The following is a 276,872-nucleotide window of genomic DNA, read 5'->3' on the forward strand; positions in this document are numbered from 1 at the left end:
CTTGGTGCATCTGTTCCCAGTGGAATTGGAACAGGGATGTGGCTGATGTGTATAGCTGATGTATGTTGTTAAATACTTTATCCGTAAGAACCACATTAGAAAGGATAAGCACAGCTTGCCTACTCTGAACTGAGACCAAATACCTGCAGAGTCTCACTCTCTGTTCTGGGTGCCTCAGAGGTCCAGAGAACACACTGAAATCTGCTGGCATTGCAATGTGTCAGGTGTCCGTTCTGTGGGATTTTCAGAAGCGCTAAACATAGCTTCCTTATCTGCAGCTCCTTGACCTCACTGGAAGCAGAATCCATGTAGTGTTGAATCTATAAGAATTCCCACACATGAAGTGCATTCACTCAGATAATGCAAAGGAAGGGTGTGCTCTGCCTTGGAAGTTTCCCCCCTGGAACAGAAGGTAAAAGGTTCAATCACAAGAAAGGTAGTAGAATGGTATTTTTATCATGATACTACGCTGTAGAAGGTATGGCTCTCTACAGTTATACCCACTTACAATGCTAGTTTTACAGAGGATTAGACTAGAAAGCCAAGTTCAGGACTGTATACTGAATGTGATACTAAAACCCCTAAACAGCTACTAAATAAGAAAACAATCTGTTCTCTACCCTCAAATAGTCTGGGGTGTTGTAAACAGAAGTAATGAAAACACTCAACAGTAGGATATACCTGCTGTAAATTAAGATGATTTTGGCCTTAAGATTCTCCTAGCTTTGAGTAACTGCCTCCTGCCTGGTGTTTCAAATGAGGTGTACCTTCCATGTGTACAAAACAGTTAAGTTTTTGCAGTGAGCTGCCTCTTGAGACGTCAGGTTTGAGCTGAAGAGCTGACTGGTGTCTCCAGGCACTGTGACTGGTGATTAAACTGTGAAATAAGCTGTTTAACTGGTTTTATAAATGCAGGTGGTATTTTTCTGGTATTTAAGCCTGGGACTCCCCCTTTGGAACATAAGGTAAGGGCTTCCTTCTTTATCATTTCCTAAAGGAGATATGAACACATGGTTAGCAGATGTTGCAGTGTTTGCTTGTGCTGCCTGCTTCAAATGGTACTCAGCTTTGAGTTTTTCTTCCTGTTCCTGTCCTGTATGCACATAAAGGCTTTTGACCTGATTGCCAGAGATGTTACAAAAAAGTCTGAGTTAGTGTTCTAAGGGTAAACAACTAAACCATCTAAAAGCAGCATCTTACTTAAGCAGAACCTGTATTTTGGCTTGCAAATCCTATGGACATGGTGTCAGGAATGAGGTTCAATCTACCTTTGCTCTTCTTTGAGACCTTGCAGGGCTTGCCAGGAGACATTAAATTCAAATTGGGGTTATTCAAGGACTAGGGAGAGCTTGTCCTGCTTTGCGTTCTCTCGGGTCAAACCATGCTCTTTTGTCCTTGCAGCTAGGAGCAAACAAAAGAGGAGGCCTTCCCTTTGTGCCCTTTCCCCTGAGAATTTGGAGGAGATTGCTGTGCCTTTCACGTGATCATGTCACATTACAGAACCAAAGGTGAGGAATGAAATATCTCTATTTCCCTTTCAAAGGGTTCTGAACTCTTCCACTGCCCTCTGCAAACTTGACTATTGCTCCTATTTCCTGTCCTCCATCCTGTGTAATAGCAGATGCAGCCACTTGCCTTTTGGAACTGGGGGAGCTGGGTGGAACTCCTGGGCTGTGAACACCACTCCCAGGGCAGGCGAGCAGGCGCCTGGAGCCAAGTTCCTTTTGAACTGTGATAACAAAAAGAACTGCCTAGTATAAGATGCTTTTAAAGTTCATCTATCATTGCAACTGATGCCAATGGAAACAGCCTGCCCATTTATGTGTGATAATTTTCCATAGCTTTGCTTCATCTTAACCATGTGGAGAATTGGAAGCGAAGGCAGCCTGGCATTCACATGTGATTTCGAGGTGTGAACAATACCACATCCTTCCTCATTAACAAGTGGTGGATATTAACTTGCCCAGAATAAATTTAAGGTTAACAAACAGTATTTATTGCAATTACTAGCTTGACAAGTGAAGAGAGAGAAAGTCTAGTTTTAAAGGTTTTGAGAATGTCTTTAACACAGGAGAGTGACCACATGAAGGATGTCATTGTTGGTAGCTAACATCTGGTCTAGAGCAGTAGAAGCAGTATTGGAAACCAGTATTGCAAATGGTTGCTCTAGTAGTGCATGTTATGCATTTTGAGATGCACAATGAGGACTGGAAACCTGTGCTGCTCTTCGTTTCACAATTTCACGGGGTAATGTTGAGTTTCAGACCACACAGTAAACCATTTAGTCTTGTATAGAATACAGAACAAGGCTTCTGCAAATGAAGTGCCTCTCTAGTGAACTCAGCTCCTCAGCCCTATTTCCTTGGCATTGTTTTCACATATCCTGCATCTACTAAAGCAGAAGAAATGGGGTCCTTTCTGAGATATTCCCTCAGCAGCCTGGGTGAGCTGCGGTGGTCTGGAAGGCTTTGTAAGGACCAAGCCCTGACCGACACCTCAGCTGCGAGAACGCGGCGCTGTCACTGCCCTGGTGCTGGGGTTGTTTGCCCGGGGGCTGCCCAGCGGTGTTGCTGAAGCCGTGCAGGGCCTGTCCGCCTGCCCCTCACACGGCCGCCGCGGCCCGCCAGGGGGCGCGGGCTGCTCCCGCGGCGGGGCGCCCCTCCCTCCGGCGCAGGGGCGGGCGGCTCCTCCGGTGAGCGGCGCTGGCGCCGCCCCTCGGCCTCCTCCCGCCACGCGCGGCCGGCGGGACCCTGCGCGCTGAGGGAGCGGCGGAGGGAGCGCGGCGGAGGTGGACGGGCCGCGCCCTGCCCCGCGGTAAGTGGGCGCTGAGCCTCTCAGCCGGCGGCGCTGTGGGCTCCGCTCCCTTCCCCTGGTCGGCGCCGGACCCTCTCCCCGTTCCTCTCTGCTCCTTGTGCCGGCTCCCGAGCCGCTTTCCCGGCTCCTGCTCTGCGTCCTGCCCGTGTTGGGGATTGGAGTCTGCTGCAGGCTCTGGGGACCCGGAGGGCCTCCCACCGCTGCCTGAGCGGTTCTCCTCAGCGTCGTGAAGGAGTCCCTCGGCAGGTCAGTCCCGTAGCTGTGGTGCCGCTCTGTCGGAGGTGCTGGCGTGATGCCTTGCACTTGAGCATCCACGGTGTGTTTAACGGTGTTTCCACCTCAGGCTTAAAGTGCTTACTGTCAGCCAGGGGAAGAGGCAGCTCCCGCGGCCACCTCCTCAGTGAGCAGCATCCCTCATTGCTGAGCAGGTCCCACAGGGGCTGGAGAATGTGGTAGTTGCGGAAGTACACCGTTGGGTGTTATACACTGGCTTGTGTCTGTCCAAAACCATCAGGAACTGTTGGGCTTGAGTTCACACCTCGTCTTACTGATGTCATTCAGCAAATGCTGTGCGACTTCATTACGTTTAGCCTCAAGTTCCTCCCTGTCTTTTCCCTCCAACAGGTTCACTTGGGATCTGGTGGGTTCCTTGACAGCTGCTTCTCTGGGCAGTGAGCTGGGGTCTTGAGGTGATGCAGCACAGCAGGGGCTGGTTTGGCCTGGCCTGCATCCCATTAGAGGACAGTAAAGAATGCAGGTGTAGATGAGAGTGTGGAAATAAGTGGCAATTGCTCCTTTGATGATCAGTCACCAGCTGCAAAAGGACCATAATCAGCAGCCTCCCTGCTTAATGCATGCAGAAAAAGCCCAACTGGCCACTCTGGAGTATCTGTTCTGCAGCATTTGTAGTTTCAGGCTTTCCTGTGTCCTTTATTTGCTTGTGTTAAGAAACGTGGGTCACACAGGCTTCATCTCCCTGGACTTTGGGGCAGCGATGTGTATGATCTGCAGTAGTAATCCTTGAAGGCGCCTCCGGGACGGGGAGCAGGGCTCTGCGATGCCATGCCAGCATGCCTGGCATTGCGGGCTTCCCCCTGCGCGCTGCCTGTGCGGCGTTCACACCATGCTCATCGCTCAGGCACGCCATACCTAATGTATCAGTTACAGCAGCAGCCCTGGCAGTTAGCTGTCTGCTAGGGACCTGGAATTAGCTGCAGAGCTATCACATTTGCTGTGTATGCTTGAAGTGGAGGCTTGGAAATGCAGTCCTTTGTCGTTCACCACGTGTAATTATTGCAGAGTAAACCTGGGAGGTCAGAAAGTGATTCCTTGAGAGTTAATGGCAGGATTCCGTCATGGGACTGAAGTGCTCGGGTGCTGACTGTGTTTTGTGTCCTTCATAGGCACACAGGTAGTAACAGCTGTCTCAGTTTTCTGGCAGAAAAAAAATAGGCTATTGTTGTTTTCTGACAAGAAAATATTTAGGTGAAAATCAGGGTTTGCTGAAATTAATCTAACTTTTAACTGTGCTTTGATCACCTTTATTTCACAGCAGAGGGTAAAAATTACTTGGTTTTTGCTATTAGAATTAGTCTTTTCTAGGACAAAAAAGAAGAGAGAAAAGCTTTGAGAAGGGTGAAAGAGGAACACACTAATGCATATAAGAATCTCTTTAGTTTTAGCATAAGGCAAAAAAATGAGGAGATAATAGCACTTGAAGTTGTTTTGTGGATTTGGGGTTTGTATCTTTTTTTTTTTCCTTCCCCCTTTTCTCCAAATTACTAATTTGAAACAGTCCAGTTTTGATTCTAAACAGTTTTGGTCACTTTTCAGTTTTAAAGAACAACTTAAAAGGAAAGTTATCCCTTTGGTCTATGCTGATGTGTTTTGGATCTTGCTTTAAGTATAACCATCATTTTGTAATATAAAAACATGCCACAAGGGATGCTTCTGAGTTTGGCAAAGGATTTAGTGATTCAGCTCATGTCAGGTGTACTTGAGAAAGTAAGATTATTCAGCTGTTACCTCAGACACTTGAAACTGGTTTCCTTAGGGCAGAAGATAGCCTAAGGAGGAAAAAAAGGCAAGGTGAATTCCAGCCAAATGATCCAACAGTTTTGTTCTTGCCTCTCTTTTGTGTAATCCTGCTCTCATTCAGTGGTGGGTGGACATTTATCATGGATTTGCCATGTGAGGACCAGCTACTGATTGTCAAATAATTCGGTAATGACAGGGTAATAACTTACCTATGCAGGGAAACTCCTCTTAAGAGAGAGAAATAGAAGTTACTTCTGCTCCTCTTCAGGCGTATTCTGTCAGCCTTTTCAGAAGAGTGGATTTCTTCAGATTGTTTTCCTTTACACACAGCTGCACTGAAAGGCACTTATCTACTGGAATAGGAATATCTTCGTCAGGGCTCTACTCATGTAAGATACATGTGTTCAAAATGATGCCTTAGGTCACAATGGGAATCTGATTTTAGGGATGGCATGACAAAGTTTAGGAGCATGAAGAGATTAGGCAGGACGTGTTTCTAGTGCCTGAAACTGGAATCTCGGAGGTCTGTATTCTGTGTCTTCCAGCTTTGTTACATGTCTGTAGGAAAATCATTTGCATAGGATTGTGCTTTGCCAGCTTGTGATGTTTGGGATGTGTAAAGGGGTGTTGGGTACAGGTGAAGTACCATATCCTATGCATATGCTATAGTAGGGAGCATCATTATGAAAACACAGTAGGTAATGTGAATGCTGAGTAGAAGCTGGCCTCTACTGCTAGGAAACCTAGAGCAAAGAGACTGATATAGAAGAGATGGTCCCAATATGGGATGGTTCAGGAATAGACATGGCATCTTCTTGTGAAAGAGCACAGAAGGTTATTCATCTCCCCTGTAAAGCTTGCCTTGGATCTTCTAAAGTTCTGCCCTGACCCAAAACTTACTGCAGCAGATGACCCTGTTGTCCTGGTTTTAATGAAACCTGGTGCAGACCTTAAGTGGTTGGAATGGCCCTGGCTCTGTATTGAGATATTGTTTGGGCACATGCCCCACAAGTGTTAGCATAAAGAGTGTATCAGAAAACAAAGTTGATTGTTACTGTTTCCTAAGATTGTGAGTATACAACTTCTTTATCCGAGTTAAAGGTGAATGACCATCTCTAATTCAGTCTGCTGTCGCTGGCCAGCGTAAGGAAATGCACATTACATAGTGAAAAAATTAAAGGCTCTAATTTCTCCTTTGATATACTTGTTCTTTGTGCTTGCAAATGGAGTCCAACAAAAACATTGTAGTTTAAATCTTTGAATGTGGAATCAACTTAGTTTCCCAAGTGTATAATATCTGGGGAGAGCTATGTTCATGCCTGTGAAGGTAGTTTTTTTTCAACTAAGTTTTAAGTGTGTGAAGGTTATCTTCTATTATGTTCTCCCCATTACGCTGTGTATTTGCTAATAACAATTGTCTTTGATCACCCAGTGTATGATCTGTTTTGGGCTTGTGCTAACTGTTGTTGGGCAAAAGCCAGTGAGAGATTTCTGTAAAAAAGAGAAGTAATGAGAGTAGAAGGCAGTGTAAGATAATGTGAAGTGGTAGACATTAGAAACCCCAGCACTTCAGATGTATTACTGAAGGGACTGAACACTTAAGAACAGTTTTGTATTCAGCCTGCAAATACAAGGCTCTAGGCTAACTTGGATGCTTTAATGATATTTTTGAGATAAAATTGCATGGATTCTATGCATCTGGAGAACTAGGTATGTTCTTTGGAGACTGCTGGGAAATGAGTAAACTTGTCAATCAAATGAGAAGTGACTATGTTCCCAGAGACAACTTGGGCGAGTTCCCCATTCTCAAAGCACTGTTTTTAACTTGCTTCTCTGAATGACAAACTGTCTCGCTTTCTTAGAACAATGATTTCCTTTCAGGTGTGTTTGCATTAATGTTGTTTATTGCCACGTACCTTGGATTCTGATGAAGGGAGTAGTCAGCTTGAGGGATTTACAGTCTGGGCAAGTCTCAGCAGTATCTCTTCATATGTGGGCATTTCCCATACTTGACTTTTGCAAGTGCTCAGAACTTAATCTTGCAATTCAGGCTGAGCAAAAGGTTTGGGGTTTTCAGCAAGGCTTGTCTTTGTCCTTTGTTTTTTCTGAAGTCTGTCGGTGTTGACCTCAATTTTGCACCAGCACTTCAGAAACAGATGAAAAAAAGGAAGCTCTGCCTTGTGGTCCCCTTGGTTCATGGTCTGCCTTCTGACACTTTAATGAAGTGATGCTGATTCTCAAGCTAGATCTCTTTAGCATAGTCTGGGTGCTTTATTGTCCGTAAGTTTGTCAAATTATTAATTAGCTGCTTTACTTTTGTCACCTATATGTTTCAAGGTGTGTTTTGTGCTTCTGGCTCAGTGTGTGCTCAGGTACTTGTGTGAGAGGCAAGAACCCTCTTCACTTAGAGATGCTAACCTCTTTCCAGATTTGGACCTTTGCGATTTCGCTGAGACTGCTAAATGAATTCTTCTGATTGCTCAGTGGTAACTTTGGCCATGAATGAGCTACAATGGATCCAAAATTACTTTTCCAGAAATGTGTTTTACTGATTCTTTGCCTATTTGAAGATCATAATGAATGTCATTATTTCTTCATGTTCTAGTTGCATCATCTTTGTGCATCAATGTAAAGTCCAGGTATGGCTTTGTTCAAGCAACAGAAGGTGGAAGACATTTATGAAATCGGGGAAGAGCTGGGAAGGTAAGGTTGTACTGATGACACCACAGTGTTCTACGGGCTGACACATGGGGGTGTTTAGAACATCTTAAAACAATGGCTCTGCATGATGGCCTAAAACAATTGCAATATGCAATGCTGCAAACGCATCCCTGTACAAAAACTGCACTTGGGATATTTCTTTTTCTTTCAGGCTAAGTGTGCTAACTAGTTTTCCTGTTGGTTTTCTTGTAACTAGGACAACAAAAGGTATGTTTACATTGTCTTTTGTTAGATAGTTGTCATCTCTGTGCTCTAGACTGAGTTCACCTGCCTGTGCTCTGAACCAAGCAGGAAACAGGAACTCACGGTGTGTCGTCGTAGATGCAGCACTTAAATTTGGCTTGCTGTTTGGAGCAGTGCTGCACAGCGGGCTCGGAGCAGTGCTGCACAGCGGGCTCGCAGCACTGACAGAACATGTTCATATCTGCCTGCAGAGCACCATGTATGTGTTCCTGAAAAGATTTACCTGTCAAAATTTCAGCTGGACTGGTTAACACCTGTATATAGCCTTTAATCTATAAAGGCTTATCTGCGGTATGAATTGTAGTTGGTGTTCTTGGGCTGTTACCATGCTATAACCATAAGCACCTGCTTAAACACTCTGCTGGATGAACCCAGGGCTCCCGCAGGATCGTACAGCACCCTGGGTGAGGATAGCTGCTTTCCATTCAGTGTACAACCCTCCAGTGATTTTCTTTTTAATATGCAAATAGTTAAATTAGGGCAATACACATGTTGGCTTCTTTCCAGCATCTGGCAGTTGGTTTTGATAAATGACTGTGTATGTGCAATTACCCTTTTTCAAGGGCCACTGATTTAGTTACATTAAAACACTTCAATTGAAGCTGTTTCCCTGCCAGAGCTTTTTCTTTTTTTTTTTTTTTCCACTCCCCATTATTTCATCTTGAGAGTTGTTGAGAAGATTTCTCTTATGGGGAGATGTTGGGTTGGGCTTGAGGTTTTTGTTTTGTTTGGGTTTTTTTCATTCCCTTCCATCTCAGGAAGGCCTTGACTATTGCATTTTCTATAGCTGCTTACTTTCGAATAGTGACTGGTCCCGAGAACATCAGCCTGAGAATGAAAATCTGACAACAGTGAGCAGTAAAGAGATTCAGTGTGTATGTGTAGGGTGTAAAAGGTGTGCTTTTTTTAACCTAGGTGGTATGTGCTGTAACAGTCCAACTGCTGAAATGAGAAACTGGAAACTGAGTGGCATAGTTTTACTTTGGTTCCAGAATTGGATTTGGAAATCCAGTGTCTTTTGAGACTGTGAACCTCACTCTTCTTTTCAAGCTGATGGCTATTGGGCCTTTTGAATGGCAAAGCGTAGTTGAAACAACCTGGGAAAGGCTGGCCCTTGCTGTTTGATTCTGCTTGAGGGGCTTCAGACTGGTTAAGGCTTGTGTGGGCACAGCAGCCCTTCCCTTTCTCTGGCTGCATGTCACAGAAACATGGCTGGTCCCAGTGTTATGCTGTGGAGCTGGTACTCACTGCATGTTGGATGATGGGCTGGGGATAGGGAGACTACACTTGGACATAGAATTTGAAATTGTTGCCTTTTTAAGCAGATGTAATCATATTCTCTGCAAGAAAGACCTTTTCTAGATAAGCCAGAAGGAGAGTAAGTGTATACATGAGGAGGTGCCATCCTCACATAACAGAGGGATATTAAGCTCCACTACAAAACCATGTTCTAGTTCCCATCTTGTAGATGAGGAGTCCAAGTCTACTTGATGGCAAAAGTGTTCCCTTAAAGACCCGAAGGAAAAAGGCAAATCGTAACAAGCAGACCTCTGCTGCTGCTTGTGAGTTTTCAAGGAAAGCTCTGTGATGGTAAATTGTGAGAAGAGGGCAGCAAGATTGGAATTGGCTCCCTTACTCTGCGTTCAAGTTACATACTTTATGCATGCCCATGAAAAAGATGTCACGCTGTCTTCGTCAGTGTATTTTCATTTTCAGATTTTGTGGGGAGCTCTGCAGACCTATTCTTTCAATTGCATGTTGTATGTGGGGTGTCACTGGGTTATCATGCCTCTATAACTCTTGAGTAGTAACTGGCCAGTGGCAAATGATATCTTGCTTTGTTTGAACGAAAGTAACACAGTCGACAGGTTGTGGTGACTGAAACGCAAGAGTCCAGTGCCGAGTGATGTCCTTAGAACCTGTAGATGCCTTTTACTAGTTCAGTAGGTTTGCAACAAGCTGTTAGTTGCTGTGAAGTACAGGCAGGTAAACGGATTAATCTGTTATCATTTTGGGAACAGAAGTCTCTTAGAAAACAAAGGTTTTCAAACAATGTCTGTGAAGAGTCTGTCCTGTTCGTGTCCTCCTAACTTAGTTTGTGGTTTCTGGAGAACAAAAGTAGTCATTAATGCAGGCCTAGTGTTTGTTCGAGCTTGGATTCAGTCTCAAGATAAAATACAGGATCTTACTGACAAAGCCAGCAGCTGTTTATCTCGAAGTCTTTGCACAGCGCTTGGGAAAGGAAGCTCCTATTGTATACTGCAGATGCTCCTTTGCAAGGCTTGTATGTATCTGCTCTGCTGATGAAATTAGACCTCTCCTGTCATTGTGCAGCATTGAAGGTAGCTACAGCACAGACTCTTCTGATCCACTTATATAAAACCCTGCCAACGGTACATTTGTGGACTCCTCAACCAGATCGTTCTCAGAATCACTGCTGAGCTATAAGCAGCTCAGAGGATGCTGGAAATGCAGTTGTCTTCTGTGCCAAGGCAATGTGTCAGAGAGCAGAAAGGGGGAGCAGCTTTTCCATAGCTGCAGCTGTGTGCTGTAACTCGCTGCCTAGCTCCAACATTCCCTCAATCTTTCAAATATTAATCTTTGGAGAAGTTGAGTAACTGAGGTGTAAACCTAAGGGTTCGTACAGGGAACAAGAAGTTAGGCATGTGGTATTAGAGAGAAGAAGTTGTTGATGGGCTTGTTCGTGATAGTGGCTATACTTGGGAAGCTTAGCATGGCCTATGCTGAAAAAGTGCAGTACTTTGTTGTCATGTATGTATATTTACAGTTACTTCCTGCAGGATAGATTCAGTTGGTTTGTAAGAGAGAAGTCTGTGGGGACTGAGGTTCTCCAGCAGGAGCTGAAAGGGAGCCTAAAAAGAGGAGGAGCCTGTAGGGTGAATTTAGTGAATTTCAGTATTTTCAAATAAAGAAGAACCCTCTTGAGCTCTATAATACAGCTCAGTGCTACATGAATGAAATGGAATTTTCTTTATTTTTTAAAATTTATGACAAGAGAAGGGAAGAGTTCAGAAAATTTAAGTGAAGATGAAGATGATACTGGTTAGTCTAGAAGTCTATAAGAGGTAGAAGGCAATATGGTATGAAGTACTTGGTGCCTGAAGAGGTATTAGAAGATTCTCCTCTCTTTCCCCTTCTCCTAAGGGCAGTGGATTGTGTGATTTGAGAGTACTTTATACGTCCTCCCAGGCATTTAATGCTATCACTCTTTGAAGGCATCAAACTTCCTGGCAGATTTGGTTTCTTCCTGTGTTTGAGCTGTTGATCAAAACCAAATACAGAAGGAGTTCTTGTACAAACCTGCAGAAGCCTTTTCCAGTCGTACTAGCAGACACTGATGGTGGTGGTATGCCTAGTGTGTGCTGGAATTTTGGAGGTGTACAGTGTCATTTATCAAAGGTTGTACCATAGAGTCATTAGTCTCTCACGTTAATGCGTTGCTAGCCAGGCTGCAGGTAGCTGTTGACATTTGTGCCTTTTGGACAGCATCACTGTTACATGTCAGGTTGGGGCTGAGTGTAGGAAGCTTCATGGAGCTTGTCGGGAAGTGTTTCAGGACAGTGTCCATTGAGAAGGCGTGTTCTCAGTGGGCAGTGCAAGATCGGCACAGCAATGTCCTGAGACAGAGTTCTGCTCACTGCAGCTCACCTCTCTGCAACATACTCCTTTCTCCAGCTTTTGTCTTCCTTTGCTGTGTTTTCTGCAGAGGAGGAGATATGGTATAGATGCAAGATGCATAGTCTGATGAACTGATCTTCATAGGAAATCAAAACTAAGTCTTTCAGTATGTATGAAAAACAGGAAAAGCATTTTGCTCAAATGCTGCTTTGAAAACCTCTCTGCTGGGAAATGCAGGCAGTTTATTGCTGGTACAGGATGGTGGCCTCTGAGGAAGGCAGCTGGGCATGTCTGTAACACTGTAAGAGCAATGGTACTTTGTGTCACTGATACGATAATTGAAAGGCCATTTTGGTGAGCAAGTAGAGTTATTCGCCTCCTTGCCCTCAATGATCTAGTTTCGTTTTAAAAGCTTTTAGGATTTGCTGAGCTCCAAGTCTTAATTGTTAAGTGTTTTGGTGGGCTGGGGCACTCATGTATCACATGATCACATGTAGTAAACTTATGTTTGTCACATGAATGAAAAAATGTGTTTGGTGCAATGGATGCTTCCATTTATTCTTTTGTTTTCGTGGTGGTAACATTCTTCAAGGCTGCTTCTCCACTGTTATATTTGCTTCCTGTTTCTACATAACAATGTTTCATGTTCTGATGAGATTTTTCAATATATGAAACTTCGATTTCACTCTCTGAACTTCGAAGGGATTGCTGGACTTTATTCCTCTTTGAATAAGGTACTTCAGTTCTTTGTGTGATTGCAGTTCAGCAAACTCTTCTGTACATCCTGAGTCTGCTAAAGAGTAAAGCAGGTTCATGCATTAGGTGTTTGCTTTGGTTGAGGTTAGTCCCTTTTGCATTCTGTATAACCAAGCAGGAAGAAATTCCACATGATTCAGTCAATGCCTTAATGCAAAAGGTAATCACTCTGATTTCTGTTGACCAGTTTGGGCATAATCTAGCCTCCACTTTCTCAGCCCCTGCTGATGTGGGGTATGGTTTCATGATTAAAGCCAAGCTAGATTTTTTTGTCAGGTACCTATTGTGCCTCGTGTAACTCCACCTTCTCCAGCTACAAGTTCCTGCCTCCTCCCTGCCTTGTGTATGGAGGATCAGCTCCGCTCACTGAGACAGCTAAAACTTCGTTCTTTTGTCCTCTGGGTGAAGCTTAAAAGGACAGCAGATGTGACATTTGACCAGTGGCAGTGGCGCCTTGGGGCCTGGCACGTAATTGCTGTTCTGACAGTGTAACTAGTAAATATTTATTTATGTAATGAAAACAAAAAGCAGAGATTACTGATGTATTTTTTGTAGGGGAGGAACTTGGAAATCTGTGATCAAAAGTCATGCCATGGAGCTAAGTGGACTCTCCCTGGTAAACAGAGGGGTGTGACTGCAGCCAGGAAATTTACCCTGAACACACAGCACACAGTAGCTTCATACCAGGAATGTTTTTTCTGTTTATAGAAATTGGTCAATATTGTGCTTTCTCAGACATGAATCTTAACTCTGTTCTTGGACTAATTTGCACTTTGGATTAGTTCTTCACATACGGAAGGATAGCCTTGGATTATTTTTTCCAACAATACACACAAAACAAGTCATTGCTTTTGATGCAAAATGTGAGTTTGATTATTGAGCACTAGCAGCACCTCTATTAATATTTCTTATTACTAAAGTCTTCTATGTCATGTGTTTGATGTGTATTGCTTGAATCTTCTGTTGAAACAGTTGTGGCATCTGGTACATGGTCACCATCACCGTGATTACGGTCTGATGATAGAGGTGAGTCTACCTCCTCAGTCCATACCTGCCTTTGAAAGTATAATTAGAGCTGAACGACCCCAGTAGAAGTATTCGGTAATGTCTTTAACCACTATTATTAAGTTATTACTAATATTAAGCCTAATCCCAGTCTTTGCTTTGCCATTCCTGAAAAAAGTAAAACTATTTTTTCCATTTTGCGTTGCAGTAGAAAGCAGATGGGAATTGGAACAGCTGAGAAAATAGACTCTGTATGGTATTCGTTCCATGCTTTTGGAATGAAATCATGTTAGTTATGAGTAAAAACACACATAAACAGTGTAACAGTAAAACATTGGACAAGTTATTAGCATCATGCAGAATAGGACTTGCAGATACATACCTGATGATCAAGCTTAACTTACCTCAGGTGACATCTATTAATCATTGTTAAAACTCTGTGTCAGTGGTTTTGAACCAGAGTAAAAACCTGTTGTAACAGCTGAGCATGACACACAGTGATGCTTTGGTGGGGAGAGGCATACAAAATCACTCCAATAGCTAGACTTTGTTCTTTCTAGTGCCAGCATGTTTGAGTTGGAGTCACTGGCCTGATTTGGTCAGCCCATAGTGCAGATTCAACCACACCAGAAGTGAGTGACTGGGTACCCTAAAGCCAGGACTTGTGATCTTTACTTACTACAGAATTGACAGTTCGCAAGAGAGTAGTTAACCTCAATATTTGAGTTTTGTGGATCTATAACCCTCATAAAAAGAGAATGTCCACTGATCTCTCTGTTTCCAATGTAGGAAGAGTGTAGGGAACAAATAATGTAGTTTCAGTCCTGTCGGGCTGTTGGAGGAGATTGTTTGCTTCAATATAGTAAAGATTAAATAAGATGAGGAGATAACTTCCACCTCTTATTTTGGAAGAATGAGAATCCATGAAGAGCAGTGAAATGACTTTGAGCAACCCTTTGTGGTTTTAGCTTTACAGATATTTTCCTAAAATCCTTATTAAAATGCCAGCTTGATTTCCATCTGTTTCACACATGGGGAAGGGGAAAATCTTTTAACCTTTTGATCATAATACTGCTACTCTCTTACAATTGATCTGCTCCTGGGTATATTACATTGAGGTCCATATCTAGCTGGATTCGAACCTATAAAGACACAAGAACGTTGTGCTAACCTTCTGCATGCATGTTACGTATGCCCTGGAGTTGCTTCACACAGCAGAAGGAACAGCTTATCAAATTGGCTGTTCCTGCTGAGCATGAGTCAGCTCTGACCTTCCCCAGGTCTGTGGGCTCAGTTGTTACAACTCAGAGAGCTGATACTCAGTCAAAAGCTAAGTGTGATACGTGGAGGGATTTTTTTTATCATGTGCGTTTTCTTCTTGAGCTTCAGATTACGTTAAAAGCTTGCCAGGCTATCAGGAACTTGCCAGAATTGCTGGGCTCAGGCTATATGGCTGCAGACTCTGCTCCTCCAACCTCTGGAGCTGATAAGGGCCACGGTGCTTGTCACTGCATTATTAGAAGTTTCCAAAACCATGCAAGAGCTTCAGGAGGTGCTGGTGATGATTTAGTATGTGGCATGGTTTCTTGTGACTCACAGCTAATGACCCCAAATTGTGTTTAAAGCATTAATTGACTGTAATGCAGATAACATGTCACTTTACTGATAGACTGTAACAATTCACAGGGTTGCTCAGAAACATTAGATACATTAAACTTTGCTTTGAATTTCAAATGGTTTATTTGTTCTCTGCTCATTCCAGTAAACCAGATCCTTCTGCTGGAGTCCATGTTTCTCTGCTGTTCTGACTCTTCTCTGGCAGTGGACACAGAGATGGTTTTGGGCCAGAATGCATCAGTTACCTTTGTATGAGCTGTAAAGAGATGCAGGTGAAAGGTGCCAGACAGTGACGTTGTCAGAGGCAGCCTATGTGCAAAGGTCCTCGGTGCTTGCCTGTTGTAAAGTCACTGTATTCTACAGTACTATACATTCAGTTAGTTAAGCATGAGTTGGGAGTGAAAACGTCAGCGTGTTTAAAAGTGGCAGCTGATTTTTTGTGGGTTGTTTTTGTCTTTCTGTATAAAACAGTACATCTTGTTAGGTTTAAAAATTAGCTTATTGTTCAAGTGCTGCTATTGTGATGCTTTATAATATTAACTGGTTTGATTAGAAGTCACCCTGACACTGCCTGGGTATGTAGTGAGCTTCAAATGCAGTCATGTTAGTTGTTCCTCATACTGTAAAACCTTTTTTCCTGTCTATATCCCAGGGCTGTGGTAAGTTAGTGACAGTACTATGATAATCTTGTGTGGAAGCTTCAGAAGAGCACTGTGTGAATCAAATTTACTTCTGTATCTTCCACACACATTAAGAATTTATCTACTTTAGTAGCCAAACAGAATTCCTGATAAATGCTCTATTAATAAGACTTTTAGATTATTTTGTCATAATCTGGCACCTGCCCCAGTTTAGGTTCTCAGTAGTTGCTTTAGGAGAGAGCATCACTGTGTTTGCATTTTGCTTGGTGGGAAAAAACAATCAAAGAAACCAAATCTCACTGATTTGCAGCTTCAGCAGGAAGGACAGTAAAGGTTGTGACTGGTTTTAAAGCCCTTTATAAAGTTACAGGAGGCATCAGCAGAGTATTTAACAGATTAAGGTTTGGGGTTTTTTTAGTTTCATTCCATAAAGTCTTATGGAAACAGCAAGATACTTTGCCTTCAGTTCCTTGCCATGCTAGGGTTTCTGTTTTGTTCTTTCAGCTATTGTACTCTAGTTTCTGTGTAAATACTGCTCTGTTGGACATATTAGTTCACTGCTTAGATTAAATTTCTGCTGTAGAAATTTAGTCTACAGAAAAAAAGGTCTATAAAAATAAAACATACTACCAATTTTTGCTGTAGTCCGTGTACATAAGGCTTCCAGTTCTTTCTGGCTGCAACCACAGACTTCCTACAAAACACTTAATGGGAAAGTGCTTTAATGCATATGTTTTGTGAACTTTGCATGGCCTTTGGTTTAGCTGTGTTTCATAAATGAGCTGAGAGCATACAACTGGGTTGCAGAAGTTACCAACAGACTCCTGTGTTCTCTGCTGGGAAGAGTATGCCAGTGCAATTACAAGGAGCAGAAATTCTCTCTGAAGTATAAGGAAACTATTTAGCTTCATAAAATGAGGTGCAGTAGAGCAATTGTGATCACTTGAATTTGAGAAGAAAACAGCTTTTCAGGCTTAATTTTTTTTCTTTTAAGAATGGCATTCAGCAAGAATTCCCAAGGGCTTTGCTTTGAAAATTAACAAAAATGCAGCCATGAAATCATTAATGTAGCTTTTCCAAGAAAAAGGAGTGAAAAAGATGGCAAAGTAATAAGATGCAGACTTTGTAAGCTTGAGGTCACCGGTTAAGACCAATCTGAATTTAGGAGTGGCAAACAGGCACAATGAGCAAAACTTGACTTGAAAGCTTTTGCTATAATTAGGATAACTGATCCTTCCTTGCTGTACCTAAATAAACTGGCCTCTTCAATGTAGAGAAGTCCTGCATTCCTGTTAGCTGGACACTATTATCTGTGATTATGTTTATGTATATTAACTTCAGGATGTACATATGATGATGTTTTTCCAGGATTTTTACTCACCTCTAACCATATGTTATGCAAGATCAAAGCAAAAGATGCTGTGAGCAGTGGAGAGTGGCTGCTGACAAGGTGAAGCTCTCTTGGCTTATGACGTAGGCTGTCAAGTAACTGATTACTGCCAGCAAACATAAATAAACTTGTTCTCAGGGTTAAAGATAGTGCATTGACTCAGAGCGCAGTGAATGTGTGACATGGGATGGGGTGTCATTCTTTTTTTTCTTGGTGTCAAGGGACCAAACGTAATGTGTCATCCAATTAGAGAAAGAGCCAAACTTTGCAAAGCCTAGGAAACCTAAAATTAGATCTCTAAGCTGTGTTTTGGCTTCTTATGCATAGGCAACCACATCTGTGAATTATGCCATAGAATCATAGAATGGTTTTAGTTGGAAAGGACCTTAAGATGATCTAGTTCCAACCCCCTGCCATGGGCAGGGGTGCCTCCAAATCTTGCTCTTAGATGCATGGAGCATATTTTGGGTAGTGGGGAAGGATGTTGTGAGACCGAAACTTTTACCCCACTTTTCTATAGAAAATCATCTTACATTGGAATTGTGGTTTTGTTGTTTGAAGTATACATAAGTCAGAACCATCTGGTTCCATCACACGGATATGACTGTTATTTTACAGGGTACCACAGTAAGGTACATGAAGTGACGTGCCTGAGGCAGCCTCACTTTCTGCCCAAGCTGAGCTCAGCACCTAGGTGTTTCTGATCTCTCTGATCTCAGTATGCAGAGAGGAAGCAGTTTAAACTGAATAGTCAAAAAATGTGGAAGTTCTCCAGCGTGTCTTTACCTTCCCAGTAACTAATCCACTTCTGAAGTGCAATCGGGCTTGAGTTTTGTTGTCTTCCTACATAGCATGGCTCTGAAACTTCTGGTGTGAGAAGTTACCTTCAAGGCCCTTGTATTGTCTGGAATGAAATGACACTGTTAAAACCAGCTGGCTGGCATAGCAACCACAGTTTCTTTAACTCAGTCTTGAGAGAAATGCACATCTGAGCAAGAGCTGAAGTAGGCTACGAAGAGCCCGGTGTCACCTTAACACAGTAAGCAACAACAAAACGTGTGAGGGAGGAGAAGATCAAGGGAAATGGAAGGTCATCTCCACTTCCCTTAAAAACATTTGATAGTGTCCACAGCAGTTTAGTGAACTTTTCTGTCTGGTGCAGCAATACCGGATGTACCAAGAAATCTGGCGGGGGACTTTTTACAAGGGCCTGTAGAGACAGGACAAGGAGGAATGGCTTTAACCTGACAGAGGGGAGATTTAGATTGGATATTAGGAACCTGTGGCTGCTCCATCCCTGGCACTGTTAAAGGCCAGGTTGGATGGGGCTTGGAGCAACCTGATCTAGGAGCAGGTGTCCCTGTTCGTGGCGGGGGATTGGGACTGGATGGGCTTTAAAGTCTGTGATTCTGTGTGTTGACATCAGTATTACTGTGTTCATACCGCTGTAGCTTGGTGTACTTTACCTCCTTGTTTTCTGTTCTTCTCAAATGAAAAAAGGAAACTTTTTCACCTCCCTGCACCTATTGTAGGTCAAAACCAAGATCAGAAAAGAGTAATAGATGTTTATGGCACCTTTCCAGTAAAAAAACCTGTGGTAAAAGTGTTGCTGTGTCTTCTCTGCAGTAGGCTGCAATTGCACCCTTCCAACAGCCTGGCCATATGCTGCTGGCATTGCTGAGCCAAGCCGCTCCTCCTAGCAAACTGCAGCCTCAAGCCAACACCTCCCACTTGGAAACAAAAGGAAGCCCAACTAAATGCTTGGATTCCCAAGTGAGTTTTTAAGTGCGCCATGAAAAGAAGGGTTAAACTGTTTTACGTTCGCAGTAGTCTGTTTGTGAATATCGGCAGATAAAAGACTGGTTGAGCTGCTGTTAGGTTTTATTTTAGTTTTCTTTCTGGTCATATATTCTTGTGACTAAAAATGTGAATTATAATAGCAATTCTAATGATGTCCAGAGACATTAAAGTAATTTATAGACCTCTCTATATGCTTATCCCTTAGGATTTTATTTCATTTTTCCCAGTAGCATTATCTGCATTTTACAGGCTTTGGGAAATTAAGTACAGAAAGACTAAGGTGTTTTTTTCCATCAAGTCTGTAGAAACCTACTTACTGTTAGAGTCATTGGGAGGGTGCTGCTTGAAATCCCTTGCAAATCTGTTCCAAAGTAAATTGTCCTGGCTCATCTAGGGACTTGAGTGTTGCTTCTTCACTGGCAGCATGCCAGAGCACTCTCCTTTGCCAGGTTCACTGCTCAAAGAAGCGTAGCTGTCAGCATGTCTGAATACATCATCTATTTAATGGGAATTTCAAGTTTTAACAACTACCAAAAGTCATAGTAATAAAAATTCTCTTTTTTTAGAATTCTTTATAAAGGAAATGAATAATGAATTCTTTAGTAAATGAAAATAAGATTAACATGGACAGAGCATAAAGAAGTAGACTGAATGTGCAGAAAGGGAGCAGATGTTTGGTATTTGGAGAAGAAATGGTTTGCTGTCCTCCAATGACGGAACCAGCTTACTGACCTCCCCACTCTGGCCACAGAGAGCCCGGCTGGAGCCAGGTAACCTGGACTGTCAGCTCAGGATTCTATTTACATATTTTCAGTGTTTCATGAGAGCTACTTATGGATGTGGTGTTTCTGGAATATCGAAGGAAGAGTCGTATAAATCCCTACCTATACAAACAGCTGCTGAAGGCTGTGTTTATTCTAATGCTCCGTAGTAACACCACTGTTATGCATTAAGGCATTCAAAGCTGTCAGGCTGCGCTTCTGTCATGCTGCCACATCGAATTCTATCCCACAGCATTGCCCTCCAGAACCAGTATTAAAAACAAACTTTGAAAAAAGAGCAAGAAGAATCCTGTTATTCTGGATTGCCCAGATTCTCTCTTCCCTGCGTCATTTCCACATCATCTCCTGAACTGCACAACAATTAAAGAAGCAGAACTTGCGCTCTTCTAAAGCATGCTTCTGAAGATGGACTGCAAAACCAGCCAGTAATATTGTCTCTGTGTTCTTATTCAGTGACAGGTCTCCTAGATGATAGTGGCAATGTGAATAATAGGTTGTCTTCGTTGCCAGAATCAATTCTCATACTAATGATGGACAGATTTGATGATGGACAGACTTGATGTTGTACCTAATTATATTCTAACTGACAGGTTGCAGCTGCTGCTGTTTATATTCTTGAGCTGTTACCACAGTTGAGGACAGCCTGTGTTGAATCTGTGACAAGGCTGTTGTACAGCTGTCCAGAATAGCTCTGAAAGGGAACAAACTCCAAAATTTTCTCCAAAATAAAACAAGAAGGAATTGGGAAGTGTCAGTCTCTGAGCTTATCGTGTGTGTTGTAAATACATGTGTATGAGCCAAGTTATCTTCAGTTCAGTGATATACTAAAACCCATGAAAACATTTGGCTGAAATTTGGACGCATGAGCTGTGAAATTCAGTAATTTAAGATCAGCCACAGACTCCCTGTGTGAAATTAAGTAAATGGCTTAGTTTCTCAGTGCTGTCAACTCAGATGTCAGAGACAAACTTTCCTTTCTTCTACATTTTCATAACCTAGATTGAAAGTTTTGGTAAGCTGATGCTGTTTGATTCTTGTGTGCTGAGTGGAAATTCATTAAGAGGTGCAGAAATGGTCTTGTCTTGGTCCTTGGCTTTACAAGCTCTCTAGTTAACAAGAAATTCAAGGTGTGTCTGACTGATTATAAAATACCAGTGGGGCATCTTCTTTTTTCACAGCTGTATGAGCCTCCACATGAACTCTGCACTGTGTTTGATAGAAAAGCAGAGCAATGTGCTACCACTTCAACACTTGTTCAAAGACTTTTCTCCTTGCCTTGTTTCTTCTCCAGCCTTTAGCTCTTAGTGTGCTTTGGGGTTTCGGTGCCAGGCAAAGCATTGGGCTACTTGTGTGGAGAGATACAGCGCCTGCTGCTTTATGACAGCAGTCTTTAAGGCGGTCAGAAAATACTTGAGCATAACCCTGGGATGCTTTAATAAAGACCCTGGGAATTCAGGAACAAACATGGGCAAAGCATTTGCAGCAAGGAGGGAAATGGGTAAGAGGGGGAAATGGGCAGTATTGTGGGTAATCACACTGTCACTGTCTTAAATGTCCTAGGATAAGAAATGGTGCATTTGTATTTTTCCCTGTGGCTTGCAGCCTCTTCTACTCAGTCACAAACTGCCTCAAAAAAGACTGTTTCCAAAAGCATGTTTTTAAGGGATAAAGGGAATGGCACAAAGACTGGGACAGGAGCAGGTAGAGTATATTTGTGGCTATACATTCAGGGGGAAATGGGAGATTACAAGGGAATGGGTATTGTGATGAACAGTTGTCCCAGACTAACTATGTAAAAGGAGAAGGCAGGAATTCCTATGCTGTGATGTAATAATTTTTGTGAGCTTTTAAAGGAAACAAAAATGTACAAAGTTCACAGTAGCACTGGACTTATTAAATGCAAAAGTAACTGTTCATTCCCATAATCAGCATTCATAAAACACTATTTTCTCTCTGAACTTTGCTGGCAAAAATGAGAAAAAGAGAGAATTCGAGGAAGCAAACACATCAACATTAGTACCATGTCTCATTAGAAAGTCTGGACCAAGCAAGATGCAGGTCATGCAAACAAAAACCCCATAAACCCCACCATGTTTTACACAAGCAGCTCTTGGGACTACAGAATGACCTCTTTAGCAGAATGTTTAAGGGAAGTTTAGGGATTTTGTACCAGGATTTTCATTCTTTTGAGTTCTTCAGGGTTTGCACATAATGATAAAATCAGGAGACAAAAATATGAATGAACGAATGGATTTGACAAATGGCTGCAGTCTCAAATCCAGTTGTGATTGACTGTTCCTAAAGGGATAAGTACACTTGTCCCATCCATTCCTGTCTCTCTCCTGAGAAGCATTTAGGGTACATACGAAAATGAAAACCAAAAGAAGTACTTGAGGCTGCCAGGCTTGGTTTGAACCCTTTGAATGAGGGGCTGCCTCTGCTGTGGAGTGTCAGCTTTTGAGAGCAGTTGAGCACCAAGCGACAGCCTCAATTTTTAATTTCTTTGCCTTTGTAGCTTTCAGACAGACTCCAGCCAGATGTCTGTGTTAATGAAGCACTAAGTACATTATGTAATTATAAGGTTCTGAATATAATTGCTGTGTATGCTGCATAATTGAAGTTCCAACTGTACTTGCATCTCTCATTTACCAAGCCAGTGAAGGATATAATAATATTGAACACAATAACAGCTCACAGTGTAGTCATAGGGGTTGCATTTAATGAGCTTGTTTGTGATTCTTATAAAGAGATTCTATCCTGGCAGATATAATCACGGTAGCTCAAGGTTAAGGTTATCTGTAAGATGAATCTTTTCCTTGCAAGTCTGGATATAACACCCTGAGTAAGACAATACCTGATACTAAACGTGTAGCCTGGGACTGGAGATCTGCCAATTCGTGCAGAGTGAGATCTCCAACATACAGTGCATTGTGGCAGGAGAGAACAGGGGTGCTTGTGGGTGTAAAAAGGAGCTTGCTGTCTTCTTTTGTCTGTTTGTGAAGTGGTTGGACATGAGCAGAGACTCATGAATCTGAGGAGACAAGGGCTTGGATAAAATAGTTCTTTTGGTGGTGGGATCTTGCATACCTGTTAGGCTTTGCACATGCTAGGCAAGGGCAGTTGTACTGTTCTCAGAGGTTTCTTATTTTTTGAGTTGACTGTGGCTTCCTGGCCATGCAGTTTGGTAGAACTGTAAAGTTTATTTCTGCTTTATGGTGGAAATGCAGTGAAATACTTTTCATTGATAAAACCTGAGCCTTTTGTGACTGAGGAATGCTGGGGTACATGTGTGGTAGACTTAAAATTTCCATGTTTCTCATCCAAATTATTGTGAGAAGGGTGGAGCACAGCTTTGAGCTGGGGTTCCTTGCCTCTCAGTCACTGACGTTCTGCAGATATTGCTTAATTCCACCCTGCTCCCAAAATGCAGCTTTCATGAGGCAATAATTTTAGCCAAAAGTTGTTAAACTGAAGTCCTATTCTGTCTTTACAGGTTGCTAGTTTTGCATCTCACTGTTAGCACAAGATGCAGGCTGAAACGCATGACCTTTTCCACAGGCTCAACTCTCCAGCTATCTAGTGGGCTATGAAGCCCTTTAACCTAGTGCCCAAACAAAAGTAGTCAACTTCTCTTTCCATTCATACACTCGTAGCTTTTATTGCAGAGATGTTACTCCAGGACTTGTCAGCAGCAGCCTGGTATCAGACTTATCAAACACAATCTCTGAATGCCGCTATTTTCCTTGTCATTTTCCTTGGCAGTTGTTCTTGCCACTGTCACCCTTCCTTGCTAGCTCCTTGTCTTCCTCCAGCTCAAATTCAGCATCCCGTTTCATTATGTACTTTATACATTGTTATGTCTAGGTCTGCACTAGTGGTTAGTTATGGGAAGGTAAAGTAATAACAAATATTGAAGTACCATGATGTATAAGAAGGTTCACCAGAACATACATATTTGTTAACAATGTTTAATACTTTGAATGAAAGTTACTGACTTCATTGAATCAGTGAAAATACTGGGGTTCCTATTGAGAAGTGAAGGAGAGAAGTATAAATGAAACTCATCCTGAATGGAATGGACTGACCTAATTTATATTTGGACTGACTGAAGCTTATGTGAAGACGAAATGCTCCAGCTCCTCATTGGTGCTTGAGCTGGAGGAGAGCAGTGAGTCTACATCAGTTTTGTTTGAAAGAGTTAACATCAGTGCTTTAACCTAAGTCCTCTTTTTTAAAACCTGTCAGGTTTTGTGTTTCAATTTTCAAGATCTAAGGAGAACTTGAAAATTGGTGTTTCTGTCCAGAGAAGGAAATTCTGCATAGATTTTGTGAGAAATCTTGATCCTAAGTTGATTTTAGTAAAGACGGGTTGGAATTTAGAGTTTCTGATGAAATCTCAAGCCATACAGGTTTCATATAATTTCAGACTAACAAGTATAGAAGTATTTTCATTCATTGATGTAAGGAGTTAATATATATTTAAATCCATATGCCCACTGCTCTTTGCTTGATTTGGGTATTACAGATTTTAAAGAAACCTAAAACCACAGGTGATTAAATCTGCCAAGTGATCTTTCATGAAAAGAAATATCTTTCTAAGTGTGATTTTTATCTGCTTTTTGAAGTCACTTTGGAGAAGAGCCTGTTACATTGCAGGGCGCAGCACTGGTTATCCTTAGCATTTCTGTTACAGTAGCAGCAAACTGAGATAGACAGCTTTGTGCTGAGCAGTGTACAAACATCCATAAGCACACTGTGTGGAAGGAAGGAAATCTTTTCCCTGTTTTGTTGTTGGGGCAAAAGTGAATTGCTAAAGGGTATACAATACGTTTCTGGCAGAACTCAGATTGCTTAAATCCCTCCAGTCCTTTAGCTACAGAACATCCTTTTCCCGTAATTTTTGTAAGCCGAAGTAGCTCTCTTAACATGTGCTTTATAGACTAAATGCAAACACATGTTAATAGCTTATGATTTAATTTCCTTCTTTGTATGTCTGTGCTGATTTTAGTGTGATTAAACACTTCTAAGATAACACAGTTGTCTTTGTCCCTACCAAATGTGATGAGCAAAAGGTTTCTCTGAATAATCACTGTTTCATTCCACGTTCTTGCCTTATGTAGAATTTGTATTCTTCAAATCCTGCTTTAGCTGCTGACATCTTAATTTCTTAGCTGGAGATTCTTTCTTAATTTTGATAAGACATTTCCAGCTTGATTATAGTTATTTTTTCAGAAGAGAAATAGAGAAGGATGGAACGTCAGTTCTGTGGAGATGGTGCCTTCTAGCAGTTCGAACACTGCCTCTCCAGGGCATGATGAAGAAAGCAAAGCTCACACAAAGGAAAACAAAGCAGCATCCCCTGCTTTCCCATTGAAGAGTCAGTAACAACTGTCTCAGCTTGAAAGGTTCCCACCACTGACAACACTGCAGCTTGCAGGGTTACTGTTATTTGAGTTAGCCATCTGACTTCCAAGTGTTTCCCTCTTAGGAGATTGGACTGGAATATCTTACTTTAGGAGCCACAGTGAGGAAACTTCTCTTGGCAACTGGCAGCCTTTTAAACTTTAATGCGGCCACTTCACTATTTGGTACAGTGGGAAATTCTTTGTCCTTGAAGTGCAGTGAGAAAACTGCACTTACTCAGGTTACCTTTCTGTTACATTACTGAATTATCAAGAGAAGTGCAGAAATATGAATAAACAATTCTCTTATTTGAACATTGGTTACTGGAGGCCAGTTCTGCATTTCCAAGGCGTTATCAACCCTTTCAGTTCTTTTCTGAGAGATTATTCTTAAGGGAAGTACTTAAATGCATGCATGTCCTTTCAGAACATCCAGTGGCATCTTGCAGACTTGAATGCCTTAAGCATTACCCAGCGAAGAAGTGGTAAATTGGACCTTCTGAGGCAGATCTTACTCTTTTAAACACAAACTGCTTTTTGGAGATGGTAACATCTGTCCTCCCTTCTTGTCAGACATTGCTTGGCTTTGCTAAATTTCAGACACAGGAGGTGACCACCTTGTTGTGCTATAGTGACTGCAGGATTGTGACAGTCCTCACTGCTGGACCAAAACCAAGCTGGTATGGTTAGCAGTGTTGCTCAGGGGTTGTATATGAATCGCTTGTTTGGGACCCTGTGATTATATGAAAGCTTTAAGAGACTTTTTGTTATCTTCTTTTCCCTGCAGTGGCCAGTTTGCCATAGTGAAGAAATGTCGAGACAAGAGCACGGGGCTGGAGTATGCTGCTAAGTTCATTAAGAAACGCCAGAGCCGGGCCAGCCGCCGCGGAGTGAGGCGTGAGGAAATTGAGCGGGAGGTCTCTATTCTGCAGCAGATCCTGCATGCCAACATCATCAAGTTGCATGACATCTATGAGAACAAGACGGATGTGGTCCTCATCCTTGAGCTGTGAGTAAGGGGACTTCCTATCCTCTGGGGTAGGATGAGGTAAATCGGAAGTGGAAAGGGCTGCAGAGGCAGACAGAACATAGAGGCACTGTTAGAACGGAGCTGTTGTGTTCTCAGGCCTCGCAAATCCTGGCAGGAGAATTGAATGAGGTTGCTGGTAAACAGGCCCCCCAGTTCATCCGTGTGCCCTGGGGATACAGGTGCACCTTAACATCAGCTGAAGCTGTTGTTACTGAGCCAAGGAGTGGTGTCAGCTTTAAAACAGTTTACTTACAGAGGGATTACCTCATGTCTGCCTAGTGCTGCCCTGATGTGAACCTTGGAGGAAGCACGAATGGCCTCTGAATGTTGATTTCAGTTTTCTGTCTGCTTTCATCTCTTCCAATACATGTGAAGGCGTCAGGTTTTTTGCAATATTTGCAGCCATTTTCTATATTCCTGTATTTTCCTCATTTAGAGGAGACTAGGGGAAAAAAGGGAAGGAAGGCAAGGGAAGAGGTTTTTTAAATCCCTAGTCTTTGACTATTGAGGATGAATAGTGACAGGGTGGGAGCAAAGGAAAACTCTTCTGCTGTGCCACCATGTGATGGAGGAAAACCCCTGCCATTTAGGACTGGGTCTCCTTATAGCCAGACTTACACTGGGATAGTGAATTTGGATGAAACTTGGTACTTGACTTGTTTGCCATTCCAGGTGTTTCATGGCTGAGGATTGGGAATGTAATAGAAGTAAGAGACTGTGTGCATGGATGGTCATACAGACCTATGTTCAAAACCTGTCTTTCTGTACAGTTCAGTGTGTTTTGTTGGCCTGTCTTAAGGAATTAAAAGGGATGTAAATTCTTAGTGCACATGCAAATTTATATCTATGTGTATTTGTGTGGCTCAGCCTTCCTAATCTCCACAGAGAACCAGGGAAAGCGTGAATGCTGTCACACAAAGCAGAACAGGGTACAAGTGTGCTTGTACTCATCAGAGCAAGGAATGGAAGTAGCTCCTACAGTAAATGGAGCTTTGCTGGTCAGAATGTATGGTCTTGGCCTAAGGGGATGAAGTTTGTCATGTAATGAAGGAAAACAGACATCGATTTAAGGTTTTTTGGGCTGTGTCCTGCTCTTTGGTGGAACCAGTTTAATCTGGTTCACAAAGCTCTGAGTCTTAGAGGACCTGTGCAGATGATGACATATCCTTTATCTGTCAGTTCATGGTACTAACGGAAAGCTGCGAGCAGGGAGACAGCCTGAGGTCTTCTACTTACTGCAGGTTTTGGGTAATGAGTAAGTGATGGAAGTTATCTGTATGTATGAAGCATGAAATACAGAGACACCGTGGCTGAAGGTACATAGACTCTCTGTTCCCTTGGGCCCCTGACTTGGCCTTGCGAATGGAATGCAGGCTATGAGGCTTTGATCCCTGAGTGATATGAAATAACCACTCACTTTCCAAGGGAGCAGGAATTTAGGCCAGGGAGCATTCCTGGAGATTACTGTGACTACTGGCAGATGGCATATGAGTGATGATAAGCATCTGTTAATTTTTAAGTGTAGTCTGGGGCCAAATGGTGGTCTCTGTAGCCATGCACTGGAAGACAGCTGGGTTTTTCTGACTGGCAGCTACTTCGTGCTAAAACAGCCTCCCAGTTCATTACCTTCTGCTTTTTCCTGTCCTCACATGGCCTGACACATTTTGCGTGTCCTGTTGTTAGGCTGTAACTTATTGCTCTTTTTAAAAGGCAGGTTGCAATTTGACCTGATTAAGGCCCCTGCATTCAGCTGCTGTGTACAAATTGAGGATTATGATAATTGCTAATAAAGATAATTAAATTCTCTCTGTAGATAGATAATCTCTCCTCCTGATGCTCTGCTATCAGAGTCTCATACTCCCTGCAGTTCATTGAAATAAGCATTACAGCCCCTGGCCAACTGGCCTTATGTTAAGCTGCAGTGGGCTTCAGCGTCAAAAGAATGTCCTCAGTATTCTTGATTAATTGAAGAAGCTACCCTGGTGTTTGAAAGAGGCTTTGGCTAAAATGACCCTTTCCCAAGCTCACTGTCTCCTCTTTACACAGGGTATGATTCTACAGGTGCTGTTTCTTCTGTTCAAGAGCAGGAAGAGCATTGCCAAGCCCACTGCTGTTAAGCACAGTTTGGCAGGTACACGGCTTGCCCTTCCTTGTGCTCACTGTTCAGGGATATGCTCCCCACAGCTTTTTGTGACTTTGCTGTTCTCTGTCTCTTGGGCCCTGCCTTGAGGCTGCTTTGCCCAGACAAAAGCAGCCTGAAGGTGTGTTTGATTGATGCACCAGTCTCCTCTACTGGTGAGTGTCAAGGTTGTGTACAGAAAATAAGCAGCTGTTTCCAAGAAGTAAGGCAGCATTGTCACTTGTCTTTTATTGGGGTTTGAAGGAACAGCAAAGGTATTATGTGCTTGCTTCTTTGTTTGCCATGGGAATAAGGTGACATAATAAAAGGGAAAGAGATTGAATTAGAGGAAGGGATTTTTTTTGTAACCTAAGGTCATTTGAGAAATGAGCATTTACTCCTTTACAGATGGTGCTGATTTAGAAAACACACCTCCCTGGATATTCAAATATAACTTTTAGTGCGGTTATGAGTGTTTTACTGCAAGGGAGTTAGTGTTCAACTGCCTTTTTGAGGGATTCCGTAATGGTTAGCTTTAGGGATTGCCAAGTCTCTTCTGCCTGCAGTTTCTCTGAGTTCAGGTGAATAACTTGGGTGAGAATGATCCTGCACTAAACTGCTCACCACTCCCTGTGCACAATTTACTCAAAACCTATTTTAAATGCTGAGTCTTTGTTAATGAGAAATCATCACATCTCTTCGACTGAATTTTCCTTTAAATTACTCTTTCAAGGTTTCTGCAGCTTAGCCTAATGTCTTAGGCTATGTCATGAGAGATTGGAGATTGATCTACCGTTTGTAATGCATGCCAGTCTCTGACCTTCAGAAAATGAAATGCTCCTGTGGTGGTTGTAAGAAGGAGTCTTTTGCTGGTAAGGGCAGAGGGACTTCAGGCACTTGAGTCTTCTTTTGTTTCCTTTTTTATTTTAACGTTATATTCTGTACCTTGGAAATTTCTCCCTGTCTAGCCTGATTCAGAGTTAGTGTAAACTAGAGAGAAGAGGGGAAAGTACAGCCAGGAGCTAGCAAGTGAATCTCCTGTGATCCTTGTTCTTATGGGCTGCACAATGTCTTCAGTGGCGTAGCTGATTGCCCAGGATGTTGCTGAGGTGCTGGGGAGCTAGAGGCTGGGCTATATGGGCTGTTGGTCTGGTCGAGAGAGAGCTGTTTTATTCTTAGTCCTGATTAAAGAGTCCACCTTCAAGAACAGCCACCGAGGAGGTCTGACAGGGTAAAAGAGGAAGAGAGAGTTGTGTGCTTACATGGTCGAATTCCAGAAAAGTACAAGAAAGTGTCCTAGTGCAGCTGCCTTCCTGGTGACAGGACCCTAGTGCCTGCCAGAGGTGAGTGCTTAAGTGCAGTTTGAATAAAAGTCATTAAGGAAATGATACTTGCCTGCTGTCTGTACACAGATTCCATCAAGCACTTTACTTGAAGATTTCTTTTCTGGCTTGTCACTGCTGTAATAATTTGTAAACCTATTACAATGTGGAAAGGTGGCAGTGTTCCCTGTCGTGGTTTAAACCCTGTCGTCAAGTTAACCACGCAGTCTCTCGCTCGCTCCCCCCCCTTTTCTTCTCCCCGCTCCCGGAGGGATGGGAAGGAGAATCAAAAGAATATAACTCCCATGGATTGAGATAAGAACAGTTTAGTAACTAAAGTATAACACAAATCACAACTGCTACCACCAATAATAATAATGATAAAGGAAATAACAAGGGAAGAGAATACAACACCTCACGACCCAGCAGCAAACTAGCCCTTCCGGAGAACTCCGTTACCTCCCGGGCATGACGTGCTGTGGTATGGAATACCTCTTTGGTCAGTTTGGGTCAGGTGTCCTGTCTCTGCTTCCTCCTGGCTTCCCCTCCTCCCTGGCAGAGCATGAGACTCACAAAGTCCTTGGTCAGGGTAAACATTTGAGCAGTAACTACAAACATCGGCGTTATCAGCACTGTTCCCAGGCTGAAAGTCAAAACCAGCACTGCACCAGCTACTAAGAAGGAGAAAAATGACTGCTACTGCTGAACCCAGGACAACAGGGTAAAACACAACCTGTCCAGCAAGGCTGATGGTAGCCCTGAGACCCTTGGTTTGCATTACCTGAAAAGAAAACCAGAGACCAAAGGAGAGTTTCACAGGCTGAGTAAGGAGGGAGAAGGCAGCAGCCAGAGGCAGCAGTTGTAACATATTTCTGGGTCATATAAGCTTGTTTTTGTTTGCCAGACATTCAGTTGTAACAGTTAAAGGATGAAGTCACTTCTGCCCAGGTGAAGTGTCCTGCTTCCTCTTGCTGAGAAAGTTTCTGAATATGTGGGAGCTGCAAAAAAATACCCACTAATCAATGGCCAAGTCAGTGGGCTCTGTGTAAGTCTCTGACTTTGGAACAGCAAGGTATGCTGTCACCCACACCAACAGCAGAAGCTAACAAATAAAGCCAGATGGCTTTGTGCCTTTTGACATGTTGTTCATGTTTGCAGTTGACTTCTCCTTGCAGTTTTTATAGCTGTTCACAAGAGTTTGCTCTGAAAGAAGCAGAGTAATCACCATCTTGTCACTGCCAGTGGTGCGTAGGAGCCTGGGATCAGAGTAATCATTGCAAAGCCCTCTGCATTGCACAGTGTTGTCTAACTTGTCTGTGAGTCACAGCACTTAGTGAAGTCAAAGCATTTGAACCTGCCAGTTCTTTTGCAGGTGTTTCGTCAAACAGGGCCAGAAGTTTGTTTTCCAAATGACTGTTGGGTTTCTGGGGCCTCGTGCTTGCACTCTGGATCCTAGCAATGGTGTGGTAGTACACCTGAACTCAAGAGCAACAACCACTTTGGAGTGCCCCTAAGAGCGAATCTGAATGAGAATAGATCAGTAATACCAATGATAGTGTAAACTGGAAACAATAAATGTAAACATAATTATGAATAACAACTGCAAACAATGCCCCATTCAATATTTAGATCATCTTGTTTCATACTATACAGAAAAATAGCACTGGACCTCTCATTACAAGGCACAAAAATGAAAATAGAAATCTTATGTATTAAATTTGCATGGAAGGCATTTCAATTTAGATGAAAACCTCTCAGTTACTAATAGCACTTCCTTGGTTTGGAAAAAGTACTTTAGGTACCTTCTAACCTGCTACAATCTGCTTAATTCTTAAAAATTCAGCACAAAATAGATGCTTTCCTGGCAGTTCTATCAGGCAAGGATCTTTATTTAGGACAGTGTAATGGCTGTTCTGGGAAGAAAAGAGATGTTACTGGCGGATCTTACTGCCTCATGTTTCTGATGGCAACCCATAAGCGAAGTAACTCTAACAGTTCTTGACTATTACAACTTGTTCTATTTCATCTGTCTCACCCAAAAGAAAACTTTGAAAAATAGCAGTTGAGGCAGGTAACACAAAGTCCGTCTATTGAAATATGTACGTATCTGTGGATTCAGCAATAAAAAAATGTACCTCTTTGGGTCCTTTATAATCCTTAATGAATCAAACCTTGCAGCATTAATGCCTTGGGGAAAGCCAGTCCTTAATTCACAGGAGAGAGAGCTGAAGCCTAAAAGAAGTTTTGGCACACCTGGGACCGGAACACAAAACTCTAGGCTGTCTGCAAGAGTGGCCTTTTTCTAACTCTATGGAGCTTTTTTTGCTACTGCAGTTTTCTGTGCTGACATTTACTTTATGTCTTACACTGCAGTAGATAACAGGATGTTTTCTGGTGTGTTTTGCAGGGTTTCTGGAGGAGAACTTTTTGACTTCCTGGCACAGAAGGAATCTTTGAGTGAAGAGGAAGCAACAAGATTCATCAAACAGATTTTAGATGGTGTGAATTACCTTCACTCTAAGAAAATCGCTCACTTTGATTTAAAGGTAAAGATGCTGATTTAGATTTTTTTATTGTTGATGTTTTTTAATGGTGAACTGTACCTTTTGTAATGTTTTGGATACCTGTATTTGATACCATGCCTAAAATAATAGGTAAGACCATTGTAAATGCACCACACAGCTGAGTTCTCCAAGGAAGGTAACCTCCCTGTAGTAACTTTTGGATGGGCTTATATATTTACTGACTGAGAAGAAGAAATTGTGAGTCTTCATCCTTCAACTCTTTGCATTTGTGGGATCATCCAAAGCATGGTGTTTAAAAAATAAAATACTAGAATGATGTACAGAAGAAATGCATTTTTAGGAAGAGGAGCCAGGTCCAGTTGCTAAGAACTGTTGCTGCTTCCAGTCCCCACTGTTTTTAGAATTACATGAGGAGTATGTGGTCTCCTGTGCAGTCTGGTTAATAGAAAGACTTCTTGATTTCTTAGCTGCATAGAGTCTTGAAAGCACATGACACAGAGCTGGTTTTCCACCTGATCAGGTGTCATCTGTAGTTTTGATCCTTGACTTTGGTATCAGTACAACTGGCGTAGACAGTACAGAAGTCTTTCTGCTTTTCATTGTGGCCTACCTAGGTGAACATGCTTCTCTGAAGCTAGGAGTCTGTTGTCCTTGGGAATAAAACTCTTGAGACTAGAATAAAATGCTTTTTCAGTAGCAGGCTCACAGCTGCAGAACTGGCTGCCTCAAACATCACTCCTTCCAGAAATGCATTCAAAATGCACTTATCCCATAGGAGAAAGTAGAATAAAACAGAGGAGGGAACAGTTTTATAATGAAGGGAAAAGGAAAAACTCTACTGCTAGATACATGTTCCTTGTCCTGACTTTAAAATCAGGTTAGTTTATTATTAATTACATGTGTGCTATAGATTAGACTCCTCCCAGATTTTCAGGATATATGTGCTGATTCCTTGTGTTAAATGTGTGCCTAATGCTGTCTTTGTCTTAAATTGCTTTGTCTTGAGTCAGTGTTAATGGCAGGTATGTAGTCATTGCAAATATTGCATATCACATCTAACCTAAAAACTGGTTAGCAAACTTCCATCCAAATCTTTATGGGGTGCATGTGAAAAGCATAGGAGATGTGTGAACATATGAAGGATGTGCACTTGATTTTGTAATTACTACATGAATCCAGAAGTCAAGGACTGAAAATATTTGCTTTGTATTAAAAAACAAAGTAATATCTACAATGAAATTACTGTGAGGATGCAGGTGCAACTTTTTCTCTATACTGATCTCTAGCTGCTCATTTTGGTATTTAATACCAGTAATGTTAGGTGGTCAGTGAAGATGTAGCAAGAAATGCAAGACAGAAATTGGGAAGGATAAGTAAACAATCATTGCATTGATAGTGAACATCATAGAATAACTCTCCTGGCTTTTCAAGGACTGGGTTTGGAATTTTGCTGGTGTTAAATTAGGCACGTATTTTTAAGCAGGAATCTGATTAGATAGAAAATGATTTCTAATTCTCTTGTCACTTGACAGAGCTCCATTGACTGCAGTGGAGCTCCAGTGACTTACACCACCTAAGGAATAAAACAGTCCAAGAGGTAGCGACTGTGCCTTTTTGCCATTTCAGTCTGTTCTGTTTGCTCTCAACAAGCTTACATCATGTGTCTGGGCAAACACATATGCCCTAGATCCATGGAATAAAAACAGAATTGTTAGCCTGAGGCTAAAATATTCTTGGTCCAGTGACTATGACAATAAATTATTCATCTGCTCTCTTTCCCAGTGCAGCTCTGACTGTGAGTGTGTGTTAGCAGGAGCTGCTTCCACATTAACATCTGCTGTGAAAAGGCCAGGCAGCTTCCCATCAGGGAATTGAACTGTCTCACTGTTGCTCTTGAGTTTATGATTAAGTTATGATAAATGAATACATTAAAGCTCTTCATGGGAGATAAATTGAACCCATAGGTTACCCTGAAACCTGTGAAATACGGCCATGTAGGGAATAACTAAGGCTGAGATATTAGCTGAAGAAATAAGCTTATCAATCAGAAATATCAATTACATCTGGTAAAGAAAGTAAAAGTCTGTGGCTGAAAAAGTTGGCTTTAATTTCACGGTTCAAGCTTCAGCTTTTCCCTTCAATGTTGTGAGAGATGGCTACATGTTCTATTAGTGGCTTGCTATCATATATGAGCTAGGACCTCTGATTCAGGACTGTTCAGATAACAAATCCTAGATCTTTCCTAGTCTTGTTCTTACAGTTTTGAATTTAATTTTACAGAGAGGAGCATTTTCCAAAGTAGGTCTAGGTGTGACTTGAATACCTTAAGAAACATTTAATCAGACCTCTTCCAGTGGGTTACAAAACAGATAGGGACAACTGAGCAGAATCACTAACATTGCTGTCAGTCAAAGTACTGAGTGGTGCAGCTCTCCCTTGGGATCCAGCAGTGGCATTCTGGCTCTGCACCAGCTGCTTCAACTACCTGCTACCTGCTGTTATGGGTGCACCAGTTGTTGTAACTGGGGCAGATCCATGGGGTCAGAGTGTGACATGTTCTCTGCAGGCCAGGGGGATACGTTCTGTTTAAAAAAGGGACAAGATAAACTGAGCTTGCACTTCATGTTGTATCGCAGTGCTGCTGGTCTGATAATCTAGTGGCATATCTTGTTAGATTAGGGAACTACATACAACTGAGTGAAAAACTCCTGTCTCATTGTGGGAACAAGGGTATCTGGTTTTCATCCTGGCAATAGCCATCATAAAGAAAATAAGCTTAGGAGTGCTAACAGGAAGATAAAGGCAGATTTTGCACAAGATAGAATTAAAGGAATGAAAGTATCACTTTTAGTAGATCTGCTTTGCTTTTATGTATTTCTACTCCATTCAATTATGTCCAATTTCAGTTGTCATCCATTTATCAAACGAATGCATTGTAAATGGTTAGGCACAGGTATGTGTTTCCTGTTCTACAGTGTTGTAGAAAAAAAAGGCATCTGAGATCTCTGCTACTTTCTCAAGATATTAATATTATAATAACAAAGATCTATCTTTGGTTATTTTTAGCCTGAAAACATTATGCTTCTAGACAAGAATATCCCTATTCCACACATCAAACTCATTGACTTTGGCCTGGCTCACAAAATAGAAGATGGAGTTGAATTTAAAAACATTTTTGGAACTCCAGAATTTGTGGGTGAGTGACCTGTTCATTTGACATGTATTGCAAGCTCCATGGGGAAGCTGAGACTTCTTTCCAAAGTGAAGAAGTGAGGGTGAGAGGAAGTTTCAATCACATTTCTATCAAGGTAACCTAAAACTCTAGAGGTTTACTTTATTTTTCTGGACTAGGCAAAAGGTGCTTTCTATAAAGCAGATGTGCTACAGGTTGCTGCCAAATAAATAGAGATGTAAATTCAGGGTTGTGATTGTGAAACCCTGCAAGTAAAAGTTGTAAATCTTTTACTGTTGCCTGCGGCAAGTAAGCTCTCTGCATTGCAGTACATGGGGACACAATGACTGGGTATCCCTAGCATTGCTTCCTGATAAAACTGCCTCACACTGGGTATCTATTAAGTACAAGCCTCTCACCTCCCCTCACATTTTGCCACCCGATTCTCTTTTTGTCACTCATTGATCATAATTGTCATGTATCTTACTTGGATTTTAGCTTAATCCTACTCCTTTTTACTAGTTTCACTTAGAGATTTTGGAGTTGGTTTGTGGAGGGCAAGGAGAGAATTGTTAAACACAACTGTTATAGATGCCTTTTTTCATCTCATTACCTCACCTTGGTCTTTTCTTTTTCGTTCAATCTTATATGTGGATGTTTTTCAACGAGGAAATGGTTCTTATAAAGATAATAGGTTGTGGCACAGATAGCAGTGTAGTCTAGCATGTAGTTTCAATCTCTTGCCTAAGGGCTGTTTTAGACTGGCCATTAGAAACTAGCTTTAATGGCACCAGTTAGAAACAAGACAAAAGCTCAGATTCTTGAGGGTAACAGTATCCTTGGGAAGCATAATTTGTTTTAATTAGCACTGTAATTAGTATACAACATCTGCTTTACCTTTATACTTGAGTTGCACAATGCTCCAAGTTACTCTACATAATCTCTTGCACACCTGTGAACTTGAATTCCTGTCAGGCCTGTAAAACTCTAAACAGTGCGTCCTAGAACTGCCTTTCTTTTTCCCGCCCCCCTTTCTCCCTCTTGGTTATTTGGTGATTTTGAGCTGCTCTTCAGTTCAGCCTGGTAAAAACCTGTTACCTCAGTTGCTGATGTTTAATTAAATTCTTCTTACAGCTCCAGAAATAGTGAACTATGAACCACTGGGACTGGCTGCAGATATGTGGTATGTTTTGAACTTCTCCCACCTTGCTCTACTGTTATCTGTTCCCAGTTTGCTCTGAACAGAATCCATTCTACTGCAGCAAATCAAAAACCAGACAAAAAACCCTAAACCCTTACATGCAGTTAATAACTCTTCGTTCTGTCTTTCCATTTGTATGCATTCTCTTAAATGAAAAAACAAGATTCAATTTCTGCAATATTGCAATTAAGAACTTTACTGATGGCAGTTACAGAATTAACATTTTGCAAGTGCAGAGGAGGACTCTTAAAAGAAAATATGTTCCTGTTGCACTTGTGACAGCTTTATTTATATGAGTCCTGCATGCAGAGGAGACCTGCGTATTAATCTGATCTGCTGAGAAGGCAGGCAAAAGAGGTCAACCCAAATAAAACTTCCTTGTTTCTGTTTCTTTGCACTTCTGGTGTGTCCTGTGGTAAATACCTGCTAGAGCAGAAATACATAAAGACTTCAAATACTCACATGACTTGAAGTTGTATGTTAAATTCACGCTCAACACCCTGAAACACCATTCTTTGGAAGAGATGTGTTTTCTGAAGTGCCTTTATAGCAGCTACTATTGATTTTTTCATTTTGTGTATATTAAGAAGAATACAGGCCATATAGAACCCCTGCAATTAATCTCCTTTGTTTTTCAGGAGCATAGGAGTCATCACCTACATACTGTGAGTACAGTGGATTCGTTATGTAGAAGTGTTCCTAGAGCTCTGTTGCACGAGTATGAAACTGCTCTTCCCTTTAGTCATTTAAGAAAGGGGTGGGTAGTGCTTTGTCTGATGGGCAAATGTTATCCTGCAGCCTTTTCAAGTTTAAAATAAGGGGTAAAAGAAAAGGGGCATTCTGAAATGCCTCTAGCATCACTGGGCATTTCTACTTCTTATGGGACCTCATCAGCTCCAAATGGTAGAGGATGGAAAAGCCCAAGTGTATTGGTTGCTCACAGAATGAGTACAAGCTATCAGCACGTGGAGGAAATACAAACAGAAAGTGTAATAGTGCCATTTACAAGGTGAGTTATTTCAGGTGAATACAGGGAAGTTTTAATTTGCTTGTAAAGACAAATCAGTCTAGGTTACTGTGCATAAATGTGGTCATCCATGTTCAAAAGGTGATTTCAAGTTGGGTTGGGAGCAGAGAAGTTGACTGTGAGAACTGAGAATTCATTGTACAGGAGACGAAAGGGCTTGTTAAAATGAGTAAAGCAGAAGCTGGCTGGGAATACTGTTGTAGTCAGCATGAGGGGGAAAAAAAAGTGTGCCAGCTGGTGATGAATGAATAAAAGTGGGAGAGTCTGACAAGCTCAGACTCAAAGAAATGAGTTTCTGTGGGCATCTCAGGGACAACAAGAGAGTTTTAAGGTGGAGCTTGACAACTTGAGCAAGTGCTTGTGTGACAATGGGTGCGTGCATTGGAGGCACAGCATTCGCTGCTTCAGGTATTCTTTCGTCTGGTTTGATAAGAGAATTACGGAAGTGATCAGCAGTTCTTGGACCTAACTGCTTCCATTGAAATCAAGCTGCCGTGACTGCTGGGGAGCAGCGCATGGCAGAAACTGCATGCTTGGAAATGTCTCACCCTGTTATTCCTACCCTGGGCTTCTGCTCTTCCTTATGACATTTGGAGAACTAACTTGCCCCATTTAAAGAAGGAGCACTCCAGTGCTTTTTGTGATGGGAGGGGTCAGTTTGCATGGTATGCTGAGTACTAGGAATGTGTATGCCTTTAGTATTGCCTGTTGAATGTAAAGTCTTCTGTTCTGAAGAAGTCTGAGTAAATGGGGTGGGTCTGATGATACCACCTACTTTGGCAAACATGGCAGCAAGCAAATGGATGCCATCATTAAGTGCAGAGCTCAAAATGCCTACAAGTCCTTAATTCAGCAACCACAGTGGAGTGGTTCCCTGGGTTGTAAGTGCAAAACCTTGAATACTGAGGTCTGCTGTTAGATATTTACAGGCACTGAGTCAGGATATGACAAGTCATTTGCATTAGGTGTTAGGATTTGAGAATCTCCTTGTTTCACAGACCTAAAGACTAAGTCCCAAAGAGACAAATAGAGCGCTATTGGCTTTGGCTTCCAGCAAAGAGCCAGAAGGTGGAATTACAGCTGCTTCATTGCATAGTTTTGGGAAAGGGAATAGAAATCAAGGCTCTAGGGCAGGTTTCCAAGCTTTAGTTTTGGAACAGTGCCCATGGTCTGTGATGAGGTGCCTGCTTGTAGCCTTCTTTGTGGCTAACAGAAATGGAACAAAAGCTTAAGAAGGAGAATGTAAAACCCTTTAGGAAGTGAGATTGACTGTTGCTTATGGGTGACATTTACTGCATCAAAGAGAACCGAAGGACCTAACTCATGTTGCCTTGATGTGTAAGCTGCTTTGGCATTGCTGTATGATTATAGAGGGAGGGGAAACAGTTTATGCACTCAAATGTTTATTCTGTTGATAAAACCACATGTGGTAGCTGGGAACTGGGCTGAATGGCCCAGGTGGTCCCGTTAAATTTCTGCTTATCCCCAGATTCCCAGCTAACATGGCAGTGACATTACAGCAAGGAAAAAGGACTGTTGGGCAGGATCATGTAAGCAGGTGGTTTATTATTCACAACCTCAGTTTAGATCCCAGGAGTTTATTGAAGCCCTGTTTTGAGCCTGCTGCATCCTGGAACTGTGCTATCAAAGCCAGACTTAATAGATAAGCATAATAATAGGTAAGAAGATTTTCAGAAAGGGATGAGATCAATTTCCTTGGTATAAATAACATTTCCCATCAAGCAGACTTTTTGCAAGTGGGCATCCCTGTGGGTTGGGGGAGGGAGGAAGGGGAGGGCAGGCGGAGTCTGCAGTGTATCTGTTCTGACACTTGAGTTTAGTGGAGCAGAGGTATCAAAGGCATCAAAGATGAAGGTTGTCACTCGCTGTTGAGAGGTGGGCAAAGCAGGAGGAAAGCTTTTTCTCACAAGATGCTGAATAACTTTTTATTATGATGTTGTCTCCATTATATCCTTGCAGTTAGAGCAGAGTGCCAACAGAGTGAAACTTTGCATTGCTCAGAAGCAGTTTGCCTTTATTGTAGGCAAAGTCCTTTTGCTTGTGGATTCCTTTTAATGAGCAGCATGATACCACATGTCCATCGGACTTGGCTTCTAGGCAAGGCCACACACCTGACTGCCTATCCCACATTGTGTTTTGGTTCCAGCTGAGAAAGGTCTCTTGGCTGAACCCACTGTGCAGGGAACTTGTCAGTAGCTTTGCAGACAGAAAAGCGATAGGGGCAGGGCTTTTCCTACCCAAAGAAAATGTATAGAAACACTACTTTCTCTGTTTGAAGCTGATGGAAGCTTCTGTCTGTTAGTGTTTGTGGGTTCACAGGAATAGAGACTTTCCTCTGCTGAAACTTCCGATTTGATTAGCCATGACTTCAGTGAGACTCTTGAGAAAGGGGAATCTGTGCATTTTTATCTGCGTGCACACATTAGTGCCATACTAGAGACTTTCAAGATGAGTCTGATTCATAACCCATAGATGTAGTGAGCCAAAGCTGGACCTCTTATTTCCCATGTAGCATGGCTGCTACAGCAGGAGATCCACAAATGTCCTGAGACTGTATTATACACTCACTGTAATTTCAATAGGAGACCTCTGCTGTTTATTTTTCTAGCTGATTTTTCTTTCTGACTTATCTAGCCTCAGTGGTGCTTCGCCTTTCCTTGGAGAAACTAAACAAGAAACGCTTGCCAACATCACAGCTGTGAATTATGAATTTGATGAAGAATTTTTCAGCAACACCAGTGACTTGGCAAAAGATTTTATTCAGAAACTCCTGGTGAAAGATACACGGTAAGTGTCAATTCAGGAAGATCCATTTGTCTCTACGATAAACTTGGTAAAAATAGGTTCTTCTGGCTTTTAATAAAAGCTGTGGAATGGGGAAGTAGCATCTCCTTCACTATAACCCTCTTTGTCCTGGAGGGAAGTCAGGCCATTGCAGTTCTTTTTAATGGCTTCATTAGGGGAGAAGATAGGTATTGGAGAGAAGGAGGCAAGGTGTTAGTCAAGATTTCTGCAAATTCTCAGGCCTTAGAATGGGCTGCAGTAGGTGGGGTTGGTGACAGGTTTGCACAGGTCTAGGAACCTCCCTTTAAGAAAAGACAAGCCCCTGATGCTGATTTTTCCCATGTGCAGAGGGAGTCCCTCTGCAGTGCTGTGTTTTCTACCTTTGATTCTCAGTGCTTTTAATGTGCTGTTCACCAAACTGCTACAATGCAGAAGGAAGTTAGGTAGATTTGAAGTATTCCTCTCAGAAATGTTCCTCTCTGGAAATGACAGCTCCTGCAGTGATGTAATACTGTGTTCTGAAGGCCAGTTTTGATGTAATTGATGTTGTATACCTTGATTCAAACATAGTCATATTCAAGATGTATAGAAAGATTTTATTTTCCAAGCATGTAGGATGAACCAGGCAAAGTCAATGGACTTGTGTACCAGGTATTCACATCTGTGGGGGGGTTTTGTGGTGTTTTTTAGGAAACGGCTTACAATTCAGGAAGCTCTGTCTCATCCGTGGATAACGGTAAGTCTGAATAGACACACTATGAGCAAAGCAGGGGTGATGTTCTCACTCTTATTGGTGTGTTAAATGGAAAACTGCCCTCCAGGTGCATAGTGATACTGTGTGTCTCAAAGAAATGCACTGGGAAGAAATTGGTTGGATCTCACTAAATCCTTGGATTTCTGCAAATGACCTCTTCTTACCAAAACTTTGACGTTTGTTGCACATTCTAGTATATCCTGCCTTAAACTGGGGTTTGCATTTTTCCATTCTTCTCAGTTTGCATGGACGTATGCTATGTGTTTGGTTTAGCGCTTTCTTGAGTTGAGATTTCACTACATCCCATGTGGAAGATAAATACTGTTTCTCTCAAGATCTAACTGCTGTACCAGGTGTGCCGGTTTGCTTACCTTTGTGTGTCTGTATGTACTTTTTCATCATAAACATGGCTTGCTTTTGTGGATAAGTCTCTTACAGAAAATACATTTAGCTAATCTCAGCATGACTGATGAGGATGTTTGAAATGCAGTTTTTGCTTTGCATTGCACAGACCATTAACTGGAATGTTTTCAGGATTGTTGTTCTTCCTCTTACAAATATTGATGGCTTTGAGACTGTTAACTGCTAAAAATCAACATGAAAATCAATTGAGGCCCTGTTATTTACACTTACCACATTGGAATAAATGCACATCGCTTGTCACATTCAGATCTGGGTTTGTGTGTTGGTTTGTTTGGTTGTTTTTATACTTTTACCCAAATGCATGAAGGAAAGCCTGTGGGAGCAAAGGCTCTCCCAGCATTGTGGAAGCTCAGGCTGCATCTGTTGTGTATAGTTTTGAATTGCCACACTGTCTTGTAAAAGGTCAGTAATATTGGTTCCTCTGTCTGATGGCTCACCAGCTGAAAGAAGAAACAAAAGTCCAAGAAAACAAGAAGGTTGAGAACACGCAGCTGAAGACAAAACGCCTGCGGGAGTACACCATAAAGTGCCATTCGAGTATGCCTCCCAATAACACCTACATCAACTTCGAGCGCTTTGCCCGGGTAGTAGAAGACATTTCACTTACGGAGCGGGGGTTTAGCACTTTGGCTGCATCCCACGATTCCTTACAGGAGGACATTGATGCTCTGGTTTCCATTTATAATGAGAAAGAAGCTTGGTATAAAGAGGAGAATGAAAGTGTGAGGCACAAGCTGTCTCAGCTGAAGTATGAATACCGTAAAATTGACTCCCTGAAAAGGCACCTACAAGATGATATCAAGACTGTAGGCACTAGTGTTACAGGCATAACTGGGAAATACGCTGATCTGCAGAGTCAGTACGAATCTCTCAGTAAAGAACTTTCTGAGGAGCTCAAGTGGATACAGGATTTGATGAGTAATTTTCAACTGGAAAATGAAGCCTGTGTGAATGGAAACTTTGACTCTGTTTTCAACAAAGATATCAATGAATCTCTAATGGAGTTGTTAAACAGATCTCGCTGTGAGGAATTTCTTGCAGGCTTGAATCTTGAGGTAGCAGCAGCGCATCAGTGATACTGTAGATCAGGCTAGGTGCAGAGTTTGCTGCCTGTTTCAAAGTACATGACCTAGATTTAAACCAGAAAATCTCATGTATTGCACGAGATGCTGACCAAAAGCTTGCGGTGTTCTGTAGTGTTGGAGCATTTTTCCTATGTTCACTGTCTGAACTTATGGGAACTACATCATCACAGTGTTATGGACACATATAACCCTACAGCCTCTTGTATTGCCTGCATTATACTTCATCATGTATGACAGTTCCTGAAGATTACTGAGTAATTAACTTGGAATAAAGAGTAGGTCAGTCGATACTAGAAGCTGAATGCCTGGAAACTGATAAAAATCTCATGTAGCTTCCTTGGTTGTATGAAGGAATGGTCCTACAGACTGCTGCAGGCAGTTCTACAGACCATATGAGAGAAATATTTGCAAAGGTTAAATCTGTCCTGTACACCAGAGTCAACAGTGTAGTAACTGAACATTTAGCTAGTACTGTGGAAATGCTCTGTGAAATGGCTGCTGATGAAGAAAAGTTCAGTTGATTTTTTAGGCCAGTTATGCAGAGTGAAATCTTTTTATCATCAAAGATGTTGTTGATTAATCGTTTAGTTTAAAATCCAGCTGACTTTCCTGTTCTGTACCAAAGAAATCCTATTGACGTGACACAACCGGGGACTTGTGATGAACTGATCAAATAACTGTGTATGTAATTTTACGGTGCAAATCTTAAGTTGTGAGTGATAAGTGATAACATAAGTACTGGTTTGCTTTCCACAGTAAAGGTGATGACAAAGCTACAACTGATGTAGTCTGTGGTGTGGGATTTGAGACCAGTGTTCTTGCTGTGAAAATATGTTTTAGTTTCCTTAAGGTTTAGAAAGCAAAAAAACCAAATTGTCCCAAATTTGACTCATGCCCTGCTGCCTTGTGTTTCAGAGAAGTCATTTGATTATACTGTATTCATATGCACAGATGTATCCATCTCAGTTTTGGACACAATAAATAGTTACTTCTGCAGGATGTACTTGTTCCAATGGTGTAGCTAGAGACTGAAGAAGAGATGTCAAGCTTCTGTGTATTGAAAAGCGTTACCAGCTTTGTTTGTGTGGCTAGTTTACAGCCAGCCCCTGTGCTTAGCTGTATGAGTTCACTGCAAGGTAATGGTTATGCAGCCAGAAGAATGGGTGAGATAGTAGCCAGGCATCACTGCTCAAGTCCGTCTAGAGTGGATCTTTATATACATATTAGAATGTCTTTCACTGCTCATCCTCATTCCTCCTTTTCTAGAGAACCTAATAAACTAAATGGAACTGTTGTTGTTCAAAAAATTATTAAGAATAATGTTTATTACTTCGATAAAAGTATACTGTCATCCAATTGGTTTAGAGCGTAGTGGTCCAATCACTGCCATGTGCTCATAAAGATGTGCAGAGGCTGGTGAAAATGCAGAGTTCTGAAAACAGTTACTCAGTTAGGGGTATTGTAACTCCAGTCAGTGTACTCGGTGAAGGACGGAAACTGGATGTGCTCTCTGTGGCATCTTTCTTTGCACAAGATGAAAAATTTCCTAAAGCTTCCAGGTGGTGCAGATAGCCAGGGGATGTCCCTAGGAAGGTGGTGGTGATGGCTGGTGGGAACTGGGCTCCACTGTGACAAATAGTATTGAGAATTTTACATATGCCCATTTTTTATTCTTTTAGAATGCTTCAGTCATCACTACTGCAATGTTTTCTTCGAGCTGGAAGGCCCACGGGATACTGTGCAGGGGAACCGGAACACAGGACTCCTTATCTCTGTTTTATAAGGGAGAGAGTTCTAATTCTTAAAAAGTAACTTAAAGCTTAGTGAGAGTTCATATCTGCAGCAAAGATCCTCAGGAAGGAGAGTCTGACTTCCCTCAGCTATGATCTCATATTCTCTGTTTGTCTTGATATTCCTTATGAACAAATGTGTTGGCACAATGAGAAGGAACATTAAATGAGGCCACTCTGTTCCTGAGCATGTTTAGGTGAGGTTATTGTTGAGACTCAGACCTTGAGGCTAATGCTCTGTGAGCTGAAGGAGGTCACTGACATCGTGCTTTTGAGAAGATATTCTGATAATGGGGAAAATGACAGGGTCACTGGTTTGCAGGCCATTTAGACATTGAGAGGCTGTTATTAAGAGTCTGCAGTAGCTCACTGTAAAGTGTGCTACTTTTGATGCAGCGATGGTTTTGCTGCTGAAAGGGCACTCAGAAATTGTTCATTGTGATTGTACAGCTGACATTTAGCAAGTGACATTTTTTCCACTTCAGATTGATTTCTACTCAGTGTTTTGTTGCACCATGCTAGCCATTTGCAGCGTGAGGAAATTACATTTAATGCTTGAATGTCCCAGTTCTGTTGTATGCAAGTGGTGTATACCTCTACATCAGAAAGAGGCATAATGGATAGCATGGCTCCTGGAATTTCTGCTGAGATATCTGCACAAATGCTGTACCTGGAAAGTGAATGTGTTGTCTCATGAGCATTATCAGTTATTTTGCTGAAAAAAATGTTTAAATCCTTACTGCTGTGATTTCTGTTCTCCTTTGGTACTCTTGCTTCTGCAGGTGTCTGGCTTGTTTGCCTTCCTGTCCAGTTCAGTATGAATATTTGTGGTTTATCCACCTCCTACGTGTGCAGATCAGAACTGCGGGAATGGTTGCCACTCCATAAGCTCCGTAGTCTTTGAAGGGTTGATTTCTGGCCTTTCTCTTTCGCCTTTTACCAGATCTGGTTTTGAACTTTTTTCCCCTCAATCTGTCACATACAATTTTCTGATCTATTCAAATTTTGGTGTGGTTTTGGAGTTGAAAGGTGCTCTGTTTGCAGAAGGGCTGTGTCAGGGTTTGCAGAACATCTGTTCCTTTACACCAAATGGGCATCCGAACATTTTAGGCATATGTCTGAATTCTGATATGTATTTTTTTTCTTGCCTGTTTTTCCATATTCAGGTATTGCAGTTCTTTCCTCATGTATTTATTGCCAAGGTATCAATGTCTTGTGCTGGCATACTCTGGGTATGGTTAAAGGACAAAGCCTACGTCTTTTCAGTGGTGTGCGTCCTCATCACTAATATGAAATGACAGCTTTTTCCCTTTTCATTACGGTAATGTCAGCAAAACATTGAAGTGAGTTGGATGGATTGGGGTGAGTTAGATGGAATGCTGTGAAAATGATTAAGGGATGGGACTGTTTGTCAAAGGGGAGAGACTGAGAGAGCTGGGATTGTTCAGTGTCGAAAGGAAAAGGCTTGGGCAGATCTTCTCAATCTGTATAAATATGTGGTGGAATGGAGTAAAGAAAACAGAGCCAGGCTCTTCTCGGTGGCATCCAGTGACAGAACAAGAGGCAATGGGCACCAGCAGGAAGAAATAACATTTAAATATTAAAAAGAGCAAACAAACTTGTTACTAAAGGAGCAGTCAAACACTGGAACATGTTCTTAGGAGTGTTATGGAGTCTCTGTCCTTCAACACCTGAGTGAGCTGTGATGCTAGGCATGCTGCAGTAGCTGACCCTGCCTCAGCAAGTGGGACTAGAAGATCCCTAGAGGTCCCTTCCAGACTCAACTGTCCTGTGATTCCTGGCAAGTCCAGTGTTGACAAAAGCTGGTCATGGATTGCTGTTCTTGGGTCACCTTCTAATTTTGCTTGGGATCTCTAATTGCAGATTCCTCACAGTGGCAGGTTACCTGGGCTTTCCTGAGATTCTAATAAGCAGACAGGGTTTCATCAACCAGCTTTGAGAGAGCCAAGAAAAAGGCTACTCTCTGGTACCATTTTAGGACTTGGGTTGTAAAGTACAGCTAGCACCCTCTGGAGTCATTCCCTATTTCACATTCATGTGTTCTTTAGAGCTGAAGTGACTGCCTCAAACTTACCTGTGTACCTTTGAAATGTCTATAGCACAGCACACCTTTTTTATTCTTTCCTTCTGTGATGTTTACCTCAGCCTGGTAAAAGAAAACCTGTCAAAGCACAATTCAGAAAAGATGTGCTAGAAGAGCCAAATCCTGGAAGCGAGGAAAGGGCCCTCATTGATCTTTGGTTTAAAAATATCCTTGTAAAGGGCAAAATGTTTAAACTTTTATCTGAAAATGTAGAAAGTATCACAGGACCTAACAGTGTGGTGGTGCTGGTTTAGTTCTATTCTGTCATGATTTCTAGCAAGCCCGTGCAAACCCCCTGATCAGCAGTATGCTGCAGTGCCACTGATGTGCTGGCATCTCTTCCTTCTCCTTTCTGTCGGGCCTCTGTGGAACCTGTTCTCTGCTTTCCCAGTGCCTTTCAGAGAGAGGTGAATAAATGCCAGATGATACGAGCTCCATGCAGAGAAGATGGTGCAGGTGTGCACTAAGAAGCATCTCAGCAACTTTACAAAGTGGAAGCACTGCCTTAGCATCCTCTAGCATCACCTTAGGTATCTCCCTCTCTTGTTTGGTTGACCTTCCTTCTGTCCTTCAGCTAGAAAAGCTGTTCCCAGACCTTTTGTTTGTTTTTATGTGATCATTATGAAACAGAAGATGTAAGTGGAGGTTGGAACAAAGTCCAGGCCATGTAGTACAGCTTTTGTGCCAGGTTGCATGGCTAGAAAGGGGCAGCAGTGGAACTTCTGAGCACGATTTTGTGCACATGGCCAAGCGTGACTATGGACTGCACTGACTTTAGGATGTTGCTTGTGATCAAAGGGTCCTCCCCAGGCACAAGGTGGACTAGATTTAACTACTTTTCTTCTGCCTTTACCTATATGAACCCACAGCTTCTCCAGCCAGCATTCTTTTCACCCAGCTCCAGAGCACGTGAAGAATCTTATGTATTTCATGCACCAGAGGGAGCCAGGCAATAAAATTGCTCTTTTATCTTCCAGCCAGTGGACAAGCGACAGGCTTTGGTTCGGCAATCGTCTGTTGTTAACATGGAAAACTTCAAAAGGCAATATGCTAGAAGGCGATGGAAGGTATGACAGTGAGCCTTTAGTCCTTCCCATGTCAGGCTTCCCCACCCTCATGGAATCAGAAAGCAAGATAAAACTTGAATGTAAAATTGTAATACACAGTAGGTAAATGAAATGTGTTCGGGAATGTCTGAGCTGTGTATGTGTGGTCAAGTTCTCATTCTTCCCTCTCTCCATAGCTTTCTTACCGTATTGTCTCATTGTGCAACCAGTTGTCTCGTTCGCTGGTGAAAAAGGTCCTAATAGAAGATGAAAGTATGGTAGGTACATTTCTTGAATGTGGAGAAGGACCACTTTTGCTGTGCAGTGATTTTTGCTGTCCTTAAATGGATGCACAGCCCAACAGGATTGCAGTGGTTTTAAGGGGGAAACCAGATGGGACCGTGGTGTCCATTTTGTGCCTTTAATGCTGCCATAAGTTGTGTTACAGAAATGTTGGGCAAGAAGAGCTGGTAACTATAAACCCTTGAGGTGCTAGCCACATTTATGCTGCAGAGGAGTAGCAGGGAGGCTACAGATGCTGTTTGGATACTGTAGCAGTGACTGTGTTGTCTACCTGGGAAGTGAGCAGTGTTGGAGAGAGTCTTCACTGCTGCTCTGGTGCCCAGCAGTGTGGTGGAGGGTGCAGGACCCCTGCAATGCATGTGATCTGGAATGAAACTGAGATTCCTATTAGCTCTAATCTTCTCAAGAGATGATAAGCTAATAATATTAGAACATCATGTTTAGCAGCATTGATGTGACTGATTGTGGCCTTTCTATTTCAGAGGAACTGTGAAAGTGACAGTGAGGATCTTTCTCAAAGAAAAGCCAATCATCAGAGGAGAAGCAGCATATCATAATGAAAGGAGAATTTCATGGGCAGGAGACAGAGGAAACTTCCATCCTTGTTGAAAAGAGCAGCTCTGACAGCAGACCTTGACTTCCTGTCTGAGTCCTTGGTATGATGCTTCTCTCTTCTCAAACTGCACCGATGGCTGGATGGTATTATTAAATGCCTGCTGAGCGGTTTAGAAGGTTGGTGATCCCGATTCTAAAGGAAATGCTGCAGCACAAGCACTGACTGAAGTGCCTTTATATGTTGAATGTTTCCATTTGGGATATCAACTGCACTCAGGGCGTAGGGTTTCTAGTGATATTCTTTAACTGCAGAGTCATTCACATTCTGTGCAATGATTAAGACTGCATTATTATTTCAGTCAGGGAAATTGTTATTGAGTCTTCAGGAAAAAAATTAATATTGTTGTAATTTGTTAATAGCATAAGTATTTGATGACAGATATCTGTCAGGTTTATTAGCTGTGTGCAGTACTCTGTTACTGCTACCACTGAAGAAAAAATCATAGTGCCATTACATATCGTAACCTTGATTTCATGAACCTAGCAGTAAACAGTTCTGTACTGCAGTAAGAGCTGCACTCTGGCCATCATCTCTGGCTGAAAACTAGCACAACCTGCCATTGTCAATGGGAGTACAGCTGATTCTGGCCACTGGGATAGGCCAGGGCAATTTTGGGTGGAAAAAGGGAAAAATTTTGTAGTGACTTACATGCACCCAAATACAGTGTTTTTACAGAACAATGGCAGGATGCTTCACCAAATAGGGCACTTAAAAACCCAAGGTATATGAAGAAATAGTTCTTTTTTAGACTTTGTTATTATTTTGTTTTATTGTTGGCAAATTGGAGATTCACTAACACCTATTTGTATAAGTACTGTTTACATGTAACCCAAACTGCAAACAGCTGTATGTTATATAAAATAAGCACTTTGATATTGATGTAACATCTCTGTGCTAGGAAGTTGCATCATTTTAACTACATTAGCTTCTAAGCCAGTATTGTTCAATTGGTACCAAAAATGGGTATAGATTAGGGTATATTTTTTTAATTGAAAATATTAGTTGTTGTAAGTTCATATTTATTTTGCCATTTAATAAATTAAAACTCAGAAAGCAAAGCCTACTAGAAACAACTATAGATTGACAAGGAAACTGGTTTTTTTTGGCTTTAGGGTTGTCACTTCTAGGCCGAGTTTAGGGTGTAAACTGATGTTTAAAACTAGTATCAGGTTAATTCTGCCTGGCTTCCCCTTTTTAAGAAATAAAAGTACACAACTTATATTTGTAGCTTTGTATCCTTGCTTAGGCAGAGACTAAAATGAAGTTGATGAGAAAGTATTTCTGTGAAAGGAAGGAGATGAATGAGAAGTATTGAAGGAGAGAGGCTGAAAGTAGGATTTGAGGGAAGAAATAAAATGAACGAGGTGATGGTGGGGAAAAAGCAGTGGAGAGGAATAAGCAGGTGGGGGATAGGCAGGGAGCAGAGGTGAACCTGGGCTTGGGAAGGTTGAAGGAAGGGAAAGAGGATGTTAATGTTTTGGCAAATATGGCATTAAATTTTGATACTATTTATTTAATTTCCTTTTATTTCATGTCTTGTGCTGCTGTAGCCTGTGACATTTGCCTGGTCAAGGGATAAGGAGCAGGGCATAGGCTTCTCTTCACATTCAGTTAGAAGGTGTATTTCTGAGCTTTCTGTGTAATTTCTGAGGCAGAATCATAGAATAGTTTGGGTTGGAAAGGACCTTAAGATCATCAAGTTCCAACCTCCCTGCCATGGGCAGGGACACCTCACACTAAACCATGCCACCCAAGGCTTCATCCAACCTGGTCTTGAGCACCACCAGGGATGGAGCATTCACAGCTTCCTTGGGCAACCCGTTCCAGTGCCTCACCACCCTAACAGTAAAGAACTTCTTCCTTAGATCCAATCTAAAAATCCTCAAAAAGTGCTGTAGTAATGTACATATTAAGGGAGCAGTAATGGGAAAAACTATTGTTTCAGTGTCTGGAGGGAAACTTTCCTAAATAGAAAACTAAAAATGTGTATTTGGATAAAAAGCTGTTCAGCTTACCTATCAAATTTTGCTTCCTGCTTCCCCTGTCCCATGCATTATCATTAGCTCACTCCGTGGGCTATGAAAAACCAAACAAACTCGGAGTCAGTGGCATTTTTCCAGAGTTTCAAAACACCTTCATTTTCCACATTAGAGATTGCAGGTTGTGTATGGAAATCGTATTTCTGAAATGTTAAAATAGCTGTTAGTTTGTTGTTGCATCCGAATTGTGCTGTCATGGAGATGAGGTCATTCTTATGTGAAACCCCAGCAACTATTGAGCAAAAGAAGACAGGCTGAGAGCTGGACTTGTTCAGTCTGTAGAAGAGAAGGCTCTGGGGAGACCTTAGACCAGCTCTAGTGCCTAAAGGGGCTACAAGAAACCTGGAGAGGGGCTTTCTGCAGGGACAGGACAAGAGGAATGGCTTTAAACTAACAAAGGGCAGATTTATATTAGGTATTAGGAAGAAACTCTTCCCTGTGAGGGTGCTGAGGTGCTGGCACAGGGTGCCCAGAGAAGCTGTGGCTGCCCCATCCCTGGCAGTGTTCAAGGCCAGGTTGGACACAGGGGCTTGGAGCAACCTGCTCTAGTGGAAGGGGTCCCTGCCTGTGGCAGGGACTTGGAACTGGATGAGCTTTAAGGTCCCTTCCAACCCAAACCAGGCTGGGGTTCTATGATTCTGTGAAGATGGGAGGCAGTGGCAGGGCATGCAGCGGAGAGCAAGGCAGGGTGAAGTTCAGTTTATTAACTGTGCGTTAATAAAAGATGTAAAAAAAGGTGTTTTAACAAAGACATTACGGGCAGCTCACGGTGTTTGCTCCTCAGTCACTTTGCTGCCCAGGTCAGCTCAGGACGCGACCGCTGGCTTGGTCATGGGGGAGCAGCAGGCTTGGCCTCTCTCTGCAGCACTCGGTCGTCTCGTAGCTCCGCATGGCTCCGAGTGATGTGATGTTCATTGCACAAAGGCTGCAAAGAGCAGTGCTGGTGTCAAGCCAGACTCTTCCCTGGCTGTTCCAGACAGCAGTATGTGTGTATAACCTCTTGTTCTCAGGGTTATTTGTTAGGAAGTTTCATGGTGTTTTTTCCAAATGTGGTGTTTTCTGTGCTTATCACTCTGTTCCATCAAGGCAGAAATGTAGGCAGCTCTGCTTGCTGCTCTGGGGAGCACCACCTCGGCACAGGGGTCACTTTCATTCTTTACCATTGGTGTTTTTGGGGGAGCACTTGACAAGTTCTTTTATTAAGGGGGGGTACCAAAGTGTGGAAAGGACTGTGGTGGTGGGAGGGGAGATGTAATGCGCTTCAATAAACCAGTTTATGTTACAGAATTTACTTGGGGGGGTGTGTGTGTTGAAAAGTCTCCTTTGTGTGTATTTTGAGCAGTGAGGAACCTGGAGGTATGCGATAGCTTAAAACCCCCAAGTACTGTTATTGCAATGCAGTGAGGCTGTTGTTACTGGTGTTCCGGGGTGATAAACCCGTGTGCCTGTGCTGCCGTTGAGGAGCACAGATGCCCGCCCGCAGGTGCTGCACGCAGCTGGGCTCGACGTGTTAATAAAGCTTTGCGGAGCACGAGTCTGTCTCTTTCCTTCCTCCCGCGCGCCGTGCGCGGGCTGCCCCTCGGCTCGTGCGCTCCCCTCAGGGTCGGCGGGCAGCAGGGACGCGGGGCTTCTCCACCGGCTGCGGCAGCCCCGGCCTTCCTCCGTCCCTTCCTCCGTCCCTTCCTCCGTCCCTTCCTCCGTCCCTTCCTCCGTCCCTTCCTCCGTCCCTTCCTCCGTCCCTCCGTGCCTCAGGGTCGGGGCCGCAGCCGCGGGGTTCGGCCGTTGAGGAGAATGAAGATGGAGGCGCTGCCGTGAGGGGCCGCCCTCGTGCCGCGCGCGTGCCGGCCGCCTCAGGGGTGGCGGGAGGCTCCACTCGGCTGCGGCTCGGGCTGAGGGCAGGCACCCGGAGAGAGCAGCGCGAAATGGCTGCGTGAGGGAGCCGAAGGAGACCCGTCGGGTGAGCCCCAGCCTTTTAGCCGGGGTGAGCTGGCGGGTTTGCTGTAGCTACATGCTGAAGCAAGAGCAAGGGCTTGCTGAACCCTAATGGATCATGCTGCTGCTTCAGGATCGAGGGCCCTGCACTGCACCTCGCTGGCCCATCGGCTCAGGGAGTGAGGTAAGCCGGGCTCCTTCTGACCCCATGAACTTTCTATGCACTTTTTTTGGTGTTAATCTCTGGCCTCTGCTGTCTGGTTGCATTTATAGTGCATCTCGTGATTTCTTTTTTTGTAATAAGAGGTATTGTTCCTATCCATGTTTATATGTAGATAAGGGAAGTTGTGTGTGCCACGATAAAAGGAGGTGGATATTTAACAGTATTCATTTGAGAATTCATGAGAACCCGGGGGCATTTCTTTTACTTCTGCCTTTAATATATGGTGACTCTTGAACTGGCTGATATTCTTTGTGGTTTTCACTTAATCCTGCTCTGTCTTCATGTTAAACTATCGTGTACTCGAGTAGTAGGCAGTGTGTTATTTGCAGCAGGTGTGTTTCAGTGAGAGGAGCTCAAAGCAGTGGTAGGCATTATTGTTGTGTAGGGGTGGCAGGGTACCATCAGCTGTGGACCATCAAGAGCCTGATGAAGTGATGTTAGAGCCGGCCTCATCCAGCTGGGGCAGAGAGACTTGGAATGCTTATGGGGAATGGCCATAGCTGTACCCCAGCTGGGGAGAACTGGGTGTGCTGCTGAGGCTCAGGGGCAGACGTTTGGTCGGGGGGCAGAGCTTGTGACGAGCCGAGAACATGGAGGTTTCAGGCAAGAATCTGCAGCCCTCATCAGTGTGAGTAATGTTGCTGAGGGAAGGGTCATGTGAGGAAAAGCCTTGGGGAGCCCTGGTGGGGTGGAGAATGGGCTTTGGCTGTGTTACAAGGTGGGCAGGAACAACTTACGAGGTTGTGGGTTTGGGGGTGGTGTTTTCACAGGAAGCCTGTGACTGCCCTAAGCACAGCATACCCCATGTCAGAAACATGAGGCTATTAGGTTTTTCAGAGGCCTGGTAGCATGGACCTTGAGTTCTACCTGCAGCTCTGCATGCTGGAGACTTGTCTTCTCAGGGCTTTCCTCATAGACTTGTTGCCGGTGTAGTTCACTGTTATTTTTGACGGGTTAGGGGGAGAGACTGTCACTGAGCATTAGCTTTTTATAGCAGCTTGCTGCAATGTGTGACCATCACTATCAGAGGTGTAACATTTTCCTTTCTTGTTTAGAACTGTGCTCAGTCACAGGCCTTTTCAGGGTGGGAGGTATCTGCTCAACAGAATCAAGAAAAATTGTGTCACATCAATAGGTTCTAATATACTTGTTTTCCCAAGGGTGAGCCTCATGAGCTACATACTATACTTTGTTACGAATTACTGAGGTATCCTGTAGTAGTGTGTGTAAATTGTCTTAATATAACAGTTATTTGGTAAAAAAGGTTTTAAGTGATTCAGCTGTATTAAATCTTTCTACTTTGTCTACCTAAAATACGTTGTATTGGTATGAAATAGGAATTTCATTAAATTTATTGTTTGAAACATGGAAAAGCCTTTCTAATATTTAGCTTAGAGCCTAATTCAGGTGATCAAAGATAGGAAATGCTAAATTAAGTTTAGTCCTAGTCATGCAATTCAAGTAATAGAACACAGTGTAAGGATGGAGTTTGCTTTCAGTGCTGAGCCTTAGTTGTGTCTCAGCTCCTGCTGGGCCTTTAAAAGCTGCAGCGCACAAAGTTAAGTCCTCAAAAGTCTCCAGCAAGTGAAGTCTGAGTTTGAAATGTGAATGGCTCAAAGCCTGAGATCATAAGTTAGGAGTATGTAATGTTATTCTTGTCATCTAGAGTACTTCATTTTCCTGCATCTGCACCTGGATCAGAGCAGAAGAAGGGCTTTTCTCAGTCTGGCACAGGAGCACTCTGTAAGCTAGTGGTAGTAAAAGTCAGTATTTAAATATGCACTGTCCTCTGCACAGTATGTATCTGTGCATCTCTTTATACTGCTATGAGGCAAATAGATGAATTAGGAACTCCAGATGCTTTCTTGATGTTTGGTTATTTTGTGGGGAGAAATACAGTTCCAGAAGTAAACCCTGCCATTTAGCAGACTTGTGACTGGGGCTCAGGGCTGTACTGTTATGCTAATACTAGCTTAAATTTATTGATGATTCTTTCTTCTATCTTGAAGACTGAGTTCATAGAGCTATTCTGTTTGACATGCACAATGCTGGGAGAGAGATATTATACAGAACATATGATTTTCTGAAGTCATTCACGTAAAATCACTGTAATTACATTGTAAATGGGACCATGATAAATGAAAAGATTAATCAGTTAGCAGTCAAGCTGTCTAAAATTACTTAGACCTCTAGTTTTGGGTTTTCTATAGCATGTAAGAGTTTATGATTTTATTTTTCTTCTTTTTTGAGTGTATCCTGGTGTTGCTTACAGAGAGATCAGAATAGTCATGCACATGGAGCAACAAATACTTTGTGTTTTGCCATAGTTGATAGATACAGCTTTTTTCAGACCACAGCCAGCACAGTCAGAGGAACCTGAATAATGCTGCTGCTCACAGAAGGGGGATCTGTTTTCTGCATGCAGAGATGTTTCATAGTTGCATGCAAGTGAGGTCAAACCAGGTCCATCTTCAGCTTCTGCTCTCTGGAGCAGTAACTGTTTGTTTCTTGTAGTTTTCCTTCCTTGTTAGCTAGTATCTACATTGCAGAACTGACTTCCTGATCTCAATGCTCCGAATCAACTGATGCAACCTTCTCTTGCTTTGAAAGCTGAGGCCATTTAGCCTGCAATGGTATGTGCTTACAATGCATTTTAAGCTAAAATACATAAATAGTTCTTGTGTGGCTTCTGGCTACCAGAGTTCTTGCCTTTTCACAGCTGAGAGCCCTAATCAGTTGGACAGAAAACAATGATAACTCTTTGGTCTGAGCAACCTCTAAGTCCCATATACAATAATGAAGCAGCAGCACCTCTTGTAGCTGTGTTGAATGAAAGTTGACCTCCCTCAAAGGAGAAGGTTGGTGCCTGATTCTAGAGGACAGTTAAGGGCTGGCTCTGAACAGAAGTAGACACTTTCACACAGTCCAGTACAGCACTGAAGGAGAGGAGCCTTGAAGAAGAGTCAGGTTTCAGATACACCTGTTTTTTCTCAGCCTCTCTTTGTGTCTTTCTGAGGTAATTCCACATTGATTGCACTGCTTCAGGGAATGCCTAGCTTTGTTCAGGTAATATAGGGAGAGTACAGGTGCTTTCTGCTGGCTCCCACAGCTCACAGTGGAAGGTGGAAATCTTAAATACCTCCTAGATAATAACTGAAGCCTTTGCCCAGCCCTCATCATCCTTTTTTTGTGGCAAAGCAGACAGCTTGTGACCAAAGTGCTGTGCTACACTCTGTTCATTTAACCACTGAGTTCTGTTGCTAGAAGTGTTTGTCTTTGCCTTTTAAGCAGAGGTGGGAATGATTGGGAGAGAAAGAGTTTGCTTTTGTGTTTTCTTCATGCTTGCTGACTCTTGATAAGAACTGTTAATGTAAAAGTGGTCTGAGAGCCTCAGTTGGCAGCTACTGCCATGGCAGACTCATTTCAGTCTGGAGCTCTCTTAGGAAAGTGGTGTCAGGTAGAATCCTGTTAGCTTTTTCTCTTTGGCTACTATGTACGTGACCTTTACAAGTCACAGCATTTGAAAGACTGTGCGTGTGTGTAGTAGTAATTTCTCATTAATCTGCGAGTCATCAGGGACTCATTAAGAAGCATGGAAATTTATTTTTCTACAAAACTACATCTTCACCTTGAACCACACAACAGCGACTGCAAGATTCTTAAGTGTCTGTTTCATGGGTTTGTAATGCACTTTAGAGGGCAGGCAGTTTACTGAATATGCTAAATAATAATTGTAGAGTTGTACCAGGGGTTTTGAACATGAGCACACCTCAAAGTTGCTGTTTGGTTTTAGTGGAAGAGTTCTCACAGCCTCCTAAACATGGGTGGGATGCACCTGAGGTGACACAGGCTGTGTACAGTGGCAAAGACTAAGTGCTGGAGATAAATTTATCAACAAGATCCATATGCTTATGAGGAAAATCTGCCAGCTTACACTTTTCATAAAACTGTGTGGAAAAAGAGGTGTAGTTTTCACGCAAATGAAAAGTTTGGTTTTACAGCGTAAGTACCATGGAGACAGAAAACCAAGTTCAACGGATATGTGCTACTTAGGAATGTATTACTGGAGGGTGGTTTGGGGCAGATGAGACAGGGAAGGCAGGGTCTGAATTACTTGAGAAGCTGCAATGACCTTCTGTAAGAATAGCTGGAAGGAAAAGACCTCTGAACAAAATCTCTAGGGAATAGAATGAAGATAAACAACCTAGTGTACTTCTCTAAATTATCAAACAGGGAGTATGTTTTCAAGATCATGTGGGTTCCTTTCTTACTGTCTTGCTTTTGAAGTTTGGGCTCTCTTCTTCCCATGGCAGCTTTCTTGCCTTGTTCTCCCCACCCAAACTGTACCTGCACTCAGATTTTTCATTTCAAGCAGCACTGGCTGTTTATTCTTCAAAAAGTCACACTGGGAGAAGCCCAGATGTTCATTCTCTTTGCTTTGAAAATCTTTTCAAGAGACTACAGACTGGTACAACTGTTACTGAGACATGTTTATAATGTTTAATGGCTTTGGCTCCACTGAGTGAAGCAAATCCTACTGCGCTATTCGAGAAATTCAGGTAACAGGATGCTACATGGGCTGAAGAAATGTGGGGTTTCAGGCTGTTTCACTGCTGGATGTCATGGCTAGCCTGCCTGTCTTGGTTTAGAACTGTCTCTGCGAGTAATTGATGTCCTGTCTTAAAGTTAGACCAGGCAAGGGTGTGCGCACACTACTGAATCTATTTGCTGCTAGAAAACTCTCCTATTAACAAAAGAGGGCAATAAAAGTTTCTTGACAACTTCAACCTGAAATAAAAATAAAACAGAATCTGATTGTGACAGAAATGGCAATGCTCCCTGCAAGTCCAGGACATGACTTCAGTGCCTGTTGGACAGGCAGTGCAAGCTCTTCATTACAGAATCTGCACTGGCAGTCTGTCTTGCCTCAGCTTCAAGAAATTTCTGCAATATTAATTAGAAGACTTCTGACCTGCTGTGATCTAAAGTGTCTGTCTCTCCCTTTGGCACTGTTGTTACTGCCCATGTATAAGGTGATGCCTCATCTTGGATAAGCTTTGCAGCACATGTTCTGCAGGAACTTTGAAAGACCCTATGCAGAACAGTATTAATCTGGGAGACTCATAGTCCATCCCCAGCAGATGAATTTTAGCAACCATGATGATTGACCTGCCCTGGGTAGTGTGTTTTGCCGGCATTGGAGCGTTTTAGAAAACATGCTGAAAAGCAGAGGGATGCATTCTGGGGGTTGCTGAGGATTGCTTGGAAGTTGCTATATGAATCTTGGATAAGTGGTTCATTCCAAACAGCTGAAGCAACTTTATGCTTGGTTTGAGTGATGCTCATTAAGGAGGCAGCCTTCTTTGTGCCCTGAAAGTGTATATAATGGACAGTACATTTAAGAGGGAGCAACTAACAAGGTATACTCTTCAGAGGCTGTTATGGATGTAATGATTCCTTGTCCTTCTGTCACTCTGCAAACTGTAGCCTAGGAGAAACACACTGGGTTACTAAAATCTTATTTCTCCAAACTGCATTGTCCTCTGACAGGAGGCTTCCAGCTGTGGGGCTTTCAGTTCAACCAGGTAACAGGACTGACTATCTTTGAGGGAACCCTTTGGGCTCTGGAAGGGTGGCTAAAGGCACATACTTGCTGAGCAGTGCCCAGCAGGATGTGAGCTATGTTCCTGACTCTGCAAGCACAGAGAGAGAAGGCTGCACCTAGATATCATGGAGCATGTGTGAAAAGAATTAGATTCTTTCCTGAAGAAAAACTTCTGTTATATGGGACCAAAAAGCACCTCCCAAACCAGATAGTCTAGTATCTTTCTTCATGTCTCCTACATGGGCATAAAATGAGCTTAGTGAGGCTTTCCTGGAAAGCTGATAGAATAGATGGCCCTAAATGACTCTAAATCAATGAGATTCCAACCCACTCCACTGCTCATGAGTAATGCTGATAATAGCAACTCAAGTAAATGAACCTCACATGGCAAAGCTTGTAATGCTATTTATTATACATGTTGTGAGACCTGACAGTGGATTGCAAGAGATGCGTTTCCTATTGAATCTCAGCACCTAAATGTAGGACTAATAAAGCAGTTAACAGTTTTTAAATTTTGTTATTTTTGTCAGGGAGTTTAATTTAGACATTGCATAGTAAGTATTATGAAGAGATAGCTAATATGTTCTCTTTCTTGGCCTTATGTACTGTTGGTGTCCTTCTCAGTCTACTTGGAAGCTAATTAAGCCTGTCAAAGATGATGTGTAGCAATTAAGAAAAATATATCTAGGCTTGGGCTATAACAGACCAAATGACAGAAGACATGCAGCATATAGTCATCCTGGGACTGTGCTGAGGAAAGAGCACTTAATCAGAGTAAGTTAAGAGGGACAAAAATATCTGCATTCTGCAGCGTATGCTCTCTGCAGTAAAGCTCAGGTCCAGGGAAGGCAAGCATTGTGATGTGACTATATCCAGTGGCCTGGTTGTGGGAAGGTAGAGAGCCCTTACCGACCTGACAAGTATATGACAGTCAGGAGTGGTTTGTTCTGATTTAAATGCAATTTCTTGTAAAAGATAATGAGTGTGGTCATATAGGAATGGTCAAAGTGAATAGCAGTAATGGAAAAAAATATTGGGGTGAGAACAAAAAAATTTGTCTTCCATTGGAAAGTAAGACTGGATCTCAAAACCTTCTAATATAAAACCCAACAAACCTTGGTATTTGGTATTGGGATGAGGTAAGGCCTAGTTGATTTAGATGTGACTGTGAAATTCTCTTTAGAAATACACTTGAATTCAGTAGTTTCTTCAGTAGTGACAAGTCTTGGCTTTATTTCTGATTAAAATTATCAAGTTGGTAAATTCTGTGTTCTTTACACTTTTTTCTGTACTTAGAAGCGCTGAACAGGACTAAGCCACTAGCCAAGACTTGAGGAGATCAGGTGAATGCTGGCCAGCCAGCATGATGTGAATGTGTTTGATATTTCTGAATTTGCATGGGCTTTGAACTTGTTGGAGGGCATTGGTTGGTTTGTATTGGTTTGTGGGGTTTTTTTGTTTTGTTTTGTTCTGATAAGTGTAGATAAATCTGGAATTAACAGCAGAACACAAAGCAGAAAATCCTGGGGTGGTTAACTGTGAACAACTGAAAGTGTCCTGGCTTTATGTTGGTGGGGTTATTATATTGTTTTAGGTTTGGTCATTTTTTTTTCCCCACCTCCAAGTCTGATAAAACTACATTGCCTACAGTGTATATTTTGTATCACTTGTAGGTGAGGGGATACTAAGTATGTTCTGTAATTTGGGTTGTTGACATTGACAACCAATGTCAGCAAATAAATGGAGCATTAATTTAGGACTACCATAGACACCGTGACGTAGTTGCTTTCATTGTACACATTGAGACTAAGTGCTTTTAGACTAGAATTCTTTGTGCTGATAGTGTTTTACAACCACCCAGTACACACTTCACACATTGTTAAAGAATTTAGTTAACAGATCAGCATATATAAGCATAATGGTCTGAATCAGAGTTACTAAAAGGTTGTTTGTTATCAGAGGCTTCATATTAGTACAACTCAGTGTATTTGGATACAGTAATAGTAAGAAGATGTGTATTTTCTTAGTGGTCTACTTGCTTAGACTTGTGACCTTGCAGTACATGATAAACGAAGTGTGGTTTGGGCCTTGTATAATGCACAATATTAGAAAAGGTTTCACTGTGAATTGGTCATGCCTGTCATAAGTCAGCTCTGCTTTCCTCAGGGTGTCTGAGTGAGAAGGCTTTTGTTCGGGAAACTTGTTTCTGAATTCTTAAAATAATTTGTACTGTAGTGGTTTCTAACATTAGAAGAAACTCGTCTAAAATTTCATGCCTCTTATCTGCTTGAGAACCAAATTGTGTATATTGCTCAGTTTGAAGAAAAAAAATAGCAACAATAAGATGAGGAGGAACTTGGAGACTCAAACTGTGTATGCACACATGCTCATTTTGTTACAATGAATGTTAAAGTGCTTGTTCCTCAAGCGTGATATGGGATTCAGGCTTTTGCATGATATTCGGCCAAAACATGTATCCAATTTGTTCTAATTTGTCAGAATGTAAAGTACGACTTCTCAGATGAGATAGAAACTGTTTTGCAATTGAGCAAAATGAACTTCCAGCATATTGAATCAACATTATGTTCATTTAACATCAACTTTATAAGTTTTATTAAGTAATAAAGGAGAACAAATAATGTTTAAATGCTCTTTCAAACAGGTTTAGTTTGGTTTCTTTCCCCTCTGGCCTTCGGTGCATTTCTGTGTTTGTAGCAGCTTTGTTTAAAGAAAGGTCACATTAATGTCTTAGTATGAATTAATTCTGTGTGAAGTAAAGAGTTTGTCTCATTCCATGTTTTTCTTTCTAATGATTACTGGAACTTTCATATGCTCTGTTTAAATAGTCTTATTACTTAAACTCTTCTTAGGCACTACAGATCATGCCAGGTGTGTGGTTTGTACCTGACCACATGCTAATTCTGAAGTATCTTGGAAGTGACACAAGATTTACTGCTGCTTTTTTTCAGTGAAAATGTAAATGGACTGAATTTAAGGGCAATTGTTTCAGAGTATGTGTACAGCTACAAAATGTTATTTAATATCTCTTTTGATCCAAATGTTAAAAATCAGGAGAACTGAGATAAAAATTATCTGGTCTTCCAGTGTCTCAGCTAATGAAAACATAAAAGCAAATTTGTTACAGTATTCTATTAAAAATCTCATACCATGACTGTAACCACAGTATCTGAAGTATTCTGTAAGAATTAGTAAGAAACTGATCAACTTGGCTTTTTTTTTGTCATCTAGGGTCTTGCTCACAAAAAGCACTGATGTTTGTGAAAAGACATTCATGCTTATTTTTAAATACAGGTGTAAAATCATCTTCTTATTGAGCTGTAACTTCAGAGAAGTTAAGCATCTGATCACTTTGTAGCCAAGAAACAGAATTCACTGCTTGAAAAGCTGCTGATAATTTGCTAGGTGTTATTTTTGTTCTCTAATTCAGTATCCTAAAAGTTAAGTGACATTGTGCATTTGGAGGTGCCCCATCTCTGAAACAAAATAAAGCTGCAGTCCAGAGGCCTGATAGCTCTTTTGTAAGGATAGCTGTTGGCTGTGGGAGGCTGGCCAGGTTCCCATTTCAGTAATTGCTTTTGGCTTGCCAGAGATGTGCCCTGCTGCTTCAATGGGATGCAATGTCTTTCTTTTGTTTCCTGCCCTATATTGTCCTGTAGTCATGCTTCCGTGTCACGTTTGTATGTGAAACTATTGTGCAGCACAGCCCAATTCCTCATGCTGTAAAAACCATTGTTTTCAAATAGAGAAGAACATTTAGAACGAATTAGAGGCCTGACCTTGTGCTCTTTGAAGGATGCATCTATTCCAGATGCTCTTCTAAAGGATCTTTGACCTGTGCTGCACTCTCTCCATTTAGATCTAAGAATCCCTTGCCTTCTTTGCAAAGCTTAAAATTCCTTCTCAGTAGCCTGCTTCGAGTCTGTGCTCTTTTTATTGCTGTAGACTTTCTGTCAGCCTTGCTTCAGTTTAGGCATGGGTCTTGATCCTGGGGCATGTTAGAGCAGCCAGGAATGGAATGAGCACTGATTTAAAGCTTCAGCTGTCCAATGTCAGTGCCTGGAAAGATGGACAGGCAGTTACCATCCCTCTTGCCCTCCCCATTACTTCACTGTTGTTTTGCCTTATTGTCTCCCTGTTCCATATGTACGATGGCCTAATCTGTTCTCTAGTGCTCAACTCTGGCACAGCTTTATCTCAGTAATTTCCTAGTAGGGGATGGGACCAAAAAATAAATGCAAAGGGCTGGGTGAGTTCAAGGGCATGTCCTGGTAGAGGGTTCCTAGAGAGCATCAGTGTGTCACAGTGGTTCTACCCCAAGACTTACCAATAATGGAAAAACAGTAATCACATAATACTCTGGTTGATGCATATATTATGTCAGGGAGCTTCCTCTTTGCTTTTAGACAGGCATGACATGGGTGAACGCTATTTGTTTCACTCTTCATGCTGGTGGAGTTATAGAAGTTGGTTGCTGTTACAGTAGCATGTATTACAGTATCACGTGTTACATGTGTCTTCTTTATATCTTGTTCGAGTTTGCTCTCTGTTCTGTACAGTTATATATCCTAGCGAAGGCTTGTGAATGATGTTGGGCAGGTTATACTTCAAGCATTGAAAATACTGCAGACAAAATATTGCAAACGAAATAAAATGCCAAGTTAACTCATTCCTGTGCTTACCTCATCTTCTCCAGGTGATGCTGGAGCCTCTCCCCTGCTTGAGGTTAACATTAACTAGCATCAAACTGGGACATGCTGCATTTTCAAGCAGCTGGATCACAGGCCCAAACATCAGATATGCCCCCCCCAGTGAAAGCAGTGGCTGCTGGGCTGATTGTATTGTGTACACTGAGTAGGGGCCAGCTGGAATAAAGAGTATTTGCAGGCTGGCTGGCTGGCCTTGCAGTGCAGGGCTGGTTCACATGTTGATTGATACAAGAGGAAATCACACAGTGTACTTAAAGAGGGGAGAAAGTGTTGTGGATGAGGGGAAGAGGGGAATGGCACTGAGGAGAAGCTGGGAGAGGTGGGGAGGGGTACTGAATTGTATGGTGGGGGAGAAAAGTTTAGGAAGGTGTAGGTGGTGGCAGTGGGTGTGGGCTCATCTGCTATCCTGAGGCATATTCCTGGGTGGTACCTTCTCATACAATAGGAATTTTTATTTCTGTGGCACCCTGTAACAACAGAAAAGAGATGTCTGTCATTCACATGTCACCATGCTGAAACTAACCATCCTGTACTAGTCCTGCTAGTATGTTTAATTCTGTAGCTTGGACTTTGATCCTGGCACCAGTATTCAACACTGTATAACCTCACTCTGAAATATGCATGTGACAGCATGATCAAAAAGGACTTTAAAGCCTCAGCCTCTCTTCACAGGCTGGCACACCAGGTATCTACATAAATATGATAAACTCTACATGTGAGAGCAGAGAATATGGACTTACTGAGTGCTTCAGCTGGAACCAGATAACTGAGGTATTGAATTTCTAATCTCACTCAAAAAATGCTCCTTTCAGATTTTTTCTGTCACTTTTGGTATTTCCTTCACCTTTTTTATGTTTCCTTTTCTGTCACTCCAGTTATTTAAATGGGGAGGGAATCTTCAACCAGTGCTATATTAAGGAGTTGTCTTTGATTCATCTTTGCCATGCTAGAAACTACTCAGTAATAGTTTGTGCTTGGTTATGTGAAGCATAAATAGGGCTGTATTTTAAAAATTAAGGTAAATCTTCAGAGTAATAAAATGAAGCGACCTAACACAGAAAGCTTTTGTAAAAACAACATTCAAAACTGCTGAATCACAAGGCATTGTGAACAATTTAAATGGCCCTGTTAGCTAATTCATTTAGAAGGAAAAAGGAAAATGTTTATTTTGAATATTACATTATTGAACGAGTTTATTTAAGCTGAACATTATGGATTCTCCCATGCGCTTCAGCACCTGAATGGATCATTGTTCTTTGTTGTTTCCATTGGTCAGAGTTGTAAACACTGCACGAGGGGTAGACACATCTCCGCTGGGGGCAAACCCAGCCTCTCATACTGCTAAACTGGGAAAGAGTTCAGTGACATATTTAATTAATACAGTGTTAATTAGTTGAAAGAAAACAAAAATCACATCAATACAGTACTGAATATAGCTGTTTTATGTTTGCACTACCTCACTTGCATTTCCCCTGGACAAATGACAGGATGTTATGGTTATTTATCAATTAGCATTAAAGGATGTTTCAAGGCTGTATTCAACTGTTGCAACTAATTGTATGCCTTCTGTTTTCAAAGGACTAAAAAACTTGGATTGAGACCCAGGATTGTATAACTTCTCTAAGACCTTATTTAATTAGATCTTGGGCAGTTTGGAAATGCTGGACCTTCTTGCTAACTCCAGGAGTTAATTTACATCTTTATTAAAACTTCCTTATTGAAGTTTGGAGGGTGCTGTACTTAGTTCATAACACACTGAACTGGTCACAGGAATTGGAAGCTGCTTTTTGCTTAGCACCCAGAAATTAAGAGCTGATAAGGTTTCTCTAATAATGGTTTAAAAGAATATGAGAGAGAGATCCAGAAGGCGTACTGAGAATTTAAGAGGAGGAGACTGTATTGAAGGATGTCATGGTGTGTTAGGGAGTGTTCTTGTGCTCTGTGTGTGTCTCAACGTAATGGTACTCAGGGATCTGAAGTAGGTAGCATAGATCTGAGGTTCTGTTGTGTTTACTGCAAACTGTCTTCCCCTGGTAGAATTTCATACTTGGGATTTTGTGAATATTTATGTTATATTTATCATATTTTTTTTTATTTTCAGTCACTGATGAAACCTGCAGGTTAGCGGGGCAGAATTGGGCTCTTCTAGGCTGAATGCGAATGAGAGTACATCTGATGACTTAAATGAAAACTGATGTCGAACCAGTTGAACATTTCTTAAGGAAAACTTCAAAGCAGTGTGTTGAACTGTTGGAACACTTGGAGGAACCACATTTTCTAGGGAAATGTGAGAAGTTACAATGAATATTCTAAGAAAGCAGTTGAAGGGGAGTGTTTTGGGTGTTTTTTGCTGAGTTTTTGGAATTTGTAAACACCCCATATTGTAGTGATAGCAGCCCAAGAAGCTGTGTGGGACAGAAAAAAGCAATGCTTGAACTTTACCAGTCTCTTTCTAAAAAGACCAGTATGAGTGGGGGCTTTCTTTTAAAAGCAGAATATTGGGTAACATGCTGTGCTGGAACACAACCTGTGCTACATATACTGGGGTGAGAGAATTATCCTATTTATAACTGTGTTTTACTCATCTAAGGGAAAGATGATTCCTTTTGAGAAACACTTTGAGATCTCCTGGTAAAAGGTCCAGGAGGATATTATTTCTGTTGTGGTGCTTGTTGGGAAAAATTGAACCCAAGAACAAATGGAATGAGAGGAAATGTGACAACAATGGGGGGAAAAAAATGCTTTTAGCCTTACAGAGTACTCATTGATTCATGAAAGCAGAAGGATAATTCCTCATTGTACAGCTTTCAGACAACAGTTAGAATATTCACTTCCAGTTAAAGACTAGAAAAATATCAATGAACTGACAGAAGCCAAAGAACAATCACTTTAAAATGAAATTAGAGGACTGGGTGAATAACTAACAGGAAAAAAGGAAGGAAAAGATAGTGAATGGAGCATGAGCAAGGAAGTGACATAGCTGTCAGTTGGAAAAGACTTATAAACTCGGATTTTGTAGCTCAAGCTCAGAAAGAGAAATTCTGGGATGACAATAGAGTTGTATGTTTGGGGGTTTTTTTCCCCCTGAGGGAAAAAAAAAGATTTTGGGGGAAATTTTTTTTTTATCTGAGGAATGATCTACAGAAAATGGAAGAAGTCATTACGAATGTTGAACAATGCATTAGAATATGCTGTACAGGCAAGATGTTTTACAGTATCTTTCAGGCCTTCAGGTCTAATGTGGCATGATGATGTGGGTATTTTACCTGTGGCCTTTGAATGTTGTTAGTGTTGATGATAGCAGTACTGGCTCTATGCATCTGTATTCTGTGAAGAAAAACAAAGCAATTACAAGCGTAAAGTGCTGCTTTTCTTAGGCTTAATGGTTATTAATGGCTTTAATAAAATTAATGATATATTCTGACTTACAAAACCGAATGCCTCTTGGTGAAAGAAATCATGCATAGGATCTTGTGTGGAACAATTATGGTATTCTGCATTTGTGCAGAAAGATTACAGTAACTTGAAAGCAAACTATACATATAACTACTGGCATTATGCCCATTTCAGAGAGCAGTACGTTGGAAGGAGACTTAAGGTCAGATGGCCTCAATGAAAGAAAAAAAATTGAACCTTTCTGCTTAACCAAAGCCCTCTGGATAAGTTAATGAAATGTTACTTTTTCTTTTCTCCTTATGAAAATGGAGACTGGATCAGTGCAGTGCTTATGACTACATAAACTTTAATTATAATCTTTACTCCTTAAATTTTTCACCTCTAGAGTTTCCTTGAAGCAAGACAGAATATTAGGGCTTGCTAAAAACAGCTCAAGTGTTATTTTGCTGCTGAGTCCAGTTTCATATGATGCAACTGTTTGTAAATATTAACTCATGAAATACTGTGGCTACTCCTTTTTTGGAACAGCAGTGAGTTTATTGTGCATTAAGTTAATGTGTACAGGCACCCATCTCTTGCGTACTATATTAGGCAGCCCTCCAGTACACCCCCCTATGTCGTGCCAAGACTAACCAGTCTGTTTGCTTCTGTTGCTCCAGGGCCACAATAGTGGATAACCTCTCCACTTTAAATGCAAAGGGACAACTAGTCTCAGTCTGTTTTCATCTGCACGTTCCAGTAGTAAGCACTAAGGTGATGTTAGATCTCTGTGTTCTCTCTTGTCTGTGTTTTTATCCAGAGGTCTTGGTTTGCCTTGCTCACTGCGTAGGAAAGGTGACAGGAGGCAGGGGGAAGCAACTGTGACAAGTACTTTCCTAACTGTATTACTAAAGGGTTATGAAGTGGGGATGCAACTGCAGGATTGCCCAACAGTGGTTCTTAAAGCGGGGGACCTAAATTTACAAGTAAGGCTTGAAAGGTATTGCGAAGCTGGCAGTGGCAATTCTATGAATGATACTTTGCCTGTTGGTCATTTATTGTTTAACTCTTCTAGTATCTTTATGCATGTAATGATGACACAACATTTAAGATGCATATTGGCTGTGCACTGGATGCTATCATATTGAGCTAAGGTGAATTACTAATCCTTCTGAAGTGCTAATAACGTTCTTGCTACATATGCTAAAAAAGTTCTGTACCCATTCATATATTAGTTTGGAATTAGTCTTGTGTATGAATTTAGTTGTTAGTTGTTCATGTAAAATTCTTTTATTTTCCCCATTATATTCTCGTTCATTGTCTTCCAGTACAAACTCTTCCTGTTTCCCATGGGGTTTTTTTTCTCATTTGTCTCTGGCATGTTTGCTGTTTTGGCCTGGCCATTTCTGAGCTGGAGAAAGCTTTCAGCCAGACTGACCAGTGTCAGTTTTAGGAAGTTATCAGCTAGCTAAAGAAAGGGAGAGATGGTGGTGGTTTGAATTGGATCTTAAATGTGAGGTTACTTCAGATAGGTCCCTACTCTGAAAGGAAATGTGTGGTGTGATGGGATCCAACAGAAGGAGGGAAGTGGCACAGCCACCTGCAGACCTGAGCTCTGAAAGTGCTGATTATGCAGCAAGTGATGATTTGTACTGGGGTAGGAGCCAGCTGGCTGTTTGGATGTGGCTTTAGGTTGCTTTCTAATAAATAACAGCTAGTATAGCTCAGCTTGGTATGAACAGGAAGTGCCATGCAGAAGAACTGTCACTCCAGAACATGAGTCAGAAGATTAAATTAGTGACTGACACAGATGCATATATTTCAGTGTCTCCATATTTGGCATCCCTGCACAGCAAAATGTTCTAATAACAGTTTCCCTCATATACCTTGGATCTACAGGAAAAGAGCTGGTGTTGTGATGAGTAACATATAGAAGGCATAGGTGAATGGTATTTCTAGCCTAGCAATCAATTTTTCCAAATGCTTTATAGATTGGGGTAGGCTGGCTTTAGTTATGTTTCTTAGTGTTTGCAACTGCATCTTCCACACTTGATCAGTGACTGACATAAGCTCCTCTCCTTGTCTTTTAATTGGTAAACTTGCTCCTCTGAAATATTTTTCTTTTTCTGTTGCCTGATACAAATTGTGAACTCACTGGCCAAGAGAAATCTTGCTTTTGAATGAGCCCTCACAGAGAAATGATGGTTTCAACACCTTTATTGGGATGGGTATACAGTACAAGACTCATGTATTTGTGAACTTTAAGAGCAGTCTTTATTTGGGCAAATCTCGATCCTGGTCTAGCTAAGCAAGAGCACAGGCAGATCACTGTGATTTTAATACCGCTCAAGAGTGACAAAGCTTTACCCTAACTGCAAGATGGGGTCTCAAGTAGCAATTTTGTGTCTTGTATCCAATCAAGGAGCTTATGTTCAATATCTTTTGGGCTCTTTATTTCCTGTTGAGCATTCATTAATTAGTGGCACAAGAACATCCAATGTCCATTATTCTAATTGTTGTCCCATTTCTGTATAAAATGATATTTTGAGTCACATCCAAAAACATATAGAGTCCTTTCATTGCCATGACAACAGCAAGGCATGCCAATGTTCACAGAATCTGCAGGAAGAAATGCCAGTAAATGGAAAACAGTTAATTGAGATATTTCATATAGGAATCCTAGTTTTCTGTAAGGATCCAAAATTATCCTGTACTGTGCAGAAGTAGCCCTAGATAAATAGCATCATCTAATGCTGAATGTTGGGTCTTGTCCTAGGCACTGCATTACCAAAAAACCACCAAATAATGAGCGGAATTGGTCATAGATACCTGATACAATATCCTGGTGTCGTATCAGGATCAGAAGAGGGTAAAGAGTTACATGTGGTTACTAAAAATAAAGTATAATTACAGTTTTAGAAAAGGCAAGACTTGATGTTAAAATGCGCATTGTTCTTTCATTATATACCTTTCTGCTCATTGCCTAAAATTAAGCATACGTTTGATGGGATTGCATAACAATACATTTAAATAATGCAACAACTCATATAAAATAATAGGAAATCATTGTCGTAAAACAGGTCTTGTAGAGCTGAATGCTGGAAGAAATCTGCCCTAGTCCAAGGGAGGCTGGGAAGGAGGGAACCCAGGGGGTGGGGCTTGAGACATCTGCAGCCATCAGGCCGGATTATTCCTGTTTTAAAAGAGAGGTGGGAGCACAGAGCTGAGGGAGGCGGTATCTACTTCTTCCATTCCCTTGAAACCTGCACCGTCATATGAGCTTTCTCCTAGCATCCCACTGTGCTTTGAAGCTATGATGATGGAGACTGTCTTGGAAATAGAAATTGAACATGAATATACTGCAGTCAGGAGCATTACCTGTAGGAATCTGTAGATTTTGAAGACTTTGCTTATGTTTGCTGTGAAGAAGGCAGAGAGGATGAGTGCTGTTGCTCACTGAGAAGCTGTAACTCTGGGTTTCCTGGCCTGTGTCTGGGGTTCTCCCATAAAACTCTTCTCAAATGTTTTGTTATTTTCTCCCTGTTAATATGTAGCTGTAGATGACTGGAGGGCTAATCTTTCCTCAGATGTGTTCTCAGGGTGCCCAAAAGACTTTCAGGAGCCTCTGCAATTTCCAGAGGATGGAAGTGCTATGTTTTCATTTAATGATAGTCTGACTCTCAAATGCCATGGCTGATTTCTAGTGACAGCCATAGGCAATGTTAGAGCAAATTTAGATCTTGTTCCCTTTATTTATATCCTTATTTTTAGACCTGCTGGTACTGCTGTAGACTAGGATGCTGTTGGCTTCATTTGTCTTCTCAGGAATTTTGACAATACTTGCCTGCTTAGTAGAAGGAGATGGGATAGACCTTCTCATCCTGCATCCCTTGCATCCTGGGCTTTCCTTTGAGTCAGGAAGGCCCTGAGTGCTAGCAGGCAGTAGCTCAGGCAGTTTAGCCCCCAGTGGGCAGACTCTAAAACAGCCTGCCTAGACTCCCAGAGCAACTGGGGCTTCCTCACTTGACTTTTAGGTGCTGCTTGAGACTTGTAAAAGCTTGTGGTTAATATCACAGTTAACAGTTGCTGTCTAATAAATAAGCTTCATGTGAAAATTCAGGAAGATAAATTGCAATGGTCCTTTGAGACATTGGTAGCATTCTATGGGCTGAAAACATTATGACAGTTGGGTACATCAAACTGGGTTTGTGTTGCCCCTCTTGCCCCCACCTTTAGTTGCCAGCTTGCTATTTTGCAACAGGAATGATGGGAAATTTCATGACAAAGATTTTCAAGGCATATTAGAGTTAGGTACTTTGATTACAACAGTCTGTATTATAGTCCTCATGTATGTTTAAAAAGGTATGTATTGTAAAATGACAGAAAGATGTTTAATTTGAAACACTACTATTAATTTGCTTCCTTGATTCTTCTTGTGTTCTTGGCACCTCGGGTGCCATTCTGGAGAGTGGCTGCATAATGGCTCCAGTGTACCTTAGATTCTGGGTCTCTGTGGGGATAGATACATCCGCATATAGGTGTTCTAGACCCTCAGCATTGCTAGGTGATTGACTGGCCACGTCAAGGCTTGACAAACAAAACAAGGAAACTTTGCAGCTTCCTGAACTTAGTATCCATTTGCAAAGCTAAGAAATTCTTTGAGAACTCTAAAACACTGGGTTGCTGGTGGAGCCTGCAAGCCATAAAAACATGCAGTTAATGATAAGGTTTGTCTCAATGCTGCGGTTAATGTAAGAATGTGGGTGTGGGGCATGTTAGCATGTTGAAGAGCACTGCTTAGCGCGTCTCTTCAGTCTGCTTTCTGTTCTGTAGAATAGCACATCTGCTGGACATTGCTGAATTGAAGGTATCTTGATGCATCTGTTGAATTTTTTTAAGTTTATTTCCTACACAGCAACTTTTAGCTGGCATATTTTAAAGACTTACAGAATGCTTTAAAATGTTTTTATATTATATTCCATTTTTGGTTATGTGTGGTTTTGCATGGGTTGCAGAGAAGCTGCAGATTAACAGCAGTTTGACTATGACTTTAGACGAGTAGCCCATGCAGTTAAGAGTACAAAGCTAAACTTCAGACTTCTTGAAGAAAAATGGGTTGTCTTGAGCATTGTTCTGTAGGTTGACATTTCATGTCCTTGCCCGTGGTAGGCGGTTGAAACTAGATGATCTTTAAAGGTCCCTTCCAACCCAAACCAGTCAGTGATTCTGTAATCTTATGGGATGGTTGCTAACAGAGACTGGTTTTGGTCTGGTTTAAGCTTGGTTGAGTCAAAGACTATTTCCAAAGCAAAGTGTTTGTTTGTTTTGTTTTTCTGCTGCAAAGCATTATGAATCCATGAGTAGCGTTTTAGGCAGGCAGAATAAAGAGCTGTGAATACCTGGGATCTGCCTCCAAAGCTGCCTGTGTCATTTGATCTAATTTTGGTTGGAACTTGTGACATGCAGTGCAAGAGCCCCTTCAGGGACCTAAGCTCTACACTTGGTTAATCCCTAAACCACTTTGTAACTCAGAACAAACTGCTAAGAAAGGTGATGGGCTTTGAGCTCAGAGGGAGAGGGGCTTATACTGAGGAAAGACATGGCACAGATGCGTTTTAGGACAAGTACATAAGGATGGGAACATAGGTACCATATGTCTGAGGAAAGCCCGCAGCAGCTGCCAGGGAAAGAAAAGGCAGAAGCAAGTGATGTGTCCCCACATACTTTATGACCCTCGGTGGTCTGCGGGCAGTTTTCAACCAGTTGAGTTGTCTTTAGTAACTACTGATGAAGTCTTTTTCCTGTGTTCCTGTAGTCCCTCTTTGAATTCAGGTGAACTTTGACTACACTGTATCCTGCAGCCAGGCGAGGAAAACCCGTCCCGTCCCCGCTGCCCCAGCCTGCCGTGTGCGGTGGGTTCGGGCTCCTCTCTCTGCCGCACGCCGGCGGCCCGTGCGCCCGTTCTCCCCGGCTCATGCCACCGCATCCCTTATGGCCCTCCCGGGGCCCCTTGGCCTCGCCTCGCCCCGCTCCGGTCCCGCGCGCCCGGGTTTTCCGCAGCAGGCAGCCGCTCGCGGCGCTAAGCGCGGAGGCGGGGAGTGGCCGGCGCCTCGCGAGAGCCGCGCGGTAGCCCCGCGAGATCTCGCCGCCCCCCTCCACCCCTCCCCGCCCGCGTCATGTTTTCTCTTTGACAAGCCGCCGCCGCTGCCGCAGGAGAGGACGCGGCTCCGGCAGGGACCTGTCGCCTGCCCCGGCCTCGGGGAACACCCGCACCGAGCTCCGCCGCCCCCGCCGCTGCCCGGTGAGCGCTCGGCTGCGGGGGGCGCTGAGGCGCCGCGGCCCCGGTGGGGACAGGGGCGGGAGGCCTGTGCGAGCCCGGCGGGGGAGGGGGTTCCCTCAGCGCCCCTCCCCACCTCGGCAAACAGCCGCCTCGCGGGGGGGGCAGCTGCGGCCGCGCCACACCCGCGCACGGCCCCTGCCGGGTGGAGCTCGGCGCTTGCACCCGTGTGCCGCGCCGGGCTGCCGGGGGCCGCCACCAGGCGAGGCCGCGGCTGCAGACACGGGTGTGGGGAAGGGGGGAAGGATGCGGGCGAGGATGAGAAAAACGGGGCTGCAAATGGGGCCGGTCAGATGTCAGCGTCCTCTTGGTGAGGATGAGGGGACGACGGGCGGCCAGCAGCTCCCCTTCCTTTGTAGGGTGCGAAGGAGGGGGCTTTTTGTGCCTCTTCCAAGCAGCATAAGCTGTGTGAGATCTGCTTTCTGCTTCCTCTGAGATACTCGGAGCTTCAGCTTTTCCCCTTGAGCCTTGTGAGTGCGGTTGTGGCATGGCTGTATGTTCTTCCCCCGAATGCCCGACGTATCTCTGGCTGTGTGGATCTGGCCGGTGTCGCAAAATTCTGTCTGAAATTTGCCATGTTAACCTTTACCAACTGTGTGTATGACTGAACGACTGTGGGTGTCCCATGTGTCTCCAGACCTGTCATGTGAATCGCATCGTTTCCCCATGGCTCCCTTGCTGGCTTTTACTAGCAGCACTGAAAAATAAAATGTATGCTTTTACTTAGAGATGATTTATTTTCACGATTTATCCTAATACCTAAAAGGAGCCTGTAAGAAATCTGAAGAGGGATTTTTTACGAGGGCACATAGTGACAGGACAAGGGGGTTATGGCTTTAAACTGTCAGAGAGTAGATTTAGATTGGATACTAGGAAGAAGTACTTCCCTGTGAGGGTGCTGAGGCGCTGACAGAGGGTGCCCAGAGAAGCTGTGGCTGCCCCATCCCTGGCAGTGTTCAAGGCCAGGTGGGCCACAGGGGTTTGGAGCAACCTGCTCCAGTGAAATATGTCTCTGCCTGTGGCAGGGGTTTGGAACTGAATGAGCTTTAAGGTCCTTTCCAACCCAAACTGTTCTAGGATTCTGTGATTTTGTATAATGAAGTGATGTCCTAGCAGGTAATAGTTTAGTCTGGGTTTTTGTTTTGCCTTTTTTTTTTTTTTTTTTTTTTCAACTGCTTACAGTTAATTTATTTTAGAACTTACTGTATACAAGCTGCTTTTCTTAGGGCAGAACCTTATTGTTATGCTCTCTTCACAGTGTACATAGGAGAGGCTTATATGCAATTGGTGAAGAATCTTTATCTGTTGTTTTAGACTTGTTTTTCATGTCACATATCTAAGCTGATTGTTGCTTCATGGACTGTTTCATTTGCTGTAGCTGGGACCATGTACTCTCTATATATGCATAGGTACTGCGTACATATATATGTACATGTACACACATGCATAGTGTCATGAGCTTGATCAGATTTGTGGATTAACAGTGTTCTATGGTGTCACTTCATAAGGAAATACTAAAGCTCTAAATATACTGAAATATATATGTGAAATACATACGAAATATATATGAAATATATATATGACATATAGATAGATACTGGAATTGTTTGAATATACTGAAATTCAAACATACTGAATTCAATGCTCCTGTTCAGGCTCCATATAAGCCATATCTTCTCCATCACATAGGGATGTGGGACTGCAGAGAACTCTGATCTCAGCGTTGAGTCTTGCATAATTATGGGAAAAAATATAGCAGACATTTAATCCGGAAAGGTAGATTGTATACCTGGTCAGCCTGCTGCTGCTTCCCAATATTCTAGGAGGAGTCTGTTAATTTTGTGTGAAAGATTAAAAGCTGTACAATGTTAATGGCCTACAGGACAGAAGGCCGTTGCCAGTCTCCTGTATCCTTGCACTTAGAAGGAATTTGTTGAGTGGCTTTATACACAGTAGTTGTCTCAGAATGAAACATTTTAGGGCTCCTTGTCTCAGTATAAACAAACTTGTATATGTTTGAAGCTTTCCTCTCTGCTCACGTGTTATTTAAATGTGTTGTGTGTGTTTTGTTTGTTGTCTGAACATGAAGGATAACCATGTTTTTGTGACTGGGAGTATGTAAGCTGAAGAGGAAGTGGGGGAGTTGAAATTCCTTTCTGTAAGCTGTGTAAACGATGTATTGATATCTAATTGTTAAATAAGAATAATAAGGATGTAAAGGCTTTGAGCTATTTTTGCTGAAGGACTGCTTGGCACAGTAAGAGTATAACACAGCATTTTGTTAATTCATTTAATCGTTGAGCTGAAAGATAGTTTACCAGTAAAAGCTTTTTCTTCTCTATTTCAGAATGGAATCAAATGCATATTAGTTATTGGGAAAGGTTTCAAGTGGCCTAACTAAAAATCTCAGTTGATTTCTGTCTTTAATTTACCAAATTCAGATAGTCATAATGTTCCTTTTCTGACAAAAACAGTGCAGGAGTGCTCTGTATGTTTCAAAGTATCAGTGATGACTGGAAGGGGACCATTTTATGCGTGGGAAAACTGCACATGAAATTAGGCTTTGCTTTTTGGTAGTAAAATTAAAAGCTTATACATTTAAATGCTTTTGTTTAAGACTTACTTTTAGTATTCCAATCTTTCTAGTTTTGGAATACAGTGTAATTATTGTCATTATCATGGGGTAAAGAAGCAATTTTTTCCCCATTTTAGAAATAAGTAATGGAGACAAAAATTATATGTATTTCAGGAAGACTTGGTGGAGCAGGCATTTGAGTTCTGGTCATAGGTTGTTATGAAGCCGTTATCCTCTGAACGCATCAGCCTTCATTTAGATACTTTACAGACACTCAATCTTTCTCTGTTTATATAACTTGAAATAATATTATCTTGCACTAGTATATTTTAGTTAGATGTAGGGTACATTTGTCTATGGCTGATTTGACTCCCTGGTGTAAAAGTCGTCATCTTGAATGTTGAGTACTGTGCTGGTTATGTTTTGTTCTCACAAGTACTCAGACTGAAAGTGCTGGCAGGTTTTCTTTTTTTTCTGTCTCCCTGTAGTGGTTGACAGTCCTGTGGAACAGTCAGATCTAGCAGGTATTTTCTCTTTAAAAACATCTCAAGTAGCCCTCAGAAAATGAATCTCTACTTTCCTAGGGCTGCTGAAGTAACTGGCAGAGTGCTACAGCTGCTTTCTGTGCATCATAGTAACTTCATAGTAACCTTGTCATTTCTGAAGACGAAAAAAAACTAGCCTGGAAGCCAGTGGCTATGGAATTTGCCAGTCACCAGCAAGTGTAATTGTGGCCTGGGAACTGGCCTTGACTGCCTGTTGTGATTGACCTGATGTCATCAGGCTAGTTGGGAGTATGGTCAAGTGGCTCAAGCAATCATGTTCTCTGCTGGAAGCTAGAATTAATTTACTGTTTAAAGAAAAGCCTACAAATTTGTGAGTCTTCCGTAGTAGCAATGATTTTTTTTTTTGCTGTCAGCACTACATGATACAGAAGCTTCGTCCTCAAACATTTCCTTACAAATGCACGAGTTTATACAAGAAGCTTCATTTTCAGTTAGTTATACTGGGAGTACTTTGAGTCAAGAAAAGGATTTTGCAGTCTCCTATTCATTGCTGAGTTTCTCAATTTAAAATCATGATTGCTAGTAAGTACATCTTAATTATTGCTCTAGTTTTCACAAGAAAATGCCTGTTGCTGTGTCTTACGGTGGTTTGAAATATCCTGACGTAGTACAAGTTAGCAGAAGTATATTTGGGGGACAATGGTAGTGATAAGACTTCACCAGGGTTTTCAGCCCTTTTCCAATGCAAGCTCAGGTGTCTTTCTTTCCTCAAATGGCTGGAATGGTTTTGATGCATGGGGCTATCTGCTTCTTGGCTCCTTTTTAGCTAACTGCTTTTGATGATTATTTATGTGGACTGTCTTCTAAATTCTCAGCTTTTGTTTCAGTATACTTTTATGCATCTGAAGAACTAATGGATTAAATTGATTTCTCTGCTGAATAGCAGTGCTAAACTTGTATTTTTCTTCTGCTTAGTTAAGTTTTGTACAGCACCCAGGGGTATAAGAGTTTACATTCACAGTGATAAGGGTTTTATACTTCTTTTTTATACGTGTAAGGACAAAAGAGAAAATAGATTTGACTGCTTCTCAAAAATGAATTTACTCTCCTTCTGTCTGTCTCCCAAGACATTTTTTGAGTGACCAGTTATGACCAGCTGAAAGCATGGAGTTATATTGATTTCAGTAGTAGACCTGGTAGTGAATAAAAAATCCTAAAGGAACCTAAAATAATGTAGGAAGACTAAATTTGGAAGAATACTGGCAGAACCTCAACATGAGTTAAGAAATATTATAAAGCTAGGTGGAATTTAATGTTCAGGGAAAAAAGTTGATAGTTGGCTGCAGATTTGATCTGAATTAGGATATCTATAATTCAGTTTCCATATGCTGAGCAGAAGGCTAATACAGGGAATAAAAATAGTGGAACGTTGTGACCTGTGGAGACAGGTGTTTACCTAATCAGTTAATATTATTGTGTATTTCATTTTGATGTTTTTCATGAGTGAAGAACTATGTGCAATAGCTGCTGTTCTTGCTTGCTCTTGCTTATGTAGCTCCTTTTGGTTGTTGTCTTGCTGTTCCAGATCTGTAGGACACCATGGCTGATTTTTTCTGCATTATTTTACTGTCCATCTCCTATTATCCAGCACCTCTCCTTTTTTAATTTCTTTTTTCTGCTTCTAATGCCTCTTTTTTGTCTCTTTAGTTTCAGTTCTGTATTAATTTTTAGTAATTTCTCTGAAGTGTTGGTGTTTTCTAATTTATCCTTTTCCTTCTCCGTGACTGTTTTGTGTAGTCACATTCACCTCACATCTGCCATGACACTGCGAATAGGCCGAGTGTATTGGCCTAAAAGAATATTTGAGGAACATTGTCTTGCACAGTGATCTGCAGTGCTTTTTGGCATGAGTAAAATATTGAACAAATAACTCTTTCAGGCAACATTATGTCCTATTGCCATTGCTTTTAGCTGCCCTAGTTTGCCCTGGCCATGAGTAATACAGAACAGCTTGCAGGTTTTGCATTGCTCGCATGTTTTCCATTGTTGGGCTGTGACAAGGCAGGATTTTAATTAATTGTATATATTCCTGGTTTCTAAATTAACCTCTCAAGAAAAAGGCTGTAAATGTTTGGAGCCCTGGTACCTGCTGCTAAATTCTATATACATACAACCCTCTATAAGAAAATGAAAGCAAAATCAGTTTTCTTTTAGTTGCACTTTCAGATTGTAAAACTCTAGTAAGGATTGCAAAAGTTGCTGCGTTCTAACAGTTGGTAGCGTGGGAAGCATGATTTTTTCTGAGACCTTGCGTCTGCTTTGTAGGAAGTATGAAGGACTGGAATGATCAAAAGTTCAGGTTAACACATAATTTATGTGTTAGGATGTTAGGAGCTGTTTGGACTGGAACTCAGCAAAACCAGGAAACAGTAATTCTGTTGCACAAAGTCAAGGTAAATCTGTATCTTGAATTCCACATTTAGCTCTGGAGTCATGCAGATGAACATACAGATGCATATACTGATGCTGCAAGTAGGTCATTACATCAATATAGGTAATCATATAGCAATAGAGGAACTAGGAAAAAGGCAAAGGAATATGATATAGGTGATTAGAGGTCTGCGTGACTTCTGTGGAGAAAGGCTTTGGTTTCAGTTGATACTGCGGAGGACAAAGAAAATAACCACATTTTGTGTGTGTCATAGTTGTGTTAGAGTTGGACAGAATATTGAGGTAATAATTTAGTATACTTAGATACAGAATAAAGACTTTGGTTTACTGGTATGAATGTAAGCTTTATGTGAATAAACAAAATAATTTAGAAGGGTTCCAGGTGCTGTGCTACAAAGCTAAATTGTTGCAACTTTGAAGAGATTCCATTTGTGTAATGGATTTCTACTATTATCACAGTAAAGCAGTAAATAGAAACATATTACATCAGGTTTTCAGTCATACTTCAAATAAATTAACTGTTTCAGACCCATGATCAGCTATGTGTACAGAACTGCTGCTTTCTTGCAAACTTATCTAAAGTAACATCCCAGAAAAAAGAAGCTTTTGAGTAGTCAGTCTCACTTGCAGTGAATTAATTGAATGAAATTCTCAATGAGCTGTAGAATTATCTGATGATTCTGTTTGTGAAATCTTTCTTGAGTTTTGTGTAAGCCACAAAAAGTTTGATTTTTCTGGCTCACCCACAGAAGTGAGTTCTCACTGTTTCAAAAGAAGATTTAACTACTCATAGCTATACCAGAGCTGTAGTGTGCTCTGGCTGCCCTCTGCTTCACTATGCAATGTTGGAGTCCTTTTCAGAAAGCACCCAGGTGATACCATGCTTGAAGTACCTCTAGTGCAGTTTGCTCTAGGACCACTCATGTTCAAAATAGTAAATAAAGCTCCTGTGAACTTGAGAAAGATGGTTGTCAGTGAACGCATGCTTGAGAACTCTGTCCTTTAGAAGTACACAAAAAATATTTGGCAAATGTGTTGAAGTTATACTTTTCCTGCATTCTGTTTAGAAAATGTCTGTACCTGTATCCACTAGGGAAAGGTATTATAACCTTATGGTGAGGCAGTAAATAGAGTTCAGGTGTGCAAAGTGCGTGAGTCTAGTTTTGGTGTTTCCTGCCTTTGATTTGACTGTACAGACAGCCAGCTTCTTGTGTTACAAGCTTTTGTAATGAGGCTCCCATAAAAACAGTTAAATGCAGTCAGTATCTGCTGAAAGGTTGCTGAAATTGCTAATTGCAGAGAGGAAGGGAGTGAGTGAGTGCTTATGTCGTTTATATTTCCTCTGAGAAGACTTCTGATTTTTAGGACATTTAATGTTTGCAGCTTTATAGGTGCAGTTTTTCAACAGCTTTACAGAAAATAGAGGTTTCAACAGCTTTTGTAGCTGTTCTAAGAGTCTGAGCACTTGGCTTCTGTCAGAATAATTGATTTTGTGCTTGATTTCTGCTTAGGTCAGACTAAGAGAAGAATGAGGTAATATGCAGCTTCGTTAAATGCAGACCTTGTTAATATCTTCAGTGAGCATGTGGATTTAAGGACATGTATTTTCTTCATACCAAGATACTGTATCTCATTTTATGCGTTTTGATTTTCAGATTGTGTTTCATCAACTTGTGCTGTCTTCATGTTTCCAGAATTCGGAAGTTTCTGGATCATCCTTCAATACGGGAAGGGGGTGTGAGGAGTTTCTAATTATTATTGCCTTTCTAATACATATTTTCACTTTTCCTTAAATGAATCCTGGTTTTGCTACAGGATATTGTAACTTGAGTCTGTATAAGTACCACAGTAACATTCTAGCTGTTCGCACATGTCTGCTAGCTTTTGAAGTAGACTGCTGAGGATGTTTTTATTTGCTTTATACTTAATACCTAATTAATATGGGAAGTGAATAATCCTGAGTTTTATTCAGTTGACAATGCAGGGAGAAATAAGATCACCTAAAGTAGAATTTGGATAGAATGTTAAATTTCATTCTTCTAATATTCTGAGAGTTGCTCAGATGTTTTTATAATTACCAGTGTATGGGTTTTCTCTGCAGAAACAGTGTGCTTTTTTTTATACATCTATAATTGTAGGAGTTTGTGATAATGACCTGATGGTTGAACCTTCCTCTTCCATTTAAGTTGTGATGAGATACTTGTGTTAAAGATTTTGTGCAAGGTGTGGTGTTTCCAGTACTTGTAAAGAAAACTTTGAAACTTTTAATTCTGTTAGTGGAAGAATGATTTTTCTAAGTGTGAAAATCTCCTTGGAGTGTGGCAAGTGATGCCTAGAGACTGGGTTAAAATATATTCCCCTTCTTCACTGTGTCCATTTGACAACACTTTATGGGAGATGACGTTTCGTTTTTATCCCTGTCTTACAGTGTTTACTTGTCTGGACATTGTACACAGGGAAGAAAGCAAAAAGTTGTAAAATAACAATTAAGCAGTAGGATTCAGGTATATACAAGTAATGGGAAATCACTGTACTTGAGGATTTAGCTTGAAGATTTCTGATTGTTCTGGTTTTCTTTTTAGCGGGCTGGACAGCAGTTATACCTTCTTCCTTCTTATCTGTGGGCTTTTAGCGTTATTGAAATTCTTGATGGAATACCAGTGATTACCCACATTTGGCAATGAGCTAGAACTGCTGTATTGGAAATGGTGCTGCTTAAAACAAACAAAGAAGCACCCTAAAATCAGCTCCTCCATTCCACACAATTAGGTGGTTTCTGTCTGTTGATAAGCTGAATGTGTATGCTGTGGTCTGGAAAAAACAAGTTTTGTGGTGAAGTTGTGCTGCTGCACTCTACTTTTCAAAATAGTAAGATAATATTCCTGTCTGCCACTTTGTAACGATATTTTGTGCAACCTTCTTTTAAACAAAACAAAAAGCCCTCTTTTTTTCTTAAATTGAGCCTCACACATGAATCTCTTCTTGCAGGAATTTAAAGCTACCTCTTTGGAGTTGCTTAGAGCTGTTCCTTGTCTACCTCTTCCTCCCTCACAAAGAAGCTATGGTGTGTGCTTCTGTCCGATTTCATAGAACCATAGAATCATAGAATAGTTAGGGTTGGAAAGGACCTTGAGATCATCTAGTTCCAACCCCCCTGCCATTCCACCTTTCTTTAATTTATTGCAGCCACCTTTCTCATAGATCTATTCACAGGACCTTCTCAGTAATCTTCCACCTCAACTACCCCCAAAATCTAATCCTTAGAGGGGGGCTTCCTGTTTACTTACATTAGGATGAATTTATCAGCTGTGTGGAGGCAGTTCTTGGGTGACAAATTCAAGTATCTCCCATAATTTCCTAGCTGACGTAGGAAGGGAAGAATGTGGAAATTCCTTCTGGGAAGTTGTGTATACATTCTGTCCAGGACTGATCTTTTCTGCTAAGTTCAGAAAAAGGATCTTTATGACCTTATATGCTTTGACCTTCAACCCCATATGAAAGTATTTATATTATTATTATTGTTGTTGTTGTTATTTCCACCCCTTGGAATGTAGAAATACTGCACTTTCCAAATTCTGAAGTCCGTTTGACTGTCTTGAAGTTGAGAACTTCTGTTATTAGTCTGTTCTGCAGTGGTTTTTGCCTTCTAATGAGCTGTTCTTGTATTTGAAGTTGATTAAAGCTGTCCCACTTACCTCAAAGTGAGAAGATGTAAAACTTCTTAGTTTCTAGAAGCTGTAATAAAAATACGAAGAAAATTAGTTCTTGGGGATTTGACAGTCTTCACATCTGAGGGAGCCAAATAGATTTATGAGAACTCTTTCGTGTTTGCTTTGTTTCCTTTCTAGAAAAATCTACCTTTTCTATAGACAGTGGTGGTAAGACAGAGGCGATAAGTTGCTGGAAACACTTACTGTTACTTCACAGTCCCATTTTACTTTTTTTATGGCACACAGTATAAGCACAAAAATATGTTTTACCTAATTTTATCTATAATTTCACTTTGATGTCAACTGTGATGTTTTGAAAGAATTACTCCACTTTCGAAAATAAGGAATTGTTAGACAGAAATTACTTGTGCTTGAGATTCATATGCATGAAATACTGAGATATTTATAGTAAATACCAAAAAATGTGTTTAGTATAGATAAGGAAAATACTGAAACACAGTGGAATACTGATTTTGCTATATCTCCCAGTCAGTTTTGCATCAGGATATTGCTCATGCAGTCAGTAGCTTGGTATTGTGTATATAAAATAAACAAGCTGGGCTTAATTGCAACATCAGGTTCCTCTCTCTGAGTGTTTAAAGTGCTATTGGGACAGAGAGAGGAGAGGAGCAGTATTTGTAGTTTTATCACTTCATCATTCACTTCCGTTTTGTGAAAATAACTTGTAAATTCAGTTATGTGTATCTCCGGTCTCTTATCTAAGATCCAGGGATGGTTCTTACTTCCTTAGAAAATATGCAGTTTTCCTCAGTAAAAGCATTTACTGTTTGGCCTATTTCATTAGGGATATAAACTTAGTATTAATTGAAAGCTTGTTTATTCAATAGTTTGTTGTACTTAATGATTACTTGCAGCAGGCCTTTCAGATTTTAATACATGTGGTTTATTAGTTATTTTAGGCAAGTTTACTTTTCAAAAATTAATGTTTTAAGTGATCTGTAAGAAGTAGCTGATGGTTTCAGGCTGAATTAATTCCTAGTTAAGAAAACCAAACTCTTTAATAACACAGAATACTTTACCTTCTTTAAAAGTATTTGCTAGGCCACTAAAGACTGTACTGTCACCTTGAAATACAACAACTTTCTTCTTTTCTCTGTATTTCAGCTTAGAAGGGAAGATCTTAAATTATTATTTGTTGTTAGACTCTGTCTTGCTGATAAACACTTGCAAGCTCTTGGGTTTGTGTTTGCTTTTTTCCCCCTAGATTCATCTAACAGTAATCCACAACTTCTTTTTAATCATCATGTAAGTAGAGGATCAGAAATATATGGAAAAACTGAAGTTGTTGTAGACTTTCATTCTCTCAGTTCTTGGCCATGTGGGAAATGTATGCCAACCATTTAGGTATTATAATTTCACAGTGCTTAGAATTGCTTGGAAGTTGATTTGTTTGAATTTAAAATGCAGCCCATTACCTTCTTTTGATGCTTACTAATTATTGCAAGATGCGAAGACTTCCTCCTGAGCTTAGAATTTGAGTGATAATAGCACTAGGTAATTTGTATATTTGGTGTTAGTTAGTTTGTTTACATCCCGGGGAAATCCAGAAGCAGACCAGAAGAGTTTGTACTTGTGTGCTGGAAAACACGGAATCTGAAATGCAGGGGGATGATCATTCGCTGTGCAGTGAGGTGTAGCTTTAGAAGTTGCAGGTTTGCAGTAGCTTTAGAAGTTGCAGTTGAGTGCATTTTAAGTGGTGAAATGATAAAAGGAAAAAGAAAACCCAACCTTTGTCTATACTGCAGGTAATGTCTGTGTTTCTTACTATGTTAGAAGAGAGCTCTCTTAAGCATATTTTGTTATTTAAATGTTCTACTCTCCTCTTAGCTCAGGAAAAAGCCCTCCTTGAACATGATGGTTTTGTTTTTGCAGATTTCATCTTATAGGTCTTTCCTTCTCATTCGCTTTCGTATGATGTAAGAGAAACAGCAGCAGTTAGTGTCCCAGTTGAAGTGAAAAGTAACCAACAGCTTTGTCGTACAGCTTGCAAATACTCTGGTAGAATATTTGGTGAATCTGAGCGTTTTCTTCAGTTCAGTTGTGGAGTCTGCAGCACTGTTACTCACAGTGCTATTAAGCATCATCTCCCCTGCCAAGTTTTAACAGTAGTTTCCAAGAGGGTGGTGGACAAATGCCTTTTCTTCACATTCTGTTCAGCAGCAGTTCGTTCTTTCTGGAACTGCCAGTAGTTTGCCAATCAATAGGTTTTTGAATCTTCTTCCCCGCTCTTGTTAATGAAAAGCACTTTCTTGGCAGGCATTAAGTTGGATAAGAAATACCCAAATTCTTTTGTACAAAAACTGTTTGTAGGGAATGCAGTTTGACCTTTGGCCTTGCCCTGGGTTTTGCTAAATGTCCTCTCATGCCTGTATCTGCTTTACTTTCTCTCATGCTTCTTGTTTACTCCTGGTGTAACAGTGTCATTGGCTGTGCTTAGTGTTTCCACTTAAATGTATTCCTGAATTACTTGTTTCTCTGAGTCGACTCTTAGGCAGAGGTTTTCCGCATTGGTTCCTAACTTTATAACAAAGAACCTTGAATTCTGAGTTGGGAAACAAGGGCTGAAGGCAGTCTTAGTTGCCTTCACATTTATTCTGCTGCAGCTGTAGTTGCTGCCACTGCTATTATGAGAACAATTTTACATCCAGGATGCATAGATCTTGGTTTTTAGGGTTTCATACCTTCATTTTGTCCTAACTGTTCCCTAGAGTACGCTTTTGAAATAGATGTTAAAATCGGCAATGCTTTCTTGTAATGCTTGTTCAGCTATGAGTTTTAAGTCCATTCTAGTTCACTTACTGATCAGCAACAGTAAAATGTATGTGGGCATTTACTCCCCCAAAATGGCTGTTTGCCCAACAGGAACTGTGGTTCCAAAAGATACGACAAATGATCTGTGCTGCAAATTCTCACTAGTGACTTCTTTTTCTTTTTTCTGAGGAGGTGAGGAAAACAAGGACTAAGGGAAGGAGAGCTGGGCTTTTGTCCTTAGGGTTTTGTCAGTGAAACCAGGTTTTTCTCCACCTGGTGCTGGACAGACACACTTTTTTATAAAGAAAATAGCAAAACTTTGTCTAATAGCTCTAAATTAAAAACGTCTGGAAATGATCCTAGATTTTTGAACCATGAAGGGTTGTTCTGTTAGAATAGAAATCCCAGAAAGTTCTGGGAACTTGAAGGGTGGAACTTCGAATTAAAAACATTTTAAGTGTTCCAGTGTTGAAACACTTTTCTAAAGCTGTTGCTATACATTCAGCCTGGTTTAGGTTTGTGCTGCTGCTGCTGAAAGTACTTCCTTTCTCCACTTCTTGTCACATGTTTCTGCCTTCTCCCGTTGTGCTTGGCCATGTGATCAGCTTGTTCAGGAAGTTGGTGGGACTCCACGGGGGCCCATGATGCAGAATTGGTACCTTCTACATTGTCAGTTGACCTTGGAGTGGTTAGATGTAGTAAAACATCAGTGAGGATATTCACAGGGTCTTTCAAAGGCAAATGTGTTTTATCTTTTTTTGCCTGTATTTGAAATGAAATGAAATGCCCTTGCTCTGAGGCAGTTACAAACTTCATATTTGTGGTCCTCAGGCAATGAGCTGAAGGAAATAAACCCTACCTATGAACCATGCTGGCCATTGCTGTCTAGCTTCTGGTTAACTTCAGTGACATGTAGTTGCTGTGCTTGTGCTCCACACAGAGATGGTCTCTATTGTTAAGAATGCATACTAGGGGAAGGTTAAAATCATGTCAGTTTTCAGGAAAAACAGCAGTATTTGTAACTTGGAGGTACCTGAGCAAGTTTTGTATTTTCAAAATGAGGAATAGCTGGTGTAAGCATAACACAAAGCAAATGAATGAGTCTTTTTCCAGGGAGCTTATTAGCGTAGCTAGGTTCTCATGCATGCACAGAATCACAGACTGATTTGGGAGGCTGAGCTGTTGGTGTGTTTCGTAGTGTTAGTAAGCAAAAGATGTGTCTGGACTGAAATACAAGGAACGCACGTTGCCTCTGAATGGTGATTCACAGTTGCGGCTCCAGTTTTTCTGTGGTAGACGTGCAAGGGTTTTGTCTGCTGAAATACAACTTAAGTTACATGGGCAAGGCTCACTGAGGCTCAAATAAGGCTTTTGATGAAGGTGCTGATCTATTTTTGAGAAAATTTGGCTGGAAAAGCAGCTGCTTAACAGCACAGAATGTGCTTTTGTGGCAGCTAAACTGGAGGAAAAGTTCTACTGTAGATCTTTGATTTTTATTTTTTTAAAGCATGAAATATCAAGAGGAAGAGAGAACAAGTTGCATTATATATTACCAGTTGCACAAGCATTACTGCTGTAGTAAGCACATCCTGTCACTAGATGGAAGAGAGATTCCCTCCTCCCCACCCCCTACCTTCGAGATTTAGTTTTGAGCTAGATGAAGTAAGGCTCAGACTACCCAAGAACAAACCCCTCTCCCTCAGAATGCTGTATTACTTTTTAGTGAAATTGTAGTACAATAGAACTTGAAGGGTCAAAGAAGAGAAACTGATCATTCAGAACCTATATAACCCATGATTAATGGTTATACAACAGGAGTCAAACAGGTATGGTTTGTACAATAGGAGGTAGAGCATTTGTGGGATACTTTAAACAGCACTTCTTTTAAAAATAGCAGTTTGAAAACACTCTTTTGCTTTGAAAAAGCCTTCTTGCATATTAAGCTGTTAGCTTGATAAAATGTAGAGTTGACATGAAGAATCCCCTTGGAGAAACTGGAGTTCTAAATCCTACTGCTATTAAAGTTACTAACTCAAGTGTCTCTTTGGGAGCAGAGTGTTCTTTTTATTTATTAATTTAAAACAAAAGTGTCTCTGACTTAGTAGAAGCCTGGCCTCAGGTAGTTGTGCTCAGCCTGCGTTCTTGTAAGATGGTTTTCAAATTCAGTGTTTGTTTCTCGAATTAGGGTTTTTTTGTCATGTTGTCAATACTGTTACTTTTGCAGTACTTGAACACTGTATAAAAGATAACTAAGAAATATTGTTGATTTTAATGACTTCATTGTTATTTCACATGCATGAAGTTCATGTGGTTTGTTTTTTTGCTGTTGAGTTCGAGAGTGTTTTACTGAAAATACTGTGGTTTTGAGGGTAAAAATATTAAGCAAAATAAGATCAAGAAATTATTTGATTGAGAGATTGAGATTTGAGTAGAGAAATTTAAGTTGGTAAATAAGTATCCTAAATCCAGTTTCAAAGAACTGAAATATGCTGCTTGGTTGCAAGTAAGAGATTAGACAGTCTTTGAAATCCATGGACCATGTATAAATATGAAATGCTCATTGCACAATCTGTATATACTTTTCTATAGATTTCCTGACTCATGCCAGGATTCTGATCCAGAGCTATGAATGGGATCTGGCAATGAAGGCCTCAGTTCATTTTTAAGTAGCTGTAAATTTTTTGGGATACTTTTAAGTATCCCAAAAGACAGTTTTTCTAAAACTGTATTGCATTGCCTTTTTTCAGTCTAAGTATTGGCAGACTGGCCTGAAATTGCAAGATGAAAGGAAAAAAACGAGAAGTGGATTGAAAAGTCTTACGATGCATGCAGCAACGAGCTTATCTGTAGCCTGTATCAGCAGTAGTGTGGCCAGCAGGACCCAGGGCAGTGATAATCCCCCTGTACTGGGCACTGGTGAGGCTGTACCTTGAATTCTGTTTTCAGTTCTGGGCCCCTAACTACAAGAGAGACATTGAGGTGCTGGAGCAGGTCCAGAAAAGGGCAATGGAGCTGGTGAAGGGCCTGGTGAAGCTGGTGAAGAGGAACAGCTGAGGGACCTGTGGGGAGGGGGCTAGTTTGGAGAAGAGAAGGCTCAGGGTTTTTGCTTTCTACAGCTGCCTGAAATGAGGATGGAGCCAGGAGGGGGCTCGTCTCTGCTCCGAAGTAACAATTGATAGGACAAGAGTAAACAGCCTCAAGCTGCGCCAGGGGAGGTTTAGACTGGATATTAGGGAAAATTTCTTTCCCACAGGGTTCTCAGGCATCAGAACAGGCTGCCCAGGGCAGTGGTGAAGTCACCGTCCATGGAAGTGTTTAAAATTCGTGTAGGTGAGGCCCTCAGTGATGTAGTTTAGTGATGAACTTGGCATTGCTAGGGGAATAGTTGGACTTGATGATCTTAAAGGTCTTTTCCAGCCTGGTTGATTCTATGTTTCTAAGGTATGTGAACTAGCTTGGATCGTGTAAAAATGGTATGACTGTATCGACATTGGTGCTGTGCTTGAGCTAATAAGCCCTTCTAAGTAGCTATCCTAAGGCAAGCTTTGTTTCTATCTCAGCTTAGTCTCACACAGGCCAACACTTGCAGACTGTGCAAACACTGGGCCTGGCTGTCTTTGGAGCCAGTGGCATATGCTGCTGGTTTTGGTTAGAATAATTTTTTGAAAAATGCTAACATCTTCCATTTCTGAGCTTTAGACAGTATGAATAGTACGGGAGTTCTACTCATTACTTTATTCTTAGGAGAATGCTGTCAATGGAATTTCTTGTCATTACAGGAGAGATGTGGCTGTTCAGGAGTTAACGTTTTTTTCAGAGTAGCTACCTCATTAGGTTAAAATGTAATTCCACAGTACTTAGAAGAAGTCATGACAAAGAAGGAATGCCATGCATTGCTGGGTTGATTTGGAACAGTCTTCCCCATAAACCCTCAGCTGTGTGTGACAGAGCAGTCACTGAGACAGCACTGGGCACTTTCTAAATAAGTAGTAAATACGTTATGATTCTCAAGTATTGCAGAATTGGAAGAAATTTCATTTTGTGGTCTTGCTGCAGATTAGTTAGGATTTATTTTTGTGATAAGAATCTCTTCAGGGAAGATCTTTTTGTTAACCTGAAATAAATATTTTCTTGGAAGAATGACAACACGAGGCTGGAAAAATTCTCTGTCTTGTATTTCAGAAGTTACTGTATTCCTTTTCAGAAGGGTTGCTATTTCCATTAGAAACTTACTACAGAAAGTAATTGGGGAACAAACCTCTGAGTTTCTCACTTTAAATGCATTTGTGATTGTTTCATACCCATCTGTTCTTTTGTGAATATTCTCCTTTTGCTTACTTAGCCACTCCACCCACCTTTTTTCTCTGCTGTATTTTATAGACCACATTTCATTTTATTTAGTTTTTATTCTGTACATGTTTATTTTGATCTGCTATACTGACAAGCCACTCTTGTAGTCTGACTTTGAGGCTAGTTTCTCTGTTAGGGTAGATGAGAGGAATAATCTTTTTCTCTGCATGATCCAGTGTCAGTTCTTCATGAGTTCATGACAGAAATCCAGCTGCTTAACCCAGTTGATCAGCATTTTACAAAACTGTGTAAAAATGCTTCCTTTCCTTAACCTTCCCAAGCATTCTGGAAGTGCTTGTCAATGCTCCTCAGGATTGTATTTTCTTTCATGGTAACTCATCCTTCTGTGATTTACCAGGTTCTTCTACTATTGAATCTCCAAATAATAGATTCTCTACTTACTGGAGAACTTTTTATGCTGTAATTGAAAAGCTTGCACGTTTTACCATGGAATTTCAAGCTATTAATCATGCTACTTCTTACATCCAGTTCTTCACACGTGACATGCTGATCTACAGTGATAGAGGTGCCTCTGCACTTTGTGTTGTCATTGTTTTACCAACTTATTAATCACAATACTACATTGTTTGTTTCAAGATAGAGAAGCTCTCTCAAAACTTAACTAAAAACTAATTTCTTTCCTCTGTTTTACCTCCAAATTTTGTCTTCCTAACATGCAGTTCTTTTGTGAACTTGCACCACCTTAATTTTTGAAGTAGTTTGTTACAGTGTCATTTGGGGTTTTTTATGGCTTCCGCTTGCATGTTTGAGTAGTATGGTTGAGAGGTTTGCAGTGGCTGAGCATCAGGGAAATACAAGGCTACTTACTTTTTAAAAGGGTTATTAGGATCTGTCATACTGTGAGTAGTAACAAGTTCAGTAAATAATTTTGTACACCCACTTACAGGTTGTTTTTCATCTCCAGGACTGATGGCAAAGGAGTAAACCAACATGGCAGCTATGGTCCCGCCTGTGAAGCTGAAATGGCTTGAACATCTGAACAGCTCCTGGATCACAGAAGACAGTGAATCTATTGCAACAAGGGAGGGAGTTTCTATCTTGTACGCTAAGTTAGTCAGCAATAAAGAAGTAGTGCCATTGCCCCAGCAGGTTCTGTGCCTCAAAGGACCTCAGTTACCAGATTTTGAGCGGGAATCACTATCTAGTGATGAACAGGACCACTACTTGGATGCCCTTCTTAGCAGCCAGCTGGCACTGGCGAAGATGGTATGCTCAGACTCTCCATTTGCTGGAGCACTTCGAAAACGTCTTCTTGTGTTGCAGCGTGTCTTCTATGCACTTTCTAATAAATATCATGACAAGGGGAAGGTGAAACAACAGCAGCATTCACCAGAGAGCAGTTCTGGATCCACAGATGTGCATTCTGTCAGTGAACGTCCAAGGTCAAGTACAGATGCACTCATAGAAATGGGGGTTCGGACTGGATTGAGCTTGTTATTTGCACTGCTAAGACAAAGTTGGATGATGCCAGCGTCAGGACCTGGCCTCAGTCTTTGCAATGATGTTATCCATACTGCAATAGAAGTTGTAAGCTCTTTGCCACCTTTATCTTTAGCAAATGAAAGCAAAATTCCACCAATGGGGTTGGACTGTTTATCACAAGTAACAACATTTCTTAAAGGAGTAACAATTCCAAACTCTGGGGCAGACACATTAGGTCGTAGATTAGCTTCTGAATTGCTTCTTGGTTTGGCTGCCCAACGAGGTGCCTTGCGATACCTTCTTGAATGGATAGAAATGGCTTTAGGTGCTTCAGCTGTAGTGAACACCATGGAGAAAACAAAGTTGCTGCAAAGTCCAGAAGGGATGATCAGCTTTGACTGCTTTATGAGCATATTAACACAGATGCGACGATCTTTGGTGAGTATACCAGCTTTGATTTTTTTCTATGTTGCAAATGTAGTTGCATTCTTAACTTTAAATAGTTTCTCAACACTGAATGCTGATTTGCTGAACAGTTTGCTTAAAATATTAAAAAAGGGGTTTCTTCTGTGAAATGTTTTCTTCCAGTATTTCCTGGGTTACCCACTGTCTCCTTTTTTCCTTCCCTGCCCTTCCATTTTCTTGTAGGTAAAGATGAAACACAAAAGCAATCACTGTGTTGTCACTTCTGGTGTTATGTTTAACTTCAGGAAAAGAATCAAGGATGTACTTTACGTTTAAGATCATAGCAAAAAAGTGAGAAAATATGGAACCATTATAAGCTGAATTTGCTTAGAAATCCAAGTTTCGCAGTCTGCCTTGTTTCCTAGTTGAAGCTACTTCTATTGCATATTCTCCAATTAGCCTGGACTTCTCCTTTATATATTCAGATGATCAGTAAGATTTGACATGTTTAGTGGTTTTGCTACTGCTCAGAAATGAATGCAATCAGCAAATGAGCTGAATTGTTTGGAAGTACGGCACACTGCTTTGTATATTGAGTGCTTACTTCTAGTCCTGGATGGATATTCTTTTGAAAGCTATGAAGTTATTGCACAATATGCAATCAGAAGCTGTGGCAGGCTTCTGCCTTGTGCTCAGACTGAAACAAGGAATGACTTTTCCTCTGACGTAGTCATTCTTTTCTCTCAGGCTCATAATGTTTGCTAATAAACATAAATTGAAAAACCTAAAAAATGTAAAGAATAGTGACCATGAGAAGAGCATGGCAGTGGCAGGATCTGAATTGGATTGAAAGTCCTGATGGGCAATTTTATTTGGTGTTGGTTCTGGATTAGGTATAAATTTAGACACTAAAACATGGAAATTAGGTAAACACAAAAATGATGATTAGTCATTTTTCAATTATAATCTCTTTAAATACAAATGATGTGTATTGCAGAAAAATGTTTAGGAGAAATTAAACTTGGGTATTTTCACAGAAATTACTAAATAAGAATGTTTAACTAGCACTTGTCACATTTTTGTTATCCCAGAGTATATGCAGATATCGCAGCTCAGGGGAGAAAGGTAGCGTACTTACGCTTATAGGAAAAGCTTTAATTTTGCACAGCTATCAGAACAAACCCTTAATGTATTTTGTACAGGTGCATTGTTGCTGCATCCAGGGTTTTTTTCTCATAATAACAACATTTAAAAATTGTAGGGATCATCTGCTGATCGAAGTCAATGGAGAGAGCCAACTAGGACATCTGATGGCTTATGTTCTCTTTACGAGGCTGCACTGTGTTTGTTTGAAGAGGTATGTCTTGAAATGAACCCTGACTTGAGGTAACTGTAGTTTTCTTCCCTCTCACACCTCTGATTGGTGTGTACGTGTGGGTATGGTCCAGTCTCTGCTGAGTTATTCTGGAGTAGAAGAGGAGGAGAAAAAATGGTGAATAATTAAGATGCAGAGAAACAAAGTAGTTTGGGCAACCTAATGATATGGTGATGGACGATTTACGTTTTAGGCAAAGAATCATTGAGGGGAAATTAAAGTTACATTAAACATTGTGACTATATGGAAAGAAGTGGAAATGCTACTATGTAATAAATCTCTTTTTTAATAGGTTTGTCGAATGGCATCAGACTATTCAAGGACATGTGCCAGCCCTGACAGCATTCAAACGGGGGATGCTCCCATTGTATCTGAGACCTGTGAAGTATATGTTTGGGGTAGCAACAGCAGTCATCAACTGGTAGAAGGAACTCAAGAGAAAATACTTCAGCCCAAGCTTGCTCCAAGTTTTTCTGATGCACAGACAGTGAGTGACACCTATAGTGGTATACTATGTAACATTTAACAGCTTCGTAGTTGTAGTATAAAATTAGAAACTAGTACTTTATTTCTGAGTGTCAAGTTGTAATGAAGTTATAATGCTCAGCAGTAGTCACACAAGTTATTTTATTGAAAGAATCTCAGTACTTGTATTGATGGCTGGAAAAACCACTCCATTTTGTTTTTATTGGCGCACAGAGATCAATATCATATAAAAAGAACAATTGAATTACCTTAACTTGCTACGAAATGCATTTGCAGAGACAAATTTGTTTGCCTCTAGTTTTTGTGGGGTTTTTTTTGGCTAACTGCTGGCACAGCAACCTTAATTAGCTTTCTGAAAATCCAAATACAGGGTGCTCTTTCTGCTCTCAGTCGCACATTCTGCATTTGCAACTGAGCACTTTTAGTGATGCGTGGCACAGAATATAACGGTTTGCTTTTCTGTTGCTATCCTGGCTTTGCAGTGTTGACTTAAGTAAAAGCATTTTTTTGGCCCCTAGACAATTTAGGTGCATACTCTGAAATTGTTTCTGTTGACGTTACTGTCTATTTTATATGGCAGTGGACTGCAGGACCAGGCATCATAAAGTATGTTTATGTATTCAGAAAACTTTGTTAACACAAACCCCTAATACACAAGAGTGGAATGAGCCATCTCAATGGGTTATGCTTTAAATAGTACTGCATACACCCATGCAACAAATTCATGTCATTTCCCATGGGGATAAAGAATTTTTTCTTTAACCTTCATCAGCGATCTTGTAGGATTTGTCTGTATGAAGAAGGTAATTTCCAGTAAATAAGGCTGTCGCAGTGCAGCCTAGTGCCTGCTTCAGGCCGGTTTATGATGTGGGTATGCAGTGTCTTTATGCTTCAGATTTGAACCGGCTTTGCACTTACAGTGTGTTGAGCTCTATGGCAGGTTATTGCAGGATTAGTTGGCTTGCTGTTAGGTCATTCTCCAGCTCTGTGCTGGCTTTCCAGTAGAGACAGTTCTTACCTTCAGAAAAACTTTTGGTTTTATTACTTGGTGTGTATATAATTAAAATACATAGTCTCAAAACAGTAGTGGATTTAGGTAATCTTACCACTTGAGCCTGGTTAGAATTAAGCAAAACCTGCAGTGCTTTACGAAGCTGTCGCTTTGTCTTTTTAATCTTAAGAAGTTAAAGTATCTTCAGAGATTGTCTATCTCCATTCATGCGACTTGGAGATCTTAAGGCAGCTTGAGTTCTGTAGTCTTTAGAAGAAATACAAATAAACCAGATTCTTTTCTTGAGGAGAAGAATGTAAATACTGATTAGATTTACTCATATTTTTCAAGAGATTATATTTTACTCCTTGCTGTGGACCGAATTTGCCTTAATTTTTACATTATGTTATATGAAAGGGTTATGTAAAGCAACCTGTCATTCTGTTTAAAAGTACAGACTTCTGGATCCATATGAGAATTCTATATTTATCTAATCTTTCTTTTTTACTTCTTTAACCTTTCTGTTTATAGATTGAAGCTGGACAATATTGTACCTTTGTTATTTCTACGGATGGTTCTGTTAGAGCCTGTGGTAAAGGCAGCTATGGGAGACTGGGATTGGGTGACTCCAATAATCAGTCAACATTGAAAAAATTGACTTTTGAGCCTCATAGGTCTATTAAAAAAGTGTCATCTTCCAAAGGATCAGATGGTCACACTTTAGCATTTACCACAGAAGGGGAAGTCTTCAGCTGGGGTGATGGTGACTATGGAAAACTGGGACATGGAAATAGTTCAACTCAGAAATATCCCAAACTTATTCAGGGTCCTCTGCAAGGAAAGGTATGTTTTGAATAGTAGAGCACATGGTTTTATTCTGTTCATTGTGATGTTGCGTCAAAATTGAAACATATGAGATCTTATGTAAAAGTTCTGTGTTGTTTCTAACTCCTCTTTGAAGCTGAGTCTGCTTTCAGCAATGCACTAAACCTCACAGTTGCCTTTAGGTATGTGGTTTGGAAAATGGCATTGTTACTAAACCTTCTCATAGTCTTAAGAGTATAACTGGCTCATGTGCTTTTGCTGAACTGCAGTGACATGCCAGAAGAGGCTGCTTTTGTTAGCTTAACTTTAGGACTTTCCGTATTCAACTTTACAGCGTCTTAATTTGAGAAGTGGCTTTGTATTACCCTACAAGGCCTTCTCTTCCGTATCTGTGTGCTTTGGCCAGTGTTCTAAACATTTGCTGATACTTCTTTTTGCTGCAGTGAGATTAGGATATCTTTCTGTTAAGTTTGTTTGATAAATAAATCGCGACCAGTTTTCTATATAACCTTGTTTCTTTGTGTACTGATTTCACTTGGCAAATACTAAATGGAAAAGATTGCAGAAATTAATTTGCATGTGTACTTGCTCCACGCAAGCAAACAAGTGGATTTTATATAGCCTGCTTTTGAAACTCGACTTTCGTAAGCATTCAGATTTGCTCTTCGATTTCTGTCAAAACTTGCTTTTCATTTTTGGATGTCATGTAGGTCGTTGTGTGTGTGTCAGCTGGGTACAGACATAGCGCTGCTGTTACAGAAGATGGAGAGCTGTATACGTGGGGAGAAGGAGACTTTGGAAGATTAGGTAATTTTAAAGCTTCATGGGATGCTTTTGAAAGAATTCCTGTGTCTGGTAATGACAGTACACATGTATTTGCTTTGTTCTTTTATTGTCTCTTCTAAATGCACATTGGTACACAGGTGTGTGCATAAAGGTGACTGTATTAAAACTAGTGCGGATACTCTTAAAATACTTTAATGCAGTTAATATTACAAAGATTCTACTTTATTGAATTTTTATTTGTGGCAAAAGTTGCCTTCATTCACAAGACTGTGTGTGATTACCATTCCCATCTGAATGTAAAGAGTAGGCAATTAACTGGCATTCTAGACAAACATGATCTAGTGATGATAGGATGGTTCTTGTAACAGTCATGAATAACTGGCTAATAATATCAAGGATCTGATTCTACTGTGATATTCATAAGGATACTTGACATTAAGATCCAGAAAGGCTTTATGTCCTTTTAATATGTCTAAAAGGTTACATTTAACTAAAACAAAACCCACAGTATTTCTGTTGGCTTAAAGTTCACTTGTCCATTTCATCATCTTTGCTGTACAGCTGGTATGCCTATTACAAGCCCACCCTTCTCCAGCAGGTTCAGTTGAACCAACAGATCTTGCATGGAAAATTGTCTCAAGTTGGACTTTAGTTCCTTCCTGCTATCAGTTCCTTTCTGCTGTCTTTGGTTTGAATCATGATCGCCAAGTAGAGGGAGGGGTAAAAGCAGGTAATGGAGAGGGTCAGAAGATGTAGATGATGTTCTACAACTTTTATACTGTCAGTTTTTCAAGGTAACCAGTAGAAAGAAGTGGTGAGCCCTTCCCTGTTAAGAACAGAACACTGGGTTAGAAGTTTAACCTACGGTTTCAGGGGGAATTGTGGAAACTTTCTCATTGAGTTTTAGGTTAATGAGGGGTTTTCATGTGCTTTGGGGAGTTTGGAGTTTGCAGTGCTGAGTTTCAGTGCTCTGCTAACAAGTAGCATTTAATTAGGTTATAGTAATTTGTTCACATTTAATCTGTTATGAATACCGTGTAGTAATTATTTTCCCTGTGTTCCCCAATTTTTCTTCTGTATCTGCAGAATTCATGTAGTTTGTTACACATGTAACTCATGTTTATTATGAAGTAGATGATGCTGTAATGCATTGGGCTTCTACAGAAAGGAACCAGCTAGAATTGTGACTAACTAGTTTGATGGTTTTATTTGTCCGTGCTTGTATTGACTGTAGTAAGAGTGTGTCCCATGCTGTTCAGTCCATCTGCTGCCCAGCATTAGGAAGTATAGCTGCCTGATCAGTTAGTTTTAAAAGCAATTGTATTAGTAATTCTTTTTATTTCTTTTAAGCTAGGTAGAAAATAGTTCTATGGTTTTAGTGGCAGTAAGGTATGAATAAGTGTTCTGGAGTATGTCTTACAATAACGAAGCGTTTGTTGAACTGACTGCTTATGTCTTCTAAGCCTTACTGCAGATCTTTGCAGAAAGTGGACAGAAATTGGTATTTCTGACTATTATAATGTATGTGGGTTTTGCAAATCTTACTGAAATTCAAACCCATACATAGAGCTTAAATCCTCACAGAAAATACATTTTTCTTTTCTCATCAGGTCATGGTGACAGCAACAGCCGCAACATTCCGACTTTAGTAAAAGATATTAGCAATGTAGGAGAGGTTTCCTGTGGCAGTTCACACACAATAGCTCTCTCCAAAGATGGGAGAACAGTATGGTCATTTGGAGGAGGAGACAATGGTAGGTAAACCTAACGTTTCAGTAGTAATTTTTGTCTTATTCCATCTACCTCCTTGCAGTTTGTTTTTGGCTTTTTTGATCATTTGTTAGCTGTTCAAGAAAAGGTAAAAGCAAAGTAAAATCTAAATACAGTATTTGAAGTTTATCTGCAAGAGTATGGACTCCAGAAAGGATTATCAGGAGGAGGAGGGTTTTCACAGAGCAGAAAGCTCAATGAATGCATGAACAATTCTGGGAAAAGTGTTGGTTTGTTTTTCAAGTAAACTCCCTAGTTTAATACAGCAGTAACTTTATTTATGCACTAGAAACTGTTGCATTTAAATGGCCTCTCGAAGAGATATCTCCCATCTCAGAAATGAAAGGTTTCTAACCTTCGTTGCCTGTAGCTGCTTTGTCAAACACAGAATAATTAATTTTCTGTTATTGCTTTATTTAGCTAAATTTGGTGATTCTGCTAGAGGAAAAATTACAACTCAGATTAAAATTGCTGTATTATTGCTCCCTAGTCTAGTGTGAGAAGAGAAGAAAATGCAGACTACAGAAACTTCATCATCAAGTTGGTGGTTAATGAGATTGGGTAGGAATTTGAATTTCCTTCGAAAGCTGGCTCTGACATGCACAGATAGAATTGTTCCCATTTCTCTGTCCCTTCTTTCTGTAATTTCAGTTGAAAAAGGAGATTTTAGCAGGAGAGGCATCTTAACCTTCACAGAGTATTGGAGTTTGCTCTTCTGTGTCAATAAAGTTCAATCAATTTGGCTTTTGGATAGTAGTAATGTGCTACTAAAATACTGTTGTGAAATCATGAGGCTTGTGGTTCCTTTATAGGAAAGCTAAACCAACAAGGAACAACGCAGAACCTTTGTAGGAATTATTGGTCATTGTAATAGATTTCACATTTGATTTTGGTGTTTGTCCTTCCTTTTGGAGCTTGTTTTTCTGTCCTTACACTGATATGGTCTGGTGGTAGTCCTTCCTTTTCAGGTCATTGATTGAAAATAGTGAAGTTGTGGAGGTGAATAGCTGTTTTCAAGAGAAACTTTAAGGAGGAATAAGAGAATTACAATTAATAGTTACACAAATGCACACAGCTATTGGGGAAAAAAATCCAGAGAAGTTGGTTTTTTTTTTCAAGCCACTTTATAAATTAATCTTTTTTTGCCAAATATGAAAAGACTTAGTGCTTTGGAATGCTTTAGCAATTAACCAGCAGGTAATGAAGATTGCAGATATATGGAATTAATATTTCAAAATTTAAGTAACTGTAATAAATATGTTTCAATAAGTCTGTAATTCCTGCAATTAAAATATATGAAGTTTTGTAAAAATTATAATATGTTTTGACTTTAAAAATACATTAGGATGTTTTAGGAAATCCAAAAAGAACCTTCTTGGGTACCTGTAATTGTCATAATTTATGTACTGAAAATCTCTTCCACTTGCGTTTCCTCCTTTTCATAGGCAAACTTGGTCATGGTGACACAAATAGAGTATATAAACCTAAAGTGATAGAAGCCTTGCAAGGAATGTTTATTCGAAAAGTTTGTGCTGGGAGCCAATCTTCACTTGCCTTGACGTCAACAGGGCAGGTAGGCAAACCTGAGTTTTCACTCTGGTGATGAGAGCTGGGGAAGATGGGTGTGGGTTTATTGTTTTGAATGTCAAGAAAGTATCAAGCTAGTACTTAAATTGCAGTAAAGTTCTGGTTTATATATTGACTGAAGTACTGAGATGCCAATGTGCTGGAGTAGTTCAAAATGTGCTGAAGTATGTGAAAGTACCCTGCTCAAGAGTCTTGCTTAGCCACAGGAAATGAAGTATTTTTAGGTTAATAAATGTAACTGGTACAAAATCAAATTGAGTTCAGGAAGCTAAGTAGGTTCTAGAAATAAAGAACAGTGAAATGCTTGTAAATTTTAAGGCATTAAGCAAACCGAGTGGTTAAGTGATTTAAGTTTTTTTTTAATGTGTGTGTACTTCAGAATACAGGTGTTAACTGAAAGTTCTGTTTCAAATCTGAAAAATCTCTAGAGAGCTTGAAGATAATGTTTAGGTGTAAATGTGGGCCCTTACTGGCATGATGTCTATATATGCAATACAACAAGCATTTCTGTACAGGTAGCTCACTGACTCCCCACCCTCACCCCCCCGTGATTCAAAGGCAGTGAGGTTTTAAAGTATGGATTAGGGATGTTGGGATTTACTGCAGCAGTTTCTTTTCTTGCAACAACCTCCCCATTGATGTGCTCTTTGGCCAGTGATCTAAGTGTCTAGGGGGAAGAAATAGGGATTATATGAAACATACGTTAGATACATCAACGTACTGTGCGTGTTTTGTTGAAAGCTCAGTTGCAAATCTTGTGCAAGTGGTTATCTGGTGTATTGTTTGTTCATGATCACCAGTAATATAGACTTGACCTGCTGCTGTTCTGTGGTTTGCTCTAGGTTTATGCATGGGGCTGTGGTGCGTGCCTAGGCTGCGGCTCTTCAGAGGCAACTGCTCTCCGACCCAAGCTTATTGAAGAACTGGCTGCTACAAGGATAGTTGATATTTCAATTGGTGACAGTCACTGTTTGGCACTTTCTCATGGTAAAAAGAATAAGATGTAAAAATGCATAATCCTCCACTTGATCAAAAGCAATTGTATCTGTATTTTCTGATTTCTTTCTGTTTTTAGATAATGAAGTTTATGCTTGGGGTAACAATTCAATGGGACAGTGTGGTCAGGGAAACTCTACTGGTCCCATTACTAAACCGAAGAAAGTAAGTGGGTTAGATGGAGTTGCAATTCAACAGATTTCAGCAGGAACGTCCCATAGCCTTGCCTGGACAGCTCTGCCAAGGGACAGGTAACAGTGATGTTTGGAGACAAATGTTTGTACAAGTTCACTTTGGGATACATTTAACTCTTTACAGAAGGTGTTAGCTGTGTCTTGTATTTTCAGTGTTCTATTTGTCGTGTTTTGGACTGGAGAGTCCCCTCTCGCTCCTCTTTTCGCCTCTCCCTCTGTTTTAAATTGTTACAGATTACAAGCGAAAATAGAACAGTGCCAAGGACTGGATGTTAGTTCTTACTATATGAAGATTTTGTTAGACAGAAATTACCTCTCTTTCCTAAAAGTTGACAAGTTAGGCAGTAGGAGGAAAAACAAGTCAGGATTTTTTAGTTTTGCTTCTGACAAGTCAGAACTATTTTATGGCTTAGGCAGTTTCCTTTAGTGTAACAAGGAGTAGACTAAGCAGAACACTTTGGGGAATCGAGAAGTTTGTTTAAATCTACCTAGTAATTTATCTAATCTTAAATGTCTGGATGATGGCTATGTGTTAACCTGAACTAAAAACCTGTACCTAAATGAATACCTTGGTAATTAATATTAATAACTGAAATAATACTTTGTTAAACCAAAGATATGAGCAAGTAATTGAGATGAACTGGTAAACTTCAGATTTATATATGGCCTAACACAAAGGATTAGGAAAAGTTAGTATTTGGAAGATAATTCAGGAAGAATTTCAAACGCCACTTTTTAAAGGGAACTAATTTACGAAATACCAGTTAAGAAAATAGTGGACGCAAATACAGCACTGTATCAAAGTCTCTTTTTTACCTGGCATTTGTACTAAAAGCAGCTTCGTGAGTACTGATCAGCTTCTGCACAAATCAAATTAAATACGTACGGCTTTATATTTATGACCTTGTGGTTTTGTTCATAAATGGTGTTTGATTTATAAAGGACTTTACAGAAAACAGAACAGAAAATACCTTCAGGGATCAGGAAGTTGGTCTGCCTCAATCATAGTAGTTTGTCCTAACAAAAATGGGTTCAGTCCACGTGTGTACTTAAGCTGCTCACACTGTTAATTTACTAAAGCACTTAGGATATTTTCAGTAGTTAATTAACTTTGATGTTTGATTCCAGGCAAGTTGTGGCATGGCACAGACCTTATTGCGTAGACCTTGAAGAAAGTACCTTTTCGCATCTTCGTTCTTTTCTTGAGCACTACTGTGACAAAATTAACAGTGAAATTCCCCCACTTCCTTTTCCTTCATCAAGGTATATACAGCATATGCATGTTACTGATCCTTACAGATTTTTTTCTTTGCAGCAGTGTTGCATGGCTTAGTCCTAAGTCTTCTGAGAGAAGATTGCATTTATTACTACTTTTTTTTTCCCATTTTGTGAGGAATATCTTTTTTGGTGTATTTTGGGATGATTTTGACTCCTAATTCATGGGACTATTTTTCTAAACTGAATTCCTCTTGGAACCGTTGTCCACAAAGACACTTTTCTGTATTCTAGTTTTGATTTTTTTGTTCCTATAAACACAGTGGCAGTAGGTTTTCAGAGGAGTTTCTTTAATGTCCCAGTTGGAATTTACTTATCTTTCTGGTCTGCAGAATCAAATGAGAGTTAAAAGCTTAAAGCATGAGTAAGTGAAAGGGAAGAAGGCTAAGAATGGGAGATATTAACAGGGATATATTTCTTTTTACAGGGAACATCACAATTTTCTTAAACTGTGTTTGAAGCTGCTTTCTAATCATCTTGCACTTGCACTGGCTGGAGGGGTAGCTACAAGCATTCTTGGCCGGCAAGCTGGTCCTCTTCGAAATCTGTTGTTTAGGCTGATGGACTCCTCTGTCCCTGATGAAATTCAAGAAGTAAGCTATGCTTTTTTCTTCACATGTGAAAATTCTCCTCCTTTCTTTTCTTTTTTTCTTTGACTGTGTAATTTTATCCGACTTTCTGAACTTGGCACTCTGAACACAATTCTGACTTTCCAGTTTTACTCATGAAAGTTAAAAAGTTTTTCATCACCATCACTATGTTATCATAGATCTGGAGGCAGAGGAGAATGATGACACAAGAATTTCAAAAAGCTGCTTTTATTTTGTAACAATTATCATTGCTTCTAATAAAGAACCTTAGAAGTTAATGTGGATTGAGGAGCTAACTTGGGTACCTTCTCCTTAGATGGTACTCTTACAGCAAATAGCGACTTACAGAGACCTTTTTAGTGTTTTGACAAACTGTTCATCTCATTTCACTCCTTCAGTGTACCACATATCTTTGCACCACAGAACAGAAGATTAATGTGCTATTGTGCAATAGAATACGGATGTTAAATTAAGTGGATGTTTTGGATATATCATGTGTGATGTACTATGTTTTTTAAAGATGCAGTTGAGCTGAGGGTGTGTGTTTCCCCACACACACTGAATAAGTATTTTCTGCTACTCTGATTTTAGGTCGTAATTGAGACTCTCTCAGTAGGAGCAACTATGCTACTTCCTCCATTGCGAGAGAGGATGGAATTGCTACATTCTCTTCTCCCCCAAGGTCCTGATAGATGGGAAAGCTTATCAAAAGGGCAGGTAAGGTTGAGGCAAATATGCTGTGTATTGAAAGCAGCTGTGTATTTTATTACTTTTTTTCTGGTCTAAAACATTTTGAACAGTGAGGTGAGCCTCCTTTGCAGAGTGCAAACATGTTATTGATGACATGCAGTGCAAAGCGCAGCTTAACAGAATCTGGAGGTAGCCTGGCTAAATGAGAATCTAGTGAGGCAGGGAGCAGTACATGTTTTCTGAAGTGAAGGTTGACTACAGAAAGGTTAAGAATTGTTGTGTTAGAGTAGCTAGACAAGTTTAAAGATTAGATATTTTTGAATAGTATTCTGATTTAAGAAGTATTGATAACAGAAAATTAACTATTTTCTGGGAAGAGTACTTGTATAATGCTTTTCTTACATGGATTTCAACCTCCTTTGCAAAGATGACTGGGATGTACCTTTTTTTCTGTTTTTGTTGAATGCAAAAAATAGGAATTAATGCATTTTGGAATTAAGGAATAGGAACTAATAAAGTTTGGAGACTTGCCCAGTATGCAGCAAATGGAAGGAAAGAAATTCAAGGGACATCTGTTCCTGTCCTTGAGAGCAGTAGGAACTGAAGCTTCAGCAGTAATATCAGATCAAAAAATGAGAAAAACTGTAACTCAATTCTGTACACATAGGAAGCTGGTCCAATAATGTATTATATTCAGTATGGAATAGACCAGTTTACACTGGCACTGAAACTATGAAGAAGATCTTCTGATCCTGATTTTCTAAAGATTCCTGAAGATTAGCACAGGTACAAACTGAAACCCCTGACAAAGAACAAGTTCAGGATTTTCAAGATTCATAACCAGCAGTAGTGGGGAACACTACTGAAATTGGAGGTCATTGCTCTGCTTCTGCCACCTTGTTTGGTCTCATATATGCTTGTCCTGGTTTTTGCCCTTTTCTTTTTTCCTATGTATAGATTAGAATAATTGCCCTCTCCTCACGCCATGTAATCAAACAACTATAATATATTATTAAATTATAGTAACTATTATGAGCATAAACTGGAGAAAGCATTTTGTCTGATGTCTAATCTCTCTTAATCTCAAATTTTCAGCGTAGGTATGGTCATCTCATTCGGTATATGTAGCTGTTCTCTGATGCTACAAATCTGTAGGAAAAACTGTTAGGAGTTTTTTTTTCCTTAAACTCCTTCATCTTATTTTAGTGTCTCATTAAAATATGTTTATTGCATTTTTTACGCCTGATGCTTCTTTTAGTTCACAGCTCATTATTTTGTCTTCATTAACAAAGAGTGTTTCTGGTGTCTAAATGTTTTTCTTTAGAGAATGCAATTGGATATTATCCTGACGAGCTTGCAGGATCACACCCATGTAGCTTCTCTGCTTGGCTATAGCTCACCATCTGATGCCACAGACACTTCCTCATTATGTATAAGCTATGGAAACCTCTCTGATCAAACATACGCTGTCCAGAGCAGTCATCCCGATACCCATCTAGCTGAAATCTTAATGAAGACTCTTCTAAGAAATTTGGGATTCTATACAGTATGTATAGGCTTTGGGTGGTTTGTTATTGTTGTTTTTTATGGTACTGAATTTTGAAAACTTCGAAGGTATAGAAGTTTTTCCCAGCTTTCAGAAAATGGCACTCTTTTATATAGAGTAGCAGTGCCACATGTGTTTGTCCTGAAGTGGACTAAAGTAACTGAAATCATGTCTTAACATTATTGTTCTAATATTATTATAGTGATATTTATTGTTTAACTTGGCTTATATAAATGTAGTTGGGTTTATAGCAGACTAAAGTATTTTATTGCTCTTGCTTTGGCCTCAAAATTTTTTTGGAAGATAGACTGTAACACATCAAGTACGTAGATTGTATGGTATGCTTTTTGTCAGTATCATCTCAGCCACCAGGGCTGCTTTCTAAGATGATAGTATTGTAGAATCTGAGGACAGACTTAATTGTTCTCTTCCCCCCCGCCCCTTGTCATAATAGGACCAAGCCTTTGGAGAACTGGAAAAAAACAGTGATAAATTTTTACTTGGTACGTCGTCATCAGAAAACAGCCAACCTGCTCATCTTCATGAGCTCTTATGTTCACTGCAGAAACAGTTGCTGGCTTATTGCCACATCAACAGTGTTAGTGAGGTGTGTGCCCTTATTTTTATCATTTGGGGTGAGAAATAAATTCATGCATGAGCACCAGAATGTTGTAAGGTTTCTGTTGAAAATCTTCTGAATATTTGAGAGCTAAACTGGTTGAAATAATGAGTTCCTTAAATACATTTACAGATTTCTTATGTTTGTTTGTTTCCTTCTAGAATTCCAGCAGTGTGGCACTGCTTCACAAGCACCTTCAGCTTCTGTTGCCTCATGCTACAGATATCTATTCCCGTTCTGCAACACTGCTTAAGGAAAGCTCTTGGAATGGTAGTGTGGGGGAAAAACTGAGAGGTAAATATTCATGGAATAATCAGTAATGCTGGCTCTGTAACCTTAGGGGAATTCTTGTTTGTCTAGATTGAATAATAAAATACCTTATTCTTCCTATGATCTGCTGAGCCTCCCCGAAGGAGGAGATTGTATGGTCAAGGATAGCATCTGTTTCATGATTTTGATAGAACATTTTGCAGGAAAAGTACAGAATGGAGAGGATGTTGTTGCATTATTCAGTGTCATTAGTTCTAGATTTCTTTTTAAAAGTACTTTTTTTTGGGGATTGCTAAAAACGCATGAAAGTAAAATTTGGGGTGGATTAGTAATTATTAAACAAACCCCAATTCAACATGTACAGTTGAGACATCTTGAAACAGCTAAAGTATTTTAATGCAGTTCTTTCTGACTTGTTAAATAGTGCTTGGAATATGAACTGTAATTCAGACTATTTATTTCTTTCTTTGTAGATGTAATTTATGTATCAGCCGCTGGTAGTATGCTGTCTCAGATTGTCAACTCATTACTGTTACTGCCAGTATCAGTAGCTCGGCCTCTGTTGAGTTACCTGCTAGATCTGTTGCCACCTTTAGATCGTCTTAATCGACTGTTACCTGCTGCAGCCCTTCTAGAAGATCAAGAATTACAGTGGCCACTTCATGGTAAGTGTAATCTGTACTTCTCCTGATGCAGCTGATAGATAAATTTGTCATGATCTATTTAGTTTCACGTCAAGATTTTTCCATTTGCTTTCCATTTCATCCTGTAATAGAATTATAACTTACAGTCATGATTTACCTGCTAACTTTCTAAACATGTGCCACCAGATGCTTCTGGTGCCAGTGAAATAGAAATATAAAACCAGAGGTGAAGTGGCTGAGATGAATGGCTATACTTTGCCATTTGTTGAGTTTCTCATTGGTATTTTTGGCAAAGTATTCTGGTTCAGTTGAGTGTTGTTTACAGTCATATAGTTTATCTGTGCTTGTTACCAGAATGCAAAGAAATATATATATTGCACAAAATAGGTGTTTGGGCAGAATTGTTTTCAGTGTCTGGGGAACAGTGTCTAATTTGTGAATTCATTGCTAATACTTGTAGGTGGACCTGAATTAATTGATCCTGCTGGAGTGCCCTTACCACAGCCTGCCCAGTCTTGGGTATGGCTCGTTGATCTAGAGAGAACTGTAGCTTTGCTTATTGGGCGGTGTCTTGGTGGCATGCTTCAGGGACCTCCTGTGTCCCCCGAGGAACAAGATACAGCCTATTGGTTGAAAACTCCACTTTTCAGTGATGGAGTGGAAATGGATATTCCTCATTTAGGTAAAGAAAAATGCAAGTATTTAATTGTCAGTGTGAATAGTTATGTTCAGTTTTAAAATTTCTGATGATTTCTTAAGAAGCCTGTGGGCTTAGAGTTTGTCTTTCAGCATTCTTGTCTGTTTAGGTAGTAATATAAAAAGTTGGAAAATGGGTATTTATATGCTGTAGTTTACAAGGGGTCCTGGAAATGCATACAGGAGAAAAGTTTCTCAGTGAAAGAAATAACACAGGCTTCACTGAGTTAACTGCTAATGTTGCTCTTAGGTGCCCAGAATTTAACAGACACACCAGGGGCTCCATATTTCAATTTAATTATTAAAAAGGTCATTTTGAAATATATTCTACTTACATAGTAGAATTTTTATTCTTTAGAAATAATACTATTAACAACGAACTTAAATTCTTCTGATCTACCAGAAGTGGTCACAGGACTCAGCATTAGTATTTCTAGTCATCCCTTCCTGTCTGAATAATGAACTTGCTTCTGCTTCTCTGTGTCCTGCTTGTCTTAGTTCCTATCTCCTCCTTCCTCTGATTCTACTTCAAGACTTACGTATGAGACACAGTATTTTGAAATGGGTCCATAAAATAATTGCAAGTGCTTGGCTATATAGATTGGGTAGAATTGATACAGTATTATTCTATTGAAGCTAAATTGGATAATGCTTCTAAATTTATATAGATTTTATGTAAATTGTGACTCTTAAGTCACTTCATTCTTTATCTGAGTTTTTAGGCAGACAACAAGATGTCTTATGTTCTTTTTTTAACAAGGTGGAGAGTAAAAGGTGTTTTAAGCACTTTTAGATAGATGCATGTGACCATAAAAATCTGCAGAGTTTAATTTCTTAGGTATTTCCCTTATTTTAGATAAATGCATGAGCTCGTTATTAGAAGTGGCCCTATCTGGAAATGAGGAACAGAAGCCATTTGATTATAAGCTGAGACCTGAGATTACAGTCTATGTTGATTTGGCCTTGGGTTGTACAAAAGAGCCAGCAAGGAGTCTCTGGATCAGTATGCAGGACTATGCTGTTAGTAAAGGTAAGATGTTGAATGTCTGTGTGTGTGTGTGTGAAAGGCGTATTGTGTGCTTCAGCTGCACCCTAGCAGAATCCCATACTTCGGCAATGACTTGTAATTTTGTGACATGATAAACTTGCTTTATTGTCATGCTCCGTGATTTTTCTTTTGCTTTTACTGTTACTAATTTTTAACATTGACGTTTTGACAGTGTTTGGCAAGCATGTGTTTCAATGTTCTTTTTCCCTCCCATCTGGAAAACAGACATTCTTATTTGCTTGCTCAGTTACTGATGTTTCCTTGTCCTAGTAGAACAGGCTGAAACATGGAATTAGAAGGAAAAATCAATGGGGAGGAGATGGGGAAAGGCAAAGTGACTTGCAAAATATGTTAGGAATGGGATGAAGGGTAAGTTATTTTTCAAGTCCATGGGAGGCTGGCCTCACAGCGTTAATGAATGGTTCTTCATGCTTATGGCCTTAAAGTTGGGCTCCTGCTCAGGCTTCCTTGGTCTGCAGTTAGTGAGATCCACTAAGTATTGCAGTTGTACTGTAACACTGCTGGATCCAGAGATAATTTTCTGTAGCTCTGGACAATCTAGGCCAGATGAAGAAGACAGCAGATGGTATCATGTGCCTGTTGAAAGCAACACAGAGTTCTAGTGCAGAATTCCACAGAAATAGGAATTCCAGTAAACTGTGCTGGTTGTCTGCAAAATCTGAAATGACTGGGCTAATATGGATGATTTTGGTTCTGGATTTGGGTGTTACAGAAGTTGATGGGGTTCTGCTCTGTCCACAAAGCAAGCTGACTGAAGGTTGTATCATGACAGTTAGCATAGCATCAAATGCAAAGTAGCGGAACTTGCTGAGGAGCAGGTATATTAGACTAAACTCTGTGTGGCTAGATAAGTTTTTCTGATTTTTAAAGCAGTTTTCAAGGATTCATAGATAATATTTAACTGAGAACAAAATGTTACAAATATGTTTTGTGGGGATGGGACAGTAATACTGTGTTTTTTCACCATGAAAATTTATGGTGCCTTGTGGAGGTTTGCTTAGCAGTTTACTTATTTTATAGTAAAACAATATGGTGTTTTGTATTTTCTTATTAAAATGGGGGGAAAATATTTTGAAATGAAAAGGTCAGTTTCTGAAAACACTGGACAAACCTTAATTTTGAGACCTGAAAATGTTTCTTGCTAATATTAGCAGTGAAGCTTGTGCTTGTGTTAATGATTGGCTTTCCTGCCAGAGATAGGGCCTTTTTATCTTAAGTGAGCCTGCAAAATAATTCCTGAATGTGGTTTTAATCATATGTAAAAGAGCAGAAAGTCTCAAATACGGTGTGTTTCTAAACAAGTTCCATGTAAATCAGTTTCTTGGTAAAAAGCTCCAATTGTATATCCTTGCTTGAAAGAGAAATTGCAAGTGAGTTCAGCTCTATGAGTGTCTGGTGTCAGTTTGTGTGCATGCTCTTGGCTGACTCTGAGTGAAGTATCTTGAGCAGACCAAAACACCTTTGTCCGAAGCAGCATATTTATGAGTTACTGATGCTAAACTTATTTCTTAAGCATTAAAACTACTTCTAAATCTAAAGATTTAAATCGGTGAAGATTTTTGATCAGGTTTTTTTATGATTAAAAATATATTTGTTTGTTGGAAAGTGTAGTCAGTTTTGATGGATTACTTTCTATTTTCAGATTGGGATACTGCAACTTTAAGTAATGAATCGCTCCTAGATACGGTGTCTAGATTTGTTCTTGCAGCTCTTCTGAAACATACAAGTCTGCTTAGTCAAGCTTGTGGTGAGAGCAGGCAAGTAACTTACAGCTCCATTTAAAAGTTCAGTTTTTAAAAGAAGGTTTATATCACTTTTTACAGTTTGGGTGTCTCTTTTGTAGGTACCAGCCTGGCAAAGCCTTGGCAGAAGTATACCGCTGTGTATATAAAGTTCGGAGTCGCTTGCTTGCCTGCAAGAACATGGAACTTATTCAAACCAGATCATCCTCAAGAGACAGATGGGTAAGACTGTAAATCTCTCTTCAGTTCTTCAGGCTTTACTGCATATTGAGAAAATATTATATGATGGTAGTTTCTTATATGTTGCCTCACCTTTGGGAGTTTTCAACTGAAACGAAAGGCACTAGCATGCTATTAGTCTCCTTATGGAACAGCAGCATGTGGTTGCTAAAAGCTTTGATGCTGAAGTGTCAAAGTTTGACAACAGAGCCTAGTAAGCATTGCAAAGAGACATTTTTCTTCAGATAATCTGAGTAACAGTTACTAGAAAAATTAAATTTTGCTACTTCTGTATTTAAAGCCTTGAATGTAAACAGCTTTGTTGTTTATTTCACACAGTATCAAAGCTATATTTTTGATAGGAAAAAAGGTTATAAAATGACTGTCTTTTCTTGTATGTTAATCTTTTATATTGGTGAGAATTAATTTCACTACGTTTTCTTTAATCAAGATGCTAGATAACCAAGAATCTGCTGATGTTGATACTCAAGAACATCCGTTTACTCGTACAATTGATGAGGAAGCAGAAATGGAGGAGCAGGCAGAACGTGACAGAGAAGAAGGACACCCAGAACAGGAAGATGAAGAGGAGGAAAGAGAACATGAAGTTATGACAGCTGGTAGTAAGTACTAGTCACGTGTGCCAATAATGTGATGTGCTTTGGAAGGACAGTATACTTCCATCTCCAAGATAAAACAGAGAAAGTATTTAAAAGATGATAAAAGATTTGTCTGCATAAACACTGAGAGAATTTGGGCTTTAAAAAATGGTGTAGTGCCTTTATTGCGTCGGAGTCGTCTCTTGGTACAAGGGATTGTGAATGCTAGGCAAGTGGACTGCCTTTATGAGCAATTCTCAGGGCGTCTGCCACATACCAGCACTGTCTGCAAGGCTAATAAGTGTTATATTGTTTTCTATAAATGTCTGTTCAGTAGATCTCTGAGTTTGTATCAGTATTTAGATACAGAATTTTTGCTATTTGTATGGGTTGTTCTTGTATGTAGTAAGCTTTGAAGTTTTATATTTTTCTGAAGTTTGGAAACAAAAGCACTATTGGTAACAATGGGGTGACTGAGTTGGAATTCACTTGTATCTTTGAATATCTCTTCCTAAATCTACTGAAACTGTGGATGTTCTAGTGAAAATTTAGTATTTGTAACGTTATTTGCAGTGCTTTCTCATGGGTTTTCTAAGAAAACTCGTTTAATTCAGAAGCTAGCTTGAAAATGGTGGACTTTGCAAACTGCTGTTAGACTGACTTGGGCTTGTAATCAGTCAGTGAGACACTTAATCCTTAACTTTTCCAATTTTAGTGAAGCAACATCCAGCCACACACAGTTGTTTTTCCTATTGTTACCCTGGTGTTCTCAGAGACTGAAGTCATGTTAGTGTTTGAAAATTACTGTAGGATGTGTGGGTTTAGAAGCTGCACACATGTTCAGTAGATGCAACATGCTTTTGCTGCTTGCTGTGCAGTTATCCTGGGCAAATGCTCAGTATTCTCAAATCATGCTTAGATATGGTTTCTGGGCACAATAAAGGAAATGTATCCAGAAACATCCAGACAGTAGTCTTACGTGCACACATAAGTAGGAAGACAATGGCTCTTTTAGTGGAGGTCCTAAGGGAAAGCTCATCCTGTCATGCAGGGTTTAGTTTGTGTGCTTGATGCCTTGCTGCTTCTAACTTATAAGCAGGAAATGTTTAAGTTTACCTTTGCCCTGCCAAAGGGGATCTGAATCTTTCAAATTAAAATGATTAAGTCAGGAGAGTTTTCAGTCTTTGAACAATAATGTGGTCTCTCACGCAGCTTCTTTAAAAGAATCTGACACCTTAGGCAACAGCAGAATTAAGCAAAGTGAAGGCCAAGAATTTTGATGGGATAGTCATTGTGCTGAACAAAACTTACAAAAGCCTGAGCCTGTTTCAGTGTTGAATTAGAGATATGCTGGTGTCTGGAATGCACATGTGCAGAAGAGTTACTTTATATATGTCTGCTAAAAGGCAAATATGAAATAATCTCTTTGCTGTCAGAACAGGAGTTGGGTTGCAGTAAGACACTGAAAGAGCATTTAGTGTTCTGTCAAACTGCTTTGTCCTCTTCATTTAAACTTAACATTGTGTAAATGCTTCATTTAATCTGTTCGCTGTACTTCTTTGTACTAATAATATATTCTTTTGCTGTTGGAAAAATGTTCATTTTTCTTTATAGTGGGGCAGTTTTGGGACCAAGATGTAGATGAATATTTCATTCTGTATAGCTTCTAGAAAATTAATGTCTAGAAGTTAAGACCTTCTTTTTGTGTTGCATGTTACAGAAATATTTCAATGTTTCCTATCAGCCCGTGAAGTAGCTCGGAGTCGAGATCGAGATAGAATGAACACTGGGACAGGGACTAGGCTTGATGATCCACCTCCTCAGTCTCAGCAGGAACGGAGAATCAGCACTGATCTGACAGAAGGTCAAGATGTGTATACTGCTGCATGCAACTCTGTGATCCACAGATGTGCCTTGTTAATCTTAGGAGTGAGCCCTGTTATTGAGGAGATCCAGAAACGAAGGGAGGATGGACAGTTACAGCAGCCTCCCTCTACTGCTTCTGAGGGGATAGGACTCATGACAAGGTGGGGTTTCATGAATGCTTAGAATACTTAACTCTTCTCTGCTTCCTTTATCATTGATTAAATAACCTTGGTTTGCCTCTGAGGATTCTCAGACATTTTTAAAGGAGGTTTTTGCCTAGAGCAATGGTGTGCTTTTGTTGAGAATAGTGATTTTGCTCAATTTACTTTGTCTACATTAACTAAACCTTAGTAAGACTTTTAGTCTATGTGGCCCATATTGACTTTTCGAAGCTGGGCTTTAGTACTGAAGTCCAGATCATCAGGTATACAGATAATCTGAGGTAACTGGAAAAATTCCTCATTTTTTTGTAAGATTGTGTATTTGGATTTTTAATTTCTGTATTTGTATTTTCTTGAACTTTAGCAATGCCCTATATAATAGTGTCCAAAAGACATTCGTAGGGTATGTTTAAAAGCAATAGTTTCAAAGCCTGTTATGAAACATGTCATTTGTGATCAATTTTTATAAATATTCCTAACATATTGGTGTGTATTGATATTGACACTGTTGTTAGGTATAGGAAAATAACAAAATCAAGCCAGACAGCTCATTGGAGAAGTATATCATTTAAATAGTATAAGTACTACATAATGTATTTAGTGTTTTCTAACCTGAGATGTTCTTGGTAACACAGTTTTATTCTAAACTGGACCCATTTAAACATTTATTCTAGAGGTCTTTGTGTATTAGGATATAATAAAGGAATTGTGTACTTGGTGCTGCTAGTTAACTCCTGAGTCTACTTAAAATTCTAGTGTACAGAAACTCTGCTCTGATACACTAAATCAAGATATTAATAGGGAGTTCAGAGAGAGATTGTATATATTCAGTACTCTTATTCTTTTTGCTTCTTTTTGGAAATCTAGTCCCTAAAGCACGGGTGGTGGCCTCTGTTGTTGTCAGGGTGGCTTTCATTTCCAGCGTATCAACTTTAGGATGCGTTTTAGGGGTGGGTTTTTAACAAGTTCAGTGCTTTTTCACCCACTTACTTTGTCTCTGTTTTCTTGCCCTCTCAGAAGTGTTTCTGTATACTGTATGTAACACTTAGCAAAGCACTTGAATGATCAGTCATTTGAGGTGGTAATTTGTTCAGTTGACCTGTAAGGATGTTAAGAAATAACAGTTTACTGATGCAGTTTATAAGCATAACTGAAGCCATCAGACCACTTTTTTCATCTTTGGTGTGGTCTTGTGGTGTTCTGTGATAGTCTGCTCCCAAATAAAACTGTGGTACCTGCTAAATTTGACTATCAGCTCTCCCTTTTGCCTAATGCCGGTATTCTCTTTCTCTGTGTGTGTGCGCGTGTGTGTGAACATAAAGCAGAAGTGAAAGTCTTACTGCTGAAAGTCGCTCAATCCATGCAAACTCAAGCTACAGACTGATTAAGTCAAGAAGTGAATCTGATTTGTCTCAGCCAGAATCAGATGAGGAAGGTTATTCACTGGTGAGTAAACTAGCATTGTGTACTTAGAGATTGTCTATATAATATTTAGACGGGAAGTACATCATACACATTTGTTTAGTTCTGTGTTTAAGCACTTTAGCTTCTCTTCTAATAACACCAATTTTTGAGAGAAAGTAATAGTGGTAATAAAACCATTGGAAATGATAACTTTCTCATTTTCATGGGCAAGGGATGCATTTTAAATACTCAAATATTGTGCACCACATATGTTCACCTAAAGAAATAAACATTTTATTCATCTTTTAATCTAGAGTGGAAGACGAAATGTTGATTTGGATTTGGTCTCATCACACAGAAAGAGGGGTAAGTTTTACTGTTTACCTAGTGAATATTGACCTGATAAATATGTTAGTATTTCTTAAGTTAAAATATGTTTGCAGTGAAATACAGTAAATAATGGCAATCAGGATGTTAAAACTAAGTGTTTAAAAAGAACATTTCATATAACTAGTACCTATTACTTGTTGTGCTAAGTTCTGTTGCTTTGTGGCTTGGTTATAGTATTTCCTAGGTTGTAACTATTTATTCTAGTTTCTAGAATTCCAATGCTCTTTTGAAGTAAGTGAGGATTTCTGTGAGGTGAAGTTAGGTGAAGAATGTGGAACTTCTCATTCTGTTTTCACTTACATGACTTCAGGAAGGACAAATTGATAGAGAAGTTCAAGTGGAACACTCTACTCTTGTGTTAACAGTGAACATTTTTAGCATAAAACGTGCTTGAACATGGAAAACTCATATCCAGAAAACCTGGATTCTTCTGTTTTTACATCACTTCAGCGGCAGCACATCCACAGAACCAAGCAACTGCTTGTTCTGTTGCTCCAATACAAATCAGATTTTTAGCTTTTGTACTGCTTTTTGTTGTGCTGCATTGTGGGACATCTCAGTGAACTTCTTCACAGAAGGCAGTGAAGGGGGCAAAGAATGTTTGTTCACACAGAGACCAGAAAGTGTCACTTCATGCTGAATGATGCAGAGTCTTTGCTAGAATCATGACTTGTATCTGTTGTATCTGTAAAAATCTTAGTAAGAGGCATTAGGTTGAGTTATGATATGCCTTAATTGCAAGAAGCCTTAATGCTGTTAGTAACATAATAGTTCCAGTTCATGCTTAAGCATGAACTTCATCCTTAAGCAGAGTACTGAGAAGGTGCTTTCTTTTTTTAAAGTCTTTTGGAATTATAAAGCAAACCATCAGTGGCAGCACCCATTACACTTCAATTTGTAAATAATGTGGAAAGGAATTCCTTGTCCATGCACAAGTAAAGAAATTTACTAGAGCTGTTCATTCTCTGACAGCAGGATGTGTGTTGGCATTCTCAGTGTTAGAAGATGGGATAGCCTCTGTCAGCACTGTGATCTGCAGTGTATTCTTTGAAGCCACCATTTTTAGCTTTGATATTAATCTGACACAGAGCTATCTCTGTGTTTTCCTCTGTGTCCTAAAAGTAATCTGGGAAATCATCCTGTGTTAGATCAAAGATACGATGTATCTTACGGAGCTGTTGGTTAGATGCAGAAGGTTGTTTTGGTCAGGGGCTCCAGGAAATGAAGAGTAATGCAAGAACAGACTTTATCAACCAACTAACCTATAGAAGCTTCATATTACAGAAAAAGATTCTGCACCAGATGTGTAACACTGAGGAGAAACAGAGGTAAATGAAGTCGTGCTGTCCAGAACCTATAAAGAAGCTCATGTAGCTCATTTGCAAACTGAACACTGAGACATGTACAGATACCTGTTTTCTGGTACTAGGGGTCTTATCTGGTGTCCCATAGTACTTGCAGATATTTCTTGGTCTGGTTTTGGCAACTGGAAGTTAGTCAGCGCATATAATAATGCAAACTATTCTACTTGTGCCATGTGATATATCTGACAGTTTTGGCTGATACCTAGTACCAGACTCAGCCAGTGAATGCAGGGTGCATTTACAGGGTGGCATTCCTGATACTTTTGTCAAGGTCAGGAAGAGATCTATAAAGATCTGTGTGATCAAGTGGATGAGCTGTTCAGCTTGGTGCTATTTAAGGTCTTTGATTTGTTGTGAGATGTATCATTTTGTGAATCCTAGTTATCTTCTGAAGCTATCCTGAGGTTCTGGAGGGTTAATTTGTCCTCAGCTAAACTCTGCAGAGTATTTGATCCTTGCAAAGTTGTCAAAATTATATAGTGTGTATAGGGTATTGGTGAACAGTTCCTTTGTAACAGGCAAGAGAGTAATCCCCTCTGCAATGGATTGGCTTCTTTTAGAATTTGTTTGTTGAATGCAGCAACTCATTATTCAAAATTCAGATCACATTTCATTAATAAATGAGTTTCACTAGTGGTTATAGTCTAATTTTTTATGGTTTGTACATTTTTCCTATTCATAAATGGCAATATAGAAAACTAGCAGTAGAAAGACTAGTAATACTATAAGCTGTTCCTGTGGTCTTGCAGATGAGTATGGAAGGAAAGCCTTATCTTTTTACTTAATTAACATCTTAACCACTCAGTCCATTCATTAATTGCATTTTCCTTCGTTTATTGTATATGGTCGGAAGTATGTCTCCGGTATTCCTACTTCAGCTTGAGGATCCTTTGAGTAACATGTTCCTTGCTGTTATTTAGTTATTCATGAATTAGGAAACTTTTCCTTCCATTCCTGTAAAAAGAAGCATTTTCAATGCTTTCACTTTAAGGGGTGATGAGCACATTGTTATTTTCCCCTCACTTCTAAGCCATTTTGGGGTATTTTTTGTTGCTTAGGTTAGTCTTCTTCAATTTTGCAGGTCCAGAGAGTGTGCCTCAAAATGTTGTACCTGTCCTGTACGGTACCTGCGGGCCACTGTACACTGCATTAGAGACTTAACAGTAAAGAATGTGTATTTAGCATTGCAGTCATAAGCATAGTTACAGAGAGTCCTCCAGTCTTGGCGTGTCTTACTTCACATAAAAGTTAAACCAGTGGATTTCAGCGTGCTTGCGTGTACTGTAGTACTTCACTAACACAGTTGGGCAACTCTGAAAAAAGCAGCAACGTGAATGAAATCCAAATTAAGTTGAAATAATTTTGGGTATCTGTAATAAAATGAGTTCTGCATTTTGAAATTGAAAGATGGTGTTTGAGTAAGGGACATAAACACATCTTGGCGGATGCATAGAACTGTGTTAAGAGGGATATATACAAATATATTTTTTTCTTCTCTGAAAAAAAGGTGGAGAATTTGCAAGTCTGTTACCTCAGCTGTACTAATTCCAGAGTAAATATGTTTTCCCCAAAACTTTGCTGGTTGGTATGGTTGTATTGATTGAGATGAGTCTGATCTTTTAAGTCTAAGTCATTCTGAAAAAGAGATTTTATGACTATGTTGCGTTCTGTTTCAAATGTCTGCTTTTGTCTTCTGATTCTTGTGTGGTGTAGTGTATTTACTCCTTTTTGGCCAGTTGAGCCCCAGAAAAAAGAAGAGCTTCAAGCAAGTAACTGATGGCATGTTTATATTTTTGTCTCTATAGCTTCCCTACGTATTTTATGTTTTCTGAAGTGTGCGTTGCAGCTGTGCCACATTCATTTAGAAAACTCATTGTTACAAGCTGGCTTATAAGGACAAGTACACTTGTTTTCCTTTCTTTTTTGTTTTTTCACTGTAAGCTTCAAGTTTATTCTTATGTGCAACTGTTCATGTGATTGTAGAGGCTTATGGAAGTGCTAAGCTGCAATCAGTTCTGTGTAACTGATATTATACAGAATCATGCAAAGCTTTAATATACAGTCATACTTTTGATTCTTCTATTGATATTTAACATCTTCAAGGAAAAAAAATTCCTTTTAGATTTGTGTGCCCTAATTCTTAAATGTTTTTAATTCTGAAGTTTACTACTTTGACTTCTGATGTGTTTGTTTTTAAACTCTATACTTTTAGTTATAACATCTCTTGGTTTACATATTTCAAAATTGTTGGACTTTTCTGCTAATTTGAAGCAATTTTAAATTGTACTTACAATCTTGCATTTCATACTGAAATGATTAGCTGAGGTCTCATCTTTTTTCAAATATGAAAAAAATAGGATTTTATTTAATACATTGTGGGGTTTTTTACTTATGAGATTTGACTGTCAAAACTAAATTTTCTTCTGATGTTCTGTCACTGGGATGCTTTAAACCCTCCTGCTATTGAAAGACTATAGGGCTTAAGGAGGCTTTTGAAATAGTTGTTGCTACGTAGGCAACATTTTGCGGACTTGGTAGTGATTTAGCTATGCTTCCTATAGGTAATCTGAGGCTGCATTTATCCTTTCCTTTGGGCTCTGTTCACCCTGCATATGCCAGGAAACTCCATTTACATTAAAATGGGTATTTTACCACCCCCTTGTTCTACTCTGTCCTATTTACCTTATGTTTCTCACCTCCTACTTTAGCCTATAACATAGTTTTTAATAGCTTTAAAACAAATATTAGAATTAATACTAAAATTAGGGTAAGGTGGTATCTGTCTTTACCTTTGCTTTTAATGTTGTCGCCATGTATAAACTGTAAAATTGAGTAACAGTAGTTCTTGAAATTCTTTCATAGTAAAACATCACAGTGCAGGGTGTTCTCTGTAATCCAGGTAATATATTGCTGTGCTACATAAACCAGCAGAAATTAGGAAATGGGACTGCACTTTGAAAAGTAGTGTTTAACCTTAATTGTTGCATTATCCAGAACAAACCTCTGTGTGTGTATTTCTGTTAAAGACCTAATATGACCTAAGTACCGTGATGGTTTTCTGAAGCCATTGCAATCCTTTTAGTAGCCAGTGTGAGAAATACCGTACAAATGCGCACAAATATGATTTACAGAAAAGGAAATGGGATGTGAACAGGTTTTCACAGTTCACACACCTGACAATTTTTTTTGGCTGTGGAGATTAACTCCCTAATTTACAAAGGAAAAGCAAACTTTCACAGTATTCTGAATTTGTAAGTTGGGTGAAGGTGCAAATTGTGACCTGCAGGTTGGTTGGCAGAGTATTACCATTTTGCCTTTACCTCAGGAAAGGAATGGTGAGGAATGGTTGCAAGGAAAGTTGTCCTAAGTTCAAAACCTGATGTGTCTGCCTTTCCTTATTCCCATGAGCAGCTGCTTACAGGGCTGCTGCAGGTAGGCAGTGTTTAAAGTTGGTCCTGAATCTAGTACCACTGGAACTCAACCTCAGTGATGAAAGCAAGCTTTCAGCAGATGAATTCTTATGAAGTTGCGTGACTTCTTCCTGGAAACAGAGATGATAAATAATGTTTGAGGTCGATGCCCTGCAGACAGGTGTTAAAAACTGAGGTGTAAATGTCGATTTGTGGAAGTACTGTGAAGAGGTTGTAATTCTCTAATTGGTACCTGTAGCATGTGCACAAGAGAGATGAATATTTAAAAATTCTATGTAGCTTATTTAAAGGTAATTCAGGCTAAATTTCAGGGTGAATTTAAACATGCAATAGGTTTCCACATAGGTCTGCAGAATGACCTGTCTGTACAGCTGGAAGGTTCTTTTGAGCAGGGTCTGCCCTCTTGCAATGCCTTGCATAGCTCCAAATCAGCTAACAGCATTTGCAAAAGTAATAAAATACCAGCTTCTGTGTTGATACATACATTTAACTGATGCATATCATTTAACTGCTAATGAAGGTATGACTTTAGTGGCATTGCACTCATTTGTACCAGGGATAGAGTTGTAGCAAAACTCTTCTGGAAATGAGATCAAATATATGGTGATAAGTAAGTTCCAGTGCTGCGGATTGATGACTGATGCTCATTTGAAGCAGTATATTTATTAGTGATGGTAACATTTCAGATAGCATAATGACATGTAGATGTAATAATACTTGGAAATAGACCTGTGAAATTGCCAGATGACAGCTGTAGATCTAATACATGCTACAGGTGGTATTAATGATACATATATCTATTTATCTTGAGCAATAAAATGTTCTCTGTTAGTTTAAAATAAAAATTCTATGTTCCCTTTTGCCACCATGAATTATGTAAATACTCATCCAGAATAACATACATTTGCAAAATCATTGAATTGATAGTGGCTTGATTAAAACCAAAGAATCCTCTTGGTTTATGGTTAAACTTTAAAATAAACAGCTCAAGTGCACAGTTTCTGTTGTAGCAGATCTTTTCTTTTTTTTTTTAACTCTTTTGTCATTTAGCTGCGAAGCATTTTTATTGAGTGTTCTAGCTTTAAGCTGAGCAGTTTGAGTGGCTTTTATCTTTTTGTTTTCTCACTTGGCAGCGCGTTGCAATACTGCTTAACATAATTAAATACAGCCTTTCCTGTAGGGAAATTGCTGTAGATTTAAATCAAGTGGTTTGCTCTGAGTTGCTTAATGCATGGTATAATTAATATGAATATTCATTTCTCACCTGTAGCAGTTCAGTCTGCTGTCAAAATGTGTTACCTGGTGATTTGCAATGTATGAGCCTTCATTATGTGTATCTTTAGGAGCAATACACAGTCAAGTGGAATCTCTAAGTGACTCATGGGTTCGACTAAAACACAGCAGAGACTGGTTATACACATCCTCCTACTCATTTGTCGAGTCCGATTTTGATCTCTCAAGATCCCTTGGAGTACATACGTTGATTGAAAATGTTGTCAGCTTTGTAAGTGGCGATGTGGGAAACTCGCCAGGATTTAAGGAACCAGAGGAAAGTATGTCCACCAGTCCACAAGCATCAATAATTGCAATGGAGCAGCAGCAGTTGAGGGCTGAGGTAAGTTTCAGTTTAACATCTTTTCTTAATCTTCATAAATTATGCTAATTTTATGGTTTCTTTTAAATCATAGTCCAAATTCTGTCTATTTAAGGACACTCTCTCCTTTCAGTTAAAATAATCTTAACTGGAACTGGGAACTTAATGTAAATAAACTCTGAAATGAAACTAAAAGAATAAGTCAATGAGAAAACAGCTGCCTCAGTTCATTCTCCCTTACAGCTGGAGATGATCTAGTTTCTAAGGATATTTGCTACTTACTTAATACTGTCTTTTGCCTGTGTTTATTTTTAGCTTCGTCTGGAGGCACTTCATCAGATTTTAGTGCTTCTATCAGGGATGGAAGAAAAAGGCAGCGTGCCTTTAATGGGAAGTCGTCAAGTACCAGGATTTCAGTCTTCTTCATTGCTTACTTCTGTTAGACTACAGTTTCTTGCTGGCTGCTTTGGTTTGGGCACTGTAGGACATGCAGGCACCAAAGGAGAGAGTGTAAGATTGCATCACTACCAGGTAAGTACTTCAGTAATTTCTGCTGTTTCAATAACTGTGATTATAATGTATCAATTCTTATTCTAATTTATTTGTTTGACCCAGGATGGTATCAGAGCAGCCAAGAGAAGTATTCAAATTGAAATCCAGGTGGCTGTGCACAAAATTTACCAGCAATTATCTGCTACGTTAGAAAGAGCTCTGCAAGCTAATAAGCATCACATAGGTAAGTAAAAACCAGTTTTGCAAAGTATTTCCTCTAATATACAGTATGACAATTTAACAAAGCAGACTTTGATATTAGTGCCCAGAACTCTCTGATGTGTCTGACTGACAACTTTTCCTGGGAGAGAGAAGCTTTTTAACTTTGCTCTGTTGTAATTCTCTTCAAGTGTTAGGCCTTTTTATTTTACGACTTTTAAGTGTTGTCAGCCTTTCTGTTCCACGTACCTCAGTCTTCTACAGTCACCTGTGTCTTTGGCGCTTCCAAGTGATTTTTAGGTTTTTCCAGGGATAAGCAGTTTTCTGAGGAGATCAACTCTCCAATCTTTTTTCCTTCAAGTAAACTTCCTCTAAATCCAAAACCAAAGAGCAGGGCATTTTGCCTGTTTTGAAAGCTCTTTTCCTGTCCTTCTATACCCAGATATTGCAGTGTGCTTTTCTGTCCTTAAGGGATAACTGGAACTCTGCCCCTCTTTGTGTCTGTGTACATGTACTGTCTGAGAGCTTCAGTACAGAAGAGAGTTCTGTAATTGTTGGTAGAGCCTTATGGGCATTCTTACCTGAATTGTTTTGTTGTTTCACTAAGAAATTTCAGGAGAATCTGCTTTAAGTAGAAGTGAAAAATGAAGCATTTCACCCAGTTATCATTGTCCTAGAGAGAAGATTCTGGTTTGAGATACAGCCTCAGAACATTTACACCACAAACCAGTTCTAAATCATATTTTTCCTTGTACAACCTTGACATAGAGGGTGCATTAACTTAAAGGGAGCTACAAGTGTACGTCAGAAAGACTACCTCACAGTGACGGACAAAGAATGCTAACCTTTTCCTTGATAGTTTATTTCATTAAATTTTATTAAAATAATCACAGAATCCCAAGGGTTGGAAGGGACCTCAAAAGATCATCTAGTCTAACCCCCTTGCAAGAGCAGGGTAACCTAGAGTACATCACACAGGAGCTTGTCCAGCCGGGCCTTGAATATCTCCAACGTAGGAGATTCCACAACCCCCCTGGGCAACCTGTTCCAGTGCTCTGTCACTCTCACAGTAAAGAAGTTCTTCCTGACGTTCACATGGAACCTATTATGCTCCAGTTTACACCCATTACCCGTTGTCCTATCACTGGACATCACTGAGAAAAGCCTAGCTCCATCATCCTGACACTCACCCTTTACATATTTGTAAACATTGATGAGGTCACCCCTCAGTCTCCTCCAAGCTAAAGAGACCCAGCTCCCTCAGCCTCTCCTCATAAGGGAGATGTTCCACTCCTTCAGTCATCTTTGTGGCTCTGCGCTGGACTCTTTCAAGCAATTCCCTGTCCTTCTTGAACTGAGGGGCCCAGAACTGGACACAATATTCTAGATGCGGTCTCACCAGGGCAGAGTAGAGGGGGAGGAGAACCTCTCTTGACCTACTGACCACACCCTTTCTAATGCACCCTAGGATGCCATTGGCCTTCTTGGCCACAAGGACACATTGCTGGCTCATGGTCATCCTCCTATCCACCAGGACCCCCAGGTCCCTTTCCCCTTCACTACTTTCTGCTGTTGCTGTGTCCTAGTATTATTACTCTAAACATCTTATTAATTAAGGCAACTTTATTTTAATCTTAGAAGCGCAGCAGCGTCTTCTGTTGGTAACAGTCTTTGCTCTAAGCGTCCACTATCAGCCTGTTGATGTCTCCTTGGCCATTTCCACTGGTCTGCTGAATGTGCTATCACAGTTGTGTGGCACAGACACCATGCTAGGACAACCACTGCAGCTGCTGCCCAAAACTGGTATTTCTCAGCTCAGCACAGCTTTGAAAGTAGCCAGTACAAGACTGCTTCAGATCCTCGCTATCACCACAGGGTAAGTGTCGGATGCTCCCTTTCTTTTAGAAAACCTAATTCTTAAGCTTTTCCGTGTCCTTTAAAAATAACTTTTCCTTTGTGTGAGCTTCCTTTAGGGCAATAAATGTTCAGAGGTATATAAGAGAAGTGGGGGAAAAAAAGAGTAGTCGCATTCTTTATAAGAAAGGTGCACATGAAACTGATAAATACTTTTAAAAAGTGAGGAGTTTTGGACCAAAATAGTTGGAACCTTATGGACTATAAACACTGTATTCTCATGTTCCCCATTTCGCTCATTTGGCTCTGTATCTAGATCTAATCAGTTGATATGATGATGCTTTATGTTGCTGTATAAAAGTCATCTGTGTAAAAGCAATGCTGATGGTGTGGTGGGAGTTCTTTAGAGCAGTACATTGTGCCTCTTTTCAGAACATACAATATTCTTCTGAGGAATACTGGCCTTTGCCAGACCAGAGAACAACATTCAAATTCCTGTCAATGCTTAAATATTTAGTTTAACTTAGTAAAGAAAATAACAGTAGAGAAAGTAAGTTCTACTTGAAGCAAGAGTATTATTTGATATCCTGTACATTCATCTTCATTTCAGTGTTCATACAACACATTGTATTTACCTGCCAAATCTGTTACGTAAAAAAAACCCAATAAGCCACACAGAAAAACCCAAACCAACCTGAACCCACAAACCCTAACCCCATGTCTGGAAGTTGCAATGGGATTATGTTTAACTGAGTAAACTGTTTTTTCCCTAGGATGCACTGGAAATGTGTCCCTTGATTCTGAAGATTGCACAGTTTTTAAGTGTCTTAAAACCAGGGTTCAAATAAGAATAATGTGCCAAGCATGTGGTGGAGGATGAGGGAAAGTAGCCTGCTGCAATAGAATGAATTAGAGTTGGTGCTGTGGTAGTCCCAGTTGTCACTGGCTCTGCGTTTGCAGTTTTGTATTTATGTTCTTGTTGCTTCGGTCAGCTCTGAAATACTCTTCATTTTACCTTTCTTTTGTTTTGTGGGTGTGTATAGAACCTATGCTGACAAACTGAGCCCAAAAGTGGTCCAATCTTTGCTGGATTTATTATGCAGTCAGCTGAAGAACTTGTTGTCACAAGCTGGTGTGATGCTTATGGCTTCCTTTGGAGAAGGAGAAGGCGAGGAAGATGGAGAATCAAAAAAGGCAGATTCCAGTGGGGAAAATGAGAAGAGGGACTTCAGAGGTAATTATCTGGCATCATTGCTGTTAAAATTTTGAAATACTAGAAAATAATAATGAAAGAAACTACAGAATGCTGAGGTCCTCACCCACTTTACTGTGTTTTGACTATTGTTGGGTCATTCTTAACTCTGTAAACTAGGTTAAGTCAATTCATCAAATAACTTCTTGCTCAGTTCAGATTTACGTAGACACAATGTATTAAGTAATTTACAGTTAGGAACAGGCTGAGAATAAGAATTACTCCATCTGGTTTGGAATTAGGAGGAGAATATAGGTTTCCTTGAAAAATGAGTTATTGGTAGTGGTGCTTTTCATAAATGAGTTCATACGAATTACCTAAATTTCAGACTGCAAATAAATATAGCTTAGTTCAGGCAGTGGTGGCATTTGTTTTGTATTATGCAGTTTTTGTGGTCTTAGTGGATAGCAAAAGGTTAACCCTACCCTATCATCTTAATCTAATATTTACGGTCCCTTAATGAGCATTTTGACTTTCTGTAGAAACCATGTGTTTGAAGAAATTTTTAGTTATAACTTGGTTTTAGGTGTACATGTGGTTTTGATACTGCTTATGATTGTCTTACCTTATAAATAATGCAATGGTTGATGAATTCACAAGATAATTAATTAGAAGTTAGAATCTAAGATCTTTCTGCAAGCATTTCCTTGTTAAAACTGCCTTAAAATATGAATCAGGGGTGTGAGGAGGTATAGTGTTTAGTATTAAAAATCCTCATAAAGCAAAAACATGCTTAGAGACCAGTGGTTACATTTTATATTAGAGGGACATGGATAAATAATTGTATGTGTTAGATTTATATGGCAAGATTTGGGTAGCAGTAGGGAGCTGCAGGGGTGGCTTCTGCAAGAAGAAATCATGAGCTTGCCCTCATGTTTGGAGTTTCAGCCAGCTGCAAAATGGACCTGCTTCTGCCCAAATCTGAGCCAGTTGGTGACACTGGTGGTGCCTCTCTGGTAAGACACCTAGGAAAGTGTATAAAGTACCACACAGCAGCTGTGTGAGAAGGTGTTTAAATTTTTTCCTACTCTATTTTTCATAGAAAAGAAATTAAATGGATCTTCCCAAGTGGAGTCTGTTTTGCCCATGTTAGTAACTGGTCAGTAATCTTCTGACCCATGAGCTTTTAATCTTACTCTCTCCTGCCTTGCTGAGGAGCAGAAGTGAGAGAGCAGCTTGGAGGGCTCCTGTCATCTAAACAAGTTTTAACAGCCAGCAACCTGTCGTCACTGATCATTGTATTTTTACTTGAAGAACAGTTTGTTGCCAGTAAGAAGGACCGCTTCTAAGGTTGTAATAATAAGGTTGTAAATGAAAACTTTTAATTTAACTTCCCAGCTGCCCTCCGAAAGCAACATGCAGCGGAATTGCATTTGGGAGACTTCCTTGTTTTCCTGCGTAGAGTTGTGTCTTCAAAAGCAATTCAGTCAAAAATGGCATCTCCAAAGTGGACAGAAGTACTTCTTAACATTGCTTCTCAGAAGTGTTCCTCAGGTATGATCTTTCCAAAGTGTGCTCAATGGTGACTTGCATTTCTATAGTGCAGTTCCTAAAAATAAGTCCTGTTAGAACATGCGTTACATAGTGAGCAACTTAGACTAACTTCAGTAGATGTATGCAGGTTACACTTGGGAGACTTGTGTACTGGTGGCATGCAGCTGGCATCATAAGTATGTGCCTGACACAGAAGTCACTTTCAGATTATTAACATCTTGTTCCATCTTTAGGAGTTCCATTGGTTGGCAATTTGAGGACTAGACTTCTGGCACTTCATGTATTAGAAGCTGTATTACCTGCTTGTGAATCTGGTGTTGAAGATGATCAAATGGCTCAGGTCTTTATATTTTATTATAAGCTTTTACACCTATTTCTTCAAAAAGTCTCTATAAACTTCTGAATGTCTCATAGTTTTGCTCAGAATTCAGATAAAGTGAGGCTCAGTGTAGATATTTGCTTATCTAAGAGCACTGAATATTTTGAAATTTGTACCTAGAAAACAAAGTAAAACAATGTAATTGTTTTTGTTGTCCTTGTCTCGGATTTGAAATGATCTGTATTGTATTTTAACATACCAGGTTGTTGAAAGGTTGTTCTCACTTCTGTCTGACTGCATGTGGGAGACTCCAATAGCTCAAGCTAAACATGCAATTCAAATAAAGGAGAAAGAACAAGAAATAAAGCTACAGGTAATGATGCTCTTACCTTCTCTCTTGACTAAACGTAACTGAGTTACCTTTGCCACAGATGTTTTGTCCTGTTTCTGGTAGAAGCAAGGAGAGTCAGAAGATGAAGATGAGAATCTTCCCATACAGGAAGTGTCCTTTGACCCTGAGAAAGCTCAGTGCTGCATAGTGGAAAATGGGCAGGTTCTAACTCATGGAAGTGGAGGTAAAGGATATGGTTTAGCATCCACTGGAGTTACTTCTGGGTGTTATCAGTGGAAGGTAGGTTGCATACTTTTATTTTGGAAATACACTGTGATTTATAAACGAAAGCTGCCTGGATTTTTTTCCCTTATGGCAGCATTCTTGAGTAAATGACATTTTGGCAGTGTTAGGTATCTGGTTGGATTCAATGATTTAAGGGTCTTTTCCAACCTAAATCATTCTAGGATTCTGATTTTCAACCCAAAGTGAAGAGTTTGTAGCTGCTTTTGAGCTCAGCCAGTTGGGTATTTCAGTACACAGATTGTACTGTGAATGTGATGTGCACATTTGTAGAGATGATGTTACTTGTCCCTAAGATCCACAGTCAGCACAAATGTGCGTTCTCTTGCTAAAGTTATCCACTGAAATACATAGATTTTGACTTTTTTTGTCTAGAAAACTTCACAAAACATTTTGTTTTCTTGCAAAAAGACACATCAGCCTGTCTGACTGTTAATTCTTCTTCTGGAGTGATTTTTTTCATTAATATAGATACGTATACAATTGTAGTCCTTGTTAGTACCAACTTCGAGCATCACATTCTTACTTCTGTTTTAACTTGAATCTGTATATATCACTCGCTGTTAATGTGAGGAGCAGAGCTTATTTATTTCTGGAATATGACTTTTGGCACTTGTAACTCTGAGTGTGTATGTTTCGAGTCCAGAAAAGAACCCAAATTTTTTCTGCATTTATTGTCTTGATTGCTAGCATTTTATGTTTAAATGACTGACCTTACACACCAAGATGTCATTTTAGGGATAGAGCATAATTTTAGCTTATTAATTTTTACTTATTAGAAGCTTCTGAGTAAAAGCAGTGTACATAAATCTGTGTACAGTAAATTTTCATTGCTTTGTTGTGTTGAAACATCTGTTCTTGACTTTTTTCCCTGTTTGTTTTGTTTTGCCTGGTAGTTCTACATTGTGAAGGAGAATCGAGGCAATGAAGGAACATGTGTAGGAGTTTCTCGCTGGCCAGTACATGATTTTAACCATCGCACTACCTCAGATATGTGGCTGTATAGAGCCTATAGTGGTAACCTTTATCACAATGGAGAGCAAACTTTGACTCTGTCCAGCTTTACCCAAGGAGATTTCATCACATGCGTACTAGATATGGAAGCAAGAACTATTTCGTTTGGTAAAAATGGAGAGGTATTTAACATAAAATGATTTTTTTTAACAGCAATTTGACATGGATATTTTATATAAAGCGAAGTGTGATAGTTAAGTGGCAGTTTCAGTACTTACAAAGACTATAATACAAGTATAACTTTGTCACATTTCATGTATTTGCTTGTTAAGGTGTTTGAAATTTAAGGGTTTTTTTGTTTTTTAACTAGGAGCCAAAACTAGCTTTTGAAGATGTGGATGCAGCAGAGTTATACCCTTGTGTTATGTTCTACAGCAGTAATCCAGGCGAGAAGGTAACTTAAATGTTCATCTGCGTAGGTGTACTGGTTTGTGCTAGGATCAAATCAATATTCTTTGTAACAGCCCGTATGATGCAAGGTTTTGGGTTTGTGACCAAAGCTGTGTTGATAATTCACGGTGGTTTAGCTGTTACTTGACCAGTGCTTACGTAGCATCAAGGCTTGCTCAGTTTCTCACCATGTCCCTCCTAGCAGGCAGGTTGGGGTGGGCAAGAGGTTGGGAGGGAGCGCAGGCGATCGTGTCACTTAAACAGACCAAAGGAATATTCCATACGGTATAGCATCACACACAGCAGGAAAACTGCTGGGAAGTTTGCCAAGGATTTCTCTTGCTCAGGGACTGTCTGGGCATTGGTCACCTGGTGGTAAGGGATTGCATTTTGCAGCACTTGTTTTAATCCGTTTTGTTTTAGTTTGTCTTGTTTTCTTTTATCTATGAAACTTCCTGACCTCAACCCACAAGTTTTCTCACTTTTGCCCTTCTGATTCTCTTCCCCATCCTGCTGAGGGAGGTGAGCAAGTTGCTCTGTGGGGCTTAGCTGCCTTACTGGTGTTAACACTTAATAAGAGGTCATAAGTTTATCATTTTCCATCTGTTTTTCTGGGTGTCAGGGTTATGGATGTTGGGGTTTTTTGCAGGTTAGCAATGGCAGCTAGTGAGTGGCGAGAGAATCACTGATTATTGATTTTGGTTTATGACATACACTGTCTTACTTGAACACTACCTAGATTTCTCATAAATTCCTCTATTGTACAATCTACTGTAAATTTAAAATGTATTTTATTATTTACAGTTGATTTACAGGCTTAGCATTCTACTCACAATATTGCATTCCCAGTGAGAATGCAGTATTAGGAATTCCTGGTAGTATTACATGAGAAACCATGAACTGTTGTAATTTCAGCAACCTTGAGTTTGAAGGGATGCAGGTTTTGATCAGTGTTGAAGTGGATTTCCTAGGGATCCCAAGCAAAAAAAAGGCAGTGATAGTAGAGACTACAGAGACTCCTGTATTTAAATAAAATGAGCTTCTACAGCAACATTGAGAAGATAACTTTTAAACTGTTCTCCTTAAACATGTAGGTGAAGATCTGTGATATGCAGATGCGTGGAACACCTAGAGATTTGCTGCCTGGTGACCCCATCTGTAGTCCTGTTGCTGCAGTGCTGGCAGAAGCCACTATCCAACTCATTCGTATCCTTCATCGCACAGACCGTTGGACACACTGCATCAATAAAAAAATGATGGAAAGACTGAACAAAATCAAAACATGTCTTAAAGAAGCAGGCCAAAAGCTGAAGAAGAGTCGCTCAGTTCAAAGTCGAGAAGAGAATGAGGTGAGAGAGGAGAAGGAAAATAAAGAGGAAGAGAAAAGCAAACACAGTAGGCATGGTCTGGCTGACCTTTCAGAACTGCAGCTGAAGATGCTCTGTGTGGAAGTATGGCCTGTTCTAGCAGTAATTGGTGGAGTTGATGCTGGTCTTAGAGTTGGAGGTCGATGTGTACACAAGCAAACTGGACGTCATGCCACCTTGCTTGGAGTAGTGAAGGAAGGCAGTACGTCTGCCAAGGTCCAGTGGGATGAAGCAGAGATTACTATCAGGTATGCTCATTTCCTACACTTTTCACAGTCTAGTGGTGTTTTGTGCTTCAAAATCTTCCAAAGTAACATACGTTTTACACTAGAGTCATGCTGATCATTTATTTCAAGCTTAGACTACAAAATTTAGCCTTTTAAAACAAACAAATACAATATTTAAGTTTTTATGGTATCTATTAATAAAATGTCTTGTGTATAAAAAATTAAGTTGATAGGTTTGCACTGATTAAAGCATCATTAGACTTCTTAGTTTTTCCTAGATTTGAAATGGGGATTGCTTGGTTTAGAATTGGTATGTATTGGCTAACTAAAACATTATTCCTGTCTTAATTTACTGCAGCTTCTTGATTATGTCTCTGAATAACACAGATTTTTACTGGGAGTTAGTGCAAATGGCAAACCTGATTGTAGAGAGCCCTGATTTGGTTTATCAGAGTTTAGAACTCATGTCTGCTGCATTGTCATTCCCTTCTTAGGGAACTGGAAATTGTTCTGTGGGGCTTGCGGGGTGGTTAAAGTCTGGAAACGGAAGGATTCTATTCTTTCTGGTGGGTGGGATGATGGTGTTCAAATCAATGCTGCCTCAAAGTAGTGTTTGTTTGTTCTGTGACCTGCCTTAGAGAGCTGAAAGAGTGCCCCTGTATTAGGTGTTAACACTGAAGTTGTTCTGCAGATGATGTTGAAAACTGGGGAGGAGGCTGGAAGGAGATACTCCTTTTTCCACTGATCTTGCAGATGTGCCTTCAAAGGGAAGGCACTGGGAGGGAAACTGAAATGAAGCTAGTGGCTTCTCTTGGCTCCCTGGTGCTCTCTAAGGAATTGCCTGTGGTTTTATGTGGAATAGTTTGGATTCAGTACTCTTCTTAAGCTCCTTCTGGCTATAGTTGAAGGGTCATCTTCTGGAGAAATTGAGCAATAATCATTTTTTTTGCCACCAGTTACAATTGCATTCTGAAACAACTGAGGTCAGTTCACCTCTTAGAACTGTTGCATGATGCCTAGTTTGTCTTTCTGCAAAGTCTGTGATCACTTTAACAAAGTATGAAGTGCAGTTGATTGTTGAGTTTAGCTCCAGATACAAATTTTCATGTATGCCCATGTGACAGTATAGCCTTAAAGTAAGTGTCTTAAAAAATAATTTGGAATGTTAGGTGAGTGAAGCACTTGAACATAGGCAAGCTCTTGGTAATGCATTGAATAGAGTTCAGAATGTACCTTCTTAATTAAAACAGGGCTCAAGCTTGCTTTCATTTTTAGGTAGAAGTTTACATAAGAGGGGAAAACATTTTGGGATAATAAAAGGAAGATTTTGAAGTTCTTTATCTGGTACATGTGTAGAAAATACAAGATATATGGAAGTTTAGGCTGTTGAATTTTTATCTTACATATAGTGAAAATTAGTCAAGTGTAACAGTCCTAAATGTTAACAAAATATCACTGAGTATAGATGGAAAACATATATTTGTCTCTTGGGTTTTCTGACCTGTTTTTAAGAAGTCACTGTCCTCTCCATGTAATCTGCCCTGGCATAACCAGAGATGAAATCATTGGAAGCTATCAGTAGTGTGCTCCTTGTGATGAATAGTCTGAACAGGAACATGGAGTTAAATGAAAGCTTTTCCTTAATGTGAAAAAAGTTTTGGAGTGTTTTCTTTCTAAGCTTTTATACCTGTTAACAAATTCAGCTCACGCGTGAAGGTGAAATTTGGCTCAGGGTTGTTTTTCATAGTAAGAGGCTGTTACATGTTTCTAAATAATTACAGAAACCTCTGTCAGAACAGCATTGATAGCTTCTGTGGTGCTTCTGGGGTTTAATGCTTGCTGTTGAAACCCCGTGCATGCGTTGTTGCCTTTACAACACTCTCCCTGTTTTTCTGATCATAACCTCATTTTCCCATTTCCGTTTAATTTTTAGAATTGGTTTGTTTATTTTACTAAATATATTTTACATCCTACTTTGCCTACATTATTTCCTGTACTTTCCTCCTGTCTCTCCCTCACTTGCTTTTTCCTGTGTCATTCTGATCTTTATTAAAGCTTCCCAACTTTTTGGTCGCCTAGTGATACTCCATTGTATAATCTGGAGCCCTGTGAACCGCTGCCTTTTGATGTTGCAAGATTTCGTGGGCTGACAGCTACGGTGTTGCTGGACCTTACCTATCTGACTGGTATTCATGAAGATACAGGAAAGCAGAGCACCAAGAGGCATGAGAAAAAACACAGGCACGAATCGGAAGATAAAGGGGAAATGGATCAGAAAACAGAGGGTGATGTTGGATCAGATCCACGATTAGGACAAAGTGCTGATGATAACAAAGGACATAGTGCTGTGAGCTCTAAGTCGGAAAATGAAATTGCTTCTTTTTCCTTAGAACCATCAACACTAGGTGTGGAATCCCAACACCAACCTGCTGAGGGAAGAAAAAAGAATCACGAACATACTCCAAGAAATCATGATATAGTGCAGTCGGAAATCAGAGCGGTGCAGCTCTCTTATCTTTATCTTGGTGCCATGAAGTCACTTAGCGTTCTTCTTAGTTGTAGTAAATATGCTGAACTACTGTTAATACCAAAAGTCCTGGCAGAAAATGGTCACAACTCTGATTGTGCAAGTTCTCCAGTTGTTCATGAGGATGTTGAGATGCGTGCTGCCTTGCAGTTCCTCATGCGCCACATGGTGAAACGGGCAGTCATGCGCTCACCAATAAAGAGAGCTCTAGGACTAGCAGATCTAGAACGAGCACAAGCCATGATCTACAAGTTAGTGGTTCACGGGCTGCTGGAGGATCAGTTCGGTGGCAGACTCAAACAAGGTATGTTTTAAAAACTTTGGAGGTATATGCTTAATTATTTTTATTTCTGTTAAAATCGATAGTAATGATAATACAACAGAAATACAAGAGTTTCTCATTTGCATTTAATACTTTTTAAAAAGGAGCGCTTCTGTATACAGTTGGCAGAAGGATTTGCATGTGATGTAAATATCATGTTGTGATTGTATGCAGTCATAGCAACAGACGATGCTGAGCAGGGTCAGGGTGTAAGTAACCTGTGTTTCTAAGAAAAAGCTCTTATATCAGTTGTAGGCTTGCTTGTTGTTTTTTTTTTGGGGGGGGTGGAGGGGTGGATATTTGTGGGTGATGGCTTGGTTTGAGGTTTCCGTCAAGTATTTTTTCTGAGATACTTATCTGTTGTGGGGTTAGGGTTGGTTTGGTTGGTTTTGTTTTTTCCTGAGATATTTGGCAATGCACTAATAGAAGCTGAAGAGAAAACGTATGTAATTCCTTTTCTTCTTAAAAATATGTGTATTACAGCCTGCATCCTCAGGGAAGCCATTTGCATCAGTTTAGACAAATTAAAAAATATCTAAAATACTAAAGCTAATTACTGCGCCATCTGGTTCTTCACTGTCCTAAGCACTCATAAACCAACCAAAAAAAAAAAAAAAAAAAACCTCTAAAAAAATCTATAGCTTAGCTGAATTCAAACCAGCTATATAGTTAACCAACTCTATTTCCATATCTGAAATTTCCTTTGCTTTTGCCTAAGATTAATCCTAGCTGTTACGATCATAAATCTAAATATCATAAGATCTGGCATAGAATCATAGAATGGTTTGGGTTGGAAAGGACCTGAAGACCATCTAGTTCCAACCTGACACCTCACCCTAGACCATGCCACCCAAGACTCTGTGTAACCTGGCATTGAACACTGCCAGTGATGGAGCATTTACCACTTCTCTGGGCAACCTGTGCCAGCGCCTCACCACCCTCACAGTAGAGAACTTCTTCCTTCTATCTAACCTGAACTTCCCCTATTGTAAATTTAAAACCATTACCCCTTGACCTATCACTGCAGTCGCTAATGAAGAGTCCCTCTCCAGCATCCTTGTAGGCCCCTTCAGATACTGGAAGGCTGCTTTGAGGTCTCTTCTCCAGACTGAACAGCCAAAACTTTCTCAGCCTGTCTTCATACAGGAGGTTCTCCACCCCCTTATCATCTTCATGGCCTCCGCTGGACTTGTTGCTGCATGTCCTTCTTATGCTGAGGACACCACAACTGCACGCACACTACTCCCAAGTAGGGTTTCATGAGAGCAGAGGGGCAGGATCTCCTCCTTCAACCTGCTGGTCACACTTCTTTTGACTGTTATCATCTAGAAAGCCTTGTTTACTGTTTACATTGTATCAGTAGGACAACAGCAAGAGCTGACAGACTGATTTCTTTACAGAAGTCCATGACCTGTTGGCTGCAGTATATGTGTGGTGTGCATTTTTAAAATTCCCCCTTGATTTGGGAATTTTAAATAATGATAGTTGGTTTTGAAAGTTTAGCCACAGCTTCTGTTTTGCTCTACGCAATGATATTACTGTTCCTGTAATGTCCTTTTCTCGATTGCAGAAGTAGATCAACAGGTAGAAGAAGGCGATCAGTCTCAGCAAGCCCAAACACCAGTTACAACCAGCCCTTCTGCTTCCAGCACGACATCTTTCATGAGCAGCTCTCTGGAGGATACTACCACTGCTACTACTCCAGTAACTGATACTGAAACAGTTCCAGCTTCAGAATCACCTGGTGTTATGCCTCTCAGTCTTCTTAGGTAAGATAGCTTTATTTGTAGTATGTATGATATTGTGGGTGTGGGGAACCAGTTGTGTGGTTTATATAGGTGTCTTTTGAAAATGTTGACATTTGTATTGCCTGTCAGGAACTGCCTCTGCAGAGGACAGAGTTTAATTTGTTACTTTGCCTTGCAGCACATGTATTACTAGAAATCAAAAGCTTTTAATATACGCTGTATATATGTGTAACATCTGAATTCTTCAAGAAAGAAGAAAATTCCTTATGAGTCCTTCAGTTCTCATGCTTATTTGGAGTAGCTTAAATTATAAAGTTCTGTATTTGTAACAAGTAGTTGTTAATTCTCAAACTAGAGTAGATCTTAGTTTGTAGTTAACATCCTGCAGGCTAAGTCCTTGCTTCATCCTACCTTCACATACTGAAATGGAAGATAAACCTAGTTAATCTGCAGAGGCTGTTTGTGATGTAGAAGGAAATCTGCTTTACACTGAATAGAGTCCTGTTCTAAGTTTATTAATTCTGTTGAGGTATCTGACCTCTGTTCTTAGAGGTTTTGCAGATATAATTTGACAGAAGTCAGAACAATGTCTTTTTACCAGGACAGTGAAAGTAAAATACTCACCTGATGTATTACTCAAGGTGAGTTCTGAACTAAGTGGAGAAATAGGAAGTGTGTTTAATTGTCTTTGATTCCTAGGACAGCTCTTGGTCTATAAGGGGTCCTTTTAAGTGCATGCTTAGAATTTAACTTTCCAGGCAAACGTGGGTAGGAATGAGCTGTTTAGACAGGGGTTTCTGCCCACCTCAGTGTATGCTTTCTGCCTTACCCTTACAAAAATCAATTGCTGTAAAGTATGCCTTGCCAGGTGCACTCTTATTTGATATATTTCTTGTGTCAGACCTTTTACATCATAGCTCTTTGTAATATAAATGTATGTTGTTCTTTTTTAAAGGCAAATGTTCTCCAGTTATCCTACTACAACTGTACTTCCAGCACGACGTGCTCAGACTCCTCCAATATCATCTTTACCAACATCTCCTTCAGATGAAGTTGGAAGGAGACAAAGTCTGACTTCTCCTGATTCCCAGTCTGCGAGGCCTGCCAATCGTACAGGTAAACTCGTAGTTACTACAGGTAGTAACCTCACACAAGTTCAGTGTAGTGTTTTAAGACATTGAAAGCCAACAGGATTTCTTTTTAATGCAACCTGACATGCAAAGCATTTTCAAAAACCTTTTGATTACTATCTTAGTACAAAAAGCTATAGCTTGCTTATCTGCAGACTTGATCAAGCAAATGAAGTCAATTTTTAAAAGGTGTGGAATGGATTGCATGTATAAAATGAGAATGGTGATATAATTGGTAATTAAATCAAAATGTTATTCTGATTTGGCTTGTTTCCTTGCTTGTGTGCCACTGTTCATTGCACTAATTTTCTAGCTTTTGTTAGATTATGTTCCACATGGGAAACAAGAATTGGTATATTTTATAATACATACACCAGTATAGCTCCTGCCAGTTGATCTTGTTTAATGAGATAAAAAGGGCTGTCCAGCCTTTATGGGCTCCTCATGCTTCTGTCCGGAATCACATGAAGGTAATGGGAGGCTTCTGTTCAGTAACGTTTTATTACTGCCTGCATTGTACTTCTCAAGACAGAAACTCGCTCTGTTCCAGTATACATACAGATTGGCATAGCTAGGTGGCTGAGCAAATTGTTACATTAGAATCTTGAGTTTCTAAAGAGCACAAATGAGTATCGTGATACAAAGGAGATAATAGTAAAAAGAAAGGTGCAAGTCCATATGTATGTGGTTTGTATGAACAGAAGACACTTAAAGTAGATTCATGAGATTTCATACTCAGCACTGAGAAATAAAGTTCATTTTTTAAAATTCCTGACTGATACCAGTCTATATTATTGGTCTTAATCCATGCTATTAGTTGGTTCTTTTAATCATGACACTGTCTTTACAGCAGTATTTGTTAGTACGTTGTTGATACCTTCATTGATGAGACCTCACTTTTAAGGCACATGATAAGCAAACTGTGGGTTTGAGACAGTAACTGACCTTTTGATAGTCTCTTTGCAGAGAAATTTGGCTATCATCTGCAAAGAGATTTTTCAGGTATGTCATCAGCTTGGTTGAGGTCTCTCTGTGTACCTGAAAAAGAATGTGATCTCATAATATTTGGGAATCTTGATGATTCAGTCAAGGATAACTTTATTTACTCTACCTAAATATAAATAAAATAAATAATTTTATACAGTTTTACATGGTAATAAGCTTCTTAGAAATATCTTAAATAGTTCTTTGAATATCATCAGTATCCTACTTGGTTAAACAGAGGCTTATATAATAGATATGTCAGTAAGAATGAACACTGGTTTCATTACAAAAAATAGTTTGTAGAAAGTAGTAGAGAAAAAGTTGTTAAGGCCATTATTCCCTTATTTGGAGCTAGTATATCAACATATCTAGTAAAATAACACTTGAGAAAGGTTTATGCACTTTACATTTAATGTTTTCTGTCTTTTAAGCCTTGTCCGATCCAAGCAGCCGACTTTCGACATCCCCTCCTCCTCCTGCTATCGCTGTTCCACTGTTAGAAATGGGGTTCTCCCTCAGACAAATAGCAAAAGCCATGGAAGCTACAGGTAATTTATAATATCCCTTTAGATTGAAAAAAAAAAAATTAGGTAAATATGGCACACTTTCTCCCAGTGGAGTATTTCATCTTTAAGTTCTGTAATAATTAATGGGGAAAAAAACCCCACTTTTTTCACCATCAGTGATATAATACAATTTTGAATTGTGATTTTCCTGCTGTCAGGTGCCAGAGGAGAAGCAGATGCACAGAATATCACAGTGCTTGCTATGTGGATGATAGAGCACCCTGGAAATGAAGATGATGAAGAGCCCCAGTCAGAAGGGACTGCAGATTCACGACATGCAACAATAGTCTCTGGAAGCAGTGGAAAATGTAGTGATCATTGTTATTTGCAGTCACCAGGTGATATTCCTTCTGCTGATGCCACTGAAATGGAGGAAGGCTTTAGTGAAAGGTAAAATGGAGTTTTCTTTTCCTTAAGTCATCTGTTGCTGCAGCTGATAAGCTCGTAAGTTCATTGTTGCTGACAGAACATGACACTGTAATGCCACTTTTGAAGCTTATTGCAACATGAGTGAAAGCAAAGACACAAATTAGGTGTGTGTGGTGCTTTTTATTTTCCACTACTGGTTATGCACAGAATCGGGAAAGAATGTAACTTAGCATTCTTCCTTCAAAAAAAGGAGGAATGAAAAAGCATTGCTGATGTTTTACCTAAAAGACCTAGCAATAACACAAAATTTCATTGGAATAGTACTTATTTTTTCTTCAGTGTATTCATGAACATGTGTTTTCTACATTTTTCTTGTAAAAAAAAATCTTGGTTTGCCCAGAGAGGATGAAACTGAGTTGAAGTTTCTGTTCTCAGTCACCTTCATAACCTTCATAAACTGTGTATTAAACAAGCAGGAAAGATCTGTTTCTCTTCTGTTTTGTTTTTAATCCTAAAAGCGATAGTTATATTTTTAAGTGACACGTAGGAATCCTGCCAGCTCTTTTGTTGATAGTGAGGGGACAATTACAAGAAGTAATTTTGAGAACACTTCTTTGTTCAGATTCTTTGATCCTACTGAGATAATGCATTTTAAAATTTCCTCAGTTGCTTCGTTCCAGGTAAACTGCCATTTGATGGAGAACTCATAGATTTCAGTTGGGAGAAAGAAAGCAGCAAGTGTTACTGAGTAACTTTGTGTTTTAGAAAAGATTTTGGGCATGAGAGGAATGGCTGAGGCAGCAGCGACAGAAATGTTGATTTTTTTTTTTCTTCTAAAAAAAAGAAACCTAGTTTGAGCTGAAGCTAACATTGATAGCATAAAATGAGAGCTTTCCCTAAATTTCTGCAATGCTGAGGCACTGTGGAAGCATCAGTGTTGAGATTGCAGCATTTAAGTTGTTTGAGGTGAATCTCACAATACCAGTCAGAAGACTGTGAGACACAGTAAATACGTGCTGCAGTGGAACTGAAAATGCTTGAATTCCAAATTCCTTTTTTAATTTCCATGAAATAAGAAAAAAACAATAAATATGATTTTATTATTTTTTCCTTACTTATTGTGTGTGGCTGCTTAAAATCTGGTTTGATTTACCTGTAAATTACGAATTCTTGTAGCCCTGATATGGATCATGTGGATAACGCAGCTTCTGCAAGTGGGCCTCCTCCTAGGAGTCGGTCAGCTGTAACAAGAAGACACAAATTTGATCTAGCTGCGCGAACATTGCTAGCACGGGCTGGTAAGTATCCTGCAAGACTTGCAAGGTCCTTGCTGATCCAGTAAATGAAGAGGAGCGGGATTGGCACCTAGCATGAAAATCATAAAACTCTCCTTCATATATGTGTATCTGTGGTTTTGTTTTATGTGGTAGTAAATAGATTATATTTAGCAGAAGAGTTAAAAACAAAGCAAAAGGAAGTACAAAATAATAGTCATCTTTATTACATGCAAAATAAAAGGACTGCTTTCTTGTTTTGTTTTTTCTGTGTTTGTTTTTGTTACTTGAGCGGGATTATACCGCTCTGTACAGGCCCACAGGAACCAGAGTCGAAGAGAAGGGATATCTTTGCAGCAAGATCCAGGGGCACTTTATGACTTCAACTTGGATGAGGAGCTGGAAATTGACCTTGACGATGAAGCAATGGAAGCTATGTTTGGGCAAGACCTGGCTACTGATAATGACATTCTGGGAATGTGGATCCCAGAGGTATTGGATTGGCCTACCTGGGTGTGTGTGACTGCAGCGGGGGCTGCTTTAACTTACTGCTTTAACTTACTGCTTTTTGCATGTTCGTATTTTTAAATTGGAAATAACATGCATATGCTTATAGCCTGTTTGAAAATACCTTACTAAATGCCATCTATGTGTCAAATCTTGTATTCTGTTGCTTCAATTTTAGATGAAGAATAGTGCTTTCTTGTGTTTCTTGCTTTGCACTTTACACGTACATGGTTTTTCTCTTCCCTCCCCTGAAAGAAGAGAACAAATTTACAAATAGTATTGTTGTTGTTTTCATGATATCACTTAGAAATCAAGTAGACACTCCAGATTGCTTAGCTGTGTAAGATAACAGACAGAGTTGTAAATGTTTTTTCCATTTAAAATAATAATAATATCTTATCTGTAGCAACATAATTTGCACTTAAATCAGTTTTTCTTAATTTAGAGATTTCATTCTCTAAAAATATGTTTCAGGTGGAAAAGAAATAGAGTAACAGCAGTTTATTAATCTTTATATTATCCATGTCAAATTAGACAAGCAACACACAAGACTGTTTTGTCTCCTAGTTAAGATGTTACCTGGCTCTGATATGGCAAGTTTCAGTGGGCAGATTGAATTGATTAGAGAGCTTGTTTCACTGGGATATTACCATGATATTACTGTTAGAACAGAAACGTTATTATAGAAAAATGAACTTTATATTCTGACAAAACCTCAGAGATTGACACAAAAAAATAATTTTTGTTGCTCAGTAAATACAAAGTCCAATTGTCGGAGTAAAAAAGGTTTTTTGTTTTTCTTTGTTGCATCCAGTCTCTGTCTAGATCTGAGGAGAAACAGGTAACTTAAAGACAGCACAGCACATGTGAACTAGTAGAGTTATACTGCCAGGAATTTTGGGTCAGATCTGAAATGGAATAGGAAATTCTCATTACCTGAAACTGTGCTATGGAATGTTTTTCCTGTTCTGAGGTGGTATGCGCTTTCTTATTGTCTATTTCTGCTTTACTTTTGTGCGAGTTAACCATAGAAATATCACTCCTTGGGTGTAACAGAAATGGACAGGAACATCCACCGAAGAATATTGCCTTGTTTTATATCTGTGTGAAGATATTTATTCTGTACAAATAACATGTGAAAATCTTCCTATGCAGCATGTTTGTGAATCTGAAGACCGAGAAGAAGTAGTCGTTTGTGAACTGTGTGAATCCAGCGTGGTTGGCTTCAATCAGCACATGAAGAGAAACCACCCAGGCTGTGGTCGCAGTGCAAACCGCCAGGGCTATCGCAGCAATGGTTCTTATGTGGATGGGTGGTTTGGTGGTGAATGTGGTAGTGGGAATCCTTACTACTTACTGTGTGGCATCTGCAGAGAGAAATACTTAGCCCTGAAGAGTAAATCCAAAACATCAACTTCAGAAAGGTACAGTAGTACAAGGAAGTGGACTACTCTGTGTAAAGAAGGGAAGCAAGTTAATAGTACTTACTATCGTCACATTCCAAGAATTTGATTGGAGAAGTCAGAATTCCCAGCAGAGTTTGTTTATTTTAACTGAGGCTTAAAATTCTTCTTTGTATTCAATATTTAGAAAAAAGGTTGTCTTGATATTTCTATTTTTTCATGAAAAGCAAGGAATTATTTCTTGGGATGTTGCCTACTCTCACTGACTTCTGGGAACTTCGTTTTTCAATGTTGTGTAGCCCTTTCTCATGCTAGTACTGCAAAATTCTGCCCCCCCCCTTCAAAAGCTCCTTTATTTATTTCTCTGTTCACTAGCCATTTCCAGAAATCAGTGTATATATCAGAAGAAAGTGTATATTCACCCAACACTCAAGTAATTTAAGAGTAAACCAAATTGAAGATTATTGTGTGTATATGTAAAATGAGAGCCATTCATTTATTTTCTTTATTTCTTCTTCTAGGTACAAAGGCCAGGCTCCTGATTTAATAGGTAAACAAGACAGTGTCTATGAAGGTACGTTTTTAAGTTGCCGAAGATATTAAATACTTCACACTTGTCTTATTTTTCTATAAAAGTACTTCCATGCAAATAAACTTGTCATGAACTGGTACAGGAAAGTATAATTTAGAATATTCTTCAGATTAGGTGTACTATTTTAAAACTTTTTTCCTTTTTAGTTCAAATGAGAGAAAATATCAGTGACATTTTTTCCCGTGTCTTCACCTTAAGTAGCTGAAATGGCAAATACTTAACATGAAGTGAAAAGGTCTTGTGGGTAGATGTTATACCAGAATTGCACATACAAAGCCTTGTGTTCAAATACACTTCTTTGGCTGCATTTGTAGAAGTTAATTAACAGAAGTTAGAATCTCAGAAGTCTGCCATTAGGCTGCTTTTTTGACCATTGTACTAACTGGGAGTATCCTGATGATGCCTTGTACTTTAAATAGATTATTTCTAGTGACTGTAAAAAACCTTTCCCAGATGATTCTTTGACTCTGGGCCTTTCTGTAGCTTGTATGATGGCAATTGTATGATTTACCCTGTGATCTAAGACTAAAAGAGTGATCCAGTACTTAGTAGCAAGTCCATCTTCCAGTAGGTAAAAAGTGTTCAGATACTGTATGGGAAGTGAGATAGAGCAGGAGGGATCTGTAAATGTAAGTTGACTTCTTGTCTAAATGGTTGGGAAAGTCTGGGCGCACAGTTACAAACTAAGAAGTTGAGCATACTTTTTTGATAAATATGAAGTCCAGAAATTTCTAGCATCTGTTCTTACTATTCATTCCTTTGGAATGTGCACCTGTTGTAAGTTAAAGCACAGCTGTATGTCTGTGCTTTTCACTATACTCCAGGTTTTGGAGTTGTCTTGCACTAGATGTGATGACCTCTTATTTCTGTGTTTTTTGAAAACCAGCTAGTTTGACACTTCAGAGAATCTTCCATGAAACTTCTCTGCAGCAGAAGATCAATGTAATGAATAGGGACAAGAGTGGGATTATTATTTTCTGATCTACTATGTTGTGTCTGTTAACATCAGAAGATGAGTTTTTAAAATGAGTATGTTGCAGATTGCAATCTACGTTTTAAACCCTGTATTGTTTTTCTAATTAATTGAAATTATTTACCATTTCAGCTTTTATAACCAAGTCTAATTATATTTCTCAAATTCTAGAAGACTGGGATATGTTAGATGTAGACGAGGATGAAAAGCTAACAGGAGAAGAGGAGTTTGAATTACTGGCAGGACCTCTTGGGTTAAATGATCGACGTATTGTACCTGAACCTGTACAGTTCCCTGACAGTGATCCTCTGGGTGCTTCAGTTGCAATGGTGACAGCCACCAACAGTATGGAAGAAACATTGATGCAAATAGGTAATTTTGAAATTAGTTTCATTCAAAGAACAAATGCCTCCCTTTTGTGTGATTTTACAGGGGCAATGCAGAAATGTTTCAACAGTCTTTCCTGCCTCCTGCCCTGAGGAAGTGAAGACAGGTTCTAAATTGCCTTTTTATTACAGGGGAGTTAGAGAGAGGAGTGTGAGGCATTTATACTGCCAGAAGGCTTGAAACTTTGATTTACTAATAAAACTGTGACCACAGTCCTGCAGTGGATGCCCGTAGCATGTTTTGCAGAGTCCAAAGATGGATTCATGGGTTTAAGTTGGAGCTTACTGACCAGCTTCTTGAAATGCAGGATCAGTGTTTAAGTTTGTAGGCCCCTCTAATGGAAAACGGAAACAGGTGAATTAATGTTAACTTGAGTATTGTTAAGTTGTGCTCACCTGTTTTTGAAAATAAGGAATAATTGATTTTATGGAGTGTATTTCAGGAGTGTATTTTCCTCTCAGTCATTAGCACTATAGTTCTGTATGCATGAAACTTCAAAAAATTGAAGATTTATTTGCAAACTTTGGCCAAATTCGTTTCTGCGCTTCTTACTGTAAGATAATGTTTTATTTTTAAACGCTAATGCAAATCATCATTATTTCCAAGGTTGTCATGGCTCTATAGAAAAAAGTTCTTCTGGCAGGATAACCTTAGGAGAACAAGCAGCTGCCCTCGTAAATCCACATGACCGTGTTATGGCTCTGAGAAGAGTGACAGCTGCTGCCCAAGTCCTCCTTGCAAGAACTATGGTTATGAGAGCGCTCTCACTATTGTCTGTCAGGTTTGTGGCATCCTTGGCAACATTTCTACCTTTCCTTTTGGAACCAGTTACCAAGTTATGTTTGATAGGGGTGCAGTTTTAAGCTATTTGGGAAAGTGATTCTCATTTTTTGTGCTTATACACTATTAAGTGAACAAGTTTGGTTAATTTTGTTCTTTTGAACTCTGTTTTCAAACTTTGTGGAAAAAAAAGTCGACATCTTATATAGAAAGTGAACTCCAGAACATAAAGATACTGTGTTTTCTCAGTGAGATTTTGTTCCAAGTTGCCTTTGTTCACAGCAAGTAGCATTTTGTTCAAGGCAAGGGCATATAGTGATAGGACAGGGGGAAATGGTTTTAAACCGACAGAGAGGAGATTTAGATGAGATATTAGGAAGAAGTTCTTCCCTGTGAGGGTGGTGAGGCCCTGGATGTGGCTGCACCATCCCTGGCAGTGTTCAAGGCCAGGTTGGACAGGGCTTGGAGCAACCTGCTCTAGTGGAGGGCAGGGGGTTGGAGCTGGGTGAGCATTAAGGTCCCTTCCAACCCAAACCATTCTATGATTCTAAGTGTTAGAACTTCGAGGTAAACATTAGAGGAAAGATGAAATACAGGAGTCTGTGGGATATGAGGATTTAAAAACTGGCTTAGTACAAGATACCTGTGCGACTATGAAGATGTCACAGAGATCCAGCATGTACATGTGAATATTGTCATAACATAACTCTAAACATGAATTATCCTTGCAAGTTTCTTCATGAATGATTCCCAGTAAAGTCATGGATTTTTTGCTAGGGCAAGTCTGTAATGTGTTTTTGTCTTCAGCTTTAAAGAAAAGGAGGGGAGGGACTGCAGCTTCATCTCTCTCTCCTCCCTGTCCAACTAGTCTAACAGGCAGTGTTCACTAATGGTGCAGGAATAGTTTTAAGTAAATAGTACTTTCTTTTAGAATATACTAAGAAAACCAAGAGCATTTATGTTCATTTTTGACAGTGGTTCCAGCTGTAGCCTGGCAGCTGGTCTCGAGTCCTTGGGATTAACAGATATCAGGACACTGGTTCGTTTGATGTGCCTGGCCGCAGCAGGCAGAGCAGGCCTCTCCACGAGTCCAGCCACTGCGACCACTTCAGCAGAGCGATCCAGGGGAATGCACAGCAAAACAAGCAAGCCTATATCTTGTCTTGCCTATCTGAGTACAGCGGTGGGCTGTTTGGCATCAAACACTCCTAGTGCTGCAAAACTGCTGGTACAGTTATGTACACAGGTACGACTGTTACTTCAACATAAATATTAAACTATTGAGGCATGAGATGAAGCAATCCATCTTGTACATGTTGATAATTTGTACTTTTATCTTCTGAACTGTGATGAGACTGCCCTCAGTTTGAGGATCTCCTCACAAATCTAGCTCAGGACTTTGCGCAAGGGTGTGTTTTACTGTTGGTAAAAATCAAGTAACTTTACATTTTTTTGCTGAGCACTCTTTTCAGGTGGAGGCAAGCACATGTGCTTGTTGTATTGACACAGTTTTTCTGTTAAAGTTTTGGATTTTTAAATTGAGTCAACTCTGTGTGGAACACAGATTGCTTATATTTAGAAAGAGATGCTTACGGCTGGGGACATGCAGCAGGATTTCATATGTATCAGTAATTAGTTGTTCTTCTGATTATGAAATAGAATTGTGGAGAAATACGAGTGTGGGATGGGATGATGTGTTTTATTCTGTGTTACTGCTTTTATCCAGCCACCAGGTGCATAACTTTATAAGAAGTTCTTTTATAAGCCGCTTAGTTGTTGCCTCGGATTCTTGATTACGTGATACCTTCTTTTTCCTCATTTTTTAATCCCTGGATCTGGATAGTTGCTTCTATTAAGACCAGGTATTCCCCAGGGATTTAGATTACATACTGTATGTGATCTTTGCCTGTTAATATGAAAGTGGTTGGGAGTAGAGAATTTCTGCAAATGATTCTATCATTCTATGAAACCTGAAAATCTTTAAAACTCTGTATGATTTGTTTGACCAAAAGTGTTTTCCAAACTTGATCTTTCTGGTTTTTATTGTCTTTAATGATTTATTTTTAGAATTTGATTTCTGCAGCCACTGGTGTAAACTTGACAACAGTCGATGATCCAATTCAGAGAAAATTTTTGCCAAGTTTTTTAAGAGGAATTGCAGAAGAGAACAAACTGGTCACATCACCGAATTTTGTGGTCACTCAGGCACTTGTAGCATTGTTGGCAGACAAAGGGGCCAAACTGAGGCCAAACTATGATAAAGCAGAAATTGAAAAGAAAGGTATGATACAGCTTTGCTTTTGAGTGTTAATGATTAAATCTTCAAATATCCATTTATATTTAAAGAGAGACTTGCTAAAATAATATATTGCTAAATATGCTCTCAAAAGTGTACAAAACTTGTTTTAATCAAAGTCATCTTATAGTTTAGTAAACAAATTTTACTTAGAAATATGATCTTATTACATCATTACATTTTCTGCTCTGTGTGTGTGTGTGTGTGTCTGTACTCAAAGCCATATAGCCAAGACATTCAGCCTCGGTTGTGCCACCTAATGAAATAAAGGGGAATAACAGTGGATTAGTGCCACCAATGTACTGTGCTGTCTGTGACACAGAAAGTTGTGCTGCTTCTGCTGTGAGATGTCAGGGAACCAAAAAGCAACCATTGTGCCTCAGCACCAGGCTGATGCTGTGATAAAGGGAGAGAAGGACATAGCAGTGACAGCAGCTTTGTCAGAGGAGGTGATTTCTTGTTCAGAAAGCCCTTGCTCTTTGAACAACCATTTTCCATATGATGAGATTAAGGCTATTTGCAATACTATTCTTAAGGGGGGGTTGTGACATTTTAAAGGGGGTTATTTTTCTCTTGATATCAGAAGTGTTTTTTCTCATAGTTAACACAATTGCAACCTTCTTGTAAGATGTTGGTTAATCTGTCTTGTTCTGGAAATTATGGCTAATGTTGTGTTCATTTGTGTATTTGTTTGGTACTCATCTAGGCATTGTATCATTGTTTTGTTTAAGCAGGTTTAATTGCCCATTTGTATGCCCATCCTTCCTATGATCCTTCTGCTGTAGGCCCTCTGGAGCTGGCTAATGCACTAGCAGCTTGCTGCCTCTCTTCAAGGTTATCTTCACAACATAGGCAGTGGGCTGCACAGCAGCTGGTGAGAACTCTTGCAGCACACGATCGAGATAATCAAACTATTCCACAAACCCTCGCTGATATGGGGGGAGACTTACGAAAATGTTCCTTCATAAAATTAGAGGCTCATCAGAACAGGGTAAGCATCATTTCTCCCCAGTTGCATGGATGTTAATAGTCTCTTTTGCAGAATACAGAAAAAGTAAAACACTGTTAATTTACAGATGCACTAACTGTATTTCTGATTTCCCACAAGAACTAATTTTTCGGTGATTAAGTTATTGCTTACCTCTGATGTAGAGAAATGCTTAGCTTCTTTGAAGGTTTCATTAAAGGGAACGTGAAAGTGTTCTTTAAGTACATGAAGTCAGCAGAATCACTCTAAATCTTTTCTTAGACTAGATCTTAGTTTGCGTTCATTTTTCTGTCATAGTAGTTAACATCTTTGTCCAATATTCTCTGCAGCAGTGGCCTGTGGAGCCTGGATCTGAACAAAGTATAGATACCTTATAAAGCACATTCTAATTACTGTACACAGTGCTGTTGAAGTAGAAAAATGCATCTTGTTTGATTATTACAACATTTCAGTAATGTAGCTAATGCTCTGTCCATTGGTTGATATTTGCTTAATATTAGTGAACAAACATACTGAAGCTTTAGATATAACTTCCAATTTTGCCATGATGACTTTGGTATTTGTAGGTCATGACATGTGTTTGGTGCAATAAAAAGGGACTTTTGGCAACTAGTGGAAACGATGGCACCATAAGAGTATGGAATGTTACAAAGAAGCAGTACTCATTGCAGCAGACATGTGTGCTCAACAAGCTGTAAGTTGATTCTTTACAATAATCAGATATTTAATTTAAGCTGTAGTTGTGCAAGATAATGCAAAGATCCAACCCTGCAGTATCTCTGCCCTAACATGCTCAGTTTTTTTCTGTGGGACTGTTCTGTGTTTATGGCATGCGAAGTAAGTTAAATGGCTTAAAACTGAAAACAGAACTTAAATATCAAGCTGATAAGAGTTAATATAAAGAGATCATGTTAAAGGTGTTTAAAAATACTGTTAATTCATATAAGAGAAATAGGTGAAATAAAAACTATAAGGGACTGTCATACAAAAAAATTGTGGCTATCCCTTCAGTGGGATATAAAAAAATGTGAATATCCCTTCAGTGGGTTCCAGAGGACAGTTCCAACATATAACGTAACAACTACAAGCATGGTCATTTGGGTCAGGTGTCAAAAAATCTGTGACTTGTAAAATTCAGGAGCTGAGTACTTTTGTATCATTGTAACTACATCCAAAAAAGAAGAAAGAAAAAGGAAAGAATGAAACCTAATTCTTTAGTACAGCCTAGGTGAGTTTAACTCAGGAAAATGACAAAACTATAGTGAACTAGGAGGTTGTTTCGTGATGATTTTTTACTGATCATTTTAGTTCTTGTTTGCTTGCTATTGTTAGATGCTGCCTTAAAAGGAACAAATGGGATGACATAACCTGACTTAAGAAGATAGCAACAAGAGCAGCATCTTCCTTTAACAAAGATCTTCTGTTAGTCATATGGCAGAAAAGCGTGCTGTAGATTCTGTACTTTTATGGGCTTTTATGGGCTTTAGTACTTTTATGGGCTTCATTGCTAACAGTATCAATAATGATTGTAAATACAAATGCAACACAAGTCTATTACTATTCTTTATTGCAGTGGCTAAGTGCCAGTTCTTCTTTAAAGGTAGAATCAGATTTTAAACCTTAGAGATGAAAAGGCATTATCCCTTGTTTTAGGTAGGATGCTTTCTTCTTTCTGTGAAAATATGGAGGAGCATGATTCAACTTAGGTTACTATCCCCTGATATAGTATTGCTACCTGTTAATATTGTTACATGTGTTGTGTTAATAAGTTAATGTTGTTTATAATAGTTACAATGTCCCATTATCTGTTTTATTCACAAATTAAATGTCTCCTGCTTAAGCAGGAACGCTCCCAACATGCCTCCTGTGTCTTCAGAAATATGGGGGTGGTACAGTCTTTGACCTACAATATTCATCCTGGCAATATTATAGCCTCCGTTTGCCTGCTGCTTAAATCAGTGAAAACTGTGCCCCTCCTGAATGACATTAAGGGTAGTAAAACATACCAGTGGTCCTGTTACAGTTAGCAAAAGTGTAACCACACTATGAGAGGAGAAGGAGTTTAACCTAGAGCGCAAAGTGTACCTCTTCCATTTCTTTTGTCCAAGCTGTTCTGCTTCACTTCATGACTTCCCTGAAAGTTTTGCTGTCACCAAAATGGTTAAATTTCAGTTACAAATAGGTGAAATAAATGAAGCTTGTTTTCCTAATTTCTGATTGTTTTTCTAACTTCAAATTCCTCACTGTAGAAATAACTAGTATGTCATTCTGTAATTTGAAGTGGTTTTAAAGAGAATATGGATCTATGAGCAGAAACATTTATTATGTAAATCCACAGTGATGGCAGGAGAACTTCAGATTTTAACTCAGATATTTAATGAATTCTGTGTTTTCATGTCTGCTTCAAGGAAATGCCTTTCAAAATGGCATTATTTTATCCTATTACAGAGAAGGTGATTCAGAAGAAAGTCTGGGGTCACCCAGTGACCTTAGTTTGTCTCTTGTCTGTTGGAGCATCAGTGGCAAGTATCTGGCTGGAGCTACGGAAAAGATGGTGAACATCTGGCAAGTCAATGGTATGCTACCTGTGAACACGTTATAATACAGACTATTTCTAGGGAAGCTGCTATGTTATTGAATACTTGTTTACCTAAGTATTAAATTGTGTGTGCTCTCCAATTTAAATGCCTACCATCCTCCATAGTGTCTTGTAAACAGTTTTAATTACAGATGGGCACTAACCACATAATGGATGTGATTTAAAATTAGTTCACAAGAAAACCGAGCAGCATGTGAGTCCTTGTTGAATCAGAAGTGTTTAGGTGTGGGCTTGATCACTCTTAGCTGGTTTTGTCTGTATATACTGTCTTCTGTACTCTGTAAGATTTACCTTTCTACATGCAGCAGGGAGAATGCCAAAATTGAAATGGAGGGAAGGACTGCTAAAGTGATCAGCTAGCTGGAATGTCTTCTAATGAGACAGAATGAGTGAGCTTGGTTTATATATTTGAACAAAAGTGTCTTAGAGGAAGAAGCTTATAAATAAATGCATTAGGAAGATAAACTCTAGGAGAATCTTGGGGAGAAAAAGCAGCTATGTAAGCAAAAGGATACAAGAAGAAATGTACATAAATTGGCAATGAATAACTTCAGTAAAATTTCTAATATTCAGAGGATTGTGATCTTATATTTTATGAGGAACATCAATTGTAAAAGAAATATTATTAAATTAGCCAAATTTATGAGATTGCATTGTGATAGAGGGGTCTGAATCTTGTCCAGGAAAAGCTTTTGGTTCATATTGCTTCATAGTCTTGTAACTCCCATGAATTTGTAGTATACTTACCCTCCTTTAAACAGGAACTCCTGATATTTTCCCATGGAAAGTAGTTTTGGTGTTTTCTTTACAAAGATGAAGTAGTTTTAAAAGACTTTTTGGGCTCCTAGGAGGAAAAGGATTACTAGATCTTCAGCCTCACTGGGTATCTGCTCTAGCTTGGCCAGAAGAAGGGCCAGCTGCAACATGGACAGGTGATGCTCCAGAACTATTATTAATTGGTCGTATGGATGGATCTCTTGGTCTAATTGAAGTTGTAGATATTTCAGCCATGCACCGGCTAGAACTGGAACACTGCTACAGAAAGGATGGTAGGTGCCTGTGTCAGTATTTAAATAGAAATCCACATTATGTATCCTTTTCTTGCCCTCCTTTTTTTTTTTTTCTTAATACTGTGCATGGGATATGACTTCTGGTACCTTACCTGCATCATTCCCTTGTGTCGGTGGGAGGAGAAAAGTCTGTGGGATCTCCATCTGCACCCTGATTCCCCTGCAGCAGGGACAAAGAGTTTCTAGCAACCCAGTGAAATCCTGACATTCTTTGCCATTGTATAAAATCAGTGTAGATTCCCTGCAGCATCTGCTGTGTCTACAGATAACTTGTAGCCAGTGCCATTTGAATTACTGATTTATTGCTGGTTTTCCTATATAGTACCAGTCCTAGGGGACATCAAGTAGCACATTTTTGGTAGCATTGTGTAAAGCAGCGTATTGCTTCTTGAGGAAATTTGCAGATTTTTTGGGTAGAATCTAGTGAGGCAATATCTGCATGCTAAGAAAGGCTCAAGTTGCTTTTCTTGGAAGCATCCCTATCTCAGGTATGTGTGTAGGATTCAGTCTACCTTTTTTTTCTTTTCCATAGCGTATTTCTTTTTGCCGTGTCAGGAATATAAATGCAATTATTTTCATAAAAAGAATTTTAAAAAAAAAACTATTACAAAATAACCTCTACACTTACCATTCCAGTGGCACTCAGTTTTATCTTTACCATAGCAATTCAAGAAAATTTTCAGGCCAAAGATATGTTAAGTAGCCAGGGGATGGGGGAGATGTTATGCACTTCCTGTTTTAAAGAATTGCACTTGAAAACCTCTTGGCTGGGGTGAAGTTGAATTTAGTTGATTTAATTTTTGTGTTGTCTGTTTATGTAGTGTCTGTCACATGCCTTGCCTGGTTCAGTGAAGACAAACCATTTGCAGTTGGCTATTCAGATGGAAAATTGCTAATAGGAACAAAGGAGCCACTTGAAAAAGGAGGAATCGTTTTAGTTGATGCACATAAGGTAGAGTTCATCTTTTAAAAACTAATGGATGATTTCTGTAGGTAAAGATCTGTATAAGCCCTTTTTTCTGCTTCAAAGCTGCTTATAAAAACAAGTGCAGGTTACGAACACATGCCTATTAAACATTATATTAGCTCTAAGAGTTAAATTTTCTCTGTTCTTACCATGTTACTTCATGCTGACTTCTAATTTTTTTTTAAATCCAATAGGATATGATTGTTAGTATGAAGTGGGATCCAACTGGTAAGATTCTTCTGACATGTGCCAAAGAAGAAACAGTTAAACTCTGGGGATATATGGGAGGATGTTGGAGACGCCTGCATTCACTGTCCCATCCAGCCCTTGTGAATGGCATTGCCTGGTGTGCTCTTCCGGGGAAAGGACCCAAGTTGCAGCTTTTACTAGCTACGTATGTAATTTATTTGTCATTGCTTCTATAGCAATTTTACAGCTCTTTTCTACCAGTCTTTAGCACCAGAATAAAGAAAAGTTTTGTCTTTTTATTTAAAAAACATTCATTCAATAACCCAGTTGCCATGAGACCCATGAGGCTTCTGGATTCAAATGGAAAGAGTGGTGCTGGTCATGTTACCAACTGTTTTCTCCATCCCACAGGACCTGTGTGTGTAGTGGTCCTGCTTGAATATTTTTTGCTTCATACAAATATTTTTTCAGAGAATATGTTGTTAGTAAAAGTTGAAAAGCAGGGGGTAGGAGGAGAGAGGAAGGGGAGGAGAGACTAGTTAAAAACCCATTTATACATTGGGAAATCAGATTACTTGATACAATATAGATTAACAGGAGGGTGGTGAAGACTACTGATACTTTAAGTTGATACCACACCACTGATACTTTGTCAGCTAATACATTTATGATTTATCCTGACTTCCTTTAGAGGATGCCACAATGGTTTGGTGTGTGTCTGGACTGTTCCCCAGGACATTGTAATCACACTGCAGTCCAGCTCAACTTGCTCAGAAGGATGGTGGGACCAAGAAACAAGTGCCAAGGTAAAATGAGTAAATTTAAGAAATTCTCTTTGCTCATTCCAAAACTGGGGGTGGAGAAGAATGCGAGCGAGGTACCCAAAATAGCAACATTGCCTGAGACATTTGCTAAAAAGAGGCTGTGTTGCATTTTTTGTTATCCCTCATCCCTAAGGATGATCAGTATGTATTACACAATATAGAAGCTGTGATGCTATTCTGTTTTCTGGAAATAGTTCAGTGTTCCATAACTCTGAAATAATTTGCAGGACGGCTGCATTAAAGCAGTAGAAGTCAAGTGTGTATTTCAACTGAGAGGACATATTACTCCTGTTCGGACTGTTGCATTCAGTCCTGATGGACTGGCATTGGTCTCTGGTGGACTTGGTGGGCTCATGAATATTTGGTCTTTACGGGTAAGATCATCTTTGATGTGCCCTGATTCCTTTCTTCATATGGGTATCTAAAGCTTTCTCCCTTCCCTCCTCCCAGTATGTTAGAAACATTAGAAAAAGCATCGTATGAAATAATTGTATAATATTATAAAATATTGAAATAGTACTTAACATTGAAGCATTTTGTATTTCATTTCTACTGTTCAGTTCTACTATTGATTCACTCTGTAGGCTTGGACATGTTAGGTGGGTTTTACAGAACTAGCCACATATTTGGGAATAATATTCTCTTGAACTTTTCCAAAAGTCAGATAATGTGGATTATCGAGCACTTCTAAATCCTTAGTTTTGTTTTTTCCTTAATAAGATAAAATGCTAGATATTTTTTTGCTTTTAGTGTAAACATTTTGGTTTTTAAATAGTTATTGAACACCTTAGGAGAATATAATCCCTTTGGAATATGACTGTATCCATTTAAACAGAAAAGTAGCTGTGTGTACACACTGACTCAAACCATTTCTTTGCTTAGGATGGTTCAGTATTACAGAGTGTTGTGATAGGTTCTGGAGCTATTCAAACTGCAGTTTGGATACCTGAAGTTGGAGTGGCTGCTTGCTCTAACAGATCAAAGGTGAGCTGGCCCTATGTCTTAATGTTCTTTCAAATTTGTCTGTCTTGACCATCCCCCTGCTTTTGGGTTCAAACTCTTTAACTTTTCTGGATTTTTAAGGCTCATTGTTTCAGCTTTCAGCTCTTACCTGATCTTGAGAAGACAGGGTTTGTTTAACAGTATCCTGTGTTTAATGTGGGGGGCAGGATGCAATCCATCTGAGTGGTGGTTATAAAGTATGCTGCACACCAGTTAAATCAGCCTCTCTGTTTAATGGTAGCAGCCATAAATAGGCAACAAAAATTGGCAGAAGAGATATCTTTTTTTCCTCTTTCGTTTATGCAGCATGAAGCAATGTTTCCTTTCCCCTGGCAAATAATCCTCCAGTGATCTAACTTAAGCTAAAGCAGCCTTATCCTCAGAAGTTTTTCAGAAGCAGCAGAATTCAGTTCCGTGTTTGCTGTGTCACTAACTGCTGGCATCTGAACAGAAGTTCTGTAACAGTTTATTAACCCAAAAGATAAATGAATGAAAATTAACATGGCACAAGATCATGACTCCTGTTACCAGAGTCATGTTGCACGTGGCTTCAAGTATTCTGGGATTCTTAGAAAGTATTTTCTGAATTCAGACTGAATATTGCAAGTCATATTACAAGACCGATCCTAAACTAAAGTTACAGCATTCACTGAAATGAACTCTGCCTATCACCATTACCATGTTTGTATTTTTCCTTGGAGTAATAATCATAGTGTTGCTATGGGAATGTGAGGAAGGGGCAAATGGAGGTGGCTACTTCTTAGCATTTGTCAGCAGATTATTCACTCATTTGTCAACAAGAGACAAAAATGTTAAAGCTTGTGTGTTTTCTGGCCCTATGGCAACTAAGATGATTAGTGATAAATTGATGGAGCTGAATAATCCTGTTCTATGAATTTTTAATTTCGGGTGTGTCTTGTGACTGCTATTAAACAGGATGTGCTGGTAGTGAACTGTACATCAGAATGGATATCTTCCAATCATGTCCTTGCAACATGTAGGACTGCACTGAAACAACAAGGAGTTCTAGGATTAAATATGGCTCCTTGCATGCGAGCTTTCCTGGAACGTTTGCCAATAATGCTTCAGGAGCAGTATGCTTATGAAAAGGTAAGAAGAGCTAATGTGAACATTTATGAATTTGTCTGACACACGGTCACTGTTTGAATCTCAACTGGTTTCAGTCTTTCACCACAGAGAACCCAGAAGACTTTTCTACGTCCTATTTGCAAATGTCTTTCAGTATTCTTAAAGCTACTTTGCTCCTATATTGGGAATATTTAAAGTGTTAGACAAACTTCAATGAAGTGTGGGGCAAAGTATTTTTCTCCAGGACTAGCTTTGAAGCACTCCTGTTTCTGAATTGAAGAAGGTGTATTTCTAACTTTGCTCTTTCAATCTGTCTCCCACTCTCCTCGCCTTTAGCCCCATGTGGTTTGTGGAGACCAGCTTGTTCATAGTCCTTACATGCAGTGCTTGGCATCGCTTGCTGTGGGCCTTCACCTGGATCAGCTCTTGTGCAACCCCCCAGTACCACCTCATCATCAGAGCTGCCTCCCTGATCCTGCAGCCTGGAACCCCACAGAATGGGCCTGGCTGGAGTGCTTCTCTACTACCATCAAAGCTGCTGAAGCCCTCGCCAAGGGAGCACAGTTCCCAGAATCCTTTACTGTTCCGGACCTGGAACCTGTTCCAGAGGATGAGCTTACTCTCCTAATGGTAAAACGTGCTGTATTGTCTCAGTGTGGTGTTATTGAGCATGTGGGATGCTGCAGTTGACATCTCTGAACTGTAAAGATTTATATTCATTAACATAAACACCAGCAGTAAGTGTGAGTTTGTTTTTTAATTACTTGCTTAGAATATACTGTAAAGATTGCTCTTTGTGTGTGGAATGAGCACAACTCAGTTGCATGTTAACAGCCAAACCAAAACAACCCAAAACTGTGACAATAGTTTCCCTATGTGATAAAAGCAAGAGATGTAGAGCTTTACAATGGTATTTTTAGAGTAACATTTTGGCATGTTTCTACACCAGATTATTTTGCTAGTGTTGATTATGTCTTTACAACAGTTACAATATGTAAACCAAAATAGAAATTTTGGATTAAGACTTTTTTTATCAGCAAGCTTATAACATTTTAAGCCAAAATAAAAAAAGTAAATAGGAAAAGATTACTTCATCATTAATTTTGTTTGGTTTCCTTTTTTATTTGGATTGCAAGTTATGGATAACAGTGTCATTGCTAGATAGGTGTAGTAAGGAAATACGCTTGGCCTGTGGATGAAAATAAAGTGTTTGAATCTGCACATGCTCATTCTTATTGCTGTACCATTTAGATTCATTTGAATGTCAATATTGTTCTCAGAAAGAAAAATATGTATTACATCACAGAAAAATTGTGCATCTCTCGAACTGAATGCAGTAACTGTGGCTTTTGTTGTGTAGGATAACAGTAAATGGATCAATGGTATGGATGAACAGATAATGTCTTGGGCAACGTCAAGGCCAGAGGTTAGTATAATTGATGTGGGGTTTTTTTCTTCCCCCCCTCCCTTTTTTTTTCTTTTTTTAACTTCATAAGCTATTGAAAGTACTCTTGTTCTCAAGTGTTCTTTCATGTTAATGTCATAGGATTGGCACCTGGGAGGTAAATGTGACGTGTATCTCTGGGGAGCAGGAAGACATGGACAGTTAGCAGAAGCTGGTAGAAATGTCATGATTCCAGTAGCAGCACCTTCATTCTCTCAGGCTCAGCAGGTGATCACCATGTGTTGTTTGTACAGTTTGACAAAAATCTTGCTCTGAGGTGTGTTCAGTTTCGTGTTTGAGTTTACTGTAAAGTACCCCCAAAGCATGTGTTTTCACTAAAGAGGAAGTCTTTAATTATTTGATAAAGTCACATCAAGAGGCCACTGAAATCTGATAAAACAAAATTGCTTCATTAGAGACTGTAGTGACAGGACAAGGGGTAACGGGTTCAAACTTAAACAGGGGAAGTTTAGATTGGATATAAGGAAGAAATTCTTTACTGTGAGGGTGGTGAGGCACTGGAATGGGTTGCCCAAGGAGGTTGTGAATGCTCCATCCCTGGTGGCATTCAAGGCCAGGTGGCAAAGCCTTGGGTGGCATGGTTTAGTGTGAGGTGTCCCTGCCCATGGCAGGGAGGTTGGAACTGAATGATCTTAAGGTCCTTTCCAACCCTAACTATTCTATGATTCTGTGATTCTATGAGTTGAAAATACCTGCACAGCTTTAACATAATACATGTGCCATTTTTGTTTTCCAAAATAACATTGACATGCAGGATGGAAAGATCAAAACTAAATTTCAGGCAAGAGTACATTTTGATTTCTCTTAGTTCTCAGGAGAAAGGTTTGCCAAAACTGAGAGCAAATATCACTGAAGTAATTTTTATTACAGTGTGGTTTGGTACCAAAACTGTTAAACATGGAATGAGTGAAGTCTTCTGTTAATAGGAAGGTATTTGCAGTGTGACAAGAGTCTGTTGTCTTGATATAATTGCAAAGAAAAAATATTGTAACATAGCTATTGCAATGTTGTTGCATCTAAAAATCATTAAAACTTTGTATCTTTCTAAATTAGGTTGTTTGTGGTCAGAATTGTACTTTCGTCATTCAAGCTAATGGCACGGTGTTGGCCTGTGGAGAAGGGAGCTATGGGCGTCTGGGACAAGGAAATTCTGATGATCTTCATGTGTTAACAGTCATTTCAGCACTGCAAGGTAAAATTATTGGCTTTGAAATGAGTCTGTACAACACAACTAAACATTTGGGTACTTAATGTAATTATTTGCACTGATGCTGTTTTTGCAGATTTACACATAAAATATTGTAGTCTAATTAAAAAATTGAAGAAATAAACCAAATATAAATTTTTTAAGATTTAAGTAGTAATATGGTGAGACACTGGCACAGGGTGCCCAGAGGAACTGTGGCTGCCCCATCCCTAGCAGTGTTCAGGGTCATGTTGGACACGACTTGGAGCAACCTGGTCTAGTGGAAGGTGTCTGCCCATGGCAGAGGGTTGGGACTGGATGAGCTTTAAGGTCCCTTCCAACCCAAACCAGTCTGTGTTTCTGTGATTCTATGTTAAAGTTACTTCTAACAAGAATTCAGGGTCAAGTGTTTGCTCAAGATAGGAGCATTGCATTTTAAAACTAATGGCGGGCCAGAAGCACAGTTTGTATACGAGAAAATTATGGATTTGTTGTAGCAATTTATTTCTTTTTATTTTCAACAAGAAAGCTGTGATTGTGATTGGTTCCTTTCCCCAGACTTAATTGGCGCACTCAGATAGGAGTTAATAGGAGCACTCAGATAAATGCATATTAAGAGTTGTTACAATTTATTCTAATCTTTGTTTTCTCATTTTGCTTTAACAGGCTTTGTTGTAACACAGCTGGTGACCTCCTGTGGATCTGATGGACATTCCATGGCTTTAACAGAAAGTGGGGAGGTCTTTAGCTGGGGAGATGGAGATTATGGCAAGCTGGGACATGGGAACAGCGACAGACAGCGCAGGCCTAGACAGATTGAGGCTCTGCAAGGAGAAGAAGTGGTGCAGGTACCAAATTATTTGTTGTCTCCTACAAGCTGCAGGCATGGAAACCTAGTGCTAAGAATGTTCCAGAACCATTGTAAGTCTTGACAGTTTGAACTCGGGTACTGAATAAAAATGATCAACTTTTCACTTCTCTGAGTATGATGAACCCAGCTGGTAATTTCCAGCTGAAGGATGTTAACATCACAAAGCTCACTGTTGATGTGTGATGTTAAGCGACAGTTGTTACTGGAGAAGACTGAAGGTGAGAAAAAAGCATGGGAAAGAGGGATGATCAAAAGATTGTCAAAATACAGACATGATTTAAAAGTTATCCTTAGTCCTTGTTAGGTGACCTTGACCTACAAAACTAGGCATGGAGACCTCCTTGTAAGTACTAATGGTGGATTATAACAGTGCACCAAAACATATTTGACTTTGACTGGAAGTTTCTTTATAAAAATAGAAAATACAGCACAAGAGCAATCTGCTGGCAGAAAAGAGTACTTGATAAAAACAACTTATAAAACACCTGAAAGGCTTTCTTCATGCAGGTATCCACCTGCCCTCCTCAGTGTTACCATCTAAAAGAATAAGAGATAGGTTGTTGGAGAAATCATGAATACTAAAATACCTCTATTTTAGCTCTTTGTAAAGTGAATATCGTTTAGGGGAAGAAAAAGCATTACAGATTTGCATACGAAAGCCAATATAATTTCCACCCTCCCAGAATTTAAAATGCATCTAAAATCATGTTTATTTTGCTTCCAGATGTCATGTGGCTTCAAACACTCAGCTGTGGTGACAGCAGATGGCAAACTTTTTACATTTGGAAATGGTGATTATGGTCGATTAGGACTTGGAAATACTTCCAACAAGAAACTTCCAGAAAGAGTGACGGCGCTGGAAGGTTACCAGATTGGACAGGCATGGTTTATCTACAGCTAGCAGTGTATCTTCGTTTACAGCTGACGTTTATGTTTTCAACATATTTAAGTGTTCTGGTTTTTGTTTCTTTTTAACCATGGCTTTCAGTTTGATTATGATGGCAGAACTTAACTAGGCATCATTTTTTAAATAATAACTTTCCTGACTGTCTTGATCCTTTTCTTGCAAAACTGCCCAAGTTTTTTAACATTTTAAAATTTCAAGGCTTAGGGATTTTTAAGCATGAATTCATGAGCTATTTTCTATCTTAAACAGTGAGCATGTGTACCATAATGCTATTCTTTGGTTCTAGGAGCTGAGAGGAGGCAAATGCCTCAGAAATACTGCTGTCCTAAATGTCTTGAAAACACTGTAATAAGCAGTGGAAGCTTTAATGGTTTTAAATGGATACTTATTTTTAAAAACTTGATTTTTCTTTTCTTAAACGTAGCTGGGGTGTTAGTAGTAACTTAGCAAAAACTGTGGTGATAGTCTGTTTCTCTCAACCAGGTGGCCTGTGGACTCAATCATACTGTAGCTGTGTCAACGGATGGCTCAATGGTTTGGGCTTTTGGAGATGGAGATTATGGTAAACTTGGTTTGGGGAACTCCACTGCCAAGTCCTCGCCACAGGTTAGAATTCAGAGATAAATTACCCTTTCTATAAAATTTCAGTGGTGTTACATGTATTGCCCAGTGCTCAGAGTGTAATTTTCAGAGGTTAAACTATGAGTTCCATATACTATACTGTACTGCTGTAATATACTCTGACATAAATGATTCCCATGTGTTATGCTGAGCCTGACACTTGAAAGCAGTGTAAATGTAAATGATAGTGCCCTTATCTCAGTGTCAGTACAAATAGTGAAAATCTTAGGATTGACCTGATGGAGAGAGCTTTCTTATTTTGGAACTTGGGGGAAAGGTTGTTTACAAACTCACCTACTTCCTCACATGCCACTCCTTGCTCACTCTCAGTAAAAAAAAAAGTGTATTGAATCATTGTACGTAGAATAAGGGTTTAGCTCCATAAAAGAGAAAACTTTGTCTCAGTTTCCTGTATTTCTTTACAAGCATTAATTAGAATAATCCTACAATGTATGCATTGCTGAGTAGGAATTACAAAATTTCTTTTTGGAAGCAGGAGTTGCAGATGAAATTCATGGTGGTTTTTGAGTTATATCCTCATAATCCCATAGCTCTTTTTCCTTTCACTTACCCCTTAGAAAGTGGATATTCTTTGTGGAATTGGAATTAAAAAAGTTGCCTGTGGAACCCAGTTCTCTGTTGCACTGACAAAAGATGGGCATGTATATACTTTTGGACAAGGTAGGACAATCTGATATTTAGATCTCTCCATATGTATTTTGTGTGTATTTCAAGTGAAAAAGAAGAATATTAAGACACATTTTTAAGACTAACCTAATGCTACTTGTTCAGTTTGTGCTGACCTAGCCTGAATTTTGGAACTTCAACATTGCAATTTTAATACACGCCTAAAATCCAGATTTGTAGCTCTGGTTTGATCTAGCTTGATCTCAGGACAGTCTTTCAATTTACTGATTTACCTTTTGAAGAATGTTTTCCTAGAACTTCATTGAATTTCACATGTCCAAGACATTTGGTTACTTAAAATTTTACTTTGTGTAATAAAACATGTGCCTACACAAGCTGTTTAAAAACCTGGAGAGAATAATTTCCAACTGCTCTGAATTAAACATGTTCAAATTTCTCAATTCAGTTAATACATATGTATTATAAAACATATATTGTGTTATTTGATCAATATTTAGATATTTAGGTTTAAATAGAGTTTGATCGTGTTTCAGACTTAAAGTAAAAATAGCGGGTTTAGCAATATTAGCACTGTAGGGAGCACTGTTTTGTAGGAAATGTGCTAGATTTCTCCCTAACCAATTACCCTTGTGTCCCAGCTCCAAGCGTATTTAGAATTGCTTTTTGTCCCTGACTTCTACCTGTAAGTGAATTTCACTTTTTAATGTTCCTTACATTTATAGACATAAATGTGCTTGCAATTCCAGATCGCCTGATAGGTTTGCCAGAAGGTCGTGCTCGAAATCACAACAGACCCCAACAAGTTCCTGTACTGTCAGGAATCTTCATTGAAGACATAGCTGTAGGAGCAGAGCATACCCTAGCCCTGTCATCTACAGGGGATGTGTATGCTTGGGGTAGCAACTCTGAAGGACAGGTGTGTACTATTTTCTGTTTATTTCTCACCTTTGTAAGGTTAGAATTGTACTTTACAGATGTCCTCAGGATGTCTTTGTTCTGGGGGGAAAGAAGGCTTTTATTTTTGTTCTCCTCCTTCCCCCCCCCAAGAATATTTTGGGCATTTCCATTATTTTCTTTTTTATTTCCTATGCTCTTACATGGCAGCAGCTTGGAAAGGCACTGACAACATTCTACCCAAGTTATTCTCATTAATGCTTTCTATTAAAAAATACAAATTTTTACCTAATTCTTAAACTGTCATCGTTTTTTTTCAGCATAATAAAATGGATGGTTGGTGTCAATCAGATTTGTGAACTATTTAATAGCTTTTCATAGAGAAAATACAAATTAACTTTATTTAGAGACTCATTTTTTCAAGTCAGAAAAAATATTGTCAATAAATTCTCTCTTTCCTTTGGGACCCTAATTTTCTCCCTGCTCTTAAAATGTCCTCACCCATGTATAGCTCATTTTCAAAAGCACCTCAGCTTTTAGACAGTTCTGCCTGCTCCAAGTATAGGAAAGACCCTGTTGACCTCTTGATATGTTAGCTCTTGGTGTGTCAGGAAGATTGGGCAAAGTTTGTCCTCAGGTATTTTAGAATTGAGATTTTGAGACGGGTTGTTGAGCAAGTTGTTTAGAATACTTTCTGAGAGGAATCTCTGTGGTCTTTGCTTGGTTTTCATTTGGTTTGATTTTGTTTTTGTAGGGTGTTTACTTTGTGTTTCTGGAAGAGAAAAAATGAAAACGTTTATGAGACGAAATTTCCACTTTTAGAGTATGATATGTACCTGTCAGAAACCAGAACAGCTTAAGTAAACTTTCTCTTTACACAAATGCTGTTTTCATGAACTACTGTAGGAAGTTACACAATAGACATATGAGCATTGTTTTCTTATGCATGAGAAAGACTGTGCAACATAGGTGACCTACAGCACAGATTAATTCCTCAGTCTGCAAACTATTTCTACGTGTTTTAAGGTCTTTTAGACACCTAGGTCTGCCAGTTCCGTTGAGCACAGATGCAATATTCTACTGAAACTAAAAGGCAAATGCTAACATGATAAATATTTTTTATCCCAGTATACACTGTAGGTAAATACCATTTTTTACAATTTGCTCTGAATTTTTGCTCAGAGAGTTTTAGAAATATCATCACAGTTGTTGATTCTTCTTTGTCCCTTTTACATTTGTTATAAATTGTCAGCTTGGACTGGGCCATACCAACCACGTCAGAGAACCAACCCTCGTAACAGTCCTGCAAGGGAAGAATGTTCGACAGATTTCAGCAGGACGCTGCCACAGTGCTGCCTGGACAGCTCCACCAGTTCCACCAAGAGCTCCAGGTAAAGAACAGGCCCTGTTTGTAGGGCATTTGAGTCAGTCTTAGTGTTTCCTGGGAAATAGGTGTAACAAGAACATTGGAACACTGGGACAAAATTTGGTTTATTTTATATCCATGCAGGTTTTCAAATTCTCTTAGTCTCTTAATTTTGCTGCTGTTGTGGTTTGTTCCAGTAGGCAGCTAAGCACCACATAAGCTACTGTAAAGAAAATCAACCCCACCCCAGGCCAAAGCAGTGCAGGTACCCTTTATGAAATAATGCTTTTTTTCTGTTTCTGTGGTAGGTGTTTCAGTGCCTTTACAGCTTGGTTTACCTGATGCCATTCCACCACAGTATGGGGCACTGAAAGAAGTGAGCATTCATACAGTAAGAGCAAGGCTCAGACTGCTGTACCATTTTTCTGACCTCATGTACTCTTCATGGAGATTACTTAACCTCAGTCCCAATAACCAGGTAAATTCCATTTGGAAAAAAACAGATTAGCTGTGTTGTGTTATGTGACATTGCTAGAGAGTTTCTGACCAGATCAAGATGGAGCTTAGTAACAGGTTCTGTGAGTTTTCTATAATGAATCAGAAAAGATACAAATCTAGATTAAAGCAAACCTAGTCAAAGCATTGTTTTGGTTTCCAAAAGCTTCCTGGCCTCAAAGCAAAAAACACAAAATGCTGACCTGTCTGTTTCCTGAAACACCAAAGTGCTAGTTATCACTATGAAGGGGTTTACGCTGTAAAGAACGGAATTAATATTCCCTATTAATATGTTTATTCTCACATTGCTTTATTGCAGAACAGTACATCTCATTACAATGCTGGAACATGGGGAATAGTTCAAGGACAGCTAAGGCCCTTGCTGGCACCACGCGTTTACACGCTCCCCATGGTGCGCTCCATAGGAAAAACTATGGTTCAGGGCAAAAACTATGGGCCACAGATTACTGTGAAAAGGATATCAACCAGGTCAGTATTGTTTCACGGGTGTTGCATTAGACCTCAGCTGAATATTTACACTGATACGTTTTCCATAACTTTTCTTTTTTGTGTCTTGTTTGTTTGTCGGTTGGTTTGGTTTTGGTTTTGTTGAAAGAGGTCGGAAATGCAAGCCCATTTTTGTACAGATAGCAAGGCAAGTGGTAAAGCTGAATGCATCAGACCTTCGCCTACCTTCCCGTGCCTGGAAAGTGAAACTGGTTGGAGAAGGAGCTGATGATGCAGGTGGAGTGTTTGATGACACTATTACAGAAATGTGTCAGGTATGAAAAGTCCGTTAGTTCAAAATGTCTGGTTAGAGGTTTGTTCTCTCTGGTGTCTTTTAGTATTTCTCTAATTGCCTTTTTGCAGCATAGCAGATAGTTGTTCTTCAGTCTTGAGTGACAAAGCTAGAGCTGTCTACTTAGGAATGTCTCCGGGAGTAAATAAATCTTCTAGATTATGGCAAGGAGATGCCATAAAGCCACACTACAGTAGACCCCTTGGAGTTTTGATATGGCCCTTACATGTTTTGAAAGCATCTGAATCCCTCCATTCTGTCCAGACAGTACTTTTTGTAAGAGATGTTGTACTGTGTTCCATGATTACAGAACATTCCATGCATACAATACAGAAGCACCCGAGGCTTCCTCACGCACCCAAAGATACGTGTTGCTTCTCAGATTCAGTGCTGGAAAGATCAGTAGCAAAAAGTGCACATTTCTGTATATATATTATATATTAAATATATATTTCTGTAATAGGTTTGTTATCCCTGTTTCTAAGAAGGCTTGTTTGTTGTTGATTTTTAAGGAACTGGAAACTGGAATAGTAGACCTGCTTATTCCTTCCCCAAATGCTACAGCTGAAGTAGGCTACAATAGAGATAGGTAAGCTGTCCAGGATTTGCTTTTATTGCAGATATTAGTGGGTGAAAAGTAAAATGTTCCATTAACTGTTTTAGATCAAATGATGAGACTTCACAATTGTCTCTAGTATATTTTTTCCTTCGGGTTGTGATATTACTTGGTTGTGGAAGAGAGGCCATGGTTTTAACATGAGCTTCCTGGATTGCTGATGGCAGAATGCAGAACAACATCAAGAATGCCAGCCTTTGGGGTCAGGATTAGTTCTGCCTATCTCAGCCTCCATTATTTTAATAGCAACAGATAACAGTAATCTTCTGATTTGGACACTCCTTGCTGATAATAACGTTGACAGTTACTACACTCTGCTTAGAAATGTTCTATCTTTTACTTCTAATGAAGTAGCATGGAAGTGATACTAGAGCATTTTAACTGCTTCTTTGTTCTTTCAGGTTTCTCTTTAACCCTTCAGCATGTTTAGATGAACATTTAATGCAGTTTAAGTTCTTGGGCATTCTCATGGGTGTAGCTATTCGTACAAAAAAGCCATTAGATCTTCATTTGGCTCCAATGGTCTGGAAGCAACTTTGTTGTATCCCACTCATCTTGGAGGATTTGGAGGAGGTAGATCTGCTCTATGTGCAGACCCTCAACAGCATTCTTCACATTGAAGACAGTGGGATTACTGAAGAAAATTTCCATGAGGTACGATATGAAAGTTAGAGCTTTTAGGTTTATTCTGAAAGCAGTTACTTTATCAGATGGACCTTAATTTAGGTGTTTATATAAACCAGTATCCCTGTAATTGGAATAACAGGGACTTCCTATGCTTTTGGAATAGTTTGTGATCTTGTAGTTCTAGGTGACAGATAGTAAAATACTAACTTTAGATCACTAGTGGTGACTTAACACTGAACATACTTTTCCTGTTTTGCAGATGATTCCTTTAGATTCTTTTGTTGGCCAAAGTGCTGATGGTAAAATGGTTCCCATAATCCCTGGAGGGAACAGTATCCCACTTACCTTTTCAAACAGGAAAGAATATGTGGAGAGGGCAATTGAGTACAGACTCCATGAAATGGACCGTCAGGTAAGAATCTCATGGCAACCTTATCCCCATTGTTAATGCAAATAGAGTTTTTGGTTTATTTATGCAAGCTTCCATTCCAGTTTATTGGGGCATAAGACAATCTTGGCTTTCCACATCTCACTTGGGTCCCTGTGGCTTACACACACTTCCCTCCCCTGAACTGCTTTGGGGTTTTGTTTTCAATTTGTCCATTTTTCTTAGTAATTGCTCAGTTGTCAGAAGAGCATTAGAAATCAGGACCTGTCTTCCATTAGAGTAGCCCCACTGCCAACTGTCAGCTCCACTTGAGAAATGAACCTGCAGTTGTGCATGCTATACACTGTCATTAGACATGATAACAGCACAGATGAGCTAAAGTAACTGTTTTGTTTAACTTCAAGCTATTTCTCATCTGCTTTAGTACAGAAGCTACAACTATTTCCTGCTATCTTTTGAGAAGTGTTAATTGCCTGTCAGCATGCTTTGTGTATTTTGTCAGTTGTATAGTGAAGCTTGTGAATGCAGTCTATTAATTACATGCTAGGAAGATTATTGTCCTTTTTTCTCAAGATGCAGATGCATGTGTGATATTATCTGCAATAAAAAAAGTAACTTTCTCATCAGAGGTACCAAATCCTAAGTCTTTTAGAATAAGTATGGACTTCTTACAAATATGACTTTGGTCCAGCTCAGTTTTTCGGTTTAGCCATCATCATTTGTGCTGCTAACTTGCACTTAAGTTCTCCTGGTTTGCATCAAAACACATTTTTTAATATGCAGTTGCAATCAAAAATGCCTGTAATATTCTATAGGATTTTGAGAGCGGATACAGCTCTTACAGGGGATGCATGCATGAGAGGTTGTATTTGGCAGATGTTCTGTAATTCTCTACCCCATTCCTCAGCTGATACGTTGCTTTTGCATTTGGATGGCACAGTAAGTGGCAGAGGTAAGAAAATGGCACTGCAAATGCATCTTCTTTTTTGGGCAACAGGTGGCTGCTGTAAGAGAAGGAATGTCTTGGATTGTTCCAGTTCCTTTGTTGTCTCTTCTGACCGCCAAGCAGTTGGAGCAAATGGTCTGTGGAATGCCAGAAATATCAGTTGAAGTTCTGAAGAAAGTTGTGCGCTACCGAGAAGTCGATGAGCAGCATCAGCTAGTTCAGTGGTTCTGGCACACTCTTGAAGAGTTTTCAAATGAGGAGAGAGTCCTTTTCATGAGGTTTGTGTCAGGAAGATCTCGATTGCCAGCCAACACAGCTGATATATCTCAGCGATTCCAAATAATGAAGGTTGATAGGGTAAGATGCTGCTTTCAGATGCTGTTTTTGTTGATGTTGTTTGTTTGTCTGTCTGTCTGGTTTTTATTCCTGTCTGGTATAATCTGTCCTTTAGCAATAGGAGACAGGTTTCCATAATTGTAAATTTACAGGGAAAGTATGGGATTGGAAATGCTCTGAGCTGTTAAAAGCAAACATTTTAATTCTGTGGAAGGACATATACTGCATGAATTGCATCATAACTCATTTGGTGCGTTTACTACAGTTATGTGATGGGAGGTCAAAATAACTTCTTGCCAAGAAACAAACCTTCTCCTATTGTAACTTGTTCAATGTAGTTTTCTTTTCCAATACCTTTTTTTTTTTGATAATTTTTACTCTTTTTTAAAAAGTTTTAAATATGTGTAAGTGGCAACATATGACCACCAGTGAATGGCTTAAAACCATTGGCAAAAATCTTAAGATTTTTAAACTTGGCAAAATCTAAGATACCAGGGTTTTGACTGTCACCTTTGGTTAGGTATCACTCTAATTGCCTAATTTTAAGGCCCACTATGGTGTGTACTTTGAATGTTGCTTGATATCTTCCAATAAGCTGCTAACTAATAGTGTGATCAGCTTTTCCAGTAGTTGAATTTCATTGCTGAGTTGAAGTACTTGCAGAGCAGGTGATACAGCAGTGGTTTTGCACCTCCTTAAGGATGAAACAACTGATGTAAACAAGGGAGGCCAGTCTGTTGCTTATAAGGAATTTCAAGATAGAATGTGAAAATGCTGACTGACAGAAGCACAGAAGGGAGGGAGCAATGGAATATGGATAATGTTGCGGGTTTTGCTTCATTCACAACTTAACAGTGTCCCACCTTTCATCCGTTTCCACAGCCTTACGACAGCTTGCCTACCTCACAGACTTGTTTCTTTCAACTGAGGCTCCCACCTTACTCCAGTCAACTAATCATGGCAGAGCGTTTGCGCTATGCAATCAATAATTGCAGGTCTATAGATATGGACAATTATATGCTCTCACGGAATGTGGACAATGCAGAGGGCTCAGACACAGATTATTGACATTCTGTGAACAAAATCATCTTCCTTTTACTACAAATAATGCCCTAAGTCCAATTCATTGTTGACATAATTTTACAGTAACCATAGATGTTTTAGGAGCATAAAACCAGATGTTAATAGACAGTGGCCACATTTTAGTTACTCTAAATGTAACAAAAATTTAGATGTTTTTATTTTTTTGTGATTGTAAAAAAGGAAAAAAGGAAAAAGAAAACAAGAAAAGGATGATGGGTAAGTTTTTTTTCCTCCTTTTTTGGTCACTTTTGATAAGTTTGCATGGAGACATTTTGGTGCATTTTTGTTGGGAATAGTACATTTGTAAGCCCTCCCAGTGAACATGAAGAGTTGTACATTGTGTATAATTGTTCATTAGCAAGGACAGTTTTACATGAATATTCACATATTTATTTTGTTTTAATTTGAATTGCCTGTGCAGGGTTCCTTACGCAGAGAAAAATAAAGCAAATTGAAGAATCGGTTGCTTGGATGCATTTGTGAACTGTGGTTGGTTTACTCACTCTTCATACTTCTATACTTTGGCTCAGGAAAATTTTGTATTCCAGTGTTTAGACAGGGTGTAACGTTTGAAGCATCTTAAGATGTTTACCTTCAATGCATCTGATGTGCTCTGCATTCTGTGTCCGTTTGAGGTACTGACTTTTTCAGGCATACCATTTATTCCTCATATTTCAATGCAAGTTAACGTTGTACCTGGTTCCTTCTTGATGTTCGCTTAAACATTGTTCTCCTCCAGAGTAGTAGTTCTTGCCAGTAACAGCATACTGCCACCTTGCTCAGTAACCTTGAAATCTCGTCAAACAAACCAAAACCAAGTGTCTTTTTTAATGTACAAATTGATGTCATTGATTCCTGATCGGAGTGCAAAACAATCAAAATGGAAGTGGCAGGGTAGTAGTCAAGGCTGTAGATTCTGTACATGTTCCTAATCATGCCTTTGCTTCAGTAAATGTCATGTGTTTGGTCTTGTTTGGTTGCTGCTGTGATTGTACTTTGATCAACAGAGTGCGGCTTACACTGTGATGTTCATATTTGGTTGGGCCAGTGATGTACTGTACAAAGATGTTGTTCTGTGTCTTAGGTAAGTGCTAAAGAACAGATCTCTATTTGTCTTCAGCATCTGTATCAAAACTGTATCAAGCTATAGGTGCTGCTTGGTGTTCAGGAGCAGGATTTACCTGGGCTGAGGCAAAGGATCCAGTCTGTCCCCTGTTGAGTCACTGCTGCTCTGCCCTAATTCCCGCTCCCATCCTCACTGAGCCTCCTCGGTAAGGATGCTGTGGGTCCTGAGAGCTAGAGAGAACATTCAGTAACTTAGTCTTGCCTGGGACCAGACTTGTCCGTCTGTGTCTGGAAAAGAGGGTAGAAATTCCTGCTGGTTTCCCTCCTGTGGTTTTGCATGTTAGCAGGGGTGGATAGGGAGATTTCCCAGTTGTGCAAGGCTGACCTGGTGTATTGCTGCCAGCTGACAGTGTTCAGAGGGCCGAGTTGATGAGCTGTAAAAATGTGGAGGTCTGGGTTTTATCTGGTGAACTTCTTTCAGTTAGGGCTAGTTGTTGGCTTATGAAGCATCGTAGGGGGGGTTTGGAAAAAGGAGGGACTCAGGGCTCTGACATCATGCGCACTTAGCTTCCTGCCTCTTTATGTTCTACTGTTCCAAACTGGACTGAGACTTTGTGTCCCAGCACTATGTTGTGGGGGAGTATATCCATTTCGTGGTCTAAATATATAAGTGTAATAAGTGAAGAATAGACAATTACAAATAAAAGGGGAAACTGCTTTGTAAAGTTCTGCATAGACTTCATTTATGCCTCTGAATTCCTGCTACTGATATGTCAGCCTTTTCCAATCAGGCACAGAAAATAATAGAGCTGTGTCTAAGAAGATAGCTCTGTGTGGGCTGTGCAGTTGGCTGCTTGGATAACGAGGACATTTGTGGAGGAGGTTTCCAGTAAAATAAAAGAGAATGTTATATTGGTAAATGTTGGTTAAATGGTTGTGTTTGATTGCTTCAGTTAAGACTTTTTTAATTGGTTGTGCTTGTCCTTTGAATAGTCTATTTTAGCATCATTAAAACTATCGAGTGCTGAATTGTTTTTATATTATCCTACTGCTTTTCCCCCCAGTAATTCCATTGTGTATACATTCTTTTCAACCTGCTGATTGACATTTTTTTGTTGCTCAGGCATCTGAGAGAGACTGGAATCATGTTCAGGTTTCCCGCATAATACTTCTTAGACATAATTGCATACCAAGGTAAAGAATGCGCAACGCTGATTATGTCCTGCTACTGAAGACAATCTGAGAAAGTTCTACTCAGTTTGAGAGTATTTTGTGTAGGCAACCCTCTCGCTGGGCAGAAAGGGGAATAAAGATTGCCACTGTATTTCTGCATTCTGTAGTACAAGTAGGTCATGTAGGCAGGTAGTTAAAGAAAACAAACGTGCAGCTCAGTCTTTCAGCATTGGGTGGGACATCTGTGTATGACTGGAGCAGGGAGTATCAGTGCTAACAGATGCATGGCATTTGTAAGGTGTGTGTGACTTGTTTATCTAGACCCACTGCACATAATGAGAGATGGAGGCACAGTGAGCTTAAAGTGTTAAATTATGAAAATAACCAGAGAAAAAGCTTTAGCTACAGAAGTAACATATAAGGCTGTTGTTTCTCAAAGCCCATAATTCCTGTTGCTTATCCTGGTTTCATCCAGGGATAAGTTAATTTCTTCTCTACCACCTCTGGTATTTCCAATCATTTTTTCCTGCCTTTTTCTTTCCTACCTAGGAAGTACTTCTGTAGCCTTTTGGGCTATCAGACAGCCGGATAGCCCTTTGAAACAGGTAGGCATACTGCAACAGAGAAGAACAGCCAGTGCATGTGACTAGAGGTAGGCAAGTTACGTGAGCTTGAAGCCTCACTCTTGGTGGAGCTGGTGGTGGTAGTTGGTTCAGCTGGTGGAGGTGGAATGTGTTGTGCTTAGAGGGGACTGGGAAGAGCAGAACGTGTTCTTGAACAGGAGCATGTACTCTCCATGAAAGAGGTGAACAGGCAATTAGGTCATTTCTGGAAGCTTGATTTAGATCTGTCCTTTAGCCCTTTTGACTGCGTGATGAAGTGCAATGGCAAAAAAAAAAGCCTCTGTTGGGAAGTAAGAAATTTGACTGTGCTGCAAGCCTTTGTTGAATTTCTTTTTACCTTATTGCCAAGCTCAGATATGTTGTTACAGTGGAAATCTGAAGGGTCTGCTGGCTGTTGCTTTTACCCTATCACGTAGGAAAAGGCACAAGCTTTGGAGGCACAAGACTTAAGGAAGCCTTGTTTGCCACTTGCATTTGATAACCTGCTGCAGCTTCCAGATAGGCATCTTGGTTTACATCACCTTTCTGTTAGTACTTTCATAAAATGATAAATAACAAGTGTCCTCCCTCCACGCCTGGGAAGTTAAAGCTGGGGTCTGTGAAGAGTAAAAAGGGTTTCAGTAATCTTAAGAGAACTTTGACAGAACTCAAATGTCTTGGAACTGAAGAAAACTATTAACATGCATCCATCCTTACATAATACCCTAAATAAAATGTACTCATTATATGCTCACTTTTCAAATTGGATTGCTAAGCAATAACATTATTATGGGTGCTGAGAAAATGTATCAACACAAGTGTGTTCAAATTTACCATGTCATGAACCAATATCCCCATTCAAGGAGAGGACGAGCAAACTAATATGACTTTGAGCATTTGTAAACAAATAGGCAAAGAAACCAAGTAGGAGAGTGTTCTAAGGCCCTTTGTAGCTCTGCCAAGTAAAAACCCCACACTACCACTGCCCCCACCTCCCCAAACAGTCCTGATAGAAAACTGGCAAAAAGGCAGAAGTAAGATAGAGGCAGATGCACACCTGCTCTCACTTCTTGTAGCTACTTGAAAATCTTTTGGGTGTCAGGTCTACAGAGATGCATCTTTCATCGGAGTGCTTAGTGAGCTGGCGTCAGGAGAAGGTCTTTGGTTACTGATGTGACTGTACAGAATTCCTGCCTTGTTTTGGCTTGTCAGCAGTATTTGAAACTGGGGTTTTCACCAGTTGTGTATTCAAGGTAAGAATTGTGTCATCATCCCAATTTCCACATCACAGTAAGTTTGTTCAGTCCAGCAATCTCTTTTCCAAGTTGTAATTGCTAGTTTAGGAATGCTGTTTGTCCTTCCTGTCTGAGCTTCCAGTTTTGTTCTGTTACATGCTTAATTAAATTTTAGGAATGAGTTAATGGAATAACGAATATTCCAGTGGCATGCTGCTGTGATGAAGTGATTGGTTATTTGTCTTCTGGGTGAGAAGAAATACCCATCAAGTGTTTCTCTAGAATTTCAGCTGTGTTTAACTGAGTCTGTAATGCTGTGATTCATTTCTTAGCTCAGCCATATTAGGGAGTACCAAAGGATATCTGTGGATCAGTTAACCAGCATGGCAAGGAGAAGTAAGTACATTCACTTCTGCTGAGAGCTGTAAAGTTCTCTTTCCATTTTTGATGCACCGCATAAAGAATGCTTTCAGGAGTTCCTGGCTAGCTCATCAGTTCTTGCAAGGGGAAGAACAAGAGCCCAGGATGCAGTCTATTAAAATATTTCTGATGAGATTGTGTTAAATTTACCTTTCTAGAGAACCTGATTGGAAATCCAGTTGTACAGTACTACTCCTGCAGTAAAAAAACTGGCTTCAGATGGAATTTTGATAACATTTCCTCTCCTTCTGTTCAAACATGAATGAAGGACAGTGAGTCAGTTGAAATTAATCCTTCTTTCAAGACTACCTCAGGCTTCAGAGCCAAGTTCTCCATTGTGACACCTCAAGCTGCACATAGCTTTAATGAAAAGGGAGACAGTATGGTAAAAAGAACACATGAGAAGCTGGGAAATCAGGCCAGGTATTCCTGAGTAATTGAGGCCCAACTTCACAACTCGTTTCTACAGTTTGGATGCCAGTGGGGGGGGAAATGTCTGCTTTACTTCAACAGTCATTTGTCACACATTCTTTTTGGTTTAGCAAAGAGGTGCTACAGTCATGCTATTCTCTAACTGTGAAGAAAAACATGTATCAGGTTAGATATTTGTGGCAACCTTTAATAAGTTGTTAAGTAGGAATTTAAGAGGTTACAAATTCCATTCCTTAGAGGAAAAGCTGGCTCCTGTGGTTTTCCAGTTACATAAAAGATGCGGACACGTAATAAGTCTGCAAAGCTATGTGTGTAGATACAACTGTTAAAATGCACCAGAGATACCAGGTTATTTAAGTCTTGATAGTCTTGATATACTTGAATTCCAGTGATAAAAGTTCCAGGTTACATGTGTGAAACTAGTATATTTCATCTGTGTTCTGACCAGTGCAGGAAGATTATCAGCAACTGCAGAGCCTCTCCTGTCAAGGAGAAAGCGGCTTGCTGTGGTGTGTGCATAGGGGTTGCTGTAGTGACCAAGTTTTGGGTGATTGTTGTCAACTGGAACAGGAAGGCTGACTCTCTGTGGGACTGAACAGTGTTTCCAAAAGTTAGTATTTCTTAATGTGCTTTAATTTTAAGGAGACACACACTCAGGTATTTCTACTCTGCGTAAGGTTTGAATTTAAAATGAAATCCTAACTGCTGTAGGCTTCGTTGTGATTTCAGGTGGAACTGTTAGTTTCCATAGTCTGTGTGCAGCCTTCTGTTTGATGTCTAAGCTGAACTGACACCTGTCCTCCAGGGCAACCAAGTTATCCATAGCCTGAGTTACCCATCTGTCATTCTTTGTAAGTGTAAAGCTCGTAGGTGGCTTGTGTTGAATGGGAGAAATTTCAGGTAAATACTAGGTGAGCTGCAGAGTGAGCAAGAATGGGCAGGATTCTAGATTATGGTATGCTCTCCAGGAGTTGGAATTCTGAATTCATGGCAGATTTGGTGAACAAAATGGAAAATAATGGAAAGTGGAATTTGAGGATGTGCCTGTGCAATAAAGCACAGGGGAGGAGACAGGCTGCTTTGGAAAATAGCATGCTGGAGTTGAGGCAAAAACCTGAGTTTTTGATCACACTGATTGTTCTGTATGCTTACTGAGCCAGACTCAACAGGCAGAACTGCTGACAGGTACCTGCACTACAGCTGACACAGTAACGTTTGTCTTTATTCAAGCAAATCTGTACGTGCCTCAAGTCTTGGAACAGAGTGTTCCCGATCCCAGCACTCACTACCATGACCAAATCCCAGTGTGTGATTTCAAGACAGGTTTTATGTAGCAGAATAAAACTGTCAACCTTTGGTGTCAGATTTTGCAGGCAAGGCCATAGGAACCCTTCATGAAAAATGTAGCAGAGCAGCAGGCAGGAAAGGGACAGCCCTGTGGTTTCAGATGAAGATGGATGTTGGTTTTGTACTTTGCAGTGAGAAACAGGTGTTTATATAGCTCTGTACTGCAGTGTGTTCCTCAATTAGCATTTAAAGCTACAGCCTGGAAGTCACTGTCTTGTCCTGGAGGTAAGTTCTGTGAACTAGCGTTTGGTTTGTATCATACTTCATTAGTGTTAACTTCCAAGCAATAACCTGGTGTATCTGGTCAAAGTCCATAATGCGAAGGCTCAACCTGTGTTTTGTGTACACTGACATGCAGCCTTTGTTTAATAAACATGCCTGGCACATCAGCTACAGCCATTGATCACTGAGGAAGTGATGGTTGTCAGCTTTTGCTAGAAAGATCTTGGCTGTTGTGGTTCTCACCCTGCACAGGTGGATGAGCATATGGGTGTATCTTTTAACAGAAATTGGTTAATCACTCCTTCCCTGATATCTGTGTAAGTCGTGCAATTACCCAGGCTCCATCTGCTGCAGCTTTATGCACTTTCCCATTACCTAAGGAGCTCAGAAAGCAAGAGGGTTCACTCCTAACCTTGGGACTTAGCAGGAGTGTCCTCCTTACTCTTTTTGTCTCCATACTTTGTCTCACTCATTCCAACTCAATTCAAACTCCTTTGAGTTTGTATATTTCCTTTATATGTTTCTTTCATGCAGTGATTAATAAGGTGACCTTTGATATTAAACTTACTGAACCTTGTTAAAACCACTGTTAAACTTTGTAGTGTTCCATTTCTGTCCCATTATTGTTTTACCTCGTAAAACATACCGCTGCTGCTCTCCTCCAAGTGAGGTGCATCCTACTCATCTGTGACAAGAGGGTATCAAAATTGCAGGTTTTGGCCTTAATTAGGGCTAGCATTTTGAGGCAGTAATGCAGGGGGTTCCAGTTCCAAAGAATATGAGAAAGCAAACAGGTTTTCTGCTTAAGACTGTCCAGGTGGAGATGGATGCCTTTTCCTGGGGCAGCCTTTGTTGGGACTCAGGCCGGAGTGCAGGAAGGCCGCCAGAGGTCAGTGCAGCACTGCTACCCTAGAGGAGGGCAGCAGTGGCTCAGATACCCACACTGACTGATGGCACATTACACGATTTGTTGCATTTAAAGCTGAACCAATTTTCTTGGTGCTTTTTCAAGCATCAACTTTTTTCCTGGCTTATTGTCTGGAATCATGTTAGCGCTCCGCTCTGCTCTCAGAGTTACGGAAGGGCGCTTTTCCCTGACTCTCTCTAGACCAGTTTGTGTTATGTTCCGGCAGAAATCCACGTGGAGCGTTTGCAGCGAGCTCCCATAGAGGGTTACTGCTTCCAGGGTCTGGTCCGTGATCCGCACACAGTTTTCCAGTTTGAGTGTCCTGAGGTTTGGGCAGTTCTTGAGAAGCAGCAGGATGCAGTCATCTGTAACATGGCCGCAGCCCGAGAGGGTCAGAGACAGCAGGTTTGGACACCTGAAAACAGGAGTGTTAACAGGTGAGACAAGGGGAAAAACAAATACTAGAGCTCGAGAAGCTGGGATTGTCAAGAGTAAGGGTGAAAGTTAGGGAAATACCTCCTCTTCTATTAGGAGGGCTTAAGAATGCATGAGTAGGCAGGGGCACATGCAGCTGTTCTGCTGTCACTGCAGCATGTTCTCTTGTCCTTAAAGCTGGTACACAGCATGCTCCTCTTCTACACCCTGTCCCCTCCACTCGCTGCTGCTTCACTTCTCCTTTTGAGCAGAGGTAATAAACTGGGATCATGTCTGAGCTTTGTTTTTACTCTTTCCCACTTTCCCACTTAGGAGCAGTTTGAAAACACAGGTGTGTTAAAGCAGGCAAGGTCAGGAGAGGCTCCAACCTGCCCCCTCTTGTGGCTTCCTCACCAGGAGAGAAGTACTCCGAACTGAGGGAAAATCAGGATCTCTGTTTAATGTGCATTTCTGTTTGCAAAGCATGCTCAGAGATCTGTTTAGATGGAAATGCTTTCAGTGGGTTGCTGCTAAAAGGCACTGGTCTTAGGAGGGCTAAAATGGAGGGAGGGGGTGTCAGTATATACTGTCCTTTTTGAGAGTTCAGTCTAACTCGTGTGCAGGAATCCACACAGGGCTGAAGGGCAGCTGCTGGGTTGTGCTGCACTCTAAGGTTGGTTACTGCCCTGCAGGCTTTGCTTTTGAGTTTTGTCCAGCAGCTGGTTTGAGGTTACGGGTTCTGCAGAGGAGAAGGGCATTTGAACTATTTCAGCAGGGCTGTGGTCGTGTGTCCTCTGGCTGCATCCTAATTTGTGATGGCAAAAAGAATGGAAATAACAGTGAAGTGTGGCTTTATGGTAGGCACTCTAATGCCAGGATGAGAGGATAGTTTCTCCTACACCCTTCTCTGTAGGCACAGATGTGCTTCGTCATGATACTTTGGAAAAGATCCAAAGTGTTCAGCAGCTGTTGTAGAACGGTTACTTCTAAAACTGCGTATTTGCAGCTTAAGGCACCAGCTGAACCCCGCTTTGGGTGCTTGGTGGGAGATGGCTCCCTCACCCTCCCCCCAGGACAGTGCCTGTCGTTGTCCTGCACCTTGGTGGGGTTTGCAGTTGTGACTTCCAAACCTGACTCTTTACCCACGGCACAGGGCCCAGGGCCAGCTGCGGTGCAGCCGTTAGCACTGCCCCTTCCAGCCCTGAGCCAGGCCCGCAGCCAGCCGGGATTGGTGCTACCCCCTTTGCTCCTCCGGATGGAGCAGAACTGTTTTTCTTACAGCTGTTTGTTTGTAGCAGTGAAGCTAGTGAAGCTGTTGGAAGCAGCGTTGTGCTCCCAGAGCTGCTTCCATAGTGGTATTTCTTTCCTGTAGTTTACACAAAGCTAGGAGGGAGTTAAACTTCAGTGTAAGAGCAGTACTTGCTTATTTCTGAGAGTGAATCAAATGTGGTGTTTGTTTGACAAACTTGACCTTGTTATGACAGCTGTTTGAAATCACAGCTTTCCTCTACCTCCCCCCCCCCGCCCCCCCGTGCGTTGCATTGCCAGAATGGCACCTTCAGTTAAGCATCGGTTTAGCAGCACTGCACTTCTCTGTATTCATGTAAGTAGTCATTCTTCCCCCCAAAAAAAGGCAAAAATAGGCTTCAGGAAACTCAGCGTGAAGTACCCACTACTGCCACTGTAAAACCGAGCGCTGTAGTACAACTGCAAAGTCAGAGCACTCCCATACTTAATACTCCATTTCAGGTAGGATGTATGGAGTAAACTGTTCTCTCATTCCAAGTTAACTTTTACAGTACACGTAGAGTCTCACACCCAAAGAACGTACCTGTTGCAAACTTCTAGTAAAAAGTCAGTGACAATGTTCTCATGCCTGTTACAGAAGTCTTTCTGGAAACTGTTTTTCATCCAGTCCTCAATGTTACACACCTTGACTCTCTCTGAATACCAGCAGATGGATAAGTATTTTAAAGCAGGTCCCAGGAGGAAATTATCCTTCTTTAGTTCCACTGGAGAATGAAAGTTTAACAGAGACCACAGTAACGGATCCTGAAACACTTCTAGCAGCTTGTGACATGTTTTTGCTAAACTTTTCCTACTGTTTTTGTCTAGAAAAGAAAACAGATGTAAAAGGCAGTCCCGATTGAGCTGGGTTATATGCATAGCCTGTCAGAGCCACTGTGGTAGGCAGAACGGTCTCTGGCCCTGTGGAATTACCAGCAGGCTGTGCTGGAGGGGCGCACAGGCACCAGAAGGCTGTTGCACATATATGGTTGTGGAATGGTGTTTATTTTTGGCAAACAACTGGTGCGGAAGCTTGGAATAGGGAGAGATGAATGCATGAAACGCTTGTTGGGTTGTGCGAGGGACCGGCAGGGGCGTGTGGAGCAGCACAGGATGGGAATGCTTCCTTAAAAGGGATTTTGGTTTTCCCTTCCAGGCCCCCTGGTGTCCAGCAAAGCTCCAGCACTGGGCAGTGACTGATGGGGGGGGGGGGGCGGTTGCAGCATATGACCGGTTTAACCTTTATTTGTTCAGTGGTTTCTCCAAGGTTGCACTTCTGGTTCCTGCTCAGGTACAGTACCACCTGGTAACAACCCTTCACCAAGAGACACACACCCCTACACACAGACACACGAAGCCACACATGCACACACAGCAACAGGCACACTCATACATGCACACACTGATAAGTGCAGACACATGCACTGACACAGACATGCATGCACAGGCACATGCAGATGCTTGCACAGCCACACACACACAAACATGCACGCAGACAGATGTACAGATACATATGCACACACAGACATGCACAGACACATGTACACACATGCAGACAGTCACGCAGACAGGCATATGCAGAGATACATGTAGAAAGGCATACACAGACATGCATGCACACACAGATGTGTGTACTGACATGCTCACACATACACACAGAAGCGTGAACACACAGAAACACGTGCACAAAGACACATACACACCAACTCACATGCAGCTACATATGCACACCCACATAGGCTCACACTCAGCTGTGCACGCTAACATCCAGACACACACCCCCACAAGTGCACAGACATACACACAGACCTACAGACGCACACCCACGCAGGCAGAGATAGGCACTCTGATGCATGCAGACACACAGACATGCACACACAGACACATGCAGATGCACACAGATGCACAGAGAAAAACACAACCACAGCCAAGCACAGATACATACACACACACCCCTCTAGACCTGTATAGACACATCTAGAGATGAGGACACAGACACCAAGACATACACACGCAGACCTCAAGACACATGGACAGACAGACACAGAGATGGACAAATGGACACAGACAAAAGCAAGGACAGACAGACACAAAAACGGACAGCCGGACTAAAGGAAGGATGGAAGGACAAAAGCAAGGGCAAACAGACCCAAAGACAAAAGGAAGGCCAAATGGACATAAAGAAAGCCAAACAGACAGAAAGATGGACACACAGACAAAAAGAAAGGACAGAAGGACAAGAGGAAGGACAAACACAAATAAGGAAAGACCATACAAAAACAAACGGAGGGACAAAAACAGATGGACAAAAGGAAGGACAAACAGATGAAGAACAAATGGGCAGAAGGACAGAAAAAAGGAGGACAAACGGACAGACAAAAGGAAGGACAGAGGGACACAAAGACAGACGGACAAAAGGACAGAAACACAAAAACACAAAAACAAACACAAAGACAGACAAAAGGAAGGACAAACAGACACAAAACCACAGACAAAAGGAAGGACAGGCGGATAAAAGGACAAATGGACACCAAGGACAGATGGACACAAAGATGGAAGAAAAAATGGACAGAAAGATGGACAAAAGAAAGGATGGATGGACAGAAAAAAAGGACAAACACACACAAAAAAGGACACACAGACAAAAGGACAAATGAATACAAAGATGGACAAGAGGAAGGACAGAGGGAAAAAAAGGACAGATGGACAGAAAGGAGGACAGATGGAAAAGATGGAAAAAAGGAAGGACAAACGGACACAAAGATGGACACACAGAAGGACCCAAAGACAGACACACAGAAGGACCCAAAGACAGACACAAAGACAAAAGGAAGGACAGACAGACACAAGGATGGAAAGACAAATGGACACGAAGAAAAAACCACAAAAGGCAGGACAAACGCAAAGATGGACACACAGACAAAAGGAAGCACAAGTGAATACAAAGACTAAAAAAAGCAGGAACAAATGGACAGTAAGACAGACAAAAGGACAGATGGAAAAAAAGGACAGATGGACACAAAAGAGGACAGATAGAAAAAAGGAAGGACAAACAGACACAAAGATGGACACAAAGAAGGACCCAAAGAGGGACAAGACAGACAAAAGGAAGGACAGACAGACACAAACACAGAAGGACAAAAGGAAGGACAAATGGACAGACACAAACAAGGACAGACACAAACAAGGACAGACACAAACAAGGACAGACACAAACAAGGACAGACTGACAAAAGGAAGGATAAATGGACACAGACAAAAGGAAGGACAGATGATCAAGAGGAATGGCAAAGGGACACAAGGACAAAAGGAAGGACAAATGGACACACAAAAGGAGAGACAACAAAGGACAGACACAAAGACAGACAGACAAAAGGAAGAACAAATGGACAGAAAGATGGACAAAAGGATGGACAGAAAAAAAGGACAAACAGACAAAAAGAAAGACTCTCAGACAAAAGGAAGGACAGATGGAGAAAAGGAAGGACAGACGGACACAAGGATGGACCAAAAAAAAAGGAGGACAAAGGGACAGAAAGGACACAAAGACAAAAGGAATGACAGATGGGCATAAAGGACAGATGGGGACACAGGAAAAAGAGGAAGGACAAACGGACACAAAGATGGACAGACGGACAAAAGGAAGAACAAATGGACAGAAAGACGGACAAAAGAATAGACAGAAAAAAGGACAAAAGTACACAAAGGAGGACACACAGACAAAAGGGAAGACGGACAAGAAGATGGACAGATGAAAGGACAAATGGACACACAGGCAAAAAGGACAGATGGACAAAAGGACGGACAGATAGAAAAAAGGACAAACTGACACGAAGGGGACACAGACAAGAGGAAGGACAGACAAAAAGATGGACAGATGGACACACAAAAAGGACAGACAGGACAGAAAGAAGGAGAGATGGACAAAAGGAAGGACAGACAGGCACAAAGACGGACTAAAGGAAGGACAAACAGACTCAAAGATGGACAAAAGGACAGACAGAAAAAAGGACAAAACGAACACAAAGGACACAGACAAAAGGAAGGACAGACAAAAGACGTACAGACAAAAGGAAGGGCAGATGGACAAAAGGAAGGACAAATGGACACAAAGACAGTCACACAGACATAAGGAAGGACAAAGACAAACGTAAGGAGAAACGGACACAAAGATGGAAAAAAAGAAGGACAGGCAGACACAAGGACAGAGAGAAGAACAAACGAACACAAAGATGTACAGATGCACAAAAGGACGGACAAATGGACACACAAAAGGGCAGGCAGATGGACAAAAGGAAGGACACAGATACAAAGGACAGATACAGACAAAAGAACCGACAAAAGGACAAATGGACACACAGACAAAAAGAAGGACAGGTGGACAAAAAGGACAGATGGACAAAAGGAAGGACAAACGGACACAAAGACAGACACACAGACAAAAGGAAAGACCAATGTACACAAAGGAGGACAGACAGAAGAAAAAGGGCAAATGGACACAAAAGACGGACACACAGACTAAAGGACACACAAAGACAAACGGACAAAAGGAAGGACAGGCAGACAAAGATGGACAGACAGAAGAACAAACAGACACAGACAAGGGATAGGACAGATGGACAAAAGGAAGGACAGACGGACACAAAGACAGACATAGACTAAAGGAAGGGCAGAAGGACACAAGGAAGGACAAACAGACACAAAGATGGACGGACGGACAAAAGGAAGGACAGACGGACATGAAAACAGACACACAGACTAAAGGAAGGAAAGACGAACAAAAGGAAGGCCAGACAAGACACAAAGAAGGACAGAAGGACAAACAGATGGAAAAACAGATATAAGGAGGGACAAACAGAAACAAAGACGGACAAAAGGAAGGTCAAACAGACAAAAGGACAGAGAAAAGGAAGAACAGACAGACACAAAGATGGACAGACGGACAAAAGGAAGGACAAAGACACAGAGCAGATGGACAAAAAGATGGACACAGACAAAAGGAAGGATAAAGAAGGACACACGAACAAAAGGAAAGACACAAAGACGGACAAAAGGAAGGACAGACACAAAGACGGACAAAGGGACAGATGGACACAAAGGACACACAGAAGGAGAAACAGACACAAAGATAGACAAAAAGGACAGGCAGACACAGGGACAGAACAACAAATGGACACAAAGAAGGACAAACAGATACAAAGGCAGACAAACAGAACGACAAACAGACACAAAGACGGATAAACAGACAAAAGGAAGGGCAAAGATGGACAGATGAACAACGGGAAAGACAGAAGGACATACAAAGGGATGGACGAAAGGAAGAACAAATGGACATAAAGACGGAGAGACAGACAAAAGGAAGGACAAACAGACACAAAGACGGACAAATGGAAGGATAAATGGACAGAAAGAGACCAATGGACAAAGAGACACAACAATGGACAGACAAACAAAGATAGACACAAATATTAACAGAAAAATGGATGGACAAGCAGATACAAAGACAAATGAAGGACAAAGGGACACAGGGGCAGACAGTCACAAAGATGGACACAGACAAACTGAAGTATAGACAAACAGGCACAAAGATGGACAAATGGACACAAGGACCAACAGATAAATGGAAGGACAGCCAGGACAGACGTACAAATGGAAACACGAACAGATGGACATAAAGCCAAAGATGGACACATGGACGGACCAACACTAAGACACAGATACCCAGACACACAGACATGGACACATATAGACAGAGACCTAGACAGCAGACAAAGATACATGTGCACAGGAGCCAACACACGCACAGGCACACACATGCAGTTGCATGCAGAGAGGTACTCATTTACCCACCTTCTGCACAAGAGAAGCAATGATACAGGCAGACACGTGTGGATAGAGCTGGTCTGTGTTTAGCTGTATGTGGCCTTTCGCTTTTAATAAATGTCTTCTATGAGCTCCAAGATTACAGTGTTTATTGTGTCATTTTTGGTTTTGCAGTTTTAGTTCTGTCGCTATAGTCTTGGATGTGGTGGTGGTGGAAGGCTGTATAGGATTGGATTTAGGTTTAAAATGTTTCTTTTCAGTAGCAGGAGAGACTGTAGCAGAAAGGAGAAAAAGCTACAGCAAATGGCAGCTTAGAATTAAAACCAACAGTGACCAACAAGGCCTATGATCTCCATGTGAGATTTAGGTAGTTTATGCTCATCTGACATCTGGTGTTAATACAAGGGAACATGTTAACTCATCAGCAGATAGTAACAGCAGAACAGCACTTTTTTCAACAGCAGTTTTTCAAGTTACAGCTGGAAGAATTTATGTACTCATGTGTTTTAATGGGGTTTGTGTCAGTGTGTGACAGGGCAAAAGGGAACAGAACTCGTATTTTCTGCTTTGCCCTGAGAATGCAGTAAGAAATGCAACTCTGAAAAACAGCATCTGAAATCAGTTTGCAGTGTGCAACCATGACTTCAACTTCTTACCTGTGTGCGAGCCCTACATGTGCCTACACACAGGCCTACACACAGACCTCTGCAGCTGTGATTCTGAGAAGCAGCAGCAGTTTACATGGTGTGCTGGCTGGCAGTTGCTGTTCTTCCTGCTCAGACTCTTGCCCTTCATCCTTTGCAGAACTTACCTTCAGTTTTGAGCAGGTTTAGATAGCTGAGGCTGCTCAGAGTTGTCATACACCCAGGAATATTATGTATGTGTGTATATATACACACACACATATATATATTGTGTGTATATACATATTCATATATATATGTATATGTCTTATCTCCGTATGTGTATATATACATCTGTGTATTTAAAAAAACCCTAACCCCAGCAAACTTGAATGAGAAGGTTACCACTGCTAGGATGGCCACTTACCACACAGAGGACAGGGCCCATAGCCTGACATACAACCAAACGGCCGTTGGATAACACTGAACAGCAGATCCTCCTTTGGGTTTAGATGCCGAGCCTTGGTAGAGGTGTTAACTACTGAGAATGCTTCAATTTGCTTTATTTTGCAAAGAACAAGGTAAAATAACTCCAGCCCCTGTGTTTCAGGGGATTTACACTAATGATATTCTACAAGCCTGTAGAAGGACAAGAGGAGTTTCATTGTCTAAGGAAAGGAGACACTTTAATGGCACATTTTCCATAAACACACTGTGTGAATGAGATATAATTCACATTCAACCTGGAAATGCTCCAGAAACACACAAGATGAGCACAGTCAGTAATCCTCACTGAAAATTACACACTAGATTTTAATGGTAAACAATTACAACTATGGCACTACAGTACTTGAGGATATCCTAAAGCACATTGGAATCACTTTTCAAGGTGCCGATTCCCTCATCAGTAAGACACAGACACATCAGTACTGAAACATTGCTGGGGAAACCTTTGACCACCACGTGTTATGCTTTCCATTTAGTAAAACCCTTGTTTGAAAGGCAGGAGGCCACTTTCACATCCACTGTCCTTGCCTGTCTGAAAGTTTTAAACTAACTCTCCTCAGGCTGTTCCCACCTGGAAAGCCCTTCTGACTGTACAGTAAGAAAGAGCTCTGTTTGCCAGTGTCTTAAGAGTTTCACACAATGCTGCACTCAACAGCTCACTCTACAACACGCTAAAGCAGAAGCATTCCGTGAGCTGGACATTTTGCAGGTTTGTTTTACATAACTTTTGTCTCCAGTTGTATACGTGGCTAAACTATTACTAACAAGAGGACAAGCTTTCATCAGACAGATTTTGGTGAGAAATATGCAAGCCTTTGAACTGCAGAGAGCAGTTGTGGCTTGCAGCGCCGTCACAGGCAAGAAAAAAAACTCCTTGCCGGTTAGTGTATACTATGATCAGCAGTAAGTAGAAAAGAAACATTTGGCTTAAATGAAACGAGGTATCCCCCTTCCCCAAGCTAGTAGATAAATACAGGATATACAAGTAAGGTTAAAAACATGACAGGAGGCCAGGTGCAGGACATGTTACTGGTTCAGTGCTCAGTTGCCTTTTTTTTTTTCCTTTTTTGTTTTCTGACACCACACTGAAGAGAATACAGTGGATAAGCAAAGTTCTCCACCAGGAAGAGAAATACTTGTGTTGCCACAACAAACTGTTCATATTGTCCATCTGGGTTTGCGATGGGAGAAAGTTACATTAGGAAAGGGCTTACAGTGTGCTTGTTCCAGCAAAGGCTGAGTCCTCACCACCACCTGCTGCAGAACAAGCCTGACAGGATCACACTGTGTTCCCAAAGGGACCATGCTGGGCAGAGAGCACTGCCCAAGACCTTGACACTACAGAGCAAATGGTACTGAAAGGAAACATGGAAGTGAGAACATAATCTGACCCAAAAAAAGAACTGGAGAAGTAGAAGCTCCTTAAAATAAGTGACTGTTGCTGAAGATTACAAGTTTAACTTTCTAAAAGTACAGAAAGGCACATTTACATCACTGGTTTGTGAGAACACTGCCTTTACGCTAAACTGCTGCTGGCCCAGAGCTAGTTGTGTGGTTTAAGCTCTGTATTCTCAAAACTAAACTTCTAAAGGAAACAAGTCCAAGTAGCACATAGACAAACACAGCTATAGATGGAACCTACTTAATTAATTCCCCAGCAGTAAGGCCCTCCAGGGTAATGGTATGGGTAGGATACTTGGCTTACCCCACACACAGGTGAGATCTGTCAAATTCTGCCTGTATGACAGCTACCTATTCCAGTGAGATGAAAGGCTCTGGCTGCAAGGAATGGAAAACAGGTGACAAACCACCTGCAACTGAAAGCAACAAATAGTTCTATTTATTGTTGAGCTTAAGTAAAAGAAGACATCCTTACATATGTCACGATGTATCAAATAATAATCACTGTAGGTTTTAACTACGGTACAGCTTACATCTTCATACAACATTAGTAATGCTGAACGCTGTCTGCAGTTTTATATCAAGCCAATTTCTCTCTTTCCTGGCTTAAAATGCTATGACAAAGCTACAAAAGAATGGCATTTAAAAAAAAAACATCCTATGGTGATTTCTCTTTATAAACATCAGTGTACAGCTAGCAGGTAACCCATGGCAAGGAACATACATAGCCAGGTTTTAGAGACTGTGTCACAGTTCCAGTGTTGATCTAGAGACTAAATAAAGATCCTGTACTGGGCCAAGTGTGTAACCACTACAGCTGTAGTCAACCAGCAGTCTTGTCTCACCATCTCCCATTGGGCAGGCTACAGCCAGGCTGTGACGCTGAGCATCCTCCCTAGTTTGCATTTGAACTGACAAAACAATTGTCACACACAGCACCTACAACACCATCAGCTTCCTTTCAGTTTTAAATAAGTGAACTGCAGGCATTTTGTAAACAGGAGCTCTATGTTTAGACCTAAGACTGTTCTCACAAAGCTCAAATGCAAGGGCTGTACTCCCAGTTCTCAAGCAAGTAAGTTTTCATGAGCAAATTTCATCATCAAATTTCATCAGTCTAAATCAAGAGATGGCGAAGGCATTCAGGTTTGGTGAAAACAACATAAATCAACACAATTTAGACATGTATATATATTTTTAGGATAATTTTTTTTAAATTTGAAAGGGGGGAGGGCAGAGCATACGTGAGGAATACTTGAATTAAACTGCAGTATTGATACGATTGAACCAACTGTTTATTTACAATGATTCCTGAAAGTCAGCAGCCTGAACACACACCAATATAGCAGCAATTACCTGGTCTATCTCCTATGCCACATCTCCTCTCTTCAGCAGACAAGGGGTTGTTCAGAGGTCACTGTTTAGTTTCTTGCACGAAGGAAGATAATTCGTGCAAACAATTCTTTGATTTAAAGAGATTAAATCATATCTACATAACAGCTGTAAGAACAGCATGAAGTTGAATTACTCTTCATAATCAGAAGCACATTGATCTTGCTTGCAAGGAGGACAGAAAGCTTCTCTGATGTAAATGTGCCTTTAGAAAGTGAGGACTGAAAACATTAATATAAAAAAGTCAAATAACTATTTCATGAAACTATAGATATAAAAACTGAGTTATCGCAACTAAAGCAGCAAATCAAAATCTGCTGAGGTTTTCTGGTATAACTACAAAAAAAGTTAGTCTGTGTCCGAGTTCAAGAAGTCGAATGCTACCATTGACACAACAAAACTAAAACCCACGAGAGGAAATTGGAAAGTGCACAATGAAATTAATAGTCTTGGATCAAGTATTTATGGAAAAATGGAAATGTTTTGTCCTGTGGACTTGATAAGTAAGAATTAAAAGGAGGTATTAAAGTTTATCTGATCCAGATTTGGCTTGCCGTTCCACATAGAAGAGGATGTAGGCCTTGGCTTTTACCACAGTCTCCTCGTCGGTCAAGGTTACAGTACTGTCGTTGAAATGGAACCAACGGCCTTCGTGGGCTGCGTACGCGGTGTAGTGTCCAGAGCCAACACTGCCAGCACGGGAGCGGGGAAAGAAAGGACAGTCAGGAGGAGACACACCACCACCTCTTCCTCTGATGCATCTGCTGTTGGGGGTAAGAGCCTCTCACCAACCAGAGGGAGAAAGAAACTGGCAGCCCTCTGCAACAGCTGGGGAGATGCTTCCCTTCTTAATCTGTGGGGCTCAAAGTTCTCCAAAGTAAAGTGTTACGGTAAGTAAAATAATCACTCACTGGGATGAGCTGAAAGGGGGGGTGAGGGGGGTGTTAAAACAACTTACTAGCATCCCATAGTTTTTATGCAAGCAAGGCTTCTTAAACAGACATGTTTGTCCTAAGACTTCTTAAACATCCATGTTTGCCTACATGAACATCAAGTCTATAATCTGTTACTATTCAAGCATTAGCTATACACATTCCACTATGCTCAGCTTTCAGAAATCATCCCCATTTAAGTCTAGAGACTCACACAGTCTAATATAATCAAAAACACTTGTGGCAAAACTAGTCCCAGAATACCAAGAGGAAAATTTCTCAAGTGCATCTTTAACAGTTTGAATCTAACATGCCAGAGCTACAAACCCACCGATCTTCCTTACCCCTGCCATCTCAGCATAAGGCCTCCATTCACTTGCTTACAGGTTATAACACATGCTCAATATTAATCAATCTAATTCCATTCTTATCACAGGCCACTCTTCTTTACTGTCCATATAGTTCTCCTAGGACTTGGAAGCACCAGTCAGATGCACAGTGGTGCTACAGAGGCTGCCTTTAGTAGTCAAAACTTTCTAAGAGTCCAGATCATTTCTCTAGAGAAGCAGAAGGAAGGGCTTCCTGGACAAAACTTTTGGGTTAGTACCTTTGAATTAAATTCAGGTATCAGCAAGGTTTTGAATAATGGAGTTTAGTTTCCTTAAGAAAACTCTTTTCACCGCTCACACCCCTAAAGCACTTCCTAAACAAAAAGAACACATTTCTTTCAGGATAAACAGTTCTCTTGTCTCTACAGAGATTCTTGTCAATCTCCTGTCAGAGATTCTCTTGTCAATCTCAGCAGATCCGCCCAGGGCTGGGAAAAGGAAAAGAAAACCCAAACCAACCACACCAAGTAACTTCACTAGCCAGCCCAGGGACATGCCTGTTGGCATTCACTCCTGCAGGAGAGACGTCATACAGGATAATTGCTTTCACTGTGCCAATCATTAAGGCTACAGTTGTTGCAAGTGAATAAAAGAGGAAAAGGTATTTCTGCTTTGCACTAAGAATTTCAAAATGAGGCAGTAAGTTCTGGAAGGCCCCTTGCTTCACTCTGTTGGTTTAGGGCTTTCCACTTCTAGAGGAACTAGACTGCTTTCATGCTGTCTCACACTTCTAGTCACTCCCCCTAAGATTGGCTGTGGGCATTCATGGGAATAGTTATATAGATCTCGCTGAAGTTAATTCACCTTAGGGGCATGTAAATCTATAAATTGCTGCTCTTTCCACCAGTAAAAATGCAGACCTTCACCAGGGACAGAAAAACCTTCACTAACTGTGTGTACTTCAAGTGGGGAGAATGTCTGGCCAAGAAGCAGGCTTACTCCATGTACTCACCCTGAACCATGATGCACAACAACAGCCACAAGGTCATACAGGCAGCTTTCTGGACCACTGTTTTCAGGCTGTGGTTAAAAAGACAGAAAGCTCTTCAAATCTCACCAGCACCTACTATAATTTGTAATACAGATGTGTTGTGGAACAACTTCCAAAAGAAAGTATCGGTGAGCTTTCATACCTCTAACAAGTAGCATTTCATGTCTAGGCCTCGTAAGGGAAACTCAACATATGTATCAACCTTGTTTCTCAGATATGCTGTCCAGTGAAATCGTTTCAAGTGTAAGCATAGCACCTACAGGATCAAAGAAGAAAGGATGCGTTAGAGGAAGAAGTTGAACTCGGTGCTCAACATTTGCACTAGCCCATGAGAGGGTTAGGCATTAGTAATACTAACAGCTGAGTTTTTATTACCTTTGACATACCGTCACACTGTTACTTTTCATACTTATACAAACCTTTGGTAGTTTCTGAATCCAGAATTTTTTGGTGGACTTCTGTTTCTTTTTGCATTTGTGACACATGTACAGCTCTGTCTCATCAAGTTCTTCCAGGTCTGTAAAACTGCGAAGACAATCTGAAAACAAACAACATTCACAAAACGAAACACCCACAGAAATCAGAAACCTGATTCAAGATGACATCACATGATTTTTGTAATGTGAAATACAATCATAGCAATACAGAAAAGGTGTGCCTGTCTGCTGCAGTCATTCTAGTTATATATGTCTGTGTAGCAAAAAGCTGTGCAATAATGCTTTAATACATTAACACGTTGTAACATGCTCCATTCCCTGTCCTGAAAACACAGCTACAAGCAGTTTAAGAGAAGAAAGGCAGCCACAGAACCTCTTATCTTTCAAACAAGATTCCATCCACCATTCAGCACAATAAATGACATTCTAACAATGAGTATTTAACTGCAAAGGTGATTTGGTTTTAGGTACAAAGGGAACAGAGGGTTTTGATTAATATGCCACAATCTGCAGCACATATAATTCACAAATCTGTAGAAATCAACATCTTTTAAACCAAGGTTGGCAACAGCACTACTGCACAGCTTTGGGGGATTTAATTATATTGTTTAACAAGCACAACAGCCAAGAGTCATCCTTACAATGACTCTCAAGGGCACGTACTTCTACGCACGGAGCCACAGCAAGCACCCAGTAGGCAACAAAGCAGATGAGGAGGACTTGAATATATTAGAAACACTCTCTGCCATGAAAACCCTGCTCGCTGGAAGCCTCCTTGATGCTCAGCTGACCTCCTGCAGCACTTCTCAGCCCCAGTTTATCATAGTCACACATCAGTACACAGTGAGTGGGGTAAAACCTGCATGGAAAGTTCTTTTACCGCCTTCTGCCACAGCACCTCATAAAACGAGGTGGCACGTGGCACCAAGTCCCAACCCCAGTGAAAGCCTGGCTCCCTGGAAACAGATGCTCTGAAGAGCATATACTTAGTCCCGATTTCATCATCCAAGCACTCTTACCTCGTAGTGTGCACATTGGTCCGCCTTCTTGATTTTTAGTACGTTTATTTCTGAACTGACTTGGAATATCTAGCGAAAGGTCTAGAAAACCAAAGATTAAACATTAGAGCCTACTCTTTTCAGACTAAATTCTGGTTCAGTCATGTGACTAAATACATGAAATGTACCTAAGTACATGAAACTTCAGATAGTTTTTCTGCTTGAAGTTACCCAGAATTCTGAAAGCAAGAGGCACCTTACCTAGGAATGGATCAAACTTTCTAGATTCAGTCCCACAGATTAGGCAGTTGACTTCATTTTGAAGAATGCCTCCAAAAATCGCTGTGACAACAGTAGACGCTCCATTTCTAGACAAACCACATCAGAGAGAGGAAGTCAGTCAGAATGTCTGAGCTTCATTTCCAGTACCTGTTTCACATTTACTGCTTACAACTCACCACTGCTAGGCAGAGCCATTTTTTCCATGTGTAAACCAAAGAGACTGAGTTCATCCATTTGCCATTTCATTCATCCCACAGCTGTACTGTGCAAGTACTTAGCTGCATTAATGCTTTTGCTTTACCTTGTACCTAACAAAAGCGTGAACTGCTCATGCTCTAAGCAGACGCTCAAAATTTCAGTGTTGTAGGTACCTGGATCAACTGCATTTCTGCAGAGGAGAGCTGATGCTCACAGGGAGACACTCACTATAGCTGTTTCTGCAACAAAAGATTCTTCCCTCTTAGGTAGGCCAAAAATGTTTTAGTTTTAATTCTACACCCTTTGTTACAAGTAACTTTGATTTCCTAAAGCATATTTCTGCACTTCACTCCCACAGACAGCTTAAGGGACATTAACAAATGATACACATCATGCATCATCACCAACATTGTTCTCTATGCTTTCATTACTCTCTTAATATTTTCTAGCAGGTTACATAATGGACTGGCTTCTCATAGTCCAATTAAAACAAATAAGTTTTAAGTTACATATTACACATCTCCTAAACATGCTAGTTTGCACTTGCAGCTCTGACACAAGCTTGCAACAACGTGTGGTCCTTATCTGCACGCCTGGTACTCCTTTACAGTTAATTCAAACACTGCAGTTGAATTTAAGGACCTGGCTACCCAAATAAATCAGGGAGAGGATTCACAGTGGATTTATTACTTTACTGTAGGCATTTAAAAGTGCATGACCTTCATTTGCCCTCCACAGAAGGCAGCTAACTGCACCCCACCATGCATTTCAACAGATGTTCTCAAGACAAATATACAGTAGGTACTTGAACAAAGCTTAAATTCTCCTTGGTTTAATTTTGACAAAGGAATTGGTTTTGTTTTCAAATACACTTCAATTCTAAGAACATTTTAAGATTACTTTGTGGGATTTTTAAACATCAGCATAGCAACAGGCGTGTGGGGAAGAGCACAAGCTGAACTCTAGGCTTTTCCTAATGAAGCATTTATAAAATCCTGCATTTCTCAGACCTGCCTACTGTGTCCTGATTGGTGTAGGAAGAGGAAACTCACTCAGCTTTTACACAGGGAACCCAAGGATTTAGGGACCTAGTGTGCAGGCTGAATTGACTTTATGTTCCTTCCTGAAACAAACTGTTTTCTCTCTATGACAGTTTCAATCTGAGAAAACACACACCTGGGACAGAATTAAACAAGATTTTGAGAAGTACAGAAAGAGGAGTGAAACACATGCATTACCTCTGTTTTAAGACACAGTAACTTGAAAATCCGAATTACCATTGCTAATGAATTACAAGGTGTTTACAGCTTAGCCTGTATGATCACTCACACCTGACAAAAGCTGCTCTAAGACACTTCCTTTGGAAAGCGAACATCCTACAGGATGCTAATCCTTTAGAACCTGCAGCTTCATAACTGGTAACAGGACAGAGACACTAAAGAAAACTTAACAAGGAAGCCCGAATTTGAGATTTCAGCTCCTCCGCACACAGACCATACAAAGGCATTACAGTTTGGAAGACATTAGAAAAACCATTACACTTCTTACATGCAACATTTGTTGCTCGCAGCCAGGCTGGAGTTCTCTTGCAGAATTACTGAACGTGAGACACCATTGAAGCCACCCTGAAGTTCCAGGTGTAGATGGTCCAAAAGGTAACGCATGAACTCGTGGGCATCCTGTTGCTGGTATCCTCTTAAGAGAAAAAGGAAACAACAGCACCACGATCAAAAAGTTGCTTTAGTGAGAACACCAGGGTCATGGACAAGAACCTTTGCTGGTTTGATAATACTGACCAGACTTTATACAGACAGACTTATTTTGTACAAGAACAGTTCTCCAGGAAGCCTTTGGAAAGGTACAGCAATGTCTAAACGATACAATTTTGGTCCTTTGCAGCTCGCTCACCCTCTGCGTGCCTCTTTGTGAGGATGGAGACGCATTTAAGAATACGCATTTTAGCTAGCAAGAGACCTTTTAGAAAACAACAGGGAGCAGCAGAGACATAACATTTGTTAACACATTTGCTTAATGTAGCTGCCATACTACTTGGCCCCACCAAGCTCAGCCTGCACGAGTAACATCCGAGGTGTCATGTACAAGTGAGTTAAAAGTACATAGTGGGAACCTCCTCCTTACTCATACAAAGCATTTCTCCTTTTGTTATTGACTATATTTGATGAGTAACCTCTGCAGTCACAATTCAGATAGCACAGTATTCATCCCTATTTTGAAACTACTATAAAGTATGGTCAATAGACTGAAATCTCAAACCTGGCAAGATTCAAAGCAAAGACACCACAGAACATACTTTTCACATGGGACTGAGAGTCAGTATTGCAGAGTGGTTTTCACTCAGTCACTGATCCCATTCTCTCTGGCAGGTCCAGATGCTTACTTGCCTGTTTGTTCCCTCCCCATCGAAGCCTGGAATTTAATCTTTGGGTTTGTTTTCCACAGGCATCTTTCAGCAGCAACTGAAGTCTGAAATAATTAGGAGGAGAGTTTTCTTTCCTCTTCTAGGGTGAGATCTATAGCTGAGCTCAAAACTGCACACCTCCCCTGCATAACCCATACACTGTTTGTTGGGAGGACGAGGTGATGGTGGAGGGTACCCAGAGCATCTCTTGGGCATTTGGATCAGGTGGGATAGGCCTCCACTCTCAGATGTGTCATACTATCAGCAGCAATGCTACTCAAAGAGTCACCATTATTATTTCACCACTAGCTAACCTAATCAAAGGGAACAGAGAATCTGTTAGGGTAAAATATGCCTTCAAAGTTATTTAAGCTAAATCATGCATCAAATTTACCAACCAACAGCTCTAAGATGTATACTGAGCTGAAGCAGGAAAGCAGACACAATGAAATAGTGGAAGGTTTACGAAACACTGATGTAAAGATGTGCAAGTTGTTGTAGGCCTAGTTCCAAAAATCCCTACATAGTAGAACTGGCTTTCCCTGCTTCCTCTTATCCATTCTTTTAAGCTGTTTTACCATGCTTCTCCTACCCCTTTCCCTCCTCACTCCTCCATGTAAGTACTGGCAATAACTGTCACCTAGGAATGCCTGGGAAAGAGCATCAGAGACTTTTTTAATGCTTAGGGAAGGGAAAGTGCCCGTAACACTCATGGCGCAGTACTTGGAGAGAAATGAGAATAGACTCAGTGCAACAGAAGTATGCAACCTGAGGTTGACATGCGTAGTAAAGAACATAGCTATGTCCTGCAACAGTATTGCTAGGAGGTAACAAAACAAAAATGAAATGAAGCCTTTTCCTCTTGTCAAATTAATGTTTTCTTCCAAGCTAGCAGCGTTCAAAGAATGCACTGAGTTTGTCTGTAGTTCTGACAAAACCCTGAAAAATATCAGCAGCACTACCTACCTTTTACACAGAAACATTGCTGTGCTTCAACAGGCCAGAGTCCTGAACAGCCAAACCCAGGACTGACTTAGTCTCCCAGTCACACAATAATTATATGGTATTATGAAACAAAGTAGTAAAGCAGAATTCAACTTCAAAGCTGCATGTTAACCGTGCACACTGTAAGATCATTTTGAAGTTGCTGAGGTAACACAGGATTATTTACTCAATATAAGACAGTCATCTTCTATTTAATAAGCATATAAACAATCACAACAGCTGAAGATGAAATTCATGGGAAGTCTTTGCTTCAGACACCTTCTCAACATTAAACTCCTCATAAAAGAGCTCTGAAGTACCTGGCATGCTTGCTCTGCAACAAATTTGATGAATTAACCTCTGGAATCATTCCATGTTGTTGGCTGTGCTCCTGGTGCATGAGTTTATACTTGCAAACAAGTATGTTAATTGTAGATGAAAAATTCTTTGGATCTGTTAAAAAGCCTAAGTATAGATACAGATCTTTAAAAGAACATGAAGATAGGGACAATGCACTGTTTAAAATAAACTATGATCTTAAAAGCCCTTCAGCAAAAAGCATCGTTTCTCTGACAGTCAGCTTGTGCAATAAAACTGATCTCCATCCACCTGAAGCAACTCAATTTAAGCCCACCTCTGACATCCCTTTTCCTGCTAGTAACAAGATAGGATATAAACAGGAACAGTTACTATGAAAACAGAGCATACTGTTTATACAGCAGTAAATCTGCAAAATACACATCTTGCAGCTCTACATGAGGCTACAGAACTATCTTGGCATGCAGTGCAGCAGATGACAGCAGCAGACTCTGGCCAACAGTCAAGGAGCAGGACTTCCACAGCAGCATTAGAGCTCAGAGGCACTCAAATTGTGCTTATCGTAACTATACATCATACACTCTGCTCCCTGTGTGCAACATGAGGCAGAGAGCCATCTCTACAACCTGAAAGAAGAACAGCACTTGCAGTCCTGGGAGGCAGGCGAGACCTGCCTTTAACAATTGAAAACTCCTCGGGCTAACACAAACAACATTTCCAACCACGTTTCCTCCCCCTGACCCATCACTTCAGGCTTCATAAATACAAGCCAACATGGCTGGTTTGCTATTAACACACTACTTGCTCTGGCCACCATCTTCTCCCAGTCTCACAAGAGGCACTCACGGTAGAACTATTACTGTACCATCATTAGCTTTATAAGGTACAATTAAGCACTCAACAAATTCAAATTTTTTCCCTGGATCATGTGGGAGCAGGGATCTATTGAGCAGCAGAGTCTATTTTCCATGTGATTAAATGAGTTCTCTTAACAATTAATCATAGACATGCTCCAAGATAACTGGGAATAAAAACGGAAGGGGGAAACCCCCAATTCTTTATTTTAAAAGCTGTGACAGAACCCACAGTGCTGAAAATTTGCTTCAGGAACTTTAATGAACTGGTTTCTCATTTAGTCTAACAAGAATTACAGTGAAGACTGTAACAGGGAGACTGCTCAAGGACATTATGGATGATGTTCATTTGCCTGTAATGTTTTGGTCACTACTTGCAACTACTGGTATTAAACTTCCTTGATTCTCATAAGCCAAGTCAAACATTTGCCAGTGTGGAAGAGGGAATAAATAGGTTTGTGTTATTTGGGTTACTTAATGAGCAGGTGTTTTCACAGCATCTTTTCAGCACTGCTGGAGATGTAACAGATAACAGAACATCTTTACTAGCTGAGAACACGGAGCAACTTACCTTCATCACAATATATCCTAACAGGTTTCAGTGCTCCTTTGAAAGAGGTTCAGGGGCCAGGACAGGGAGACCTTGGAGAGGAACGATACTTTGATTTACTTGGGTAACCGCCTTGTTCCCTTTCTTTTTATCGTCTTGTTTGTCAGTAAGGGCACAAAACGTCTATTATCCATAGGATTTTTTTTTCTTATAGCCCTTATTTCATGTCCAGCTGGTGACTACAATACTTTGAGAGAATCAAGGAAGTTTCAGCCAGTATGTTTATATTTAGGCCTGTAAGTGCTGGAACTAAATCAAACTACATGTCCTGGGCATGACACTACACCACTTTCTTACTGCAACCAAGCCTGCATTCTGTCAACACCATCCACTTGACAAATCATTATGTTGATTTCTCTGCCCTTTGAAGCAGTGGCTCCAAGGTACAACTACTATTATTTCAGTACTTGAGAAGTTTGTCCTCTCCAACAATGTAGCATGTGGTAGAAGGGCAGGGGGAAAAAAGCACAAAACTGTAGATCAAAGTGAAGATCCTTTTCAAAGCATGTTTGCGGGCCTATGAGAAAGCTGCAAAGTGCATCCTGCAGACTCAGCACATTTTAGAGCAGGATACAAGCAATGCAAGGATGCAATCAAGAACATAGTTGAATTTTACAAAACTTACCTAAAATTTGGCATGATTTTCCAAACAACGTAGAATAAAGATTCTGGACTAAATGCAGTTTGGCTTCCTTGCCATAAAGCACAGAGCGTCTTTCTGAATTCTTCCACCAATGAACTTGAAAGAAAGCAAAAGCTGGTGATTAATATGCATTTGTGTTACAACGCTTAAAGGTTTACTAGCTCAACACTACATTACTTTGGTTAAGATTGTAACGATTGGGTAAATATCCTTTTGGGTACTTCGAAGATATTATGTCCAAAATCCTACCCATAACATTGAAACGAGACACAGGTCAGGACAATTACATTTCACATCTTGAGGACCCACCTGGAAATCTATCCACCTTTTGCCATTTTACTGGAGACTCTGCTAACATTGTCCCTTTAACACGTGCTCAAAAAAGCTACGATTGTGAATCACTTACTTTGATTTTTATTTTATTGTATTTATTTTTTTGGTAGTATGCTCACATACAGAGACATCCCCATGACTATTTTAGCTGGAATTAAGTAACATCATGCCTGGAGTACGTATAACTAGCACTTCTTAGCTGCACTTTAAATGCCGTTACACACCATTGCTTTCTGATGCATCAGACTGTCGCCCTCGGCAGCAGCAGACTTACATAAAAGCAAACTGCAAGTGATACAGGTTTCTTTGTTGGCACAGTCAACTATTTTTCTATGACTCTGTTCCCCTGTGAATCATTTTTCTATGACTCTGCAACACTGCAAGCCTATAGTGACTCTGCTGCCCAAGCATTTGCTGTTTTCCATTCAAGTTCAGTGCTAAAAGGAACATGAAGCTTACACATTGTTATCCCCCTGGCTCCTGGTGTGGTAAGTTCGCCTGCCTGCAGTCTTCCCATTCCTCAGCTCCACAGCAGGTAACTCTTTGAAGTAACAGCAAAACTGTTGAATGTTACTACAGAAAAAGAAAAAATGAATTAAACCCTTGAAGAGCAGAGAATAAAGAGAATATTAAGGATTCTGGAGTCTGTTCTTTGAAATGCATAAACACAACCTCATGCAGTGGTAAAGACAGTGCAATCAGTCCAAGATACAAGAAATACTGAAACTAATATTCAGCTTCTATAAATATCACTATTGTCCCAACTACCTGAAATAATTACATTCTGGCTCTGCCTTGACTATGAGATACCACAACAGACTGCGATATCAGAAGGTTTCCCCTAACAAACCAGACTGCATTTTCTGAGTTAACTGTGTCTGTCTCCACCTACCGCTTCTAATCTCTGCTACCAGTCCGCATAACAGAACATAAGAAGCAAGCGCCTGAAGTCATTGAACACATTGTGGTCAATGGCTCGATGTCCAGCTGGAGACTAGTAACAAGTGGTGTCCCTCAGGGATCTGTGTTGGGACCGGTCTTGTTCAACATCTTTGTCGGTGACATGGACAGTGGGATTGAGCGCGCCCGCAGCAAGTTTGCCGATGGCACCAAGCTGTGTGGTTCGGTTGATACGCCGGAGGGAAGGGATGCCATCCAGAGGGACCTCGACACGCTTGTGAGGTGGGCTGATGCCAACCTTATGAAGTTTAACCATGCCAAGTGCAAGGTCCTGCACCTGGGTCGGAGCAATCCCAGGCACAGCTACAGGTTGGGCAGAGATGAGATTTGGAGCAGCCCTGCAGAGAAGGACTTGGGGGTGTTGGCTGATGAGAAAATGAACATGAGCCGGCTTCAGTGTGCGCTCGCAGCCCAGAAAGCAACCGTATCCTGGGCTGCATCAAAAGGAGCGTGACCAGCAGGTCGAAGGAAGTGATCCTGCCCCTCTACTCTGCTCTTGTGAGACCTCACTTGGAGTATTGTGTGCGGTTCTGGTGTCCTCAACATAAAAAGGACATGGAACTGTTGGAACAAGTCCAGAGGAGGCCACGAGGATGATCAGGGGGCTGGAGCACCTCCTGTATGAAGACAGGCTGAGAAAGTTGGGGCTGTTCAGCCTGGAGAAGAGAAGGCTGCATGGAGACCTCATAGCAGCCTTCCAGTATCTCAAGGGGGCCTGTAAGAATGCTGGGGAGGGACTCTTCATTAGGGACTGTAGTGGTAGGACAAGGGGTAATGGGTTAAAACTTAAACAGGGGAAGTTTAGATTGGATATAAGTAGGAAGTTCTTTACTGCAAGGGTGGTGAGGCAGTGGAATGGGTTGGCCAGGGAAGTTGTGAATGCTCCATCCCTGGCGGTGTTCAAGGCCAGGCTGAATGAGGCCTTGGGTGGCATGGTTTAGCGTGAGGTGTCCCTGCCCATGGCAGGGGGGTTGGAACTACATGATCTTAAGGTCCTTTCTAACCCAAACCATTCTAGGATTCTATGATTCTAACTCCTGAGAAGGAATCCTGAATGATGGAAAAGAAAACAGAGACCAGCCAATCTTGCTACAGCCTGACCAGTAGCCTCCCAGTGAAGTAGGCAAACTGAGAAATCCAAAAGGACAACTACAGAGCAGCGGTGGTCTTGGCAACAGCAAAATGAAGTCTCACATCTCAGCACTGCAGAAACTGTTCTCCTGCACATTTCCATGAAGACCCCTGTCCCTCAAGGCACTGTCTCTGCTTTCACAATGACCGTAGCCATCAACATGTTTCATCAGCCTCAGCAATTAAATGGTAGTTTCTTTTTCCACTGAGGATATTGCAGGCTTCTTCTGGAAGTCCTTTACACTGCGAAGCACAATTTTATGGTACCTGCATCCACCCATTCCTGCAAATCCAGGTACACTTTCATACGGTGGTAATGTGTCCAATTCACTGGCCCAATGCTAAAGCACACAAGCACTCTCACAGAGGTGTGGGGAAAACTTTGCAGGTACCTGAGAGACTGAAGGATTGCATTCATGAAACATGTATTCCCCAGGTTCCGAAGGCCTGTGGCACAAAGGGCAGTGGTGCTTCCCTGGGAAGGAGAACAGTGAAGTTAAAGAAGACTTAGCACTGCTCCCTCACTTTCCCCCCACAGAGCTATTGCTGTTACATCAGCACAGATTTCAACAATAATAAACTACACTGTTTGAGAAGCGCAGTTTCAAAGCCAAAGCAACCACCTCACCAGCTCAAACAGTCTTGAAGCTCCATCTTGATGTGAAACCTGTTTCTTACTCCTGTCAACAAAAACCTACTACATCTTTTCTTACACAAATAAATCAAGATTAGGACAAAAGAGACATTTACTGCAAGTATTTGTGTATGTTACACATTTACGCTCCAGTAATGTTCAGTGAGAACTGGACAGCAATTTCCCAGAAGTGCCTTTGCAAAATGAAAATACCAATCCTTATCCACCTAATCCCATGCCTAATATGCACAGTGTGGCAGCCTGCAGGATGTTTTCAAGTCACCAGCTGTCTTGGTTGGGTTTTGTGGTGGTCTGGAGGGTTTGTGAAAGACAAGCAACAGAATTTGTTTGGGAAAGAAACAGTCAAGTTAGACTGTGCAAGGAAAATAGCAAGGTGTTAAAGAGAAGCAAAATACACACCATTTACAGCCTAGGAGAATCAACAGGTTAGAGCAACATTACGCTCAGATAAGCTTCCTTTTTGCCAAATAATCTTCAGGGTGGGCTGGGAGGAGAGGGAAGAGAAATCTGGACAGTGTTGCACTTATGATTTCTAGAATCCACAGCACTTGGAGGCATTCCATTGTCTACAAAATTATTACTTTGGAAATTCAAAGGTTTGGGCAAAGTTTTGTCTACAGAAGGATCCAGGGTGCCAACAATAAAAAGATTCTCTGCTGCAATGGGTAATATTCAAGTAATAATAAAACTAAGAAAACAGCACAGACTAAGAGGAATAAAAGCAATATTAAGTTCATGATTTCTAGTTCTGTCTTCTTATGTAAATGTTGCCTAGAATTTTCCTTCTGGCTTTTACTGGCTTTGAGTTTTCTACACAATGATGCTGTGTGTTGTCATAGCAAAAACACTCCACTATTTCTCCTGGGCTTCCTCAATTACCCCAAGATTGGGGCAGTACAAGAAGCACACACAGCACATTCACAAGGCCCCAAATTGTCTGGAAGAAGTGCATTTTTAAAGTTACTAATTCCTCCCTCCCCCAACTTCACAACCCAGCAACTGCTTTGTTCCCACCACACTCTCTTCTTTCCATTTATATGCCTCTCAAGAACTTTTCTTTGTAATTAGGTACCTGTTTCTCATAGCTGAAGACAGTCACTATTTCAGCTTTACCCTTTGACTACGCTGCTGTCTCACAGTCCCAAGGAAGCATAGCTCTGATCTACCACTCCTCCCAGCTGGGGTAAAAGGAAGGAGTTACATACAGTATCTCCCTTCTTCCCCTCCTACAGTCTGAGAGAAATCGTGAAGATTTGACACTCCCTCATTCCAACCTGTGGATAACAGACATTTAGTTTGGGACATTCTTTGTCTGGAAGAAACTGTGCAGCCCTTCAGCTATCTAGCAAGGGCGATTCATTCTCTCCTGGGTGGTATTCTGCAGATCTGGAGTTAGAAGAGGAAGATGAGAGAGAAAAGCTTTCAAAATAGTCCACAGTTCCTTTTGAAAGCAAGTTCTAAAAAGCTCTCAAACAAAAAAAACATTAAGGTTTATTTTTCACTTTTCCCCCAACATCTACTCTCCTATCCTCTCAAAAAACTGTGCACCTGATTTTGGGTTTTTTTTAACAGTGCAGAAGGTAAAGAAGCACTCCTTGTTTGCTCAGAAAAGTCTTATGTCTAGCCCCTTCTGATTCCAATGATCCCACCAAGTTCAAACTGCCCTGAAGCTTCATCTTGACATGAAACACTCCTTAAGCATGGAAGTTCAAGGTATAGGTCAACAGAAATGCAGCAAAATACCAATGTCCTTTTGTGAGAAGGGGCTCTCCTAGGTGCATGGTCAGGAAATGAGAAAGATAAAGTTCACAAGCAGAATTCAGGTAACTGATCATATCAATTTCAAGTCCAGGCTAACTTAGCCTCAACAGGTTTAAAAATAAACCCCTTACACTCACTGTAACCAACCTGTCATACTTACATTTACTTTTAATAACTTGCTGTTCAGAGATGAGTTTTCCAAGAGTTTTCTTTTCCTATGCCTGTCTGATGTAAAGGCTGAACTGTTGGAAAGTAATTAAAAGAGGTTACTTACTATAAAAACAAAATACGGTGTGAAAAAGATAACAGATAATCATCCTAATACTTAACACAGTTATTACATCTGCCATTAGTTGTCATTAAGACAGCAAAGAGCTTCCTGATTGCAACATGTTTTTCATAGTTGTAAAATAGACTGCATCTCCCTCGGAGTACAGACGCACATCCTGTTTTCAACACCAATGTCCAAGTTAATTGCCTTAAGTTATGCATGCTACAGTAGGAACCCTCAAGAGCAGCCTTATTAGCATGCTATTTTTCCTCTAAAACATGAATGCCTTTCCTTAATCAAAGGAATACTTAATACAGAATTTTCCAGAAAATACTTTCATCAGAAGAATTGCAACTTCAAAAGATCAGGAAAAAGTTACCAAAAATCAGAAATATCCCAAGTGCTAGCACTTAGGTTTTATAGCTGACTTCTCTTCAATAGAAATACATGATGTTTGTGTAATGTTAATACAAATTTACAATTAGTAATTCTTTTCCACATCACTGGAAATTACTGCCCCCTCAATTCTACCACTTTGTGTCTGCTCTCTAATCCAATAGCAAAATCCTAACTTGTTCCAGGTTTCAGTTTTGGGGTTTGTTTCTTTTTTTTAATTAAAAAGCCCTCCAAACATTCGAAACCTGTTGTTACACCCAACGAAAGCCTCCACGGCATCATGTACATCCCAGAGTTACATTTCCAAAATACTACTGAGCACTTCTCATTACACTTAAAACATCTTTATACCTCCTTACATACACCTGAGAGGCCCAATAAAAAGAGAACGGAAAATGATGAAAATATTACCTACAGAGTAGGTATTAACATTACCTACAGAGTAAGAGGCACACTTAACTCAAGGAGGATCCAGAGATTTCCCAAAAATCACAGCAATTTCTTCGCAGGAGTCCTGTTTGAACTCTGGGCCATTCAAACCTATTTGCAAGCACTGCATGCACATGTACTTCTCCCTAGTCTTATGTAAGATTTCCAACCGAACTATGAAAAGACTATTTGCTATCTAACACTGGCTGCAACATCTGCCCCACAGACTGTAATACCTGCTTTTCAGTGGAAGAGCACCAGATAAAGGCAGAGGAAGAACACATCTCTTCTGCACAATTCCAAGTTCATAAGCCTTCTTCACTTTTTGTTTTGGAAACAGAATTACACAATCAATAGGAGGACTGCTTGTACCTGCATATTTGCTTCCATTTCTCTGCTCCAAAAACTTACTCTCAGTGTTTTGAAATAACTGTGATTCTGTTCTGGAAATTCTCTCCCTTTTAGATGGAGAAAGTCAGTAATTATTGGCTAGTTAGCAAGAAATCTAAATTTCTGCATCACCACACACTGCTTCTGTAGGATTTACTGTATAAGAAGCAACAAGAATGAACTCATTTGTTCAGGGATGAAAAGGATATTTAAACATACATACACACATAGAAAGACCAGAATATCTATATTAAATACATACATACCCATAAACCAGAAATACCACTTGAATGACGCAATATTACAAGGCCACCGAAAGCAGTCTGGATGTAAACAAACTACTTACTTTTCCAAGTTCTGTAGGTGCTCTCTGACCTTCTGTACCAGGCCCAGCTTGGTATCATTGACTACAAAATCATCACAGCGATAACTGCAATAAAAACATTTATCAGAACGTGCAAAGGATTTCATAGAATCATAGAATAGTTAAGAGTTGGAAAGGACCTTATGATTATCTAGTTCCAACCCCCCTGCCATGGGCAGGGACACCCCACACTAAACCATGTCACCCAAGGCCTCATCCAACCTGGCCTTGAACAGCGCTAGGGATGGAGCATTCACAACTTCCCTGGCCAACCCATTCCACTGCCTCACCACCCTTGCAGTAAAGAACCTCCTACTTATATCCAATCTAAACTTCCCCTGTTTAAGTTTTAACCCATTATCCCTTGTCCTACCACTACAGTCCCTAATGAAGAGTCCCTCCCCAGCATTCTTACAGGCCCCCTTGAGATACTGGAAGGCTGCTTCAGTGAAGTACTCCAGAACAGCCATGCAAGCCCTTGTGCAGGAAGCACTGAAGTGATTCTGTGGAAGATATGAGGGGAACAGGGGAGCACAACACCTACTTGGCTTGGTTCCCTATGAGAAGTACCCTATAGCATGGTAAAGTACAGGCACTGTCTTATGAGATGTTTTTTCTTCTAGCTCAATTCTTTATCAGAAATCAGAAGCATGATGTACTGCTTGTCACAATGCACAACTGCAGCTCAGCAAAACTTCAAACACAGGGTGTAACCAAAAGCAGCGTTAGTATACAATCTATGGAAGATTTATCAGAATAGATCAACTGACAGCAGGTAAACAGACTACAAAGGTTTTGTTAATGTAGAGCATAAATCTCTTTATTATAATACCACAAAGCTATCATTAAAGCCTGAGGTGCTGAACAGATACATACATAATGTAAGTTTCTGCTACAGAAACAGGACCAGGGAAGATGAACTAAAAGATTACGTGGTTTGTCAAAAGTCACACCACAGTCTGTGGCAACTCGCACCTCGTGCTTTAACCACAAATATCCATCTCTCATACAGTCTTTATATATACAGAAACTCTTCTACAACAAGTGCAAAAGGAAGCAACTAAGCTGAAAAACAAAGCTGATTCTGCCAAAGCCTCAAAGCAGATGTAAAGCCAAATCAAAATGGCCTCCCAGCAGAAGCAAGGGTTACAAAAGTCTACAATTCAACAACATTCTAGAAACATCTTGCGTTTCCTAAGAAACAAAGATGTTCAGCATAATTTAATATTACAACTGTGGGCTTGTAAGGCCTCATACAGTGCACAAAAGCAGACTACTGCTAAAGGGGGGAGTAGGATCTTTTAGGGAATGCTGGAAAAACCCCACACCTTATTTCAATATTTTCCAGAGTACATGTAAATCCATGGTGCATGATGGCTTGTGGATAGTAGTAAAGAAAACTGTCATAAGGAGAACACTGCTGCAAGGTGGCATTAACTTCTGCTGCCTTGCTGTATTCTAAATCCCTTGCATTTCTTGCCTGATCAAACTGCAGCTTAAAATTGTGGCAGGTAACTTAACACTTCCTGTGAAGAAAACTAACTCACTCTGGATATATTAACAGAACTACAGCTATTTTCTCTCCTTTCTCTTTGGCACAGGACAGGTTCAAATGTGGAATACATCCTCATCATCTCAGGTTACTCTTCTGCTGGAGCAGATCCATGCTTTGGAAGTTAATGAAGCTATCTACTTCAGGCACAACTGGTATTTACAACATGCTCTGTTGCATAAATCTGCAATGCATTTCAAAGGCATTAATGCTACTGTTAATTCAAACACTGAATTCCTGGGAAAAGGCCCTTGCCACCGAAAGGAGTCTGTCAGACCAGCCTGTCCAGGATCGCTGCTGATTTTTGCCTCCAAGAGGAGAAATTAACACAACTCTCCAGATTTCCAAATACTGACCACAGCCCTTACGTAACATCTAGAAATTATTCAGACAGCCATTGCCAGTAACAGATATTATTATTTTGTTAAAGATTGCCACAGACCTAGTTAAGTTTGGAAGAAGGAACAAGTCTGTAAATGTACTTATTTTTCAGCCATGCTTTAAGCAGTCCTGTTCAGGTTTATGAGCCATCTACAATTACCTAATGAAGTGTTCCTGCTTTTGTCACTCTCACAGGACACCACACCTCAAGGACAATCAGAGCAAACTGTCCAGGCCAGCTCTGCTGAGAGGTAAATATGGTGCAGGTACATACAGTACAGTCCAACCCCACTTTAATACCAAGCCTGCCCACACCCCCAGGTATACCAGCACAAATACATTTATAAACATTTATAAACAGGGAATGAAAGCAGATGCAAGTTCACTAAAAGCCTCTAAGCCAACTTATTCCTGAAAGATTATTTAATACTTGCTCCCATGTCCTAAAGATCATGGTAACATTGGTTTTAGTCTGATCTCACATACCAGTTTCACATGTACATACAAGTTATCACTTTCCCCAAGATGGAGGAATAAATCAAATAAATCACCTTGTAACAGTGGAAAAGTGATTTTAAGACTCGTTTAAAATAAGACAACCTTTTCCTATTTTTCTTTTTAATGGGCAGGTTTTTAAAACCACCTCCCTTGCAACACTGAGGAGTCTAGACCACTACTACTAGAAATAACAGCACTACAACCAATTTGTTTTGGATAACAGAAGTAATCAGCACAGGAAGCAGTTTATGCTTCAATAGCTTAAAATTTGCAAAGCCCACACACCTTAAAGGTAAACTGCTGAGAGATAACCTCCTGTATGTGAAGCTGACATTCAAAACACATGTTTATTTGTGATCCTCAAGATTATCACAAATTAACAAAACACCTTTTTGCATACAGCAGTTCTACAATATGCTTTTAACAGCAATTGTACAGAACAAATCCTCTATTTCAGGAAGGGTCCCTTGTATGGGTTAGCACAATATTTTCTTCTCTATACACATTCTATTTTTAGCACCTCTGCTACCTCCAAGGCCTGGTCTTTTCTGGCCTCCTTTGCTGCTAAAATGGCAGCAAGCGAGCGAACGTATGTACTGCTCTGGGGAACACTTCAGCTTAGTGCTGGCTGTTTCAGTAGGCTATAGAACTCCATGCTATGTTTTAAAGTCCTCATTGGATTTGAAGAATTACAGAACAGGAAAAAATAAGAAAATCCAAGTTTCCTTCATTGTGCTAACACTATATATGAGTGAACTAACTCAAGCTTACTGTCTTGATAAAAGGCTTTTTATGTTCTTTAATTTCCACTGACTAGAATGCAAAATAATGGTTCCAAGCCATTTCATTTTCAGATGCCCATGCACCAGCCCAGTAAATCTGTTTTCTACATAGAACCACCATCACAAACAAAGACTAATAAAGACAAATTTTTAAGTCCCTGGCACTTAGTTATTTTTACATCAGCTTGGGGGGGGGGACACAGGACATGGATGGACAAACACAGGAACACACACACAAGCACAACCATGTCCCTTTAAGAGATAACAAGGAGGTTAATGGTTCAGAAATCTGACCTGCAAATTGGGTCTGGGATTAAATGAACACAGGAAACATATTATGCAAATATATAAAGAAGGCAGCCTTTCTTCTTCTGTGCTAACCAGCTGTCTGTGCACTAGCACAGAGAAAACCAATTCACAAGAGTTCTCTTTCAGTAAAGGTATTTCTGAAAGCAGGTTTCTTACACGTATCATTTTACCTCTTGCACACAGAAAAACCACCACTAACGCAGCAGAAGAAAGCACCATAGGATAGCTTGAAGATAAAACAGATCTGTATTTCTTGTAAACTCTTTGTGCTTAATACTTCAGAACTAACTGAAAGGCTGATTATCTCCAGAAAGTGGAATTTGAGAGTCTCTTTCTCAGTGCTTAGGGTATCAAACATAATTCAGGCTGAAGATTTAGTATTGCATCTACTGCCTCAAAAGTAATCAAAAGAATCAAGAAGAGAGTTGTATTCTTAGAATAAATGAAAGATTAACATTCTCGCAACTTTGCCACTCTGAAGAATCAACAGGCAAGTAAGTGGACACAGGAGAAAGACCAGAACACTCTGGAAAGCAAATCCCTAGTTTCCCAACACTCAATGGTATCTCAAGCATGACTCTATTTTTCAAAACACTACCAAATTCATAAATACAATAAATACCTTATCTCGGATTAAAAATATAGAAATTAACCACATCCCACCAGAACAGAAACATTTTCCTTTCAAAGCTATGTTGAAAGCTTGTCTTCAAAGAAAACATACATACCTAGCCTTACACACCTAGCCTTCCAAGCTGAAATACAGTTACAGCAGATGGCTTTATCTGGCTTTGGTTTATGGCAAGACTGCATGTGAACTAGAAAAAGATTCAGTAAACTTCAGTAGCTTCAACAGTCACATAGTATTTCTTCCCCTTGGACTGACAAGAACAGCTAAGGCAAACCCCAGGCTGTGCTATCATGACTGCATGAAAGCTTATGACACGGCCAAAGAAAAATCTAAGGATTAAATGCCTTCTGCTTAGAAAATAGCCCAAAAGGCCTGTTCACTGCTACTTTCATGCAAGCTAAGGAACACGGGCAATTAACAAGAGCATTCTACTCTGTGTGGTTAACAAAATTGCAAATAAAAGCTTAAAAGCCAGCACTACATCAAAATACCTCCCTTGTTTTTTCAGTAGAAGTAAAATTCAATTACGTCTTAGGATAGTATTTACTTGATGTCCAAATTACTGAGGTTGCCCACAGTGCTAGCATAAAATACTGATCTTTCAAAAGTTTACTCCAAAGAAACATCATTGCATAAACATACCATCTACTGGATTCCCATAGAAAATGAAGCAGCTATCAAGTAACATCTCAAAATTCAATCTCCACAGTAGCAACTCACTACTTGAATTCACCCAACTATTTGCTTTAACTGGCAAGCACTATTTGATAGCAGCCCACACCGTACTGTCTGAAATAAAGGGGCAGAAGTTGGTCAGAATCCTTTCTGCTTTATCTTTACACATCCAAGCTCATTTCTACAGAACAAACTGGGTGCAATGACAAATCCAGGTATCTTTTTCTGATTACCAGCTAGGGAAAAAAATAAAAAATAATTTAAAAAAGCCCAACTGTAAGCAAACATACGCTGCTTTTGAAACCTGTTCAGCTTCACATTATCACAGGAGAGTTATAATTTGCTAGTGAATTATACACAACAGGAATTCCCCAAGGCAAAGCTCTCTACAATTAGTTCCAGTTCATCCATAGATGACTAAGCCTTCTACTTAGATTACAGCAGAAAAGACATTACATGCTAAACTCCTTCTCATCTGCCCTACCACAGACATGCCTTGAAACATCAGTGGGCTTCCTAAATGTGTGCCTACCTTTCCTCACAAGCATAGTTTCTTTCAGTAACAGATCCTATAGTCCTTAGTTTGGCTGTCATTTTGCAATGCCCACATCATGTTTGGGATAACGCTGGCTGGGTACTCTGATCTGCTAGTGTAACTCATCAAGCCTCGGCAAGTTGGGCATACTATCTGTCCTAGTAAATGGAGATGCAATCAAGACTTCAAACACCCTGCTAAAACTCCTCCACACATTATTAACTTCAGAGTAATTATAAGATAGGTCATACTTAAAACAAAAAGCCACAGCACAGAACTCAGTTGTTAACAGCATTAGAAAGTGGAATCAGCTGTCCACAGCTGCTCCAATGCTGTTAACCTGCGTGTACACATCACTTGGAAAAATCTTATGTTTTCACATAACAGCAGATAAAAATGCTGGTCATCTAAATAAAATGTAAATAGAAGCAAAATGCCCATACATCACAAAGCTACTCAAACCTTTCTTCTATGCTTAACATCCATAAGCTGCACACACCATCTGAGTAATTCTTGAGTTGCTTCAAACAAAATGTCTTCAGGTGAGACCACTTAACTGTGATTTTACTTGCAGGGGCTAAAAATACTTTAAAGAAATATTCCTCATAAACCTAGATTCCCAAACTTCAGCAAACAGATTTTTCCCTGATGAAGTACACAAAAGATACCCATCACTGGAGCTATACACTCCATAATTTTACAAGACCATAACACGCTTTCCACAAGATTTGCCCTGTTCCAATCCTGCACTGCCACACCACACAAGTAATGACATACACTGGAAACCATGAAGGTAACAGGAAATGAGGAAGTAGCTGTCAACAGTTTTGCTATGGGATGAAGAGGATAGAAGATGATGAATGCACAAAAGCATTGATTCCAATAGTCTTCCAGCCTTTGCTTTCCAAGGAACAAGGAAGATAAAGAACCCAATATTACCAGCCTAACTATTAAAGCTCCCTAAACAGTGATCAGACCCCAACCTAAGAAACTGCTAGAATGAACCACTTCTGTGATTCTGCTATTTAATCTTGCCAGAGATTTGATGCTGCTTCCCAGCACGATCCATCACTTTCTTAAACTCATACACATTGCATTAAATCTCCAACAGAAAGAAGCCTTTTTTCTGGAATAAAGACAGAAAACAACACCAGAAAAAAAACCCCAAACAAAACACACACATACACACCTCAAGGTCACATCTCTTGGGCAGGAACTACAGAGTATTACTTTACTTTCTGACATTCTGACAAATAAAGGATATATAAAAGGCTCACCCATTAAATGGAAGAAGTTAACTACAACCAAGCAGCAGATTTTGCAATAAAATATGCCCCAAAACAAACAGAAGCAACTCCAAACCACATAAATAGCATTTATTTCAAAAACTTTCTGCTAAACCATTTGAAATGCATGGGTTTAGCTGTAACCAGTGCTACAATACACTTGCAAAAGCAGAGGGTTATTTCATAACCGTTTTTAAACAACCAGGTCTGGAAATCAAGAAATGAAGTGCTCAAAAATGTGTGTAACAATGTACTTCACAGGAGTTTTCACCTTCAGGATGTAAAAATGTTGTCACATCACAGCATTTAAACCCTTACCAGTATGTACTGTAACTACTGCAATCCATACACACAGTATGCTGAACTTTCTCTTGCTTTTCTGTTTTCTTATGATGGGTCATGGGAAGCTGTGCATCTTCATAATGCTTTTTTGCATGGCCGTTCACGTATCTAAAATAAATCAAAACCAAACATAACATCTTGTACTTTTAAACAGTTACTTAACCAACATTCATAGAAAATAAGGAGAAAATAGGCAGCCTAATAAACATCCAATATTTACACAGGCATTAAAATAGGCAATTCACCTGTGTGAAAACTCTGGTTACATTTTCTAGCTTTTAACCCCTTTACTCTCCCACAATGTCAAAATTAATCTTTCCGGCTCCTTCACAGCAACCACAGCCTGGCATCCTTGTACCAAACCCTGGGATCTGGACCCTTAACAAACTGATGCAACTTCACAATTGAGAAAATCATTAGCTCCCTTTTTCCATAGCTTTAACGTGGTTAGTTCTCCATAGTGCTTTCCCGTCTATCTTTCTTATGGTTCTACTTTATTCTCCACACAGCACTCATCATGCTTGAGATCCCTGTAACAGTCTGCTGACCCCCGTATGAAAGCACATCTATTTTAAGCTTTCCCATTCTATAGCACAATTTAATATTAGAGCATTCTATATTTCATGAAGTTCAAGAATTTGAAAGGTCACTGTAACTGAAAAAGAAATCTAAAATCCTACAACTCTTCTGCAGACACAGTGAGCACTGTCGTGCTCAGAAACTGAGACCCAGAAAATTGAGGATCTTTAATAAAAAAACTGTAATTAGAGATGCAATAACCCCAAGAATCAGCTGAAAATCACTGACACATAGGAGTGCATGGCCATACCTCAGGCAATTCCCTTCTCCCCCATTTCTTTCTTGTTGAACTCAGTAATACTAATGGACATTGGAAATATGTACATGCTCCACATGAAGGTCTTTATATTCTACACTTGTTCTCACATGCAGGTGTAAACAGCTCTGCTAACGCAGCTGTGCTGATTAAGGCACTGAAGCCACAGGGCTACCAAAACTGCTGTGCTGGCAAAATCCCACAGCCGCTATGTCATAACCCAGATGAGACAGTTGCACTGCAGGAGTTGGTTTTCTGCCTACCAGTGCAAATGCCAGGTTTAGAAAGCTATGCTCTCACCAGAAATGCTCTGCTGCTGTAAAATGGTCAATAATGCTCCCAAATAACTCTAACCTGGAGGATGTACTTCAAGTGAAGACCTAAAAAGCCCTATTCCTCTTCCTTTGATCTCAAACATTATCTGAACAGAAGAATATTCCATGTGATTACACAATCAAAAGGGATCCCATTACAAGGTGTATTACATTCTTCTCATTCCCTTATTTTCCATTATAAGGATGGGAGCAGCTTGAAAAGTCAAAACAAATGGCACAAATAACTGACTCAAAGTCTAACTGCACAGCAGAAAGGTTGTATGTGGACAGTGATGCTGTTTCTTTTTTAGTTAGTAACAAGTAAAATATTCCAAACTATTCACTTCACACATCACATACCATGAAGCAGCGCCCCCTCTCTTAGGTCTCACTAAGTACAGATTTAGAAAAGAAATTAAAAGAGAAAAAATCATGGTCTGTATTGGAAAAATGAAAAAAGAGGGGAAGCTGTGATCAAGGAAAGGGGGAGTTCTGATGAAAGAAACAAAACCTGGAGTTGATTCAATCTCTTTAAAAAGGCAACGTCTCTAAACTTAATGCTGCTTTTCCGGATTAACAGCACACCAGCACAGATGCCACCTGACAGAGGAAAAGTTCACATCTCAGGTTCTGTCTGAACATCAACATTAACTGCATTCTTATTCATATGCGCATCTCAAACAGGTACATAGCAGCCAATTTGCTACAATTATCCTGACATATAAATAACAGAATGGACTGTATTAGTTCTCTACAAATTCTTCCATTGTTCTTCAACTAATACAGACAAAACACCAGAGTACTCTGAAGGAACTTGGCCAGTAGTTACTCCTTTTTTTGGTATGGCAATAACTTTGTGCCAAAACTACACTACAGTACATTTAAGGCATTTTCTGTCTAAGCTGGATAGTTGTTTTTCCAAAAATAAGATGTGCCAACTCTCCGTTTGTGGGCTTCCAAGAATTCTCACCGGTTTAATCTTATTACAATAGAAACATCTTTTACGGAATGGAGCTATACAATAACACACTGCAGTAGCAGTTCTCCAGGTGCTTTTTGAGCTGAGCAATCACATTCACCATCCACTTTTCTTTTGGGGAAAAAATCATGTTGATTATCACCACTGGACTCTCATAAGGTAACAAAGAAGTGTGATTAGTATAAACATAATGTTACATGAGATCACAAAAGGTTTATTTCAGGGAATTATAGGGCATTCAGGAAAACTCTGAATGAAGTCCCTCAGAGTCAAACAACAAAGGAAAAAGATAAAGGTCTGGTTAAAAGATTTGCACACCAACACTTGGTACCCACCTTCCACAATGGACACTGGAGCACGTCAGACAGACCCATGGGCTTTTATTTGACCGGCACACTGTAAAAGATTAAAAAAAGGAGAGTCAAATGAATTGGCTCCAATACTACAGTTGTATAATGCATGCTGAATGCTATCAATAGCTTTGCTGACTCCACCTTAGCAGCACAGTTATATAAAATAGTCAGTCATGTTCATTAACTTCTATTAGGGACTAAATAACAGACTGAAGAGCTATTGACAGGAAAGCACATGAGCTTTCTCCTGGCTCAGGTTCTAGTTGCAGGTGATACATTTCTCTGTTACTTTCCATGAAAAAAATATCATTTTGTTTGCATCGTATCCACAAGAGCTGTGATTGAGTTTGAAATACAACACAAATATCAGAAGCACAAGTAGCAAAACCACTGGTAAAGTTCAAAAACCTTTCTTTTAGGTTTTAATAAGGCCATAGCACTTCTTTTCATACAACTTGTTCTACAAGAGGGCATTTGAAAGAGGCATTGCTAGAAAGCCTGGCAATCTGATGAGATGCACAGAGAATAAATTACTGTGCAATGCATGCTAATACAATACGTATTCCTACGCTGCAGTACTGGTAAAGGCTTTATCCATAAAGATTTTGCCCTTTCAGTCACGCACAAGAAGCTGAAAGGCTATAATGCTAACACAGTGCTGTGCTTCACAATCCACTCAAGACATCAGAAGATGTTATCTATGGTTTTTAGCTATCTTCTAAGACTAGAAAACTTCAATATGGTTGTTTTGAATACAAAGGGCTTAAAGTGGAAAAAAACAAACAAAAAAAAAACCAAACAAACAAAAAAAAAACACAAAAACAAAACAAAACAAAAAAAAAAAAAAAAAAAAAAAAAACACAACAAACCAAAACCCAGCAGATACTAGAAAACGATGAAACGCCATCCCAAGCCAGAGTCCATCTCCTACCCCAACCTGGCAGCAAAGTCTGCAAATTCACATTAGAAACAAAATCTCAATGTACCCCATGTAGGCCAAACACAGTAAAACAGGCAAGCAGAGCAAAATTCCCATTAGTCAAGTCAGTAAAAAATATATGCGCCTTCATAAACAATCACAATTTTGGAACTACAGCTACATTGATACTGAAACCTCAAATTTAAGAGGAATTCCAATTTGGATGATGTCATTGAAAGAGGGATGCTGAAATAGACAATGCTTAGATTTGAACAAAGTAAAATTGTTAACTATCCATTAACATAGATTTTACAGAAATAGCATTGCACTTTCAAATACCTCACTGATATGATGAGAAAAGACAAATTAAATGCTAAGTGCACTTCTGCAAGGGCAGAAAACCATAAAAAGATTACTTCCATTATCCAAAAAATACAAATAGTATGATGCCACCTATTTTTTCTAGACACTACAACTAACTGCTTCTTGGAGCAGTCAGTCAGAGAGTCTACTCTGAGTTAAAGAGTCAAAACAAGACCTCAGAACCATGAAGGTCTGTGAGGTCAGAGGGAAGAAGGGACAAAGAGAAGAGACTGGCTTAGCTGCTTGGAAGAGCTGATATACTTCACCATTATATTTTGCCTTTTTTAAAAAAAATAAGACAGAAAATCAGAACTAGTTAACACTGCTTCTGGAGGAATTGGGTTTTGGATTTGAATTCATTATTACATACAGTTGTTGTACTCCACAGGCCCAGTCCAACAAATGTTTTAAGCTAAGAATTTTGCTATGTTCATTGAAAAAAAAGTACATTCCACAGAAATATTATTTGAAGCAATTACTTGAAACTCTTTACTAAAGACTCCAGAATTGTTTTCTTCAACCACTACAATTATTATTTTACTTGAGAAGCACATTTTCTCACACGTCTCAGTTTTCTGGGTTTGGTTTTCCAAAACCAAATGTTCCTATTTCTAAAGTTGATGGGTTCCCAGTGTTGTGACCGCAATCTTGCGATAGATAGGAGGGCAGCTAGGTAGAGCTGGTTTGGCTTTCATTTCAAGTTAGAAAAGTGGAAGAAGTTTGTCTCATTTGATCAAAATGTTACTGAGAAAACCAACATTCGGCACCGGCAAACAGAAGAGCAAGGGAAGACCCTAAATAGCCCATGTTTCACTTACGGTGGCTATATAGACCACCCATCTACCCTGATACAATGTTACTTTCCTGCATTACAAAAAACCCTAACAAAAAGGAAACAGAAACCAAAATCATTCATGCACTCAAACACAGATTAAGCACTGCATGAACAAACCACTACTCTACACTTTCCTTGCCAGGAACACAAAATAGTCTTTCCAGCATTAAAATCCCAGAAGAAATCTCCCACTTTGAAATAAGGTTTTTGCTTTCACTATGTTATCATCTGTGGGCAGAACTGGTTCACAACCAGGAGGTCAAAGCATTACAATGCAGACCCTTACTTTCCACCACCTACCAAGCTGTTACAATTTCACATTCAGGCATTTTAAATACCTGCACTGCTTGCTTGTCAAGTGTGAAATGATACTCAAGTAGTGCTCATTCTGCAGAGGTCTGCACAAAGCAACAAACAATTCCACCAGCTCAGCACAATGCCAAAAAAAATAGCATCCAACTAAAATTTTCCATCTTTCCTATCAGGGAATAGGAAAAGATGGCTCATTTGTTTGCTTTAACTTTCAGGAAAAACTTTGCTCCAATTGCATCACATTAGCAATGTGTAGTTTATCTTCTGCACAAACATCTCCTCCCACAAAGAACTCAAATAACATGGAAGTGACTCCCACTAAGATTAAACACAGAAGCCAGTATTAAATTTCTGACTTACAGTTGCTCTGTTCCGAGAGATTACACAACTGATTTTTTTTTAAGGCTGCCGAAGATTGCTTTCTGTATTTCTCTGAGGTTGGCTCAGGAGATAATCACACCAAAGCTTAGCTCTCTAGGTATTCCTCAATGCAGGTCTTGAAGGAGTTACTGTCTGTTCCTTACTATTAATACATTAAATTAGGCCAGGAGCTTCAGGCATTACTCAGGACTTTAACCAGGACAGGCACCATGGAATTCACAGCCAAAATGCAGTCACTGCCCTAAACTACTTATAATCTAAATAAAAGGTAGAAAGTTTGGCTTCACCTGTAAAGAAAGTGCACGTTAGTCCTTTCAGATGTGGTACTGACAGTGAAAGCACTAGGCTTAAAAGTAGACCAGAAACAAGAGACACAGATCCATACCAAACCCCTTCTCAATTCAAAGCACATTACACAGCACTGGAACCTGGCCCTTCAAACAGATTTGGGTGTTGAGGACTTTCAGGTCAGACAGTTAACACTGAATCGTGAGGAAAAACTCTCAAACCCATCTACAAAGGTACCTATGCCATCCCTCAATAACCAGTATTCCAACTGGGATTTGTGGGGTTTGGGTTTGTTTTTTTGTTAGTGTTATTATAAAAAGAGAAGAAGTGTTGCACTGCATTAGCACCCCCTACTTTGGAATAAGGTTACATTCAACAAACTTCTTAACCACATTAAAAACCAATATTAATCTGTTTGTTACACCTTATTTAGTAGCATACAGGCTAAGAAACACTGGCTGCTTTCTCAGCTTGAGCTGAAGCATCTACTGCAACAGTTACCAACTGCCACATTTTGCTTTATTTTTAGAATAGCTTCAAGTGGTTAGGCAAAAATGATACTAACATGTCATAAGAAAAAGGAAAGCAAATCTGCAATGGTATCTGAAGCAGTAAGTTATTTGCCATTTTACATCAGTATCAGCTCATTCAGAAACTTAGAAATATTTTGCATCGTGCAATATGAAGGGGAAATTACATTTTACAGAATGATTTATCTAAGTGAAATCTGAACGCTCATTTGTTATACATCCTACAAAGCTCTCTGTAAATTAAGAGGTGTATCAATCCATCCCCAAGAGAGCAAACAATTAAACACCATTATGTACAGACTCACACGTAACTACGGGATCATACAGAGATGTCCCTCCAGCTTCCACTTTCTGTAAATCATCCTGATGATGTTCATCAAGTTATGCCAAGTAGAATAAGCAAGATATGGCTAATCAGTTTGGCACTCTCATCACAGGGGCCCCAACCACCCCACCCTCATGATCACTCAAATAATATTTCTGAATCTTGACCTTTTATTTTCTTATTGAAAACTGACTCCAAGTGCAGTCTTGTGAAGTACGAATGTTCCTGGCAAACACTGTATTCCCTACAGAACAAAGCTGCAGATTTCCACTGTAGGAAAGGTACAACTACATAACAGTATACAACCAACCTGTGAAACCAATAGTTTTGTTTAGATAGCACACTTCATGATTTAGACACTGGCAGTAGAAAAAAAGCAGCAGGAAGAGTAAGAGACAAACGGGAAGCAGTTTCTGTAAGGCAGCCAAGTTAAGAAACCTGCAAGCTCCAGTGCCCACCAGAGATCAGGCAGTATGCAGCTGCATGATCAATGCAAACGGGCAACAACTGTCACAGCAGCATGGGTGACCTGAGGCCATAGCTGCTACAAAACTGTGCTTACATCCAAGTTTTAAAATAGGCCTTTATTACATCACCAAAGAAAAGACCACAAAATATCAGCACAATAACAGCAATACTTTGGTCTTTCTGTTAAGAGCACACTGGATGGAAACAAGATTAGGGTCATTAAACTAGTTCCAATAGTCTTTACAGCCTTTATAAACTACCTGGACTTTGCTCTCAACAGGAGCTGTACCAACACAACTATCTTCCTTGTGTAATTATATGGCTAAATTATAATGACATAATGACCAGCACAGACACATCTTTGGACTAAGTGACCTTTTTTCAGTTCTATTCCTGTTGACACAGCAGGCCAGCTATACTGAGCTAAACTGAAAAATGCCACTGTAACTGTACTCAGCATCTGCACGGAATGAGATTTACATAGTTGTGGCTGCACTGGTATACAGTGCTGATACTGTGCTGAACAAATTGTCCCACAAACAAGTATGTATTGACAAACACACACACGCCACAAATAGTACACTGCACGTATAGCAGACACAAAGTCAATTCAAGGACTGAATGAGTCAGGTGAGGAGTTTGCTCCATTCAAGCCCCATTTGTTCAACATGTGAATGCCTCAGGTTTAATGCACACACCTCCTACCCTTGAAAGACCTTCCAGCTAGACTACTAAAGGCTGAGGGAGGACTGACTATTCCTTCTGTTAAATATGGCACTTCCATGAATAAGTAGTTATCCAAGGGAACAGTGAGACAAAGCAAGTGAGGCTGTAGTCTCCACAGCAATGAATATTGATATTCTATATTCAAAATCTACCAGATGAAACATTCAGTCAACAGAATTGAGACTGAAACCAAGGATTTCCCACTTAAAATTAACTGTCCAAATCACAACATCACAGAGCCATGTGCACTCTTTCCTTCTGGCCCATAAACTCAGTTTTAAACCAGCATATACAATATAACAGCTTATCAGGCCAAAAATTAGAAGCCTTCCTCATCACAGAGCAGTCAAGACTGCAGGACATTTGGATACGTGCATAACTGGACACTCTGGCACTGAAAAAAACCCCACTTTATTTGCCTAAAAAAAAATATGGATGTCCTCTAATGTAAGTCAGTATTTTCCCAGGCAGCATGTAAAATTTCCTAACTGCCATACAAGTTACTTAATACTAAGCATTCATGTACTAATAACACAACTGATCGTGCTCCCAGTTTTTGACTACACATTCAATTGTGTATTTAAAAAAGGCAGTTGCCACAAGTATACATGCAAGGCTTGTTATTATCTGACCCTATCATCTGTTTACAGTCAGGAGGAACCAAAAATACTGAAATGAGCATCTAAACTAAACATGTCAGTAAAATCACAAGCCAGAGCCAGCATTCACATTCACAGAAGTGCACTAAGCCGAAGCAGAATGCTAACATTATTTTATGATCTAGGAGTAGGTTCCAGAACTTATATACTGCTTTAAACATCTGTGGTTGTTGACTGGTTGGGTTTTTTTTGTTTTAGTTTGGGGTTTTCTGTTTGGGGTTTTATTTTGGGCAGGGAGGGGTGGAGAGTGGTGTGTTCAAACTGTATACACATGTGGTAAAAGGATCTGCTCTGCATTTTAAAAACTTAAGGCTAGTCAATTCCAGATGAGTAACTATAATGAAAACCAGGTGACTGGAAAGGGAAGCAAATGTTACAAGAGTATTTTTTAAAACTTTGAGTGGGCTAAAGCCCCATTCTAGACAGAGAATGCAGGAAAAAAAGAACATTACAGGCTTTGAAAACTAGAGACATATTCTACACCTTATGTACAAGCCAGCTGGTTTACTCTTTAGGTTTTAAACAGTATTCCAATTTGTTTTCAAACTTCATGTCACGTAAAGCTCTCCTTTCTATTGTCAACCCCATTACAAAAGGTTCATAAATAGACCAAACTTGTTCTAAAGTGTTTGATATTAGAAAAAATAAATATTCTATTTAACAATATTTCACATGAGTTTCTTTTGTTAGACATTGTATTGCCTCTTTTAGAAAAACAGCATCCTAGTCAAAATGAAACCAGACAGAAAGGGAAATGGGGTTTAATTACACTATTTCAAATGTTGTTTTAAAATCAGCTAACACCCATGCACTAGAAGGTAAAGAAAAGATCAAATTTAAATTACATTTAAATCAAAGCAAGAGAATTCACAAGGAAACAAGTTTCCTAGTAAGCATTACTAACAATACAAAAATGTTAACCATTCTTTCAGTGTTTCATACCCTCGTAACAAAGAGCCGTACAATGAACAGAAGTCTCAACGGTATCAAGTCTTAGCCTGACTCAAAACACATTCAAACGTACAGGAATTCAAATAGACTCTGAAGAACATTTAAAGAAACAAACAAACAACCCTCACTCAGAGCTACAGAAAAAAACCAAGTTATTTCTTCTGCTATTATCTTTCAGCCAAAACCAGAAAGATTAAGCTTTTATTGAGAAAACAAATAAGTCATTTTGTGATAGTGAGTGAACTTATGAAATCAACTAATATATGCACACTTGTGTAATGGTACATGTGGTTTCCTCCTCTTTGTCACTAAATAAAAGTACTGCGCAGTCCTACGTAAGAAATTTCACAGATGGTTACAATGAACCCCTCTATTTCAAGAGAGAACCATACATAATTCAGACATACTGAACAACAACTGAGTAAGAATATAAAACACGGTTAAGTGAACAGTTTTTCATAGAACAAATAGGTCACTGAAGTCCCCAGCACATTCCTAACACTGAAGAATGCTTGTCAGAGAACAACGTGATTAGCTTCATCTGCATGTAATTCACCTCCCCGTTTACACTCAGCCACACTGGTTTACAGTTTGGTATTTGGATTATGCAACCAGAATTCCACACTGAAAACTCTGAAGTTAAAAATGCATGGGTTTTCTATTTGCCTATATTCTTAATCCAGTAATGGAAAAGCAGACAAGAAGGTAAGAAAAACTTCTTTCGACCAGTGTCAACAGACCCATTAGCTCCCTAGGAAGTGGTTAAACGAACTGGGGGTGGGGAAGAAGGTGCAAAACCAAAGTCAGCTCGCCTACGGCAGCCATACACAAAGACACCAGAGCATGCTGAGCTGCTGCTCTTTAATGGTAAAGAAGGTGGTCACTTAGCACTTCCAACCACACACATAGGTGCCAGCTTTCAGGCTGCAATACCGCCATATTTTTTGGTAATTTAGCCTTTTTACATGCCAACCCAAAGTTCAGGTCAAGAAATGTCAGCAGTGGATCTTCCTGCACATCCTACATAAATCACATCCTACCTGACAGCAACAGTAAGAACACATGCATTATTTTACTAAACAATCATGGCCAAAAAGCATTTTTTAAAAAATTACTCTCCTTTACATTCCAAACCAATTTCTAGTTGTTTGACACTTTGATAACTAATTCACAACCAAATTTAAATACACCCATACATGTTTATATATTTTAAAATTACATGGTTTTAGTCCTCAGAAGACAATAGATATTGTTCCTCATTGTAGTGGTAGCATGCCAAGAAAAAATCCATTATTGAATCTTTATGTTAGAGTGAGACACGCAAAAACTCATTTTCAAACAGCAGCCAGAAAAAACACAGCAATGCCAGCAGTGTAATGTAGATTTTAAACCCTTAAAGAAAGGAATCTTTTTGAGTCAATGGTCAGTTGCAGGTCAAAACATTCAAGCTGGAAATGGGAGGGAAAAGACAGCAAGAAGACTTCTTGCTTTCTTTACATAACCTAGTAATTGATCTATCTATTTGCAGTCCCCACTATTTCCTTCCTACTTCCCCAACACTAGCAAAAGACACATTAATAAGCATCCCTGAGAAGAAGAAAGAAGAAATGTTCAGTGGACGAGAACATTATCAAATGAAAAAACTTAAGAAGGTGGAAAAAACGTTCAAAAAGTGCCATGATTATCTTGAGAAAATGCACGTGTATTTGGCCATGGACAGGCAGACGCTCACATTCGCACAAAATCCTAAATGATGGACCTATAAACTACCTTGAAAAATCAGTATCTGCCTGTTTGGTGTTGGTAGGGATCTCCTGCACCCACCCCAAGCTGACTATACCACATCACTTGAAAGCTGAAAAGCTGTCTGCTTGCAGGACTGGGGGGTGAGCTGGCAGTTCAGACTGCTTAATGGTTAAGTGTCACCTACAGTTTAAAACACCCTCTTACAATCAAGGAAACAAATCATTATGGATACAAAACCTTACACTACTCCCACCATAACAAGGACACAGTAAAGCAGTAAATATTTTACCAGCTATAATTCTAATTCACTCTGCAATAAAAACTGTTTCCTTCAATCATCTCAAAATACAAATCAGAAAAGCCTTAACTAGTTTTCAGAACAAAATTTCTGATTAAGTTGCACTTTCTAACCTCCATGGAGTATTTCAATCAATGGCCTTTAACCATATTTTACCTAGGCAATGAGTGTTTGTTAAAACACACAGCAAAACATGAAGAGGTTACTAAATGACACAAGTAGCACTGATCAAATGAGAAATGGCTCAAAGCTTAATTTCACTCCCAACTGGGCCTGAAACTTTATGAACCCCGAACACAGGTGCGACAAAAAAAATAACTGGTCTAGCTCTGTGAGCCTTAGCACCTTGCAGCAATCAGTAAACCAAAGAATAATGCCTTTATCTTAACACCTGCAAATCTTCAAGGTCTTGGGAAACGCAGGTGAATATCAGCCTGATTACATTTAAACCAGCTGTAATGAGATTTGCACTAATCTGTGGATAAATCAAGAGTCTGCCATGCACACATGAGCCTCTTTCACACACCATTTCTGTGTGCTTCCCACTTCCACAATGCCACCTTATCATATCACATACCATAAGAATAGGAGGAAAGAGAAAATTAGGACCTCCAGTAATAAAAAAGAGAAAGCAAATGGGGAGACAGTCACAGAGATGGAGAAGAAACACTACCAAGGAGAGATTAAAGGGAAAACAAAGAGGGTCGAAATTCATGTACCTGAGCTTGTACAGTACGTTTGTTTTGGCACTGACTGTGACAGTCCAGTGCCAAAAAATTTTGGCAGAATGCTGTTCCCTACCCTAGCGAAAAGAGAACAGTGCAACTGATTTAACTGAGAAAACAAAACCAAAAAGTGAAAAAAACATCGAAAGCAGTCTCATCAGTACAGTCATGTTCATCAAAGTTGTCCTACTCAGCTGAAAACATTTGCTGTCACATCTAAATAAAGCATTTGGTGATGCTCAGGGTTATTCTGAACAGAGTAATTTCCCAAGTAATTTACTAAATTACTTTAAACACAGAAAAAAAGGCATTAATTCAGCATGTGGATTTCTACCATAATCATCGTTCACTAGGCCTCAGACAGCTTCCTGGTGCTAGCTCTCCTCTGTAGTTTTTATGGTCCCTGCATCATGTGCGGATGCCACAATATATGTTTCTGACCAACAGTGAAGTTACAGCCCTTACTCAACAGCAGCTAGAATGCAAGAAACAGATGCCAGTCAAAGACATTTAGCTTTTGCAGGAAATACCTGTCCTCAGCCAGAATTGCACTTCAATATTTAACATTACATTATTTAAGAAATAGTATTCAACTGACAGTGATGTGAAAAGCAAGCTTGAAATGTACTTCAGAAGTTAATTCCCCTTAAAAAACCAAACCCAAATCACCAAATCCTCCTTTCAGCAGATGCAATCCTACCTGCCTGCAGCTGTTCTTCTAAAAAAGTAAATTCAAATTCTACATTGAACAATCAATGCACCCATTGAGAACAACCAATGAATCCTTAACCATGCACTAAAAAAGCTGGAAAAACTCTCCAGACTTGTTCAGGTGTGCTTGGAAGATTGCAATCTCTCAGAGGTGAGGCCTGTCTCCTTGTGGTTTGACGAGACTATGACAAGTTGTTGAGAAATACCACATCTGAGCTGTTCTAGGGTGCTTTTCATAATTACATGATCTGCACAACAGTGCCGAAGGTGTGGCACATCACACACATCAATTGATGCAGCCTGTGACACTCCAGTCTTGCCACCAACTACTCTGCTTCCAACTTCAGCAGAACTTTCAGAAATTGGAGTGCATGAGAAGACTGTGCTCTAATCAGAGTCAGCAGACATCTGCATGCAGCATTTCACGTGACAGCACTGATTAAAAACCATTTTCAGTTCCTGTACAATTTCTACTTTACATATTTCTCTCCCCTCCTTTTAAATGCCCAGTTACAACAACAACCACCACCACCTGCCTCTGGATCTGCCAAAAGGCATTCTGTGCTCACTTTTGATAGTCTTAAAGCTCCTCAAAACAAATGCATGCTAGTTTCTGCATTGCTTACTGTACAGAGCACACTTGACTGCATAAAATAACCAGAGAGAAGGATGCCCTTTTCTAAAAAGGGGTCCTTAAACTCACAGACTTCTGCACTACACAACAGTAACATAACAGAAGTTCTAGAGACACATAAAAATGAACATATACCATTACTCTTTAATTTGAAGCAAACCCATTCATACTTGGATTGACACATTTGTCACTGTTTCCTCTTACTGCTTTTTTTTAAGAGTCTTCTTTCATCACCAGACCTCCATAACAACTCTGTTAGGTAGCTTCAAGGGTAACTTACATAAGCCAAAAGAGCAATTCAGGCTGGTGCACACACTTCTCTAATCAGCTCCCTAGCTTCAGTAAACTTAGCTTCCAAGTATCAGCATCAAACACAACACTCCTCCATTTTATAATGGCACAATATTCAATATCAATTAACAATATTCAGAAGTGCCTCCGTATCACCTTGTGAAGTTACTGGCACAATCACGAGGTTTTGTGGAGAGAATGAAAAGGTACTTAACCAAGATGCATTACTCAGGCAGTGTTACAACTCCAGCTCCTCAAATCGCAGGATAATGATAAAAATAGCCCCTGGCAGCCTGAACTAAGAACTCCCTACTCTGCAGCTATGTTTTGCTCTCACTGGCACACCAGGTGGCTGCCAGAAAGCTTCCTGTATCAGTATCTTCACTTACTCTCCTTTTCTGGAAAGGTCAGCAGCAACTCAGAGCAGGACTGACAAGTTCTGAGTCACTGTAAGACAACATGCCTGACGAGAGATGCCTTATAATTACAGACTGCAGAAAATTACCTTCTAAATGTTTTTCTCCAACTGAGGCAACACCAACAAGAAAAATAACTAAGCCCACAGAACCTTAGAAAACAGCACCAAAAGGAATAGGAAATGCATTAAATTTTAAGATATATTAATTTATACATGGGGAATTTTCTCCTTTTAATTTTACATTACCGAGTTACAGCAAAATCAGTAAATAAGATAAGGTATTTATTGTGAATCGAAAAAAAACCACTATCACATATCTTTAAAAAATTAGTCTCACTAAAATGAACACCAAGAGACAGTAGTCTATATACCATTAGGGAGTACATGTAACAATACTCACATACTGCTAGCTGGATGCACTAAATCTTACTAGACTAGTAGAAATGCAAAATGCACCTTTAAAAAGAACAGTTTTCATTTACTTTAAATCAACAAGAAACTGCTGGCTGTTCATTGGAATGTTTTAAATTCAATGTACCTACCTTCTTCTCTAGCTACTTGTTAAGATTTCAACGGTTATGCGAGTACTGTCTGACTCACTAGCTTTGATTTCCTAAAAAGCACAGCAGACAAACAGACGCACTCTCCTAGACACAGTACTGTGATCAATCTGTGCAGTTCCCCGAAGTGTCCAGCACCGTCGTCCTGCCTCCCAGCTGTAATAAATCAGCTGCCTGCCCAGCAATTGGCTCTTCTGATAACTGCCGGTTTGGGAGAAACAGCTCTGAACAACAAAGAAAAATTTGCTCTACTAGCTGAGCGTGCTGAGCCAGCACATGTAACAGGGTCCTGGAGCTGCACTCTGGCTAGTTCTTGAAGTTGAAAAGTTATAATACCAGAGCATATATTTTGTTTTGGCACCTTTATCTTTTTAAAGCTCCCTGATGGGTGGTTCCCAGCTACCATATGCTTCTGGTTGACAACTTTGCTTACCACTGATATTCTGAAGATAACAGAGTTAAGACTTCTTGAAATTATTTTTTTTGAGTAAGAAACATTAGGGACAACGAATTTTCCTATACTGCTCCTTTCCTTCTAATAATTTCTCCACATTATTCCACTGTAAAGTGTACTCCCTCTAAAATCAAAAGCATTACAGAGTAAAATAACTGGTTTTGCCAAAGGAAGCAGCAGCACTACCACACCTTGGCTCCAGGAAACTGCAATCAGGGAAGAACTCAAGTAAGCAGCAGCCTTCCTACACAAAAGCACGGACACCGTAAGACAAAAGACAACCATCTTTCCTTTAAAAAAAGGAACACCTTGCAATATCCAGCATTTCAGCCCCCCCGGATCACTCATTTCCAAATGAGGCTTTCTCTCCAGGTCATAAGTCACGCTGCTTCTGTAAGTGGGGACTACTTCCTGAAGTTGCATGTACTTTCATAACAAGCTATAGCCATCAAAAACACGCAACAAAAATTACAGCAACCATCGGAGGTTGTCTGCGTAGAAGCACAGCACCTTTAAAGGGAAAGCCCTCGAACAAACCAGACCACGCACCATATGAGGGGCACTACTGAACACATTTGAAACTACATTTCAAAGAGAGTAATTTACACTAGTATTAAATCAGAGAGCAAAGTACCAAAAAAAGATTACCCCTACACTCCTCCCGAGCCAGAGAGCAGAGTGGGTGAGCTAGACCACCTTCACTGAGCAGCTCCTTGGCTCGAGGGGGGGCCCAAGCGTCGCCTTCCGCCTCAGCAGTCCAATCACAACTACACTCTCTAAAGTCCTTTCAAAAATGTCCATTATGAAAAACAAAGTAATCTCAAACTGATTTACAAAACACACCGACCCGACAGCAGCCACCGCCTCCTCTCCTCTCGGTCCCAGCAGCCAGGCTTCCCCCGGACAGGGCTCAGCGTGCAGCTTCTCCGGCAGACAAAAGGAGCCGGGAGCCACGATCTCGCATTCCTCCGCGCCCGGCGGGGCAGGGGGCGCCGGTCCCCGGCGGAGACAAAGTCTGCCGCTCACCCCGGCCAGCCGCGCTCCCGCGACGGGCAAACTGCGTAGCAAGGCTGGGACAGGGACCAGGACTAATGCCCCCGGGCTACTCCCCTCACCGGGACATGTGGCGGCGGCTCCACGAGGAGCAGAAGAGGTGAACAGCGCGGCGCAGCCGCGATCCTCCCGCACCGCCCGGGAGAAGGGTCCCGCGGGGCGGCTCCCGGTGGGGCGGCGAACCGGGGAGCCTCCCCCCCTCCCGAGTCCCAAGGCCCCAGGCCCTCCCCCGGCCGCAGGGCGCTCACCCGCCGACGGGCAGAGGTCCCCCCCGAGGCCCGCACCGGCCACAGGGAACAAAGGAGCGGCCGGGCGGCGGCGAGAAACGCCCGCCCGCCGCGCGAGGGCCGCGGGGCCACCTCAGGCCGGGAGGGCCGGCGCAGCCTAGGCCGCGGCGGGAGCACTCACCGCTGCAGCACCAGGAGGAGGGCGAGCCCTGCGGAAACTTGGCCGAGTCGGGCGCGATGCAGACGCTGGAGCCGAGATGCGGGCACTCCATGGCGGGCGAGGCTGTGGGGCGCGACGGGCGGCTCCTCGCGGCGCTACAGCAGCGGCGCCCCGCGCACAACAGCCATCTTATGGACAGCGTCGCGATCCGCGCGCCGGGCTTTGCGGGCAGCCGCCCTCCCGTCCGCGCCCGGCGGCTCCCTCACCCCGCCTCCCCGCCGCCCGCCGGGCTTTCCGCGGAGCCAGCCTCCCGTTCCGGCACTGAGCCTGCCGGGTTTTCCGCGCTGCCGCCGCTTCCCGTCCGGGAGAGGCGGAGCCGGGCCGCGCCGCGTGGTCCTTGCTCAGAGACCGGCTCGTGCAAGGGGTGGGCCGCCCCTGCGGGCACTGAGGGACGGCCCGACCGGGCGGGAGGGGAGCGGCCGCCCAGAGGAGGCCTGCGGCGGGGTGAACCAGTCCAGCTCTCTCAGCCTGGCTCCAGAGCAGAGCGGTTCCAGCCCTCGCAGCATCTCTGTGGCCTCCTCTAGACTCGCTCCAACAGCCTTAGGTCTCTCTTGTGCTGCTGCCCCAGAGCTGGATCAGGACTGCGGGGGGGGTCTCTCCTTCCTCGACCTGCAGGTCACGCTCTGGGGGTGCAGCCCAGCCCACGGGGGGGTTCTGGACTGCGAGCGCACACGGCCAGATAGCGTCCCAACGCTCCCAAGTCCTCCTCAGGGCTGCTCTGCCCAGCCTGTAGTTGTGCTGGGGATTGCCGCGAAATGCAGTGCCAGGCCCAAATGCTGCCCTAGTTACTGCGGGCACGAATCGCAGACCCGGGTGCTGGCCGGAGCAGGCACGTCCTGTCCCATCCCGTCCCGTCCCACCGCAGGGAGCATCCGCGGCCGCTCAGGCAGCTTTGTGCCTCTGAGAGGAGACCACATGAAACGTGTGTGTGGCGAGGCAGATGCTGTACTCAAGCAATCTGTTCCTGAAGAGGCACAGTCTATGGCATATGTTCACTCCCTGAGCTCTGCTTTAGAAAGCTCTGCGTTTTAACTTCTCCCTAGAGACAAGAGGATGTCGTAGTAACCTTGTGTCTCTGCTGGTTACTTGCAAATGCCTTCGCCTGTAAAGAGTTACCTGGCCTCAAATTCAGCCTGTTACAGGAATTTACCACCCTGTGACTGTAACCTGTGTGTGAAGTGGCAATACAAGGACAGGTGTTGTATTACATGTTATCCACACAAATACAGAATAACAATTCTGTATCTCAAAAATGTGCATGCTTAATGTTGGGATCATAATACCAGAAATTCCCGATAATACCTGAAAAAGGGGGGATTTTTTTTTATCTAAGGAACTGTGACTACTGCATATTAGGAGTGTTAGACCTTTTCCCTTACTGTAACTATTGTGAGAAATACAGTTTTGCCACTGTTTTGCCTGTGACCAGCACATTGACACGAAAAGCATCTATCTCAATGTACTTTAGGTGGCACAGCACTATTTCACAGAAGATTATTTTAGAAACTGACAGGTCTATATGGATTTTCTGATGAGCTACTTGAAATATTCATATGAAAGATGTCTCGGTGTGACAAATCTCCTTGGTAGAACACTGTTCTTTTTCACACTATTTACACAAGGGAGGAAATTCAGAACATTTTCTATCCAATTCTCCACAGCACCAGAAACTACTTCAACTATACTCAATGGAGTTAGTTTTTATGTCCAGGTGTGTAGTTAGAAGCAAAATCACTTTATAATTACAAAACTGTGAATTAAATGGTTGCAAATGTTATCCTGACACAAAACCATGGAGCTTCCTCACATATCCCCCATCCTTCAAAACTGTCACATTTGACCAGTCAGGTAAGTAACAGTCCCAGCATGTATTTTACAGGTTCTACACAGAGTATGTATTTGTATCATTTTCTAACAAATATACAAATAGAGCAAAAATTAATTTGGAGGACAGAATTTTAAAACAAAAAATGAAACAAGTCTTAAAATCACTACTTTGACATACATCTAGGAATTACTTGTACAAGTTTAAGGAGCAAAAAGGTGGTTGTGTTAGCATGTTTATATATTAGACATGGGGCTCCCTTGTTTCTTCTCCACTCTCTGCCACAATATATAATGAAGACATACATTACATTAAGGCAGCAGTTTGACTGCAGTTGCTGTCTTTTCTAACCAATGCAGATGTTTAATTCTCTTGTCATTCCCCACCCATCCTTACACACAACAATGAGAAAGAAACCTCAACTGGATCTGTACTCCTCATTCTCCCCTCCCTATCAGTGTCTCTTGGCCTTCTCACAGTAATGTTTTGCAACCAGAATTTAACCAAAACAGTCAGTTCTTATCTCACTGTGTGGATTATGTTAGCAGTATGTTTAGCTTTTTAAAAGTAAACAGCTGGTTAACAAAGATTAAATACAGTAATTAAACATGTTTAAATCCTTCTAATTATCTACTTTCATTTTAGCACTCCCGTTCATGACTTTACAGTTGATACAATATACATGGAGAGGAAAACCAATTCTTTTCCTAAGTAAACTAAACCAGGATCTGTCTCAAAAGAGCAATCACTGGAACTGAACCCCTGTCTGCATGAACTACTACATCTCTACTAAAAGCAATGTACTGAACTCACTACAGCTATGATACCTGCTATTAGACCAGTTTTTCTAGGCATAGCCATGTTGTAAGAGTATCTTCTGGCAAGACAGGACTAGACCCAAGTATGAGGTAGGAGTCAATGGGTGATAGCCATCTTGTTTCCCCAAGCACCTCATGGACTTAACAGAGTAACAATCTGAATGGGGTAGCAGATAGGAAAGAGGATTACTGGGGTGGGAGTAGTGTCTTTAAAGAAAGAGGAAGATGAAAAGGCATAATCCATTGCAGCAAAACTGTAATGAACATAGTGGCTTATGGAAGAAAGACATCTGCAGAAGTGTTAGCAATACAAAGCCTATGTACTGCTTTGTCTTATGAGGTACCCTTTTTAGTCCAGAAGACTGCAAACTTGCAAACTTCTAAACAAAGAAACCCCATGACTTTGGTTTAATTTAAGAGGCCTTTGACCATCATCTATCATCTTTATTTTAAGCTGGGACTACTGAACTTGCAATATTACACACAAACAAAAATGTACTTTCACTCCTGCTGTGGAGTTCTTAAGCTCCCCATAACAAAAGAACAAAAGGTGCTTGGAATTGCAAGGAGGTTGGGAGGGACTGCATAACTCTGCTAAGCAGCATTTCCCAGAATGATAGACACCAGTTATAACACTGGGCAGCATTTAGGTGTGAGCAACTACTAAATAAAAAGGTGTCAGCTTGCCAAGGTAGGCCCTTCATTTACCATCCTGGATGTTTCATGTTTAGGAGTCAAAACCATCCACACTGTGATACCTTATTCCTTTGCAAGATGGTAACAGAGTTTTATTCCTTCTTTCATGTTTAGGTTGACAACCATTCAGTGAAACAGTGTCATTTTGCCCAAATGACACTTTTTTTGCATGTTTCTTCATTTTAGTTGCCATGCCCACAGCAAATGTGGTAGCCTTTACATTTTTTATCTCTGGTTGCCAAGATAAATACTTAAGTAAGGATGATTCTATCTGTTAGGGAGTCATGATGCAAAGCAGTTATCACATGTGTGAGGATGCATAAACACAGTTTAGAAAAGGGGTATCTGTAATGTAGCCTCTTTGCGTACGGAAAAATAGTTAATAATGCAACTCTATGAGCACTTGTATCTCAAAGGCACCACTACAAGGGCAGTTTTAAGTGGCTTGCAGTGAGGCCTACATGTTGAATGCAGAGGAAAACTGGAGTAGAAGCTCTGGGTATAATTTTCCTTTTCAGATTGCTTTTTCAATAAGATTCCTTGAGTACAAATCACTTCATTTGGAACTGGAGTCCCATCTCTTGCTCCCATCCTTCCTCAGAGCAGAGTCATTTAGATGATAGCTAACATAAATCCTACAAGCATGCTCATTCTGGGTGCAATCAGTGCTGAACAGGAGCCTGTGAATTAGCATTATAAATTAGAAATTTCTATTTAATATACTGCATCATCATCTCTACTACAACAGAGATATTCTACACAGCATCCCCTTGTGGGCTGTTTGTAGTCATCCATATGGGCTCTATCTGAGAGTATGAGAGTTAAAATTTGGCCCTCAATTGGTATTTTGCATATATACTAAGAACTTACAGTGGGGAAGTTTGCCTGCAGGGTTCTTTAGTTCTGGTGTATTTCTCAAAAATAAAATCTGTAGCATAACATACCTGAAAGCATTAACTTGCCTCCCTTGTGTATGTATTATGATATGGTCTAACAATGCAGTAGCAAAATCTTTCATGTGATTTTGGCTTCCTTCAAAATCACTAGATGAACATCACTCAATGTATCAAGTGAAGCAGATTGTTGCCTTAGGTGACTTCCTCATTTGCTGTACAAATTGGAAAGCATGGAATAAAGAAGGGAGTATGCCGTAGGAGTGGAAGGAACACTACCCTGAAGAACTAGAATCTAATTCAGTCTTTGGCAGACACTATCTGCATGCTACCTGGCAAGTTATTTAAACCATTTCTTTTAGTAAGGAGACCTATTTGCTTAAGTTAGAAGCCTAACCTTATTCTCAACTACAGCTGTGGAAAAGAGGCCAGCTCTGTTCAGAACACAGGCACTGGAGTCTTCCTATACCTATGGCTAAAAATTCATCCTCAATTTCTAGATTAAATAGAAACACAGAATCACAGAATGGTTAGGGTTGGAAAATACCTTAAGATCATCTAGTTCCAATCCCCCTGCATAAAGACATGCATAAAGATAGAAAGAATATCTCCTCCCACAGCACATTTCTTCTTTACTAAGTGGTAAACTCAAAATATGTGGAATGAAACTGGCAGATGCACTGAACACTCAGAAAGGACAATAGCAAGCCTTTTGCTCTGAACATAAAAAGCAGCAAACACTGTGAAAATACTACATGCCAATACAGATGTAGTAGAAAGCTGACAGATTCGCCTTTCACCTCTTATCTCCCAAAGGTGTAAAAGTGAAACATTCAGATATGCTGATAATAGCAATGGAGACTACACAGAAACCCACCATAAGGAAATGAATTCTCTACTCAGTGCAGATGCAACTCTGAGGCAGACACCTGGCATAGAAAATATCAACAGAAAGCATCATAATACAGTTAAGTTTTAATACAGGGTCTTGGCATAATAACACCTTAACTAGAGGCTGGCCTAGCAGCCCTGTGGGTTATATGCCATCTCTGCAACAGACAGAAGCTGGGCTGCATGTATGAAAGCTCGCTACAGCACATGAAATACCACAAGCCCATTTCCGGCAGCATGTTGTCTCATTAACAAATCTATTTCCATTTCCTGCACATCCCCTGAAAATGAAGGTCACACAGTTTCTGCGTTTGATTATTAACACCACGAGCAGCTTCGTTAAAAGGCTCAAGATTCTTCTCTAAAAGACGCCCAAGATGAAATACAGAAGCTTAAAACTAGGCAAATGCCCAGAGCAAGCATCTTTGACAGTATTTAGAATATAAGATTAAAGTGTGTAAATAAGCATGACTCTTCAAAGCATGTCCACGACACTTCTGCACAAATACCTTGAGGGGGCGGTGTGACACCAAGTATTGTGCAAAGGAACCAGCTCGTGCCAAAGGACAGAATACTCTCCATTCCCCCCTGCTTACACCATCACTAAGAAATTACCTGAACTTCTACTTCCACAGGATTAATGGTTCTCCCCAGTGCTAAGGAGGGAGCCCTCATTTCTTAATGAGTTGCTTCTTGTAGGGAATAACATTGACTATAGCAGTACAATTGTATTGGGCTGATACAGGTACCATCAGAACAGAAGATTGCTTTTACATATGATCTTCCAGTGATGTGATTTCTGAGAGCCTGTGCTAATTTTACATCACTTCTCCAAGGATTCCAGAAGCATCTTATAGAACAAAGGCAACACTTTGATGCAAATGTTGCCTTGTCTGCACTATCACAGCTTGGTCACAACACAAGGTATAAATGAGGGTGAATGTGACTGTTCTGTGGGTTTTGGTTGTGGGGGTTTTTTTTTGAGCAAACCAAATGAGATGTGAAAAATAAATGATACAAACTGAATGGTTTTAAATTTTTCCACATTGTTTTCTTAAGGTGTTATTTGTACAGACAAAAGGTTATTTTTAATTCATACTTTCAACAAATGCCTCAAAGTTCTCACATGTCTGGCAGCTTTCACACCAGATTTATCAATTGTTACACTGTCAACTGGAGTCTGTTCAATAATGCAAGTGCAGCAGGGTGACATCCAGCAGTATTATTTCACGTCACAGCACTTAGCTTTGACTGTATTCAGGTATGTAAATTTTATATTATTTCCAAATGCAGTCTACAGAATATAATAATGATTCTGTACTTGTGTTTAAGCTGCTTTTAAGATCAGCAGGCTTTATCTTATCCTATCTTATTCAAAATAGAACATCTTATAGCCAACACTACTAATTTCTCTTCATCACAATCAAGGTGTATTCACTAATTTTTGGCAAACAAAAGAACTATAACACAAAAAATAAAATAAAATTAGCCAGCTCAGTTTAGATACTGTCTCAGAGCACAAAGAATGCCCAAGCCTCCTGTTTAAAGAAGGCTTCGTACTACCTATTGCCTGGAATATGTGATAGCAGGGACCAGCCTATCCGCCTACCTGCTTCATCAAGAAAAGGAAAATTGTTCCAAAGCACTTGAGTAATTACAGATCTTAAAACTCACTATTTCTTAACATCACGTGGGGCAAACCCACAGACATTTCTAAGCCACAAACACTACATGTTTAAATGACATGCAGGGTTTCCATTTCACTGCTATGATTAGCTTGGTAACATATTTAAGGAAAATAGACAATAATCTAGTCACAAAAATTAAAAGAAGAATTACTCTTTTAACAGTCTGGGAGGGCTGGGAAGAGGATGAGATGGCACAGGATTTCACTATTTCAGATAAAACTCGGGAATCAGAATGTGAAATCAAATTGCCTGTAAAAAGAACATGTAAAGAAAATACTGCAAAGTAAGTGTTTAAAATAATTTCTAAAGTCCCATTCCAAACATTTAAAAATGGTATGATGGGAAAGTCCCAGGACAAACTGGGTGAATTAATATGACTTTTTTCACCTCTAACATCTGTTATTATACCTATATGTATATACCTATTATATCTGTAGAATATTACTACAGTGAAAGTATCATATGTATCTGTCCACTGTACACAAACAGTATCACTCTTCCCTTTACATTAAACAAGACTGTTGATAGTCAAAATACTCTACAAGCTGTTTTTGCTTCTTTGTTTGCTGTAAGCTGCAAAGGCATCCCACCTGACTCTCTGTGGCACGTATTTGCTTCTAGTTTTGTACAAAGAATTCTGAACTGTACTACACACATACTGGATCTTGGTTCTACTTTACTGACCACAAAGTACTGTAAATATTAACCCAAAAGGTGCTGATGTCCAGAACATTTTGATTCTGAAGTGTTCTGACTCCAAAGCAAAGCATCCTGGAGAAAAACTTGTCATTGCACACAAAGATAGTATACACACTACAGTGATAGCTGAGTTGAACAAGACCAGTGTTAGCTCACAAATGGCTGCCTTTTATCCTGTTTGGAGATCAGTTCCTTACCAGGGAAACAGGAATTTTCTTGCCATGTCACTAGATTACAGTATTTGTGATTATGTTAATTCTTCAGGCTGTGTTATTCACAATGTTGAGTAGAATTGTGAGAAAGGAGACCATTGGTTCAGATTTCCTTTCCTCACTCCCTTTGTTTAACATCTGCTAACTCAAGGACTCAACAAGGCTGCCCAAGATTTTTCAACTCTGGCTGGAATTTGAAACTGAGATGGTAAAATACAGGAAGCTTGTTCTGAAATAGGAAGCCACCTGGACACCCTGTGAACACCACTACTTCTTTCAAAGCAGTCTTGCTAAGCTGCAAATACCAAATGATTTACTCATTATAGCACAAGACAAATGTGCCGTAATCAAAGAGCTTCTATGAACTGCTGACACAAGTAGCCCTGAATTTTGAAGATCAGAGATGTAGCTCAGTTTTCTGTGATGCTGATTTGCTTCACAGTAGAGGTCAACATTCAGTATATTTTTAATCATTAAAATGCATGGCATTCTGTAGATGGGGAGGATCAGGAAGTTAATATGGAGCGTGATACAATTCACATTCAAGCAAACTACCTGAAGACCTTTTATAGAATTTAAAACCTGCAATGCCTGTTACTTCTTTCACTCAGAGCCTCGCACAATTAGACTCAATATAACCAATGCAGATATTTAAAAACAACTACAGGGCTACATTACTAGTTCTCTACCTGCTGGCTCTAGAGTTTACCCAGGCTGGTTTCTGTAATGCCTGTGTGGCATTTATGGAATTTATAGGGCACCATGAAAAATGATTTATTGGCATTCCCACAGGAAGTGCTTAGTAACTCATCCATTCTCATATAATGCAACCATCCCCAATTCACTATGTACCATGTTAACAGGCATTTCTCTATGTTCTGAGATCTGTGTGTCTAAAAGAATCTAAGATGACACATAATTGCAGTAAACCCTTTCATTTCTAAGACTCCCTTTTGTTAAAAGGGTTCTCTAACAGCAAGGACCAGAATAGATATTCCAGTCAGCAAATGCGTAAGCTTGGCAAGACTTGCTGCATTTTATGGTCCTTCCTTGCCCCATCACCAGTCACTTAAAGATAGTTAAGCAGCAGCTGCATAACTACATTCTGATGTCTTCACTGATTCACAAATCCCTATCAACACCATTCCATGTTTCATCTGAACCATGGTTCAAACATATAAGCAATGTAAAATAAGCTAACAGGATAACTGATCACCATCTATCCCTATTGCACATTAGCACAGTTTTGTAAAGTAGCGAACAGCTGGAAAAATTATACAGAGATATCATCATAGTCATCTTCTCATTAAATCATTATTGTTTCAATAGAAGACCACTTTGAATGTTCCATCATGTCCTAGAAATGTGAGACAGACTTCATTGCTGTACTGTCTCTATCCTAAGCATGGTATTTGAAGTAGGTAGAGATTGCCAGGCCTGCATTTAGAGTATAATGAGAATTTACTTTTGTAAACATGACTTGAGCACCCAAGCCCAAGAAATTATTAAACTTGTGTGGTGTGTAGAGTAGTTCAAAAACACAAAAAGAGCTTTTGATTCAAGACACCCAGTTCTCCTTTGTCTCACTTAATGCCACTTCATGCAAGCCCAAGGGAAAATGGCAGGCTCAACATCTTTCAGGTATGTAAGCAACAAAATTCTGAAGTACAGGTTAACCAAGACACGCTTGCCAACCATAGGATAATTTTCTTTTGATGTAAGAGCTGTAGTAGATCAAAAGGCTGATCTAAATAGCCAGAGCATTTAGGTACTCATAAACATGGCATGTAATAATGAGCCTTGCTCCCAGATTCAAGTCTTAAGCTATCAGTATTCCTGCATGAAGGTAAAGCTTCTTATTACAGTTCTTCTCTGAGGAAACAGAGGCTAACAAGCCTGACTTGTCATTAAAGCTTCTCATCTGCCTTGACAACGCCGCATTTTGCCATTTCTAGGACAAAAGGCCAGTTCTCTTTCACCTTGCCATGTGGGAAAATGAGCAGATATTGTTGGTGGTGCTGCAAAACCATGAGCCATATGCAACCACAATATACCTATGTACAAGAAAATGAAGAACTAGCACTACTTACAGAGTTTATTTCTTCCTGCAAGTATGTGCACTGTGTGCTTTTTCTATGTGTTGTTGGCACATGCTGCTTATATTGTTTAGAAAGTGTTCTGTTCTCAGAGAGACTGACAAACATTTCAGGGTTATAGCAGTTTGAGGTTCTATTTACTTAGCTTGTTGCAAGTCATCAGGGATTGTGTAGGTTCATCAATAAGGGCCTATGAAGGGCTTAAATTACAAGTGAAATTAAAAATCCATTTGACTCACCATCATCTGGACAGATCTATGCAGCTAATGTGGAAAAACTTTTCATGTGTTGCCTGTCAGTGAAGAAGTCATTCCCACTCCCAGCAGCACCTCTGGAAGCAAATGGTTTGCAGCAGTTCACGGTTCTGAAATAGAAGAACATTCTTCAGGATGCTCACAATTTACAGAGCTGTGTGAGGCTGGTCCCCTTTTACCCTCATCATTTACTATTATAACGTGTTTATTGCTCTATATGAAACATCATGTTGCAGCTCTGGACACAAGACTGCTGCAGTGACCAAGCTGGTGGGAGAACTCCCATGGCTCCATGTCCCAGTGACTGCACGAAAAATCTCCTTGTGGGGAGGTTCCAAACCAGCAGCTGCACCACTGGAGCGCTGCCTTCCCAAAGGAGTATAGGACACAAGATGTGGACTCCCTGCATTTCTGGATGACAGCTAAGATTTTTTAAGATTTTTACAAGATGATTTTAAAATATAAGCAGAAAATATTTCATTCCATACACACCATTTTTTCATGCCTTCATACGAAGGACTAGCCCACAATCCCTCATTCTCTTCCCCCAGCCCTAACTCCCTGGCTTTTACAGTCACTATTAAGAGATTTACATTTCTGGAAAACTACAACACTGACTTCTTTCACATTGGCTTTTAAAACCAACATCTGACTGGTAAAGTGTTTACCAGCAAGACAAAACAAGCAAGCTTCTTTATGCCTTCAAAGCTAATAAAATACTGCTTGGAGCACAGCTTGCCTTCCGTTTCTGCAGAGCTCATTCTGCAAGCCCAACATGAGGACACAGCTATTTTAATCATCCCATAGTTGGTTAAGCATAGGTTCTCCTGTTGATTTAGAACAGTCTTAACTCAGAACACTAAGCCATAAATATCTGAAGCTGAGGCTGAAGAAGAGTTAACTCATCTCTCTAGTTTTATTCTAAAATATACCTTTAAATCTCCCAATGTGTAGCAGACATTAGTGAGTCACTCCAGACAGCTTAAAGATATTTTGGAAAAGAGCTGTAAAGTGAGATTTTGGCTTTGTTTTTCTTTTTTTTTGTTCCATCATAAGCAGCCTTGGCTTTGCTATTTGGTTTTGTTTTGTAACAGAAGGAGAATTACAGTTGCATAGAAGTTTATGAGCACATAACATTTCTCAGCCACATAGACACGAAAGGACTTCTGGTCTGACTCTAGCCAGCCATCCTGTGTTGATGAAGCAAGTGAGGTGGTGACAAGGGGCCTTTGCGTTCATCCTCTGTGCAGCTGCATCAGCTGCTCAGAGCAAAGAGCACAACTGCACCAGTGGAAGGAGAATACTAAGCAGTAACGCTGTGTTTTTAAACCTCCCTGGTTCATACTGCTTTATGGGGCTGGCTGGCTGCCATGTGGAAAGTATGCAGCATCTACAGGTATTTACAAAGGTGGAGAGACAGAAATTAAGCAGAAGTTAGTCAGTCACACAGACAATAACTGAAATTCAGCAGAGGGACTTCTGGTACCCTGTCCAGATCATTCCCTTCTACCCTACCAGCTTTGACAGTTCTAGACAAGGCCAGAACTGATGTATCCGAATGCCTTTCTTCCCTATAGCAAGACTTTTGTCTGGTTACTTTTCCAGTGTCCCACATTTAAGCTCTTGAGCCAACACCATGACCGTGTGGGGTGAATAAAGCAGAACAGAGGCCAGCAACAAAAATGATCCTATTATTCTGAGGAGTATTTCTGTCAGGATCCAGGAGTGCAAGGCAATGAGAGAAAGCTGTGTTCCATCTTTAGCAGAATGCCTTACTTTGCTGTACTCTGCTTCTTGACTTGTTTGCTTGAGCCTTTTTTTAACCCCACTTTTTGGCTTTCCAGTGTGTGCAGACAGGACAAATATAGTGACTCGCCAAGTGTATACCTATTATTTAGTTGTTATATAAAGCTCACCTGAGAGCACCATGAATTCACAGTTTAGGTCTGCTGGAAACCTTGGCTGGAACTTTGTTATGGTCTGTGGCCACCTTACAGGGATCCTTTCTCATCACCCCCCCACAAGTATATCCTCAACATGTTTTTAAATGAGTAAAGAGAAACCATGTTAGTCACAGCAGTGACCACAGAAAAAGTTTTGCCTTTGGGATTCTTTTATTATTTCATGCAGCTTCACTAGGTAACCTTTTATAACTCAGGATACCATTTGTGCTTTTCATGTGGTGGCAGGGGTCACCATCCTGGCAGGTGACACGGAAATTTGCTGGAGCCTATTTTAGATACCAGTTCTTGTTGCACATCATTCATATAGCTGCCACTTCTCCTCCACTCCCCCACTCAATGACTTAGGTCCTCAGCTCCACTCTAACGGTGGGGAAAGACCTGAGTCCCTGATACAGTGGTACCTAAGACAGGCTGAGAAATCAAAGACTGTAATGAAAGAAGGTGAGGGATCTTACTCTAGAGGAGTAATGCCATTATTCAGATAAACGCAACAGATAAAGAGAGTTAGCATTTAAAGCTTCACCTCTACTTGCCTTACAAACCCCATTTTAATATGCTTCAGAACACAATCACAGAAAAATGCTCTCAACTTTATACTCCATCATTATTCCTCAGCCAGTACCACCATACAGCATCTCAGAAGAGAGAGTGCTCTGAGCCAAAGACCAAAACAAGATGCCTCAGCTTTACAGACAAGCCGCATTTGTTTTAAGCTGACCAGTTCTGCCTCAGTGTTCCCCATCTACATCTAGGCTTTCAGCAAATCTCTCATCTTCCTGTTTTCTTTGCCAAACCCTAGAAAGGCAGCACTGCAGGATGTAGCAGAATATTAAAACACAGATTGCAATAGTAATGACTCAGGCTTAATGGCCTGTCTGCAGAGCTCATAATCCTCCTGCCAGCTACCTCTGCCCCTGAAGTCCACAGTTCCTAGAAGGCTGAATGGATTTAGGAACCAATACTGTATTCAAAAAGGAATACTTAGACTACAGAAGTCTAGAGAGGCTATTATAATTATTCCCTATTTTCAAGCAAAAAATAATCCCCAATATTGTTTACTGAAGACAGAGAGCCAGCGGTTTTCTTTGGGAAAATTTCCACAGCCCCACTGCAGAATGCTGCTGTCCTAGGGAATGGCACACATAGGACCAGTGTCAGACACTGCCCTGAGTGGGCTCCACTCACATACGAGGTTATTCTCATATCTTAAAAGTTACATAGCATAAACCATGCCCTTGCATAGCACACAGCAACCATGGCCAGTCCCTACACCCACAGTTGATTATAAAGCAGCATCATTCCTGCATTATAACATAACTTATAATGTGTAATCCCTACTTCATCCCTGTGACTAAGAAGCTCTGTTAAGTTATGTTATCTATTAACATCAAAAAGGTTAATGTTAAGCTTTGTATATACCCAGATTGCTATTCATCACATATATTTCCCACATGCAACCAAGGAGATACTTGACAGGTCTTTTCTCAGAAAGTGAATGTAATGCCTTGAAATTAGGTGACAATATATTTGGAATTCTGACTCACATGCATGCCATGGTTAGAAATATTTCTGACTGGTTATAGTTACAGCCACCGTAAATACAGCATTCAGTCTACCGCTTTCATTGGTGCTGCTTAACCTATTCTAACCATTACAGTTTAGCCTCCTGTTTAAACACAAGTTGAGTTTTCCCAGCAGTTGTGACCCGAGGCCAAGCTGCTTTGCAGTCATGTTTCACTGTAAGAGGTTAAATTCAACGCAGCAATTCAAGGGAAATGAATCCTTCTGAAAATGTACTCTGAACAAACCAATGTGTGCACTCATAGGGAGCTTTACATCTGTGTCAATATGACCTGTTTGAGTCAGATAAACTCGGTAAGGCTGCTGACTTCAGGGAAGACAGGCTCTAAATCTGAATGCTACTTTGAACAGAAAGAAAGGTTGCAGAAATGGATGTGAATTTGTGCAGGTGGCCACACACAGTAATGCCTGGCCTCCTCACAGAGGAAATCCTGGAATGCTGCTCTGCTCAGTCAGCCAGTTCCCAGCCCATTTAGCATATACTTCAGAAAATGCAAGAACCCTTGAACTGGACTTCACTGGGGCTATTCAGAATAGTCCCATAGCAGAAATTTCTTCTACAAGGGCATACTATTTTTGGGAGTATTTATAATTTCTTGCAACCTGGAACTGCTGGAAGTATCAGCTTCATTTCCTTTTTCCAAAACTCCTGAGCCCACTGCTGTGGAATGTGTCTGTTTGACAAAGGCAGTTTGATTTATTAAGTAAATATAAAAATGTGCATGTCAGAAATATTCCTGGCAGCTGGAATCTCAACTGCAGAGCTCATTTAACTTTTTCCATACAGTTTTGAAAAATTGCATCCCCTAGGTCAGCAGGGTAAGCAAATAAACAAGGGCCACAAGGTCAGCAGCAGCTGGAATTCTCTTTTCAAGTAGCTATGTGCTCTATTTAGCACAGTTAAGCCTGAGCACTGCAGAAAACAGCAGTGACCATCTTGGCTGGTGGTCATAGCGGCCCCAGTGTACTACATTCAAGAGAGTTCATGTATCTCCTGAAGGAGATCACGTGTTCAGATGTACCATGGAAAACAACAATGAGTAAATTTTCAAACTAAATCAGTATTTTGCTGATCTAAGCTACTCAGGAAGGTGATCTGCAGTGAGATCACTTCATATGCCCTGAAAAGAAACACAGAGCTCTTGAACAGGTGTCATAGAGGGCTGTCTTGGTTATCGACTTGGTTATAGCACTGCCCAGGTCTAATCATAAATGTCCCCATGAAAGTGTGTCATTCTCTAATTTTCCTTACATAATGGCCATTTACCCTATCATTGTCTGATTTCCACAGCACTATGCTCTGGGAAGCAACTTTTCTGTTCCCAATTCTACACTGAGACTGGGAGGAAAAACTGGTACAGAATAATTTGACTGAAAATAACTGTGCTGGCAACAGTGCATCTTTGCCCTTTGAAGTGTATCTTAATAGAGGGAATGATCTGTTTTTAAAGCAGTTCTGTTTGCACACTGTGAGGTAGTGTTTACTACTTCTTTGTGTCTGTCATGTTGAGGTGCCTCAGAAGCCTAAGTTTCAGTGTAATTTGGAGAAAATCAGCCTGTACTGCAAATTCCAGGTTAGCTGCATTGCAGCTGGATGGGGATAATATTTCGGTACCATTGCTACAGGGAACTCTTGTAGCATAAACCAGCTGAGCTCCATCACCGTCTCAACTGAGACCAGCAAAACTGAAAGGCTTGCAATCAACTGCTCTAGAGAAAACAAGGTAGAAAAACTGAGGAACAGAAATAATGGAGCCGCTAAGCAAATTTATAATCAGGCCAGATAGAACCCTGCACTTGATCTTGCTTTTATAAAGGATTCCTGATCCTTAATTGAATAAGGTGGGGAGTGCTGCCTGATAACTGGGTCACAGCTTCAGACTCTGCAGACTCTATTTTTCCCCAACATTGGGACATTAGGCAATCTATTATTCATCCCTTGCATTCCTTTGCCCCAGCTTTAAAATGTGAAATCACAACTAGGAAGAAACAGCACATGGAATCATCTTATACTACAGTCCAATCGCACTTCTGCACTTCCATTCAACAGGGAATTTCAAGGCAACATGGAGGCCCTCTGAAGCCTGTGGTCCTGCTGGGTGGCTGTGTTTTGGTTTTTTCTCCATTATCCACATGATCTGTTCTTAGTTCTACTTACTGCATACAACATTATAAACATGTATTTTAACGTGGCTAACACCCACATTCAGGAAAGACATTTTTGAGCATAATGAGTTGCCTTAAGCTTGTCCCATGTGCTTTTCAAGGTGACTATCACATTAGTCTGTATGTTCCCACTGCCTTATGACTACTACTAACTGTTAGGAGACAGTGCAAGCTAATGGCTGATAAATCCCACACCACAAAATTTCAACCTGACCTTTCACACTGGGGATCCAAATCTACTGCTTCTTATGAACCCTATGAAAACCTTGCTTTGTCTCTACCTTGGACTGATGCTGAGATTAAACCAAACTGTTATCAACCTAAAATTTCTTGAAGACGGAATAAAATGGCAAGCCCTGTGGTGTGTGCAGAATATAAGCAGGTAACTGTGTCAGGGTGCTGGAGTTTTTCTGAGGCTTGTGTTTTGCAAGCAAACAGCTTTCTATCCAGCCAGCCTTGAAAGCACAAGCACTGTCTGGAATTCCTCCTAAGGATGTGAAGCCAAACTATAGCAGAAACTGGGGAAGGAGAGGTGTAGCTTGTGAAAATGCCAAAAAGAGCTGAGGGAGATTCTAAGAATCAGAGCACACTTCAGCATGGTGAACTTCTCAAGAACACTGGCAGACAAGAGGTAGGAAGGAGATATGAAAATGCAGTTTGGCAGATAGCTCAGCCCACACCCTCCTACGCAACAGGGTCCTTCTGTAGAGGAGGCAAGTTTCAACTGTTACGGATACCAGCCTTAGCAGCTTGTCAGACAGGTTGCCAGTGATGTGAAGGCTGCTGACAGAACAATTTCTTCTACAGCAATCTACAAAATTCTATTCCCAAAACTTCAGCAGGTTACAGAAGGTCCTGCATGCAGCAACAACCATGTGCTGATAGATTAAATGCTTCCACACACTCAGTACCCCGCTCTGTACAAACGTGGCAGACAGTATGCTTCTTTTTTAGACAATGGCAATTAAAAAGCCATGTTAAAAACATTTTCACTAAAGCTCATGCTAGATTACATCTGGCTGAACCAAAACAAGCAGAATTACAATCTAGGTTTACAAAATACTGAGGAGAAGTATGAGAGAGGACCTGTGCTCAACCACAGCTGCTTCCCAAAAGCTATAAGACATGAATTAGTTGTTGCTGCTCTCTGCAGCCTAACTTGAGAGGATGGAGCTACAGATGAGATGCAGCAGTAGGCCAGAATAAACCTCTACAGCAGGTCCCTACCTGGGATCTATACAGAAGTGAGCCATGCTCCAGTCAACTTCCCTTTATCATTCTCATGAATTATGTAGGAAAAAATAAGTAAGTCTGATAACATCAAACAATGAAAAGGCAGGTGATAAATAAAGATGCTTCAAAGCTGTTACTGAGATGTAGTAAGCAGTTAGTAACAATTATAAATAATACAGTACTCAACTAAACCTAACAGGCTCTCCAATCCCACCTTCTGCTCCTCAACTGCCCATGGTGCACTCAGTTTTAGAGGTTCTTCCTCAATCACCTTCAGAAGAGGACATATACCCTGTGCTCCTCTACCCCTTTCCATGCATGTCCTGAATATAACTTTAGACCCTGGGCTGTTTCGTGATGAATTTTCCCTCCTATCAGCTTCACGTGTTCTCCCAGTTCCAAGAGCTTAAAAAATACCCCTTCTTGACAAGTTGGATGGGTTTTTTCAGAAGCATCCATGGTCGCTCAGTTATTACTAGTCCCACACACAGCCCCAAGTCTCTTCCCTCCAGTCCTCACAGGGGCCCATTATGCTAAATGACACTGATCCAAAAATGGGAATTGAGGGAGACACTCTGAAATAGGCTGGAAAACCTCTGCTGTGGTATGGCCTGTAAGAGGGCAGCTTTTTTAAGCATTTGTGTCTCTGCTAAATAATTTTTGCAGTTCCATATTTAAATGCTCTCTCTAAGAGCTACAGTCTGCCCTGTGAGGAGTTCACTACAGCTGAAATAGTGAAGGATATGATCAGTTTTCAGAGGGTGCTGTGACCTAGAGAGAGGCAGGTCTGATTACATCATTTGTTTTGGGTTGAGTCTCAGGAGCTTTATAAAAAGCATTCCTAAAAGCAAGGCGAGACACAAGGGGAGAGAAGAGCAGAAGCTCTTCTTCAGCAGCACCTCTGTATGTGTGCATTCTGCTACTTGCCACATATCTACAAGGGAGTTTCTTCAGACTGCAGAGGAACCTGTGAATTGTCAGAATATTATAAGCCTTTCCTTGAGATGTCAGCCAAGAGCTTCAGTGTAGTCACAGCTGCTGCTGTGCTTATTTTCTTCCTAAAGACACCAGTCTCAATGCAAGCTCCATTGAATGGTAAAGTCTTTCAGCTTTCTATTTTATTGTCACTTATAACTTAGGGCAGCTAATGTATGCAGAAAACTGGCATCTACTAACTATTACTATTTCAATAGCATGCTTAGAGTTGCATATTGTTGTAGACTGCAGTTGTTTGGAGTTGGTATCTTTGTTTCAATTTCTCATAATAGGTATTCTGATATATACAGGCAAAAGAAATTTGTCCTCTGATGTAGTTTGCGTTACAGATCCCTTGCATGCTCAGTGTGCCTTGCTTTGTGATCTTTCCGTTTCTCACAGAATGAAGCAGACTGACCCTTCTCAGAGTAGTGGAAGTATCACACCTTTCCTTCTGCCCTCAGAGGGAAAAGAATGCAATCCCTGTGAAGCACCCCATACATTAGACCTCATTCTCTTATATTTAAACTGATCAGTTTCAAGAGGTTAACGTTCCTCACTCTCTTTGTAAGAGCTAATGTTCATTTATTCAAGCAATTATAATTGATTTTAATCCATTCAAGCTAATTATAATCCACCTAGTCTGATTACAGGCTATAAGGGAGAATCATTGTAAAAGGTTGTGTGAGAAGACTTACTCAGCATGTGTACTTATGTGACAAAAATCCTGAAGGCTCAAGCGTAATCCAGAGCTGTCAGCCTCATGCAGAGCTCTGCCAAGACAAGACTTCACTGGGGTTTTCACATGAGCTACAAGAGAGGTGCAATTCAGATTTTCAAGGACCCCTTCTTACTGTGGGCATATATCCTCTGAAAAAGGGCTACATTCTCTAGCAGAATTTCTCACCTGAAGGGCAGAGGTTCCTACACCTTGGAGTTCTCCAGAAGAACAGAATAAAGCTCGGTGCTTTCCAGGGGCTTTCCCTGACAACTCAAGATTCAGAAGGGAAAGAAGCGTTGAAAAGATACGTCTTACAATACATGTTGAAGGGAATGCTGGAGAATCCTTATTTTAGAATTAAGAACCCCAGTACCAAGAAATGGCAAGAGCTATGGCATCTGCCTGTCCCTGACGTCTTCCCAAGTCAGAAAAACAACTAACATAGATTATCACAACTAAACTAACATCTCTTTCCCAGCTCCCCAGTGACCTTGGAAATGTATTTGTTCTCGCAGGCTGATCAGTGAAACACAGATACACTGTCTCTAGGAACCTCTTCTGCCATGCAGAGACATTGTAACTGTGTTACTCATCAGCACCATGAGTAACTGTGTTACTCATCAGCACTCACCCTAACATGAAGGCAGGAGAAGGCTCACAGATACAAGAGCTGTTGATAGTTGTGATTCCTTCTAGATGTGAATCAGACATCTGTTGGCTCTCCTCCAAATCCGTGAGCCTGTGTGACAGTCTGCCTCATCCTCATTTCATTATCAAGAAGAATAAGGGTAATGCAACCTTGTTCAGAGTCTGAGGATGGCAGCTGTACATGTTCAGTCAGGCAAAATCAAGAACATTCTGACATCTGCTCATCTATTCATCTGATCTAAGGTGGATGAAATAAGCATTACATGTGCCTCAGCCTTACCTACACTTGTTGCTGTTACTGTGCTCATCAGTAAAGTCACAATGGTAGTGAACTGCAGAGCATCAAAATACTCTCTAGCTAAGGAAAATTTCACTTGGAAAAAGACTTGAAGCTTTCATTTATTTTTATTTCAATTGCTGTAAATGCCCAAAATATTGAAAATATTTCAAATTGACTGTTTAAAGGTTGCTCTAGAATAAAAGAAATCATAGTTTTGACACTTTGCACACATTTTAATGGGAAGTAGGACCATGAGCAGAGAGTAGCTGCTGTAGTTAAGCCACTATTATTTCAAACCTCATTCAGCTGAGGATGTGGCAATTTCTAAAACCTGTTGACAGTCAGTTGCTATCTCCATGCAAGTTTCACCTACAGAACATGCTGACCAGTGGGCACAAGCACCCCAAAAATAAATCACAGAGGAGGAGAGAGGAGAAGGAGGCTTCTCATCTTGAAATCTAAGACCGTGCATGAATTCTTCTCCACGAGGAACATGGGGATGTGAGCCAGGATGAGTACACAGACTTCATTTTGAGAATTCCAGTGTAAAACAACAAGACACACTGGTCCTAATGAACTGGAAGCAGAGAGCTCAGTGTTCCCAGCACGTATCACTATAAAAGAGCTAAGAGCAGATGTTTTGCGCATCCCTACAAATTAATCCCAAATATTTCACACAACATTCTTTGGAGAAGAGCTGTATCTGTGATCACATTCCAGAGTAAAAGAAATGCAGCCAAGGATCATGTACTGAGCAGATGTGTGCATGTAAGGATAGATACCTGTGTGCCTGCATGCATGCACACATGGGCACTCTGAGTGTTTGCAAGACCTGTAATTCAGGACTGTTTTCTAAGCAGAAATTGAATAGAATTTGCAGAGAGTAAAGATATCCATTATGCTGACAGCCAAAACTGTGCAGGTCTGTCAGGACAAGCACCTGCAATTACCCAGCAAGCTGAATGACTAGGTAGGTTTCAGGACCAGAAAAAAATAAAAGGAGCATTTAATAAGTCATTTCCAAAGACAAGCAGAGACACTGTCCCAAGTTCACTTCCTTAAACCATGGATGGGTACTGGTCATTTTAACACTCACTCAACCCCCCAGGATTCTCTTGAGTTGTATAGGTTCGTGGATCATACTCCCTTTTTCTAAGCCCATCTATTCCTGTTTCAGTTGGCCAGTCCCAGAGCCCCTGTACGGAAATGGCTGTAACAACCGGCAACCCACTGATGTTTTCAAACTCCCTGACTAGGCATGAGGGGGATCATTATAGCTACATCCCATTTATATTCCTTAAGTTTCCTAACTGGAAAAATACCAGGGATGTGTCTACATACTGAGCCTGTGGCTATTCCACAAAAAAAACCCCAAACCCCACACCACCAAAAAGCCAACAAAAGTTTCACTCCAGCATTTAAGTAACCACAAGAAAGTCACCCCTACGGGCAGGAACACAGCGGTAATTATAACTTGGGTGAGAAGTGTTCATGATCTTTGAAAGTGTCTGTGTTTTGCTCAACATTTGGGGACAGACAGTTCAAAGTATTGCAAAATTCAGTACATGGGTTTAAGTGACAATTAGTTTCTTTATAGACTAAGATCAATTTCAAATATTCACAGTAATATTTCCTTTGTCTTTAAACAGGGTCAAAATGGTCTTATATTGGTAAGTACAAACTAACCTGTACATAGTAAGTAATGGCTTTGCTCTGTGTTTTAATGACAACATGCCAAATGTATTCTGGTGAGAACATACTTGGTTCACTACCTTTAACCAGGTTTGGATCTGTCCCATTGCCTTGAAATCTGTTATTCGGCCATTGGGTTTCATATCTAGGTGATTGAGAGTCAGTTATAGGCTTCTGAATTGCCTTACAAAGCAACAGGAACTGCAGCAGGAAAAGATTGGCTCCACAACTGCAGCAGCTCCCCAAAGCCCTCTCTATCCCCAGCAGTCACAGACTGGCAGCACATTTCAGCCTGGTTCTGCAGAGAACATACCTCTCCCTACCCAGATGGGTTTTAATTTTTAAGTAAAATAAGAGTTCAGCAAGTCACCTGTATTGCATTACTGGAGACTCAGCACCCTGAAAATCCCAGCACTCACAAGATAGAATAAATCATACTCAGGAAAGCAGTGCTATATAGTACAATAGTCCTTTCAGTCAGCTACTAACCCAGAAGGATCTGATAGCTGCTCAGGAAGAATTATCTAGATATTTTCTTTCAAGTGATCAAATCATCTGGCCTGTTATTGCTCATTCAGAGTAGTGTTTTACATGCCACATGCCTACAGAAAAGTAGGCAGCAGTGAGAATCTCCGCAAAAGATTCTTGTTCTTAAGCCTTTGGTGCTGCTCCAAGACAACACAAAGAACCTCTGAGGTTCAACTTGCTGCTAATAACTACTCCCTTTGGCTGTGCTCCAGTTTACCTGACTTGCTTCACATAAGCAAAAGGAAAACTGTCAGCTGCCTGTCTATAGGTATTAATCTAACTGCCAGAATGCATGCATACACTTCAAGATCTCATTAGGAAAAAAGAAACCTTTGACACAGTCTGAATAACAAAAGACGGGGTTTTCCATACTGCCAGCAGCCACCAGATGAACGTAACCCCGCTGGGTAGTAAGGAAAGCAAAACTTGCTTTGCTATCATCAAAGTAGAAGTTTTGTCCTCCTTCCTAGGGTAACACTTATTTTAAATTAGTTACTTCTCCCTTTCCAGGACTTTGGGTACCAGTGTTTATTTCAGAGTATGCTATTCTCAGTGCCCAACTTCATCAATTCCCCACTCTGACACAGGCTTGCTCTGTGTCCTCTGAAGGGCTGCTTCACCTTTTGTACAACGGACAAACTGTATGAAGTGTACCATCAGAAAAAATGTTATCTTAGTTAAAGATCTAAAAGAATTTCTCTGATGCCCGACAGCTCAGGAGAGCACATGCATGCAGCTTTTGGCAATGTTGCTGTGTGGCTGGGAAGTTCAGGCCTGAAGAGAAGAGAATTGGGAGAACTGGAGAGGTGGGCTTCAATTCTTTGGATTCTGGCTTTCTGTTTCTGTAATGTAAGAAGGCTGGAATGAAATCAAAGAGCCAGAATCACTCATTGAGAGTGGACAAGCAGCTACAACGGAGAAAACTAGCTTTACAGCCAAGTTTAAAGTAATAGTGCCAAAGCAATTACTAACATGTACATGAGGGAAGAACTTCATGATACAACACAAACACAAGAATTGTTGGTACCAGATGTCAGGCTAACTGAACATGCAAACTCTTTAGTTTTACTGTTGCCAAATACTCCAATTCAGTGAGGTGCTGAGAACCTGTGCTAAGACCCCTCCACTTCCCCTTAGGAAATGCCAGCTTTAGCGAACACAGCAGAACATACCCAAAATTTCCCATGCAGCATTTGAATGGAGTAGCAGAGACAGCTACAGCCCTTCGCAAGCCCTCTATTTCACAAGCTTCCCTCTGGATGAGCACAGGGAAGATACACACGTAGCGGCTATGAGTACACAGAATGATATAACTGAGCTCTGCCTGTGCTCTGAGCAAAATGAAGAATACGCAGCCACTGCTGCTGCACTGCTGCTGCACTGTGGCAGGAAGCCTGGACCCTCAGCCTTCACTGCTAACTCAGCCCTGGGCTAACAGCAGCTATACAGCTTCCAGCTGGCTGAGAACAGGGCAGAGCATTCTGCTTGGCTGCAAAAATACCACAGACATTCATTCCCTGTGTTACTGACCCAATGAATTTTATTACATTAGTTTAAAGAACTCGGATACTCAAGTGAGAAGCATGAGCAACATGAATATTCTTCTGCTCAAGTAAAATCTGCTGGTAACACTGGTGTCTCATAGGCCTGTTTCCTTCCTTTTTTAAGTCAGCCAATGTACACATCCTGGGAGCAGACACCACTGTTGTTCTTAGAGGAACATCTGTCCTGCATCACCCAGCAGCAGTAAGGCTGTGGGGCCGGCTTCAGGCTTAAGCATGGCAAGCTAAAAGCTATCAAGGGAGGCGATACAATGTGCACACGCAGCCATGGCGCTGAGAGTATTTTGCTCGGCTCACTGTGGCTGGGCAGCAAGACTATCCAAAGAACTACCACTGCTTTATTTACAGACATCTCTTATAGAACAGCCATGAGGGCACAGCCAGGCTCAGGGTTATTTACAGCATGGCAGGGGCATGGGATCCTCAGAGCAGCAGACATCACCTGAGCTGCCTGGGTCTTTCCCTTTGCCACAACTGTGATCACAAAAGGAGGAAAGTAACTACTAAGATATTTTTGCAATACTTCTTATGTTAATACCTTTTGAGACTTGTAGTACAGGCCAGTCTTAATACACCCACATGCTATTCTTTATTCACAGTGATCAGACAGAGTCTTTGTAAACACAATGTGATTTCACTGGGTTTATCTGAATGTGCTGGCACAGAAAAAGGAAAATCTGGTTCACAATCAATCACTCATTTTCAACAGAGCCAGCTGAGAAATGCCTTCCAGCTGTGTGGTTTATCTACCATGGAAATCTCAATTTCACGTATGCAAATCCAAGCTGCAGTGAGTTCAGCTCTTTGAGACAGGAATTTTGTGGCACTGAAATTAGGAAGACTATATGACAAAGGCAGAATTTCTAGAAAAACTGGTTTGTACCAAAAAAGGGTTTTTTTCTGTTTGGACTGGTTGTTGGGTTGTTTTTTTTTTTTCAATTGAGCAGGAGTGAGAAACAAGCAAAAACTGCTGTAGCTTAGAGGCCTGTGAATGGAGCAGCAGATTTATGTCAAGGAAAGGGTACCTGCTAGTAAGGAATAAGGTACCTAAAGACTTCAGTAACTACAGCATTTTACAGAAAAGACAGAATTTTCCCTTCTGGACTGCTGATGTCTGTGTGGAAGCTCCCATACTCTGCTGCCAACTCCTAAGGGCATTCAATTCAGCAAAAGTGAGGGGTACCTCATGACATGGTTTCCACCAGCTGAGACTAGATTTCCATTTTATGCATCAGTTAAAAATTACCTATTTAATTATCAAGTCTCCAGACCTATGATATGTAATACATATCTTCTTGCAAACTCACTATTAGCAGTGCACAGAAACCTTAAACCCTTTAAAATTCCCAAAGTCTTTCTATAACAAAGGCTTCTCATCAATTTTTCTGAACGCTGCTGTAGCCTTGGCTTCTTGGAAAGTGTTGTATTTCAGTGTCATTGTCTTATACATCAAGTTTCAACCTCAAGAAACCATAATTTTCTCGTATATCCTGATATGTATTTTCCTGGGAAATATTCTCAAGTATGTATATGCCATAATACAGGATTTATACTCCTCTGAATGGATCTATTATTTGCCAAAACATATGGAGAGGATAGAACACCATCTTCTACAACAGCGGCATAACATTTATTACCTTTTAAAAAGAATTTCCGTAACTTTAAGATAATACCATGAAGATCTAAGAGGAGAGAAATTAATGTGATTGGCAGCAAAATGGAGTCCAAGATGTAAGTTAAAGCAACGTCAAGGCCTGTTTACACTGAAAAGCACCAACTGAGTCTGAGTATCCAGACTGCAAACAATGTCATGTACCCACCTGTGTCTCGAATAATTTTAAAGAGTTACAATTTGTTGTTACAATTACTGTAACAAGGAAGTCTGCCTTTGAACTTAACTTGCCAGTTCTGTGACATGCACTAAGTCAGATTCACCTCCACTATCTATATCCTTGGAAACTGTCTTTCACACAAAAAGTGAGGCTCTAACAACATTCTCCTGACTGATAATTTTCCTTCAGAAAAGATCTGAACTTGCTTTGCTACTGATGGCCCAATCTAACATTAGATTCTGGCAGTCATGATTCATGGAAGATGTCATACTTCAAAGAAGCCACAAGGAATATTATAGGTTTGGAAAAGAAGCCTTCTAACCAAAGACTCAAGGAACTCCATCTATTTAGTTGAAGAGAAGTGAGAAACTATGTCCTCTATAAGTACTTCAACGAGAAACAAAAGTATATTAACAGGAGGCTCTTCAATTTCTAAGAAAAGGATTAAAAGCAATCACTATCTAAATGAAGTCAAACCTAGACAAACTCACAGTAAAAAGCAAGTAATTATCCAATGGACACTAATGAAATATCTTTTACCTGCAATGCTTAAAGGAAGAGTAGATGTTTTTTCCCCTCAGAAAAATATTACCTCAGTGAAGCAGAAATTAATCCAGGGAGGTTCAATGGCCTGTGTTATACAGATCAGGCTGGGTGATCCCAAAAGACCTTCCTGCCTTAGAAAGAATCATGATGAATCTTCAGAGTCAAGCTGAAACACAAGTTGCAAGTATCTCTTTTTGTATTTAAATCCAAATGGTCTCAACTTAGAGCGTATGAACAGCTGCTAGCTATTAATGTGTAATTAAATAAAAGGCACAATTAAAAACCTCTTGATATTATCTATTCTTTGTAGATCCTACCTAGGGCAAAAGACTGTGATGAAAGATTTCACCAGAGCTTGAGCAAGTTACTGCAGGTCAAATTATTGTAACACCTTCCATTTTCGCATGTTAGCTTTTCACTGCGTGTTATTCAATTTTGCTAGATGGAGCCAGACAGTACGGAAAAGTCCATTCTGGTCTGGTTTTCTGTGCACTGAAAAAGATGGAAACTTCGTTCTGTCAACATCAAGTCACCTCTTTCAGCAATTCTCTTTCAAAGGCTGGAATTGCTGCACATGCCTGTTACTTCCATGGGGAAAAGTAATTCATGTCAGTAAATAATACAAATACTGTCACAGATCCAAACTCTACTTGTCATACTTGTGCCTATACGATTCAGAAAAGGCTGCTTTTCCGAATTCTGGGTGAAGGCTGAAACAGGGGAGTTTTTATATTAATTGCATAGTTAAGGCCTGACAAATGTGTCTTTTTGTTTATTTATACAGGTCCTGATGGAGAGAAGGCCTGGCCAAAGAAATACCCATTTTGTGGAGGAATATTCCAGTCACCAATAGATTTTCACAAAGATATTCTCCAGTATGATTCTAATCTCTTACCTTTAGAATTCATAGGCTATAACGTGTCCTCCACTGACCAGTTTACATTGATCAATAACGGTCATTCAGGTAAGGAAGCTCAATGACAGCATGGGGTTGTGAAGGAAAGAGGGAAAAAGAGTTGCTGAAGTTCGTGATTTTTTTTATTTCATTGGTGAACTACTTTGATTATCAGATGAAATTAAGCTGTAATGAAGAAGGCTTTACATCAGCATACTTACATCCACAGAATATTTTTTCTTCCTTCCTGAAACATTTGAAGACATAGAAATAAGAACAGTTATAAGACCCTCCTTCTTTGTATCTTCCTCTACTGCATAAGCACCAAAAGAACCTGTGTTATAAAATAGCCTCTGCCTCTGCCCTTCTCTGGCACACTTGGTTAAAAGATACAACACATAAACATTGCTTTTTTTCTCACTCCTTCAGTGGGGTAAACCTGCTCTGTACACCACCATAAACCCATTCTTCAGTATGGACCAACCTCTTAGGGCATGGTTCCTGGTTTTCCTCTTGATCAATTTCTCCCTCAAAACTAGGTTGGTTTAGACTAGGAATGGCTGGAACACCCCTTCCTTGTGAACCTTCTTTTCTCAGTCCCGAGTGAAAGATTGGACTGTCACAGCTGAATACATTAGGCTGATGTGACAGGTAACAGGCAGAGAAGGAAACATTCTCATTGTGGACCTTAGCTGTGCCAGATAACAAGTGGAAACAAAAGAACACTGAGAGGCTGTCCCTCACAGTCACACAGATATAAGCAAATTCCTCATAGAGCCTTCTCATAAATCACTAACACTGTCAGATCTTGCCCCTAAGAAGTTCAACAGTTTCCTAACGTAAGCCAAAACTAAAATATATCACCCCCCTCAGTAAAGAGGAGAATTCACTTCTAAGGTCAATGCCCTCCTAGAAAGCAGGGGACTTGTGACCCATGCTAGTAAACTCACTCAGATACAAACCTGAATTGCTCTAAGTAATGAAAAATTAGTCTCTAAGTGATCATTGCCACATCTGCTGCTATCTTCTCTTATGGCTAGAGAATAAACCAGTAGGATGCTTAGTATTGTGCTGATACCACATTCAATTCCTAGTTTTAAGAAAACAGAAAAAGGGTATAAATCCTTCTGAATTACCTAGAAAGGGTTAAAGACAACTGAAGTGTTTATCTCCTACCACAGACTGAGATGGATACTAGTTAAGAATCTGCTTTGTTCATGTTCCATATACTTAGACAAACATACATTTGCCCTGTGCTTGAAAGCTGTGGTATCATTTGCTTCCATTTGGTTTTGGTCTGCTTACAGTGAAAATGTACCTGTTGCCTACTATGTATATCAGAAACCTCCCATTTGAATATACAGCATCTCAACTTCACCTCCACTGGGGAAACAGAAACAAGTCAGAAGGCTCAGAGCACACAGTCAGTGGGAAGCACTTTGCAGCAGAGGTAAGCCAGGCTCAGATCAGGGACAGAACCAAAGGCAGCTAGGCAGGTTCCATTGTCTCAAAGTGGGAACTGTATCTTGGGCATACTGTAAAAGGCTGCAAGGTTCTAATCCAAGTATTTACAACCTGGGTATATACTAAGAAAACACATTTTGCATTGCAAAAAGAACGGACACCAACATACTTTCCTGAATATGCCAAAAGTCAAGGAGTTAGAACTCAGGTTCTGAAATCAGGGCCAGCACTAAGTCACTTGAGTAATTTCAATTTCAATCCTAAATTATGGATTTGTGAAGAGATTTTGAAAAGCCATACCCATCAGGTATTTACCTGAAAATTATAAGAGAAACTAGTCAGAACAATTTCATAGAATCATAGAATAGTTAGGGTTGGAAAAGACCTTAAGATCATCTAGTTCCAACCCCCCTGCCATGGGCAGGGACACCTCACACTAAACCATGTCACCCAAGGCTCTGTCCAATCTGGCCTTTAACACCACCAGGGATGGAGCATTCACAGCTTCCCTGGCCAACCCATTCCAGTGCCTCACCACCCTCACAGTAAAGAATTTCTTCCTTATATCCAATCTAAACTTCCCCTCTTCAAGTTTTAACCCGCTACCCCTTGTCCTATCACTACAGTCCCTAATGAAGAGTCCCTCCCCAGCATCCTTATAGGCCCCCCTCAGATACTGGAAGGCTGCTATGAGGTCTCCACGCAGCCTTCTCTTCTCCAGGCTGAACAGCCCCAACTTTCTCAGCCTATCTTCATACAGGAGGTGCTCCAGTCCCCTGATCATCCTCGTGGCCCTCCTCTGGACTTGTTCCAACAGTTCCATGTCTTTTTTATGTTGAGGACACCAGAACTGCACACAATACTCCAAGCAAATAATTTGCTTATTTGGAATAATCCATTTCTTCTCTATTTACATTTAACCCCAGGTTTTGCATTCTAAACACTGGAGAGCCCTAAGAGTGCCAAGCTGTTACTTGTTCAGAAAAATTCCCTAGTACTGCAGTCAAGATGCCTTGAAACTGAAGTGACTGATCCTCTTCCTCCCCCTGCCCAGTATGTAGAGGAGGGGGGGTTTAACTCAGCTGCAGCAGGGCTGGGAGTGGGAGTTCCAGAACCTTCTGCCTTTCTCTAAAAAGATCTTACCATGACACCCAGAAAGTACTGCAGGATCCCATTGTATTGTCTTAGCCTGAGATGGCTGCACTGGTCCTTTTTAGCTGTGAAACAGAAATGTGAGCATGCCCCAGATGTCACCATAACATACTATCTCCTTCCTTGTAGCTGCATATTGTACATTATAACTCTGAGAAATATCCAGATGTAACAGCAGCGATGGACAAAGCAGATGGACTGGCCGTTTTGGCTATTCTTCTTGAGGTAGGATCAGGACCTTTTTTTATTTGGCTCAGAATATACTTTTAGTCATTAAACCAGAGACCTTTAATGTACATATTTCCTAGATTATTTAACAATGCTGTGGCTAAATCAAGCCTCTTCCTTTTCACTTTCAGAAAAGGGTCAGATTCCAGCAGCACATACATAAATAGGAACAAATTTTAAGAAAAGAGGGATTCTGAATATTTCATGTTTTTCAGTAAATTATTTTCAGCTATGTTAAATCCATCTTTGCATTCACTTACATATTAAGGATTGGTAGAGTTTGTCAAACAGTGAATTTCAAGCTCACTTACTGAAAAGTTGCCTATTGTAGCACAAAGCAGTTTTGAGACAGCAGAGACACAGGCAGACACAATCCAGGCTTTGGCCACTGTATGTAATTAGGATTTGACCACAGTCTTCAGGTTGCAAACTTCCCAGATTCTTTGAATCATGTATTACAGTAAACAAGAACATTCAGTGCCCTTTTTAAGATAATGGAAGGACAGCTTTCTTATTTTCTCCACTAAAGTCCCACATAGAGGCTATTAAAGAGAATAATGATCTGAAAGATAAAATTTTAGAAGCTTGTACATATATAATTCTCCTTTTTCTTGAGGATTAAAACTTCTCAATAAGATAACTAAGAACTAAGATTTCATATTTTCATCAAAACCATGAAAATGTCCAGTTAGCAGACAAAGCTCTAATTCTCCTATTCTTACTATTATCCAAGCTCACTTCCTAGCAGCTCTAACTTTGGCCTATTTTCTGTTAAATTTCAGTTCATTTGGAAGTTGCAGCTGTGAAAAGTGTCAGAGCATTGTGTATTATGCTAGGGAATAATACTGGGATTCTGCTTATTGCTAAGCAATAGTGTTTAAAAATCAAATAAGGGAACAATGGAGATGAGGTCTTTGAAAAGCTTTCAGACAGCTGGTGGCCATTACAGTTGATCTAAGGACACCAGTATACTATGTCATCAGAGGAACTGCTAAGCACCAACTCTAAAGGATTAATAAAAAAAGGCACTGATTATTAGACTGAAAAGCTGCTGGTAGCAGTTGAAAAGCATCATCTTGTTTGATAGCTGAGTTACAGCCCTTGCCAGTGGGCCTGCAATACTCAACAGTGTCATTATCTTACTGGTCTATGAGGAGAAGCAGACTAAAAAATGTTTGTGGGTATAAAAATGTGGCTTTGACTAGAAACAAGCAGATGATCCAAGAAATCTGTCAGTTGAGAACTTATGCCTGCAATGTTCTCAGAGGAACTGGTTTCTCCTCATTTGCATTGCATGCTGAACAGGCAAGGGCAATAGGGCCTTTCAAGCACACACAAGAGGTCTATAGTGCACCTAAGATAGTATTATAACAAAGAAGCTCTAATAGCTCTCTGGAGTAAGAGCATTATTGGGTTTCTGAGGATAGTGTTAATGTTTTGCATAAGAAAAGTACTTATGCCATTCTAGTTTATGAGTACCTGGCCAGTTGAGACACTTGCCTTATGACAGAAGCCATCAAATACTGCTGCCTGCTGTGTGCAGAAGCAAAGGCTCATATTCAGCCTGCAGTGATTTGCACAGCTGTTAATAGTCTGTTCATTACAGATTGGACCCTTCAATCCATCCTATGAAAAGATCTTCAGGCACTTCCGGAATGTGAAATACAAAGGTGAGTGGCTATTAGCCTGCAACGGATTTACAATGGCCAAGAGTATCAGATGTCACCCTGAGAGCGATTGAACCACCTGAAGAAGCAGCCCAGAAATCGAAATCCCAGGCCAATCTGTCACAAACTGTGAAAGACTTAAAAACACAGTGCATTTCTGTGAAGAGTTTAGGGCTAACATACACTACGTGTTTCTGATTGGGTCTTATTTCTTGCACATGGTGGTTTTTGGTTAAAATGGCCACTCTTTATCTTACAGAATTCTGATTTGGAATCTAAGACATGATTTATACAGAGGAAACCTAAAAAGCTGTACTCCTGATTAAACTGGGATCATCTCTGTTAAAATGTATTTTTCTTTTCCTACTGATATGACTAAAAGCATCCTACTTATTGAAAAGCAAATTCAGTTCACTGGTGCACTACCTGTGTAGTAACAATGCAGTATTTAACATGAATCCCCTATTTTAGATCAGATGGTCCAAGTCCCTGGTTTCAATATCCGAGAACTGCTTCCTGACAGACTGGATGAGTACTATCGCTATGAAGGATCCCTGACAACTCCTCCCTGCTACCCTAGCGTTCTCTGGACAGTTTTTCGACACCCCGTTAAAATTTCACATGAGCAGGCAAGTTTAAACCCAGCACATGTTCTCCTGAGCGTGTCTGCCCAACAACAGTCAACACACATTCCCATTTCCTGGATTTCTCTTACATTCCTGTAAAACTGAAATATGACCATTGCTAAAATCCTTTAAGTGGGAAGAGTAGCACAGAACGGACATAAATCACTATCTTGTTCTGTTTGCAGTTAGCACTTTTCAGTTGACCAGAATAAATAAAGGACAGACAACTGCACGTAGTATAGTATAGTATCAGCTTGAAACAATCACAGTCAAGTGAGATTAATTTCTGTTTTCACCATGTCCATATTCCCTGCTTTTAGCCTTTCCATAAGCCACTTACAGATTTTTATCCAGGTTTCATGTCTGAACCCAAGATATTTCAGTGCTACTTTGACCTTGACTGACTTATGCATGACTGACTGGCTAGATGTTAAGATTCTCAAAGGCATGTGATAAGTCATTTGTCAATTTTGAATCTCCTAGCTTTTCTCCAACTCATTTTTTTGTGCTCTCCCGATTAACTTCTTTTGTTCTTAGGTGGCCACTTCCATAGACTATAAATTGCCAATCATCATCTTCTTATTCCCCTCATTATAAACACAGGAAGAACATGTTATGATTAAAATGTCTGGTTAAATTACTGCATGCTCCTTGTTATGAAAGTCCATTCTAACTATGTCCACTTGTCGTGGTTTAAGCCCAGCCAGTAACTCAGAACCACGCAGCCACTCGCTCACTCACTCCCCCCACTTCTTCCTCCCCCCCACTCCTGGATGGATGGGGAGGAGTATCAAAAGAATGTAACTCCCACTGGTTAAGAACAGTCCAGTAATTAAGGTATAATACAAACCACTGCTGCTACCACCAAAAATAATAAGGGAAATAATAAGGGAAGAGAATACAACCGCTCACCACTCACTGACTGATACTCAGCCTGACCCAAGCAGCGATCTAGCCCTTCCGAGTAACTCAATGCTGTTTATATACTGCGCATGACATGCTGTGGTATGGAATACCTCTGGCTAGTCTGGGTCAGGTGTTCTGTCTCTGCTTCCTCCTGGCTTCTCCTCCTCCCTGGCATAGCATGAGACTCAGAAAGTGCTTGGTCAGAGTAAACATTACTGAGCAACAACTAAAAACATCGATGTTATCAGCGCTGTTCCCTGGCTGAAAGTCAAAACCACAGCACTGCACCAGCTACTAAGGAGAAAAATGACTGCTACTGCTGAACCCAGGACACAACTCTACCAGGTCATGTCTTTACCAAAGTAGAGAGTTCCTTCATAAAGTAGCTTCTAGGACTGCTTAGGAGTTAGACTGTGCTAGGGAGAACATTGCTGCATGTTTCCTCCCATGCAGTTTTCCTGGCAGATAATTACTAAGCAGGATTAATTTTACCAGGATGTAAACAAAATACAGGTATGAGTTTGGAGATATCACACTGTTTACACATCATTCTGTATTTGGCCTCACAGTCCACACAAAGCAAAATACAAAAGTATTACTTATTGTATCCTCTTCCCTTTGATTTCAAACACGCTCAGTGATCATACACTAGCATTGCTTTTTCTATATTCTGGGAGCTGAACAGGGTGTTTCTCTTTTTAGTTACGGGCACTGGAAACAGCTATGTACTGCACAGAGAGTGATGACCCAGAACCCCTGGAAATGGTCAATAACTTCCGGAAAGTTCAGGAATTCCATGAAAGACTGGTGTTTATCTCATTCCGTGAAGGTGAGTTGTATGAATGCTTCTATGAAAAGAAACAGTGCACAGTGGTTTGTGTAAACCTGAAACGCTGAAGTGGCAGTCCTGTTGCACCATACCAGTACAAAATCACAGCAATCTCATTTCCCCACAGTTCATTTGGTTCGCCTTTCTTCTCTTACTGCAATGTTGCATGGCCAACTGTACAAGAATAAGGTATTCAGAGAGTATATAAGAAGGGTTTTTTTCCACAATGGTATCAGGCAAGCCCTGCAACCCTTCTGGTCAAAGGTGAGGAGATAAAAGACTGAAGACGTGTTTGGCCTTGTCATGCTTAGCAGAAATGTCTGCTGTCACTCCAAACACTAAACAGTTCTTCGTTCAGTGAGACTGAACTTCACTGAGCTGTTTCAGTCACTGTAAGTGCTTGAGCTGACCTTGTCTCACACGTGACATTTGCTGGTTCTCAGCAACTTCAGGATTGTTTTTATGCAGATTCAAAGGGAAACTCTGTTTTGGGGAAATTACACAGAATCAGAAGAAACTCATGAGGAATTAAAACCTGACAAATTAAAACAATTCATAACACTGGATTGTATGATCTAGTGTTACAAATGAAAAAAGATTTGCCGTCTTACAAGGAAAACTGATTTAAAGGCTTAATTATGCAGTATGACACAATGACAATGCAAAGGGGTTTTTCTGGGAGGCGGGGTGTGTGCACAAAATCCTGCTTCTGTGGCGAGAAGCTCAGCTATGCTCCACACTAAGGCATCCGAGCATATTGTCTGTGCCAAATGTATTGTTCCAATTTCTGTGTTGCCTTGCAAACAAATACTCTTAAGCAGCTGTGAAGCTGGCACATACACTAAAGTACACAGATCTAGGCAAGCCACTATGCTATTTGAAATACAGAATAAAAGGTTTTTAAAAGAAAAAGCAGACTTTATAGAAACAATCGGCCAAGCAGTAAACTTTCAAATTAATATAATGTGTTAGCACATCAGTTCAACTTTGCCTGCTAGGTTCTTCACTGTTTAGATGAAAGAACAGAAAACACAGGACAGTCCCTTTCAGAGTACATCTTTTCAAATACAAGCTATAAAGGAGAAAAGTGAAAATTAGAGATCAGCCAAGACAAATCCCAGACAAACCATTTCTCTGAAATCAGAGATAATTTAGATCTGTCACCAAAAGTTGCCTGGTCTCTTTGCCTGATTAACTGCAACAGAACTCCCAAGCAGAGCAGTGTGGAGCTTCAGAAGCATTGGGCCGTTATCTGAAGCAACTCTCTTTGAAGCAAATTTGAGATAAAACCCAGAGACAATTTCAGACTCATTCTGTGGTTGGGGCCATTTCAGTTCTCATGGAAACATTTTTTAATCTTTCTAAAGATTCCCATAAGAGGAACATAATTTTAACATGAAGTTTATTTTGAGTGCCTTCTCTGGAATTACTGCATGTCAGCAGGTATGATGATGCTACTGTCCTTGATACTTATGCGTGCTTCTCTCACTGAGTTCAGAGCTGACTATGTGGCTTGAACCACAAGCCATGAATTCCCATTCTCCAGCTCTGCATTAAATCTGTGTATAATCTCTATATATTTCATTATCTCCAGAGCTCCAGTGACAAAGGCTACACCCCCTTAATTGCTGCATCTCCTGACTTCCGTTTTATAAACCATTCTATCTGAAGTCAACATGGTGGGTCCTCAGAAGAAGCATTATAGACCAGATGTATAAAGAACAGGCTACGGTGCTGCTAAAGGCAATGCACAGTTAGATTGCCTTTCAGGGATCCAGTTTAGGGATCCAAATTCAGGGATCCAAAATACCTCAGTTTCTCACTTCTGTACACTCAGCAGAAAGCTATTGAATAGAAAACCAACTATTTTAACTTGCAGTACAGGAGCAGGAGCAATGATTTAAGAATTTAAGAAGACATGGGATACTTCCCAGTTTTGAGGTGCAGAGAAACAGCATAATTATAGAATAGTTTGGGCTGCAAGGGACCTTAAAGCTCATCTAGTTTCAACACTCTGCCGTGGGCAGGGACACCTTCCACAAGACCACGTTTAACATATGATTCAGAAGCTGAGGATGTTACACCTTATGAGTGAAGTCTTCACTATATGACTTCATTTTTACTGAGCATCTTGAAAAGTGCTCAGGTTCTCAAGGACCCTCCTGTCTGAACACAGTTTGTAAACATAGGCCTAGAAAACCAACTTTCCCCCAAAATAGCTGAGCAGTTTTCATCTGTCATCCTCATTCTGGAAGTTAGGAATTAATTAATTCCAGGTACCTCAAAAAAAGGGCCCCAAGCCTGTATGTAAGCTCTGTAAGCATCCACAGTAGGTCTTTCCAGTCAAGCAACTGAAGCATTTTTCTGCTTTCATTGTAATTTCTCCATTTAGTTCTTGCCTATTTGCTGCCAAAGGTATCTTACCATCTTTCCCACTATTAACAGCAGATAGCTAAATATTTAAGTCTAAACTAGTTTAGTTTAATTATATCTTTCTTCTATTTAGAGGCACCATTTCTGCTCTTGAATTACTGCTGAGAGAAGTTACTCTCATCAGCCACCTCTTTTCTCATTTTAATTTGTTTAATGTTTGGAGCCCAGAAAATTGATTTGTTTGTATTACGTTGGTAATGAGAGAAAACCTTGTTTCTTGACTGTAATATGACTGCATTAGACAGAAGTTAATTCTCTGACTATACACATCACACTCGGGATTTTGCTGGCTCTGTTTCTTGATTTCTCATTGTATACTACATAATACCACAGTTTTACTTTTCTACTCTATCTTTATGCCTCTTACCAAGTCCCAAGGCTGCCACTTGCAGAGAATAATGGTTATAGAACAATCCCTCAATTTAATGTCATTCTAAAATGAGAACTACACTAGTAGTTCTCTTGTTGCTGATTCTAACCAAAATACATAAAAAAATTGCAAGTTTACCAAATCATCGACAACATTTAACAGTTCCACGACAAACTGGTACTGGTTGCAGAAAAGGTATTCTGAATAAACTGGGTAAAGAGTGAAAAAGGCAGAGTATGTCAGTCCTTCAGCTTTTGTGAACTGGCCAACTAGAAATACCCTTCTCCCCCACAGCATTCTTATATGACCAGGAATAGGGTTAAAACTTTTCCCTCAAGCCCCACCATCTCAAACACTGGCTGACACTTAGACAACTAGTTGGGTCCAGAACAGCAATTTTCGTAACTCCCTTCAAATCTCTGCTCAAGTCAGATTATGAACAACGATTTTAAACAGCAGAACTGGGATTTGCAATATGGCTGCTGAGTTTCCGAGACTACAAGGTTTCATCTGTAGGGTCCTTCTTAAATCCGTGTGCAAACAATCCAGCATAGCAATGATGCTATAGAAACACTTACTGGAGTAACAGAAGTTCTGGGGTTATGTTTAAGACCAGTTCACCATGAAATCCCGGAGACCCAACGTATACTTTTTTACCCTCTCAATTTATCAAGAACCAATACCTGGTGGACTTGGCAAGGGTCTGTTGCTGATTGCTAATGGCACCTATGAGCCAGTGATTTTCTGGTCAATCCGAAGTGAGAAATGCCATTTGCCATCTGTTTCTTAAGCTGACCTTTCAGCACCTGACTACTATCTCTCTGTAAATCACACTCAATACTTAAAAGGTAGACAGTTAGAATCCATGATCCCAGTAACTGAAAATCAGATACTGTGCTTTTCATCCAGGAATCCCTAAACACTTCACAGAAACAGAAATAGTATCAGCATTATTATTTCCATCTATGGCAGAAAATTTGACCCAGATGTGACTTTCTCGAAACTGGTGCTGTCAACCAGCGCCAAACCCAAGAATACCATTTGGCTCTCCCTCTGCTAAGCCACATTATTTGGCTCCCATGCAGAGGTGACACCAGCTACAAAGACATTTTCAAAGTATCTTTAAAGCTGGCATGCCTTACCAGAGTCGTATTATATGGATTATTACCCATTCTGCTGTTCTCACCCAAGAACTGGCCTCTATGGCTACAAAAGGCATTACTCAGTGCTACTTTACTAGAAACCTCATTCAATCTAAGTACGTTTAATTACAAAAGCTCATTGACTCTATCAGTGAACCATAGAAAAATGTTCTACCCACTTCAAAAAACGTATTCATCACCCCTGTAATCTCACATTCCACCAGCCATGGTCACAAAGGCTCCCTCACAGGTGCAGCCCCTTGCCCCAAGGGAAAAACAAAACAAAACAAGAACAAAAATGAGAAAACTAAGGGTCCTGTCAAAGCACAATTAAAGTGCACCTGGCTGCTGCTGGAAGTGCCCAGGCTGATGCAACCACAGGCAGGAACAGAGCACACTTATTACGGGAAGGAGAGGCCATACCCAGAATCATGGCTTGGGCTACACAACCAGACATTTATGAATGAAATCCTGTCGTGCACACGCTAGGCCCCTGTTAAAGCAAGTTCTCAGGGCAACTTTTGTGCCTTTTTAGTTTTAAGACTGAGAGCTGCCATCTTCACCTGAGCACAGCCGCCACGAGATGGGGCCACTGAGCTGTGCTGTGTGTCAAAAACGCAACCGAAGTGTTTGGACATCCACACTTTGATGCTGATTAAAATCTAAATTCCTGCTCACTATTAACAAGTACCACATTTCAAAGTGTCTTTAATCCTAAAGGATTACTCAGCAAAACTTACATGTGCTTATAATGTCTCTTGTCTGTCAGCAGTCTATTCCAATAAAATCAGCTTCACATATGTGCAGCTGAATTTTATTAGGATGTTCAAACCTTCCACTGCCCACAAGTTCAGTGGGAACTGGTGTCTCGTTTTGATTACAGCACCAGGATGAAACACTATCTAACTACATTTTACAAGAAGGTCTTCTCATCAAAAAGAAAAGCCCCCTACCCTTCCTCTTCAAACTAAAAGGTTTTTTCTACAACTATCCATTTGCTGGTTTATTTTGTTGCCCGTTATTAAAAAAACTACCCTTTTTAAAACACAGTTTTTCTTCACCTGTATGGTTTGCAAGTTTCTTCTATGCAGTTGTACTTAAAATTAATAAAGCATCTAATGTGTAAAATGGGATAAGGTTAAACTCCAGGTATTAAATTTCTGTTTCCTCAACAGTTGATTTAATAAGAGGAAATATTTACATGGAATATATGCAACCTCTCAGCTTCACTCTGAAAAGGTCCTGATGCTGCTTAGAGAAAAACAGGCATTTGATAAAATATACAAAACAATGGGTGAAGGAATTATGAAAAGGCAGTTAAGAAAAGAGTGCACACCTTCAGGATCTCTGGGAAGGCCAAAATCAATATTGCCAAAAATATATATGAAGGTCATTATCAAAGACAGCATTACTATGATAAAGCTTAACATGTCAAGGCAAACATGAGATCACTGAGTTCTTCGTACTAACAGCTGAAGTCATTCTTACCTTCTTAAATGCCTTCAAGCAATGTTCTCAACAGCAAAGTGTATCACTCTTCAGCTGTCCACATTCAACAATGTTCTTCTGCCCTGAAAAAAACAAAAGGCATCAAATTTAACATTCTTTGTGGCTCGGATTTAGATCTTTGGTTTTGCTTATGCTCTCTTCTACATGAGAGCATTGAAATCCACAGAGTTTCTGATCTGCTATGCCTGTGCCTGCATGCTGGCTTTGTGCCTTTGGTGGGTATCTAAATTCACAGCATTGTGAACTGTGGATCCAGCTGTGGACTCAGGACTTTCCAATATGCATCTATGCAAAGTTATCCATTCCATAATTCCAAAGTAGTATAAGCAGGCTGCAGGGAAGTTGCAGATGCAGAATGCAAATGTTATGACAGATCAGAAACTAACTTCACAAGTGAACAAAGTTAACAGGTTTGTATGCTTTCCTTCCTTTCCTAGGTTTTGTTGTTTCTGTTGTGATAGCCTGCGTTCTGGGAGTGCTCATCATTCTTGCGGTAGCCCTCTGCCTACTGAAGAGGAAAAGGTAAGATGTCTGGCTGTCACATCACAGGAAAAGAATCAAACCAAATTTTGTTTCTGACTCAAAGAAGTGCTTGTGTGTTCAAAACCTTGCACATTTTTTACAGTGGTAAAGGTTGATGTTTTGTAAGATACAATCCCTTCCTACAAGCTTTGATTTGTTTTTTATTTCTCCTGTATCATATACTCCAGAGTAACTCTATTTGATTGTCATCAAAATATTTTTATAGAGCTAAAAGGCCTCTACTTCCTGCAACCTTCATGTCACAGTGGCCACCATTCTGCCATTGTAGGAACAGTGGTGTTTAGTGAAAAGCAATCATATAAGGCCTTTTTTCCACAAAATAATAATTACTGGAACAGTGCTTATGTAAACCCTTAAAGACACAAGGTCAGGAAACAGGGAATTGTATGTGAGTACTGGAGAGAACACAAAATTACTTTCCAGTCTAGGTACTGACTGCTCCCACAAGTTAGGAAATGAGACTCTCCCTTCCAGACAGAGCAGAACAAGCATGCTGGGTCGGTAACAAACTTACCCAGTTTTTTCTGTTTCTCAATTGCCATTTGTTATTTTTCTTCTTCTTTTTGCTAGCACTGCTGCTCCTAATTGCTTTTTGAATCCTTTCATTTCTTCCTAGAACAGTAAGTGAAACAAGAGGGGAATGGAGTTTTAGGAAAAAAAAACCTCTCCCAAAGGTCACATCATTTAGCAGAGTGCCACCAAAGCCAAACTCTGAGGAAAAAGACTAAGATTACAAACATTCCTACAGCCTGATCCCTTTGTGATCAGCATTGACTCTGCCTCACAGAATGCGTTCTCCTGAAATATCTATAACAACAAGTTACATTTGCACCAGTACAGAAGAAAAAAAACTCATGCATGTGCAATGGGCCATTTTAAGTAACTAATGGTGCTTTTCCTTCACTGGAATTACAAGTATTGAAAATATTTGTTTTATTTTAGCTGCAAAAAGGAAGGCAAAGACAACAGAGGAGTAATCTACAAACCAGGCACACACAAGGAGGAAGAAGATATCTCCAAACTTTGATGCCCTGCTCTGTCCCAGAAGACCCTTTTCATTCATAGCACTGATTTATTTTGTGTTGTTGGAACATCTCTCTTGTTCCTGGCTAAAGACAGGCCCCAAGAGTGTTTTAAAAATGTAGTGGCCAGAAGTTTTCTGTATCCGTTGTGCTCTTGTTCTCCAGGGAGATAGGATCGGTGAATACTCCTGAGTTGAATTCCTCACAACATGCTTTTCATGTTTGCTGCTTACTGAGTCCTGCTCTTTTAATTGATTTTACAGTTAATCCTAAACTTCAATGGTTATGGTTTGTTTAGCATAGGTTTTCTCACAGGTATTCAAATCTGAAGACACTTACCCAGCTACAAGCACTCTTCCCTGCTGAATCAGGTACTGGCTTTAGCATCGTGAGTATAAACAAGATAAAGGACAATGTGTATTGGAGATCAGAATTTGAACTCAGCGGATACAGTTTTTAAAATCACAGCAAATGACGTTAGTACATTCACTGGTGGCTTTGTAACAGAAATACTAGAGGAAAAGACAAGTGTAAATGCAATGAGAGCCACATGGATTGCTAATAGTATTTAAACCCAGGAACTCAGTGCTGAAAAAACACTACTGCCAGAGGAACAGCTCACTTTCCAGTTATTGTACAGCTCACAAACCTGCTATGGAAGTCAGCCACTGGAATTAGAGAAGCATGTTGATGTCTTATTCTGCTCTTATTTATAGTGTGCGTATGAAAGATGTGGAGATAATGCAGCTGCTGTCACTTCTAAGCAGACAAGCCATTTAATCATGAAATATCGACTGGTTTTAGAATATATATATTACAAGTGCAATTATACAGTAGATGATTTCACTGATTTAGTTTTTTGAATTGAGTATCAGAAAGTAATCAAAATTATTTTTTCAAATCTCATAAGATCTTGAGTCTTATGCATTTTTGAAAGTGAAAAGCATAAACCTTCTGTTTCTACTGAAGACAATGCGAAATGTCATTGACTTCAGGAAGAACAGTGTTTAGCCAACCTAGCCCCAGATGCATACAGAATTCCTCTTGAATTTGACATCTGAAGTGAGCATCTGTCATGTTTGTACTTCAGTACACAGGCAGAGATTGAGCACAGGCTTATAGCCAAAATAACTTCAGGTCTGAATGCTGCTAAATACCACCAGGGAAGTTCTAAGCCAAACTTTACACTTAGAGCTGTTCTATACGCTGAGTAGCACCAGCACATATGTGATTTAAAATAAATAAGTTGATATTGTATGTGTTTTCTCTTTTACAGATGGTAGATGCACACTTATGCTCTAGATTCTCCCCCTTCCACCTCTAAGAAAACTGTTTTGTGTCAAAAGCAAGCTTTTGATTGAAAGGAGAAATAACTTATTACTACTTACTGTACATGAAATTTAGAAGCAAGAAATTTAGAAGAAGAAATTTAATCTGACAACTAATTACATTGCATTTGCCAGCATTTTTATCTTGCACAAACAAGCACATAAAGATCATCTTATTGAAATGTTTGAAGTTTACTTAAAAAGCATCATTTGTGCGCTCTGGGGAACATTACTTACTCTTTGAATGCAGGTGTTTAAAGACAAGAAACAATAATAAATTTTTATGGTGTTTCTTTGGTTTCTCTTATTTCTTCTAGAAGAGCAACATTTTCATTCAGCTCAGCTGACTGCAAACATGGATCACTCACCCTCTTTTGTATGCAACATCCTTGGCACCTGTAACAAGAAGCATACAAACCTCAGCCAAGTACTGTACGCTGACTGTGAGGAAAAGTCTCTCATTGCCAGCAAAGAAAACATATTACACATCAAACAAAAAATTCTCCCTCAGAACTTTTTCTTAAGCAAAAGAATAAACTGAAGAGGGATTCACACAAATCATATTCCTGCTGCTCCTGCTTGTAATACTCTCTAATTGCATGGAGGCCTCCGATGAAATCCATGCTTCCTTTGAAAACACAAGCACATGGGGATTTTTGTTTCTCCTTAATACCATATTACCAGTTTGCACAGCCAGTGGTCCCTGAGCTGAAAGAATCTAAACCCATACGTCTTCTGGGCTCTTCAGCCACTATCATTTAATAAACCTACTGAAGTACCACAGATTTTAATACTTTCCAGGCCATTTCTGTTATCAACTTACATGCACAACATTTCAGATGTCTGGGAAAATCAAGCACAAGTAGTTAACACTTTACCAAAATAAACTGAATGAAGTTAAGAAAATCACAATTCCCTTCTTTTTAAATTAAATGACCCATTTCTGAGGCTCCAATAGCAGAAATGAAGCCTCAATCATTTAAGCCAGAAAAGAAGTGAAAGAGTCAGATGCCACAGGGGATGTAGAGCTCTCCTTCCACTGCCTGGTGATATGAGGAAACGCATTCCTTAGTGTTACAATGCACCTATAGTGTGACTATATAAATCTCAAGTCCAAACTCAAAAGTATTCACTTCCTGTAAGCAAATATGAATATCCTCACAGAGGTGCTTCAATGACTGCCTTACTTCCTGGTTTAGTCAAGAATTTTTCCTCTGAGGAAGAGGTTGTCAAAATAGCAGCTACCAGGTTTTCTTTTTCCTTCAGAAAGGAGAACTGACTTCAGGACACCCTATCATAGTTTATCTAACAAAGTTTGAATTCAACCTGGTACAACTTCATCCAAGCTGGTTCATCACTTACATGACTATTCTGCTAAAAGATCTGTACAGTGGGATCATGACCAATACCTTAGATTTACATTTTCTCCATGGCAAACACTGTACAACAACACATCTTGCATAACTAAGTGTATTTCAAAATTTGCTCAGGAAACACTGAGATACAAAAAACTTCTGCATGTACCATACCCAGTGTAGGAAAACAAACTCCAAATTTTAATTTCCAAAAACCATATTAAACATACATTAAAAAAAAAAAAAAAAGGCTTTTTGACTTCAGCTAAAATGGTGGAAGAAAATGAAGCTGTTTTGCTATTGCAAAGCTTATAGTGTTGAAGTAAAATGGTGTTTTCATTAATTCTGTAGCAAGATTAATAAATTAGTTCTCATTTAAAACCTCGTCTTCAACTTGAAATCTGTTACCCACAGTTAAACATATAAATTTAATATTGATTCATTTGTCTTTTTATTGCAGTAAGCTACAATTGAACTATTAAGTTCTCAGATGTGTGGTATCCATGAGGATGTTTGTTTCAAACAGCTGCCTGACAGAAGCTAGGTTATCAAGTAAACAAATATTGATTCCAAACTGAAGGAACACAGCAAACTACAACGATACATAGGAAAATTAATTATATCCTGTGGCTGGATACCCAGAATTGGACATCTGCTGGGTGGAATATTACTGACTCATAGAACGGTTTGGGTTGGAAAGGACCTTAAGATCATCCTGTTTCAACCCCCCTGCTATGGGCAGGGATGCCTCACACCAGACCATGTCGCCCAAGGCCCTGTCCAACCTGGCCTTGAACACTGCCAGGGATGGAGCATTTACCACTTCTCTGGGCAGCCTGTACCAGTGCCTCACCACCCTCCCAGTAAAGAACTTCTTCCTTATATTTAACCTCAACTTCCCCTGCTGAAGTTTAAATCCATCAGCTCTTGTCCTACCGCTACAGTACACAACTTGTGACAATGCATTAAATTACCACATAGCTTTTTAATATGAAAATATGAAATAAAAGCTCCCTGGACAACTTGTAGCCTGTTACATGAAACTGCACAAAGTTATTTCTGTGGTATCCTGGGACTACAGTAAGATACATAAATGTATCTTAGTAAGTCATAAAGAAATAAAAAGCAATTGTCCATGGATAAAAACCACTACACCTCAACTGAAGTAATCCAGATGATAATTCCCATTAGCTGCAAGTCCTTACCTAGACCTCAGGAAGAAAAGGTAAAAAGACCCTCAAACAATTCTACATTTAAAATGTGTTTTTATCAAATCATTATCAAAGACAGTAAAAAACATGTAAACAAAAGTCAAACTAAAAGTTTATGACAATTTGAAAGAACTCAACTTGGAAATTTTGCACATTCTCATTAATACATCAGTTTTAGTTGAGCAAAATATACATATTGCATGGTCATGGAAAAAAGTAGTAATTTCAAAAAAGGACTCAAAAATCCAATTATTTTGCTTTCATTCAGAAACATGATTAACAACTCTTAACTTTTCTAAGACAGTTTCCAGAGAAGTGAAATGGCGCCATCTAGTGACTGACAGATGAGACAATCAAGTTAGGAAAGCTGTCACTTCTTTTGGTTCCTCGCATCCATACAAGTTTGGAAACAATAGCAAAAGGAAATGTGAAAATAATCATGAATGCTGGAACACCTCTATGGAACATGGAATTTTAAAGTCAAATAATATTACTCAATGATTATTTTTCTACCAAACTCGGTACCTACAATTGTTAGTTTATTACAATGTTTCTGGAAATGCTTATGATATAAATTTAATAGTCACACACTACTGACTCCAGTATCTTCCCAGGAAAGCCAATGCTTTTTAAGCAATGACCACGTCAGCTTATTAAGGAGTTTTCTATCAACTAATGATAACACACAGTCATTTATTAATAAAAATCGAGTAACTTTGGATGCATTGAACACTGATAAAATCAAGTGAGGCAGCAGCCCCTTCTCTTCAGTTAATTACAACACATTTGCACAGGCACCACGACCCTATGTGTAGACTTTCACTGATTCGTATTTCCAGCAGATCGCCTCAAAGCTGCCAGCACAGAACATTTCTAAGCTAGTTTTACATAATTAAACTTTATTGCTCCTGGACAGACTGCATATATTTTATAAAACCTTCTAGGAATTCACCCACTAGGAGAACAAAGACAAAAGCAGAATGTTTGCTGCTTTTTATAGCTTTTCCTCTGCCCTTTTCTTGAAAGAATACAGAGGAAAAAAAACTTCCTCACATTTTTCTTAACAAGAAGCATTAATGCCCTCTAGAGGACGATGAAGTAGGGCTTTTCCTTTAGGAATTTCTACACAAGAAGTGAGAGAGTGAAGGAGGTTGCACAGCAGAGATTCTGTAATCTTCAGACATTTTTCACCCTTGTGCTCTCTTGATCTTTGCTTTCTGTACATAATACAAAGAACAGCTTCTTGCTTTGCTAGAAAGATTAAGTCTCTAGTGACTCAAAAAGCCTCACCAAAATGCACACTCTCAACTTTTAGGGTGTCCCACCCTAAAATGGGGGACAGGTGGAAATTGTAGCATCAGAGAATTACCGGTTTTTGCACACTGAGAGACTGAAAATATGTTGTGAAGAACATCACAGTGATCTCTAACTCTGCTGCCTTCTCACTTATCTACAGCTCTATGGCAAGGCAAAGAATACAATCTCCTCCTAATAAAATAAATAAGATTAACTGTTTATTACAACAGGGTCAAAAGCCATTAAGAAAAGCAACAGACAGGAAGGCTGGCATTGCTCTGTACTGCTGCAGTCTTCACCAAGAACAAGTAAAAAATGCTCCTCAGGGAGATCACAGTTACTACAGGTATGGACCGTATTTCAAGAACAAAAGGATGCCAGAGAGGGCCTCTTCACCACAAACTGTAGCAATAGGACAAGGAGTGACGGGTTCAAACTAAAACAGGGGAAGTTCGGGTTAGATATAAGGAAGAAGTTCTTTACTGTGAGGGTGGTGAGGCACTGGAATGGTTTGCCCAGGGAAGTTGTGAATGCTCCATCCATGGCAGTGTTCAAGGCCAAGCTGGACAGAGCCTTGGGCAATATGGTCTAGTGTGAGGCATCCCTGCCCATGGCAGGGGCCTGGAACAGGATGGTCTTAAGGTCCTTTCCAAGCCAAACCATTCTAGGATTCTATGCTAAAAAAACTTTCTGGTTGGACCAAGAACTGGGTCAAACAACATAATCTTATTCACTAAATTCAACGTATGCAGCTGGCCCAGATGACCTTATTTCTCTAAGAAACACTTCATATCACACAGACGCCTATTTTAGCTTTAGCAGAGCACAGACACATGTATTTTAACTACCCTTCCTCTTTCAAATCTGACTTCACTTCAAGCTGAAATTTCTTGCCTGCAAGAATAGTTTTCAGCTGACACACAGTAAAAATGGGCCTCTTGTAATGAGACTTTTAAGAACACCTGCAGAGCCCATTTCAATGAAAACATGTATGATTCTCAAAACGTGGTTTCTTTTTTAAACTTTATTTGCAAATATGTGGGGGTATTATTTGTAAAAGTTAACTGTCACTTGGTTTAGCCATCATGGAGACAAACACAGTGGAAGTCCACAGACTCACATTTGAAATCATCATTTTTCCAGTCTATCTCAGCCACAGATACAGTCATGGGCCTAAACCAGCAAATAATTCTGGTCTTAAAAGGGAGTAAAATAAGGAAAAGACATGTTACAGTATCTTCTGATTCTAAAATTTTATATGAAAACACTGAAGGAAAAGGCATGCAAACAATTCAAAGAGAATATATGAACAAATATGCCTTTTTAGGACTATCTGTTACTGTATTTCGTCTTTAAGTTGGTTGCACTAAGCTTTTGATAAGCTATTGTTCACCCAGTGAATTAGTTGCATAATTAAAAAGAGGTACACTAAGCTGCTCCCTAAAAGTAAAAGGAAGAAAGTGTAATTTCTATTACTCAAAGTCTAACATGGGACTTCAATATCATTTAAATGTTAGGACCCTGCACATCTCAAAAGCAGCAGAAAATTTCCGGCTTGCACTCTAACCCTCACTTTTGATGTAGGTGAACCTCCGCAGGGGGGACTGAGCTCACTTGTTGGAAACCACTGCTCCAGTGCTTAAGGCACTCTGACTGGCTTCATACCTCTTTGCATGCTATAGACACAATCATGTCTCCACACAATGCATGCACACATATCAGCCAGGTGCCAAAAGTGCAATGAAATCAGGTACTGAATTCACTCTTATGGAGAAGCACATGGTAATCAAAACCAGTGTTCCTCACTTTTTACCCAAAGAAAGAAAATTTTGGAAAGATTTACGGAACACACATCAAAAGCTTTCACTTGTTATTTGGAAACTGAAAAGAAAAATTAAAATAATTTTTTTTTCTTTTACTTAACATAAGAAATCTGTCTTTTGAAAGATAACTGGAAAAAACATCCTTGATAATGTTTTGCATTTATTACCTGAATTATAAGAAGCTGTCCATAAAGGACATTTACTGTTTGGGTTATTAAAGATTACATTTCAGTCATAAAATGGTAATTACTGGCTAAGGTAAGTATCACAGAATGCTATGCATGCAATTCCAGGTCAGTGAAACAAGCTGTTGCTTTTGCACTCAACCACAGTCACTCCTCTGCCATTTTATATAGCAGTCACAAGACTTTGATATCATGATATCAAAGGCTACCATATGACACTGCAACCCACTTTCCAGAAAACTTACCCGACTCCATTAATTTTGTGTTCTCATCTAGGTGGAATTTAAATAAAGGGGAAAAAAAAACCCTTAGAAGGTGAAATTAAATATTTTATTCTATATCCCTAAGCAAGATGTAGTTTGGAAAGTTTATTATTGTTTTAATCTCTTTGATCTTTACATAAAGAGCTGCAGTGTCACAAGCTGAAGAAAACTGGCAGGCAGCAATAACGTAACTTGTGAAAATTTCCAAATCCATGGCTGAAAGGGAGCTTGCTCTAACTAATACTGTTAATGAAGAGCCGTGGTAAATGAAATATAAACTCTGTTGGAAATGCACTTTCTTTCAAAGAGGTGGCCCTTCCTATGGAAGCAAGTTCAAGGGTTAATGAATAGGGTTAACCACATTAGCTGTGTTTTATCTCCAATTTGCATCACAGACTCTAATTTAAAAATTAAAGTTCCAAAGTTTTATTATTTGCTTAAAGGCCGCAATCATTTTATTTTCCATTATTAAACTTAACTTTTGAGAAAGTATGTTACCACAAGAGAACTACTAATACTGAATACTGCCAGCTCTTGTCCAGTATGATGCCACCCTTAAAGAACCTACAGTGAATGGGAAATACCACACGACTTTCTGCTAAAGTCTGCCATAGGTACATCGGAATGGTTCCTGGAGCAGAACAGAAAACATCACTCCGAAGATGAGCACGTTTTTCCATACCAATGCTTAATGGCTACCACCAATGTGCACAGCAGCAAATCACACAGGGGAACAAAGCAGCAGGCACACCGGCGGGACGAAAGCTCTTGAATCAAAGCCAGTGGGGAAGTAAATGAATTGGTTAGAGCTGCACCCTAAATGCCACAGAAGAAACAGGCTCTGAAGGAGAGTGCATTTCCCATGTCAAGAAACTCTTTTTTAACGTTCAGAAAAATTAAACCAGCAAGTCCATCTCTGATGAGGACGGGGTGGTTTAAAAGTTAAATAACTCTACCCATTTATGCAAATCTCAACTGCTGAAGAACTTAACTACACTGCCTGAGAAAACACAAAAAAGTAGGACCAGCTTTTAAGCCCACTTCTGATGAAGTCTGTTCCCTAACGTAGCTCCAGCTGTAATGATGCCCACCAAGCGCCAAAACTTAAACAGTAACTTGAAATTAATTAACGACTATGTCCAATGGGTGCTGCCCGCGCCTGCGAGGCCGAGCCCGCGAACACGCGAGGGCCGCTTTCTGTGGCAGCTGTGTCCGGACCCCGCTCGGCGGAACTCGCTGGAAGCCCCAGCGAGCGATCGTGCGGTACCGCGGGTGCGCGGCCGCACAGGAACGGCAGAGAGCAAAGGGGCAGGGGGTGAGCTGCCGCCGCCATCTCGGGAAGGCGGAGAAAGGGCGAGGCCGTGGCCTAGCGCCGGCTGCCCGCGGGGCTGCAGCGGCCCGGGCTGAGGGGAGCGTAACTCGGCGCCCCCGAGGTCTCCCCACGCCTCACTGCTGCTCCGGACAGGCTCCTCCGCCGAGCCCGCCCGCCGAAGAAGGAAGGCACAGCGGCGGGCCGAGGCACCGCGCCCGGGAAGGCGGGCCCTGTTACGGCGAGGCGCCCGTCCCGCCCCGGGCCTTCGCTGCGCTGAGGCGAGGGGCAGCTCGGTCCTGCCCGGCCCCGGAAGGCTGCCCAGGGCCTCTGCTCCTGTCCCCGCCGCCCGGAGGTCTCCCCGCACCCTGCACCAACCTGCTGCCGCGGCGGGCTCCGGGTCGTGAGGGGAAGGGAGCCGCCGCTCTGATGCCCCGCCGGACGGCGCGGGTCCCCTCAGGCAGGGCGCGGTCGGGAGTGTGGTCTCGCGCACCTGCACGCGAGGGGCGATGGCGGCGGCCGTGCAGCACGGCACAGTGCCGAAGGCCTGCCCGTCCAGCGGCGTGCGACTGGCACAGCGATGTGCTCAGCCATTTCCTACATTGACGTATACTTACCGGTGGTGCTCTGGAAAACTGCTTACAGTATTTGAGACACAAGCGGGTGCCTTTGCCCTGTGTTTTATTCAGAGCATAAATGTGGTACAAAACCATTGCGCTGCAGGTGAGGAAGTTCAGAAGCGGTATTTGGCATCGTCAGACATCCATCTCATGGACAGAACTTGCTCAGGCTTCCATTCTTCACCTAGAACACAGACCAGAGCTAGCTAGTGCTATGGTGCCTGCGGAAAACAGAAAACCAGTAAAGTAACACTAAAGATTTGCAAACAGCTTTGAGAAAAGTTTAACATTCAAGTTCTTAAAAAGGGCAGTGCTGACATCAGAATCTGCACTTCACTGAGCTAATTTACTATTACTGCACTTGTCAGTGCAATGAGCACATTGCCAGTGGTCCAACACAACATGCAAACAGATGGAGTTGTGCAGCAAGTGTCACAAACTGAGTGTATGTTCTGGAGTTTTCCCTTTCCTGTCCCAAGGCAAGTACGTCCACACTAGCATCATCTCTTTATGCTGCTCTGCAAAGGTAGTGAGATAAGGAAAAGTCACAACTGCAGTAAGGCATCTCAGTCATCTACTCAAGGAAGGTATTGGAGACTATTGGGGTGAAATTCTCAACACTTACTGAATGCTTATAGAATTCTTCAATCAGTATGATGTATTCAGTAGCAGAGTTCATCTACACATGCTTTCCACAATTAATTAAACATTAATTCCTCAGATGAGGAAAATGCTTGTGTCCTGCTCACACCTTCCCAAAGAGGATGAACAATATGTACTGAATATGTACTGAATTTATGTAACAGTTTTCACACCACAAGCTTACTGCTCACGTGCTCTG

The 276,872-nt window shown here is 40.4% G+C and overlaps 5 protein-coding genes across 15 annotated transcripts; 3 read left to right on the plus strand and 2 right to left on the minus strand.

Annotated features, from left to right (window-relative positions):
* Positions 1-1,414: 1,414 nt before the first annotated feature.
* Positions 1,415-42,301, plus strand: DAPK2 (death associated protein kinase 2; the record flags this gene model as incomplete). Its single annotated transcript, XM_080626472.1, has 10 exons — positions 1,415-1,508; positions 7,457-7,554; positions 25,635-25,856; positions 31,726-31,864; positions 34,910-35,039; positions 36,150-36,198; positions 36,855-36,881; positions 39,899-40,051; positions 40,739-40,784; positions 41,666-42,301. Exons 2-10 carry the CDS (start codon positions 7,493-7,495, stop codon positions 42,299-42,301), a joined length of 1,464 nt encoding a protein of 487 aa, XP_080482598.1. The 5' UTR covers positions 1,415-1,508; positions 7,457-7,492.
* Positions 42,302-52,213: 9,912 nt separating this feature from the next.
* On the plus strand, positions 52,214-167,366 carry HERC1 (HECT and RLD domain containing E3 ubiquitin protein ligase family member 1). 9 transcript variants are annotated; one of them, XM_080626614.1, is made up of 78 exons: positions 52,214-52,324; positions 89,697-90,652; positions 91,881-91,976; positions 92,287-92,481; positions 94,003-94,314; positions 95,007-95,103; positions 96,693-96,836; positions 98,298-98,425; positions 99,282-99,426; positions 99,515-99,686; positions 100,758-100,892; positions 101,332-101,497; positions 102,086-102,211; positions 103,509-103,730; positions 104,185-104,337; positions 104,511-104,643; positions 105,093-105,284; positions 105,724-105,945; positions 106,816-106,989; positions 108,671-108,785; positions 108,872-108,992; positions 109,441-109,612; positions 111,309-111,615; positions 112,941-113,061; positions 113,334-113,385; positions 119,548-119,819; positions 120,114-120,329; positions 120,414-120,534; positions 122,148-122,385; positions 123,407-123,597; positions 124,954-125,109; positions 125,343-125,449; positions 125,691-125,801; positions 125,883-126,059; positions 126,959-127,198; positions 127,387-127,470; positions 128,561-129,081; positions 131,116-131,891; positions 133,480-133,678; positions 134,613-134,773; positions 136,203-136,319; positions 136,496-136,727; positions 137,883-138,004; positions 138,273-138,472; positions 139,643-139,911; positions 140,412-140,464; positions 141,627-141,827; positions 142,449-142,623; positions 143,598-143,868; positions 144,690-144,903; positions 145,653-145,909; positions 146,473-146,600; positions 148,355-148,482; positions 149,354-149,554; positions 150,397-150,527; positions 150,737-150,936; positions 151,423-151,537; positions 151,783-151,929; positions 152,438-152,539; positions 153,494-153,667; positions 153,983-154,276; positions 155,007-155,072; positions 155,193-155,318; positions 156,165-156,303; positions 156,964-157,145; positions 157,893-158,048; positions 158,559-158,681; positions 159,275-159,377; positions 160,091-160,260; positions 161,491-161,629; positions 161,913-162,082; positions 162,419-162,588; positions 162,716-162,881; positions 163,411-163,487; positions 163,916-164,168; positions 164,401-164,553; positions 165,527-165,832; positions 166,694-167,366. In XM_080626614.1, the coding sequence occupies exons 2-78, from the start codon at positions 89,723-89,725 to the stop codon at positions 166,877-166,879; spliced, it is 14,616 nt and encodes a 4,871-aa protein (XP_080482740.1). In that variant the 5' UTR covers positions 52,214-52,324; positions 89,697-89,722; the 3' UTR covers positions 166,880-167,366. The 9 variants fall into 9 exon arrangements, with proteins under 9 accessions (XP_080482740.1, XP_080482738.1, XP_080482737.1 ...); XM_080626612.1 differs by lacking the exon at positions 52,214-52,324 and adding an exon at positions 72,249-72,371 and having other exon boundaries at positions 89,679-90,652; XM_080626611.1 differs by lacking the exon at positions 52,214-52,324 and adding an exon at positions 72,262-72,371.
* Positions 167,367-174,366: 7,000 nt separating this feature from the next.
* On the minus strand, positions 174,367-176,893 carry FBXL22 (F-box and leucine rich repeat protein 22; the record flags this gene model as incomplete). The annotated part of the gene is made up of 2 exons (XM_080626624.1): positions 176,543-176,893; positions 174,367-174,712 (listed from the first exon to the last, which is right to left on the minus strand). Exons 1-2 carry the CDS (start codon positions 176,875-176,877, stop codon positions 174,367-174,369), a joined length of 681 nt encoding a protein of 226 aa, XP_080482750.1. The 5' UTR covers positions 176,878-176,893.
* A 6,229-nt stretch (positions 176,894-183,122) lies between these two features.
* USP3 (ubiquitin specific peptidase 3) lies at positions 183,123-226,380 on the minus strand. Of its 3 annotated transcripts, none has more exons than XM_080626621.1 (15): positions 226,017-226,379; positions 211,944-212,004; positions 209,457-209,588; positions 202,472-202,555; positions 200,800-200,881; positions 198,616-198,698; positions 196,592-196,705; positions 195,782-195,895; positions 191,520-191,666; positions 189,753-189,859; positions 189,513-189,593; positions 188,476-188,594; positions 188,199-188,312; positions 188,018-188,085; positions 183,125-186,433 (listed from the first exon to the last, which is right to left on the minus strand). In XM_080626621.1, exons 1-15 carry the CDS (start codon positions 226,105-226,107, stop codon positions 186,268-186,270), a joined length of 1,563 nt encoding a protein of 520 aa, XP_080482747.1. In that variant the 5' UTR covers positions 226,108-226,379; the 3' UTR covers positions 183,125-186,267. The 3 variants fall into 3 exon arrangements, with proteins under 3 accessions (XP_080482749.1, XP_080482747.1, XP_080482748.1); XM_080626622.1 differs by lacking the exon at positions 226,017-226,379 and adding an exon at positions 224,084-224,219 and having other exon boundaries at positions 183,127-186,433; XM_080626623.1 differs by lacking the exons at positions 198,616-198,698; positions 200,800-200,881; positions 202,472-202,555 and having other exon boundaries at positions 183,123-186,433; positions 226,017-226,380.
* Positions 226,381-244,075: 17,695 nt separating this feature from the next.
* On the plus strand, positions 244,076-266,646 carry CA12 (carbonic anhydrase 12; the record flags this gene model as incomplete). The annotated part of the gene is made up of 10 exons (XM_080626431.1): positions 244,076-244,166; positions 247,345-247,365; positions 252,640-252,819; positions 254,058-254,200; positions 255,496-255,591; positions 257,201-257,264; positions 257,733-257,890; positions 259,496-259,622; positions 265,514-265,598; positions 266,562-266,646. The coding sequence occupies 10 exons, from the start codon at positions 244,076-244,078 to the stop codon at positions 266,644-266,646; spliced, it is 1,050 nt and encodes a 349-aa protein (XP_080482557.1).
* Between the last annotated feature and the right edge of the window lie 10,226 nt (positions 266,647-276,872).

Source organism: Psittacula echo (assembly GCF_963264785.1).
Source record: "Psittacula echo genome assembly, chromosome: 10".
Classification (NCBI taxonomy): Eukaryota; Metazoa; Chordata; class Aves; order Psittaciformes; family Psittacidae; genus Psittacula; species Psittacula echo.

Excerpts from the sequence above, each read along its gene's own strand:
- HERC1 (XM_080626614.1), top strand. The coding sequence starts at position 89,723 with ATGGCAGCTATGGTCCCGCCTGTGAAGCTGAAATGGCTTGAACATCTG. Across the intron at positions 90,653-91,880 it reads CACAGATGCGACGATCTTTG|GGATCATCTGCTGATCGAAG; the intron begins GTGAGTATACCA and ends TAAAAATTGTAG. Across the intron at positions 127,471-128,560 it reads GCAGTAATCCAGGCGAGAAG|GTGAAGATCTGTGATATGCA; the intron begins GTAACTTAAATG and ends TTAAACATGTAG.
- USP3 (XM_080626621.1), bottom strand. The coding sequence starts at position 226,107 with ATGGAGTGCCCGCATCTCGGCTCCAGCGTCTGCATCGCGCCCGACTCG. Across the intron at positions 209,589-211,943 it reads TCCAGTGTCCATTGTGGAAG|ATACGTGAACGGCCATGCAA; the intron begins GTGGGTACCAAG and ends GATTTATTTTAG. Across the intron at positions 191,667-195,781 it reads AAAATCATGCCAAATTTTAG|AGGATACCAGCAACAGGATG; the intron begins GTAAGTTTTGTA and ends TTTTCTCTTAAG.